We start from the raw sequence: 234,923 nt of genomic DNA, 5'->3' as shown, positions 1-234,923 counted from the left end.
ATTTTTTTTTTAAATGGTAAAATGAGTTATTTAAATAAAAACTAAAAAATCAATGTCATGTAAAATCATTTTGTTTTATATGTAGGTATTTCCAATGTTCATAAAAAAGTTTTGACATGTAAAAAAAAAAAAAAGTAACACTTTTACTTTGAAAGTAGCGCTAAGTTAGCGTGATATTGACGCGTCAAGGCAAATTCCTTTTAACGCCGTTTGTTTTTTTTAACTCGCGCATGTTCGGTGATAATGACCGTTGGTCCGCTCCGTAGTTTGGAAAATCAGTAATAAATGCAGCAGAAACAACCCTCCGTGATCAGAAATTAATAAAGAGCGTTTTTGAACGACAGGTTCTACGGAAACGTATTGCTGCCACACTAAAAAAAGGCTCAGTATCACGTTATAAGTGATAGTTTAGAGTCTGTCTGTCTGTCTGTCTGTCTATCTATCTATCTATCTATCTATCTATCTATCTATCTATTCTAGGCAATTTTTTTGAACATGCCTTTGTGACTTAAGCAAGATATGGTAACACTTTATTTTGAAGGTGTCTACATTAGAGTCACACAAGCCTGTCAGAAACATGACATGACAAGTATCATGAGCATTAATGTTACTTCAAAGTGTCATTAATGTTCGTGACACATCCCATGTCATGTTTATGACACTCTCATGTCACTCTTATGTAGACACCTTCAAAATAAAGTGTTACCATATCTTGCTTAAGTCACAAAGGCATGTTCAAAAAATTGCCTAGGTCACATTTTATTTTGACTTAGATATAATAAATCTGCTTAAGTCACACACTTGACATAGGCCATTATCTTAAAGGGGTAAAATCACATGATCTGATCAACTGAGGATGTAGGAGATTTTACCATAGGTGTCTGGTGTCATGAGGAGATGATTTAGGCAAAAAAAAAACAATTTTGACAAAAAATGACTTAGGCGATTATTTTAACAGTGTGACGAAATGTATCATTACGAATAAAATCTCTGAATTTTAAACATGGCACTTTTTTCCCATCAAAAGTCTCTGATGAACTATGTTCCACTGTTATAATGTATCTATGTATCATATTTTGTAATGCATCTGTTGTCATTTTATTTTTATCTGAACCTAGAGCGCACAGTTCAGCTTAGTTAATGATTTATTTCATGTCCTGGCATGAGTTTTATGATTTGTACCAACTGTTGGTGCTGCATGAAACAGAGGTGAAAGTATGTCAAGTGTTTTTATGTGCTGCTGAGTTTCCTTTTATGCTGTGACACAGTCTGCCACAATACTAGCAGCATACCAACAAAAATAACGTGTTTTTTGTATGTTTTGTTTTTTTTATTTGTGTTTTTTGTAATTTTGTGTGCATTTGGTTTTTTTTTGTGTTTTTTGTGTTTCAAATGTTGATTCAGTAAGTCAGATGATAAGATGATACCAGCATGGCATGGTAATCATTATTTAAGTTGCATATACAGGCAGAATGAAAAAGAGTCAAAAACCAACAAAATAGCCCCAAACTCCAAAGGGTTAATGCATAGGAAGTTGACAAGTTGAACCAAAATCTCTTGGATTTCAGATGTTTAACACTCTACCCACATAAATGAAGGGCAAGATTTTACTCGGATAAAACATTTAAAAAAGTAAGTGGAATTAATGACCTCTCATAGTCTGTATAATAACTGTATCAACCCTTTACCTTTTTTTACAAAAATGAAAATATATTCTGTTTTCATGCAACTTTGATGTGTTCCACCATTTTCACTTTACCAGTGGTGGAAAGTAACTAAATTCATTTACTCAAGTTGTGTACTTTAATACAATTTTGAGGTACTTTAGGTACTCAACTACTTTACTTGAGTATTTCTACATTTGTAACTGTGTACTTTTACTCCACTACATTTATCTGACAGCTTTAGTTACTTTTCAGGGTGAGATTTAACATAAAAAATATGATGAATTCAAAGTCATGAGACATTTTTTTTTTAATTAAACCTCAAAACACTATATTAAGAAGTTCAATTCTTCAGTTCAATTAAGAAGTTCCTATATTTACAAAAATAAAATGCTGCTTGCATGAATGCATCAATACAAATAATGTAATACAGTTTTTCTCAGTCGCTTTGGTGCATTTCTCACATCACTATTAACATTTGCACAACAGTTAGTTCAACCTCCACAACATTTAGTCATTTGTGCTCATCATAGTAGCAGTTTCTCATTCCTTCCAACAAATTACAAATGCTTTTGGACATGCATCATACAACTCTCTGCTGTTTTATAACATTATCATTTGAAATATAATTTTCAAGATCAGATTTTATGTTTCCTTTTTTTCTTTTAGGTTAAAAATTTTTCTCAAGTAAGTCAAAGTTAAAAATTAATTATCAGGACATATAGGTGAGGCAACGCTGAAAAACTGATACCAACATGGCATGGTATAGATTTTTTAACAATTTTTTTAAATGACATAATAGCCGAAGATTTCAGAGGGTTAACGTTTGTTGTAAATACGTTTTTTTTCCCTTTTGCAATGCTGTTAACGAATTAGAATTGAAAAGAGCATATGCAATAAAAATGTGAAACCTACATATTCAGTGTGTTGTACTCAGTTACCTCACTAAATACAGTAATGTGTAACTTTACTGTAGTTTTCAAATGGCTGTGCAATAGTGTATAGTGCTGTCTGGAGCATTTTCAGGAAATGTCACCAAAATCTGACTTTTTTTCATTGGAAACATTTCCAGAGTAAACTGTCATAATGAAAACATGACAGAGACATTTGACTATCTTGTTCATAAACATGGTGTCAGGACTTTTCATCTTGATGACACTGACACTTTTATTGACATAAATACTTGCTTTTGAGGAATGAGCTATCCATTTTGAGCAAGTGACACGCTTCTGCAGGTTATCAACTAGGTTTTGCAGTTTGTACTAATTGTTTTGAGAAATGCATTAACCGTTGTGCAAATGTTAATAGTGATGTGAGAAATGCACCAAAGCGACGGAGAAAAACTGTAATATATTTAGAATATATGAAACAATCTGAGTGGGTCCATTCTGCATTGCAAGTACTTTTTGATACTTTAAGTACATTTTGATGCTGATACTTTTGTACTTTTACTTCAGTAAGTTTTGAATCCAGGACTTTTACTTGTAGTGGAGTAATTTCACAGTGTAGTATTAGTACTTTTACTGAAGTAAGAGATCTGAATACTTCTTCCACCTCTGCAATTTACTTCCTATAAACTGCCACTAGAGGGTACCCTGAACTTAAAAACATGCTGAAACTGGAGCGGGCCACAATTTTTCATGGACACTACCACAGGGCCACATATAGGACCGTGCACTTAACCAGATATGATGAAACTGCAAATTTAAATATGTTTACAGTGCAGTAACTTAAAATATTTCATGCTCAAATGCATGTATAACAGTATAAATAGGATTACAAAAGGTTTGAAGAAAATAAAAAATAACCACTTACTGTGATTTCTTGTTTTTCAGTGCAAGAACAGCAGACCAACATTAATTGCAAGAAGTCATTTTGTGCATTTTTACACTGCAATTTTAAGATTTCCTGCTCAAATGCATGTAGTTGTACTGAGGGCCACTTCAAGTGAGGGTGCGGCCGTATGCGGCCCCGGGGCCTCCAGTTGCCCATCCCTGTTGTATGTTAATCTAATGTTTCCATTTCCCATGTCATTTCCTCCTTAAAGAGGGAAGTTCACCTCCTGTGGCATGTGAAATTGACATTTATATCATAACCAGCACAGAAGGCTAAATGTTGCTCTGTGTTGTTGGTGATGGTGATGGATGCTTAAGGACTTTTCTCAACTGATTTAGTGGGAAATTCCAATGTCAGACAATCATTTACATTATAAATCACTCATATTACTTCTAATAGTAGGGGATAGTTATCACTTACATATCAGCTTATGTCCTGATCATGAAGGATCTGCAGAAAAATACTGGAGGCAGTTTGTGCCATTTTTTACAACAGTTTTATATTTTTTTCTGATAATAAGTTGAAAGTTAGTTTTCAGTCTGGGTCTGATCATTTTAGTTTGGCTTTCACTTAGTTCTGGTTGTAGTTTTACATTTTTTGGTTGGGATATATTTAAAGTATACTATCAAAAAGTCAGCAGGTATTTATAGATATGAATGTATCATTATATTTTAGCTTTTCTTTTTTTTCTTTATTAACAAGATTTGCTAATTGGTATAATCATTGGTCCAACTCCTCCAGCTGACACACAACACAATAATCTGTCAGTTTGTGTTAAAATGCTGTCATTCCCTTTGATTCAGTGTAAGAGTTTGTGCATCACCTTAACAAAAAGGGAAAAACAAGCAGACCAAGCAGAATATTACATTTGCAGACGACAGTCCAGTTTACCACAAATACACACATTCATCTGCACACTGAAAACAAAAGACACATTATAAGCAACTGGGTCCATCCATCCTACAGCTACTCTACTACACTGTGTGTTTGTGTGTGTCTTGTGCAGATCATTATTGTGTCATGGGACGTGTGCCTGCGTAACTCCCAGGTTGCTATGAGAGCAACAATCAACAGACATAGCAGAGTACCACTGTGTATATCTATGTATATCTCTGCTATGTACTAAGCAGCATGTATATCAGCCTGCCATACTGTACTGTATATATACATTGGTATTTCATATGGAGATGTATGTGGATGTGCAATGGTCAATTTGGTCAATGTGTGTCTTTTTTGGTCATTTTATGTCTTTTTTGGTCATTTTGTGTCTTTTTTGGTCATTTTATGTCTTTTTTGGTCATTTTGTGTCTTTTTTTTGATAATTTTGTATCTTTTGGTCATTTTGTTTCTTTTCTGGTCATGTTGTGTCTTTTTTGTTTCCTTTTTTTAGTCATTGTGTGTCTTTTTTTTGGGTCATTTTGTGTCTTTTTTTTGGTCATTTTGTGCCTTTTTTTGGTAATTTTGTGCTTTTTTTGGTAATTTTGTGTCATTGTTGGTCAATTTGTGTCTTTTTGGTAATTTTGTGTCTTTTTGGTCATTTTATGTCTTTTTTTGTCATTTTGTGTCTTTCTTGGTGATTTTGTGACTTTTCTGGTCGTTTTAAGTCTTTTTTGGTAATTTTGTGTCTTTTTTTGTGATTTTGTGTCTTTATTGGTGATTTTGTGTCTTTTTTTGGTAATTTTGTGTCTTTTTGGTCATTTTATGTCTTTTTTTTGTCATTTTGTGTCTTTCTTGGTGATTTTGTGTCTTTTCTGGTCGTTTTAAGTCTTTTTTTGTAATTTTGTGTCTTTTTTTGGTGATTTTGTGTCTTTATTGGTGATTTTGTGTGGTTCTTTTTTTTGGTAATTTTGTGTCTTTTTGGTCATTTTATGTCTTTTTTGTCATTTTGTGTCTTTCTTGGTGATTTTGTGTCTTTTCTGGTCGTTTTAAGTCTTTTTTGGTAATTTTGTGTCTTTTTTTGGTGATTTTGGGTTATTTTGGGTTATTAATTTAATTTAAATTAATTATTTACTATCCCAGAACATGATTTTGATACCCGATAAACACCGGGCAATGTTTTATTAGGTTAGATGTTTAAGGGAAAATTGAGAGATGTAACTCATATCACATCTATAGATCAAACCTGCACTCAGGAATGATCAGCCTCACGTGGGACTGAATGACAATGACAAAAGATGTAAAAGTGTTTCTTGTTGACAGACAGACTCTCATATCCTCTTTTTCTTTTTTACTTGAATAGTATCCATAATAAATCTGAATGGGGGAAATAACCAGAGGTGGAAGAAGAATTCAGATCCTTTACTTAAGTAAAAGTACTAATACTACGCTGTGAAATTACTCCACTACAAGTAAAAGTCCTGCATTCAAAACTTACTGAAGTAAAAGTACAAAAGTATCAGCATCAAAATGTACTTAAAGTATCAAAAGTAAAAGTACTCGTTATGCAGAATGGACCGACTCAGGTTGTTATATATTTAATCCAAAAATATTATTATTTGTACTGATGTATTTATGTAAGCGCTTTAATTTAGTAAAGACATGGTTTATTTTAACCACTAAATATACTGTTATGACATTTACTTTGTCTAATCACTTTTAATTGATCATGTTTTTTATGTTAAATAGTAACTAGTAAAAAAGTAACTAAAGCTGTCAGCTAAATGTAGTGGAGTAGAAGTATAAAGTTATGTAAAATGGAAATACTCAAGTAAAGTACAAGTACCTCAAAATTGTACTTAAGTACAGTGCATGAGTAAATATACTTAGTTACTTTCAACCACTGGAGATAACAGATCACGAAAGGAAAAAAGCTTCCAAACTATTATTCTTTTCGTAGAAAGATGTTTGTTGTTCTCAGATTTCTAACTAAATGGCAGATTAGAAGATAAATAAAATATAAAACTTGTGAGTGATGCAAAAATCAGTCCGATCAGCTGCAGTGTCCAATCAATAACCGATATCCAGTAAGGGGGCATGTCGACCGGTAAAAGACCTCTGTGAAGGTTCCTCTCATGTATCCTCGCTCATAGCTCCTCTGTTTTCCCTCCTCCATCCTACGAGCACAAGCAGGAGCTTTGGGAAAAGTTGGCGCATCAGAAGAACTTCTAGTTCATCGATGACATAAAGACATAAAAACTTTTTCTTTTTCCTTTGCTGAGGGTTTCCCTCACAGCAGGTTGTCTGAATAAGGCAGGTCTTAGACCTACATTTGTAAACTTGATTTGCACTGTGGTGTGCTTTTATGAAATGTTGTACTTGAATGGGTGATGTGTGAAGTACAGTTATTGCTGTAGGCTATTTTAAATTTTTCTGTCCTTGAAATGTTTTTTCTTTGTTTTAATTATTTATTCTGTTGTTTTGAGACATGTCTATGGTGAAACCAAAGACGAATTTCCACTCAGTGGATAATAAAGTTTTTGTATCGTATCGTATCGTATCGTATCGTATCGTATCGTATTGTATCGTATCGTATCGTATCGAATCGTAAAATAAGAGAACTAAGACGCACCTACAATGTCAGTGTTGTATAAATATAAATATATTAAGGGCCCGAACGCTGACTCAGTCAGTGAGGGACCTATTGTATCCATAAGGATTACTTTTCTCCTTCTTTTTCTTCTTTTGTCACTTTGGAGAAAAAAAAATTAGGTGCTTGGGCTACTCTTAAACGAATGAAATTTGGCACAGTTCTTCAGATCTTTTCCAAACTTCTCAGGTTTGCTACAAATCACGGCCTGAAGACATCTGCAGGACCATTTTGAATCATAGCCATAGCGCCTCCTGCTGGCAACAGGAAGTGACATGTTTTATACAGTGATGTCCTGCTCCGTACCGGTAGAACAGATCCACCTCAAATCAGGTCAGCAGAGACTTAACCCCTCCATGATGCTAGATCGTGAAGCTTTTGTCTTTTTTTTTTAATTCACTTTTTATTGAGGAATTTTTTTAACATTTTATACAGAACAAAGAACAGGAAGAGTTGGGGTGGGGGTTACCTATATCACACAGCATCATCTTTTCCTCCTAGCATCATCATTAGCAGCAGTCGTCGTTAGTTAAACGTTAGTTAAACGACAGCTTTACATAAAGTCAGAACTTATAGGCTTGACGGCTTTTGTCTTTTTATTGCATGCTGTTGCCGTGGTGATCATGATATATATATCTTATATATCTCTCGTTATAACTTCACCATACATTGTCCAATCTGCCCCAAATTTGTTATGATTCACAAGGGTCCATGCCTGAACACATCCATATCTTAACATGCAGACAAAGTCATAGCGCCCCCTACTGACAACAGGAAATCAGCCTCATACTACAAACTTATCTGATTTACAGGACATTTTCAATGTCTGAAACCACTGCAGTGCCTGCAGCCCAAGTTACAGGTCGTTTCCCTTGCTCCATAGTGGTCATTACCAATTATTGCAGCTTAAAGATTAATATTATAATAAAGGACAATACTTAATTAAGTTTGTTCAGATCAGTTGTCAAACAGAAGTTCAGCAAACCGATATCGTCTAGATGCTGCATGTCAACAGACTTTGAAACATAACTCCAACTTCAGCCTTACACTAACCCCAGTATGGCACAGACATTTAATACTGTTCAAGGGTCACCTGAGAGCCATTTGACACATTATAGTCATTTAATAGTCATTTGAGCATTTGGCTTATCCTAATAAACTGTGATCCAGTATCCAGTGTTTTAAAATCTACATAGTCCAAAGCAGTGGTGAAAAGTAACTAAGTACATTTACTCAAGTACTGTATTTAAGTACAATTTTGAGGTACCTGTACTTTACTTGAGTATTTCCATTATATGTAACTTCATGCTTCTACTTCACTACATTTTTAGGCAAATATTGTACTTTTTACTCCACTATATTAAAGTTATTCAACCTTTTTTTTTAAATTAAATCTTATTACAGTGTATTAAGTCATTAAATGAACCAAGTTTTTACAAAATTAGGACACTGCTTGGATAAAAGCATCAATACAATTGTTTGTACTTCTGTTTCACAACATTTTTAGGCAAATATTGTACTTTTTACTCCACTACATTTAGCTGACAGCTTTAGTTACTTTACAGGTCAAGATTTAATATAAAATATATGATCAACTTAAAGTTATTCAACCTTTTTTTAAAATTAAATCTTATAACAGTATAATAAGTAATTAAATGAGCAAGGTTTTTTACAAAATTAGGACACTGCTCTTGGATAAAAGCATCAATACAAATAATCCAATCTTATATCTAGACTATATAAAACAATCTGAGTGGGTCCATTCGGTCCCTAGATGGTTAAAAAAATGCACTTATGAAGCCTCATATTGACTCCTACAACACAATCAGTATGACTTACTTCATGGTAAACATATCTTAACCTACCCTCTCTCGGGTTAATTCAGGGCAGCAACAGCCTCAGTGTAATCAGTGAGAACCCCTGGAGATCCTCTCCTGACAGGGGGTTGGCTGCTGTAGTTTCCCCAGCTCCAACCACATCCCGTCCCCAAGGGGAGTTACACCCAGTGCTACCCAGTGACCGCTGCCTGAACCTGCCAGACATTCAAGAGGACCCCAGAGTCCCCTGGAGAGAGGATAAAGGGAATAAAAAGAAATGCACAACTTATTTGAAGCTACTAGACAATGGGATTTCTTAAGGGGACAGCCAATTATCTGTCTAACCTTTGGTGCTATTTATCAACATATACAGTCAGGGAAAAAAATATTAGACCAACCATTGTTTTCTTCAATTCATTGTTCATTTTAATGCCTGGTACAACTAAAGGTACATGGAACCAAGGGAACATGGAAAATAGCTAGATATCAGCTATTAAATTAAACTCTTATGAGCTATTTTTATATTCATCATTATTTTTGTCCAAACAAATGTACCTTTAGTTGTAGCAGGCATTCAAATGAACAAGAAATTGAAGAAAAAGGGTGGTCTAATAATTTTTTCCATGACTGTACCTTTTTGGAATAAATATGCTTTTTAATGTGATGTGCCAACCTCTTCTATGAAAAGAACTCCAAATTTCTTCAACCATTACTAAATATGAATATGATCATTTGATTATAATGATTAATATAATTATTAATCAGTGTTCCATATTGATCGTTTAGTAACTTAATGAGACTGATTTAGTTGTATTGGCTCTTTTCTCTGTTTTACAGAGTGGTACCCCTACTCGAGGTTACTTAGAATAAATCAAGTCATATAATTTATTATAACAAAAAATAATAATTCTGATAATTATTAATTCTGATGGCCATATAAACACACTTTTGAACCGTGAGACCCACACAATGTTGCTCAGGTTCGAGGCATATAAACCCTTACATTGATTTCCCAATATGAGGGATAATATTTATGGTAACACCATTTACAACATTAATGATGCGAGTCATTTAGGGCAGACACATAGAGACAGACAACCATTCACACTCTCATTCACACCTACGGGAGATTTAGTCACCAATTAAAACCTAAGCTGCATATCTTTAGACTGTGGGAGGAAGCTGGAGGACCCAGAGAGAACCCACTGTGTAGTCCCAGCTGAGACTTGCAAGAGAGAAAATCTGAAAGCTTTCAGAAAAGTGTTTTTCAATCACCAATGGCAGAATAGACAGCTTTAAATGACCCAGAGTATAATTTTAAGCACTAAAAGGCCCTCTCATTAACATTCATCAACAGAGATGTTTAGTGAGAGCCAGTGAGAGTGTGTTTTCTGCCTCTGGGCTACTACTCTAAGCCCTGTAAGCCCCTGGTTCCTGTTTATGCACAGGCCCCACTGGGTGTGCATGGCTGGTTGTGACTCAGTGCTTGGCATGGTTGCTGGGCCACAGTTGCTATGCAGCTGTTGCCAGGTGTTGCAGAGGAGAGCATAAATGCCGAGGGCTCCCATCACCGTTGAGTTTTCAGCATCTGATGACCTACATATTAAATGGAAATATGAAGAGAGGCCAGCAGTCAAGAGTTACTGCCTATTGTGTTTTACTTTTTCTGTCTTGTCATAGACAGTTGTCATAGCATGAAAAGCATAGGTGTCACTTATAACATTACTGTAAAACAATAGCTCTGTTCTTTTCAAGCGTTCCACAGAGATGGACTGTGAGAAAGCATGCACCACACCAGGAACCTGAAACCAAAGCAGTTAAATGAAATTCATCCATGATTAATTCAATTACTTACATCATAAGCCAGGAGCATATTTTCAGTCCATATAGTGACTTTTCAAGCGAATACACCAACTTTTCATTTGTGCTAAATTTTACCACATAACCATCTGCTTGTTTGATGTAAATCTTGCAATCTATTGGTGCATGTAAAAGTCAGTATAATGCAACTCAACAATTTTCATGCATATTTGAATTTACTTTTTCTAAAAAAACAAAACAAAACTACAGTATAGTCATGGAAAAAATGATCAGACCACCCTTGTTTTCTTTAATTTCTTGTTTATTTTAATGCCTGGTACAACTAAAGATACATTTGTACCCATATCCATACCATAACCCTTATCATTATCAAGAAAACATTGGAAAATGGCTAGATATCAGCTCTTAAATTAAACTCTTATGACCTGTTTTTGTTATCATTATATGATTAAAATGAACAAGAAATTGAAGAAAACAAGGGTGGTCTAGTATTTTTTTCCATGACTGTATAACAACCACTGTCTGTCTGTACCCAGTTTAAAAAAAAAACATTTTATTTTTTTATAGAAGAAAGAAACACATCCTCTAAAATGAGCTTTAATGGCCGTTGTCCTCAGCCCATTTACCTGGAGTGAGAAACAAAACCTCTCCGGTGTCAAACAATACCTTGACACAATCTCCAGCGTCGGTTTGCTTAGCAACCAGTGTGAAGTGATCTGAAGCAACAGCATTTATGTGAACCAGCAGTCATGTTACTGTTCCTCAGTCAGACACATCTCCTGATCTTTCATTGCTTTTATGTGGGAAGGAGAATTGATACAGCATAGTATTGAGATATTTTGCATGGTGATATATCGATTCATGGCCGCAAAGTATTCACTTTTAGGAATATACTGGAGATACTGTTATATGAAACTAGAAGATCTCAGGAATCATCATGTGCGTCAGGATATTATGTCGGGAAGTTGTCGAAATAACGATGCAATGTTCGACCTTTTTTATGTTTCATTCAAAAATTCAGAGCAGTGAAGCTTAAAGTTGACGAAAGTTTGATAAAATGCTGCAGATGTTGTCGTCCATACATGTTTGATATCAGTTCAGTTCAGTTTGACTGAATTCTTTGTTGGTCAGTCTGTGGGTTTGACTCTCATTGTGGAGAAATAAAAAGACTGAAGTGAGATGAATAGACTGAGAATTTTCTCTTAATTGACAAAACAATCCTTGATTGAATTTAATTTTGTGGACACAAAATGCAGTTAAATCACAATATATCGCATCAATACTCACCATATCGCAAAATGCGTAAAATTGCAATAAATAAGTATCAGGATAAAATTGTATTGTGGAGCCTCTGCTGATTCACACCTGTACTTGACAACAAGGTTGTTATGGTTATTATTATGGCTACCAAGAAAACAAGGACAGAAGATTCCTTGGTAATGCTTTATAATAAGGTCCTTAATAACCATTAATTGACAAGTAATAAGGCATTGTTCTCGCTTTAGATCCGGTAGTTGCAAAAAGCATAGTTAACTTATAGTTAACTTATAATAGACGAGCAATAAAGTATATTTTAATATCAATAAGCAAACAAAATAAGATTAATAAAGGCATGGCAAAGACATAATGGGTGGGTCATGGGTGTTTGTAATGCCATTATTAACACTTATATAAGCTTATAAACACATAATGTTAATAAGCATCTTGTAAGGACTTACAAGGGCCTTATTACTTGTTAATTAATGGTTATTACAAGGACCTTAATATAAAGAGTTACAGAAACCTTTAATTTGTGGCATCCTGAATGGCAGCATTAAATATCGGATGTATTTAATAGCTTCCATGTTAGTCTGGCTTCCAGATCCAGTACATGAGGTGGAGGTCAGGTCAGACCAGTGGTTCTCAACCTTTTTGAGTCGCGACCCCAATTTAACATGCATGTTGTCCGCGACCCCCCCACCCCCTCTTGTCTCTTCAGTTTTACTGGTTTCAAGCTTTTATTGCCAGCACTTGAGAGCAAATGACACACTGTGGATATTCTGTGTTGTTTTTTGTCATGCATGAAAAGCCATACTTCGGGAAGTCTGGCTGAAATTTACGGAGATAATAAAGAAGCAGACAACAACTAAAACATCTCCCTGTCTGAAATGATGTAATTTAATATGAATTTTGTGCATTTATATTTTTTCTAAAATGATTTGGCGACCCCCAGAAATCATCTCGCGACCCCAATTGGGGTCGGGACCCCAGGGTTGCGAATGGCTGAGCTAGACAGACAAGAAAAATCAAGCATCTCAATCAGGAATAGGATTAAACACTGTTTATTCCTTATTTTTGGTTTACAAACAAAAAGGCACCCATTGATTTATTGTTTTTGGAGATTCACATTGACAATGATTGAGGCGAAAACTCTTTTCCTCCTTCATAAAGTAATTACTGTAGCCTGTGCTCATGATCTTGCTCAAAACAGTAGCAATGAAACAATATTCACATCAGGAACCACATGGAAACATTTAAAAAAATAACATTGACACTGTAACCAGTCTGAATGTAATCACAACCTCAGAAGAAAAACTGATTAGCGATAACAGACAAAGATTATGGACCCATGTTGTGTTGGCCGTGTAAAAAAAAAGCAAACTTTTTTTTTTGAGCCATTAAAACAAGAAGCTCAAAAAGAAAGAAAATAACATCACCACCTCCACTTTGATGCGTGTCATAAATGCTCAGGTGATTAAAGCTCAGACAGAAAGAATAACATGAAAACAACAGTGACTCAACACAGGATTTCTAAGGAAATCTGTGTTTAAACAAGAGAAAAAACAATAATAATAAAAAATCGGAAAGGAATGAGCATTTAGTCCCACAAAAGCCTGACAGAAAAACTTATGAGTTATTATAGAACAGTTTAGGTTGTGATACATTACTCAAAATGATAAAGTTTCCTTAAAGACCCTGTAAACCCATTTCCTCAATCAACCATTTTCCTATGAGAACTCATTCTATGCAACATTCTTACCAAAGTTAGATCAGTTTTGGTAATTTAATGCGAGACTTCTGTATTCATATTTTCCTTTGAAATAGGCGGGGCTTAGTTGGAAAAGGGTGATGTCACACAAAATCTGATGATGTCATGTCATGCCATTTCCATCCAATCTGACCCACCTAAACCCAGCAGAGTTTATGTTTTGTTTATCTCCTATAGTATGTTTTTTTCATCACTTATATCGTTTGACATATACAAAATTGACGAGCAGATTGATGCTACTCATATCTGTACAATAAATAAGTGGCTGGAGCCAACAACCTTTTAGCTCAGTTTACAATACAGACTACAAGCCACTAACCTGGATCTGCCCAAAGATGATAAAATCACCTATAAAATTCACTTATTAACTTTTTCTATCACTTTGTTTAATCTGTACAAAGTGTAAATGAGTTTTCTTTTTACTCATGAACAAGCATGTGACACTCGAAAACTCCACAGATGCTAATAGGCTGATAATATTACCTCTGGACATGATGAAGCCAGAAGCTTTTCCCTCCCATTTCCGCTTTTTATTCTAAGATAAGCTAACCAGCTGCTGATATATGGAGCGGTATAAACCATTAAACCTCTCAGTTGGAAAGCAGATAAGTGCATTTCCTCAAAATATCAAGCTATTCCTTTAACTCTGAATATTGCTCATCTAACCATAAATATTTAATGCCATGCACAAATGGTTGAAAATCATGCTTCCAGGGCCTTTCAATCATTTGAATAATGGATTAATGTGACTATTTAGAATTTGTTCCGAGTGGAGTTGGTGCTGATGTAGCTTGTGTACAAGCCATTGGTATGATTCCTGAAATAAAAAGTGAGAACTTGTTTGTATGTCACTTCTTAAGCCACAAAAACAAACTTAAAGGAAACCCTGAATCAGACATGCCATTGTTTTTTTCTGCAACACTAAACAAACATGATCTCCATTCACCATCACAGAACTGACACTCACACCGTCACAAGGAAATAGAGTTACAACAGCAAAAATTCATCGCATGAACAAACACTTGATCATTTTAAAATGGCCAATTACAGTATTGTTGACTTCTTGTTTGGGGAATCAGTGGGAGATTCTGGCTGTGCAAACACGTAAGGCTGTGTTATTCTATCACATAAAGCTCTTGACATACTGCACTTAAGTGGACACATTTACCTTTTTAAGTAGCATTTACAGCAGCTGAAGATGGTACAGTAAGCTTTTCATCAGTAAAATAGCCACGCAATGTCATTAGCATAAAAATACATCTGTATGTTGAAGTCTACCTAAATAGAGCTGTACACAAAATAATTAGAAAACATAGATCTGATTGCTCTATTTTCACACCGTTAGAATATTCAAAAAGTTCAGGCACGATTCACACTTCTTGCACACGTCTTTCCCGAAAGAGTGCATATTTCCATCAAGTCACATGACCCTTTGTAAAATGGCTCATGCTATGAAAAAGACTGAAATCCCATTCCGAAGTGAATCCAGGACATTCACAGGACGTACATGTATGTGTTTGAAGCTGCTTTGGCCTAAGACACTTTGAGAAGATACATGCAAGCGCAGACAAAGATTATCACACAGTAGTGTGCTCAGGAAATAGGTATTAGACAAGAACAATGCACACAGGTAAACCTCAGATATATTAATTAAAGACTTAATATGGTAATAAGTACGGTGGCCCTGAGAGCTCACAGCGCTGCAACTTAAAACACATGCAAATACACAAAACACAAGCAAATTGAGAAAACTTCATAAATTTGACAAACACAAGTGCAGCATTTAGAAAACGCGCTGCAAAGACCACAACACAACAGAAGTGTTTCCAGAGGACACTTAAAAGTGATGCACACGTCTTGACACGCTTGTAATATTATCATGTTATTTCAAGATAATGATAATTTCAATGTTCATAGCGTGCTAGCGGTAGCCTGCAATCAATAGCATGCTAACGTTAGTGGCGAATCGATATCGCGCTAGCGTTAGCGGGCTAGCAAGACCAAGACCAACAAGGTGCCCTTGAGAGAGACCAACTAAAACATTAATTCATTTATTTGATCTGTTTAACTGCAATGTCATTGATATGGGCTAGCAGGCTAACACTATATATCACGTTATAACATGAAAATATCATTATCATGAAATAGTAATAAAGTGTTAATTTCACATTATATCGTCCAGACGTGTGCACCACTTTTAAGTGTCCTGTGGAAACACTTCTGTTGTCTTGTGGTCTTTGCAGCGTTTTCTAAATGCTGCGCTTGTGTTGTCAAATTGATGAAGATGTTTTCTTGTGTTTTGTGTATTTGCGTGTGTTTTTTTAAGTTGCAGCGCTGTGAGCTCTCAGGGCCACCGTAAATAAGGGTTGAAACAAAAACAAAGAAATTTGATACAAAAAAAGCTCATGTTGCCAGTTCTGTAACTCGTCTGTTTTACAGATTAGTAAATTTTTTTAATGTAACAAGTCAAAGGTCAAAGAGTTTAACAGCGGGTTATAAACAACATGACAAATGCACTGCATAGCTATATGTACAGAAGCAACTAAGATAGTAAATGAACAAGTAACATGATAAACTATGACCCATAAAAAGTATGTAAACACAGAAAAATGATCAAAGTCACATAACAAAACTTTTCACAAAGATGGTGGACTACAGTCGGAGTTACCTGAAAAGTAGTGTACTAACAGACTATGAATGAGAGCCATTAACCACAGTGTATATCAACGACTCGGTATTTGTCAACCAGCAGTGAAAATTCCTATTCTCAATCCGTATGAAGATAAAGCCCAAAGTGACAATATTCCTCCTCTCAACTCCACCTGTCTCATCCTCTACTGAGCTACAAGTGTTAGCGAAGAGGTATTTTGGCAAAAATAACTTTAAGACCAAATGACACAAAGAAATGACAAAAGGAACCTGTAGAGGAAGCTTGGTTTGCAGGATCTGCTGATGCAAGAACAATCCGTTTGTAGGCACTGGATGAACCCATCGTATTACAATCTACGTTGTGCACGGTTGTAATTAGCCAGCAGCTCACTGGGGACATACAGGAGTGTGTGCCTTTCCCAAGCAGGAAGAGTGAGAGACAACCACTGACAACTCTTGGTGGGGCACGTGTCAGTCTAGGTGACGTTACAATGTCAACTCTCACTTTACCCCGAGCTTTCAGCGCTTTCAACTCTCTAATATTGGATGAAATGGCTTTGGTTTTGGGGATGGGGTCTGAAGGGCAAGACAGAGTATAAACAGTGATTTCTAGGCTCGTCCGTCTGGGAACAATCCTTCACAGAGTCGGTACAGAAACAGCTTTCAACTGCCTCCGAACGAACACGCAAAACTGGCTCAACTGCCCCACAAGCAGAGAGTAGCTTAAACAAAACTTGCTGTCAGATGAAAACTTTGATTAACAGACATTTTTTGTAACAGCTTTTTAAGACATTTTATCAGGACTAGCAAGACAAGAACCACACGCAAATCTTAAACGAGAAAAAAAAAAAAAGAGGACAGTTTTCAGGTGACAGCAGAGAAATGGTTATTCTTCAATGAAAGATTACATATAGCCTGGACCGACTGGAAACCAGTAGAAGGGTTTTTGTAGCAAAGCATCGACCAATGCATAGCTTTTGTTTTGCAGGCAGGCATCCAGGTGAGCATACAGACAGACGAGATGAAGCAGGTTTCGGGTGCAGGAGAGCTTAAAGATTGCAGCGGTAAAGCTGGCACCTGAGGGGGGACCAGATTGAGTGGCCGTGAATAGGATGAGGGCGGTGTGGTCTTGTGGTCTTTAACTCATCTGTTAAGTGCTGTTAGTCTGAGCATTGTACATTGTGAGATAAATCCATGCCCTCTGTGTTTTATGAAGTGCAAGAGATCAGCTTAGATAGATCCGAGACATGTAACATTCAGACCGTTGTGGACTCCAGGCATGTCCAGTAGCTCTGTCTGTGTTCGTGGGTTTCATTTTTTTCCATTTAATCCTCGAGTGTCGGGGCAAAGAGCGGGGCCAGAGACAGATGTCATGGGACCGTTTTAAGGGCTTTGAGCTCAAGGACCTTTTTAATCATCCACAGCCAGTGTTTTTTTTTCTTTTTTTTTCTCATTTCTTTGCCCCTTTTGCCTCGCCACCTGCCTCCCCGTCCCGGGCTCATTATCTCATTGTGGAGGAAGCTCTGAAGTAGGAGAGGAATTTGAAGCAGAGGCTCACCACAAAGTACCAGATGTTTCTGGCCATCTGGGATCGGGCGATGAAGACGCGCCAGATGAGCACCACGAGGATGGTATTGAAGGTGTAGCGGATGTTCCTCAGCCTGGGGGAATAAGACGCACAATTGTGACCAATCGTTGACTTCAAAAAAGGAGGACTCCAGTTTGAGATTTGCTGGGGTGAAGTTGTGAAGTGAGAGACAGGTTATTCTGAACGTACACAAATCACATTCCAAATCCAGTTTCACACTAATGATAGACAGAGCTTCCTCTAGGACTTTTTTCAGCAGCGGGGGTTAAAGGTTATTTGTCCCACGGACGGCGTGCACATGTAAATATCAACCAGTGATTTAGAAAGTATTAAAAAATAACACTCGACTGCAAAACAAGCTTTAGAACCAGTGTTTTTCACAGGATTTCTGAGACTATGATGGGGGGACCTGAACAAAGTAGGGGGGTCCAGGGGCACCTAAATTTGGTGCCTCTCGCACATTCTAATGCCACTATTCCATCTTAATCATTGCATATTTTAATGAAATATTGTAAAGGAGAATAAGGGTTCTTCTGTGTTTTATTTAAAGCATTCAATTTTGACAGCATTTTGATGGTCTTCTTGTAAATTCTGTGGTGGACTCTGTTAACACATCCAAGTGCTCTTATTTTGAAGGCGAGTCTAACATGTTCTTACCGTAACGGCTGGTAAATACTAGTATACAGGTGCATCTCAATGAATATCATAGAAAAGTTTATTTAAGTCAGTAATTCAATTAAAAAAGTGGAAATATCACATTATATAGATCCAATACACTCAGAATGAAACATTTAATGTCTTAATTTATTTATTTAATTTCTTCTAATTATAATGATTATGTATATATATCTTACATTTAATGAAGACCTAAAATTCAGTGTCTCAAAAAAAATGTAATATTACAAAAGACCAATTTTAAAAAGCATGTTTAATATGGAAATGCTGGCCACAGAAAAGTATGTCCATCTATGCTTGGGTTGGGGCTATTTGACTTGAACTTCTGGAAATGGACTTTACACCGAGGAAACAAGTGGATGCTGACTGACAGTGCTTTGTTCTCTTCCAGTATCGTTAGCAGAACATCCGCTCTAACACGCAGTCTAACCTCACTCAGAAACTGGAGTAATGCTAACAGAGTGCTTGCGCTGTTACGGTTGTTATGACATCTCGAGTGACGTCCTGGCAATGTTCCAGCGGAAGACTGGTCTACGGAGCCTCCCGCTGTGGTCACTGCTACAGAGTTATAAAAATAAAACAACCCCCTATTCTGAAGTAGCGGCGGGCATAACTTAGCAGTGGCAGGCCGCCAGTACTAAATGAATATAGCGGAAACCCTGTGTTAGATGTGCCGTTTTTAATTCATGACCTCTCCTTTTAAATTCCTTTTAAAGTGTCCTGATGCTGAATATTCACATGAGCTTTGTTAGAGACTGCAGGATTACTGCCACTCTGACTGTACTATCCACTCTGACTGATAATCTGTAGAACACAAATGATAATAATTCTGACACGTAAAATACTTATGTGGTTAATGGAAGGATGAACTGAAGTACGTGAAAATCTAAAGGATATCTAAGTACAGTGGAGGTTTATCGACTGTATGGTGACTTAGATGAATACGCTCTACAGAGAACTGCATTACACACAGTATTTACTCTGTAGGTGTTGGCAGAATTGCACAATTTTTTTCCATTCTTACTTGTTGAGGTGTTTGCGTGCAGCAGGCAGGCCCGACAGCTCTTCGTTGAGGACATATTTTTTGGTTCCCATACAGTAACTTTCCATGTACTCCGCCCAGTGCAGCTGACGCACATCAAAGTTAAACACCTACAGAAATGGAAACACAAGAAACATTCATCAAACATTACTATTCAATGATTGAGGTTCAGTTGAACGATATCTTTAGCGCTAATAAAGTACTAATAATAATGTGAGAATACACTACATCACAGAATATAACTATAAATAAAAAATAAAGAAACAATTTTATCTTGGACGAAAATGCAGAACAACAAGTCTACAGTCTATCTGTGGGGCTTAATGGGAAGGCTCATGTGACTGATTCATTATTTTTGCAGATGAAGTATTGGATTAATTAAAATTCTAACCCTATGATGGCCATAAGAGGTGTAAATCCCCAGAGGCCCCACGATATGATTTTATCCCGATACTTGAGTCACGATATGATGTTATTGTGATTTTGCGAAATGGTGAGTATTGTGATACAATATATTGTGATTTAACTGTTTAACTGCATTTTGTGTCCACACAATTAAATTCAATCAAGAATTGTTTTGTCAAATAAGAGAAAATTCTCAGTCTATTCATCTCACTTCAGTCTTTTTATTTCTCCACAATGAGAACCAAACCCACAGACTGACCAACAAAGAATTCAGTCAAACTGAACTGAACTGATATCAAACATGTATGGACGACAACAACTGCAGCATTTTATCAAGCTTTCCTCAACTTTAAGCTTCACTGCTCTATTTTTTTTTTTTAATGAAACATACAAAAAGCTTAACTTTGCATCGTTATTTCAACAACTTCCCGACACGATATGGTGACATACATGGCTATAGATTCTATAGATATAGATATCTTAGATCAGGGGTGTCAAACTCAAATACACAATGGGCCAAAATTTAAAACTTGAATAAAATCGCGGGCCAATATTGAACAAATAAACCTTTTACCTGCGGGTCAGCTTTTATAGTACAATAATAATATAATAATTTGGTATTGCCTCTTCGTATCTGGCCCGCGGGCCAGAGTTTGACACCCCTGCCTTAGATCTTCTGGTTTCATATAATACCAGTATCTCCAGTATATTCTTAAAAGTGAGCCCGCTACGGCCACCGAAAAACAAATAAAGTACTGACGGCTCGCCGGCCGGTCAGAATGCTAAATATCGATACTTGGCGGCCATGAATCGTTATGATATTGCCACGCAAAACATTGCGATACTATGCTGTATCGATTTTTTCCCCCCACCTCTAATGGCCATTAGTCTATGGGTCAGTTAGTTGAAGTTATACTTCATCTATCTTCAATATATCTACCAACTTTCAGGACCAGAGACATCAGAGACATTCTAATTTCTCATAGTTCAAAGCTAATTTTTGAGTTGGCAGGATATGTGGATACTGCAGGGATTTCGAGTAATAATAAATGTCTGCATGAGTATCTAATAAAAGGGAATTAGAGAGAATAACTTATCACAGCAAGGAGCCGACACTGAGCTCCAGCTGGCTTTGTCCTAACTCAACCCCCAGTGTTACCTTCCACTGTGAGGGGAGAATAACTGTGATCACCGGCTGAGAGATGAGGAAAGCATAGTGGCACATGGCTCGTGGTTGGATCAGTGAACAGTGAGCTGGAGCCGCCTGTGGCAGGCTATCAGTCAGCATTAAGGGAATAAAAAGGATCTGAATCCCCAAGCAGCCTGCAGCTTTGTTGGCCGAAGAAAGGCACTACAGAGTAAAAACTCATTTTAAGAGAACCATTTTCAAAATGAGAACCTTCCTACACTATTCTAGTCTCTAGTATTAGATTATTTTGACATCAGATATGTGTCTGCCAAGAGAACAACAGTCAAGTGTCTCCGTACAGAAACAATAGCTCTAATGTATAAAGAAAATATCCGCCCTCATGCCATCCACAAATGCAGATTTTTCTCCAGAGTGTTATCCTGAAAAACGTCTCTGTTCACTATAAACTGACGTCAGCAGAGAATGAATGAGTCACTGTGTTGCAGCCTGCCTACTATCAGACATTAACGCACTGAGTGATAAATCTGTCTGCCGTTTCTTCAGTGTGAAAGTCTGTGTTGTGTGGTTTGAATGATGTGAGGGAGATCATTGTCATCTGTGTCCTCTGTAGCATCCCTGGCTGAATGACTCTTATACTGATGGTTCACAACATTTATTCAAAACCATAGCTCCTTGAATATAAAAATAAGACATTCCTTGACCGCCTTGTGAATTCACCGTAAGAGCTATGAAATGGGAAAACAATAGCGAACATTAGCATTATCCTGCAGCCTTTGATACAGTCTCCCACTCCATCCTCCTCAACTGCCTATCTGAACACCTCTGCCTTTCTGGTATAGCTCTCTCCTGGCTCCAATCATATCTACCCAACAGAAAACTGTTTGTCCAGCTCCCATCCAGCCACAGTCAACCAAGGTGTGCCACAAGGTGCTGTGCTTGGCCCCCGTTCTTTTCAACATTTACATGCTCCCCTTGGTCAGATCAACCGCCCAACATGGTATTCCACTCCTACGCTGACGACACTCAACTCTACATCAGCACAGTTTAGTCCTCTAGGTTCCACCCCAGTCACTCGTCAACTGCCTGCAAGACATCAATACCTGGGTGACATAAAACCTACTCAAACTAAACAGCAATAAAACAGAGCTCCTGGTCGTGGCCCCCAGGTACTGCTCTGGACGGTTGGAGATCTCCTCCTCACCGTGGAAGGCTGCTTCATCTCCCCATCGTCTGAGGGAAAAGTTCCCTTGTTAAAGGTCATTAACATCCTTCCTACCTTCTTATCCTCTGGGCTCATCTGGGAGAGTAGCATGACGATGTTGTCATTGTTCCACACCCAGGAGTGACTGGTGAAATACTCCAGGACCATCATGGCCTTGTGGAGGCGTGTGATTGTCTTCATCATCCTGTGATAAATAAGTGGTGAAAAAAGGGAAGGAAAGAAGAAAAAGAAGGGACAATATGGGGGTAGATCATTGGATTGATGAGTGATTATGCAGTTGGAGTAGCAGAAAGAGGAGTGTGGCAGGTAAATAACCAGAGTAGAGAGAGGCAGGGATACAGTATGGTTGGATGGACAGAGGTAGAGGAGTGGGCAGAGAACATGGGAGGAATTGAGAGAGGGAATAATGAATGGAGAACCATTCGGTTGGAGAAGGGGAAAGCAGAGGCAGAAGTTAGAGAAAACTTTAACAACAAAGACAAAAACTGTCACAAAAGCCATTATGGCAAGTATTTTATACAACGTACAGTCAGTAATTTAGTCTGATCATTTGAGATTGGGAGAAATTTGCATAAATTATTTAAAATATGAATTAAACATTCATATGAATATTAAAATATTCAATACATTTTCACATTATATGCCATCGGCATGACTTCCCCAAGCTATAAAGATCCTATTAAACATATTTTCACTGTAATAATTGTGATAATTTGAGCTGTACAGTACTGTGTATCTGTAAACATCTGGACCTTGATTTTAATTCACACTATGCTTTGACATTTAGGGGTGTAACAACCATTTTATTTTAGAATCTCCACCAATGTTCAAACTAATGTTCTACAGATCTGGTGTCAAAGTAATTTCCAAATTATGTAATCATTAACTATACACATTTTCTAAAAGGTCAAGAGGTTTTGTACAAACATTGTCACAGCACTACATGGAATAAAGCCCTGTACTGCCAAGCGAGTTCAACACACCCAGGATACTTTTTCATCGTCTCGTTTCACTTAACCTAACGACTGCAATCTTGTATCACGAAGGTGGTTATCAACTTTCTCAGTTAACCCAGGCTTTCCTCTTCAGGCTGTGTGTGCGTTCACAAAAAGGGGGTGTTGAGATCATCATTTGACTAAACTACTGGAAAAAATGCTTGCATTACGCCCACTTCTATATACGAATATAATAATTATTCCAGTTGAAATCAATACTGTTGCTCTGAATAAGGTACGCGACCAATTCTGGCAGAAAACAACCAGTGTGAATTCATGAGTTAATATATATATTCATCTACTCCATGCATTCTCAATGACTACTGTTGATTTCAAACCTGACAGCTGCAGCACAGTTACTGTTACACTGAAAACTGACATTTTAACATTATACTCATGAACTGGATTTAAATCTGAAACTGTCCCACAATGAAGGATATAACCAAATATAATTTGTTTTTGCCCACTTTAAAAATAAATTATTTTAGGGCCTATTATCTTAGATAAACAGGCTAACATTAGACATTGTCTAATCAGTATTATATCAGCTGTAATACCGGCAGTTTAAAACGGACATCAGCAAATCAATATAAAGCATAAAACACAATGTAACACTAGTGTGTTTTAAGGAATTATACAGCATTTAATATGCAAGTAAACGTCATACTGATTAATAATATAGTGGAGTATTAATGTATGCTACCTTATTTTACAGGAGAGTAATTTTGAAGACTGTGTGGTTAAAAGTCCAGAAAACTACAAACATATTCAGTAGTGCAATGAGAAACAACTTCACACATCAGTTGACTGCATCTATGATATACACAGTAACTCTACTGTAACTGCAGTTATGTTACATACAGCAACTCTACTGTAACTGCATGGCTCTGTTCGGTGACATTAATGTAACTGTACAACTCAACACGTTTACATTTATATTATATTATTATATATATATATATATTCTTATTCACCCCGCTGAGAATCTGTATGGATCACAGATTGACTGTTGTCTAGTGTGACATGCCGTTTCTGAAGGAGTTAGAGGTTTTCTAGCCGATTTCAATCTGAAACTCAGAACAAAACCTGGTCCTGTCCAGGTTAACTTCGCAGCATGAATCACCATGGTGATCTAGCTTGATTAATAGAGAACCACCTTTGTGATACTGAAAACCCAACGTTATTCCCAAAGTTACTTCACTAACCCTCAAATCCAGCTTGGTAGTACAGGGCTCAGGTCTGTGATTCCAACAGATCAGCTAATTGAATTTAGCCTGTGTGCAGGCCAAGATGACAGCTAATACAATTTCAAAAGCACCCATAAACCAAAGTTATGTCATGAATTACCCCCAAATAATTAAAAAAAACTACACAAATTGAAAAAAATCTTGTCTTCCGGTTCACAAAAGTGAATCTAGTTAATACATATAATTTCTGTATTAGTTCAGATAGGGGATAGGGGATCATAATACAAGTGAGGATAATTCAAAACCAGAAACCAGTGTTGTGGTAATTAGGGTGAGAATTGTGGTAGGAATGGAAAAAACAGCAGTGCCCATTATTGTGAAGATTATAGGAGGATCTGAGTCTTCAAACTGCACATTTTTGTAAATCAGTGAATTTTAAACTCAAACAACTACCCAAGTAAATATTTAACAGTATTTTAATTACACAATTGCAACATTTCAATTTGTTATAAATAAAAAGGCCTTAATCCACATTTGGCCTTTTCTATCTCGGCTGTCATTTTATATTGAGGCAGATTGAGCTGACTCAGATTCCTCCTGTGAGTGAGTCAGAGAACGTGACAAACATGCATGGTTGATCAGCACACAGAAGCAGAAATAATCACTACTTACATTACAACTGATGACATACCCATTCAAATCACACCCCTCGAATGTGAGTAAGCTACTAAGCCAAATTAATTTCAGACAGCCAGAAACCACATGAAATTCAGCAGATAAAAGATGTAGTATTTTGGGGGGAAAGCTTCGCGCTGCATTACATCCAATGTCTGAAATAAATGTGAGTCAATTAACATGCATAGGGTTTGTATTCAGTGGGACATGTTGTGTCTCCGACTGGACACAACCTTTACTAAGTGACCAAGAAGTCGATGTCGTCTTCAGATTTTCCATGATAGGGGAAGAATTTGGGCATGGCAAAAATGGATGTCATGTTCACAGCATGGCTTGTTGACAAAAGGCACATTCAAAAAATGAAAGCAACGCAAAAAACACTTTGTCTTCGTTAACAAAGTCCAGCTGATGCCATGAGGTCGAGTAAAGACACAGCAAACAGTTAGTTCCTCCGCCACGGACCCTTCCTTGTTCTCACCATCCCACTTGACCAGTCATCAAAACACACAAACACACCATTGTACTTCTATCTTTGTGAGGACACTCATTGACACAATGCATTCCCTAGCCCCTACCCTAACTTCAAGCAGTGTTGCCAACTACTCAGTAAGGAACGTAGCTATTTGCTGTACTTAAAGTCGCTGGAAGTTGCTAAATGACGTCATGGCTTCATTTGCATGATTTACCATGTGCTTGAAATTGTAATGGACGCTGTAGGAGAGAGGAATAACGTTGTGGGAGAGACCAAAAGTGAGTAAAAATTTTCCCTAAGTATGTTTAGAACTGCAAATGCACTGTCTTCTGTCACAATTCCAACCCTCCTCCTTTATTCGGCCTCGGGACCGGCAAAAGTGACCCAAAAGAGACACTGACTGACTTTGCACATGCTTGATTCATTTGCAGACTGGATGCGGAGAGGTTATCATCTCCTGCTCTGACTGCAGCCGGGAGGGACTGCTGCAGGAGGACTGGGCCGCTTGTTAGTGCTTTGGGACGAGGGAGGGGCCCACAGCAGCCCCTGCTGCTCGTTAAGAAGAGTAGGAACAAGTCTCCAAAAGTCTCGATTAACACGAGATAAAGTTGCTAGATTTGTCGCTAGCCGCTTTCTTGAAAAATAGTCACTAGAGGGGTCTGAAATTATAGCGACATATAGCAACAATAGCTCTTAATATAGCGACAAAGTCGCTAAGTTGGCAACACTGACTTTAAGCATTAAATGCCTAACCCCAACCCTAACATAAAATCTAATTCACTTTAGCTTAAAACAGAGTCTTAACCCTCAAACAGACTTGAGGAAGTGAGGACCAGCCAAAATGTCTTCACTCAGTTGGTTAAAACAGTTCTTCCAGTCCTCACTATGTCGGAAGTACAAGTACCAATACAAGTACACACAGGTACACACAGGTACACACACAAAAACAAACACACTGACTGGCAGGGGAGGGAAGTGTGTGCATGTGTTGGGTTGGGGGGGGGTGGGGCAGTTGAGACCTTACCGGGGCTTGTGGCCTGTCAGCCTGAGATAGCCATCATAGAGCAGGGCTGGCAGCGTGTGGCTGACAGTGGTCCAGTACTGATTAGTAAAGGGGTTGGAGCGCAGATTGACATTGGGCCTTCTGAAGGCCTGCTCTAAGGGATTGGTCTTGAAGGTCATGTTTATACAGTTTTCTGTAGGGGAGAGATACACATGACAGAACGAGGAGGACACAGAGAGGACGAGTTGAAGAAGAATATGCGTTTCCTCCTCATACTGATACCAGGCAAGATGCAGGCCCTGTGCGTTGGCTCGAGCACTGCTATTCATTAGAACAGTGTGACATCTAAAGGGCTGCAGAATTTTTAAGTATCTGTATTATAAAAGGCGATAGATTCAGTTCACTTAACTGACAATTCAGCAGCTGGCAAAAGTGTTTTTTTTTTAAAAGGGCCGACACCTGGGTTGGGTTCCCAAAAGCATCTTCAGACTTAAGTACACCTCAGTCAATTCATCAGCTCGACTGAGATGACCCTAGTGCTGACAGCTTGGGAGCCCAACTGAGAATACAAACATTGCAAGTAGCAAGATGTGGAGAGTGCAGAACCCATCAGTAATCTCTTGTTTGTGCAAGAGGGCAGCTGGGTTATACATTCTTCAATTCCCAACAAAAAGTGCACACAAGCATCATGTGACACATTAGCATCGCAGCTACAATGTTAGGCTACCACACTAAAAGAAAAAAAGTGACAGGACTAAAGCAGCAGAGATGTTTTTGTGCGTGTGTGTGAGGTGCTGGCGTTAAACAGCAGAGGTGCGGCACGTCAGAGTCGGTGATGAAGAGGTTACCTGGGCTCTCTTCCAATCAGCCTGAGGTACAGATCATAGAGGAAGGCCGGAGCCTTGTGGCTCACGGCGATCCAGTACTGATTGATTAGGTGATTGGATGTGAGATTAACATTGGGCCGACGGAAGGCCTGCTCAAGGGGGTTCCTCTTGAATGTGGATATTACATGGTACTCTAAGAAACAGAAGGTTGTTCAACACAAGTCATCAATAAGCAGTTAAATACATTTTTCAATGCTTCACTAACAGCTTTGGTACTGCTGCCAAAGTAAATTGTTCAGACCTGTCACTACTTAGCTGGGATTCACTTTAAGAGAACCCCATAAAGAGCTAGCTAAAAAGGTGGATCCATAACGAACAGCTGAAAAAAAGGTCTTACTTTTGGTGTGGAAAGCAGTGGATCAGATTAAAATCAGAGTATATCATTAGACACTATGTTTAAGCATGCAGGCTTCTATTGTCAAGGGTAAGATAAAAGAGGAATCATACCGACTTCCCCCCAGCGAAATGGGTTGACTCCACCGGTTGTGCAGTTGTAAACCAGGATGTTTCTAGACCTGTAACATTGAGGGGATAGTTTCAAAGTACAATCAACACTTCAATATAACTTGACTAGAAGATCTAATGCGATCAAGTATTCGTGCCTCTCCAACCTGTTTCGTGCCTGTGATCCAGAGTACCAAGCTGCAGCCACTGTGGCATTGATGACAACGTCCACAGGCACCAGGTCAGCCACGGCATCATTAGATGCCCTCATTGTACGCAAGATCCCTTTACCAGCCTAGACAAGGTGAAAGAAAGACCATTAATACAACTTTTAAAGTTTCAAAGCCTTCAGATTAAAAAGGTACAAAAAAATGGGCTGAAGTAAACTACAACATGACAAGATGTCTATGTAAAATGGGGCAAGGCAAATTAACCTAAAGCCAGTTACGCAAGGCAACGTCACGTGAGATGAGATTCAACTTTATTGTCATTGAACAACAATAGTAGTAACAAGTACTAGGACAATGAAATGACCCATCGAACCGTCCGTAAATATACATAAACATACATACAATGTGACAAAGGGGTGGACAGGACAGGAAGACAGGAATGGAAGAGATAAAACAGAAGAGGATAGGGGAGCAACATGAGCACATACTCAATAGTACACTTTACACCATGAAAAACTTGTGACTTGCAATAGGGGAGGGGGGTGGGGGAATAGAGGTAGCCAGTGCAAGCAAGCAGCCATCCGGTCCAGCAGCCATGGCATATACCAAGGAACCTGAACCCCCAGCAACCACAAACTAGAGACCTAGAGCATTCAGAGCTTTCCTAGGTATATTGACAGTAAGAGTGTTTCTCAACAGTTTGAAGAACAGAAATGCTTGTCATCCAATCGCTGAAAATACAGAAATCTCCAAAATGACCAAAGCTTTTTAACCCAAATCACAGCATGGATTATTCTATGTTGTTGCAAAGGTCTTGTTCTGGAGGGTTTTTTGACCATTTTTATCCATTTTCAATATGAATAAAATTGTATAATTCAGGACCAAATGTGTGGAACAAATGGGAAAACTAATGGGACATAGCTGAACATGGAAATGGACTTCAAATGGGGATATATCAATGTAATAAACCCTTATACATCTGAATAGGTTTAAATAAATAATTAAGTCATTTTTATTAGATATTTCCGACCAGAACAACTTGACACAGAGTGCTGAGCTGAAGTTCATCTTCAGGTTCACAGCTTTCAGATGATGTTCACCACTTCTATGTGGCATTTATTGTTGACCTGCTATCTCCCCCTAAACATCCACTGCCGACAACCACCAATTCTCAAAAAAAAAAAAAAAAAAGGACTTGGAATGGTAAGAGGTTAAAGACGTTCAAGGAGCAGTAAGTTAGGCATCTTTTGGCTAATTAGACAGCTGCAATTGTACTTTGCTGTTGCAGCTTTGTGTCATAAATTGATGAAAAACTTACTGCGAACAGATTCAGTTTTCATTTCTGTATATAGACCACTTAAACACTTTCTCTCAGTACTCACTGCAATGAATATCCCACTCGGTCCATTGAAGTTATCAATCCAACCCTGAAAGAGAATACGAAGAAAAAAAGCATAAAATTAGTACTTCAACACAAGATGATTGATTAATTAAAAGATAGTACATTTGTTCTGTAGCTTGACAAATAACTTTTTGTTTCTCTTCAGGTCATATGATGTTAGATTTGTTATATTGGTGTTTTTCAGCCCATGAAAAACACCAAAGCACAAAGCCTGGTGCTCTGCTCGGGGGCAGAGCACCAGGCTTTGATGATTTTGTCTTTGTGAGCTTTGAGAAGTGTAACCAGACTTAAGGCATACTATTGACCTGACTCATTGTGATTTCACCCATTTAAGCCGCGAAAGCATTACCGCATTTCTACCATTAAAACCGGGGGCGCTGTTGCGTTATTCTACCATTAAAGCCGGGAAAGCGGATTGTAGTTTTTTCCACCTATTTTCGGTCTCTTGGCCAACGAAATGCATCAGAATACATGTGGGAGTGTCGCAATGCAACATGGGACTTTTCCAGAACAGAAGTCATGGTGGAAGACGACTATAGGGGAGGGAGCTCAGATATGACAGGTATAAGCTCTCAAATACTTTGAATACTCTGAATTTAATTTCTATCTGCTACAGAGGCTGAAAAATCGATTATTTAGTAGGAATCGTTGACACTTCTGTTGAATTTCCAGAAAAACTTCAGGTTTTAGGAGGTTATTTAAAAATCGCCCATAGGTTTTCCAGGCATTTTTTCCAGGCATTTTAGGCTTAAATGGGTTAAACATGCTGCAGGAACTGCTGTTCTCTCTTTATTCTCTTTCACTGTCTCCATCAGGGCCTCTGTACTGTCCACCACGTGTGTGTGTGTGTGTGTGTGTGTGTGAGGAGGACAGGACAGAGATGCAAGTGTGACCATAAATTACAACAAACATAGTAGAGAACTATACTTGGTGGCACTTTAGTTTCCATTGAAAAATTAGCATCTGTATACGCACCTAATGGGGATCCTTTTTTTCATAAAAATCTGTGAATTTTTAATTTCGACTAACCTACTGTCATAAATTAGCTATTAATGGTATGTTAGCATATTGATATCTGATCATGATCCACGGTCATTATCCAGCCAAATATTTAATGTACCTTCATCTATACCTTTTTCGCTTTCAGGCTAAATGGCTACAACTTCCTGACTTTGTTAGGTTTTTGGATGAGAAAATAAATTAATACTGTTTCATAAATACAAACCAGACAAATACTTCAGTCAGGTGGGAAGCATTTAAAGCCTATATAAGGGGTGAGATAGTAAGTAATAGGGATCACAAATCTAAAATACATTACAACCAATTGAAGAACAAATCAAAGAGCTAGAACAGGAGCTATACCACAGTGGGGATATGGGAAAACGAAAAACTACTCCTACTGAAATCTAAATACAACGGATTAACTATCACTAAAATCACTAACAATTTGTAAATGTCTAAGTACGGTCCGTACCTCAGTTTTTGGGCCACACTTTCGTTTCAGTACGTGTTTTGTGCTTAAAGAGAACATTTTTTCTTCACAAAAAAAAAAAAAAAGATGGCACACATCTTAAAAACATGATGAACCCCAAAAAATTGTATCGAGATCCAAAGGTTCAAATAAAACAAAGGTTAAAAAACAAACTATAAAATATCAATGGAGCACTACAAGCCTCCATCACTCACTGGGAAGGGCTCTTTCCAGCTGGCTCCAACTATCGACGGTCTGACGATGGCCACGTTGAGGTCGCCGGCCTCCTGCTGCACCAAGTACTCAGCCAAGGCTTTGGTGTAGGTGTAGGTGTTGGGACGCTCCTTGATCAGCTTGGGAGTGATAGCAGACACCAGCTCATCATCCATCCAGCTGCACCAAAAAGGATTAACAGAAATGAGACTGGTCGGATACAACACCGCTCCCAATGACCTTATAGATATGTTACAGAATTCTATGTAAAAAAGCATGATGGTGCAACCGTAGAGCTGCCATGTTGTTCCAGACTCAAAATTGGAAGCAGTGACCGTTAACAGTTTAGCTAATAGGTCTAATAAGGTCATGTGTGTTTTCATCCAGTGTGTGTGGCTGTTTAGTAAACATTATTATCGCCTTATTTAACAGGATATGGAAAGTACACATCACTTTCTTGTATTGACTTATTTTCACCAAAAAGCTCTGCCATTTTATTGGTTTAAATTAGGGATGGGCAACTGGAGGCCCGGGGGCCGCATACGGCCCGCACTCTCACTTGAAGTGGCCCTTAGTGCAACTACATGCATTTGAGCATGAAATCTTAAAAGTGCAGTGTAAAAATGCACAAAATTACTTCTTGCAATTAATGTTGGTCTGCTGTTCTTGCACTGAAAAAAAAAAAAGAAATCCCAGTAAGTGGTTATTTTTTATTTGCTTCAAACCTTTTGTATTCCTGTTTATACTGTTAAACATGCATTTGAGCATGAAATATGTTAAGTTACTGCACTGTAAACATATTTAAAATTGCAGTTTCATCATATCTGGTTAAGTGCATGGTCCTATATGTGGCCCTGTGGTAGTGTCGATGAAAAGTTGTGGCCCCCTCCAGCATTTAGGTTGCCCTTCCCCGGTTTAAATATTCATTCATTCATTCATTCATTATGCTTAACCGCTTATCTGCACTCGGTTCGTGGGGGGCTGGAGCCGATCCCACCTGACATTGGCCAAGAGGCGGGGTACACTCTGGAAAGGTCACTAGACTATCACAGGGCTGACACATAGAGACAGACAAGCACGCTCTCATTCACACCTACGGGACCATTTAAACCTAAGTGCATGTTTTTGGACAGTGGAAGGAAGTACCCGGAGATAACCCACACTGACGCTGGGAGAATATGCAAACTCCACAAAAGAAGAGCACACACAAGCAAAGAAAGGTATAAAGAACAACACATTTTAGTCCATGATTTAATGGGCTCACTCTAACTCTCTTAGCAACTCCCTCCAAAAGGTCAATTTTGTTTTCACAAATGCCACAGTCCAACCCAGCACATTGTCCCTCTGAACACATCCAAGTTCTCTCAAAAGCTTCCTGCTACACACACAATCCCTTAGAGTCATCGCACTAATCTCTACTCACTCTGCATCCTCCTGATGCTTTACTAATCTAGCTCAGCTGATAAGACTAGCAGCCTCGACAGCATTAGTGCTACTAAGCAGCCGTTTACTACACTAAGCCCGCATGCTGAGTGTACGACTAATGCATGAATGGCAATATCACATTCCTACTTGCTTTTAATGCATCTGGCAATCTGAAGAAAATCAGAATCCTCTTAAAAAAATCTCAACAATAATAAATAGCACGCTACGCTATACTAAGGCCAAAAAAAAGGCCATCCACACATCTGTACACATAATCATTAGGGATGGTCGTTTGGAAGAGTCTATAACGCTACAATCAATCAATCGCTGTTTTTATACCTACTGCAGTATGTATAAAAACATGCATACATGGGCAAATACACACACAGTACTATGCAAAAGCCTGTTTTGATAACAGACACTTTTATTTTGAAAGACTTGACTTCCTGTCGATCGTAAAAAACGTACTCAACTGAGATTAAACTGTGAAGATAATGTCAAAGAGTTCAATGTTTTATGTTTTGACCCCCGAAGAGGCATGAGGTAAGTTTTGACAGTAATCTTGCATATCTAAGTGTGTTTGTGTTTAAATAAGTTTTGGATAAAAATAAACTCTTAATACTCTTTCAGTCTGCAAACTGTAGCTTTATCCATATTGTTTTATTGACGTACGGCCACAGAACTGAAAGCTCAGCATGTTTCAGTTCAGCGAGTACTGATACGCAGCCATAGATAATATTAAAATGAAAAAAAAAATTCCACGTGATCGACCAAATTCTTCACGACCATTAATCGATCATCAGTTAATTATTCCCATCCCTAATAATCATTCATACATTTTCCTTAACGGCTTATCCGAACTAAGGTCTTGGAGCTGATCCCAGCTGACATTGGGTGAGAGGCGGGGTACACCCTGGACAGGTCGCAAGATAACACAATCACACACATAATCAAGGCCAAAGCCATTCATTGGAAACCGTCCGGAAGTACTTACTCCAGAGAATCGATGAGTCTGCGGTAGTCTACAGGTGGTGGGTACACAACCTCCTCGATGAGCTCTCGGTCACAGTTGGCGTAGGCTGTGGAGACATGAAGGAAGACCTCCAGGTGCTTCATCCTGTGGGCCAGGGCCAGCATCTTCTGGGTGGCCAGGACATTCAGCTGCATCGCATCTCTGAGAGGGGGAAAAGTGAGGAAGAAAAGTGTGACACGTTTTATTTGGACGGTTCATTTAATCCACTGAGTATACTGTGAGTACAGGTATTCAGTGGGGTGCAGGATATTTTGGTTGTTTCCCAGACAGAATGTTTTAGCATCTAAGTGAGGTCAAAACATGCAAGATAAGATAGAAACTGATGTCTTTGTTTTCCAGTCTTTTGAGCTGGGATGTGGTTAGCCAAACTTAGCATAAAGGCTGGAAACTACAGCCTGACCAATATAGTCTGCGGATATTGGCCTATTACAGAAACGTCTGTCTATCGGTATCAGCATATATCAGGGTTTCCACTATATTCATTTAGTAGTGACGGCCCGCGGCATAATTTTGTCAACAAAGAAGTTGTTCTCTTTACCAGAACCGAACTGAAACCATGGCCAAAACCGAGGTACGGGCCGTACCGTGGGTTACCTGTACTGTTGCACCCCTAATGTGCGCCAATATGAAAAGCTTTTTTTAAGAACATAAAATGCAATAAAACGATGCTGAGGTGATTTCAGATTTACTTGTTATTTAAATGACCATACATTAGACATTTTTTCTTATTTTTATTTATTGATTTTTCTTTTTTCCTCAGTTTTGATTTCTAGAATTGGTTGGTATAACAATGTGAATTGTTCTTTAATAAAGTTATTGCTTACCAAAAATGTACCATATTGTCCTCCACATTAGTAATGGGGATGCTCACCATGAAGTCTAGTTATCATGGTGAGCCACATTTGGTATCGTATCTTATGCCATCATATCTGTACAGAGACCTATACAGGCATATTTTCCTCTTTGGACAGAGCCAGGTTAGCTGCTTCCTCCTGATTTTAACCTTTATGCTTAGCCAGGCTAATCAGATTTTGACTCCATATTTGCACAGACATGATATTGATTTTCTCATTTTGCTCTACAAAAAAGGTAAGTAAATCTACTTTTTTCCCAAAATGCCTAATTATTCCATGAACATTTTGTGTAAAGAACTGTGTATCCTACCACAGGACCATAAAAAAATTACCACAGGTGGCATGAAATCCAACTGCCCCAAAATACCAGTGACAGTGCATTCAGGTATCTTTTAAACACACCGAGTTGCTTACTCCAAACGCAATGCAACATCCCTCAAAACTTGTAAGTTAAAGCTACCCAACTTAATTTAGTCATGCTTAGTTGCCTTTGTTTGTGTACTCTGTCCTTTTAACTGGAGTTGGGTAGATTTATGGTTTTGCCAGTCCAGTCCAATGTACAAGGTTGAACCAGTTTGATTTTATGCCAGTCTGATTTTGGTATTTGCCATTAATATCATTAGCACGTTAGAGGTGGGCAATCTATATCGTCTACGATAATATTGTTAATGTTGTTTTTGGACGATATGCAATTTTACATTATCGAATATCTCAAAAATAAAAACTGATGTTTACTCATTTAATGTCTATACATTCAAGTTTAGCTGTCTTCAATGCTTAAGTTTAAAGAAAGAAAAAAGGAGCTGTTGTTCGGAAAAAAATTTAAAATATATATATATATATTTTTTTTTTCTTCTTCTTCTTTCTTTCTTCATATCGCCCACCCCACATGGCACATCCCGGCAAATTAAGTGTACCAACTCATATCTACAGTGTTTTCCACACAGACTATACACATACAGATGCCCACAAAGCATGCATTTGTTTACGAGAGTTCACATGTTTTGTGGGCTGAGGAGGAGTTTTGACACCCCTGGTCTAGAGTGACAAAAATCAGCTCCAGGGACCCGATGCAGCCGATGAGCGCCAAAACAACACCCAGGGGATTCCAAGGCAAATAAGTTCATGGGAAACACTAGCACCATACGGTCACTGCTAAGTCACCGCTCATAATATTACATTATCTTGCTCGAATATCATCCATTTGAACCGGATAAACACAAACTATCGCCATTAGTACAAGATCAGTAGAAAAGACATTGATAAACATGATTCAATTAGTAAAGTGCTATGAGAGAGAAATGGACACGAAAATAATGCGCTGCTCATGTTCCAAAGAAATGAATCATCAAGAAGTCAATAAAGAAATTCAACAACTCACTTAAGTGGCTCATTAAAGCGGATGGTGGCAGCACAGTGGAAAACAATGTTGATGCTGTCGGCCAGGATGCTCTGGTCCTCTTTACTCAGATCCATCTCTGGCATCGTGAGGTCACTGCTCACCGCTATGATCTTCTCTGCAAAGCCCGGCTGCTCGTCTTGCAACCTTTCAAACAACTGAGTGGGAAAATTAAATTACAATGATGCCCGATTTACAGCACAAGGTAAACTATAAGTGCTCTCTCAGGCCACTTCTCACCTTGCAGTTGATCATGTCAGCGATGCGGGCCTGAGGGCTCTGACCAGCTTTGGACCTGACCATCACATAGACACCTTTGACTTCCGGGCAGGACCTCAGCAGCTTCTCGAGCAGCACCTGTAGACAATGAGCAGGTGAGAGATACAAAAGCATGTTGAAGTTGACGCTGGGCACACTGCACACTGATAACTGTAACCTCCTCCGTTTTTCCACTGCAGAAGTGGAGAGAAATAACGACATACGACACATACGATGTTGTATTGAGAATGCCTTTTTCTTCACAACATCTGCACAATCAAATAATGGCTTCTGTATTTAATCGAATAAGGTAGTAAAAGTACAGCCTTATGAATGCTTTGCCACATTTATCAGTCGGTCTCAACAAAAATGGATTCATGTATTTGCTGTTAACACTCTGAACCCTGAATTAAAAATTCCAAGTGCCTACAAGTGTCATGAATATTGGAAAAAATACACTTTTAAAACCTCTCCTGTCCTCTCCACTCTGACCTGTGAAAACAGCCTGCTGTTCTGACCAATTTTCAGTGAATATCTGTCACATGAAAGTTCATCTTAGCAGAATCAATCGTAGCTTCCCAGTTGTTTTTAACAACAATTTTTAAACAGGATATAGTTATTTTTGGCTATGTTTAAAAGGAGACATAAAGGGTGAAATATCCAAGCAGGGTGAATACTTTTTATAGGCATTGTGTTGCTTATATAAATGAAATCATGGTCAATATAATTTGTTTGTTTTTTTACTTTACAAGACTTGACAAAAAACAACTATTTAATATCAAACTGGAAACAGATGTCAATCAACTAAAAACATATAAGGTAAAGTGAATAATTAATATTCATCCCCTTCTGGTCAGTATCTAGTAGATGCACCAAGGTTTTTTTTGCAAATTCTTGTCAAAAAAGCCAAATTATATTGACTATGACTTAATGTATAAATGCAACAAGTGGGTGAAACATCCAAGTGGGGTGAATACTTTTTATAGGCACTGTAGAATTAAGTGATTTTGACAGAAATATCACAATTTTAAGCATTGTTTTGGTTACTTTTTCGAGAGGAAACTCTCAAAACCTCTGATCTGTCGTAGGACTGTTGGAAAAGTAAAAATTTCGACAATAATGCCTGTTTTGAATTTTTTGGCGATCTTTAAAAGAAAACATACATTTCATAGGGTTCAGAGAGGTTTTAAACTCCACAACACAACTCAGCATCCAGAAAAAAAGTGTCAAAGTGATGTGACTGTTGGGAAATTTGCATTGTTCCTGCTTCGCAGTATAGTGTGAAATGAAGTTTAGCAACTACCTGTGTAACATTAACTGAAACTGCATTGGTGTACTCCAACTTTACCTTGCCCATGAAGCCTGTTGCTCCAGTGATCAGCACAGTTTTCCCTGCATAGTATTCTGGGATGTTCACCATGATGGCTGCAGTCCTGTTCAGTGAGCTCCTCAACACCACTCCACCTGCACAGACAGGATAGAAATTTAATAATAAAGAAGGCAGACAAAAGGGAGGATCACAACATTGAGACCGGTCTCATGCCTGAACTTGCTCCGTGAGGCGTTTCCAAAGTGAACCTAAACAAGCACTTTTAACAGGAAGTCAGTATTGTTTAGTTTAAGTTGGAAGTCTTGGGCAGACAGCTCGGGGGTTTTCATAACAGATGAATTGGCATAACAGGTGGATTGGTGTACAATTCAGTCACAACATGGTGGGCACATATGAAAGGCTGCAGTTAGAAGAAGCACTTGTGGCCACTTACAACAACAACTACAGAGGAAGAGGCGTCTATAAAGAAAAGGGAAGTGGGTCAGCTTGGCAATATGGCAAAAAAATGACCACAATATATTTTTTCAGCTTTTTCAGCATCTGTACTGAAAACTAAAGAAAGTAGAGATTAGTTCAATATTTTATTAACATACGAAGTAAATAAATGAAATAAGATTAACATAGAAAAATAAAAAAAACAATTTTTACGAAACACTACAACAAATGTAGAAAAATACAAAATAACACAGTGAACTACGTTAGTCCTGAGTGTTTTTGCAGGTAAGCAAGACCCAGCATTAAACAGGTTTGTTGTTGTTCGAAATCCCGCACTGTTAATGTTTTGCTAACTTGTTTACTGAACTAAGTTCCATTCAGTAATATCGTGTTTCTCTGCAAGTTTTCATGTCCTACGCTATTGTGAATGCACCAGGGCCGTTCCGACACTACTGAATGCACCATACCTGTGTGTGAATTGCCGTGCTGTGAATGTTAGTGTTCTCTCGATAAAGCGGAGGATAGATTGTAATTTCCTTTGCTCTTTCCCAACATTCACCCGTACCTCCCTGGTTTATTGCTCCAAGTCATGGCTGGAATCTATTTCGCTGCCCTCAGCTCCAAGTTCAGTCTTTCTGTTTCTTTCTCCGGCAACTTACAAAACAGCAGTTGAGCAGGAAAAGGTTGTTGTCACGCACATTTTGGACATGTTTGATCGAGTAAATACGCTCACAGCTGATCACCGTAATTGACCTGAAATTTATCACGATCACTAATCGCGATCATATAATCGCCCAGGCCTAGTGTCAGCATTGCTCCACTGTTGTAGTGTATGCAAATGGAAACATATTGAAAATGGTAATGTACATTCAAAGGCATCACCCAGACAAGCTGGGTTTCACTGGGATGAAATAAAACAAAAAAAATCTAACCAGAGCTCGGAACTGCATGTTGATAGTGAGTATAAAACTCCCTGAAGTTTAGCAGTAAATATTGATACCACTATCATCTCGTAACATGCATGGGTAATCATTTCGACCTTTGCAAGTATACATAGTGGGAAAGATAAATTATCCCAAAAAGGCCTGCAACTAACACTATGTTATTCTATTTTATTTTAAGTCTATTTTATTTACTGTTTCAATTGTAGTTATTTTTGTTGTTTTATTTATCTAGGATATTTTAATATTCTTTTTCCACATTTCAATTCCAATGTTAAATATTCTTAAGAACTAAAAGTTGCTTGCTCTTAAAACAGCATCAACAATAGCATCATTCATTTTCTGATGCGATATATTGTCATAAAAAATTGGACCAATGTCAGATAACTGGGGGGGGGGGGGTGATATTTTCTGATTTCACAAGAGAATCAAAATATGTTATTGTCATGAAACATGTGATTTACAGCCCTATTATCTCGGTTCAACTTTGGACTTTAATAAAAGGCAAATAAAGCTAAAACCAACAAGTGAATAATAATACTTACAGACTTTAAAGCTTTAAACCAATTTGGCTTCTCATTAAAAAGTGGAGAAGGAAGTTAGGGCGTAAGTGTATATTTAGACCATATTTATTTTGATTTTGAGAATAATTACCTTTTTAAAAGATAAAAAAGTAAAGGTCCATGGCAACTCTTAACCCTCCCATTCTGTTCGTTTCTCAGGAGCAGCAATAAAGTTTGTGGGTCAACTTGACCTGGGGCATGTTTAATTATCCAAAAATGTCAGAAACCAAAAAAATCCCAATTGACATTTGTTTATATTTCATGATTAACTCCATTACTAACCATCTCAATCAAAATCAATAAATATTTGGTGTAATGGTGTTCTTTACCTCTCACAGATCATGATTCAATGAGGATAATTCACTCGTTTTTCATAAAAAATGCATGTTAAAACTTTTTTTATGAACACTGGACAGACCTACATATAAAACAATAGTTTAACTTGACATTGATTTTCTAAATTATTCTATTTTACATTTTTAAATATTGTCTTTTTATGAAAAAATACTTAACTATTTCTAAAAAGATTTTTAAACTTAAATATGGGTCAATGTGATCCGCAACATAACAGTAGGGGTTAATGAACTTCTCATAGTGCTTAAGCTTTGAACAGCATGGTCCGGTATAGAAACTGTGTAATTGTTTAGGAAGCAATAAGTGAAAGAGGCCATCATTGGATTATTTTGTGCTGCTCCACACTATGCTTACACCTGCTCAGGCTCCAGCCAATGCTGCAGATGTACAGTTTGCTGCATACTATCCTGTGCCAAGTATGCCTGTCAGACTCTGACTATAGCAATGCTGCAGACAGAAGGCAGCTTACGCATGTACTCATACAAGTTGAAAAGGAAAAATAATGACTCACAAATGAGCCATTGCATTAATTATTTTTAAAGCATTTCCTAAGGGCACTTCTGTGGTAATATACTTACATTATGGGACTGCATGCAGAGCTGCAGACACACAGTATCCTACTGTTCCAGGGATGATACAAACACTAATTTATAGCTTTCCTCTCAGCCACATAGAATCTGGAGCAGTAATGCTGCCACAACCAGGCTTGACGCTGAGGGTGATGCACTTTTGAACATCAGCTTACACTAAAACAACATTAAGTATGCTAATTGAAAAGACAATTTTCATCAGAACACTGTTTGTTTCATAGTCCCTCACATGGCTTCTGGTAAACCCCAGCCCAGTTTCTCCGCTATTCAGAACTTACACATATCATGAGGCTCCTTTTGGAGCAATGGAAAAGGAAAAAATAAAATGCCTTAAATAAAACATACAAGAAACCCTATTCTCTTTTACAATAATTAATTAAAATATGCAATGATTATGGAGAAAAAGTGCTCCAGACTATTACCAGACTCTATGTTTTTATATTAATGTTAGTCACTACAGCAGGCATTTTGAGATTAAAACACTCCAGAAACCCACTGCATTTCAGCAGGAACAGTGCAAAGCAGCATAACATTGACGAATAGACTGTACTGAAAGTAGTTTATATTGTTGGATATGTTATGTAAACAATAATAAATAGGTCGGTATAGGAGACTGAAATGAAAATTAAGCTTGTCCTTTGCATTCTTTTTTTTTTGACATCGTTGTCCTAACACTTACAAAACTTACTGTTTGTCATTCGTGTGTTTCATAAGTGGATATTGCAAGAAAATGTTGCATGTGAAGAAGTCTTTGAAGGAGGTCACCTAACATATATATTACTTACACATCTATTTACAAGTTACCGTGGCTTACCACAAATTCTGCTTGGTACGACAGGGCCCAGTGCTTGGAAGAATGTAAGCAAACACAGGGGGAGAAGGAGGACTCAGGGCTAGGCTAAAGCTAGCGCCTCATTAGATATCACTACCCAGCATTTTCCTGGCCCATGTATGCTCCCTTATGAACAAAAAGGATTAATTGTGGCTGCAATCATCAATCATGGATATGGATATGCATATGGTTATGGGCTGCAGCATTATGACTTTCACCACGATACAGCAAGTACTTGAAATACCTCACACCCCTAGTAAAACAAAACCGTCATCCAATGACACTACCAGCCAGAGAAAGTGTGTTCAGTGAGGGTGTGTGCTGTCCTGCATAACCGGTTATCAACATACTGTCAGTTCAAACAACCACAGACATTTACATCCCACTGCTCAATCATTGTGTTTTACACTGAACACACCAGTAATACCTCAGACAGGGTGAGACTAACACAAATTAGACTAATCAGGCCTATTCCAACCTCCAATCAGTTGTTTAGGAATGAGCTAATGCTTCATTTCACCATAAGCAGCACAATTAGTACACACCATATTAAGAGTTTTATGCAGTCATCTACTTTTGTGACGACAAAGTTTGTAGTATTTAGTAGGGATGGGCGTTTGGAAGAAACCTGCCAACTCGAGCAACTATAATGTTAACGATCACTTAATCGCTATGTTTTTTATACATCAGTATGGGCAAATAAAAGGTATATATACACAGTACTGTGCAAAAGCCTGTTTTGATAACGGATGCTTTTATTTTGAAAGGAAAGAAAAGAGACTTCCTGTCAATCGTAAAACTAACTCAAGTGAGATTAAACTAAGAAAACGTCAAGGAGTTCAATGTTTTCGCCCCCGAAGAGGCATGAGGTTAGTTTTCACAGTAATCTTGCATATTTAAGTGTATTTTGTGTTAGAATAAGTTTTGGATAAAATTAAACTCAGTAATTCATGCTAGCAAGGTTTGATACAGTAAGCTAGTTTTGCTCAAATTAATATTCTTGTATTTCTGTGTATTAAAATTGTTATTGCAGCTTTCAGTTTGCAAACTGTAGCTTTATCTAACTTAATGCTCAACTCATTGGCTTATTGATGTACGGCCGCAGAACTGAACGCTCGGCTGTGTTAGAGTTCAGTGAGTACTGATAAAATTAAAAAAATACAGACTGATTTTAAATTCCACGTGATCGACCAAATTCTTAACGACCATTAATCAATCATAGATGAATTATTCCCATCCCTAGTATTTGGGCTTCTTGTAATAGACGTGTGTCCAATATCGTTTCAAGCAGGACATTTTCAAATGCCAGAAAACAATCTAGAGTGACAACAAGGCTGCAAAACATGAACCCCAACACAAGCAAGGGTGGACAACATATTTGGCTGGGGTGAAGTACTACAGTTACTAACTTAGGTAATGTTATATTTATTGGCAGGACTGTACAGAGGCTCATGTTTCCTCATGCTGCATTGTCTGCAGATTGAGTGTGACCATATTTGAAATAACAAATAAGATGAAGCCATAAACCAAGGGAAAAGTGGACACAAATGGATTTTGTCCTAAAGAAGTTCTGCAAAAGATATCTTGGTGCACGAAGCAGTTGTCCTGTTTATGTCACTGCATTTCTCTGCACACTGGAGTCAGCCATGCAGATCTAGGGCGAAGACAACAGATAAAAGCAGCTTTCTCCTCTGCAGTATTCCCTAAACAAAGAACCTGACTTTCTCCTATAAGGGTGTCCTTGAAAGCGGATCAGCCAAGACTGAAAAACTAAAATCTTGTCTGCATGCTAAGAAACAAAAAGCTCTGTAATGTGAAGCCTGAGCCCACCGTGCCGTGGCCTTTGACGATGCGACTGTAACAGAGTTACTGTAGCTTACAGAAAGACAGACAGGCAGCAAGTTGATCCCTGATTCCAATCTGCACTTTGAATAATTGACCAGACACAGTAGAATGCACCTGTGGCTGAGATTAAATAGTTTACAGACAGATGAAATGTTTGATAATGTGAAAACCAACTGCCAGTTTTAGCTTGTCACAAAGACATCCACTAAATCTCCATATAAAAAAAAAACACACACACAAGACTTAGTTTTCATCTCCTCTACTTGGGTTAGCCAATCCTCTATCAACACAAGTCCAACACCCACAGTTAAGATATTTACCCAGCATGTGAAAAGGAACAATGACTATAATTACATGCACAAATATTATAGGTTTTGCCCTTATTTAAACAAAAGACCATAGGCCTCAGTCACCAATATCTTCTTTTATTATTATTTGTCCTGTAGAAATTCGGATTCATGAAGGTTTTCTTAGACTGCAGACTTTGTTTTTTAATCTCATTGCCTCACACATTAAAAGGGTGTAGCAGTTGAACTTTAATAACATAAGTAAACACCCAGCCAATCCCCATAAACAGAGAGAGCAGTGCCGTGTGCACAGTCACACGCAGAAATTCAAAAAGTTGACAGAGTTAAGTCAAGAATTCCCCAATGAAAGTCTGAAAAAGGTGAAGCATTCAACTCAAATCAAATAGACACTAAAAATGTTATTCTATCTAAATCCCACAATATTATACAATTATAGAAACTGAATTCCTCTTGCACTCATGTGTACATGCTGAAGTACAAAAAAAGGAAATGAGATACATCAAAATCTTCTAGAAAAATGCACATGTGGGCCTTGCAAACTGTCGGCTAGTTGGTTTGTGTACAACAACCACAGCAACACACGGAGCTGACCGTAAACAGGAAAGAGTGCCCATGATGCAAATTACAGTAAAAATTCTGAATGGGATGTATGCATGTGCAACGAATGCTCCTAAAACTAGAGTAAGTTCGGCATACACTATTACTTCTTCTGCCGTGATCTCAGAATTAGCAATGAAGTAACCACCAGCTCTGGTTGAGTTGCCACAGCAACTGATTCGGAGAACCTAACCTGCTCGCGAGCAGGTTTTTTTTCCAACAGACTCTGGGTTTCTCGCCATCTCCTCCGTCTTTCAGAGACAGGAGATGGCGAGAAACCCAGACACGCCGTTTCATTTCCTCATTGATTCAAAGCACTGAAACACATACATCAGCAGGTTACTGTGTGTCACAATCACAATCCCGTTTGGTATTAGTTTGTTACTCAGTGACTATGTAAGGTTTACGCTTTTTTTGCACATCTGTCATGTATTTAAACCGTCAAATCTGACTCGGGCCCTTTACACACTCGAGTTAATATGCAGGTTTTCTATAAAAACCCTTATCTTTTCCCATCTCCTAACTCTTACTAATCCTGAAGCAGCTCGCTGCAGTTATGTGGTGTCCCTTTCTTAAGTTTAAACAAAATACAAGAGCTGGTGTTCTGAAACATTGTGTGAAATGAAACAACAGGTGTCCTGGTAAGCAAGAGGAATTTTAACAGCTTTTTGGGGGGGTAAAGAAATCCCATTTCAAAGGATATTGTCAGATCATCGTTATCAGAAATTCTTTTTTAAAAAAGAAAGATTTTTTCTTTTCCCCATATCGCCCACCCCTACCTGGCACTGAAACATCTACTGCACATTGAAATAGCCACTGAATTATATTTACTTACATCAGTCAATTATGAAATTAGCCATTAGTCTGATAAACTTCAGTCCTACCCGTTTGAACTATGTTCTTATATTTCATCTTCAGCTGCTTCTACTTCTGCCTTACTACTAAATGAGTAAAGTTTAGGTTCAATATCATTTAGCCAGTTTTCACATGTAACATTATACTTGTGATTTAATCTGAAATAAATACATTCTCTCTCCTTTGCAACTTCAACCGTAATACTTTTTTTTCTAAAAATGTGTTCCAATTTACCAAATGTTAAAGTGAGGTTTTTCAATTCAACCATTTGTTTTAGCTGTTGCCATGGTGAATTGTAATATGACCGCTCCATTAATGCTGCCTTTCTATAGTAGTGGTGCACAAGCGTAACTCAGAGTGAACCTACTCTGAGTTGATTGAACTAACTCAAATCAGCCTTTCTGGAACCAGAAACTCAGAGTTTCCTATCTGAGGGTAAATCAACTCAGAGTTCAGGGTTAGACTGGAGACTTAGGGTCCTTGAGTGTTGCCATGTTGGTCATTTACAGCCTGCAAATCCTGTAGTTCTATACGGCCTGTGTATTATAGCAGAATCCTTCAGTAACCCGTGATTTACACAGGCAAGTATGCAAACAGGTAGTTAAAAAGCAAGTAAATCTCCAGCCTTAGAATGAATTATTTAAAATTCAAATTGTTAACAGTTAACTTATTAAGCTCCCCATTTAGAATAATGTTGTGCATGTAAACAGTCAATGTCAGACCATGGTCATAGACATATACACAAGCAACACAGAGCCCAAGGTGTTTCTGTCTTTAAACAACCTGCTTATTATTCAGTTTGGGAAACACCAACTTCCTGCTTGTGGTTATGTTACAACACAGCCCATTCGGAGGGGGCTTGTATGAACTGGTTTGTCAGGTGAAATCACCCAACGAAGTTAAAACAATACATGTGGAATGTCATGCATGAGACTATCAACAACGACAGGAAAAGTAAGTAGTGAAAGACCTCATACTCTAGAGTAGGGAGAGCTGCTGGGGTTTATGAAGCATTTATGCACTCATGGTTTAGGAATTCTGTGTAATCAGAAAGAAAAACTGCTCATATCATTTCATAATACATCAGGAATATCTCTGGAAAAGATTAAACATTTAAAATTTGCTATTAATACTGATAAGGGCACCATTTCCCCCTTTCAACTCCCAAACTGTCCTGGAATTAAGTGTTCTCGTCATTTTAACTTTTTTCTCTAACTTAATGATTTGGATTATTAAATTCGAGAAAAAAGTTGAAATACAATGTTGAGAAAAAAAGTTGAAATACAATGATGAGAAAATATGGATATAATAATATAATGAGTGGTGGAAGAAGTAATCAGATCCCTTACTTGAGTAAAAGTACTAATACCACACTGTAAAATTACTCCACTACAAGTAAAAGTCCTGCATTCAAAACTTACTGAAGTAAAAGTGCCAAAATATCAGCTTCGAAATGTACTTAAAGTATCAAAAGTAAAAGTACTCGTTATGCAGAATGAACCCACTTAGATTGTTTTAAATATTCTGAAAATATTATTAGTTTATTATATTTGATGCATTTATGTATGCAGCGTTTCAATTTTGCAAAGATGAAGCTCATTTTAACTACTTAATATACTGTTATAAGCTTTAATTAAAAAAATGCCTAATAACTTTAAATTGATCATGTTGATTTTAATTCTCGACCTGAAAAGTAACTAAAGCTATCAGCTAAATGCAGTGAAAAAAAGTTCAATATTTGCCTCAAAATGTAGTGGAGTAGAAGTATAAAGTTACATAAAATGGAAATACTCAAGTACCTCAAAATTGTACTTAAGTACAGTACTTGAGTAAATGCATTTAGTTACATTCCACCACTGGATATAACACAATATGTCTAAAAAATTCACATAAATGACATAAAAGCAGATTTTCCCTGTCGTGAAAAAATGTGTCACAAGAGATCAGAGCAGGCAAAACAGAGTGAAACCAGACTCCCAACAGTCACAAACGAAGTCAAGGGATCCCGTGATTCTGGTTACACACAGCTGCCTCACATCATTACTACTCACCACTCACTGTCCCTTCTGCACAGCATGAGACGCTTACAGTTAAACCCATGTCGACTGATCTGATCACTGTAACATTAAAGCCCGGGAGTAAATTAACCCTCTGGAGTCCATCTATTTACTGAAAATTACATGCTTTATTTACAGTAATAACCTTATTAACATATAATACGTAGACAAGCTGAGAAAGCCAGTTGAGAGTGCAATCATAGGAGCTTTCACAGTGTGCAATTTATGTTTCAAGACCATTTTTAAAATGTGAATTGGCTTTCTACAATGAAAACAATGACAATGACACCTGTGTCTTGTGTTTGTATTTTGGGTTCCTGGCAGCTTTATACTTTGTTAATGCCTTGAATTAAAAGTGCTACCAGATCAATCCTCTTACAAGTGCCTAAACAAACTGCTAACTGTTGGAGGGGCGCCGCCAGTCACCCTCGGGGGAGAAAAAAAAACAATAATTTTCGATGCCCATTGTCGCCCTCCCTTAATGTTCTGTCTTGAAAATAATAAATATTAACAAAATAAAGAAACAATGACATTTTCTCACTTGTGGTGCTGAGTCACGTGACCTATGGTCATTGCCTTGCCCCCCTTTTGATGGTCAGATCTCTGTCACAGAGGTCAGATCACATCAAGTGACAGACAGGTTATGTTTTGATATATCTTGCAAGATGAAACGGCCGTCAAAGCTCTCCAGTGCGCAGTATCGAAAGAGAAGAAAAGAGGAGGAGAAGTCCCAATATAAAGGTAACGTTATGTCATCTTTTTTAAACTTTCACTGTCACTTTCATCATCTCTCTTGTCTCTAACTTTGTTAGTGGTCTCCAGCTGTGCTTCTTTGCGAATTTACTAAGTAAGTTAATAATTACATAGACAGACAGTTGTAAATAAGCTAAAATAAAGGTTTTGAATGCTTAAATATCATCTTTGCCTTTAAATGTGCCCCTCTGATTAAACACTGGCCCCTCCTTGGCCCCCACAGTAAAATTGGTCTAGAACCGCCACTGACCAATGGGTCTCGCCTTGGGCACCCCAATGGGCTCGAGCCGGCCCTGCTCGTACAAGTGCCCAAACAAACTGCTAACGGTTGGGTGGAAAAAATGACAACCGTTGGAGATTTTTGTTAGCCCAACGGTCGCTGGGGGTCGCAGTTTGAGGGGGAAATATGAGGAGAAATGCCCACGAAGTATATCTGCGTATATCTTCGACCAGCACTACATGTGTTCCCAGCAGCCGCCCTCCCTCCTCTTGGTGCATCTCTTCCTCCACGGTGTCACACGTTGAGCAGCCTGTCACACCACCAGTTAGCGTTCTGAAAAACCGGTAATGAGCGCCTCGGTTCAACGGCTACGGGGCACAAACGGCTAGTGGACGTACGTTGAAAGGTGTACGTACCTGAAATGTCGACGCTTCCCTGATTCCTGAACTTAGGAGTGTGTTGTGTTGTGCGGCGGAGCCAGCAAAGTGTGCAGCTTCTAGCGACGGAGTGGAGACTCAGCAGGAAGCAGCAGACTGGGCGGATAAATGTACCGCCGTGACGTCAGCGGGACCGCGATCTCCGCCACAGATAGTGGAAAGAGAGGTCTCACTCCTCCGTGTTTCACTCCACGTCTTGGTAAAAAAAAAACACGTCTTCCTTCTGGGAGTCCAAGGTACGGAAGAGGATTAGGGCCAGGTTGGAGAAAAAATACTAAGTTCGAGAAAAAAAAGTGGAAATGACGAGAATAAAGTCGAAATACAATGTCGAGGAAAAAGTCGAAATACATATCGTCACCCAGTTAAAAAATAATCGCCTAAGTCATTTTTTGTCAAAATTGTTTTTTTTTTGTCTAAATCATCTCCTCGTGACGCCGGCCACCTATAGTAAAATCGCCTACATCCTCAGTTGATCCCCCTTTCTATTTGTCACTTTCAATAAAGCATGAAAAATGCCAAAAAATAATCTTAAAAAAAAAAACATCCTCAGTTGATCAGATCATGTGATTTTACCCCTTTAAGATCATCACTTCTTTGACAATTTGCCACATTCATAGGAATCAGATAAGAACCCAGCAAAGAAGAGCTAGAGGGAAATTGTTTAGTTATCAGTTTAGTTTATCAGTGTTTTATTGTTGACACTAATATTGGTAACACTTTACTCTAAGGTGTCTACATAAGAGTGACATGAGCGTGTCATAAACATGACATGGGATGTGTCATTAACATTAATGACACTTTGAAGTAACATTAATGCTCATGGTACTTGTCATGTCATGTTTCTGACAGGCTTGTGTAACTCTTATGTAGACACCTTCAAAATAAAGTGTTACCATATCTTGCTTAAGTCACAAAGGCATGTTCAAAAAAATTGCCTAAGTCATTTATTTCTCTTAAGTTACATAATTTACACAATGTTATTACTATGCCAATAGCCATCCTTTGTTACATCCTTTTTGAGTGAAATGATCAATAAATGTAATACGTTACATTTTTGGGGAAGTTTTGAAAAAGTTGAGAAAATGAGTTAGGCGATAATTTATACAGGGTGACGATGTGTAAAAATAATAATAATTAAAAAAATATAAAAATACGTAATATATATGATATAATCAGTGGTGGAAGAAGTACTCAGATCCCTTCCTTATGTAAAAGTACTAATGCCATTCTGTGAAATTACTCCACTAGCCTACAAGTAAAAGTCCTGCATTCAAAACGTAGGTAAAAGTGCAAAAGTATCAGATTGTTTTATATGTTCCAAATATAGTATTAGATTATTTGTATTTATGCAATAATGTAAGCGTTTAATTTTGTAAAGACAGGGCTCATTTTAACGACTTAATTTACTGTTATGATGGTTCATTTAAAAATACACTACGGGTCAAAAGTTTTAGAACACACCAACTTTTCCAGAATTTAATTGAAAATTATGCAGTTTAATGTCTCAGTGTACTCTGAAATGAATGCACATTTGCAACATTTAAAATTCTTTATTAAGCATGATAGTGTTTTGAAAGTAACCAAAAAGATTCAAAATCACATTTTATGTTGGACTAAAGGACTAAAAAAAGACACGAAATGACCAAAAAAAGACACAAAATGACCAAAAAAAAGACACAAAATGACTTACAAAGACATGAAAAGAATTCAAAAATGGACAAAATTGCCCAAGACTCCATAGAGTTGTTAACCCATTTCTTGTTCCCTGAAAAAGGCCTACTTGTATAATTCTGAAATGTACATTATTTTTCAGTTTTGGTTAACCTTACCTTTTTTTATTTACCTCTGGCAGTTCACCACTTACCTTTGTACCCTTTCAAGCTGTTCATTTGACTTGAACTGCTTGAATTTCAATAAAAAACTGGCAAAATTGGGGTGTTCTAAAACTTTTGACCAGTAGTGTATGTCTAATCACTTTTAATCAATCATGTTTTTTTAATGTTAAATCTCGACATGAAAAGTAACTAAAGCTGTCAGCTAAATGTAGTGGAGGAAAAAGTACAATATTTGCCTCAGCATTCAGTGAAGTAGAAGTATAAAGTTACATAAAATGGAAATACTCAAGTAAAGTACAAGCACCTCCAAATTGTACTTAAGCACAGTACTGGTTTTCATACAGAGGAAAGCAGCACATCTTGGGGATAACCCACCTCCATGATGGGTTTCAACATAAAATAGCCCTGTATGATTCAATCAGGACCTTTTACCACCATGTCACTCACATAAAAACCTTTAGGCTGAGCTGTGTGTAACTTGTTGGATACATTTGTTAAATTCTGATTTGAGTCTCAAACAACTGCCCCTCCAACTTCGTCCCACAGGTGTCAGTATGCAGCGGTCATAACAGAGGAGCAGGATCTTTGAGTTTTCCACTGGAAAAATATTTTGCATGTAAGCAAATTATTTCAAATTCAAATTGAATATCTATTCAAAAAAAAAAAAAAAATGTCTCAGATAAGAAACAAGATTATAAAAACGGTTTTAAGTGCAAAACTGAAATCTAAAAGAAAACGAAAATCTGAATCTGGAACATTTGAATTAAAAATCTATGGTAAATTCAAATGCAAGTCAATAACCCCTTTTATAGAGTTGTACTATTTGTGTGAGTGTGTGTGTGACTGAGAGAGATCATACAAGTCTGCACTACAGTCATGTGGCTCTCATCTTCATCCTAAATATTTCCTTCACGTGTCTCCATTACTTGGTGTATATGTGTGTTATTTCTCATCTTAAGGTCCTGACACACACAGTAGAGACAAAAGGCTGCTCTCTAGTGGTCACTGCTGGGTTTTGCTGCAGTCCTTATTCTTTCCAGCAAGACTAGGCTAGTACATGGCTTCACAGCAGTGGTGGAAGAAGTATTCAGATCCCTTACTTTAGTAAAAGTACTAATACCACACTGGGAAATTACTCCACTACAAGTAAAAGTCCTGCATTCAAAACTTACTAAAGAAAAAGTACAAAAGTTTCAGCATCAAAATCTATTTAAAGTGTCAAAAGTAAAAGTACTCGTTATGCAGAATGGACCCACTCAGATTTTTATATATTCCAAATATATTATTGGGTTATTATTTTTTCATGCATTTCTGCAAGCAGCATTTTACTATTGTCAGGGTAAGGCTAATTTTAACAACTTAATATATTGCTATCTGGTACAATGTATTAACATGCACAATCATTTTAAATTGATCATATTTTTTCATGTTAAATCTTAAACCTGTAAAGTAACCGGTAACTGTAGCTGGCAGCTAAAAGTAGTGGAGTAAAAAGTACAATATTTGCCCCTAAAATGTAGTGAAGAAAAAAATGTCTAATCACTTTTACTTGTATCAAAAGTAAAAATACATGCAGAATGGGCCCACTCAGATTGTTTTGTATATTCTAAATATATTATTACATTATTTGTATTGATTTATGTATGCATTTATGTAACCAGCCTTTTAACTACTTAAGTAAAATGCTGTTATGAGGTTTAATTGAAAAAGAAAAGGATTCTTTATGTCAAATCTCGACCTGAAAAGTAACTAAAGCTGTCAGCTAAATGCAGTGGAGTAAAAATTACAATATTTACCCCTAAATATAGTGGAGTAGAAGTATAAAGTAACATAAAAATAAAAATACTCAAGTAAAGTTCATAAAGCATAAAGTGCCTCAAAATTGTACTTAAGTACAGTACTTGAGTACTTAGTTACATTCCACCACTGGTCAAAGGTCAGAGGGTACAGTCTGTAAAGCCCTTTGAGGCAAATCTGTGATTTGTGATTCTGGGCTATGTAAATAAAATTTACTTGACTTTTCTTGTCATGCCTGTAAAGTTATGCTGAATACTATGATGTCTTTGTACTTCCTGTTTTATTTTGTAATCCCTGTGTTTCCTTATTGTCTTTGGTTTTGCTTCCTGTGTACATGCCCCAGCCTGCCTGATAAGTTTGACCCCTGTCTTGTTATCTGTGTATTTACCCTGTAGTGGCTATTAGTAAGATAGTCCTTTCACTTTTAACACAAAGGGCCACTCATGCACCAGATCGATCAGGATGAACTCAGGCAAAAAGAAGTCCATTGTCCAGGCAGGATCCACGTTTTGCTTAATTCTATTTCCAGTTCAAAGCAAACAAACCTTAATGCTGCCTTTCTTTACTCTGGTAAAAAAAATACTTTGTCCCTTCTGGTGCATTACCTGTCACTACCACCTGCTACCTTTATCAATGCCCAATACCTGTTTGCTCTGGTGCTCGGTGCCCCTAGTGTACACAAAAATAAATAAAAAAATAAACAATAGTAAAATAATAATCAAACTAATGAAATAGCTCCCACATACCCTGTGTGTTCATTCCATCATACTCGTTCATGACCAGTCTCTGTATGGATCGACCAGGCGGCAACCTCCAGGTTTGAGCCGGGAGGCTAACCAGGAAGTTCCTTGAGCTGCATTCTACCAGAAAATCCCAGCAGGGGGGCGCTGACTGCTGCTGCAGAAGCATGTGGGTCCATTCATTTTAATGCAAAATGAGAAAACTTATCACTAAAATGTATTAGCTCAGAATTTTTTTAGGACAACACTATGCTCTCAATCGCTAGTAAAAAATCCCCTTCAAGACAATTTGATGTTAATAGTGTAAATAATGGGCCCCATTTAGAAGAAAATAGAAGATAAAGAATCATATGATTTGGGGCGTGGCTACCTTTGATTGACAGGTCACCAACAAGACGAGCGTCATCGGGAGAGAAGCAGAACAATGCGTATCCACGGCAACGTGTTAATAAAGTTTGGTCTCATAGCTTTGACCCTTTTACTGTATTTTCACTTAATGACAGTTTATTTAAACTTTTTGTTCTGTGAAAATGTCTTGTTCTGCGTTTGGTTGGACCAACAGACACTCCAAGGAGTCGCTGTTCATTTTTCTTAGTAACATACATTTTGTTTTTGTTTTTTGCTAGCCAAAACTAACATCCCAGTAAATGCTACAGCTAATGCTAACATGAATTAGCAGCGGCTTCTCTCAGTCAGGTTGAGGTGTAGAGAGGCGTGTAGATCAGATCCCTCCTGTAGATCATCGCTCCTCCACAGTCCAAATATGGTCAGCTCCCCGTATCGGAAACAAGATGGCGACGAGTGTAACAATGAACTCAATGCCTCCAACGGGCCACAAACCAATGGGTGACATCACAATTACTACATCCATTATTTATTTACAGTGCCTTTTGTTTTTTTAATTTTGTCTTTTTGCCCTTTGGATACCTTTGCCTAGCTGACTGCCTTACCGTGTACTCATCTAAACTTAGTAAGACTTGTTTGAACTGAATTGTTCTACATTGTCTGAGTTGTGTGTTTTGAGTCCCTCTGGTGGTTTGATGTTTCCTAATTTTGAAAGAGCAAAGCTTAATGGAGGATTTGCATTAGTTAACTGACCTACAACTGACTTCATCCCTCACTCAGTCATTGTCAGTCTGCGGTCCATCCGAAGTAGAAATTAAGCTGATGTGTCAATATTGAATCCATGAATCCCACAATAATGTTTATTTGTTTCATTATATATAATACACATTGGTTGTAAGGCACAAGTAATACAGTGCAAGTTCTTTTACAAAGTCTTTATCAGCAGGTTGGCCATTCTTTGGTGAATGCTCAGTAAGGATACTGGTGTAGCTCTTGGACAACGGTTAACTTCCCCTCCATCAGTATTAGCCTCCACAAACAGATCCACGTCTGTGTGAGGGGGAAAAAGAAGAGTTTTAGATAAACAAGATATTTACATTAAGTTCTATTCTATTCCTGAACACATAACTAAGCTCTGTTGCTATCAGAAGTTGTATGATATATGTTACAAATCTACAATAGTAAGATTTTACTTCAGTCCAACAAACAAAAAGTAAAAGTATTTGTTATGCAGAATGGACCCACTCAGATTTTTATATATTCCAAATATATTATTGGGTTATTATTTTTTCATGCATTTCTGCAAGCAGCATTTTACTATTGTCAGGGTAAGGCTAATTTTAACAATTTAATATAATGCTATTTGGTACAATGTATTAACATGCACAAGCATTTTAAATTGATCATATTTTTCATGTTGAATCTTAAACCTGTAAAGTAACTGGTAACTGAAGCTGGCAGCTAAAGGTAGGGGAGTAAAAAGTACAATATTTGCCCCTAAAATGTGAACCTGGTCTCACAGGAATCCGTGGAATAGCCACGGATTCGCTTAACTCAAAATCCGTGGAGTAGCCACGGAATAACTCAAATTTCCGTGAAACTGACACGGATTTCGCTACAATGCAAGTTAATGACAGTCACATCCCGTGGCTATTCCATGGATATTTTTTCCTTTTGGTTTGTTCCAAGTCACGTGACTTTTAAGGTCCCGGCGGTCAGAACAAAAAACATGAAAAAATCAATATTTTGACTTGGATGGATGGATTTTGATCACATTTCTAGCAAGAAATATATGTTTTATTTTCCAAATATTCACTCAGTGAATGTACATAATCACTTTGTATGTTGCAATAGCCACGGGATATGACTGTCATTAACTTGCATTGTAGCGAAATCCGTGTCAGTTTCACGGAAATTTGAGTGATTCCATGGCTATTCCACGGATTTTGAGTTAAGCAAATCCGTGGCTATTTCACGGATTCCTGTGAGACCATGTTGTAAAATGTAGTGAAGAAAAAATGTCTAATCACTTTTAATTGTATCAAAAGTAAAAATACTTGCAGAATGGACCCACTCAGATTGTTTTGTATATTTTAAATATATTATTACATTATTTGTATTGATTTATGTATGCATTTACGTAAGCAGCGTTTTAATGAACAGGGTTTATTTGAACTACTTAAGTAAAATACTGTTATGAGGTTTAATTGAAAAAGAAAAGGATTCTTTATGTCAAACTTTTGCATTATGACACTTCCTCTTAGATGTAGATTATTTGTTCTCACCCGTGAGGTTGACACTGGAGGTCGTGGTCACAGGGGCAGTGGTCCCGGGGACCCTCCTGGTCCCAGGCCAACATGTCCATCAGCAGGTTGGGGTGGCTCAGACATTTCTCCCCCTTCTGTGGTTTGGGATTACACACTGGAAACAACAGCTCTGGAGGAAAACGGCAAAGAGAAAAATAATAGACATCATTTACATCATACCACATTAGGCCTTCTGTATTTTTTTTTTAGATAAGACAAGATAAGATATGACTTTATTTATCCCCCAGTGGGGAAATTTAGTTGTCACAGCAGCTCAAGATACAGACACATAGATTTAATAAATATTGTACTTTTTACTCCACTTCATTTAGCTGACAGCTTTAGATTTAAAAAAAACATCATACATTTAAAGTGATGAGACATTTAAAAAAAAATTAAACCTCATTACAGTATATTAAGTAGTTAAAAGTAGCCTTATCTTTTCAAATTGATACGCTGTTAACATAAATGCATCAATAATAACTAAATTAAATAATGAAAATAATTAAATATTATAACAGTATATTAAGTAATTCATTGAGCCATGTCTTTACAAAATTAAAACACTGCTTCCATAAAAGAATCAATACAAATAATCTAATAATATATTTAGAATATATAAAACAGTCTGAGTGGATCCATTCTGCATAATGAGTACTTTTACTTTTGTTACTTTAAGTACATTTTGATGCTAATACTTTTGTACTTTTACTTCAGTAAGTTTTGAATGCAGGACTTTTACTTGTAGTGGAGGAATTTCACAGTGTGGTATTAGTACTTTTACTGAAGTAAGGGATCTGAATACTTACTCCACCACTGATTATATTATTATATACATATTTTTTTATATGTAAACATATTCGTTTATATACAATAACTTTTTTTCTCGACGTATTTCGACTTTTTTCATTACCAAATTTAATGATCCGTAGGAAGAGGATAAGGACCAGGTTGGAGAAAGAAAAAAAATCATGAAGTTCGAGAAAAAAGTTGAAATTACACATATTTTCAGGACAGTTTGTGAATTGAAAGGGGAAATGGTACCTTTATCAGTATTAATAGCAAATTTTAAGTGTTAAATATTTACTTTCTTTCTTACCTTACTCAAGTAAGGGATCTAAATACTTCTTCCACCACTGTTTCTATTTATTGAAATAAAACAACAAAAAACAAATTTATAAATAATAGCAGTAGGAAAGTGTGTAAACTGTATGTTCACCTCGCTGGAAGGCGCAGCAGAGGTCTGGATTGCAGTCACTCTGACCCTGACAGATGGTCCCCTCTGTTCCTTTGGTGGCGTTGACTGTACACTGGCCCCACACACACATCTGATCAGAGCAGCACTCCTCGTCTTTAGTGCAGGGCTGAACGGGGACACACATTCACATATGCAAACAAATAAAGCACACAATTAAAAGGCACTATGTGTAGCTTTTTAGCATTGACATATTTATAACATTTGATCTATTAATGCTGCTTTACTGTACAGGATTAATACTTGAGCTGACAATTTTTTAAATATTTGCATTGTGTTGATAATCCGTGACTTTATATTGGTTAGAGTGGTATCCTCTGAGGTTCATTTCTCAACTCAACTTTATTTGTAAAGCACTTTAAAACAACCACAGCCGCAACAAAGTGCTGTACATAAACAAACAGAACAAGAACAGTAAAATAAATAAAACAGGAATAAACACCAAAATAAATAGTTTCATTGCTTAAAAAAAAAAAAAAAAGCAAACGATAAAACACTACAAACAAGAGCAGAGTCTCATGTGTGGTTGAAAGCCAAGGAATAAAAATATTTGTCATTCTGCAGCAGTGGGTCAAATTAGGGGGCTGCTTCACAGAACATAGGGAGATTTTTTTTAACCACCAGGGGTCACTGTCTATCTTAAATTGCCAACAGGCTGCAATGATTTTCATGGTACAAGTTGCAAGGTTGGGTCAACTGAAGTGGTTAGCACTCTCACCTCACAGCAAGAGGGTCTCCGGTTCGTTTCTGTCCTGTGGCTCTTCTGTTTGGGGTTTGCATGTTCTCCCCGTGTCAGCGTGAATGTTTCCGTCACCACCAGTTGCTAATGTATTCTATTTTGTAGGCCAGTTGACGCTTTGGCATCAGCAGCATATTAATGATGTTTTTTGCAGCCCGTTTTATCATCTTAACCCTCAACCTGCAATATTTAAAATCTATAAGTCCTGCAGCTTTATTGAATTTGCACAACCATGGCTAGAAGTGGGAACAACTCAAACATGCCCTTGTGCAGAATAACATAGTTAGAATGACAGAAATCATAACAAAATATTTAAAAAGTTGAGTTTCTCTGATAAAATATTTTTTTAAACTTGGAATAAAATGGAATTTATAAATACAACACTTTTTAGAGTGCCCACAAGTTTGATGAATGTGGCGTCTACACATGCAATACATATTGAAGTATTGTCATATTTCCAGCCTCTCCTGTCCTCTCCTCTCGGCTCTGTGTAAACAGATTTTCAGTGAATATTTGTCACGTGACTCAGCAGAACCGATCATGGCTTCACAGTGTCACTGAGGAGCAGAATTTAATGTTTTTAACAGGATCTAGTTAGTGCAACACTTTATTTTTGGACACATTTTAAATGACAGGTGTATAATAAAGTGATTCTCACAGAAATATCACAATTTTAAGCTTCAATTTGCTTAAGCTTTCACTTTTTTTAATGGTGGCTAAAATGTTTGTCACAGTTTTCACTCGCGACTAGCAGCCTCTTTCACATTGAACAGGCATTAGATTCACTGTTAGGATGGTTAAACTGATCAGTGTAGCTTTAACGAAACAAATCACCACATAAAGAACAACAAACTGAATCCCACCATATCTGTCGGTATGCAGGGGAGGCACTTGGAGTTCCCAATCTCATACAGGCAGTACTTCAGCTCACCACAGTCCTCGTCCACCATGCATTCCTGAGAGATAACAAGAGGTACAGTCAGTGTAAGAGCACAGGAATAAATGCACTCTGACAGACTGGGTCACACTAGAATCACTGCAAACCATCACCTTCTGTCTTGTTGTTGTATAGAAACAGAAATGACTAAACTTTACTTTAACTATTTATTATACTGCAGTTTTAACATTCCACACTACCAAAAGGCACTCAACCAAATGTAATTATGGTTTACATTTTACTGTATCACAGTAACCAATTGTCCATTACACCTCCATCTAATGCAGGGGTCTCAAACTCAAATTACCTGGGGGCCAAAAAAAGACACAAAATTACAAAAAAAGACACAAAATGACTGAAAAAACACTAAATTACAAAAAAAAAGACTCAAAATGACAAAAAAAAGACACAAAATGACAAAAAAAAGACACACAATGATAAAAAAGTCACAAAATGACCAAAAAAAGACACAAAATGACCAAAAAAGACACAAAATGACAAAAAAAGACACAGAATGACCAAAAAAAGACACAAAATTACCAAAAAAAGTTACTAAGTACATTTACTCAAGTACTGTACTTAAGTACAATTTTGAGGTACTTCTACTTTACTTGATTATTTTCAATTTATGTAACTTTATACTTCACTACTTTTTAGAGGCAAATATTGTACTTTTTACTCCACTACATTAAGCTGACAGCTTTAGTTACTTTACAGGTGAAAATTTAACATAAAAATACATTTGAAGTGAAACCGACCAAAACCCTCATAACAGTGTATTAAGTAGTTAAAACACCGCTTACATAAATGCATCATTGCATCAAATAAACATTTTGATGCTGATACTGTTGTACTTTTACAGTAAGTTTTGAATGCAGGACTTTTACTTGTAGTGGAGTAATTCAACAGTGTGGTATTAGTACTTTTACTTCAGTAATAGATCCGAATACTTCTTCTAACACTTCCAAAACAGCGCCAAGAACAGTATATGTGAACTTATTTTTCATTTGTATCCTTGTGCTGCCTCTAAGAAATCAGCATAGAAACAGAGCAATGTCCCTGAACTCGTGCGTTTCTGAGGCTGGCTGGACATCTAAGTCAGTGAGCCAATCAAAAGCCCTGACAGCAGAATCTATATGTTATAACTGTGCCTCTGACGTTGAAACTTTCCTTCTGCTCAGTCCCACTTCATCTATTTATTTTCCATAATATAAGATATAATTAGGAGAACCAAGGGACACTAGAAGCTACAAGTACAGATAACCTACAATTATTCTAATAAATGCCAGATGACTACAGCTGTTATTAGTCTCATAGGCCCTGAACTTTTAAAATGACAAAAAGAATGCATATGTCCATTTAAAATTACAACTCGAATTATATTTTATGTTAAATAAAAGTCCAGTCTAGTCTGGCCTAGTGGTGAAGAATCAGGCTTGTAACCAGAAGATTGCCGATTCTAGTCCAAAGACTGACAGCTCGCTGTTTCAGTATGTGCGTGTGTGCAAAACGTAATCTTAATCTTAAAAAACAAAAAGTTTTGTTGAGAAATCCACAACACTTGCAGTTACCTCACTAGACATCCTTAAGGGAAAGACAATAGGCATGTTTCCACTGAGTACTTTTTGGAAAGTTCCCATACAGGTACTTTTGTAGCGGCTAACCAACGGAGTTCCAATGTGACAACAGACCAATGCGACCAAGTGGTGTTGCCAACTTAGCAACTTTGTCTATAATTAAGCGACTATTCAGGCCCCTCTACTGACTCTTTTTCAAAAAAGGCGCCGAGCGACAAATGTAGCGACTTTTTCTGGTGTTATTGGAGACTTTTGGGGACTTGTTCCTACTCTTCTTAATGAGTAGCAGGCACTGTCCCAAAGCACTCACAAGCGGCCCAGTCCTCCCGCAGCAGTCTCTCCCAGCTGCAGTCAGAGCAGGAGATGTTAACCCCTCAGCGTCTAGTTTGGACCAGTCTGCAAATGAATCATGCATGCGCTAAATCGCCTCCTCTACCGTATCCAATCAGCGTCGACTAGTTAGTAGCGGCTCAGAAAGTAGCTACCCAAGGCAGGTACTTTCTGAGCCGCTAACTGGTGGAGCTGGGCGGATCTTGGGCGGATCCTCTCTCCCAAGCCACACCCATTGCAGCTCACTACAGGGAAAAGTACCTAAGGGAAATGCGCCTAATGGTTGTGAGGGTCAATGCAACCAGTGGTGAACCAATCAGACTTGAAGGCAGCAGAATTGAAGAAATAGAGCCCTTTACCAACTTGGGTATCATTGAGTATCATTGGCAAAAAAAGAAAGACACAGATGGGAAGACGGGGCCCAGTTGGGTGAATAATCCATTCTTGGAAAAGATCACCAACAGTCATCTATAATCAACAACTACCAGCAGCAGACAGAACGGAAGAAGACGGAAATATATCAGACATGCAATACATAAACAGTGTTAAACACCAGAACAGCTGGCAGACATCAAGAGACTGTGATTCACCCAGGGAAGAAGTATTCAGATCTCTTACTTAAGTAAAAGTACTAATACCACACTGTGAAATTACTCCACTACAAGTAAAAGTCCTGCATTCAAAACTTACTGAAGTAAAAGTACAAAAGTATCAGCATCAAAATGTACTTAAAGTATCAAAAGTAAAAGTACTTGTTATGCAGAATGGACCCCCTCAGACTGTTTTATATATTCTAAATCTATTTTTAGATAATTATTATTGATACATTTATGTAAGCAGCATTAAATTTGATTAAGATAGATCTTATTTTAACTACTTAATATACTGTTATGAGGTTTAATAAAAAACAACAACAAGTCAAATCACTTTAAATGTTTTTTTTAGGTCTAATCTTGAGCCTGAAAAGTAACTAAAGCTGCCAGCTAAATGTAGTGGAGTAAAAGTATAAAGTTACATAAAATGGAAATACTCAAGTAAAGTACAAGTACCTCAAAATTCTACTTAAGTACAGTACTTGAGTAAATATATCTAGTATCAAATAAAACAGGAAGTCAATGACTGAGAACTCTTGAGGTCCCAGGAGAGTTGAAAGAAAACTGAACAGCTTTAGGTGACTGTTAGAAACTAAGAAAACTTATTAACATTTCTTTAAAGTGCTGCTGAGTCAACAGACTTCACTGTGACTTCTTTATGTGTAACACAAGTGTGACTCCATGTAGAGGGTGAGATTTCTACAAAGTTAGTCATTTTAGGAGAGCAGACCTTTTCCTGCTTGGCTTGCAGGCTTACTTGCCTCCCTGGCATTTTTTCCAGCAGCGAGCTCTATTAAAATAACCACTTTCTGCACAGCTGCCAGGAAAGCAAAAAGATCAAAACCACTGTTGTAAAGTCAAAACCGGCCAAACAGGCAGCAAACAGGAATAATGATCCTAATCCAAGCTGGCCTCCTGTTGGCAAAGATTGTGAAAAAGTATATGGTATATGGTTTCCTGGATGAGCTCATTCTTTATAAAACAAGCTGAGACAACAGAGCCTCAGTTTCAGCAAGAGCTCCACCTCTCTGTCTCTTTATACAGACATCATGAATATTTACAGAACTGAGGGGAAAATATGAATGGAGTTTGTTTATGTGTCTGGGACTGAGAATTTACAAAGTCCAATCTAGAACAAAATTATTGTCTTATTGACTTTAGTCCTGATAGGGAGTAGAGGAGACAGAAGGAAATGTTTCATAGCCTATACTTGCTTTTCATGATCGTAAATAAAACTGGCCTAGTTTCTTTCTCCCCACTGTCGCGATCCATGGACAGAAAACGGGAAACGGGGAAGAGAAGTGAAGGGAAAGGATATGAGCAGAGTCCGTACACCTTTTCCAAGGTAAAATTCAAGCACTTTCAAGGGCCATTTTCAAGCTTTTCCAGCATCTTACAGCTGTGGTAAATTACATATTTCTTCGAAATACATACATACTGAAAATGATTATTTTACCTTTTCGTTTCAGGTTCTCCAACTAATTATATTTCTATTCTACAGGATTTTGCTGTTAAAGAAATGAAAGATACAATTTTAAGCACTTTATCCAAAATTCAAGCACTTTTCAAACCTTGAAAACACAACATTAAAATTCAAGCATTTTCAAGGGTTTCAAGCACCTGTACGTCACATCCCTGTGCTGATTTTAACAGAGAATATTTTATAAATTATAGAAATATATATATATATATATATATATATATAGTAGTATATAGCAGTAAAGTGCATATGTACAGTAATATTAATATATATATATATATAAGGGTCAATGACGTGATCTAACCCATTGTCAGTTGGTGTAACCAGTAATTTTTTTCATAAAAATCTGATATCTATATGTATATACAGGAAAATTAAAGTGAACTAAAATGAGAAAAAAATGCAATCCACGTTGATATTGCAATATTATGGTACATAACAAATTTTACATAATTTGTCAAAAAAATGGTTGTTTTTAGAATATGTTCTGCCCAATATTGACAAAATGTGTAAATGTAAAAATACTCAAAAATATGTTTTTTTAAATTAAGTAATTATATGTATAAGTCCAATTAAATACACTGTAGGTGGAAAAAGTATTTCATATTTATCATTCTTTTGTGGTTACACCATTTGACTTCTTGCCAACCCTTATTTGTCACTGACCCATAAATGTAATGTAAATAGATACAATAGTTTTTTTTTTAAATATACTATTATTATCTTAGCATTGCAACTAAGTCTTCAATATGGAAAGTAACTAAGTACATTTACTCAAGTACTGTTCTTAAGTACAATTTTGAGGTACTTGTACTTTACTTGAGTATTTCCATTTATTGTAGCTTAATACTTCTACTTCACTACATTTTAAAGGGGTACTGTACTTTTTACTCCACTACATTTAGCTGACAGCTTTAGTTACTTTACAGGTCGAGATTTAACATGATGGATTTAAATTGAATAGACATTTGTTTTTAAATGAAACCTCATAACAGTATATTAGTAGTTATGATGAATCCTATCTTTACAAAGTTAAAATGCTGCTTACATAAATGCATCAATAATATTAATCCAATATTATATTTGGAATATATAAAATAATGTGAGTGGGTCCATTCTGCATAACGAGTACTTTTACTTTTGATACTTTAAGTACATTTTGATGCTGATACTTATATATAATTATAAATATATTTATACTTCTACTACACTACATTTAGCTGACAGCTTTAGTTAGTTTACAGGTGGAGATTTAACATAAAAAACATCATAATTTAAAGTGATTAGACGTTTTTCTTAAAATTAAACCTTATAACAGTTTATTAAGTAGATAAAATGAGCCCTATCTTGAGAAATTTGAAATGCATCAATAATAATCTGATAATATATTTGGAATATGTAAAATATAACACTGTAAGTGCGTTCATTCTGCATAGCAAGTACTTACTTTTGATACTTTAAGTACATTTTGATGCTGATACTTTTGTACTTTTACTTCAGTAAGTTTTGAATGCAGGACTTTTACTTGTAGTGAAGTAATTTCACAGTGTTATTAGCACTTTTATTTAAGTAAGGGATCTTAATACTTCTTCCAACACTGAAACACTCAAGCCTTTAGCTGTGTTTCCAAATGGCTGCATCACCACGACTAAAAAACAATACTTCAAGCAATACCTCAAGCTGTTGCAGTTTGTGTTTCAGCCTGAAAACCAAACACACATTTCCAGAATCTTGCGTCAATAAGCTATCAGCTGAACAAGCAGGCAAAATATGCTTAAAAAAAGACATGGCCCTTTAAATATTCACATCGAGCAGACAGGAAAAAGCAAAGACTCACGTGATCCACACTGTTCCAGAGGCCAGACATCTCCATGTGGATGTGTTGAATCTCTCCTGTTTTATTATTAATCTCCTACAAATGCCAAAAGTGGTATGTGGTGTCAGATCTCAGACAGAAAAGCAACTTTACTGATATATGTGTTTATTGAAAAGTTAACCCTTACCGTGTCAGCTCTGTCTCCATCCATTATCATCTTTGTCTCATTGTGGTGGTTTATACGCAGATCCAGTGACGTTAGAGATGATTTAGCACTCTCTGTGATTATCTGTTGGGTTAAATGAGTATGTATCAGTGGTGGAAAGTACATTTACTCAAGTACTGTACTTAAGTACCATTTGAGGTACTTGTACTTGAGTATTTCCATTTTATGTACCTTTTCACTTCTACTTCACTACATTTAGAGGCAAATATTGTACTTTTTACTCCAATACATTTAGCTGACAGCTTTAATTACTCTTCCGGTCGAGATTTAACATAAAAAACATGATACATTTAAAGTGATTAGACTTGTTATATTAGATTAGATTAGACCTGTCATTGCCCTGTATGCCTCCAAGAAATAATAAAAAATAAAAAAACATTTCAATATTGTGGAACAACAGTGCAATATATATATTTTTTATGTGCAATAACTCCCATTATGTCCCTGTAAATATCCACACCTGCTGCTATCCTTTCTTATGCTTGTTTTTTTTATAGGTTTTCTTATATATATATTTTAACTATGTTTAAATTATTGTCTTTTTAATTTCACTGTACTTCTGTGCAATGACAAATAAAAAATAACTATTGCATTATATTCTTACTTTTTTAAAATTATTATTTAAGCACATATCAGTATATAAATAGATAAAATGAGCTCTACCTTGAGAATATGCAAACGCTGTTTATATAAATGCATCAATAGTAATACATTGAGAATATATAAAACAATCTTTTATATTATTATATTATATTTATACTTCTATTCCACTACATTTAGCTGGCAGCTTTAGCTAGTTTACAGGTCAAGATTTAACATAAAAAACATCATCATTTAAGGTGATTAGACATTTTCTTAAAATTAAACCTCATAACAGTTTATTAAGTAGATAAAATGAGCCTTACCTTGAGACATTTAAAATGTATCAATAATAATCCAATAATATATTTGGAATATGTAAAATTTAACACTGTAAGTGGGTCCATTCTGCATACTTTAAGTACATTTTGATGCTGATACTTGCCTATTTCAATAGTTGAACAGTTTTAGGGTAAATGTTTCCTGTAGTTTGCATCTGACTAGCTTCGTTGTGCTTTTCTTGAAATGTTAATAAGATATTTGAGATTTAGTTCATTTTTTTCTAGTGGTCATATGAAATGGTGTCTGCCAAAACCAGTGGTGGAAATACATTTACTCAAGTACTGTACTTAAAAAAAATAAACCTCATAACAGTGTATTAAGTAGTTAAAACACTGCTTACATAAATGCATCATAATATTAATCTAATAATATATTTAGGATATATAAAACAATTTGAGTGGGTCCATTCTGCATAACGAGTACTTTTACTTTTGATGCTGATACTTTTGTACTTTTACTTCAGTAAGTTTTGAATGCAGGACTTTTACTTGTAGTGGAGTAATTTCACAGTGTGGTATTAGTACTTTTACTTAAGTTAGAGATCTGAATACTTCTTCCACCAATGCTGCGTATTGAATCGTAACTTGTGTACAAAATAAAGCAGATGGCATTTTCATTATGTCCAAACATCAGATTTTTATATGGTGTGGAGGAGGTGGCTATGACCGTGAACAGTTTGTTGATACGAAGCATGCACTGATTGATATTAATCATGACATCAAAAGAGAAATGTCCCAGTAGTTCACAAAGGATCAAATCCAGACGCTGGCTACTGAAACATGTATGTTTGAATTTCAAATTTCAGGGAAAAAATAACAGACCTCACTGCTGCCTCGCAGGAGCTGCTACTAAAAAGAAATGGGGTGTGTGAAGTTCTCAGTCACACAAGTATGTGGAGGTTATTTCCATATGCCATTTCCTTTTTTTCCTTTTTTTTTTTTTTAATTTGGCAGGCTCTTATGATGAGGACTATTAGACTATTCAGACACGGTGTGGGTTAGACATAAAGCAGACATGGAAACTATGTGCAGTGTTGTAGTGGTGGAAAGCTAAGTACTTTTACTCAAGTACTTTACTTAAGTAAAGTTTTTTGAGGTACTTGTACTTTGCTTGAGTTTTTCCACTCTATGTAACTTTATACTTCTACTTCACTACATTTTGAGACAAATATTGTACTTTTTACTCCTAAAAAATAAATTTAAAGTAATTAGACTTGTTGTTGTTTTTTTTAATTAAACCTCATAACAGTATATTAAGTAGTTAACATGAGCAATATCTTGATCAAATTGAATGCTGCTTACATAAATGCATCAATAATAATAATAATAATCCAATAATAACTTTAGAATATATAAAACAGTCTGAGTGGGTCCATTCTGCATAACGAGTACTTTTACTTTTGATACTTTAGGTACATTTTGGTGCTGATACTTTTGTACTTTTACTGCAGTAAGTTTTGAATGCAGAACTTTTACTTGTAGTGGAGTAATTTCACAATGTGGTATTAGTACTTTTACTTCAGTAATTGATCTGAATACTTCTTCCACCACTGCAGTGTTGCAACATGTCAGTGGTGGAAAGTAAGCACATTTTCTTAGGTCCTGTACTTAAGTACATTTTTGAGGTACTATTGATCTGTTGGGTTAAATGATATAATAAAGTACATTTACTCAAGTACTGTACTTAAGTACCATTTGAGGTACTTGTACTTTACTTGAGTATTTCCATAGCAGTATGTTAAGAATTTAATGCTTTGGTGCTTAGTGGGTCCATTCTCAGTGGGTCCATTCTGCATAACGAGTACCTTTTCTTTTGATGCTTTAAGTACATTAGAGTACATAAGAGATCTGAATACTTCTTCCACCACTGACTATATTATATATTATATACGTATTTTCTCAACATTGTATTTCGACTTTTTCCCTCATACTTAATAATCTGTAGAAAGAGGATTAGGGCCAGGTTGGAGAAAAAAATAAATCATTACTAAGAAAAAAGTCAAAATACAATGTTAAGAAAATACAAATCTACTAATATAATATAATATATGTCTCGAAAAATTCACATAAATTACATAAACGCAGATTTTCCCCAAAGCAATAGTTATACTAGCTACTACCAAGAACAGATCATTTATGTGTAGGGGGAGTACTTGTAGTGGATTTATTTCACAGTGTGGTATTAGTATGGCTGGGCGATATATCGATATAAACAATATATCGATATATTTTTAAATGTGATATGGAATTAGACCATATCGCATATATCAATATAGTTAAAATTTTTTCTTTTTTCATATTTTAATGCTGCCCTTACCAGGGTTTGTTATATTTCGGGGTTTTTTTAAATGTCCGTTATTCTTTTCTCATATAAATATATTTATTCCAGAAAAAGATTGCCCTATTTTATTTCACAGGCTATTTTTATTTAAGACATTTTTTATTCAAATGTGCAGGAGCTTTGATTTAAAAAAAAATATAGAGTTATGTTCACTTAAATAAACGGTTTCAATAAAACTACTTGTGACATGTCATATTTGGCTTTTTCATTTGAACATTTGCTCTCACTTTGCGATAAAAATATCAGGATATATATCGTATATCGATATTCAGCCTGAATTTATCGGGATATGACTTTTGGTCCCTATCGCCCAGCCCTACTTTATCTGACAATATGTATTATCAGATTATTTGTATTGATGTATTTATGTCTCGCGACCCGATTGCTGATAAGCGGTTAACGATAATGGATGGATGGATGTATTTATATAAGTGTTTTAATTTTGTAAAGACAGGGCTCATTTGAACTACTTAAAAGTAAAGTAGGCTACAAGTACCTCAAAATTGTACTTTAGTACTTGAGTAAATGTACTTAGTTACTTTCCACCACTGTGTGAGCGACACCGATTGTTTCCACAATTTAGAGATAAATTACAAAAAAAAAAAAAACACGGCAAGTTATTGAGTCACTCTCTTCACAAAAATTCACAACTCTGAAATCTTGAATGAACGGATAAAATGTGACGCAGACCTGGTCGACAGCCTCCTCCAGTATGTGCTGTGTGTCCTCCATCAGCTCCTCCAGCTCCCGGAACATGTCGTTCAGGTTGACCGGGCCTCGCTCCAGGGCGTCCCGCAGGACCACCGGCCCGCTCCGGGCCGCGCCGCCGCTCGCCCACAACAAGCACAAACTCACAGATAGCAACAGCAGCATGATACCAGACACCTTTCCTCTTCTCTGTCTCTGTCTGTCTGTCTCTGTCTGTCTGTCTGTCTGTCTGTGTGTGTGTGTGTCTGTGTCTGTGTGCCGGTCTGACGAGCAGCAGCAGCAGAGAGCAGTGCGACACACGCAGGAAGAACAGCTGGATCCGTTTTATGTGGAAATTGAGGAGTGGTTTTGTGGTTATAAACTGGAACGAATCAGGTTTAATGGCGTGGAAAAAGGTTCAAGTTACATCTGGTGAAGTTGGGCCTACAGTACATGTCATACTCTGGTTATTGGAGTTTTACACTGTAGAAGATTAAAAGCTTTTTTTGTCTGGCTCACCCATGGGAGAGATGGGGGAGATGCAGTGGTGGAAGAAGTATTCAGATCCTTTACTTGAGTAAAAGTACTAATACCACACTGTAAAAGTCCAATATTTGCCTCAAAATGTAGTTAAGTAGACCTACAGTACTTGAGTAAATGTACTTAGTTACTTTCCACCACTGACATGTTGCAACACTGCAGTGTTGGAAGAAGTATTCAGATTCTTTACTTGAGTAAAAGTACTAATACTACACTGTGAAATTACTCCACTACAAGGGAAAGTCATGCATTCAAAACTTACTGAAGTAAAAGTACAAAAGAATCAGCATCAAAATGTACTAGAAGTATCAAAAGTAAAAGTATGCATAACCATAGGTGGAAAGTAACTAAGTACATTTACTCAAGTACTGTACTTGAGTACAATTTTGAGGTATTTGCACTTTACGTGAGTATTTCCATTTTATGTAACTTTATACTTCTACTCCACTCCATTTTGAGGCAAATATTGTACTTTTTACTCACTGACAGTTTTAGTTACTTTTCAGGTCGAGATTTGACAAAAAAACATGATTGATTAAAAGTGATTAGACTTTTTTTAATTAAACCACATAACAGTATATTAAGTAGTTAAAATGAGCCTTATCTTTTCAAAATTAAAACACTGCTTACATAAATGCATTAATAATAATAATCCAATAATATATTCAGAATATATATAAAACAATCTGAGTGGGTCCATTCTGCATAACAAGTACTTTTATCTTTGTACTTTTACTTCATTAAGTTTTGAATGCAGGAATTTTACTTGTAGTGTAATTTCACAGTGTGGTATTAGTGCTTTTGCTTAAGTAAGGGATCTGAATACTTCTTCCACCACTGCTCATAACACAGAATAGAACCACTCAGATTCTTTTACATATTCTAAATATGTTATTGTTATATGTTTACATTTTCTCAAGGTAGAGCTGATTTAAACTACTTAATTTACTGCTATGTGCTTAAATACATTTATAAAAAGTCTAATGACTTTAAATTGATCATGTTTTTATGGTAAATCTCGACCTGAAAAGTAACTAAAGCTGTAAGTTTAAAGTTAGATAAAATAGAAATACTCAAGTAAAGTACAAGTACCTCAAAATTATACTTAAGTACAGTACTTGAGTAAATGTACTTAGTAACTTGACACACAGATGAAATGTAACTGAGCTGTGCTGTTGCAAAGTTACAGCAGATGGCGCCAGAAACCACCAGACTGCTGAGGGTCCACAAAGTTGATGCTGCAAAACAATGGTAAAGGTCTCAACTTATCTTTTTTTCCCAGGCATCCATCCATTTTTATTCGCTTATCCAGGGCCGGGTGACATATCATTTGTTTTATTAATACACAAACATTGCTTAAAATGCATCAAAAATTGTTTAAAAAAGGGAAGTTTCTTGCAAATGCAAGAGTAAGTCAATTGCATTTCCATTTTTTTTGCCCTTTTGGAAAGTCTGTTTGGCACCTGCCATTTCCTCTGAGCTCTGACTGGCCTTCTGTTGATCACCATGAAGCTACCTCTAACTGTACTTCTTCCATACCAAAAGAATATATGGGTTTTAATTTTATCTTATTTTGTCATTTTTCTTCTATGTGGATCCGTTGCTTTTCTACAGAGAATAACTAAGTTCTAACAGGATCAACTTTGAGTAGTTGTTACATTTTTTATGTTGAGGGTGTCCTTTTCCAATCATTCCCAACCATGTCTCTTGATGGTGAACATGTAATCTTACCAGTGGTGGAAAGTAACTCATAATTTTGAGGTACTTGTACTTTACTTGAGTATTTCCATTTAATGTAACTTTATACTTGTACTTCAATACATTTTGAGGCAAATATTAACCTTTTTAATCCACTACATTTAGCTGACAGCTTTAGTTACTTTTCAGGCTGAGATTTAACCTAAAAAACATGATCAATTAAAAGTGATTCGACTTGTTTAAAACATTTTTTTTTACCTCATAACAGTATATAAAGTAGTTAAAATGAGCCCTCTCTTGATCAAATGAAACTTACGTAAATGCATCATAATATCGATCCAAAAATATATTTGGAATATATAAAACAATCTGAGTGGGTCCATTCTGCATAACAAGTATTTTTACTTGTAGTGGAGTAATTTCACAGTGTGGTATTAGTACTTTTACTTAAGTAAAGGGATCTGAATACTTCTTCCCCCACTGACTTTTACTTATGTCCAGAGCTTCCCTTTCAGCTCCACCATTTCTCTTTCTTCTGCAGTGGGAATTCCCCCAGTGCTCCCAGTCTGGTCCACCCTCTGGCCATTGAGTCATTAGAACAATGCAGACCCATTGGATTGACTTTGTACACAGAACTACAGATTGCTCTGTCAGACCTCAGGTGGGGAATCAAGAGCAGATCCAAATACTTGAGTTGATTGTTTTTTATTCAATGATAGTCCAGGTACAGGCAGGGCTCTTTAACAGGCAGGCAGGCAGACAAGACAGGCAGATAACTTCAAAAAACTTTCTTAAATCTCTCGAGTATAAACTTAAACTAAATACTAATGAAGGGACAATGAAGCTTTGTGAAGCATTTGCTTTATTTTTTGACCCCACTAGATGGCGGTCTTGGCTTTAAAAATAAGGCTTTAGCAATGGTAGTTGAGTGTGTTTTCAGCCCTTTGTTGAACAAAGAGCGTCATCTAGTGGGCTCCGTAAATATAGCAAATGGTTCACGAAGCTTCGCTGTCCCTTCACTACTAAGTACTAGTCTCAGACACGCAAATTTCAGGCAACATACGGTACACACTGTGACGATCTGACCAACTCAACTGAAAATACTTTAGGGTTTAAATACTCAAACTGATTGGCACAAATGAGAGACAGGTTAACAGAGAAAAAGGCGGGAAAAGAACAAAGGCAGGAAGTACCAAACAAGGACATGGGCGGGGCCTCGGACAAATGACTAAAACACTTGTTTGTGTAAACAAAAACAAAGTTCAGAACTGTCAAACTTGACAGGTAGACAGGGAGACAACAGTAATGTCCAAGTGGGAATCCTGACAGACTCTCATTGTTTTGCAAGTCACAGGTAAGTCTCAAGTCTTTGCCCTCAAGTCCCAAGTCAAGACCGATAAGTCTCAAGTCAAGTTCTACAGTTTGAGTTTCGAGTCCTTTCAAGTCCTTTTAACAACAGAGTAATACAATTTTCACGATTCACGTATGCTTTTAAAATCTGTATTTATTTATCAAAACTTTTTTTGCAAGAACATTCTTCACACATTTTTTTAAAAAACAAGTGCATAACAAGAGCATACTGCAATTCGTTTTTTGTTCACCACTTTGTAGTTTTTATACCTGAACGCAATATTGCAGTCAAGACCACCTGAACCGAGACCGAGTCAAGACCAAGACCGCGGTGTATCGAGACCAAGACAAGACCAAGGCCAGTCCCAGCCGTCTTCGTTAGCGTTGCTTTGCAGAATTTACAACTTCGTACAGACGAGTTGGCTGACGTCTTCTCACGGCCTCTACTCCTGTCACTCACATGCACTTACGAGGGGGCGTGTGAAAGGAGGCGGGAGGGGTGACAGCCGTTAACGGTGACAATAGTTTCAATTGATATATGAGTCATGTTATTGGTTGTAATCGAAGCAATACGATTTACGCAAAATCACAGTAATGACATTGACAAGTAAATCCAAAAATGCACAGTTGTGGTCTTGACTGGTCTTGAAATAAAATCCGCTTTGTCCGAGACCGAGACAAGGCCGAGTAAACCAAGACCAAGACCTTGTAGACTTGACTACTACAACACTGCCTGAACTAAACTATCTTTGGTGTCATTTTTGCCAAGTGAAGCCAATTTTTGACAATTCATCTTCACTGGTTGTCCTGCAATTTGATTGGATGGATGCTGTCGGATCAAAATAACATGGATCGAATTTGTTTGGATGTTGTGCCGACAGCACACGTCAGACACACACAGCGAGAGACGCACACGTTTAAAGAGAGATAGAGCGGTCCTGAGTGACATACTTTTTAATCTTTGGGTTTGGGGGAAAGTAGCAAGTCTTTTCAAGTCAAAAGGCTCAAGTCCAAGTGAAGTCACAAGTTATTAGTCCAAGTTGAGTTACAAGTCTCTTTGCATTTAGTCAAGTCGAGTTAAAAGTCATCAAATTCATGACTCGAGTCTGACTCGAGTCCAAGTCATGTGACTCAAGTCCACACCTCTGAAGATCATCCTCCCCAAAAAACGACCCCACATGTTATTTGTACAGCAGCTTTTAACCCTTTATCGGGCAAATATTTAGAGAAAAAAGTTGCAAATTTACAAAAGTGGCAAATCTACAAGAAAAAAAGGCGTAGATAAAAGAGATTTAAAGTGGCAAATCTGCACTGATTCACCCCTTTAACCCATTGATGCCTAAAACTTCCTGTAAAACCTCTGGGCGATTTTAAAATAAGCCCCTAAAACCTGAAGTTTTTCTGGAAATTCATCAGAAGTGTCAACGCTTCTACTAAATAATAGATTTTTCAGCCTCTGTAGCAGATAGAAATTAAATTCATAAAGTATTTGAGAGCTTATACAAATACTACAAAACGACGTAAACGCTTTCCAGGCTTCAATGGGTTAAATCTCATAAATCTGCACATTTTTTTCTTGTAGATTTGCCACTTTAATCTCGTAAACTTTTTTCTCAAAATATTACCCCCCTCCCCCGGGTCTGTATGTTTTTTTTTACACATTTTTTTATACACGTTATCAAGTCCAGGGCTTTTGCAGCATGTCACCCCCTCTATTTCCTCTGTCTGTCATGTCTGTCTCTTATTATCAAAAAAATGCTGCTCATACAGCAAGAGCATTTTATATGTGGCGTGATAGCAATATAATCCTTTTATCTTCTAGCTAATTTGCATTGCATTTGTGTCAGATTTTTTTACTGGGGTACTGCTCTCCCACACACACACAAACACAGGGCTGATAAGTATTCATATCTTGTCTAGACTGCATCAAGAAACCGAACCCCCTCCCTGCATCGGTGCTTTGGGAACTCCAGCATTCAGAAGAGGGGAGAGAGAGAGAAAGAGAGCAGGCAGAGGGAAATCCCAACCGCCCGCCTTCCTCTGATCCACAAGGAGATAAGGCAAGTAAATAATCTCTATACATCTATTTGATTTCTTCCTTTATAATATAAGGTTTTAACTATCATTGTTACTATCATGTCAGTTGGCGATCAATGTTAAAGATTGATTGATTTTAATGACAACCTCTTAAGCATATAATATTCATTATTGTGAAATAGGGTACATCAATTTAAGTACCTTAGAGCATTGGGCATACTGTTAATTAAACATACTGTATTTTTGTGTAAAGATTTAACTCCATACTGCATCATGGAAACACTAGAACAGGTTTGTCAAGTGGCTCCTTCAACACACTGCAAACAACTAATGCAAAAAGGACGGTTACAGTCCTATTACAGTCCCACAGTCTTTTCATTCACGTATCATTACACACTTGAAAGATAATCTTAAAAACCCCAATATTATGTCAAGAATTTTTTTACTGTGCTGTTGAAGCTTCATTTATTGCATTTAAATCGATTCGATTGAGCCTAGCTTGTCAACATGTCTACTTATACAAACATCTGGGCCTCCAGGACACAGCAGGAATGATCTCATTGGGTGTGTTAAGACTCATAGAAACTGTTGTTGTTTCCTGTGGCTTCACTCAACTTTTATTAAACTGATAACATTGCAATTGAATGTGTTCAGAATTGTAAGATTCATGGTGGGTCAAGAATCCACTTGAGATAAAGTGTGATCCCCCATAGGAGTGTTCTTATTTGCCTGTTATAATCGCCTTCATCCAAAGTTAGTCTTTGTTGCAGAACCGAAAGATGGGGATTGGGTAAGGAATCTCGGGGGAAACATTTCCCTTTCAACTAGTAAGTGTTAATGGTGCTGATCTTTGACAAAACACAGGAAACTTGAGCTTCCATAATGTAGAAAGGAAACATAATACCTCCTTTTATAGTGCGGTCCCGCAAATGTCCCGCTATATTGCCGGAAAGATCTTTGCCAGCTTTTCGCTTTAAGGAGTTCATAGTGTTTCCGCGAAGGCGTGATATTCGTGATATCCTTTTATAGCGTAGTCCAGCATCTCAGAATGAGGTGGGAGGAGAAGATAGTGACGTAGCAGTGCTGCACAGTAGCACAGTGCTGCACAGTAGCACAGTGCTAATATGCTGCACAGTTAGCTCTGTAGCAGTACAGTATGTATGTGCTGCAGCAGTTTGTGTTCAGTTATCGACCTCAGTTTGTTTACAACAAGCACCAGACACTCTGTGTACAGTTAGCATGCCGATTTGTTTACAATAAGTGGTGGACGCTGTGTACAGTTAGCGACGGCGGCCGCAGTTATTGTGCAGCTGCTGAACAATGATTTGATGACTGTCGGACCAAGTGGGAAGTGTGTGTAAGACTTCACACGCGATGTCAAATATTCTGCCTTGCTGGGATGGCCGATTCATAGCGTTTCCGCTTCCAACAGTCCCACCAATTTTCTGCCTCTGTGTTTACCTCTGGAGGTCTAAAATTGGTGGGATCACTTGATCCTGGTGTCCCGCTTGTGGTGTGTTCATAGTGCAGGCGAGACGTTACAGAGCCGTACATGTTGCAGCATGAAACAGCACTATGAAAGGACCTTTTGCCTCTCAGGCAATTTGATATTTTCCAACCTGCTCAGCTACATCACAAAGATTCCAGGACCACCTGTTTAAAAAGGACTTTCTGCCACTGTCTGGTGTGACCAGGTAATTGCTTCCATGAATGATAAGTAGCGATAGGACCAGAGTGCAACCAGGACATGTGGCCGCAGGGAGGATGTTAAATATGGATGGTGATGAAATAGTGGCAGACAGAGCAGAGATGAAATCCTGTAGTCCACGGCACACAGTCGTACACAAATTTGTGTGCTCACAACTCTTGTTAATCTTCCCAAAAACAAAATGTATCGCTTTGCTCAGTCTCCTGTCTGTGGGTGTGGTTAGTCCTCCTGATGGTAGTTGGAGCCAGATCTGGGTGAATCAAGTCTGGGACAGCAAGGCCTTGCCTTACAGTATGGTTCATTTAAAATGTTTAGATGATCATATGCATTAACTAGTCTGCAATAACATGCATATTTCTCATTTATTATTATTATTATTATTAATAATAATAATAATAATAATAATAATAATAATAATAATAATAATAGTAATAATAATAATACATTTAATTTAATGAATGCTTTTCTAGACACTCAAAGATGCTTAACAGGCAATAGGGTGGACAGGACAGGAAGACAGGGATGGAAGAATTAGCCATCAACCCGTCCGTACATATACATAAACATACATACAATAAACGTCGAATAAACTTCAAATTTAAGGTAACTTTGTGTTTAAAATACTGACTTTGTGTTGAAAATATAATGGGGCTTTTAACATGTATTTATAATCTTTTGTTTTTTAGTGTTTATGTTGTGTAAGTAGACATTTTCCTAGATTGATTGATATTGAATGAGACCATCTATTTATGAAAACTGTTTATTATTAACTCTTTATTGTGAATAACTGGATTTAAACTTACTTCGTAATCTCTCAGTTGGTAACAAATTTTATAAGACCAGCAATAAAGCATCACTTTTGTTTACCTGTGTGCAAAAAACCCTGACTTTGTTGAGCTCACTTCAAATGTGTGTGTGTGTGCTGATCACTCTGGACACTCTGGCCCAGTCCCAACATTTGCAAAGCTTTCTTTGTCAGCTGAAACGTCATAGATTATCTTGAGGAATTCTTTCTACAATGGAGGCAGAGTGTATTACTACTTTCCACTGAGTCATTGAGTTCCCCGATGAATTCATGAATTATAAGTTAAACAAGCTGACAGGACAACAGACTGCAGTACAGAATGGAGGTATAGGGAAGGAGCTAGAGTGCTATTTGTGCTCAGCCTGATTTATAATGCAAAGTAAAGAAGCAGACAGGGAGTGGATGGAGGGAGGAGGGAGAGAGCGGGTAAAGCAATGATGGAAGGAGAAAAAGAGGACTGTAAATCTGGCATTTGTGGTTTTCAGTGTGGAGTTTTTCAGATGACTTAATGCATGCATGAGGTTCGGCATGGGCTTAATATGTGCAACTGACGATGGTGCAGCTGAAAGAGATTTGATGTTGCTGGCAGGGTGATTTAAAACCATCGTAATGTCCATCACAGCCACACAAACCCACAGACGACTGATTAAAGGAGGAGTCACGATTTGACAAAGCACAAATTTAATCTATTTCCGTATCCACAGAGGAGGACGGAGGGCTTACTGACAACCTCCTTAGAGAGTTATTTCACTGTAAGGATGGTGGGCTGGGTTCACAGATCTGAAGTCACAATGTAAATATATATATATATATATTCAACGCACACATTGTAATGTATGACCGTAGTAGTTCCTGCCATAATCAGTCTTATTACTCAGGCAATTGTCATTGTAGTTTAGTTTTTCAACAGAAATCACAGTCTGTTGGTGAGTAACGCTGACTAGGAAGCTTTCTGCATATCACCTACAAAGCCAAATGAAAGTAAAATGAGTTTTAGTCAACACTTCCTAAAAATGGGATCTATGTGTGTGTCTTAAAGGAAATGCTGGAGGAATGCTTGCAGCAGAACGGAGGGTCATATATTAATCAAAATCCTTTTCATTATTTAGTATTTGCCTTAGTCTAGCCAGACTGTAGAATTGGCAGCCACTGCAGTCCAATCTAATCCAATCTAATTTGCTGCGTTGTGCCAGAGCAGGCAGATCAATTTGTGAAAAGCCAACCTCCTGGATCCGTGTCAAGTAGTAATTTGCAAAGTCATCCATCCCGTTTCTTGTTAAAATCAGAATTTGTTTTCTTTAGCTTTTTCAATAATAATGTGAAGATTATGGGGATTTTTCCTGATGCTAAATCTTCTGATGCTAAGCTAGGGCACATCATCAGTGAGTTGGTTTCAGGTCTTTCAACATCACAGCCATTATGAGGCTGCGGTTTAAAAAAAAAAAAGACACTTTTTCATCTTGCAGCAACATTTATGGCTCTACAACGTCTCGCCTGCACTATGAAGAAACAAGAAGCCTGGATCAAATGATCCCACCAACTTTACGCCTCTGGAGGTAGTCATAGAGGCGGAAAATTGGTGGGAATGTTGGAAGTGGGACTGCGGCTGCCATCGCTAACTGTACACATCGTCCACCACTGATTGTAAACAAACCAGCATCACTAACTGTGCACGGTGTGTCCGGTGCTTGTTGTAAACAAACAGAGGTCGCATACACACTGTACTGCTACAGAGCTAACTGTGCAGCATATTAGCACTGTGCTACTGTGCAGCACTGCTGCGTCACTATCGTCTCCTCCCACCTCGTTCCACAGCGCCGAACTGCACTATGAAAGGGCACAAATATCACACCTTTGTTGGATCACTATGAACGCCCTAAGGCGTAAAGCATCTTTCCGACAATATAGCAGGACATTTGCGGGACCGCACTATGAAAGGGGCTAGTGTCTTTACCTAAGCACTTTTTCTTGACCTCATGATGTTTTCCATTGAGGTCAAGACAAATATGTGAAGGAGAATTCACAAGGACTTATGAAAAGACGACCATGCCTTGTTGTTACATGCAGTAACAGACTATAATCTCCACAGATCTGTGTCAGCTCTAGAAAATGTCTGGCTCCACCCTCTGTCCTTCTAGAATAATGGAAAAACATTCCAGCTAGTTTGCATTACTTTAAAGTAATCACAGTTGTCTGTGGCAGTGATTAGTCCAGGACGCAGCGACAGTGTCCTGCAAAACTGAAAGTGGAGATGGAGATGAGTTGCGTCTGAAGTAGGCGGCCAATCGCAGGCGTTTCACAACTTCCGCTGTGTGTGAAGGATATATATAGCACAGGTAAGTGCTGCAGTCAGTGTTAAACTGACTGGGAAAGCACACTGTGCTCAGATTTCTGTAGTTGTGTTCTGTTTTATATATAGGTTTTAGACATAAAGATCAAAATCATGGCATAGTGATGATAAAAGTGGTCCTCTTGTCAATTCTTGACACTGTGAGATAACATGACATTTTCTTTGTTGGCCTGTGATGTTGTGTATATCACAGATGACTGTTGATAATATTGAAGTCAGGTTTTTAATTGTGAAGTGAGTCTCCTGCTTCTCAGGCTGACTGATTATGTCCAATGTAATCCTGTGCCATCAGCTTTATACTGCACTGTGAGAGCATGCCACTGAGATTAAGGATATTTCCTATCCTCTGCATGCTTGTGTGTGTGTGTGTGTGTGTGTGTGTGTGTGTGTGTGTGTGTGTGTGTGTGTGTGTGTCTTACTGACCCTGGATAAAAACAAACCCACCTACCCTACCAACGCAAGTGGTGTCACTGTGATGTGAATAAAGGAGATTAAGGCCAGTTGGTTCAAAACATATGTATATGTCTGAGGGGGCGGTCCATGACCAAATATGGAGTGATGGTACTTACTAGACCCCACTTTCATATTGGAAAATATTGGTGTCCAAAGCACATACCATACATTCTAATGCTGTTGCTGTGCACTGCAAACTGTTTGATATGAAAGTAAAAATGCTTCTCTGTCAATCAAGACAGTGAACCCATCATAGTTTTTCTCAGCAGACTTAATAATTAAACAACATAAAGTGTCTCTGTCAGCAACATTTTAAACTTGATTCCCTCCCTTCTCAAGGATTCAAGAATTCAAGGAACTTTATTTGTCATACCAGTTACATTTTCACACATGGGATGGAAATTAAAATACTGACCCGGGATAGAATAATTTAGAGAGATGTGTAGCAGTGATTTGAAAAGTCATGATTTCAAATGTTTGCGGCAAGTGAAGTGGGAGGAGCAAGGGGGCCTAGCACTGATCCTTGAGGCACCCCAGTGGATAGGTTTTTGTAGTTTTTCCCTCCAGCTACACCAGTTGAGAGCATGCATACCTTTTGTTGAGATATCATATTAAATAATACAATAAAACACTATTATCACCGTAATGCGACTTGCAGATACCTGGTCAAAAACATTGTCCAATCTAATGTGCCACATAATAATGGACATGGATGTAGGCTATTTAAAATATAACAATGAAGGTCTGGTTTACTGGGGCAGTTGGTTGATAGCAGAAATATAGAGTACAATAAAATGTCTTTGCATGAACAGTTGCTATAGTTTTTGTTATGTAACTATTAGAGTAGGTGTGCTCAGGCTTGTGTTGCCGGCTTGAAAGAAGGAAAAACATTTGTTCTTCAATCCCAACTAATACTGTCAAATAAGGATCCTGATAATTCAAGTACTGTAAGAGTTCCTCTCACTGTCCGAGAGCAAAGTAAACACCAGAAACATCAGGCAACATCTGTATGTGTGTGTGTGTGTGTGTGTGTGTGTGTGCATGATTTGGTTGATCTGGTTTCCCTCCCAGCTTGTACTACTAATGAGCACAAAATAGGGGCTCCATATGGTCTGCCCTTGGTGCTGTGGACACACACACACACACACACACACACACACACACACACACACACAATCCTGAACATATGACACCATTCGGGCATCATTCACACTTTTAGTGTCAGTTAAATATGATAGGTAATGGAGAATAGCAGCAAAAATACTCATATTTAAGTAAATTGGCACTTATCAAACTATGCTTATCAAACTGTAATGTTAATTAATATTAATATTACAATTCTATTGTAGTACTTGGTAATTGAGGTAGAATGGCATACAATGTAACCAATCTGAGAGCCAGAAAAAACAGCACAGGTTGATTGATGGCATTTCATGTACTATGTAACATGGTTGTGTAGTTAAATTGTGCATTATTTTATACCAGACACCAGAGAGCTTCCTCTGTGCCCATAGGCTTAATCAGCATTGTGTGAACTTGTCTGGCAAGGGCTTGAAATTAACGGACGTTCATTTAAATATTACGGTCCCGCAAATTGACTCAGCACTCATAACAGGTTTTTTGGTACCTTTCCAGAATATTATGGAAATTCCTTCTAGCTCTGGCAGTTTTTAATCCTTTATTTCCCTCCTTTATCACTTCGTTATGTGGCTCAAATGAATGGTAATAGTATAACGACCCTCTCTTCTGTAGGTGTTGGTACTATAAAGAAAGACACATGAGCTTCCAATCGCGACTACATACACATATCTAAAATAATGTAAAAACAAGTTCAGGACAATGTTCATAACACATAGTGCAACATGGGTACCGCCAAAATGATGCTATATTGGTTAAAACACTTACAAATCATTATATAGCATTACATCTTGAGTGCATCAGTTAGCACAACTTATATGCACACTAATTCAATCAGTAGTTTTACAAAGAAAACATGCTCATTTATTAAAATATCATACTATTCACGGAGCGCTCCAACAGAGAAGGTCTAGCTCTGAAGTAAGGGTAGCGCAAAAGCCCAAAACGTGTAAATGCGAAAGTAAATATGCATGCACTGTTACACAGCCTCATGCTTCCATTCAGTTTGAACTGTTCTGGTAAGAGAAGTGATTTTCAATGCAATGTTTAAGTTGTTTGTGTTGTATTTGACTTGGTTTATATAGCAATATATAGCATATAGTCCAACATTTACCTTTGGACCACAACCATATATTTAAAATGTGCTTTTTCTTCTGTTTTGTGGCTTTAATAAGTGTAATTCTCAGATAAATATAATATACGGTATATGGACTGTATTTGTATGCCTTAAGTTCCAGACTGCAGTGAATGCGGTACAATCTCTGAAACCACCATTAAAATAAATTAAAAGTCATTGCAGTGGCATGTTCTAATAATGATTTTGGGAGAATTCACTTCATCTTGAGTAAGGACATATTTAACTCTGTTACAATAGCATTGATGTAGTGGCTGAAAAGAAAAAGAATGAAAGAAGGTGGTCAAAGATAAAGAATGCACATTAAAAAAAAAAAAAAAAAGGGGTCAACATTATACAGTATCTGTGCAAAAGTGCACGACTTTTCCATCATTTTAGAGAAAGCATCTCATCAAGCATCTCGGCTCTCCAAGTCAACACATCTGTCACTCCTCCTCCTCCTCATCTATCCATCCCTCCCTCCCTCCCTGCCTCTTCCTATCCATCCATCCATCCCCCTCCCACCAGCCACCCATATGTCTCTTTTATTCCACCCCCACCCCCACCACCATCCCCATCCCCACCAGACTTCTTCTCCCCTGACGAGTCAGCCAAATGGCATGTTCTTGCACGTACTGCAGTACAGAAGTGGAGCGTACCATTGTGCCTCCTGTGGTGGGTGGGTGGCAGCAGGGAGGAGTGCTGCAGAGAGCGGGGCAGGGAGAGAGAGGCTGCCACTATCCTGTCCTGCCCTAATCCCTCAGCTCTGTCTCTTGTGTTGATGTTCATCACAGATACAGTGTAGGAACTCCAGACTAGACGGAAAAGGCTATGGAAGAATTTTAAGATAGATCTGAGGTTCTGTCGGGACACCGTCAATTGGATTTAAACTTCAGTTTGAACTCTTCCGGTAAGAGAAGTGATATTCAATGCAATGTTTAAGTTGTTTGTGTTGTATTTGACTTGGTTTATATAGCAATATATAGCATATAGTCCAATATTTACCTTTGGACCACAACCAGATATTTAAAATGTGCTTTTTCTTCTGTTTTGTGGCTTTAATAAGTGAAATTCTCAGATAAATATAATATACAGTATATGGACTGTATTTGTATGCCTTAAGTTCCAGACTCAGCAGAGTAGATAATCTACTTGTTAAAAACACGAGAAGATGAAACAACAGAACTTTTGCTCCGACAGACGAGCAGCTGCATGCACACATATTGAATTGTATGTAATGCAATGAAAACACACCGAAGAGAGCAAATATTGTGAGTGCACTCAGTTCAGGTGCAAAGTAAATGGGGACACAAATCTATTAATAAAAAGCACGAAGCACAAAAGCTTCTATTTAGCAGGGATCGCTTGCCAACAGCATTATGTAATCAATGCACACACACATCACAGCTCAAGTTACATACTTTACTTGCAATATGAATGCAGCATTTAAAAGCACAAGAATTAAGGACTTTTTGTGTCACTGTTGATCTATTTACTTATTTATTTGTAACAAAGAGGTGAACATTTAGCAGATGAACAGCTGGACTTTGGTCGCTGGGTCCTTCCTTGTATAGTAACGAGTGTAAAGTCTGACCTTAATACATCAACATTTAGCTACAGTACTACTGTGCACAGTCTGACAGAGCTGCGAGCATCGTTGCACATATACTCTATTGGTAGAATAATGTGCAATATCATTGTCTCCCAAAATTGTTAAATAATTATACACTCGTCTGCCACCACTACAGTTGCAGTTGGAAACCAAAAGTACCTGGTTAGGGTCTGGGAAAGATTGTGGAGTTGAAGAAACCATCGTTAACTGACAACAAAAATCGGTCACCTCTGTCATAATCACACACTGAACACCATGTCTGCATACATTTTTTTGGCAGCAAGTTAGAAAAACATCTCCACTTTAGTGCCTACCACGCACAATGCGGCCAATTCAATTAATTGCTGACTCAAGACAGGAAATAAATAGCTCAGGGAAGCTGTCATCAGCCTCCCCTGCTGCTGCTGCTGTGGTGTCCCTGCTCACTTCCTGATGGAGTGATGTTTTTCGTGAGTTGTAGTATGATCATAGACTGTATAATAATGGACGTAGTCACCGTGACGACCCCCATTGGTTTGTGGACTGCCTGTTTGAGGCATCGAGTTCAGCGTTACACTCGTTGCCATCTTGTTTGTGGAAACAGGAAGCAGACCATATTTGGACTGTGCAGGAGCGAGAGGGATCTGACGACACGGACTACACGTCTCTCTACACCTCAACCTGACTGAGAGAAGTTGCTGCTAAATCATGTTAGCATTAACTGGGATGTTAATTTTGGCTAGCATAAAACAAAAACGAAATGTACGTTACTTACATCAGAAAACTGAACATCGACTCCTTGGAGTGTCTGTTAGTCCAACCAAACACTGAACAAGACATTTTTAATGAACAAAATGTTCAAATAAACTGTCATTAAGTAAAAATATAGTGAAAGAGTCAAAGTTATGAGACCAAACTTTATTGACACGTTGCCGTGGATACGCATTGTTCTGCTTCTCTTCTGATGACGGCTCGCCTTGTTAGTGACCTGTCAATCAAAAGCCCAAATCTTACAATTCTTTATCTTCTATTTTCTTATAAATGGGGCCATTATTTACATTATTAACATCATATTGTCTTGAAGAAGATTTTTTTTTACTAGCGACTGAGACTGTAGTGTTGTCCTAAAAAAAAAATCTGAGGTAATAAATCAAGTGAGAAGTTGACTCATTTTGTATTGAGATTGATAGGACACAAATGCTTCTGCAACCGCTGTCGGCGCCCCCTATTGGAATTTTTGGTAAATGCACCTTAAGGCACTTCCTGGTTTGCCTCACTGCTCCGATCCGGAGGTTGCCGCTTGAGTATGATGCTGTTGCTATGTTTGTTTGTGTGCGTTTCATGCAGGCATTCCTGAATGCAGCGCTGCCTCTGTATTATATGTGTGAGATTTTCAGCACAAAGCTCAGATACTCCCTACAAGCTATTTACTGTGAGAGTATTTTATAGCTTCTTGAACTGTTTGGTTTAAAGTGCTTAGGTGGCATTGTCAACAATAATAATTTGTCCTAGTGGGGCTGTCTTCTGGCCAGGTGAGAGTTTAAAGGTAATTCAGTATAGAGCACTTACACCTGTATTTCTATAGAAGAGTATAATTGACCATCATGAAAGTAGACGTGTGAGGGATTACTGCTTCAAGGAAGTCCCTGCTGACTGAATTTCAAAATGAAGTAAAATTAACAGAAAAATTTTATTTATAGAAGATTTGTGGCAAAAACAATGACATAGTCTTTTAAATCCAGCTGGTAGCACATATTTGATGATGCTGCTGTACTGTGTGCATCTTCCGTCTTCTGTGATTTGATACAGTAGACTGCACTGTACCTTAAATTTGTGTGTGTGTGTGTGTGTGTGTGTGTTAAGGTCTCTTCCTGCTGTAGATAGGAACATGATGCATTATTAATTTTCTCTAAATGGCTTGGCCGACTGTGGCTTTCTCTTCAGCTTCCTCTCCTCACATCCATCGTGGCTCTGAGCAGAGCTGTTTTTCTTTTTCAGTTTCTGCTTTGCAGTTTATCACTTCAGTTTCTTTGCAAAATCAATAAGATGAAAAGGTTGTCATGAAGAAAGACTTCCTACCAAATTAGAGGTGCAGTATAATAAGCCTCCACTTTCATCAGGAGAGGGGAGGGTTTTCTGTTGAGTTTCCACAGGCAGCCGAGTGTTATTTATGGCTGGGAGTTATGTTCTCTTTAATGTTTCCTCACTCTGTAATGTTTAGGCTGACCTCAGTAGATTTTGACCAGTGGAAATAGGTGTAGTATAACAAGCATCTAGTAAAAAACTTACGTTCATATAAGAAACATAAGAAATAACGGTTGCACTCACTCACTCACTTTTTTCATAGTGCCGTTTCATGCTGCGACACTTACGTCTCGCCTGCACTATTAAAGTACCAGAAGCAGGATGCACATCGTCCGCCTCTTATTGTAAACAAACAGAGGTCGCTAACTGAACACATGCTGCTGCAGCACATAGACACTGTACTGCTAGAGAGCTAACTGTGTAGCCTATTAGCACTATACTACTGTGCGGCACTGCTGCTGCTATGTTGATCAGAAACAACACGGGTTGTAGAAGGGCAACATGCACCCTAGGAGGACATGTTGCTAATTCGGGAACATGCACCAGATTGAAGGAAGTTGCAGTCAAGTAATGTGCTGGTATGATCAAGTGTACAGTTTGTGTACCTTTTTTGTTTTTTTGCAAAAGCACAGCCTGATCTTGGTACAGTGTAAATCCAGTGAGCTACAGAGGCTACTAGCCTGGAGGAAACCGAAGTTTCATCTAAAATTCATGACAGGACAAGCTCCACCTGCAACATTTATAACCAGGCACATTAGTGTGTGTGTGTGTGTGTGTGTGTGTGTGCTACGGATTTGTTTATTTGTTATGCTTCGGTTGTATGTCTATGCTGCCTACCTTCCTTTATCTTCTTGCATGTTTTGAGGTTGTGCGTATGTGTGTGTGTGTGTGTGTGTGTGTGTGTGTGTGCGACTCATAAGCAAATAAATAAATCCTTGATCAGCTTATTTACCATACCATTTGTAAAGCACTGGTATGTTTGTTAAAACCTACCATTCCAAGTCCTTTTTTTCTTTGAGAATTTGGGGTTGTGGGCAGTGGATGTTTAGGGGGAGATAGTAGGTCAACAATAAATGCCACACAGAAGTGGTGAACATCATCTGAAAGCTGTGAACCTGAAGATTAGTTTGAGATGCAGCTCAGTTGTTCTGCTGAGTTGTGCAAGTTGTTCTGGTCAAAAATATCTAATAAATTGACTTAATCATTTATTTAAACCCATCCAGGTGTATAAAGGGTCATAACATTAATATTATGCAAACTAAAGTCATGTACAACTCATTTCAAATCTCTTCTTTAATAGATTTAACATACAGTATTATTGTGCAAAGTCTTTTTTGTGTTTGCCTGTCTTAAATATATCCAATGGGCCTTTAAATCAAGGTTATGAACTCTGGGCGCTTTCATACCGGCAGTTTCTGCTTCATTCACTATGCCCTGTCTTGTGTGGGCGGGGATGCTGTGTTCAGAATGTGGTCCATAACAGGAGGAGGCAGCTGTTGAAGTGTAGCAGCAGGATGTCAATGTGCTCCCCATCAATGCAGATACTAATAGCCTTACTTCCTTCTCATCCTCTTGAAATAATGTTCTTGGTATTGTGCATTGAGCATGGTTGCAATGGATAAAGGGCTTTGCTTTACATACCATTTAAGCGAGCAAGGACAGCTTTTTGGGGTACTTTTGGCAGTTTGCACACAGCTGTCTTACTGGGGATTTCCACTGGGCGCAGTATGCTGTTCCACTTCAACAATCAGTCTCTTGTTGTCCGTGTCGCCGATCTTCTGAGATCCTTTGATTGATTGATTGCTGATCTGGTGCCTCGGTCATAACAAAATGTTGATGTGAAGTAGTTTTAGGCTGCATGAACTGTGTATTGTGTTTTATTTTGAAAGGGGGCGGAAGTGTTTCACGTTGATTCTGAGTCAGATTTCCTGTCTGGTGCGATCTGCTCTGTTGAGATTTACGAGGTTTAGCAGCGGCTCGCAGAGAAAATAGAAATGCTACCTAATGTTCATGCAGCGGAGCGGAGAGCCATGGCTGAGATGTTGCTGAAACGTTTCGCAGTGCGCACGGTGGAAATGCTCTCATTGATTAGAGTGGCAGCGATCAGCAACGGCGACCGCAGCTGTAACGCGCCCGGTGGAAATCAGGCTTGACTCCTTTCTCCTGCTAAGCTGCGTGTCAGTGCCACCATCGCTGAGAGGATATTTGCAGCAGAGGCCCAGTGTTGCCAACTCCTCAGTAAGGAAAGTAGCTATTGGCTGTCCAAAAAGTCGCTAGAAGTTGCTAATTGACGTCATCGCCTAATTTGCATAATTTACCATGTGCATGTAATTGTAATTGACACCGTAGGAGAGAGGAGTAACGTTGTGGGAGAGACAAAAAGGGAGTAAAAAACACCCTAAACATGGTTAGAAATGCAAATGTCTGTCACAATTCCAAACCGCCTCCTTTATCCGGCCTCGGCACCGACAAAAGTGACCCAAAAGAGACACTCTGACTGTGCCGCTTGTGAGTGCTTTGGGACGAGGGAGGGGCTGCCAGTAGCACCTGCTGCTCATTATGAAGAGTAAGAACGACTCTCCAAAAAGTCACCAATATCACCAGAAAAAGTCACTAGATTTGTTGCTTTGCAGCTGAAAAATAGTCGCTAGAGGAGTCTGAAAAGAAGTTGGCACCACTGCAGAGGTCATTGCAAAAATGGAGTTCTGTGTTAGTTCAGAGGGAATACGGCTGTGGTTTCAACTGTTCTGCTTCTCATTCCTCTTGCATCGCATCACTCTGCTGCTAAACACTGCTGCGTTAAATCTCCCTCCACCACCTGCATTAGTCAGCGCAACAGTATTTTCTAGGATGAATTGTTTGCAATGTTTTTGTCTGCATATAGCATATTCAGATTCTGTTTTGCTTGTCTGATCTGTGGCATGCTGCACAGATACTGCTGAGAGCTCTCTAGAGCAGCACCCACACCACCAAATACAACTGTACAAATCTTTTAATAAATGGTTAAAATATATCACGAGAGTATTCCTGAGTGAACTGATTTCTCTGGTCAGCTGCTCGAAGGGGGCAAGTAGGGTGATCATATTTTCAAGAATTCCCCATTGATTTGCCATCAGTGTCACTGGGGGATCAAAATCAGCAGCATATGCACCCAAAGCCCTCTTGTGCTCCACCAGACTCTGAATTCCACCTGGTGGACACGTCTTATAGCCTTTTAATGGGTATCCCTAGCTCATTCTGTACACCTTCAAGTCGACTGCATGCAAGTTACAAATGCTTGAAATGTACAATTATTTTCTTTCCCACGGCCACAACATCTGTGATGCCGCGCTGAGACAGCACACCTTCATTCACTGAAAGCTGCAAGCTGTGTGCCATGCATGGCAAACTTGGCACACCTAACTCCATCACTGCTCTGGCCATGTTGCATGCATTGTCTCTCACCGCACTTTCTTCTTAGTTTGTGGTAAAACTCACCCAAATGTCACAGCCTTTCAATGCTGTTGTAAATGACCGCTTGTAACTAAGGCCACATCAGAAAAATACCTCAGACTGGGGATCATATAGTGACTCAGCATCGTCCAAAAATCGGTGGAATCGGACGTCTTCATCAAATAAAAACATCTGGTGGTCCAAAGCAATACACTCCTTCAGTGTTGTGTGTGATACTATTTGTGCTTGCATGATCATGGTACCAGTTTTGCAATTTTCTTGCCGTCAAAATAACAAATGTAGACACAAGTGTGCTACAACCGTCTTGTTTGTGCTTTCGTCGATAGACAGTGAGTAGTACTGTGACAAATTCCATCCAGCGGTCCCCGTTGAACATCTTCTGCCAGCACATTGACATGGCGCTTACAAGGGTACCTGTTTCACTGCTATGATCACACCGTTCATTGACCTGTCCGTTCCAAGTTAGCATGGACTCTTTTACCACTTCTGCATTAGTGATAATTGTTGTTTTGTCAACACCCAGGCAGCTTTACAGATGCCATTGTTACTCTCATGTGTTCGCAACCCACTCCGCTGAGCATACCCAGCAGTATTTTTTTATTCTTTACACAAGGCAACACCGTCGTTACAGATGAGACCTTGCATTGGGGAATGGCAGTAAGAAAAAAAAACTCACCCATGACCAAAATTAATTGCCGACCCCTGTCTTAGAGCTTTGATTACAGCACGCATTTGCTGTTGCATCGTTTCAATAAGCGTGTGCAATGTCACTTTTATTTCTGTTGCCGAAAGAGTTGCATTCATTTTTGCCAAGATCTTTTACTGATTACTGAAAAGAAGGCAGTCACACAAGCAAAAGTTATCCAAAACAAGAGGCAAAAGAGCAGAATGGCAAGCAAGGTTTTTATAAAACAACAAGGCTATGACTATGAAATGCTGGGACGTGAACTTTGAAGAACAACAAACTGGCAAGACACAAACGGGGTTATACTGTATATAGGGCTAATGGGGAGTGATGAGAAACAGGTGTGGAAGAAACAATCAGGTATCAGGTGCAAAAAGACGAGGAGGGGGGCGGGGCAGACGGAACCTGAGACAGGGGTGAGTGATCACAAAATAAAACAGGAAACACAAGACATGAAGGGAAAATAAAACAGACAGTGGAATCATTACATCTTCTAGTTTAACAGTACACATTGACCAATTGGCTTAATCTGCTTAATGAAACCCGCCCTAAATTATCTGGAAGATTTGAAATGCATATCTTGCTGCGAATAATCCGAGCAGAGTTAACCAGGGTACAACAGAAGGGTTGACGAAGCAGTGATTGAATAAAGCAGTGGGACATAAACAGAATTGTGTAGAACAAAGTAGAGCAATAAATCGAGTGGCCATCACCCCAACCACTAATGGTCCACTGCTGTTAGCTTAATGGAGAAATGGTCTGCCTGCATCAAGATCCTCAGAGACAAAAGAAACCTCAAAACGTGCCAAGAAAGACAGGGAACTTCTTTATGCATGATGCCTGATCAACAGACCCTTTGCATTCAATTGTAAATATATAAACTCTTGCTAAATTCATTATGTTTTTATGTATTTAATTTAATTGAATTTTAGTCATTTTTCTTTCATGGAGGTTTAAAGCCCTCTCAAGTGTAGAGGGGGCTGTCATGTTGAGAGATGCTGGGGTAGTTGATGGAACAGGGGGTTAAGTGGTTCCCGGCCCCTTCATTTAATAAGCAAATAATTGTGATTTACAGTTGTGTTTCCCCTATTTTCATTCTGCAGTGGCACGCTGATGAGTCCATGAATGAGGCAGTCTGTGGCTGGTTCACATCTTGTTATGTGTCCATATGTATTGACAGGGCTAGTTTTGTGGTGTCCAGTGGTGGAAGAAGTATTCAGATCTATTAACTATTTTACATCAGTAAAAGTACTAATACCACACTGTGAAATTACTCCACTACAAGTAAAAGTCCTGCATTAAAAGCTTATTTAAGGTGTAGTCACTGCTCAGACAACATGAGCAGGAGGAAAGAACCAGGGCTCTGTTTTCATGTCAGTATGGGTCTTGGAATGCAGTGTTGCACCAGCAGACTTTTGAAATTAATGTTGTCCTAATCTGCACGTTTGGTGTCTTGGTGACTAGGAGATGCTTTAGAGCAGACTTGGGCATTAGGCGGCCCGGGGGCCACATCCGGCCCGCGTAAGGTTACCAGAAAATTAGAAGTCAATACAATCACAGTGCTTTTATTTTGAAGGCGATGTACATATGTGCATGCATGTGCACCTGCACATTAACATTGAGTTACCTTGTTTCCTTACCAAAACACTTATTGCTTTTTGCATATAGTCAATAAATTGCTTTACACAGACATGCTTTATATTGTTTTTGTGGTTTTAACGTATGTTGTGTTTAAAATGAATGGAAAAATTAAATAAATTAAATAATGATTGGAGTTTTTACTATTTTTTACTGCTATAATTGAGTTACTCCACATTAACAGTCTTATCATAACACATATTCTTACCAGTAGCAGCTCAAAACCAGATAATTTACTGCATTTCCTAAAGTCATGAGGGGTTCTCTGTATTGTAATGGCTACTATGTGGACTAACATCATCACACGTGAATGCATCTGGACGCGAGATCCCAGTATGCAGAAATATTCAAACACAATAGGCAAAGAACTTTATTCTATATTCTTCCCCAAACTGCATGGGATTAACATAAAGAGGTCATGTCTGTAAAGGGGAAGTCAAGGAACCGCTTTTAAAATGTTATGTCAGTTTTTACCTTGCTAAGATTTAAATTGTGTTATTTTGCCCTCTTCCTGACAAGATACAGTTGGTATCAATAGATTCCTTAGATCTTCTGGTATTTCTTTAAGAAAAAGGCCTGGCAGGCTGTAGGTCCGCTAAGGGGTTAATTAGGAGCAGAAGCACAGCAAAATGTGTCCAACTGGTTGCTAACAATATGTGTTGATAGATCATTTTCCATGGTGGAGAAACCTGGCACACACAGAATAGACCGTTTGTCAGTACCACCCATCATAACACATACATATGAGCAGGTCACGGTGAAGCGGATCATTCTAAAAAATACCATACATGTACAGTTTTGCGGTTGCTCCTCAGAACCACAGAAAAAATGTTGTCTTTATTGAACAAATCGATATGTTTGTGGTGGTAAGTCAGGTTTTATCTGATACAGGGAAACACAACCTGAGCCCTTCATGGTGCCTTTTAGGCATTTTATTACATTTTATTAAAATATGACTTGTTGAATTTCTAAATAGATAGTGTTAAGGTCCCAAGTTAATTGATTGGAAGCCCAAAAATAAACACAACCGGAGAGGAAAGACTGCAGACTCAATGCAGCAGGCACATCACTCTCACAGAATCCCAGTCAGAATTAATTTCTGTAATAATTCACATTTAATTCTTCTTGGGCGAGCCCTGGCCTGTACAAAAAATTGACCCAAGTTCTATTGGCTAGTTACCTATGACATGGACAAGTCTTGTTCGAAAGTTGTGATACACAATGTGTGTGTGTGTGTGTGTGTGTGTGTGTGTGTGTGTGTGTGTATGTGTGTGTGTTGTTCTTACAGGCGCGTATCTATGAGCTACAAAGCCTCAACATGATAACTTCTGTGAGAACGTTTACCCAAACTGCGCTGTCTCAGGTCTGTCTGTGAGAAAAACGAAAGCTACGGTGGAGAAAAACACATTGGCCATCTGCCTTCTTATAATTATTCTGATATAACGATAGGGTGCCATTTCCTCCCCCATGAAATGAAATATAAATAACACACTAAAAACACCTTTTGTTTCTCTTGTCAGTGGTGAGCATATAACATTTCCAGCAACAGTCTGCCATCAAGTTCAAGCTGAACATAACCCAAAATAAATTACATGTGGTTAAATTTATTGTATAGGACATAAATGTGACCGATAGCATTCACTAATTACCAAGCCATTCTGCAGAATTGCAAGTATCTACATGTTTACAACAAATTGTGATGAAAAAGTGTTAATAAACTCTTGTTCTTCTTCTGTTTTCAGGGGTGAAATTTGCAGACAAGATCTGAAAAGGACCAGCAGCACCACCACCACAACAACTAAAACCAGGAAGTGAAATAAACACACATTACTTGTGTGTCTCCTTTAACTTGCATTTTAAGTCCAATTCATCATGCTTAACTAAAAGATCAAACTTAGATTTTATCTCACTTACTTACTTCTAAACATTTACCACCAGTCTAGACCTAATTAATAAGCAAAACAAAGCCTGCTGTAAAATTACCTGTAAAATTAGCTCTTAGCCTGCCAAGATGGCTGACCCCTACCAAAACAACACATACCACCAAGGAGGGGGGGACAGCTATGGGACTTACGGAGAAGGTGGTGGTCCTGATGGATACGGTTATCGGGGAGATTACCCTCCCCAGGAAGAGGACGCAGCGAGCGACGTGACTGAAGGACACGATGAAGAGGACCAGATGTACGAAGGAGAATATCAAGGGATCCCACATCCTGACGAGGTGAAAGCTGCACAGAGAGCCTCACGGTGAGTCACAGCATTCATTCATTCATTCATTATCCTGTATCTGATCCAAGAGGCGGGGTACATCCTGGACAGGTCACCAGACTATCACAGGGCTGACACATAGAGACAGACAATCACGCTCTCATTCACACCTACGGGCAATTTAGAGTCACCAATTAAACCTAAGCGCATGTTTTTGGACTGTTGGAGGAAGCCGGAGTACCAGGAGAGAACCCATGCTGACACGGGGAGAACATGCAACTCCACACACAGAAGAGCCACAGGCCGGAGACGGCAGGCTCTCTTGCTTTGAGGCAAGTGGCTCCCAATCTACTTTAAAGCAGTGGTTTCCAACCTTTTTTCTTTGGAGCCCCCACTACTTGTGTCTAAGACAAGCCAAGCCCCCCACCCTAGCAAATAAATTCCATTACATGTGTTAGTATGATTCATTAATTCATTCATTGTCCTTAACCGCTTAACTCGGGTCGCGGGGGAGACATTGGGTGAGAGGCGTGGTTCACCCTGGACAGGCCGCCAGACAATCACAGGGCTGACTCAACAAGATAGACAATCACGCTCTCATTCACTCCTATGGTCCATTTAGAGCAGGGGTCTCAAACTCAAATTACCTGGGGGCTGCTGGAGGCAGTATCAAAATGACCAAAAAAAGACACAAAATTACAAAAAAAAAGACACAGAATTACCAAAAAAGACACAAAATTATTTTAAAAAGACACAAAATTACCAAATACACAACACGCAACACGACACACACACACAACACGGTAAAGTGCCATTCATATAAAACTCACATTAAACTTTCGTATCAAGGTGAGGCCACAAAATATCGTCACGAGGGCCGCAATTGGCCCGCGGCCCGCGAGTTTGAGAAAATATTTTGATAACCTCAGAGCAGAGAAAGTTTTGCAAACCCCCCCTGATCTCAGACGCCCCCTATCAGGGGGCGTACCCCAGTTTGGGAACCCCTGGTTTAAAGGACGTTAGGAACCATGAGTAACCTAGCGTTTGGGAGCGTAGTGCTCTCGTAGGGTAATATGGGACTATGAGTTCTTTAAGATACGTTGGTTCCTGGCCGTTTAGGGCTTTGTAAGTAAACAGAAGGATTTTAAATCCAATTCTGGATTTCAAAGGGAGCCAGAGCAGCGAAGCTTGAAAAGGAGAAAAATGATCTCTGTTTCTAAGAATAGAGTCACCATGATCAGACTTTGATCAGGTGTGTCACTGAGTGCAGCGATGAAATGAAATCATGCACAACAATTGTTAAGTTCAAAAGGTTTATGAAAAACAATGCTAAATAAGTATAGGTTATAAACTGGATGAGGACGTTCTTGTAACTGCCTTCAGTGTTTTATTTTGTTGTTGTTGTTTGTATATATATTTACATATACATACATACACCCTTTTTTTCCAGACAAAAATTATATAAGGAAATGCATATTGAATATTAAGTCGACTAGTTCTTATATTTATCTCATTACTTAGACGGGGCAGATGCATGTATATGTATAAGGTTATATATACTGTATGTGTGTAAATGTCTATATGTTTATATATATGCATCTGTATAACGGTGTATGTTAGTATGTGTATGTGTAAATGCATCTAGCCTACGTTGTTGTTTATTTTTCGGTTCAAAAAGTAATAAAATGAGAATAGAATGAAATTAAATGAGTGGGTAGAATCGGTTGAAACGTGAATCAGTTGGTGGTAAACCATCGCGGGCTCCTGCTTGTGAATGTGCTTCCTTCCGACAGCTGCCCAGTGGTGCAGGAGGTGTTGGGCCCTGACAGGCTATGGGGGACTGGCTAACTGCTGGTACACAGAAACACCTGAAGTGACACAATACGTTATATACCTTAGCTTGTCAGCACGCCGAGTGTAATGCCCGTCAATGAATGGTACAGAGATGTAAAAGTTATTACAATTTAATGTAATATTGTTGGAGCCACAGGCGCCTAGTGTACATTACTGTATGTCAGGGTTTGTACGGTTCTTGAAATCCTTGAAAATGCTTGAATTTAAATATTGTATTTTCAAGGTTTAAAAAGTGCTTGGATAAAGTGCTTGTAAATGCTTGAAATTCTTACTGTATTTCTCTTGTAATCTGACTATATCCATCTATAGACTATAGATAATCACATGTTCAATGTAAAATATAATGAGTAGCCTATCTGAAATGAAGACCGTTCCTCCTAAAAGTGTAATACCATCGCCGTTGGTATGGTTAAGTGAAATCTCCCCCTTTTATTATGTAAGTACTCATCTAAAACATGCAATTTACAACAGGTGTAAGATAAAATTTACCTTGAAAGTCCTTTAAAAATGCTTGAATTTGACCACTGCTAAAGTGTACGAACCCTGGTATGTATGCTCATACATGGAAATGAGCACACGTTTCAGCAATAACCTGTACATACACAATCAACACAATCAAAGAATCCGGCTTTCTCCCACAGTCCAAAAACATGCATCATAGGTTTAATTGGTGACTCTAAATTGCCCGTATGAGTGAATGAGAGCATGATTGGCGTTCTACTGAATTTCCCCTTGGGGATGAATAAAGTAATTTTGATTTTGATTGATTGATTGATTGTCTGTCTCTATGTGTCAGCCCTGTGATAGTCTGGAGACCTGTCCAGGGTGTACCCCGCCTCTTGCCCTATCTCAGCTGGGATCGGCTCCAGCCCCGCACGACCCGAGTGCGGATAAGCGGTTAAGGATAATGAATAAATGAACTCCAGGAACAGAATAAATTCAGTGTTAGGCCTTTTCTTGCCATATTTATGTCTTCTTATTCTTCTCTTTCTGCATCCAAGGGCTAAAGATCGAGCAGCATCCGGCGGGGTGGTCTCTGAACTGGAAGAGTTATCCGAACAGTACGAGGACATCATGGAGGACTGTGGCCACGGGAAGTTCCAGTGGACACTCTTCATCGTGCTGGGCCTGGCTCTGATGGCTGATGGAGTCGAATGTTTCGTGGTGGCGTTCGTTCTACCATCTGCAGAAAAAGATCTGTGTCTCTCTAACGCAGAGAAAGGAATGTTGGGTAAGAGCTTTGGTGATTTACTGTTGCTTACAGTGTGGTTTCAGTGTGAGAAGTGTTGTCTGTGCTGTTGAGGATTTGTTTTTTCCCCACTGCTGATGTACTGAAACATAATTCCCTCTGGTTAGGCTTAACCCTCTGAACACAAGGATGCCTCTGTAGTCTTCTGAAGGTGAGACAGAGAGTTATAATGTGTTTGCCAGAGTTTCTCTGTGCGAAGGAACTAGAAGAATTCTTTAGCTGAGTGATCAGATTGATGCTTTGAACCTGGAGACTGGCCTCCCCCCAAAAATGACCATAAAGGTTGTTTGTACAGGCAGCAAAACACAACCCATATTTACGTTTTAGACTGTCCTCCACGGACCTTTAGTGGGCGTAGTAGTAATGACTGACATCAACGCGTTTGAGTTAAAATGGCAGAATTGTCACTCGGGTCAGGTGGATGGCTGGAACCAGGGCTTTGAATTAACTTTTTTGATCACCAGTTGACATGGCTAGTAGATTTTTATTTTTTCCCAATCTTTTTATTAGTTTTTCCCAGACAATACAAGGCAATGTATTCAAGGCAGTAGTAGCATGGCATCTGCTTGGTCAAATGAAACCTATCAAAAAGGGAAAGAACACCCAAACAATAACCCAAATACTCTCCCAACGCCCACCTGCCCAAACACCAATAGGGTTATAGTGAAGTTACCACTGAATGACGGTTAGTGGCGGGTGTCAATTTAAAGCCCTGGGTGGAACAAACCTTGGACTATCACCCAGGAGAACGGGGCTGGTGTCCCATGTGAAAACAAAAGTAAACCATATTATTAAACATCATGGAAGTTCCGCGCCTCACGATTTGTGCATCACGTTTTTACATTACTATGTCACTTCCAGGAGTCACGTCACCCTCCTAACTACTTCACCTGTGCCATTTACGTACATATATTTACTGTTTAAACTGAGTTTTACACTTTACCAAGAATTTTTTTGCTCTAAACCTAGATCAGTGGTTTTTTAGCCTCAATTAGAACAGTCTTTTTTCTACTACCGCAAACCATACAAGTATGTATATTGATATGTGTGCTATTTTTAGAACGCTTCGCTGTACCGAGAGCTGCAAATTACTCATTTGGGTCTTTTTGACAAAAATGCTTGAATTGCATTGAATGCAGTCTTAAATACAAGCTTTAATGACCTTAACTGCAGCAAGAACCGGTTGTTTATTGCGCTGTGGCTCATGTGGTAGCGTGGTCGACTACTGATTGGAAGGTCGTGGTTCAATATGCAGCAAGTGGGAAATGCGTCTTTCTTTTCTCTTTCTTTTCCAAGCAGAAACACTAGTCTAAGAGGTATTACCTCATTACAAAATCAGAAGAAGCCAGACAATGCCACCTTGGGAATTTTACCCAAGGAATTGATAAGAGATTGCCTTGGTGATAGGAAGGCACTAAGGTCTGTTGTACTAATGGAGCATGAGACGTGGTTCAGTTTAAAAAGACGTCAATATTTATTTAGAAAATGTGGAATTCACAGAAAAGGGGAAATGTGTCAAAGAGGGATGAGAGGGATCACACACACACACACACACACTTTTGCAAATGCATGCACATGTGCATCCACTATCTTTCAATCCGTTTCTCTAAGTTACTCACACACACACATACATACACACACACAGGTTTTGTACGTAAACACACAAAAAACATGAAGCATTCCTTTTTTCTACATTTCTCTTCACACATACACACACACACACACACACACACAAACACACACACACCCTCATAAGCTTCACCTTAATTACAATTCGATGCTGTTGTTGCATTGAGGACGACTGGTGACTGCTGAACGGTTGAGGACAGAAAGAAAAAACAGGGCAGTCACGCCACACACACACACACACACACACACAAATATATATATATAAGAAAAACACTGAACAGTATTACAAACAATATGAAATGATCCAATAGTGTGCAAATAACATTTATGATGAGATTAACGAAATCAATACACAATCTGCCTCTCACTCTCTGTCTCTCTCTCTCTCTCACACACACACACACACACACACACTGACAGCCAAGTGAGAGTCAGTGATTTCTTGAAGTTTATCGGAGAATTCATTAATTAAATCCTGCAGTGTAATAAGCTAATGGCTACCAAGGAGGCAGGAATAAATCAGCCTGTTGGATGTGGATCGTGTTGTATAATTGGTGGATCTGTTTGTACTGCTTACAGTAGATGTGTTAAATAACAAAAACAGGAAAGACAGAAGAGACAAGAGACAGTACAGTAGATGAAAAGGATTGTATGACTTTTACTGTGGTTGTAGGAGCCCAGACATGAATGTGAATAACAAATAACTGATCAAAAAGCCAGAGTCCACTATATGCCACAACTCAATTTAGCTAGCAGCAAAATGCACAGCCAGGTAATTGTTTTTAGGTGTGTCTGTAATTGACATTATTATTTTTTAACATTTGTATGTGATAGTAATACTGAAAGTCATGTTCTGGTAATGCTATTTGAAGAGGGGACCTTTACTGACCTCTACTGGTGACAAGAAGAAAATACAGCATATCATTAACTGAATGTACACCTGGCACTGGGCTGGCCTTCTTTGTGTTTATCATCAACAGTCTTTCTAGAGCCTTCTGTGCCGTTCTGCAACCAGCGGACTCAGCAGCAGACAGGGTGATGGCTGGAGCAGAGAAACTATTTCTGTCTTAAACCTCCTCCATTCTCCCACCGTACCTCAGTTTGGTCCAGAGCAGTGTTTTTGACAACACTGTGTGTATCTGTGTGTGAGTCAGCAGACAGAGCAGTCGATAGTCTTTGTCCTGACCTTGGAAAGAGCTGTACAGCGTTTCAGCACTGCCCAATATTCCAACGACACCATGTGAAAATAGATATGCATTGCACCTAACCTCCTATGGCTAGGTCCAAGGAATTTGTTATTATTTATGTGTAGATGGGGTGTTATGATTTAAGACTCAATATGATTAGTCACGCAGTCAGCGCTCCCGTGTTGCATGGCCATCTGCATACTGGGCTGCTGCCAGCTCGCCAGTCTCTGGCACCAGTTACACTTGGCAGTAGTGCGCTTCTTACTGTGGCTGCTCATCGACTTCTTGACAATGTAAGGGGAAAAAGAGCTGGGCGTACTTACAATAAAAAGGTGAGATTTACTCCAACAAGACAAGTATATGTTAGTCAACCTCCATCCATCCATCCATCCATCCATCCATAGACCCACCCGTCCGTCCATCCATCCATCCATCCACCAACCCATCCATCCATCCATCCATCCATCCATCCATTCAGAATAGATTTTAAAATCCTGATGTTTGTTTTTAAAATTTTAAACGGATTGGCTCCAGCATATATGACAGAACTGATACAAGTTCACAGACCGACCAGAGCTCTGAGGTCTGCAAATGAGTCCTACCTGGATGTGCCTAAATGCAGGCTAAAAACTAAAGGTGATCGCTCTTTTGCAGTGGCTGCCCCGAAGCTGTGGAACAGTTTACCACTGCATATCCGGTCGTCAAAGACATTGGACAATTTTAAATCTTCTCTCAAGACTCATTTTTTCTCCCAGGCTTTTGAACCTCCGTGAGAAGAAAGTTGTTTCTGTGTGCTGTATCTCATCTCATATATTATTAGATTAAATTGTCTTTTATTTTTATTTTGTGTGTTTATTGGTATTCAATTATGTATCTTGTATTGCATTGGATTTTTTGTTGTGATTCAGTTATGTAAAGCACTTTGGTCAACCTTGGTTATATATAAAGTGCTCTATAAATAAACGTGACCCTGACCTTGACCTTGATCTTGATCCATCCATCCATCCATCCGTCCATCCACCCACCCACCCACCCACCCACCCATCCATCCATCCATCCATCCATCCATCCATCCACCCACCCATCCATCCATCCATCCATCCACCCACACACCCACCCACCCACCCACCCACCCATCCATCCATCCATCCATCCATCCACCCACCCATCCATCCATCCATCCATCCATCCACCCACACACCCACCCACCCACCCATCCATCCATCCATCCATCCATTTTCGTCCTGTTATGTGGGACTGGGTTAGACAAAGTATTCCAGACATCTCTCTCCCCAGACCCAATGTCCAGCTCCTCCGGGGGGACCCTGAGGCTTGCCTGGAGATACTGATTAGACTTCAGACTCTGCCTCCTCCACAAAGGACGTGTTGGCTGGATTAAGTAGCTTCTCAAATTGTTACGGCCCTCTAGTTGGCTCTGTGCGCTCTCCTGTTTTCCCCTTTGTGTGTGTGTGTGTGTGTTTGTGTGTGCGTGTTTCCATTTTTTGTACCTTTATACTTCTACTCCACTACATTTTGAGGCAAATATTGTAGTTTTTATGCATTTACTTAAAAAGTATTCAGATCCCTTACTTAGCTAAAAGTACTAATACCAAACTGTGAAATTACTCCACTACAAGTAAAAGTCCTGCATTCAAAACTTACTGAAGTAGTATCAGCATCAAAATGTACTTAAAGTATCAAAAGTAAAAGTACTCGTTAATCAGAATGGATTCAATCAGATTTTTTTTTACATATTCTAAATATATTATTAGATTATTATTTATATTATTATTATTGTGGCATTTATGTAAGCAGCATCTTACTGTCCAGGTAGGACTCATTTTAACTATTTAATATACTTTATGTGGTTTAATTTATGAATATACATAATCACTTTAAATTGATCATGTTTTGATGTTAAATCTCAACCTGAAAATTAAGTAAGTATGTAGTGGAGTAAGAAGTACAATATTTGCCTCAAAATATAATGAAGTAGAAGTAGAAAGTTACATAAAATGGAAATACTCAAGTAAAGTAAAAACAAAAGCAAAATGTATCCGATTTTCATGAATATCTAATATTTTCTGTGATTGATGTGAGCCCACACATTGTCTTTCTCTGTGCAGGTCTGACCGTCTTCCTGAGCATGATGGTGGGAGCGTTCTTGTGGGGCGGTCTGGCAGACAAAGTTGGCCGTCGGCGCTGTCTGATCGTGGCGTTAGCGATAAACTGCATGTGTGCCTTCCTGTCTTCGTTCGCCCAAGGCTACGGATTCTTCCTCTTCTTCAGGCTGCTATCTGGCATTGGGTAACATAAACTGCTCACTCTTTCATTGTTAATTTATACATTCCACTTCCAACAGTTTTTGGCTGGACTGCAGCAAAGCAGATAAAACGCTGGAGTTTTCCCATTGGTCATTGCTCTTTCAAAATAAATAGGCATGGAAGTTTTTTCTACTGGCAGCGTTTTACTGTTTCTCTTGTATTTAACTCAACTGCACAAGGTACCAGGCTTTTACTAGAGACAGGCTTTCATTTCTGATGGATTCTTTGATCAGAATATTAAGTCATATTTTAGTATGAAGCCTTCTTCTTTTCTGATCCGCTACAGTTTATCCTGACCAGTGGTGGAAAGTAACTAAGTACATTTACTCTTAGTACTTAGTACTGTACTTAAGTACAATTTTGAGGTACTTTACTCAACTTTACTTGAATATTTCCATGTTATGTAACTTTTTACTTCTACTTCACTACATTTTGAGGCAAATATTGTACTTTTTACTCCACTACATTTAGCTGACAGCTTTAGTTACTATTCAGGTTGAGATTTAACATAAAATATATGATCAGTTTAAAGTGATTATGCATATTTTATTTTAATTAAACCTCACAACAGAATATTTCATAGTTAGAAGCAGCCCAACATTGATAAATAAAAATACTGCTGACATAAATGCATCATGATATTTATCTAATAATATATTTAGAATATATAAAACAATCTGAGTGGGTCCATTCCGCATAACGACTACTTTTACTTTCGATACTTTAAGTACATTTTGATGCTGATACTTTTGTACTTTTACTTCAATAAGTTTTGAATGCAGGACTTTTACTTGTAGTGGAGTAATTTCACAGTGTGGTATTAGTACTTTTATCTAAGCAAGGGATCTGAATACTTTTTAAGTAAATGTAGTGGAGTAAAAACTACAATATTTTCCTCTAAAGTACAGGTAGCTCAAAATTGTACTTAAGTACAGTACTTGAGTAAATGTACTTAGTTACATTCCACCACTGATTAGAGCTTTTCTGTATAGAAATCATGCAATAAATCAAGCTCCACCAAATGTATATGCTGGTTCGGGTTTCTTTGCAGTGACACAGCTGTGTTCCTTCTCAGACTGGCTGTAGTCCACAGGGAGCCATACTGCCTTAGAAATTAGGTCATACTGAGCACAGCACAGAGCACTACACACAGTCTGCACTGGAACACTGCTTGCGTCATCATTGGAATTCGTCATTCATATATATATATATGTATATATATATATAAATATGTATATGTATATGTATATATACCTGAGAGCAAGGCAGAATCAGGTCCATGTCAGTGGTGGAAAGAAACTAAGTACATTATTATTATTCAAATATTTGTATTGCTTTTCACATTATACACTCACAGTAGTATACTCAACTCAAATTCAAAAGAAAATAATAGTAATAAAACTTAAATAAATAAGAAATAAAGAGAATAATACATAGAAATTACTCAGTATACACAAAGTAGCTGTACATGGAAACTAAGTTCATTTACCCGAGTATTGTACTTAAGTACAATTTTGAGGTACTTGTACTTTACTAGTATTTCCATTTTATGTAACTTTATACCTCTACTTCACTACATGTTTAGGTAAATATTGTACTTTTTACTCCACTACATGTAAGATAAACACTATAATGCTTTAATTTGGAATGGATACAGGAAGTAATGAGTTGGTTTGTATGAACACCATAGTGTCTTGATAAATATTTATCAGGATCAGTGGTGGAGTAAGTATTTAAATACCTTACTTAAATAAATGTACTAACACTGTGAAATTACTCCATTACAAGTAAAAGTCCTGCCTTCAAAACTTGCTGAAGTAAAAGTACAAAAGTATCAGCATCAAAATGTACTTAAAGGATCAAAAGTAAAAGTACTCATTATGCAGAATGGACCCACTCAGATTGTTTTATATATTCTAAATATATTATTGCATTATATGATAAATATTGATTATTTTAGCAGTATTTTACTATTGCCAAGGAACGGACATAATAAACTGTTATGTGGTTTTATTTATACATGCAAACACATTTTAAATTAATAAAATGTTATTTATGTTAAGTCTCGACCCGAAATGTAACTAAAGCTGTCAGCTAAATGTAGTGGAGTAAAAGTACAAGTGACATAAAATGGAAATACTCATGTAAAGTACAATTACATCAAAATTGTAATTCAGTACAGTACTTGAGTAAATGTACTTACATTCCTTTCCTTCCTTGCATTTAACGGATCCTTTTACACACCAGTGTTAGGAATAGCCCCTCTGTCGCCATGGCAACAATTCTAATCAAACATAATATATAATTTTAGGGCTCAGTGGATTAATTAATGGACCTAAAGTCTGTTACATGACACACTATTTTGTAAGTTGTACTCCACTGACAAAAACACATTTTTAAATTATTGATTGATTTTAAATGACTTTCTTCATTATGTTTCTATCTACTCTCAGTATCGGTGGGACGGTGCCGATCGTCTACTCCTACTTCTCCGAGTTTCTTCAGATGGACAAGAGAGGAGAGCACCTGTCCTGGCTGTGTATGTTCTGGATGATCGGTGGGATCTACGCCTCGTTCACCGCCTGGGGAATCATACCCAGATACGGTAAGAACTGAAAAAGAGGTCAGAAGGAGGAAGGGAACAATGCAGCGTTCCTTTAATGTTGCTTGTGAGGAAAGTGGGTCATTGCAGCATCCAATATTTAAAGTTGTCTCAAACCTGGAGGTTGGAGTCACTCTTCAGTATGTACAGACAGGAACATGTGAGATTTCTTTAACTGATATATTACCATGACATGATCAAATTTTAGAGTTAAGAATGTGATTTTTTTTTAGCTTTTTTAGTCTTAAAATAGACTTAACAAACATAATCTGAAGAAATTTTATAATTTTTTTTGTTTTTTGGGCGTTTTTGGGGTTTGTTGCCAATAGGCAACATTGTACCATAACATAATATATTTGATAAACATGTGTAAAAGATTCAGTAGCTTCAATAGGGTACAATACATAACATTTTAAATGTAAAAACATTATAAAAGGAACATTTTTAACCTTTTTCTTGTCTGAATGTTGCCTTTGTACCATTGAACCAACCACCCATTGAAATGATTGTCTTGAACAGTCTAAGTGTATGAAACTATCAAAAATGAAGGTTTACTCACCTATCAGTAGGAAAAAAAATTTCCAGATGGAAAAGGGCCAGGAAATTACGTTTTAAGTGACTCTTTTGTTTCAAAAGTTGTTTCAAGGTTTCAATATGGCCTCCTGGAGGTCATGTGACATATTAAAGCATTGCTATTGGTTCCCTATACTCTTCCCTCTTATTTTTAATTATTGCATCACTCAAAAACATGCATTGTAGAAATTTGACAGGCCAAAAATACTAGTAGTACCATAGAGGGTTAATAAACATGAGGGTAAAGTTAGTATTAGTTAACCATTGTGTTTTCTTAACTTTCTGTATGCAACACTTGCCCCAAGGGTCAAAATGACCCACCTTCACTAAACCCCTTATATAAAGCAATTTGATGGAATCTTAAAACCCAAATCTATTTTGCATGAAGAAACAATCTGCCATTAATCACAAACTTTGTGAATATATAGGGTTTTTCCTCTTTACAGTGCAGAAAACTGGATTTAATCAGTGGAATCCACTTGTTTTTATCACAACACACCTCTCATTATTGGTTTACTGTTTTACTAAAGGGGTTTATTTTTTTTATTGCTAAAGATACTGCATAGGTGTAAACATAATTTCTTAGCGAACATGCATTTCTGCATGCCCGCATGCATGCTTGGTTTTTATGGGTTTTGTGGTATGAAAATGATTTTACAGCTGCCGGGGGGAAAAAAATGACCCCTAAGACAAGATTTGTATCCTGTTGGTGAACAGCTTTCATGGAAATATGAACAAAGGCAGTGTTTAACTTTTACTCATGTTGGGGTCATTCTAGGAAAAGTTATTGAATTTCAAGTTGAAAAAAGATCGTTAAGGGGGTTTCCTCTGCTGTTAAACATAGTGGCAGGTCATTTTTGACGCCTAAGACAACACAAGGGTTAAGATTTAGGTTAGGGTTAGGGAAGGTCTCCAGGAGATGAATCTGAGTGAATTCAATTTCTTCTAAAGTGATAAAAACACAACATGTGCATGTGTTTGTTTGTGTTTGTGTGTATGTACAGGTTGGGGGTTCAGTATGGGCTCAGAGTTTCAGTTCCACAGCTGGCGGGTGTTTGTCCTGGTTGCAGCTCTTCCTGCGATCGCTTCTCTGGTCGGACTCACCTTCATGCCTGAGAGTCCCCGCTTCCTCCTGGAGGTGAGACTGCAGTCGCTACTGGACTCTAACACTGCATTTTATCAAACCTGAAACATTCCAACTAAATAATGCAAAGGGAAATTAAATTTCTTGTCATTTTAACCCTCCTGTTATGTTCTCAGGAACAGCAATAATGTTGACGGCTCAATTTGATGTGTGTGTGTGTGTGTGTGTGTGTGTGTGTGTGTGTTGAGTGCTGTGCAGAATGCCAAACACGATGAGGCGTGGATGATCCTGAAACAGGTCCATGACACCAACTGGAGGGCCAAGGGGCAGCCAGAGAAAGTCTTTACTGTGAGTAAATGTAGCTGCCCAATATACTATCTATCTAGCATAGATTGAATAGATGCAGTGGAGGTAGTCAGTGGAAGGACAGTGAGGTTTAAGACTTCAGTAGTATTTAGGGTGATTGTGCAAGCCAAATTCTTGGGGTCGTATGTGAAGTGAAGCAAATGCGGAAGTGCCTTAAGCCTGCAGCATTTGAAACGTCCAGCAGGGGTCGACACTGTCGGTTTAAAAAGAAGTCTGGTCCTATCTATCTCAATACAAAATAAGATTACTTTTATTTATTTATTTATTTATTGGATCCCCATTAGCACAAGGACATTAGCATAGCTACTCTTCCTGGAGTCCAAAAATTAAATCAAATTGTCCATTCTCTGAGATCATCAACAAAACAAAAACAACAACAACCGTCAATACAGTCACAACGCATATACAATCATAGATGCTGACAAACATGTATCACAAGACATGACGCAACACTTGTACAGTAAAATTAAGAGTCCATACACAACATACAAACACCATAGCATAACATACAAACAGATACCAAAAAATAAATAAAAGATAAATAAAGGGGGAAAAAAGGAAATAAATAAATAATTTTTTTTATTAACTATTATTAAAAAATATCTTGTGGCAAGATGATGGTCTCAATGCTAATTTCAAGTCTTCTTCAAGACAATATGTTAATAATAATTAATTATGTAAATAACGGTCCCGTTTAGAAGAAAATGCATGAAATGCATAATAAAGCAGGGTATGATTCTTGTGATTAACTTGTTGACCCATTCGTTTGTCCTTCTCTATTATCTTTGCAGGTGACTCACATCAAGGCACCCAAGACAGCAGAGGATGAGTTCATAGAGATCCAGAGTGCTACAGGAACGCCCATACAGCGGTGGGCTGTACGCTCACTAACACTCTGTAAACTGGTATGTAGTAACAAGCTCAATGTTGGAGCTGGAAACATTTTGGCTTTGTGGTTCAGACTGTGGTTACATCTGAGGCATCAGAGGCAGATGGGGGTTTGCTAAAGTACTCTTTTCCTGTTTGCCTTTTCCCTCTAGAGACCCAAGTGGTGTAGTGAAATCAATCCGTACATCTTTGTCAAACATTTAGAGAAGCTTGGTGATGTAGTGATTAAACTCACTAACCAGCTGTGCTAGATTATCTACTGTTCTGTTTGCTCCCCCTGGTATTACGATTTTTGTATTTTGGAAAGAACGTATCCATCTAAATTTACTTTCAAGTATTAAAATTGTGGAAATTGTTTTAACAGTGTAGGAGTGAGTTAGTTTCACAACTTCTTGGATGAATTAAACTGTTTCAAATGCCCTCAGATTGCTGAAATGCAAAGTCCATGTTCTTATTTCCTATTAAACCATAAAGACATAAGGGCTCACCCAACTACAACCCGTTTTTGGAATCATATTGTGAAGAGGTCGCATATAGCCAGTGGCATTAAATACACATGCATTTGTCCCAGGTGCTGAGGAACATAGCATCGCTCCTGTCTGCAGAACTGAGGTTTGCCACACTCTTCATGGCCATCATCTGGTTCTGCATGGCTTTCAGGTTAGTTCACAACGTCACGTATCATATCATCAACATCCAGGTTGATCAGGAACAGCAGAGAAACAGAAATCATGGGGGGACAGATTAAATCCAGGCATGTTGCACTTACGGATGTTGCTTTTAGACCAGAACTGGTTCTTTGGTTTTCCATCGCCAAAGAGCTGGCTCCCGGCCGGTGAAACTGGTTCCACAGCAGCACCAGCTCTTTGCTGGTCTTGAATCGCGAACCACTTACGTCAGGGGCTGGGGGCGGGGCTATAGGACCAACAAGACCACCTCAGTGCTGTTGAGAGAGACCAACTAAAAGCTAGCATTGGCGGGCTACGGTTAGCGGGCTAGCCCCTCCACACAGACACACAATAAAGACATGTATATAAATAACATTTCTTTTGTAAAATGTAAAATCAAAAACTGTAATATTAATTAATAAATAAATGCAGGCTATTCAAAATGCACTTCATCTTTAAATGAAGCGTATCTTTTTCCATTTTTTCCAACCTGTGTTATGATGACGGGGTTGTTTTAGCTCCATTTAAACTTGCTGCAATTTTTGTTCAACGCAGCTCAAAATATTATCTGCTTTCTGCCTGTCATCATCCTCTGTGTTTCAGATGAATACAAATGCGAGAGCTCATTGTTGTGATGGTGATTATTTTATTATATATGTGTTCTGGTCATTTGTGCATGATTAAACATGCCGCCTTTAATATGGCTATAAAAAAGCTTATTGCATCTTGGGTTTTTTTTAAGGTGTGGGGGATTGGAGGTTCAGTGTTAATAAGAATGTATTCAGCGTCCATAGTGATCAAGATGAGCAGCACAGATGTGTTGCAAAGAACAAGGCCAATTTAAAAAAATAAACTCAAATACATATTTATAAACCAGAGGAACAACAGCCTGATTCCTAATGTGATCAAGAGTCCGTTCAGTTCAGTTCAGTTTAAATTTACATTCTAGTTGTTTTATGCACCTTTTATTGATTCAGTCTTTTGATCTGCAGTTACTATGGTCTGTCTGTCTGGTTCCCTGACATGATAAAACACCTTCAGAATGAAGAGTACGAGGCCAGGGTGAAGGTAAGCTCAACAACAGGTTATATAACTCAGAGCAAGACGTCATTTTGTCCTGCTTCGGTGAAAGCAAGAGATGTTGAGCTTAACTCATAAAAAATATTTGTAGTTTGAGTTGACATTGTTTAGTTTTAAAATGCCTGCACAGAAACTTGATTAATGTCGTTCTGTCTCTGCTCAGGTGTTCCACAGAGAACGAGTGGAGAACTTCCATTTCAACTTTTCTTTAGAGAACCAAATACATAAAGAAGGAGAATACATCAATGACAAGTAAGTGTCACTAGTCGTGTTTCCATCAATAGATTCCTCTGGGCATTTTGAAGAGTTTTCATGAAAATACACATAAACATTTTTACGCTCACTTGAGGTAGTTTTTGTCTTTATTAAAAAATAATAAATGCACAAAATGGGAAATGGAAACGCAAATAAGTTCTGATGTGGTCAAGATGAGTGGACAGTTGTATTGGAGGAGCATTGGAATTTTTTTGTATGACCACTTTTGTGGAATTGTTTTCCATTTCTTGCAATTATTATGAATTGAGTGAAGCTACTGCTTTTCCTCCTCTATAATATCTTTGTATTTTGGTTGAGTTGGAATGCCTGTAACTTTCTATGTAACGATGTGTGTTAAAACGTCCTAAGCTTATAGTTACGCTTATAGTTACGCACAACCACACCAACATTGTAAGCTTTTTTGGAAATAGTCAGCAGTGTGAAAAAGACACGTAAAGACGTCTTAGTTCTTTTTAAACGAGGATCCACCAACATCTTGCCCCAGAGAACACGAGGGATATAAATCGCTATCAATCATTTCATTCTCACTTACGTTGTTTACAGAGACTTTGCATGCTGTGTTTTGTTATATGGTTTGTTGTATGTAATGCTCTGGAACTCATAAAACATTAACAATATGTCTGCAGGTAATCACTTACTACATATGTTAATGGTCAGAAAAAACATTTACATTGTTACATTGTGAAGACAGTAAACCTGGACAGGTTTAAGAAGGCTTCACACTTTTTTATCACAACTTTGGGATACTATTAACAGACTTGTACATGCATATGCCAAAGGATGACTATCCATATAGTTTGTAAAGATACACCCCCTGATTACAGCACCCCAAACCCCAGAAATGACTCGTAGCTCAATGTTTTAAGACTCAGCTGTGCATGGAAGTGTATGCAGCAGTGGCTTTGTGTGATCCACTGTTTTCCTATAGAATTGGATGGTGAGTCTTTGCCTGAGTTCATGGAACCTGCTGCCCTACAAAGCCTACACTGTAAAACCATACCTGTTGTTTCAACTTAAATATTTGATTGTCCATGCTGCAAAACTATTTTATGTCAAGACAAAAAAGACAATGGAGTTAACTCAAATGAGCCTCGCTATTTGACTCAATATATTTTAGTTAAATTACTTTTTGGACCAATATTTGTTGTATTGAAAAGGAAAAATTAGTTATTTAGACCTTTTTTGGGGTCAAATGTCAAATAAATCATCATGATTTTTGGGCATAAACATTACATCATCAATGCATGTATAAATAAGTGTCAAATCACTTACCTACCTATAATCCATTTGGTTGGCCAGTTAAAAAAACGTGTAAAAGTTAGAAAAAGCAGTTTTTCTTGGTTTTACCCTCAGTATGGCTAATCCTTGTTGTTTATATTCTATTCTTTCAATTTACTTTTAAACCTCTACAATCTTGAGTACAGCTTTTGTACACAGATTGCACCTTATCTATAGTAAAACATGCATTTTTTTGCGACCAGCTGAATCTAAAAGTTGAGCTGGGAGGTAACTAAGGAGCTTGGGGTTGCTACGACAAAATCAGGGAGAGTACCTCCAAGGACACTTCACCTCTGCAAGAGAAAACTTTCAGTGCAGATATACAGCGTGTTATACGACTGTATATTATTTAACTTCTATGCTTTTTGCACAACTGAAACAGACAGAATGGGCTTTAACTTTCAATTCAGCACAAAGAGTAAAATCATCAGGGCTGCCATTGAATGTACAGTTGTAGGAAAAAGTAAGTGAACCCTTTGAAATTAGCTAGTTTTCTGCAATAATTTGTCATAAAATGTGATTTGATCGGCATCTAAGTCCCACGTATAGACAAACACAGCGTGCTTAACCTAACACCGTGCAAACAATTATAATGTTTCATGTCTTTATTGAATTATCCATAAAACACTTATAACGCTGGTAGAAAAAATAAGTGTAGAAATGCAGAAAACGAGGATATTTCAAAGGGTTCACAGACTTTTTCTTGCAGCTGTATCATATTGAGATGCTCTGTCCACTGTCCATCTCAATGATTATTTCCATGGCACTATTATTAATGAATTGCCATAGTTTCGGCCCATTGTGTCCTAATTCTGTGCTGCCACAGCAGTAGAAGGAGAGTCCATCTTTTTTTTTGTCTGTGGGTTTGTGTGTGTGTGTGTGTTGCATCCCATCCCCGTAGGTTCATCAGTATAGAGATGAAGTCAGTGAAGTTTGAGAACTCACTGTTTGAAGACTGTCGCTTTGAAGACATCAGGTCCACAGACACTGTGTTTGAGAACTGCACCATCCGTTCCACTGTCTTCAGTAACACAGGTAGGTTCAGCTGCAGCAGGGGGAGCAGAACTTACACACCCAGTACAGAAACGTGTGAACGCAGGTGAGAGGTTAGAGGGAAACTTTGATTTCAAACAGCTTTGCCAGTCCAGCTTGTTCCTCTTTTTATAAAAACATCATACAATTATGTATTGTATCTGTAGTTGTTGAAGCCCAGAAGACCTTGGATTTACACGTGTAAATGTTGTTATCAGGGTAGGGTTAATTAAAAAGCTGGGTAACGCTTTATAATAAGGTCCTTAATAACCATTAATTAACAAGTAATAAGGCATTGTTCTCGCTTTAGATCCGGTAGTTGCAAAAAGCATAGTTAACTCATAGTAAACTTATAATAGATGAGCAATAAAGTATGTTTTAATATCAATAAGAAAGCAAAATAAGATTAATAAAGGCATGGCAAAGACATAATGGGTGGGTCATAGGTGTTTGTAATGCCATTATTAACACTTATATAAGCTTATAAACACACAATAATGTTAATAAGCATCTTGTAAGGACTTACAAGGGCCTTATTTCTTGTTAATTAATGGTTATTACAAGGACCTTAACAATTCTCTCAAGTAAGGGCAAAAAACGTATTGGTTATGCGTTATAAAAGAAAGTAAAAAAATTAAAATGAATGCACATAAATGCCAAAAATGCCCATTCAGCTGAATCCTTGTATCATTCGTTCTTTCCATTTTCAATTGGCAATCGAAAATCAAATAATGAAAAATTGACTGATTATTTTGTTATTTGTTTTTTATGATAGCACAAAAAATGAAAAAAAAAAAAAAAGCTTGTTTTTTTTCATATTTCAATATTAGGCACCAGGACTGAATTTGATTTTAATATTTAATTGGTCGGGTTTATGTGACCTGGAAGTTTGACTGCGGTCAAGTAGCTTTAAGTTACACTGAAGCTATGTTGCAATGCCTCTCTCCATTTAAAAACTGCTTTACTTCAGTTTTATATGATCCCAATAACGATCTAAAAGGAAAATACTGGAAGTGAAGAATATAAAGAGTACATAATGTCAGCAAAGACATGATGAAATGAAAGCTTCCATTGGAATTAAAACAAAACCTTGACAGATTTTCAGGTTTCACTGAACGTTTGATGATGTTCCTGCTCTCTGCAGACCTGTGGGAGGAGAAGTTCATCGACTGTAGGATGGACAACACCACCATCTTCGAGCACAACAAGAAAGGCTGCCACCTGGACACCGTGGAGGAGAACGACGTTCTCATTTACCTGGTCAGCTTCCTGGGCAGTCTGTCAGTGTTGCCAGGCAACATCATCTCAGCCCTCTTCATGGAGAAGATCGGCAGAGTCAAGATCATAGGTGAGATTCAGAAGATTTTGACCCCTTATTGATGATTGCTTGTATTTTTACTTGTACTTTACTTGAGTATTTCCATTTAGCTGACAATTTAGTTACTTTTATGGTTGAGTTTTAACATAAAAACATGATTAATTTATAGTGATTAGACATTTTTAACAGTATAGTAGTTAAAATGAGCCCTACCTTGAGAAAATTAAAATGCTGCTTACATAAATGCATTAAAATATATACTCCAATTATATATTTGGAACATACACGGTCGCCCATAAAGTTGGATACAAATTATTTTTTACCTCTTTCTATGAACAGATTGTGACAATGTGTCTTCTCAAAACGTCATTAATGAATCTCTTCCAAACACATGACAATGAAAATGAAACCAATAGTTACTTTTCAGGTCGATATTTTACAATTTTACAGTTTTAAAAAAAAACATGATACATTTAAAGTGATTAGACATTTTTTTAATTAAACCACATAAAAGTAAAGTTGTTTAAATGAATAAAACACATTTGAGTTGTCACCAGTGGTGGAAAGTAACATTTACTCAAGTTAAGTACAATTTTGAGGTACTTGTACTTTACTTGAGTATTTCCATTTTATGTAACGTCACTCTACTACATTTATAGATAAATATAGTATTTTTTACTCCACTACATTTAGCTGACAGCTTTAGTTACTTTGCAAGTCGAGATAACATAAAATAAATATATATTAAAAGTGTTTGACGTTTTTTAAAATATATTTAAATTTTTTAAATAATTTTTAAAAAATAACTAATAAATTACATAAATTACAATACATAAAAAACATCAATACAAACAACTTAATAATATATTTAGAATATATAAAACAATCTGAGTGGGTCCATTCTGCATAACGAGTACTTTTACTTTTGACACTTTTAGTACATTTTGATGCTGAAACTTTTGTACTTTTACTTCAGTAAGTTTTGAATGCAGGACTTTTACTTGTAGTGGAGTAATTTCACAGTGTTTCGTTTCGTTTCATTTCCTCATTCGGTCAAAGCATTTCATTAAAAGAAAAGTAACAAACCAGAAAAAAACATTGATCAAAGTAAACAATAAGTAAACAGAGGAAGAAAATTGATAATAGATATTTAGAACGAAAAGGCTGAAGCATAGCTTATTATGCCTACCCTGTTACAACTCAAGTTAGTTTAAAAATCAAAAATGTACAATCTGTTATTTATTAATAAAAGAAATGAGCAGTCACAAAAGAGAGAAAAGAGAGAAGCTGCTTGATTTTTTTTCCTTCCTTCTTCTTTTCCCTTCCTTCCTTTTTTCCTTTCCCTTCTTCCTCCTTTCTTCCATCTCCATTCAATGTGGTATTAATACTTTAACTGAAGTAAGGGATCTGAACACTTCTTCCACCCCTGGTGTGGAAACATTGTTGCAAACATCATAACTTAGGAAGAACATTATGTTCGAATGTATATATAGTACATCAGCAGTGAAAAGGGACCACTTTCTGTACATTTGTTTGGTTAAATTATAATGATAACAACAAAGATATATCATCAGAGATTAATTTAAGAGCTGATATCTATACATTTTCCATGGTTTTCTTGATAATAACCAAAATCATTATCAAGAAAAAACATGGAAAATGTCTAGATATCAGCTTTTTATTATTCAATGGTCTAATATTTTTTTCCATGACTAAATTAGTCAACTAAAATGTGCATCATAGCTTGTGAAAATCTTAAAAAGCCTTAACCTAAACATTTTGCCAACTTCAAGTCTAGTTTTGAGACTAGCTTTCGATTACAAACACCGAAATCATATTAATAAATGCTCATTTTGACCAATTAGTCATGTTGGTAGACTAATTTAGACTCAGTAGGCTATTTAATTTTCATTCAAAATAAGGTTTGCTGCTCAATTCTGACAATTTTTCTCTTATTTTGGACAACAATGGCTCTTTTGTTAGTACATCAGCAGTGAAAAGGCAACACTTTCTGTTTTCCTGATCTCCTCAGGTGGCTCCATGCTCATTTCAGCCGGCTGCACCTTCTTCCTCTTCCTGAGCTTCAGCCAGTCAGCCATCATCGCGCTGCAGTGTCTGTTCTGTGGTGTGAGTGTCGCTGCGTGGAACGGCATCGAGGTGGTGACTGTAGAGCTGTACCCCACCTCCAAAAGGTACCACACTTTTTTGTTGCGACTGGGTTGTTATTCCTCATTTTTATAATGTACAACATGCCAGGCCTTATATTAGGCCTTCTGTATTTTTCCCTGTATTATATATGTCATATAGCACTTATACTATACTGTGTATATCCTCTGCATATATTTAAATATTATGTTTTTTTATTATATATTTTTATTTATACATACTTTTTTATTATATATATTATTATATATTTTTATTATTATTTTATTTGTATTTTTTCATTGATGTTCATATTACTACATGCAACAACTTATTTAACCTATTTAACGTGCTAAAATATATTTTCCCCAATGTGCAATATCTGTAAAATGCAAAGTACTTTCAGGAAACAAACACAAAAAATAAAAATGATAATTAACTGAAACTGTATTGTGTGGTTACAAAACTAACTAAAACTAACTAAAATTATAGTGAAAATGTCCTTCATTTTCGTCTTTGTCAACTTTTTTCATACGTAAACCTTTTTGGTTGATATGAAATCTATTTCATCTATTTGGTTTTATGACTTAATAAACTTATTGGGGCTGACATGGATCAGACAAAAGAAATAAAGGAAACATTTATTGTGACCTTTTTGAATCTCGCACCCAACAAATACCTCATTACAAAAAAACTAAAACTAACACTAAAACTAGCAAACTCACTCTAAAAACTAATTAAAACTAACTGAATTTGAAAACAAAAATTGACAACAAAATTCAAACTAAAACTAACACTAATAAAAACTAGACTAAAATTAAGCATTTCCAAAAAATAATAAATAATTAAAACTAGCAAACACACTCTAAAAACTAATTAAAACTAACTGAATTTGACAAAACAAAAATTGACAACCAAATTAAAACTAAAACTAATGAAAAACCCCAAACTTAATTATAACCTTGGTGCTCATGTCTGCGTCTGTTCCTCAGGGCCACGGCGTTCGGCGTGCTGAACGCTCTGTGTAAGCTGGCGGCCGTGCTTGGCAGCTCCATCTTCACCAGCTTTGTGGGCGTCACCAAAGTTATCCCCATCCTGCTGTCATTCACTGCGCTGGTGTGTGGCGGACTGGTGGCCCTCAAACTACCCGACACGCGAGACAAAATCCTCCAGTGAGATGTCACTGATGGTTAGTAAAAGGGGAGTGAGAAGCCAAAAACATATGCGCTTAGTGTTGGAAGCTTTGTGAATTGGATTTGGCTTCAGGAAGCAGCTTGTATCTATTCAATGTAAAATGCCAGACTCTTGTTTTTCTTTCACGTGAACCGTTTTCATTGTGTACAGGCTTTAAAGAGGCTGGGTTATCTCTCCAGACTGGCAAAACGTGTTTATAACTGTTCATTAAGACACCCTGGATCTACTAACCGCCTGATGATGATGATGATGATGATGATGATGATGTAAATGAAGAATAATGCTATTTTCTTGTAAATCTAACTCGAGGTTTAAGTCAGATGATCTAACTGGACGTCGTATCATCTGCTTCTTGTCTTTCTGTCCGTGCATGATAGGGACTGATGTCACATCCTGGCCAAATGTGTTGTGTGTCGCACTTTTTTCACCCGTGTGTTGAAATGATGAAGGTGTGTTGAAGTTCCCCTCCACCCTCATTTATACTTGAAACATTTTCTTGCAGTGTTGTTATTTGGAGTTTTGGATAGATGTTTTTTTTTTTTTTTTCTGGACCTGATGGAAGCCCTGTATAGACCAGGACCTGTTAGATAAAATTTGAGTATGGTAATGTTGTTTTTTTTAACCTTTTGATGCAACAACATGGGTCTATAGTGACCCGACTGAGTTTTTATTTTCTATATCTTTGCAATAAATTAATTTCATCATTCAGTATTAGAGGGCCGCCTGGAATGCCCTGCTTAGCCTGCTGCCCCCGCGACCCGGCCCCGGATAAGTGGACGAGAATGGATGGATGGAGTATTCCAGGTTTTCCTCAATCAACTTGTTTTTGATCATCATACATCCTAATTATTTGTTTTCATTTCTTACTATTTGAGTAAAAACCCTTTTTGTATCACTACGCTTCTAATGCACATCATGGGTCAACTATCTCATTATAGGGTATTGTGTGTATAATTTGAAGGAAAAATGAATTTATTCAATTTTGGAATAAGTCTTTAACATAACAACATGTGGAAAAAGTGAAGCGCTGTGAATACCTTTCAGATACACTGTATGTGTGACAAAAATATACATAAATAAATATATGAGTGTTTGGCCTTTCTTACTGCTAAAGTAACTACTTGAAACTACTATTATTATAGTATTAGGTCATTTAATTTTAAATCAAATTGGGATGAATGAGTCATTTTTTACCCATGTGTGTAAAATTGATGTAATAATACAAAAAATATTTTTCGTCATAAAGTATGAAATAAATAATGGACATAATGATCGATTGTAATAGAAAAAAAAAGAAATTCAAAGAATACTTCAATCATAAAATAAATTGATTTAAAATGATAGAGCAAAGAAACACACAGCCAGCATTAAATAACATGGGAAATTAATGCGGGTCATTTTTGACCCATGTTGTGCATTAGAAGGTGTGTCCATATGTTGTGCATCAAAGGGTTAAGCAACTCACAGTTCATCTTCTCTCTCATTTGTCAATCTTGTTCTGGACCTAAACTTTTACTGCATTATTGCACCATCTTGTGGAAGAAACTGAAAATCACATTTTATTTGCTCTCCCTGCTTACACGCAATAGAAAACACCTTCACTATGTTAAAATAAATGATAAAAAATACTTGTGAATTGATAATGGTGGTATATTATCAATTGATGTGATAAATAACATAACTTTATGCAGTCAAAACTGCCATTTACCCTGCAGGTGGAGGACACCAAATTCTCATTAAGTCTCATTAACCCTCTGGGGTCTGAGCCTATTCTAGCCGTTTTTGAATACTTTTGATTTTTCCCTTCATGTACCACATGAAAAATGTTTACTATACCCATATTTGGTATCCATTTTTTCTTCACCTCTCTAATCTGACAATTATTTTCTCACTTGAGCCCAGAAATCATAAAATCTGAGTTGAAAAATTATTCTATTTGCTACAATAAAAAACACAAATATGCTCAATGAACTGTTTTGGAACTTTTAAATATAATTAAACATTTAAATATAATTAAACTATATTTTTAAAAAAAGTCCCATCAAAACATGTGTATTTAAAGGCTTTTTTCCTGCTTTTTTCCTGCTGCAACTCTTCAAAACAAACTTTGTGTGAAATTACACAAAGAGTTACACCAACGCTCAAATATTCCTGTACTATCAAATTAAAACTAAAACTAAAATCATATCTTTGGTTTTACATGACCGAGGAATGTCAAACAAAAACTGGGAGAGAGTTTCAAGTCTGTACTTTGGAGTGACGTTGATAGCAGCGCTCCATGTGACCTGTTTTTTGTTAAACGTCACATGATCTGATCAGGACGGCACCATCATAGACCCCAGAGGGTTAAGAATGTTTGTATCTTGATTGGCCTCTAGCAATTATTGCAATAGTCAAAAATAAGTGAGGAAGTTCTTAATAGAGAAGAACTGTCTTTGTTTCTGTGTTATGCACTGCATCACTCTAAATTAATACTTTTCAACTGTAAAGTCATACAAAACAAGCAGGTTGTATATATCATCCTTGAGATGAACTTTACCTTTTCTAACCTAAAAGTAAAATTTGGCCAATAGTAAAATATCCTTATCACCCAAATCGCTAACATTGAACCATTGAGGGTGCGGTAGCAGTGTATGGATGAAGTATTTGATATTTTATTTTTTTCTTGTACAGTTTGATGTTGAATATGTATTTATTGTTAATGACTGCATGTCTGTCTGATGTTTGTTCGTGTTTCAATGTGTCTTCAACATAATGAGTCTAGATTACTTTACACAGTGTGTGTTTTCGAATCACAAAAAGAAAGAAACAGCAGCACTTTAACACAGATATATATTACAACTAATCTGTGCTCTGGACTATTACTCATTTAGTTTGAACTGAGGATATTCCGCTGTTTGCTTTGCTTTGCTTCGGTGGATCTTAGGCAGAATTTTTTTTGTGCGTGTGTCTGTTTCAGTGAAAAAAATCTGTGTTTAGCTTGATGGTCCATAAGAATAAAAACAAAACATTTTATGATAGATGAGCCTTAATTGCTGTGAATGAAATGAGTCCCCATTAAAAGTCCTTAACCCTTTAACAGGCAAAGAACTATATTTGGTAACTTCAGGTAATATTTCGAGAAAAAAGTTGCAAATTTACTAGATTAAAGTGGCAAATCTACAAGAAAAAAAGTTGCAGATTTAAGAGATATAAAGTGGCAAATTTGTGCGAAAAAAGTCGCAGATTTACAAGAAAAAAGTGGGTAAAAAACAACTTTTTTCTCCCAGATTCACCACTTTAATGTTAACCTCACCAACCACCCTGATTTATGACTTTCAAAAGATGTGAGGGAGGGGGATTCATGTGTTGTTTGACAGTCTAACAGACTAAATTTTGAGCAGACAGGTTTCTTCTTTTAGCATTTTGTAATTACCTAAAGTACCCCAAAAAGTAACTATATCTGTCAGCTAAATGTAGTGGAGTAAAAGTACAATTTTAGCTTCCAAATGTAGTGAAGTAGAAGTATAAAGTTACATAAAATGGAAATAGTCAAGTTAAGTTCCTCAAAATTGTACTTAAGTACTTGAGTATATGTACTTTGTTACTTTCCACCACAAATCAAGTTACATAAACTAAAACTGACTTTGAATATATGACAGTGACAAAATGCACTGCAGACTTACGTTAACATTAGATATATTAAGTTTCAGGTTCACAGTTTCCCTCCATCGTACCTGCTGATGTTTCAAGTCCGTATATGTCTGTAACCACTTTTGTCCTCTTAAAAGTTCAGGAGTTCACCTGCTACTCATTTGCACTATGTTATTTATTTTTTTCTACCACATTTGAGTACAGATTCTGTATGTACAAACTATTTAGTTTTGTTTGATGTACTGTACTCTGGTTCCAACATGAACACTAAAATGTGCATCTTTTTAATACTTCATACTTTTTTTTGTTGTATCTGACGTTGTAAAGCGAGAGATAAAAAGCCAAAAATGTGTTCTTTGTTTGGATTTAAATCAGTGTCTTCCTTTTCAGTGCTGGAGGAGAATTGCTTCAGTGCAAACAATGTTTCATCATGTCATTTAATTTCAGTTTGTTACTGTGTGTGTTTGTGGCTGTGACAAATCAGACCAATAAAATGAGTTCATCAATTCACTGACATTTGTCTTGTTTGGTTTCTGATAAAATAGAGGCATTTGGGCAGCAAAGCCAGGGCCAAAAATCTCTTAAAAGATCTTTATAGCATCGTGATCTTGACATCATAGAGCATCAATATTAATAAAATGCAATATATCTAATTTAGAACACAAACAGTGAAATACAATACCCATTGACTGAGGAAGCGCAGACACCTGGATTGACAGATAAAGATGGTTTAGATGTACAGGTGCATCTCAAAAAATTTGAATATCATAGAAAAGTTTATTTATGTCACTTCAAAAAGTGGAATTAACACATTATATAGATCCATTACACACAGAATGAAACATTTCATGTCTTAATTTATTTAATTTCTTATAATTATAATATTCAATGTCTTGTTCATTTAATGCCTGGTACAACTAAAGGTGCATTTGTTTGGACAAATATAATGATAACATCAAAAATAGCTCATAAGAGTTTAATTTAAGAGCTGATATCTAGATATTTTCCATGGTTTTCCAATGATTTTGGTTATTATTAAGAAAACCATGGAAAATGGCTAGATATCAGCTCTTAAATGAGTACCTCAAATTTGTACTTAAGTACATGCAGTAGTAAATGCACTTAGTTACTTTCTGCCACTGGTTATTATTAAGACAAATATCTATCTATCTATCTATCTATCTATCTATCTATCTATCATGCAGGTGAAAAGATGTTGAGGAGAAAACTGGGCAACATTTGGTTGAAGTTTTTAAGTTACATTTTAACCATTGTTAGAATGGCAATTAAATTACTATATTTCAACATAAAAGCAGGATTTCATTGCAAAAGTTACACAAAAGTGTTTAAAAAGTACAAAGCTAACATGTGGTGAAAGCAGATTTTTTTTAATTCTCTCATACAAACCAGGTTAGTTATGTTTTCTTTATGTATGTATCTTGTATGCCATGGGTTGTATGCCTCTGTCAGCTAATCTAAGGTCCAGTGTGACTCTTGAACCAGTCCGAGATCTCCTGTTTGTTCTGTTCCAGCCAATTGATGTTGGCCCTGGTCATCTCTAAGGCCTGCTGCACAGCCAGCGTGGCCGTTCCAAACCCTGCTGCACCGTGTCTTTCCACAAACTCCTCCAGCTAGTAGAGGAAAACATGAGGAACAGTTTAGACACTTAAATGTTCATAAGTTCACTAGAAATGACACGGTAGTACAACAAGTACATACCTCTTCTAGTTCATCAGATGTAGAAAGCCTTGCAGTGACTCCACTAATTATAGAAGCAAAGTTGAAAGAGCCCACGCCATATCTGAAGAAAAAATAAATTCCGCTCAAACAAGAACTGATACTGGATGTTGCTGTTTTAGCTCGACCAAGCAGCAAAAACAGCTTCCAGCTACACTAAAAATGATCATAAACTTTGGAAGAACAGAAGATGGAGAAACTATTTTAAAAAATGTAAATAGTTTAAATGTCATGGTAGTATAACCTCTTATATTATGATGAATATTACTAGCATAGTATCGCGTTAGCATTTATTTAGCGTCAGTATTTTTGCCGTTTTTGTATTTTTCCGGGGGCCGTAGCTGGCTCACTTTAAAAAAATATACTGGAGATACTGGTATCATATGAAACTAGAAGATCTAAGAAATCTATAGACACCATGTGCCGTGTCGGGAAGATGCTGACATAAAATTGCAAAGTTACGATGGTTTTAGCTACATGCTAAAGACACTGGAACCCAGGTGTGTGACTCTGTCTCGACGTTATTTCATGGACACAGTTTATCGTCTCATCTGCATTAATGTATGGTAACTGGTGTAGTATCATGTCTATTTGTAGTGGGCTGTGTTGAATGCCGTATTGTCCATCTTATTTGCATACCAAAGTTAGTTCCAGACAATTTTTGTTGACGTGTCAGTATTAAAAGCATACTTCACCAGTTTAGTATTGCATTCCCATAACACTGTGAGATGTTTTAGTTTTTTAAACGCGTAGTCTCTAGCCCCAGCCAATACTGCCTTGGCGACATCACTTAAGGTACTTACTCAGATTTTGCACCACTCCCCTTGAAGCTTAAGGCTTTATAAGACCTATAAAATAGTACTCTTCAAGATCTGTAAACAATATCTACTGTGCGACATCAGTGGAGTTTCCCTTTAATTCAAATTAAGAAAACAAACTTTTAGCAAATTATTAGGCAAGTTGTCATTCCTCATTTTTATCCAAACAAACCCTCCAAATGAAACAACAAAAAACTTGTTTGTCAACCATACCGATAGGACAACATAGTTGTCTTACAAACCACTGCTGGAAAAACAAGGTTTGGTTTAGAGAAAGATCTTTCTTATCTTACGTTAACATCATTGCTGTAATAATAACCATATGGTTTAAACTGGGGAATGACTGGGTCATGGATATAAGAGTGGTGGTCTCCAGTTTTGTTGACCCATCCATCCACCTGGACCTTCTCCCTCTGTGGACAATCAACTTCCTTCCTTTTTATGTCATTTGTTCTTCAACAAATAACCTCTATGCCTTACACAAATGAAAAAACTCTACTGCGCAAATTAATAAAATGTGCAAATTTCGTTGGCTTCTCTAATTTGATGGATAATAATTTGCACACAAATCCACCTATTTATTTATTTAATGATTTTAATACTCACTGTGTGAACATGTATTCCCAACGTTCCCTGACAAAGTTCCATGCCAGGTCCTGTCCCAATCTGTTGCTGGCAACATATGTGAAAACGGAGGAAGCATCCTGCTTACGGATCATAGTTGAGTTTAAGGTATAAGACAGGTACCTGTGAGAACAGAAGAAACAGTATTCCATTATTTATTATATACTCTTTCCAAAGGCACATTCCCAACAAGTTTAAAGCATGCAGTATTCCAACTGAAAAGCCCGCCCTCAATCTTACTGGTTTTAAATACTTCAGGATTATGTCAAAGCTTTTTTTAGCTTCCAAAAAAGTAGTATTTTTGAAAAATGCCATGATTTTAATTTAATTCACAGCAGTTTATGTCAAGGGACATGGCTCAGAAGGCAGGACTCAAATGCACGACAGAGATCAACTTCCAATAATCAAACAGCGTTTACTCCAGAAACGAGGTCGGTACACAGGCAGGCAGTCACACAGGCAAAGATATCCAAAAACAAGAATCAAAAAGGGGAGCATACATACCTTTCCAGCAGGTCTGTGTTAGTCGTGCAGGCCAGTGCAGACATGAGTTTGCTGGCTTCGCTGGCTAAAGTCGCCTTCTTGAACTGTGACCAGCCGAACTCCCACTCTGCCTCGCCACCTGCTGCCATGGCACTGCAGTACACTGTGGACCGCAGGTTGGGATTAATCCTGGCAAGAAAGTTGGAGTTACCTAATTGATCAAGTTAAACAAGGAGCATGATCAAAAGATATAAAAGAAGACCAACAAGTTGTGTTGAGGGCTGTCCATCCATTGTTTGAACCATGTGGTGGTCAGGTTTCGACATTCTGGTTCTTCAGTCCTGCAGGCCATTCGGATAGCATTCACCTGGTTGTATCTGCAAGAAGAGACAAACATGTAAAACATGATAAACTGCGACATTTTGCAGCCATTTTAAAGCTGTAAGTCTTTTAAGAGGATGGAGAAGCCACAGTCTGCTCTAAATGGTAAATTAATTTCAACTGGTCTAGTGCTTAACTCTGATGAAGACATAGCACAGAGAGGAACAAAACTGTGTAGAAAGGTAGTCCAGTTTGTTGTCCAGGTAGTGGACATTTAGGCTCAATCCAACTACCACCCCATTATGTGAGGGGTAAGCTGTCCATAGACCGTATAAATAATGGACGTAGTCACCGTGACTACTCGCCATGCTAGCCACCTGTCAATCAAAGGTAGCCACGCCCCAAATCATACGATTCTTTTTGTTCTATTTTCTTCTAAATGAGGCCATTATTTACACTATTAACATCAAATTGTCTTGAAGAAGATTTTTTAGTAGTGATTGAGACCATAGTGGTGTCCTAAACAAAATTCTGAGGTGATAAATCAAGTGAGAAGTTTTCTAATTTTGTATTGAAATGGATGGAGCGCTATGATTCTGCAGCCGCCATCAGCGCCCTCTGTTTGAATTTGGTAGAATGCAGCTTAAGGCACTTCCTGGTTTGCCTCACTGCTCAGACCAGGAGGTTGCCGCTTGGGGCTTACTCAATTTTAATTTGTGTTAAAGGCTAGGGCCAAGGCGTAGGGCTATGTAGCCCTTGAAATGAAGCTTCCGAAGAACCACACTTGAAGGGAGAGCTTTAAGGAATGTCCCAGCATCCGCTGCGTAACCTGTCACTGAAGTTTAAAGCCGGCTGGCAAACTTTTAGGCAGCGATGACTCAAGCCAAGGAGACACACAAATGTAAGTATTTTTTCAGCATTTTGATCATGACAGTCGTGTAATGATACTATGTTGAAGCAGATTTTAATTGTGAAGTTTGTTTTGAATCATTGATTAGTCATAGCTGATAATATTCCGTTGCTCCTTTCATGTAGGAAGTTAAGTACCATAATTTGATTTCTCAGCAGACCTATGCGCCCTAATGCAGTCGTCGCCTCCGGTGTCTTCTGTTAGTAGCAGACGGACGTAAAAATAGAAAAATGGCCCAGGCAACAGACATCACAACTTGTTTCCACTGTGTTTTGTCATTTTGGATTGTGTCGACACGACTAAAATTGCCCAATGATAATGGAGGGGTGTCTCGTTTCTTAGGGGAACGTTCTTACCCCTACTACCATCTACTCTGCAAGGGGAAGACTCAGATAGAGGGGTTGGGGTCGGGGTGGTAATGGGATTCAGCCTTATTGTGAAAACACACTATAAATGAGTTAGTATACTCACTGGTCAGTGTGTCTGTCAGGAACAGAGGTCCAGTCTGACGTCATGTTTTTGAAGTACAGGAAGAGAGGAGTCACCAGCTTCTTCATATAGTCCTATAAGTATTACTGAGACGTGAGTAAAGAATGTTGTTTCTTCTATAGAACAAGCTTTGCCTCCAAGTGTCCACTGGGGCATAAAGACTTACCATGGTTGTGTAAATGAATGTACTGAAATCCTAAAATGTTAAAACTTTGAAAACACAGATGTTGAAGCCTACCTGCATTGGTTTATAGACTTCAGTGCGATCCAGCATGAGGTAGTAATAGTCCAGGTTATCCAGAGCAGATTGCCAGGGCATGTATTCAGTCTCCACAGACATATAGAGGGTTGAGTTCAGAGCCAGAGTAGTTGAGACCATCTGAGCCCTGTATAGAGATACACATAGTTTAAAGCATAAAACAGTCCCAGTTTTATTCTCTCTAAAATCAGACCATTAGTGATACATTTTATATACAGTATATATATATATATATATATATATATATATGTCAGGATTCCCACTTGGACAATTACTGTTGTCTCCCCCTACCTGTCAAGTTTGACAGCTCTGAACCCATGTCCTTGTTTGGTACTTCCTGCCTTTGTTCTTTTCCCCGCCTTTTTCTCTGTTCACCTGTCTCTCATTTGTTCCAATCAGTGTGAGTATTACACACCTAAAGTCTTTTCAGTTGAGTTTGTCAGATTGTCACAGTGTGTACCGTATGTTGCCTGAAACCCACATGAGTGAGACGAGTACTTAGTTTAAGTTCATATTGGAGAGCTTTAAGAAAGTTTTTGTTCGGTTTTGAATCCTGCCTGTTTTTTGAAGTTATCTGCCTGTCGTGTCAGGATTATCTGCCTGTACCTGGACTCTGTTTTTTTCCTTCTGGACTGTCCTGTTTTAAAAATAAATCTAATCACTGCAAGTTATTCGGATCTGCTCTTGATTCCCCATCTGAGCCCTGACAATACATTTATATACAGCGTGTAAAAATGCCAAGAAACTGACATACCTGGCCAAATTGAAGGCATCATCCACCAGCTGGGCTCTGTTTATTACTGGTATAACCTGCACATAAAACAATTTTTATGTGTCAAACAGGAAAATTAAATACAGAAAATGATGAAATAATTTGCAAATACTAAGTAATGGAAGAGAGGATGTAAACAAAAAAAGCTAAAACAACCAAGGTTCCACATCGATCGTATCAAAAATTAAAATTACAAAAATGAGATTTGTCTGACCGTGTACCTTGTGATCTGAATGAAGCTGAGCGAAGAGGCGTTCCCAGTTTTCAAGATCATAGTTGACTCGGTAATATCCAGTGACATTAATGTTGGCCAGAACCCACGAACCTCCACTCCTCATCTCAGAGTTTACCGCTGAGATAAAATGGAAAAGCGAAACATGAAATGGCTTTAATAAAACAGTAATTCGTACTTCAGAAAAAACAAACCCTTATCAGATTGGGTGTTAAATATATTGTCTTTGTGCAGTTTTTAATTGAATGCATGTCACAAAGCATTAGCAAATGAGTACATTCTGTCATATTTAATTTGGACAAAATCACAACTTCTTATATTTGATAGACAGACGGATGGATAGGTAGATGTTACACACCTGTCTTTTCCAACAGCCACCAGATATCTGACTGGACCTCACTATGCTTCATCCACCTAATAGGAATCAGCCACTCATAGCTAGGGGAGGCAATATATACAGATTTTATTAATGATTGAGGCAGATAAAATAACTAACTAAAAAGACAAAACAATACTCATTTGTAACTATTCCACATATATTAAACCAACTATTTCACATCATCCATGCATTCTTGACTTAATGAGAGTTTGAGTCCCTTAAAATAAAGTAACTCATGAGGGAGCATTAATACTTTCAAGGAAAATGTATACAGGTGCATCTCAATGAATTAGAATATCATAGAAATGTTTATTTATGTTAGTTATTCAATTCAAAAAGTGGAAATAACACATTATATACATCAATTACACACAGAATGAATCACTTCATGTCTTAATGTATTTAATTTCTTCTAATAATAATGATTATGGCTTACATTTAATGAAGACCTAAAATTCAATGTCTCAAATAAATTGTAATATTACAAAAGACCAATTTTAAAAAGTATGTTTAATAAGGAAATGTTGGCCTCTGAAAAGTATGTCTATCTATATGACTCAATACTTGGTTGGGGCTATTTGACTTGAACTACTGGAAATGGTCTTTTTCACCATATTCTAATGTATTGAGATTCAGCTGTATATGTCTTCAGATATTTGACAGTAAAATTTGCAGTGAAATGCTGTAGTGGTGCGTACTTGTAAGGTGAAGCTTGGATGTTAGACTCTGTATCCAGCAGGAAGTGCTTCTGGGATACAGTTCCTGTGGTCGTATCTATGGTAACCACAGGGAAGCCCATCTGCAGCACCCAGGTGTTCATGATGTTTTGCACGGTGTTGGGAAGTTTAGTGCCACTAGCATCAACAGCCTAGGGAAACAGACAGACAAAATCATATGGTACCTCTTCCAGATTATATAGTTTAGTTACAGCTCTAACATATCAATATATTTTAATGTATTTTCTAGGTAGAACCTTAATAATAAGTACCACAGTACGGAAGTAGCAGATGTTGCAATTGCAGTTGTATGTAATTACAAATTATCAGTGGTGGAAAGTAACCAAGTACATTTACTCTACTGTACTTAAGTACAATTTTGAGGTACTTGTACTTCTTCTACACTACCTTTTTAGGCAAATATTGTACTTTTTACTCCACTACATTTAGCTGACAGCTTTAGTTACTTTTCAGGTCGAGATTTAACATAAAACATCTGATCAATTTAAAGTGATTAGACTTTAAAAATTAAACCTCATAACACTATATTAGGTAGTTGAGCCCTGTCTTTACAAAATTAAAACACTGCTCACATAAACGCATCAATATAAATAATTCAATAATATATTTAGAATATATAAAACAGTCTGGGTGGGTCCATTCTGCATAACGAGTACTTTTATTTTTTATATTTTAAGTACATTTTGATGCTGATACTTTTGTACTTTTACTTCAGTAAGTTTTGAATGCAGGACTTTTACTTGTAGTGGAGTCATTTCACAGTGTGGTATTAATACTTTTACTTAAGTAAGAGATCTGAATTCTGATTCTTCCACCACTGAAAAATATGTACATTTCTAAAAACATTTTAGTAAAACAACCTTTTTTAAAACAGCATCTTACCATTTGTAGATGCTGCCACAAGTCGTCCCCTACTGTGTTACTGTAGGCAAAGTGTTTGAGGTATCCCTAAAGACAAAAGAAAAAGATGATCAATATCAATATCCTGTCGTAATTAATTTGCTTTGATGGGAGATACAGTAATTTGTCTCAACAAGTTGAAATACAGACATACATTGAGTCCCCGGACAAAGACCGGCTCTGACAGGAAATCGGACAGCATCCTCAACACTGCTGCACCCTGAGGAGCCACAGACACACAGACAGAGACAGTGGATAAATCTATCAATCACTTTACACAGGCAGTAAGTACATTTTCTATTGTATTGCAGAATATATACAACAAAAGTTGAACAGCTGACAGTTGAACAGTATGTGATTTAATGATTACCTGTCCAGTTGCTGACATTTCTGGCTTATTTTCTGGCCTCAGCTGAACCCTATGACAGGCAGTATAGATGTGTTTCTGCTGTAATGTGTTTTTTATGAATGTTTTATTGACATCCGGGTACCTTGCTGTATGAGATGGCATCAAACTGCTCAGTGATCTGGTCTGGCAAGATAATATTGTCTTCTTTAGAAGACAAAGGGTGAGAAGAGGTCAAGGCATCGACCGCAAACACCCTGTGGACGTCATCAAGCACTATTAAGTCTTTCTGGAGAAAACAGACAAGCAAAAAATATGTTAAGATTGCATACGATGTACAGAAGCGATGATAAAAATGCATATATGTATTGTTAAGAGGGCCACAAGTGTCGAGTCCAGTGGTGGAGAACATATTCAGATCCCTTCCTTAAGTGACTCCACTACAAGTACAAGTCCAAAATGTACTTATTATGACCTTTAGCAAGGTTCTTTGTGGTGTATTTGTATTATATATCTTGTTTGTCATGTTTGTATATTTTTGGGGTGTTTTACAATGTTGTGATGCTTTTATTTTGAAAAGGTGCCGCCCAGCCTGAAAACAGCGCTTTTATTTTGAAAGGTAATGACAGGAAATAAGAGGTGTAACGGTAAAATGAAAAACAAACGGTAAAGTGCTTCGAAATTCATAAAAGTTGATATAAAGTATCAAAAAAGGCTTCTATAGTGGCTGGCAGACAGGGGTGCAAGGTTTGTTGAAGTTTATTTCCTTCTGTCTTTATATATTAACGGCTATTTTTGTTGTCATAACTATTGTAAAAAGGTTTATTTGCTAAAGGGCTATTGCTAATGATTGCTATTGTTCTCCCATCTCCTAACTCTTACGGTGAATTCACAAGGCGGTCAGGGAATGAACCATTTGTATAAAGGTGCCATCCAGCGTGAAACGGGTGTTTTTATTTTGAAAGGTAGTGACAGGAAATAAGAGATGTAACAGTAAAATGAAAAACAAACGGTAAATAACGAGTGCTTCGAAATGAATATAAAGTTGATATGCCTCAGCTTGGGACAACTTTTAAAGATGAAGTTGGTGATGAAGAACTTTATGCCTACGTACACACCTGAAGAAGAGGAGGGGGAGAAGGAGAGAGAAGTAGGAGGAGAAGGGAGGAGGAGGAGAAGGGCTAAAGCTAATGTTTTCTATTGTTTTCCCATCTCGTAGCTCTTATGGTGAATTCACAAGGTGGTTAAAGAATGTCTTATTTTTAATTAATGATGCTATGGTTGCGAATAAATTGTATGTACTTAAGTACAGTACTTGAGTAAATGTACTCAGTTACTTTCCACCACTGGTCACGTCCAAGTTCACGTGTTCTTACCACATTCCATGCAGGCTCAGCGTAGTCTGCTCCCAGGTAAGACACATATGAAGCAAAGCCCTCATTCAACCAGACCTCATTCCACCAGCGCAGAGTCACCAGGTTCCCAAACCACTGCACCACAAATCAGATCAGTCCATTTGTTGACTGATTAATATGCAAGTCAAACAATTCATAGTATTCAAATTAAACATTTAAATATATATTTACCATATGTGCTAGTTCATGAGCAATGATGGTGGCAGTGGTCTCTTTATTTCCGTTGGAGGAGGTCACGGGGTCGTAGAGGAGGTTGGTTTCTCTGTAAGTCACCAAACCCCAATTCTCCATCGCACCGAAATAGAAGTCTGGCAGAGCGATCTGATCTGTGGAGAGCAGGCTTAATCAGTGGTGGAATGTAATTAAGTACATTTACTCAAGTACTGTACTTAAGTACAATTTTGAGGTACTTTTACTTTACTTGAGCATTTTCATTTTATGTAACTTTATACTTCTTCTCCACTACATTTAGAGGCAAATATTGTACTTTTTACTCCACTGCATTTAGCTGCACATATCAAGCAGTAATTCTCCAGTCAGATCCCATAAAACTAGATGGCATAAAGCATAATCTGCAATCAATGCAAAACCATGTGGAAGAGATGACCTACTTTACCTATACCTACCTTTAAAAAAAAAACCTGAAGACCCAGCTCTTCAGAGAGCATCTTCTCTCCTAGCACCACACGATAATTCTACTCCTTAAAGAATCGTCACTACTTTCCCTTTTTCTGTAAGTCGCTTTGGATAAAAGCGTCTGCTAAATGATTAAATGATGCACATATGGTATTTGTGTTTGTCTCATGTATTAAAGTGAGGACTGTGACTCAGCAAGTATTTTTTTTGTCTTTTGTCGACTCTGCGAGGTTGTACTTGCAAACATGCTTACAATAATAGCATTGACATGCTAATGTTTAGGCAGAAATGTTCACTGTCTTAGTTTAGCATGGTTTACATACTATGATTTACTGATAAGCACTGTGTCATGATCCCACTGTCTGTTAAGTATCTTATTTTCCCTTCGTGTTCCATGTCTTGTGTTTCCTGTTTTATTTTGTGATCACTCCCCCCTGCCTCTGGGCTCAGGTTCCTATCTGCCCCCCTGTTTTCACCTGATCTCTGATTGTGTCTCTCACACCTGTGTCTCATCACTCCTCATTAGCCCTGTATATAACCCCTTTGTGTCTTGTCTCATTGCCAGTTTGTTGTTCCTCTAAGCTCACGGTCCAGCATTTTCACAGTCATAGCCTAGTCGTGTTAGAAATCTTGCTCGCCTTTTTCATTCTGCCTTTTTGCCTCTTGTTTTTGGAAACCTTTGCCTGTGTGACTGCCTGTCTGCGTACCGACCTTGTTAATGTAAAAAACGCCTTTTGAATATTGTAACCTGATCTCTGTCATTGCATTTGAGTCCTGCCGTCTGAGCTACGTCCCTTGACACTGAACACAAAGTACATATGTGGCTGATGATAATGTCATTAGTTTTGCAAGCACTTTGTCTAAAACCACAGCATTGGTTTATGACCTTCAGGAATAAGTTGTGAAAAAAGCAAAACATACTGTAGAAAGGAAATAGAAAACAATTCTACAGTGTAATTTAGCATTTAGATGCTTTTATCCAAAGTGACGTGCATTTTAGAGTTTTTACAACACAAGCAAAGACGAAGTCGAAAGACAACACGAGCTCACCTGACTTGCTCAGTGGGTAGGAGATGTTATAATACGACTGGAAGAAGTCCAGTATGGGTCCAGTCACATTCAGGGCGTAGTCTCCCTGTCCCTGCTCAATGGCCGTCCTGCGAGCCCAGATACGGATCTAGACACACAACAGCAACCACCTGTATGTATTTTGTCTGTGATTGGTTTATAGTGAATGCAGGTTCAACTTTGCCTGAACTACAAACTCCAGCAAATAAAAAAACAAAAGGAGAACTTTTAATCAAGATAAGCATTTTCATATTTTGGACATAAACAGCCCCTATGTTTTCTAAGTGACCATCAGGTTATTTTTTAGTCAGATATGTGTCCATCTTGTATTTAGAATAAAATGTAGCTATTCTGGCTCTTGTTAGCCTTACTACTGAAACACATTTTGTTCTTTTTGTTAGCAAAGTAATCAGAATTATAGATGTTTTTGTCATAGTCAAAAGTCAAAGATGTCCTAGACAGTTACCAGAGTGTCTCCTTGTTTAGTACTGAGATGTGCGTAGTCAGAGATGACGAGGGCCAGGAGATAGGTGGACATTTTCTTGCTGGGCTCAAACTCGGTCTGTGTCACAGCCACTCCACCAACAGTGATGTTAACGCTCCCTGAAAAAACACAAACACATTTAAAAACATTTCCATTTCCAACCCATTCCATAATAGAATCTCAAAGCATTAGGAATATGTTAGACATGCAATACATATATTGCAAGCTTAGGCACTATAATGACTTTTTTTATCTCCTCAAACTAAAGCCTGTGACAGGGTGGAATTTTATGGAAAGATTCAAAGTAATATGGCAACAAGACTAGATCAAAACCTGGTATATGGCTTACTGCATTGGGTCAATTTGATTTTGAGATTTTGTGGGCAATGATACAGGAATAGTAGTGTCTATGATGTGAATGTTTTCATTATTATGGTTTTATCCTAGTAATACCAACAAGCAATAATATGCTTATTGATATTATAATATACCTTTAAGGAACAATAACACTCTGTGCCAATGAATTTCAGTTCATTTTGAAGATCTTTGATTTTATTCCTGCCAGAAAGCCTTTTTCTTCCATGGTTTGTTGTTAGGGAAGCAACAAATTACCCAGGACGGCATGATGTAATTTCAACAGAAATTGATGAGTAACGCATTCTGTTCGGCTGTCAATATTGTCCCCACACTCCTCACATGACACACCCCATCCCAGTCTGTTGTCTCCAAACAGCATCTCAGGACTTCATCAGCTTTAGGATACCAGCCTCTTGATGTTCTGGTGGTGTAGGAGGGAGAGATGCGTAGCATGTCATGATCTGACCGTCCAAGAGGGGGCAATGCAGGACATGTGTATGCATTTTTGACATCTGCATGCATGAGATCCAGCAATTATCACCTCTGGTTGTACAGTCCACAAACTGTCTGAAAGTGGGTAGATTCTTAGAAAGACAGACATGGTTGAAATCCGCAGACATAACAATGAACGCATCTGGGTAGTTGGCCTGAAGTCTTGTTATAGTCTTGGCTACGTCAGACTCTACCTCGCGGTACCTGAGCAGGTGAACCAAAACAAACCAAACCAAAATCAGAATGCCACCCAAAGGGTCAAAGGCGGAGGCGAAAGTGGAAGATAGTGGTGTGCATTATGTCATATACGGCTTCTGCCTTGGCAGATGGAGGAATGTAAGCGATGGCCACCAGCACAGTGAACTCCCTGGGTAGTTAGTATGGTCTTAAACTAGCTGCTAAAAGTTAAATGTCTGGTGTCCCCTCGTAACGTCCTGAAGCCGGTGAAACTGATCAGAGATTCTGGCATGTCGTTTGTCGACCACGTCTCTGTCAGGCATATGATGCTGCTCTCCCAGTCGATTACTGGCTCCTGACGAGGGTTTTTAGTTCCTCTAATTTGTTTGTCAAGCAGTGAACGTTTCCCATGGTGACAGATGGTAGTGCTGGTTTAAATGTGTCTTTCAAACTCCTCGTCATCCTCCTCTTGTTTCTTTTCACCCCAGCACACATCCCCCGATGCCTCCTCTTTAATAGTTCCTTAGGTATGTCATGTTGAATCCCAAGTGTTGAGCCATGGACCAGGTTCAGTAGTTCCCCAAGGGTGTATGTCAATGCAGTTTGCTCCATCCGTCTGACTGATGTATGGCACATATTTTCCACTCATGTCCACAGACTTCTTGCTAAAAGTCTTGATGGTGGTAGAGGTTAAAACTCAAAAAGCACACTTTGGTTGTAGCTATGAGCATAATAGAAAGTAATACATTTTTTAAAAAAGGCATATGATGCTTCTCTCCCGGTACGATTTCTGGCTCCTGACAAGAGTTTCTAGTTCCTCTAATTTGTTTGTCAGGCAGTGAATGTTTCCCATGGCGATAGGTGGTAGTGCTCAACTAAAAAAACTCAAAAATCACAATATGGTTGTAGCTATGGGTACAATAGAAAGTATTTTTTTAAAGGCTACTAGAAAAACACTGAAAATACGAGCCTATACACATCTGCACGTAAAAGGCTGCCGTCTCTTAGTTTAGGTAAAACTTTCGTCTTTTTGTTCTTTTGTTTTGGTTTAACTAAGCATGGGTTAACATTAGTTTTGTTTGGTGTTTTTTGCTGTAACCCACCAAATAAATCTGTTAAGGGCTGCTTTGTTGCTGGTGGTTCTTGGTAGCTGGAAGAGGTCTCATTTATTCATGTTCCCCCTAAAAAACCCTAAAACCTAACCAACACAACTTTTGGAGCCACTTGAGGTCTAGCTGACTACCTTAAATAAGTATGGTTGTTTTTGGAACTTTAAAAACTTGGGTGTGAACTATGTCCATTGTTTGCATTCAAGATAATGACTGATCCATAGAGACTGATCCATAATAGATAGAGTACACTGACCTACTTCCAGGCCATTGGACAGGGCTACAGTTCCAGGGGGGTGGCGGAGAGTTATATGGAAAACAGCTTTAATAGCTGGCTCATCAAAACAAGGGAAGGTCTTTCTGGCATGAGTTGGATGCATCTGGGAGGTGGCAACAATCCTGAAAAAAGGAGCAAAACATTCTGAACACAGTGTAGAAATTTGATCACTAAAACAAATCTAAATGTAGCAGGACACAGATGATAAAACTTACTTTTTGACTCCATCTTCTATATATTCACTCCTGTAAAAGCCTGCCAAGTCGTCAGCTAGCTCTCCAGTGAACTCAGTGTACAACAGATAATTCTGTTCTGGGGTTAATGTACTGTTCAGCTGGATCACCAGATACTGGGTATCATGGTGCAGCCAGGAGGACTTAATACCAGGGGCAGGACCACCACCTGGGGAGGAAGTAGAATTGACTGAGGGGCAGAGAACATTTTAAAACAATCAGGAATCCATCCATCCATCCATCCATCCATCCATCCATCCATCCACACTCGGGTCTGGAGCTGATCCCAGCTGACATTGGGCTAGAGGCGGGGTACACCTTGGACAGGTCGCCAGACCATCACAGGGCTGACACATAGAGACAGACAATCACGCTCTCATACACACCTATGGGCACCTATGTACTGTACCTGAAGCAGTGAGCCTTGCACTGTGTGTGGCGTCCAGCTTGGTGTAGTTTAGTTTGTTTGAGTGGATCAAGATCAGATCTGTTTCTTTCACACACTTAAACTTCACAGTGGATTTGCCTGGTGAATACATGGGAATAGCAAGTGAATTAACATGACAATCACTGCACTATGAACACTCATGCTCCTTTTAAATTTTAATTGAATGTGCAATGTTCTCTGTGCAATGTTCCATATCCAACTACTGACTCTGTCTACATTGTATATAATGTTCCTAAAGTTTTTTCATTTTATTTTTGTTGAAATTGTATTGTGTTGCCTTTTATATTTCTACTTGTTTATTTTGTAAATTGTTAATACTTTTCATATTTATACTTGTTTATATTGTAAATTGTCAATAATTTTTATATTTCTACTTGTTTATTTTGAAAATTGTTAATACTTTTTATATTTTTACTTGTTTATTTTGTAAATTGTGAATACTTTTTATATTTATACTTGTTTATATTGTAAATCGTTAATACTTTTTCAAATACTTTTTACTTGTTTATTGTTAATACCTCTCTTATATTTCTAGTTTATACTGCTGTTTACTATTTATTGTTATTTTGCTATCCATTTTGCTGCTGTAACTGAAAAATGTCCCCATTTTTGGGCTAATAAAGGAAATCTTAATCTTAATCTTAATCTTAAAGGGCACATAAATGACCCTGGTTCCCAAAAATGTAGGTGCTGTGAGAAAATGTAGTAAAAACAATGCAACCTACATTTAACTGAATACAGAAACTGGGAAACTATAGAGACTGTATCCCAAATCGGACACATCTGCAATGCCGCACTTTCCGGTGTTTCACGGTAATTTTGAATAAGATCGCCACCACCAGTGTAGGTATAATTGATTTATACATATTTAATAATGTACATGTGAAATTTCATTTATGTACATGGAGATTTACATGTCTAATTACAATACGAAAGTAACTCCGAAAGCAGTAAGAACGTTTGGGCGACACTCAGGATCTTAAAAGTACATCTGTATTTTTACTATACTGTCTTTTATTGTGAAGGACAGAAATACGGTCCAGGTGTGTAAATAACGATGGTTGATAACGGTGTTATTTATTTGGCTTACCCAATAGCAGCCATATCACTCTTTGGTCTTACTCACTCACTCATATAATACTAAAGCTAAACTGAAAGCTTGATAATTAGATATGTAAATGAAAAAAGGTAGAAAATGAATACAGATATACACAAATAAATGCAGAATATGAAAGGCATGAATATGTAAGTAAATACATAAAGATGGGTTTTATTTCTTTTTTTTACTACAACAAGAATAATTAATAACTAATCACCTGTAAAAATGTAGAGGCCAGTGTTTGGGTCAGAGGTGAGACGAGGCCAGAGGGTGATGTTGTAGTAGTCGGGGAGCAGAGAGCTGGGGAGACGATAGCTGAGGGGAACAAACACTCACATCACTCAACTTCAGTTATTAAATAATAAAACAATGTCTTGATTTTGTTTATTTAGTGCAGAACAGTGGTGGATTGTAACTAAGTACATTTACTCAAGTACTGTACTTAAGTATGATTATGAGGTACTTATACTTTACTTGAGTATTTCTATTTTATGTAACTTTTTACTTCTTCTCCACAACATCTTGAGGCAAATATTGTACTTTTTACAGCTTAAGGAGGAAAAAACATTTATGTGTCACTCCAGCTTCCACAAGACTGGTGAAGCATAAAATATCTAATCAAAATGTACTTAAAGAATCAAAAGAAAAAGTACTGATAATGCAGAAAGTTCCCACTCAGATTGGTATTTATATATTATGAATATATTATCAGATTATTTGTATTGATCAGTGGTGGAATGTGGGGGAAAAATACATTAATTCAAGTACTTTACTTAAGTACATTTTTGAGATACTTGTACTTTACTTGAGTATTTCCATTTTATGCAACTTTATACTTCTACTCCACAACATCTTGAGGCAAATATTGTACTTTTTACTCCACTACATTTAGCTGACAGCTTTAGTTACTTTTCAGATCGAGATTTAACATAAAAAACATGATAAATTTAAAGTGATCAGACTTTTTAAAAAATTAAATCCTATAACAGATTTTTAGGACACTGCTTAAATAAAAGCATCAATACAAAAGTGTGATAATATGTTTAAAATATATAAAACGATCTGTGTGGGTCCATTCTGCATAATGAGTACTTTTACTTTTGATACTTTAAGTACATTTTGATGCTGATACTTTTGTACTTTTACTTCAGTAAGTTTTGAATGCAGGACTTTTACTTGTAGTGGAGTAATATCACAGTGTGGTACTAGTATTTTTACTTAATTAAGGGATCTGAATACTTTTTCCACCTCTGCCTGGCACATTGGATCCATGTGACCTTTTGCTTTTAACTTTGAGCTCATTTTGTATTATTATTGTCCTTCGAGGACACAGAAGTGTGCAATTACATGCAAATGTCCATGTCTTACCTGTCCCAAGGAGCTGTGACATCATCGCCTCCTCCAGTCAGGGCAATAGTCCACAATATAACAATGGTTGCCACGGAGACCATGGCTAAGACCACAAACAGAATGCAGAGTTTGCTGACTCGGCAGCTTTTCGCCATACCCTAAAAGCGACAGCACAGAAGTCCTACAGAGAGGAAAACAGTTGATTAAAACTACTTTTGTACCTTTACTGCTGTAATACAAATGGCAAAAGGTCTGATTAAAACTAAGTATATTGTGCTTAGATCGCTGAGTCCATGCAGAGTGACATATACAAGTAAATGCCAGCGTTTAAGTGCTGACACCCCTTCTACCCCCCCTCTCCTCCCCCCTCTCCTGATGCTGACTCATGGGAAAAGTGGAAACTGCTGATAAAGGAGTGATGAATTGTCTCCAATAATGTTTTAGTGGATGTTCACATATCAGTCATAAAACACAGCAGGTCCGCTGAGAATTCACACTCGTATGACATGAAGACTTTATTCTCTTTGTCCCTGGGTTCAGAGGTTAAACCCTTACGTCTGTTTAACAATTACAGGAAACCTGCAGCACATCCTCCTCTCCCCTCCTGCTCTTCTCCATGTACACAAACAGCTGCACTTCCAGTCTAAAGTCTAACTGCAGCAACTATGCAAAGGGTAAAACTGTGAAAAACTGCTTTAAAGTTTTTTAACGTGTTTTAACTGGCCAGCCAAATGGATTACAGGTAGGTAAGTGATATGACACTTATTTCTATGTATTGATGATATTTTTATGCTAAAAAATCTTGTTAAATTATTTGACCTTTGACCCCAAAAATGTAGTAACTGCTCTAACACCACACTGTGAAATTACTCCACTACGAGTAAAAGTCCTACATTCAAAACTTACTGAAGTAAAAGAACAAAAGTATCAGCATCAAAATGTACTTAAAGTATCAAAAGTAAAAGTACTCGTTATGCAGAATGAACCCACCCAGATTGTTTTATGTATTCCAAATACATAATTGGATTGATATTATGATGCATTTATGTGAGCGGCATTTAATTTGATCAAGATAGGGCTCGTTTAACTACTTAATTACTGTTATGAGGTTGTTGGGGTTTTTTTTAAACAAGTCAAATCACTTTAAATGAATTTTTTAGGTTAAATCTCGGCCTGAAAAGTAGCTAAAGCTGTCAGTTAAATGTAGTGGACTAAAAAGTATAAAGTTACATAAAATGGAAATACTCAAGTAAAGTACAAGTACCTCAAAATTTTACTTAAGTACAGTACTTGAGTAAATGTACTTGGTTACATTTTACCACTGACTTTAGGTAGGTAAGTGATATGACACTTATTTCTACATGTATTGATGATGTATTTTTTATTCTCAAAAATCAAGACGATTTATTCGACCTTTGACCCCAAAAATGTAGTTATTGCACTGGTTTTGCATCGCTGTATAAGGTTCTAGTAGTAATGCACAAACAGAGTGCAGTAACTACGAAGTTGTTTTAAAAGTGTTTAAAATATAACATTTTTTATAATTAAGTCTAAAATACACAAATCTTTAAAGAGAATTGTTAGTCTTAATATATATATATTTTTTACTTAATAACTGTCTAAGATAAGATCATTTAGAACTTTTTTTATCCCAAAGGAAATTTTGGTTCCAGATTGCTCCAAAGTTACAAAAACTATCACAATATAGGATAATAAAAGAAAAACAATGAACAAAGTAGGTAACAACAACAATATATAATATAAATATAACAATATAAAAAAAGTGTCTAAGGTTTATCATTTCTAGATAATAATTTCCCTATCAAATGAACTCATAATTTCTATTATTCTGGTCTTCACTATTCAACACAATGAAGAAATACAAGGCTACACTGTATTTCAGTCAAAGCTGTAAGTTCTGCTTTGAGTTGGATTTTGTAGTTACTGCAATTTTTATATAATTTCTCGGAAATAAAGCAAAACTGAAATCTAAAAGTTTGTCACATGATAAAACTGACATCAAGGAGTTCATATTTTAGTTAGTTATAACTTCATTTCGACCAAAAATTTAATTACTGCAGTCATACTTTGTAGGCACTAGTGAGGCTAAAACATCTTGATCGCCCCCTGGTGGCTGGATGCAGTATAACAGATATTTGTTAACTGGATAGCAGAAATTACAGTACAACCAGAATTATTTATTACAAATGTGTTTATTCTCCTTTTCAGAATAGAGTACAATTATTGCCTTCACATGTCTAAAAATGTCAGCAAAAGATGTGAATCATTGTCTGTAAAATGGTAGTTTTTAAAGCTGCACAGACTAGCCTGTGTACATAGGTCAGGGATGGGCAACTGGAGGCCCGGGGGCCGCATACGGCCCGCAGCCTCACTTGAAGCGGCCCTCAGTACAACTAGATGCATTTGAGCATGAAATCTTAAAAGTGCAGTGTAAAAATGCACAAAATTACCAACAATTAATGTTGGTCTGCTGTTCTTGCACTGAAAAACAAGAAATCACAGTAAGTGGTTATTTTTTATTTGCTTCAAACCTTTTGTATTCCTATTTATACTGTTATACATGCATTTCAGCATGAAATATGTTAAGTTACTGCACTGTAAACATATTTAAAATTGCAGTTTCATTATATCTGGTTAAATGCACGGTCCTATATGTGGCCCTGTGGTAGTGTCAATGAAATATTGTGGCCCCCTCCAGCATTTAAATTGCCCATCCCTGATGTAGGTCATTTCAGCGTTTCATTTTTAAAGTTGCACATATTTACAAATATCCAATTTACAAAATTGTACATGAAGACTTTACAAAATTTGCTTTCAGTGGAAGATGTGTGCAATTTTCTCCTCTGAGGATGATTTATCTTGATGGAAAAAAAACCTTTTAAAGTACATGAAGTACAAGTAAATACACAGCTAGTACTACTCAGGAGCTTCAGCATCGAACCAATTCTTCACGTTCTGCTGGTTCTCTTGGATCCATTTAATGTTGCTGATGGTTCTCTCGATGGACTGATCCACCGCCAGCGTCCCAGAGCCGAAACCAACATCAGAGTTTTCCGCCTTAAACTTCTGAAGCTGTGACAACACACATAAAAAACATGAAATCAGTATGTTGTTTTGGGGGGATGGTGCAGCCATTTGAAAACAAGCAGCAACAAATACCCAGTGGTGGAAGAAGTATTCAAATCTCTTACTTCAGTAAAAGTACTTATACCACACTGTGAAATCACTCCACTACAAGTAAAAATCCTGAATTCAAAACTTACTGAAGTAAAAGTACAAAAGTATCAGCATCAAAATGTATTTAAAGTATCAAAAATAAAAGTATTCATTATGTAGAATGGACCCACTCAGTTTATTCTATATATTCCAAATATATTATAAGATTATTTGTATTGATGCATTTATGTATGCATCGTTTTAATTGGGTAAAGATATGATTCATTCTAACTACTTAATATACTGTTATGTTATTTATTTAGAAAAGAAGAATCGCTTTCATTAGATTCTGATCATTGAATTGTCCATTTTTTTTGTTGAATCTCGATCTGAAAAGTAACTAAAGCTGTCAGCTAAATGTAGTGGAGTAAAAGTATAAAGTTAGATAAAAAGGAAATACTCAAGTAAAGTACAAGTACTTGAGTAAATGTATTTAGTTACATTCCAACACTGCAAAAAGGTCTAGAATATCTAACCTGCTCAAGCTCGAATTCAGTGGAAAAGCGTTTGGTGACTCCGTTGATCAGGTTGGAGAAAGAGAATGATCCACCTCCATACCTGTGAGTTAGAAGATATAGTCAGATCCATTTGTTTTCACATTGAACAGTTTCAAAAATGTGTTTTACCAGTTGTAAAAAAAAAAAAAAAAGAAGAGTAACATTTTGATCTTGACTATACCCTTCCCTAAAACAACACCAACAACAGAAAAAAATTCAATATACAGTCATGGAAAAAAAATATTAGACCCTCCCTTGTTTTCTTTCATTTCTTGTTCATTTTAATGCCTAGTACATCTGCTTGGACAAATGTAATGATAACAACAAAAATTGCTCATAAGAGTTTAATTTAAGAGCTGATATCTAGCCTAGCCTAGTCTATTATGATTTTGGTTATTATCAAGAAAACCATGGAAAATGACTAGATATCAGCTCTTTAATTAAACTCTTCTGAGCTATTTTTGTTGTTATCATTATGTTTGTCCAAACAAATACCTTTAGTTGTACCAGGCATTAAAATGAACAAGAAATTGAAGAAAAAGTAAGTAAGTAAGTAAGTAAATTTTATTTATAAAGCACTTTTCACAGGAAAAGAAAACCACAAAGTGCTTTACAAGGGTATAAAACAACATACAGGCAAACACAGAAAAACACAATACATCAAGAAAACATAGTAAAAGCCTGGACGTCTAGTTGACCAGGTACATACAGTCAACTAAACGCCTGTCTAAACAGATACGTCTTAAGTTGACATTTAAAAGAATCCACAGATACCGCAGACCGTAAGGGTGCAGGCAGGGTGGAATAATGATTTTTTCCCCCCATAACTGTATTTCACCATGGTCTCTGAAAATCAGATTTTTATACCATAAATCATGATTCCATTACACCAAAAAGAAAGACATGCATTGTGGTACTTTGTGGTACAAATTGATATTTTTCTAAATGTTTCTTATGTACCAAGGTGTACACTGCTCACAGTGGTTAATGCTTTACCAAACAACACAAATATTCTACGAACATAATATCATATCTGAAGTTACAAGAAAAAGTGAAGAAGAAACATCAATGCACTTTTTGTTTGCCATTTTTTTCATGGAGTGATTCAGACTATCCTAAATTAAACTAATTGTCGGACCAGGTCAGACCCAGAAGACTTCTGCAGTAAAAACAAAATGAGGATCTTTATAAAAAAAAAAAAGACTTAATTCTAAACTACACTAGCACCTCTGTGATGCTCTGCCAAGAGAAGGTCTGTGTGGTTTATGAAGAGTCAAGAACAAAGGTCATCTACTCCATTTTGGTTGAATCGAATTCTAGAGACTGTTTTCTACAAAAATAACTTTTTGTTTCAATTTGTTATATTTAGTGGATCTAGAGGAACTGGAGTGGAGGAATAAAGATAAATATTTACTTAGAATATTACTGGTGGCCTGTAAGAAATCAATAACCAAGAAATGGCTGAAGAGAGAGGCACCTAGTGCAGATGAATGGATTGATATTGTGTACAGCATCTTTGCAATGGAAAGGATTACTTTCAATTTAAGAACACAAAAAGAGGTATTTATTGAAAATTGGCAAAAATGGATTACATATGTCTCTACCATAAAACCAGATTTCAGGTCATCTCAGCCTGGACGATCAGAATACTTTCATTTCTTTGTACCTTTCCCTTTTTTATTTTATTTATTCATTTATTTTTGGGTGTTTTCCAATCCCCTTTTGTACACTTTGATATTTTCTGTATTTGTCTATAGGTCTTCATGTTGATTGTTTGTTCATTTCAAAAACCAATAAAAAGTAAATGACAAAAAAAAAAGAACAAAGGTCACCTGAGGCAGTGGATGGATTATACTGAGCATGCTTCATCTATAAAAGCTGTCACTTATAATAAACCTGTAAAAGTGCCTTCCTGCTGATATGTGATTATGTGACAATGGATCTTTTAGTGTGTGTCTGTCTCTCACTTGGGCGTGTGAACATCATAGGTCACAGAGACACATGTTACCTAACACGCTGTTTATCTGCAGTAATTACAACCTTTTACTCAGAACCTTTGAGCCCATTTCAGCATCTTAAAATTGTAGTTTTATGGACAAATTAAAATACTTGATGTTACGTGCAAAGCAAAGCCACGGGGCTGGTTGTGTGTGTTTCTGCCTCTCCTCCCTCCTCCTTTCTGTTTCCTTCACAGCTGCTAATGACTTGATTGGGAGCACTGATAAAAATCATTTAATTTACACCTCACTTTGACTCCTGCACATCTTTTGGTTCAGGGGTCTCAAACTCAAATTACCTGGAGGAAGCATCCAAATGACCAAAAAAAGACAAAATTACAAAAGACACAAAATGACCAAAAAAGAGACAAAATGACCAAAAAAGACACAAAATTACAAAAAAGACACAAAATGACTGAAAAAATACTAAACTACTTAAAAAAAAAAGAAACAAAATGACCAAAAAATATACACAATTACTATAAAAAAAGACACAAAATTATTTTCAAAATGACCAAAAAATACACAAAATTATTTTCAAAATGACCAAAAAATACACAAAATTATTTAAAAAAAGACACAAAATTACAAAAAAAAAGACACAAAATGACCAAAAACGTAATAAAAAGGACCATCCACACACAACCTGGTAAAGTGCCATTCATATAAAACTCACATTAAATTTTCATCAAGGTGGGGGCCACAAAATATCGTCACAAGGGCTGCAATTGGCCCGCGGGCCGCAAGTTTGAGACCCATGTTTTGGTTGTGCTGCTCTCCTTATCATTTTAAAAGGGGACGTAACACTTGGTTTAATCTGAAAAATGTCATTATAAACTACAAATCTTGTGCCTCTGCTCATGTTTTAATGGAATGCAGTGATCTTCTCAACTAGAAATTTGTGTTGTACTCACTCATTGAAGATGTACGTCCACCGATCCCGAACAAAGTCCCACGCCAGAGGTTGACCGACCACATTGTTAGCGACGTAAACAATGGTGGAGGTGGCATCCTGCTTTCGGATTATTGTTGAATTCAGAGTGTACTCCAGGTACCTGTAAGGGTACAAGCAGTGTTTGAGTGGTGGAAGAAGTATTCAAGATCTCTTAAGTAAAAGTACTAATACCACACTGTGAAATTACTCCACTACAAGTAAAAGTCCTGAATTCAATACTTACCGAAGTAAAAGAACAAAAGTATCAGCATCAAAATGTACTTAAAGTATCAATACACGTGTGTGTACTGGTCACTAACTGTCAGTTAAACTCTGTAGCAAACTGTATAACAGACCTGTTGAGCAGCCAGGGTTGCTTGGTGCAGGCCAGGGCAGAGCGGATTTTCTCAGCTTCAGAAGCAATGGTGGTGTTCAGAAACTTTGACAGTGCAAACTCCCACTCTTTAGCGCCACCTGCTGCGATGGCATTGCAGTACACAGTGGAACGCAGGTTGGGGTGGATCCTAATGCAGAATGACATCTTTAAAGCTCAGTACAAAATAAACAAATTGTTGAAATTAAAATACAGCAAGGAGAATAAAAACACTCACGGGTTAACATCAGTGGTCATCCATTGTTGGAACCATCCTTTGGCCAGGTCTTGGCATTCCTGAAGGCCTGTCCGGCACGCCAGGCTGATAGCATTCACCTGGTTATACCTGAGAGAAGCACATACAGAAATGGTATTAACAGGAGAGAAAACATGAAGAGTCTGCATGGGGACTGAGTTTTTAATATTAGAGGGTAACTCGTGCATTGTACTTCATCTAAATCAGTGGTTCCCCACAGGGGGGCCCGACCCCCCAGGGGGGCGGCAAAGATCCATGGGGGGTCGCGAAGCCCTCTTGATTTTAAGGGATATAATAAATCGAATGTGTTAAATATAGATGAGTCAGCATTTAATTCATTAGCAGGACAAAAACTACTAAAGAAAGGCTACATTAAACGTTTATTCATTTATTTTAATTGAAAAATCACTGTAGAAAAGTTTAAAAATAAAGGCTATATCGCGAGAATAAGGACATGTGTAACATCCCTCCTGCAGTATACACAGGTAACCTCACCTAGCGGTAACCTCACCTAGGGGTAACCTCACCTGGCGGTAACCTCTCCTAGCGGTAACCTCTCCTAGCGGTAACCTCACCTAGCGGTAACCTCTCCTAGCGGTAACCTCACCTAGCGGTAACCTCTCCTAGCGGTAACCTCTCCTAGCGGTAACCTCACCTAGCGGTAACCTCTCCTAGCGGTAACCTCACCTATCGGTAACCTCACCTAGCGGTAACCTCACCTAGCGGTAACCTCTCCTAGCGGTAACCTCACCTAGCGGTAACCTCTCCTAGCGGTAACCTCTCCTAGCGGTAACCTCACCTAGCGGTAACCTCTCCTAGCGGTAACCTCACCTAGCGGAAACCTCTCCTAGCGGAAACCTCACCTAGCGGTAACCTCACCTAGCGGAAACCTCTCCTAGCGGTAACCTCACCTAGCGGTAACCTCTCCTAGCGGTAACCTCACCTAGCGGTAACCTCTCCTAGCGGAAACCTCACCTAGCGGTAACCTCTCCTAGCGGTAACCTCACCTAGCGGTAACCTCTCCTAGCGGAAACCTCACCTAGTGGTAACCTCTCCTAGCGGAAACCTCTCCTAGCGGTAACCTCACCTAACAACAGAAACAGAGAGCTAATGGAAAAATGGCGAAGCGTCAGGGAGACGAGAATGCTGAATATCTCAAAAAGAAAAAGAGAGGGTACCATGAAAGTCACATTGAGTTCGGCTTCATAGAAGCAATGGACAATTGGGGGGTCACCAAAGTTTACAATGGTAAAAATGTGGGTCCCTCAAGAAAAAGGTTGGGAACCACTGATCTAAAGTACAGTGTTATATTGAGACCTGAACAGCACCTGTTGGCAGTGGTGGAATAAGTATTTAGATCCCTAACTTCAGTAAAAGTACTAATACCACACTGTGAAATTACTCCATTACAAGTAAAAGTCCTGCATTCAAAACTTACTGAAGTAAAAGTACAAAAGTATCAGCATCAAAATGTACTTGAAGTATTGAAAGTAAAAGTACTCGTCATGCAGAATGGACCCACTCAGATTATTTTATATATTCTAAATATATTATTGGATTATTATTATTAATGCTTTTATGTAAGCAGTGTTTTCATTTTGTAAAGGCAGGGCTCATTTAATTACTTAATATACTATTATAAGATTTAATTAAAAACAAAAAGTCTAATCACTTTAAATTGATCATATATATTATGTTAAATCTCAACCTGAAAAGTAACTAACGCTGTCAGCTAAATGTAGTGGAGGAAAAAGTTACATAATATGTAAATATTCAAGTGAAGTGCAAGTACCTCAAAACTGTACCAAAGTACTTAAATACAATTTTGAGTAAATGTACTTAGTTAGATTCCACCACTGATAACAGTTATGTACTGGAGTCTGTGCTTGACGGCTTTCTTAGATAATTCATCTGAATGTAACGCAAGATAGCGAGTTCATAAAATCTGTTTACAGCTTGGGAGAGGCGTAACAGATCACTGAGACAGATAAACTGTTCATAAACTCTCAATAATGTTTACCCATCTAATTTGTCTAGTGTCATATTTTGTTATTGACTCTCTAAAAAAAAGTGTGACCTCTCTGAACAGTATATGCCTGCGTGTTTCTCTTTACTCACTGGTCCATGTGTCCTTTAGGTACTTCGCTCCAGTTTCCAGTCAAGGTCTTGAAGTATCCAAACAGAGGGGTGACCTGTTTCCTCAGATAATCCTAAAAAACAATGTGATAAATTTACATTTACATTTAATCGGGTAGTGAAAGGTAGTGACAGGAAATAAGAGGTGTAAAGGTAAAATTAAAAACAAACGGTAAATAACGAGTGCTTCGAAATTCATATAAAGCTGATATAATGTATCAAAAAGGCTTCTATAGTGGCTGACTGACAGGGACACAAGGTTTGTTGAAGTTTATTTCCTTTTGTCAGTATATATTAGTGACTATTATTGTTGTCTTAACTATTGTAAAAATGTTTATTTGCTAAAGTGCTAATGCTAACGTTTGTTATTGTTTTCCCGTCCCATAGCTCTTAAGGTGAATTTACAAGGTGGTCAGGGAATGTCTTATTTTTGTTTTCATGGAGCTACGGTGGTGAACAAATCGTATGTACTTAAGTACATGTACATTTACATTTAGTTAGGGTGACCATATTTTGATTTCCAAAAAAGAGGACAATCGGCACGGCCTCGAGACACAAATTCAGACAGGCTTCTCGGAGGTTGATGAACATGCTTTATTATGCTTCAATGGTGCAAAATTAACTTCTGTAATAAAATAAAATGAAATCTGTAAAAACTTGTAACAAAATAATAGCTCTCGTAGACTCTTTTCAAATAAATGAATAAATAATGTGAAATAATGTTCTAAATATGAACTCTTCTGTTAGAAAATCTAGCTTCAACAATATATCTCTTAATAACTGCAATAAGATAAATAATAGAAGAGTCTCACAAAGATACTAACTTAACAAACAAAAAGGATCTATACTTTTCATCTTTAGTTGTCTTTGAGCTTTGAGATCTCCAGCATCTTTATTAGACACTGAGACATATGTGCCAGCATTGCACACGGTGCACTCCGCCTCCCACCTGTCCCGACCGGGACGGTACGTCGGAAATTTTTTTTGCAGTTCATCTGTGAAGCTGCACTTACGCTTCGGCATTTCCCGTGCAATGCTGCTCCGCTGTTCGATCTGCCCTGTCTGCTCTGCTCTCTGTCTCTCTCTGTGTGTGTGCGGCGCTGACCCGCCCACAAGGCAGCCTCTTGGTAATTACGTCTCGCAAAATTGCGTGCAAAGCGCTCGTCAATTTACGTGCATGTGTACTGGTCCTATGAAAAACAGTGAACACCGGACATTTTCGTGAATTTATAAAACCCGGCCGGACGCCAGGACGTAAAAAGTGGACATGTCCGGGCAAAAGAGAACGCTTGGTCACCCTACATTTAGTCATTCAGCAGACGCTTTGTTGAAGTTTAGCATTTTCAGTCATTTAGCAGACAATTTGTTGAAGTTTATTTCCTTCTGTCAGTATATATTAGTGACTATTATTGTTGTCTTAACTATTGTAAAAATGTTTATTTGCTAAAGTGCTAAAGTGCTAAACGTTTGCTATTGTTTTCCCGTCCCGTAGCTCTTAAGGTGAATTTACAAGGTGGTCAGGGAATGTCTTTTTTTTTTTTCATGGAGCTACGGTGGTGAACAAATCGTATGTACTTAAGTACATGTACATTTACATTTAGTCATTTAGCAGATGCTTTTATCCAAAGCGACTTACAGGAAGAAAAAAGCAAACAATCAAGGTATAGTGCAGTCAGTGCCATTAGTGCAGCAATACATGTTAGTGACAATTCTTTAAGGAGTAGAATTATGGTGTGGTGCTCTCTGAAGAGCTGGGTCTCAGGAGTTTTTTAATCCGTAAAGTAACGTCTTCCTACTGTTCCTCTTGTGTTTTTTTTTTGTTGATATATTTGGCTCACCTGCATGGGACCATAGACCTCGCTGCGGTCGAACATGAGGGAGAAGAAGTCGAGGTTGTTGAGGGCCGACTCCCAGGGCATGTAGTCTCTCTCCTCGTTAAGGTACTTGGTGGTTTTGAGGGCCAGAACTGTGGGGATGATCTTTGCCCTGTATAAACATTAAGTTCAGAACAAAACTGAATACTACGGAAGCCGAGAACAGCCATGTATTTTTATTTTTTATTTTTATGCATCGTTATCTCGTGATAACGACTTATTATTTCGTTATCTTTATACAACAATTCTCTTAACCCTTGTGTTATGTTCATTTTTTTCAGACAACAGCAATAATCCAGAGAAAGTTTAATTATCAAAAAGTGTCAGAAACTCAAAATAAAATTCCAATAAAGATTGTTTATATTTCATTAAAAACTCCATTACTAACCATTTTAATCAATATTTAGTGCAATTGTGTTCTTTCCCTCTCACAGATCATGGTTCAATGAGAATAATTCACTCGTTTTTCATAAAAAATGCATGTTAAACCTTTATTTATTTACACTGGAAAGACCTACATATAAAATACAATGGTTTTACATGACATTGATTTTTATTTTTTATTTTTATATTTTTCAAAATTTCTTTTTTAATGAAAAAATACTTTTAACTATTTTCTAAATATTTAAAAATGTTTTGAAATGGGTCAATTTAACCCACAACATAAGAGGAGGATTAATGCCGTAACATTATATGTATGATGCTGTAATAGCAGGACTCACCTGGCCAGGTTGAAGGCGTCATCCACTAACTGAGCTCTGTTGATCACTCTAATTTGCTTGAAAAACAAGAGCAAATATATCCTGATTAGTACCAGTAAAACAACAACAACAGAGATCACACATCATTTTATGTTGTAGTGTTCATAAGTCATGTTCACTTAGAAAAAATTAGATATACTGTAAGAGGGACCACCAGGAAATTCTATATAATTTGGCAGCCATTTATTTCCTTTGTTGAAAGCATGGCAGATATTAACATTTCATTGTAACCCAAATGTATATATGTATCTGTTTTTTTGTTTTTTTTCTTGTTTTGTTTTGTTTGTTTTTTCTTTTCTTTTCTCTCTCCGTTGTGATTTCCTTTTTTATTTATCTAGTTTGTGATTGTGTTGGTGTCTGAATGTATTGACATTTTTCATTAGTTTTAGTTTTAATTTCGTTGTGAATTTTTGTTTTCAAATTCAGTTAGTTTGAATTCGTTTTTAGAGTGAGTTTGGTCGTTTTAATTCGTTTTTAGTTTTTGAAAATGCTTAGTTTTAGTTTAGTTTTTATTAGTTTTTAGTCTTAGTTTTTTTTTTATTGCACATTTTGTTAATTTACAAACGGTGAACAACAAGAAAAATAACAACAATAATGATAGCAATAATTATGAAAAAACTGAAATTAACAATTGAATAAATGGGGAAAGAAAGAGAGAGAGATAAAAAAAAAGGGGGGGGGGGCATTTCTATCCACAAAATAAATAAATGAAAAAAAAGTAAATAAATACATACATATATCTATACTTTAGTGTTAGTTTTAGTATTTTTGTAATGGGCAATGTGTTGGGAGTGAGATTCAAAGAGGTCATAAAAATGTTGCCTTTATTTCCTTTGGTTTATCCATCTTAGCCCCAATAAGGTAATTAACTCTTATAGTTATGGGTGTTTTGAATTTTGGTTCGAGTGTAGACATCCCAGTCTCAATAAACATATTTACCATGTGTTCCTGCATGTTCACTAACAGAACCCTCTTTCTTATAGAAACACTGGAGTATGTATGAAAAAAGATGAAAACTAAAGACATTTTCACTGTAATTTTAGTTAGTTTTTGTTAGTTTTGTAACCACACAATACAGTTTAAGTTAGTTATCGTTTTCTTAAAAACTCTTGTTTTTATTTTTATTTCAGTTTCAACTAAAATGTTTTTTCAATTCTAGTTTTCGTTAGTTTTTGTTAACTATAATAACCTTGGTGGGAGGTTCGTTTGATTGGACAGGAACTAGACTTGATTGCCTCATTTGTGAATTGTATTTTCTTTGTTTGTTATATTTGAAAAATTAGAAAAATAAAAAAGACCTTGATCAAAAAAAAAAAAAAAACTTACCGAGTGATTTGTCATTAGAGCGTCTATGAGTCTCTCCCAGTTGCCCTCGTCGTAGTTGACTCTGTAGTACCCGACCACGTCGGTGTTAGCCAGCACCCAGTCAGACCCTGAGGCCTTCATTTCAATAATTGTATCTACAGAGGAAAAGAAGGTTAGTCCCACAATGGAGAAATTCAAACTGTGCACCCATCCTTTTGACCAGTAGTGGGATGTAACTAAGTACATTTACTCAAGTTTAAAAAGCAGAACAAACACATGAGCTGTGTTCCAATACCCATACTTCCCGTACTTACTATACTTAGTTTGAGTACGCAGGGTGTTCCGATTCGGATCGTGGCGAAAAGAAGTGTACCTAAAGGACCCGGATGTTGCACTCATAACGGTCAAAACGCTGAGTGTGCAACGATGTACACTTTACGCCCTCAACGGCCGCCATCTTGTTTACGTAGCAGAAGAGGCGGAGCCAGGCAGAGCCGCTCAGCTCGAAAAAAAAATGTAAATGGTGGCTGAAATGATTTGCTGCGTTAATGGAGCCATATTGCAGGATTGTAGAAGTAAACCAACGATTAAACAACACAAAGGGTATTTTTTTCGCCGTTCAAAGCTAGATGTTTTTGGCGCGTGACGAGCCGTGGCGGCTGTCGCGATCGTAATTGGTAATCGGTAAGAAAGAACAACACTCACCTGCTGAAATCTGTGTACTTAGTAAGTGCGGATAGTGTACTGCGTTTAGGTGTACTCATGGAAGTATGGGTATCGGAACACAGCTACGGTTTTCACGAGGTACAGGGAGGAAGAAGGGCTTTAACAATCGAGTTTTTTCATAAATGATAAATGATTTATGTATTTGTTGTTTGTTTTGTAAATATATATTTTGTAAATATGTATGTTTAGGGGGAAAAAATGTTAATTGAGTAGTGGAGAAGGGGTAGGTTTATATAAGCGTATACTTTATCCTAATCCTTTTCGGACATGTTGTGTTCACATTATAGCTTTTGTTTTGACTATTGCTATTTTTTATTTTTTTATTATTCTCATTGGATTTGTTTGATTTTCAGTTTACTTTGTTGCGTTACTCGCACATGTTCGAAATAAAAAAGCTAAACTAAACCAAAGTACTGTACTTTTGTACAATTTTGAGGTGCTTGTACTGTACTTGAGTATTTCGACATAACTTTGTACTTCTACTCCGCTACATTTAGAGGCAAATATTGTACTTTTTACTCCACTACATACATTCAGATCCCTTGAGTAAAAGTACTAACTAACACGAACACTGTGAAATTACTCCACTACAAGTAAAATTCCTGCATTCGAAACTTACTGAAGTAAAAATACAAAAGTATCAGCATCAAAAGTAAAAGTATTAGTTATGCAGAATGGACCTACTCAGGCTGTTTTATATGTTCCAAAGAGATTATTAGATTATTTGCTTTGATGCTTTTATGTGAGCAGTGTTTTTTTTGTAAAGATAGAGCTCATTTTAACTACTTAATATACTGTTACAAGATTTAATAAAAATAAAAAAGTCTCATCACTTTAAATTGATCATGTTTTTTATGTTAAATCTCGGCCTGTAAAGTAACTAGCCTTCAGCTAAATGTAGTGGAGTAGAAGTACAACGTTACATAAAGTGGAAATACTCAAGTAAAGTACAAGTACCTCAAAAGAAGTACGTAAGTACAGTACTTGAGTAAATGTACTTAGTTACATTCCACCACTATAGAGATCCGACACAGATTTAACACTAAAAACATGATGCTCTCTTTGCACTTTGCACATCTTCCATTGCAGAGTGTAAATCATCTCTTCAGACCCACCAAAACATACAAAACAACTCTTTCTATATCTATTATTGTTTTAACATGTATTCTGTCAGCACAAAATCACCATTTTATTGTGCCTGTACATCCTACCTGATTTAGCCTTCAGCCATTTGGCCTCCTGCACGGCTCCAGTCTTCGTCCACTTGATTGGAACAATCCATTCATAACTGTAGGATAAATAACTGTATTATTACATCTGCATATAGTTTAGTCTTTTGTGTGCCTGTCATGAGCTGAAATAGGGAGGCTGTATCACTTCAATCATAATGACATCAACAACAAAAAAGGAATATGAAATAAAGGGTAAAATCAGTTATAATACTGGAAACATAATTGGTAAATAGCTCTAGCAGTATTTAAAAAAAAGAAGAGAAAGATTAATTAACTGCTCTAGTGCAAGAGTGCCCAACCAGTCGATCTGGTACTAATTCTCAGTCATTTTCTTATGTAGCAGAGAGATGTTGTTACACTAGATCATAAACTTTTATTTTGAAATGTGGAGAGCTTTTATTTTGAAGGCGCAAACTGAGCATGTAGGATTTTTCCACTTGTGAGGGGTCACCTCCTGTTTTTATATTTCATTTTTACAAAGGGACTGTAATGTTAATATGCTGCAAAATTATTTTCTGTGTCATTTAGATGTAAGCAGAGTTAATTACAGGAAGTTATTTTCTTGAGTTATACTCACTCTGTTTATTTATTTTACTTTACTTTAATACTTTGTATGTAGTATTTGTTGCTAAAAGTTGCTAAGAGGGTCTGAAAAGTAACTAAATCCAGCAGAAATGTCCCTTAGTAGGCAACAGTACTGATGACCACCTTGTGGCAGCACTCCCACCAAGGTAGAGAAATACATTTATTGTATTTTTTGCAAGTCACAGAACTGTCTTTTATTATATCTGGAATATTTTTCTAATTGTGTGCATATCATCACACTGTTAAAATAATCGGCTAAGTCATTTTTTGTCAAAATTGGGTTTTTTTGCCTAAATCATCTCCTCATGATGCCGACCACCTATGGTAAAAACGTCTACATCCTCAGTTCATCAGATCATGTGATTTTACCCCTTTAAGATAATGGCCTATGTCAAGTGTGTGACTTAAGCGGATTTATTATGCCTGAGTCAAAATAAAATGTGACTTTGGCAATTTTTTGAACATGCCTTTGTGACTTAAGCAAGATATGGTAACACTTTATTTTGATGGTGTCTACATAAGAGTCACACAAGCCTGTCATAAACATGACATGGGATGTGTCATGAACATTAATGACACTTTGAAGTAACATTAATGCTCATGATACTTGTCATGTCATGTTTCTGACAGGCTTGTGTGACTCTTCTGTAGACACCTTCAAAATAAAATGTTACCATATCTTGCTTAAGTCACAAAGGCATGTTCAAAAAAATTGCCCAAGTCATTTATTTCTCTTAAGTTACATAATTTACACACAGAGTTATTACTATGCCAATAGCCATCCTTTGTGACATCCTTTTTGAGTGAAATTATCAATAAATGCCATATGTTACACTTTTGGTGAAGTTTTTGTGTTTCCTGCAAAACTTGGCAAAAATGAGTTAGGCGATTATTTTAACAGGGTGACGATATTCAACGCGTATGTAGGCTGTCATTAATGGCGACGGCTCCCTATGTGGACTGGTAGATCTCAGCAGACTGGCAACTTTAAAAGTAGATTTTGGTTCAAAAAGGTTGGGTACCCCTGGTCTAGTAGGACTGAAGTATGAAAGAAAGCCAGTGTACATACTTGAAGGGAGATACAACAGTGACTTCAGAGTCTGGGTCCAGCAGGAAGTGCTTTTGGGATACAGTTCCTGTGGTCGTATCTATGGTAACCACAGGGAAGCCCATCTGCAGCACCCAGGTGTTCATGATGTCATGCACGGAGTTGGGAAGTTCAGTGCCACTAGCTTTAACAGCCTAGGGAAGCAGACAGACAAGACAAAGTAAGTGACAGGCAGCAGTTTGTTGGTATGTACTGTTGATCCTTTCGATAAGCTTATTAGCTAAATCTTCAAATCTAAAGTCAATAGAAGAGAACATGCCATCTGCAGATGATCCCATAGGTCTGTGTAGATTGCGTTCCCAAAAGCAAATTTAGCCAGGTAGGTCTGCAGGGTGGACAAAGAAAACAAAGAGATGCATTTGTTATTTTGCTTCTTGGGAGTCATTTCTGCTTCACCAGATAGTTTTGCAGCTCATACAGAATTTCAAACATTCACATTATAATGAGTTGACTGAATTAAAGTTACTGATTCCTACTGATTCATGGTGATATTCTGCTGCATAGACCGCACTGCTGCTCCCTAACACCTTTCTTTTCAGATATTTTGTACATGCACTCTGCAGTGTTAGTAGTAATAATAATAATTAAAAACTTAGATTTATATAGAGCCTTTCGGGGGGGAGCAGGAGTTATTTAAGGTCAAAGGCTGTGATGAACAGGTGGTGTTTGAGGAGGCTTTTGAAAGTGTTCAGGGAGGAGGCAGTGTAATGTAATGTAAAATATCAGAACCTGATAATGTAATAAATTCACAATAATGTAATAACCCCGATAATGTATAAAAAATCTGCACTTGAGTCCATTGAAAATGTAATAAAACCTGATAATGTAATAACTTCCAGATAATGTAATAAAGTGCATTTCCCAATAATGTAATACACTTTTTACCAATAATGTAATAAAGTATAACACCAAGCACCTTTAGATTTCAAGAAGCTGTTGAATGCATTCGTGTGTCATGGATACCTCATTTGTGTAAAACGGATGAACGGGTCAAAAGTTAATAAACATTCAACTTTGACCTGTTGGTGGCGCTAGAGCTCTTGAGCTTGAGTTGCCTACACAGTATCACCACTTGAACCCAAGTAATGGGTGGTCTGCTGTTAAATTATTACAATATTGGGGAAATGAAGGCTAACCTGATAATGTAATAACCTCCCATTAATGTTATACTTTATTATATTATTGGTAAAAAGTGTATCTGAGATGTTTCTTGTTGCTCTACCCTGTATCTTCTTACTGAAGGGAGTTTTTCTAATTCCTAGTGGATGTGAGGGCTCCTGAAGTAGTCTATTTGTGGGTCTTTCCTCCTAGTTTGGGTCGTGTTTAGTTCCACCAGCTGCTGGTTTATGATTACTTACTTTTGCTCCTAGCCCCTAGATTCCCATACCAGTATGTTTTATGAGATTAGCAAACTGCTTTTAGTTGTTAAAAGTGTAATACCATTGCTGGTGGTATGGTTAAGTGAAATTACCCCTTTTAGTATTGAAGTACTCATCTAAAACATGCCATTTACAACTGCTGAAAGGTACTGGAAAAGCTTGAAAATGGACCTTGAAAGTCCTTGAAAAGTGCTTGAATTTGACCACTGAAAAAGTGTACGAACCCTGTGTATGTCTCAATGTTGAAGTCCTTACCCTGAGTCCCATGGTGAAGACTTCTTCAGTGAGGAAATCTGACAGCATCCTTAAGACAGAAGCTCCCTGAGGATGAGCAATCAAATTTCAATCTGTGTTAAAGTGACCTTAACAAAATCTATTACATATTTGAAAGTGTTGCTGCTGAGGTTACCTTGCTGTATGAGATAGCATCAAACAGCTCGCTGATCTGCGCTGGTTTCTGAATGTCCTCCTCTTTAGAGGACAGAGGGTGAGAAGAGGCCAGGGCGTCGACGGCAAACACCCTGTGGACGTCATTGAGCACGATGAGGTCTTTCTATAATGAAACAAATAAAAGAGTATGACCAAAACTCTCCACCCATCACCGTGTCACCATCATCCTACACTACACTAATGACGAAAGTGAGGATAGGGAAATCCTTACCACGTTCCAGTCGGGTTCAGCCTCGTGTGCTCCCAGGTACTCAACATAGGACGCAAAACCTTCATTCAGCCACAAGTCGTTCCACCACCTCAGGGTCACCAGATTTCCAAACCACTGAAGGAACAGCAAGGGGAAAAGGTGTTAGTGCTATTCAAAATATAACACTTTTTTATTTAACCCTTAATAGGGCACTCATTGAAATACTTGCAAATTCCAAATTTCAACCCTAGAGAATATAGGAGGATATTACATACAGCCACATACGAAAATAATATTTCGAAAAAAAAGTTTACGAGATTAAAGTGGCAAATCTACGAGAAAAAAGCGCAGATTTATGAGATTTAAAGTGGTGAATCCGGGAGAAAAAAGTTGCTTTTTTCCCACTTTTTTCTCGTAAATCTGCGACTTTTTTTCTTGTAGGTTTGCCACTTTAATCTAGTAAATTTGCAACTTTTATCTCGAAATATTACCTGACTCTAACTACCAAATATAGTTCTTTGCCTGATTAAGGGTTAAACTCTTAAGACATGGAGGTTTCCCTCATTTACAGTGACGATGAGCACATTTACGAAAAGGTACAGAAATACAAATTCAAAATACATATAACAGACAAGATAAATTGATAAGTAAAAATGGTATTTAAATAGATCAAAGCTAAAAAGTTGCAGGTCTGCAATCAACCTACAAATTAAAAAAAAAAAAAGTTGTGGGCGTATTGATCATCAGTGTGAGTTGAAGATCATTCCAGGTCGCAGGGGCATTAAAACAAAAGGCTGGGAGAGTAGACCAATTATTTGATCGTCCATGATTCCAATCAAGTACTCTTGTAAAGTATGAAGGTACTTTTCCGGTAATGGCCTTAAAGATAAACAGGAACCAATGTTTCTTTCGCCTGATTGCTAGAGAAGGCCAGCCAACTTTATTAAACAAGATACAAAAAAACTTGAATTGTCTATGACTTGACAGCTTACAGTGACTTGTCAATTTAATATGCAGTTGGCATACACAGACTTGTGATTTGATTTGGACTTGATATATGCTTTGATAAGAAGTGAAATGTACTTAGAATTGCCACAGATTGCCTTAGATTTGACTTGAGACTTGAGGCTTTGAAAGTACTTGAGATTTGGACTTGATATAAAATTGTTTGGATGAGACAAAATGTGAGCTGACTCTGAAGGACTCGACTTGGTTTTCTTTTAAAGGCCTCAGATTTAACTTGTTTCATAATTTGATTGGGCCTGTGACTTGGCTTGGGGTCTTGACACTTGACTTGAAGCATGCGATGACAAAACTTGAGATTCGACTTGGACTTGCTCTAAAACACATGAGACCTATTTGGATTGGCTTAACACTATATTCAGTCTTTCAAACAAGACTTAATGCAGAATCATTCCATATTTATTTTAACTGATTAGAGAGGATCACAATACCAAGTAGAAGTTATAACGATGTGATACCCAGTTTATGTAATTCAAAGCCTGTTTAGGGACCCAAATATGCACACATTTTCAAATACAGTAGGCCGAAATAGCAAATTTGTGCTACATGAGAAAATCTATCAAATCAACTCAAATCAAAATTACGTTATTCATCCCTAAGGGGAAATTCAGTATTCTATGGTATCACTGGAAAGCTGAGACTCTTGTGGATTCTATGAGCCCAGTTTTCTTCATGTGCAGGCCGTTGGAATTTTAACAGGATAAAAGACACTGAACGCAAATTTAGCCAGGTTGGTCTGCAGGGTGGACATTAGTTTTTGCTTTAAATGTGTTTCTGCTTCACCTGAAACATTTACTGTTCGTACAGCATTTCAAATTGTACATTATCTACAATCATTCTGCTGCTGATTGAAATTCCTGTATAACTTTAGGGTTATCGGATGCATACTGCAATGTTACTAATAGAGAATTCATTTGTGTGCCCAGGACCCCTTATGCAAGAGTTACTAGTGATTGTGAAGTGATACAGTGGGACGTGTTTAAAACCTAACCATGTGAGCCAGTTCGTGAGCGATGATGGTAGCAATCCTCTCCTTGTTGGAGTTGGAAGAGAACGTTTCGTCGTAGAGCAGTGCTGTCTCTCTGTATGTGATGAGACCCCAGTTCTCCATGGCTCCAGCATTAAAGTCTGGTAGAGCTATCTGATCTGCATGAGGAAAGAGAGTATTTGTGGTTGAAACCCTTTGAAGTTGGGAATGTTTTCAAGTTCTACCTGCACCACTGTTAAATCATGTGATCGAGAGTTAGAAATGGGCTACGTGATAAAAATATGTGAATGTATTTTATGAGCCAACAAAGTCTAGATAGCAATCAAGATATTGAGTTTAATCTGTTGTTTTTCTGTTTTTGATACTGTACATGATCTTCCCGGACCGTCTTCACATTGCCCTGTCATAAAAAGGTCTAAACCATAAACTGCACATGACGGCAATAAACATGATGGAACAAACAACTGACCACTGAGGGGAGTAGAGCAGTTAAATCTGAGGTTTAAAAGGGATATCTACTATACTTCTATTATTGTATGAACAAAATACTTCACATCAGTGGTGGAAAAAGTATCCATATCTCTTATTTAAGTAAAAGTACCAATACCACACTGTGAAATAACTCCACTACAAGTAAAAGTTCTACATTCAAAACTTATTTTAGTAAAAGTACAAAAGTATCAGCATCAATATGTACTTAAACTATAAAAAGTAAGTATTCCTTATGCAGAATGGACCCACTCAGATTGTTTTATATTTTCCAAATATATTATTGGATTTTTTTTTTTTTCATGCATTTCTGCAAGCAGCATTTTACTTGTTGTCAGGGTAAAGCTCATTTTAACTACTTAATACACTGTTATCTGGTTCAATTTATAAACATGTGCAATCATTTTAAATTGTTCATATTTTTTCATGTTACCTCTAAATTGTACTTAAGTACAGTACTTGAGAAAATGTACTTAGTTACTTTCCACCACTGCTGCACATACTGAATGCATGTGGAGTAGAAAACATTTAAGAGCATGCATCTAACAGAGACACATGCACTGAACATTGATAAGGATTGAAATGAAAGCACCACCCTGGGATGCTCATTTGTGATGGACTTACCAGACTTGGGCAGAGGGTAGCTAGAATTGTAATACTCCTCGAAGAACTTAAGGATTGGTCCAGTTTTGTTAAGGGCATACTGTCCTTGTCCAGCATCGATGGCAGGCTTTCTGGCAAAGATGCGAATCTAAACCCACATCACAGAATATGCACAATAAAACATTAGTGTAAACATTACACAGTCTTAGGGCGCTTTCACAACCCAAGTCCGTTTGTTTCATCCAAATCATAGTAAAAATTATACATTTGGTTGGTTTTGTATTTAGTCTGGTTTGCTTTCACAGTGCAGAAATGTAAGCGGACCAAAAAAAATGGTTTGTAAAAAAAAATGGTTTGTACGAAGGTGGAGGGCTGGAAATCTACTCACACTATTAATTCTTATTGGTTGAAAGGCTGGCAGTGAAGAATGTAAACAAAGCAATGTGGGACTGAGAGCAAACCCAACCAAAACTAATTTGGAGAGAAATGCTCAGAACGAGCTCCTGTTGAGGCTCCGGGTCATTAATTATGTGTTGATCCATTATTTCAAACGTGCTGCGATCAAACAGCTGTAGAATCAGAGAGGTCGACCCTTGATTCTCCTACAACGATCTGCTAAGTTATCTAAGTTAGGTTGAGCAACATGTTGATAATTCTGCAATGACTTTATGCTATTATCTGTGTACATCTCACCGTGCAGGTAGCCCACAATCCACGGCATTTTGTTTGATTTCCTTTTACCCTCTGGGGTCTGAGACTATTTGCCCTTTATATACCACATACAAAATGTTGGTATCCATTTTTTCAGCACAACTTCACCATGATCTGACTTTTTTTTTTTCACTTTAACCTACTTATAATAAACATATAAACATATATATATTATAAACATATTGAGCCCAAAAATACACAAAAATAATTTATTACAATAAAAACCACAAATATGCTCAATGAACTGTTTTGGACCTATAAATGTAAACATAGCTTGCAACAAATATGAACATATAAAGATGAAATTCAAATATAATACAACTATATACAAGAAATTCCCATAAAAACATGTATATTTACAGGAATAGTGTTAAACTATCATATATTTTTTTACATGTTTTACATGACCGAGGAGCATCAAACAAAAAATTCATTAAAGTTTTTTAATTTGGAGTGAAGTTGACAACAGCGCTCCACATGAACTCTTTTTTTTTTCTCGGCGCTTTGAAAACGTTGCATGATCTGATCATGTCGGTGCGATCACAGACCCCGGAGGGTTAATTGGGTCGGATTCTGGTCGGATTACGTTCACAGTGGAATCGAACCGCACTAGGGTCTGTTTGGGAACTGAGACCCTGTCTGAAAGTGGTCTGGGACCGGTTGTTTTGGTCCGCACTAGAGTACAACTGGAGCTTTCATAAACAACCAAACGAACCGTAACAAGGATTTAACCACCAGAGTTCGGAATGAACGGACTGAACTTTGGGTTTTGAAAGCGCCCTTATTTTGCACAATGTTGTTAGCTTGAATACAAATACCAGAAAGCAATGTTATCTTTGTGGTTTTGAAGTTATTATGTGTAACTCTTTTATAAAATTCTAAAGCATCCATACATTTGTCCTTTTGGCATACATTTTTTTGTAAAAAAGTACAGCAGTTAGCAACTCTAATACCTCAAACTAAAATTAAGAGTAGTAGGATCAGAACTGGACATACAAGCTTCACGAAAACTGACAAAATCCCTTTGGGGGGTGTCACTTACCAAAACTCCATCAATGGTTTCATTGATGAAGCCAAAGTCACTAACAATGAATGCCAACAGGTAGGTGGACATTTTCTCAGTTGGTTCAAAAGTTGTCTGAATCACTGATTGGCCATCAATGGTGGTGGGCTTTGAGTCTGGGGACGATAAGAATAATTATTATACATTTGATTTATATGGTGCTTTTAAAGGTACTCAAAGTCTCTTAACATAACACATTAAAACAAATACAAAATACAGAAAACAAAAACTGAGATGAGAGTTTATGAGTTTAGGTTTGGCAGTGGGAGTCAGGTCTTGTAAGCTATCTTGAAAAGGTTTTGAGTTGATTTTTGAAGGCGTAGAGTGAGTCTGACTTGCGGATGTGTGTAGGGAGGGAGTTGGGGCAGTAGTGGAAAAGGCTTGGTGCGGTGCTTGGTCCTGGCGATGGGGGTCAGAAGATTGGCATCGGAAGATCTGAGGTTGCGGGTGGGGGAGTGGCGTTGGAGGAGGTCTGTAATGTATGGCGGGGGAGCAGGGTTATTGAGGGCTTTGTAGGTGATGAACAAGATCTTGAAGTGGATTTGGTGCTGGATAGGGAGCCAGTGAAGGTGCTGAAGGATGGGCGGTGTGTGATGTGTTCTCTGGAGTGGGAGTGGGTGAGAAAGTGGGCAGATGAGTTTTGGACATATTGTAGGTTTTGAAGGTTTGCGGAGGGGAAGCCGTAGAAAATGCAGTTACAATAGTCCAGTCTGAAGGTTATGAAAGCATGAATTAGTGTTTCGGCAGCGGAGAAGGAGAGGGTAGGACGAAAGCGTGCAATGTTGCGAAGGTGGAAGAAGGATGTTTTGGTCTTAATGTGTGATTTGAAGGAGAGACTTGGATCCAGGGTCATGCTGATGTTTGGGACCAAGAGGGGGAGGGGGTGACTGTGTGGACCAGTGATAATGAATTCTGATTTGTTGCAGTTGTGTTTGAGGGAGTTGCTGATCTTCCAGGTTTTTATGTCAGTGGGGCAGTTAGGGATGGTGAACTGAATTGCGGGAGTGATGGTTTTCGAGAAGAGGTAGAGTTGGGTATTGTCGGCGTAGAAGTGAAATTGTAGTCTGTGACGGTGTACGATGTGACCAAGGGGTAGCATGTACAGGATGAATAGGAGGGCACCAAGCACTGAGCCTTGGGGGACACCATTTATAACTGGGATGATATAGGATTGGATGGGATGGGATGGTACATTTCATGTAATAGACATTTTTATTTTTAATCCAACACATTGTCTATAGTCTGAGACCCCCCAGAACAAGATCCTACATTCATTTGTAAAACTAATACTTGAAATACCGGCACTGCCTTCATCATATATTCCATTGTGTTCGTCCGAAACTGTAGAAATCCAATTCCCACTGTATTGCCACTAACCTCTTTCCTCGCCGTTGGATAGGGCAACAGTTCCTTCTTCGTGGATCAGCGTGATGTAGAAAATAGCTTTCATAGCTGGCTCATCAAAACAGGGGAATGCCTTCCTGGCATCTGTTGGCTGCATTTGGGTAGTAGCAACAACCCTGGCAGGAAATAAATCAAGGAAACTTAATGTTTAAAGAAAGAACCTACAGCCCAACAGCATGATGACAGCAAGATGACACATGTATGGTATATTTCTGTAAGATTAATTATGGTATTGATGTGAATAACAGATCGTCTGCAGTAGATCATGATGATAAATAAATAAATATTCATGATAAATAAGTCAGCACAGAGCGAGTGGCTTTTACCCAGTATGACCCAGTAGTCATAGCTGGCTCATGAACATGAAGCAGACCCTCTAAATGGCATGCAGGTTTATTAGCCTTTGTAAACTTAAGGCTATAATAAAAAGTCCTGGAAAGACCTTGACAACATATGACTTTGTACAACTCCAGGGGAAAGACTTTTCATTTCGGCTCATATTAAAATTTAACAGCTCTTCTGTGAACAAAGTTAAATACTGTAATGTGAAATGTGTAATGTTACTGTTAAAGTAAACCAGATGCTCGTCTGTCCTAACAAAGCAGTTTACACATGGCAAACACAATCACAGGCAGTCCTGTGAATGACTAAAATGTGATTTCAACAAACTACCTGACTCCCTCACGGACCAGAATAAGCGGTTCTTTATCACTGATCAACAGTCAGTCCGTCTTCTTAACCGGGTCATGGGTCGCTCTACCTGTACACTTAGACTCAAGACCTTACGGCTATCAGAACACAAAATACTGTTCAACACAATTAACACCATCTTAAATCCTGCTGCCAGTACTGCTGCTGCTGTTGCTACCCCTGCTTTCACTACCAAAACCTTCAAGAATATTTTTAATTTCTTCACCAATAACAAAACATCTCATATTTCACCTTGATCTCAGTGCCACCAGCAGTTCTGACCAATATCATACTCCCAGCTGAGGACAGTTAGTGAGGTGAGGTGAGATCATATAAATCCCACTTTCTGCCCCTTGAACATTTAAGTCTCAGCTCGTATCTCTGCTTGCCTTGCTGATATCTCCACATGGATGACAGAACACCACCTTCAGCTCAACCTCTCTAAGAACTGAACTTGGGTGTCATGATTGATGACCAACTGACTTTCAAGGTTTATGTGGCCACAATTGCCCGATCCTGTCGATTCGCTTTCTACGACCTCAGGAAAATCAAACCCTACCTGACCGAGCAATCGACACAACTCCTGGTTCAGGCCCTTGTGATATCACACTTAGACTACTGCAACTCTCTACTGGCAGGTCTTCCTGCTGCACCACCAAGCCTCTGCAGGTGATCCAGAACACTGTGGCACGTCTAGTCTTCAACCAGCTCAAGAGAGCACATGTCACTCCGCTACTCATCTCCCTGCACTGGCTCCCGCATCAAATTCAAAGCCATGTCTTTTGCCTAATAGCAACAGGAACAGACCCTTCATATCTGGACTCCTTTGTTCAGGTCCACCAACCCTCTCGCCCATTACGCTCTTCGACGCTTTTGTCCAAAGCGACTCACAATAAGTGCATTCAACCTGAGGGTACTAGACTTAGACCACAGGAATCAAGTAAGTACATAACTTTAAGAGCCAACTATAATCGCTAGAGGAGTGCTATACGTTCAAGAAGAAAAGAAGAGAAGAAGTCTCACTAGACTCTTCTCCTCGGTGGTGGAACGAACTTCCAAACTCCATCTGGTCTGCTGAGTCCTTATCAATCTTTAAGAAGAGACTGAAGACTCAACTCTTTACTGAACACCTTCACACTTGATCTACACAGATGACAACGGTAAATAAAAAAAAAAAAACTGTTCTCACTGACCGATCTCACGTCCTAAAAGCATTTAAGTCCTATTGGAGTCAAACTTGACCCCTTACTCTTGTGTTGTTTCTTGACTTCATCTTTGCTTTTGTTGTATTAACTCTCAAATGTATATGGCTTTGGATAAAAGCGTCTGCTAAATGACATTGTAGAATTATATAGTCACACCTGTTGACAGTCCCACCCATCCTTAACAATAAGCTTAGGCCCCAGTCTGCAATCATGAAATTTAAAAGCCATTGTCTTGTGTTGATCAGGTTTTTATTAGTATAGAATCCAAGCCAAGTTAAAGCCGTCTTTTATACTGTTATCCATCTATATCCCTACCACCTCTTGTCTTGATAACTACTACCGATCTACCCTTTAAACTTCCAAAACTTCCAGGACTAATTTTCACCCATGTAATATTACAAAGCATGTCAATTTATAACAATTATACATACTTTCTTATCCCATTCTCCGTGTATTCACTCCTGTAGAAGCCTCCCAGGTCATCAGCCAGTTCTCCAGTAAAGTCAGTGAAGAGTTTGTACTTTTGCGCCTTCTTCAGTTTACCATCCAGCTGCAGGACCAGGTACTGAGTCTCATGCTTGACCCAAGAATCCTTGATTGCGGGGACCTTGAACCCACTACTGACTGATTCGAGCTTTCCCAACTGGTCATTGTCAAGTCTTGTGTAGTTCAGCTTATTGGAGTGGATAAGAATCAGATCGGTCTCCTCAGCACACTCAAACTCCACACTGGAATGACCTGAAACAACATGAAACACCTGTGACCAGCAGAAACATCACCTCGAACCAACCCCAACCCATTTGCTAAAATTAACATTTTCTCTGTCTTACACAGTTACCCACCAAGTTTTTTTTAGGAATATGCTGTTTTAGCTCCTACTCCAAACCATTCCACAAATTTGGCCCACAGGCTGATATGCACATAGTTTTCTTTGCCTTACAAACGCTGATTTAATGTAATTTTACTCTCCTCTCTCAGTTACTTCCTTTCTCTTTAAAAATTTTTAGTATACCGCTTGGAAGTAAAATTATTTTTTCTTCTTTTATAATGTATAATGGCTGTAGGGTGTTTTTGTAGGCGACCCATTTTGGGCCTGTCAAATTTCTAAAATGTATGTTTTTGAGTGATGTGATACTTTATAAAAGAGGGAAGAGTATAAGCAACCACTAGCAATGCTTTGATTTGTCACATGACCTCCAGGAGGCCATATTGAAACCCTATTTTGCAGACTTTTCCAAAGGAGACAGCTTTGCCATTTTGCACCACAAAAAGTCACTCAAAACGTCATTTCCTGGCCCTTTTCCATCTGGAAAAAATCATCAACATTTCAATGGGTCATTGGTTCAGTAGTACAATGTTGCCTACAGGCAACATTCAGACAAGAAACTGGTTAAAAAGTTCCTTTTATAATGTTTTTAAATTTAAAATGTTATGTATTGTACCCTGTTGAAGCGACTGAATCTTTTACACTTTTATTAAATAAATTATGTTAAAATTAATTGTAAAAACTTTCTTTTTCACCTGTGCACCGTTATGGTACAATGTCGCCAACAAACCCCAAAAACTTGACAAAAAAAATAATTATAAAATTTCTTCGGATTATGTTTGTTTGGTCTATTTTAAGAAAAAAAAAACCCACTCCAAACATTTTTTTCCTAACTGGCATCATGATGCATACCAAAGAGCATGAAGAGGCTAAAGAATGCCTTATGTAAGGGCATAAAACTCATTTTTTTTTAAACCCTGTTTGCAGAAGGCGTGTTTCTTTTTCATTTCTCATTTTCTTTTACATTAGTCCCTCTTAAAGCTGTGACTTATCAAACTCCCTACAGTCTTTATCTCCATCCCAAAGAAATGCCTCCAACCTCCTGCTGATGTATCCGTCCTGCTGACTGAGGAGGATACATTTACAACCCTAGAATTTTTTTATTTTTATTTATTTAACCTTTTACGGAGCCCCAGAGATGACATGGTAAAAAAAAAAAATTAAATTGTGGCCACGAAATAGCTATAACGTGCGCACAAATTAGTATTTTGTGGCCACGAACCAATGATTAACAAAAATGTTAAACCTTTATTTAACCGGGGAATATCCCATTGAGATTAAGAACCTCTTTTTCAAGAGAGCCCTGGCCAAGAGGCAGCAAACACAAAATACAGTTACATATTTACATAAGACACACCCTTAAACGTGTTATGAGAAAAAAGTGCATGTTGTGGAATTGGCCTCAATAACTCTGTTTGGATTTAAAAGTGCTCAAAGAAACTAAGTGAGTTAGTTTCCAGTCTTTCTGTAGCATATTCCAGCATAAGGTGCAGAGTAAACAAATGCCCTTTTACCCAACTCCGTACGAGCAGAAGGGACAGAAAGCAACAATTCGTAAATGCTACTTCGAAAGCCATCTTACTGCATAGGATCCGAAATCAGTATTACATTCTGAGTGTTTTACCAGTAAAGATGAAAAGTCCAGTTGTCTCATCTGCAGTCAGTCGTGGCCACAGGGTGAGGTTGTAGTGGTCCGGCACCAGGCTCTTGGGCAGCCGATACTTGTCCCAAGGTTCATTGGAAGGGGTAGGTGTCGTGGGTTTAGGAGTTGTTCCTCCATTTGTTGGCAAGACCTGCTCATTATTTTTTGCCTTTTCTTGTGAGTAAACAACAGACAGAGCTATGATAGTAGACAGGGCTCCTATACACGCTATGATAGCCACTATCCCAACAGGTTTACTGAGGTAGAAACCCTTCCCCATGTTGTCTGCCTGTACTGGAGCCCACTGAGACAGAGCATGACAGGATGCAACCTCTATATGTAGCCATGGGTAGCATCTCTCCTCCCATTCACTCCAACAGGTGATACATTAACAGTAGGACTGTAAATACCATGCAGCTTCAGCTGGAGCTGGTGGGGGCGAAAGTGGCAGATATAGTCATACTGATAATAATCACTGACTTTAAACTATTATTGTACTCTTCTTTTAACTATTTGGAAAGAAAAGCCTCAAACAAATGTGCACAAGCTGGTATTCCCAAGGTTTTCAGGAGTTAATTGATTTAGAAGTTCATCAACACTGCATTCTGTCAGTGAGAGATATGGAATAAGCCTGCTGTGTGATTAATACTCACACTTAAACAAATGAGTAAAAAGGAATAATACATCACTTTGGGAGGTAGAGTTAGCAGATTGATAGCACTATCATACCTGTTTGGTAAACATATAGCCGGTACCAGCAGGTTTTATATTAGCTTAGCATCAAGACTGGAAATCCACTCTGTCCGATTATGTTTTGATTGGGGTTGACTTAGTATCATACGTAGAAATTGAGATCAAAGTGGGGAGTTAGTGTTTTTATTTCTTGATATCAGCTGGTGGGATAGGCTGCTGTACTCTAAAATAAATAAATACTGGTGGAGAAAAGAGCTGTATTCATTCATTCATTCATTTATATATCATTTTTCTGAGCTTAAATATGGTAAAGGTTAATGTATACTCTAAAGACAGTGCTCATTGTTTTCTTCATTCTCCATAATCTCCAAATCTTTTATCTCGTGTTCCAGTCTGTAGTTAGATTTTAACAGAGGCGCTGTTTTCCATAATCCTACCATTTTATGAATGTCATTTCATGGTCACACAGCTATAAAACTCAGTCATGAACAGGGAGGGGAGCGCAGTTATGAAAGATGAAAGATCTAGTCTTTAACCCTTCTGGTGACTGCAGCTCTCAGTCTTTAAATCAACCCTTTGCCCGTCCTTTCAGCTGGAATATTAGCTGTTTTAAAGAAAGTGAAATTTGGCAGTTTTAGCCTGTAATCCAGTTTAAAATGATTTACTTGATATATAATTGCTACATTAACTCTGAAATGTAGGTGGCACTATAACAGTTCAAATGTTAGTCACTTTGTATCTTTGTTTTTCATTAAAATTAAACTTTACATGAAGAAATTACGGTTGTGCAATGGTTTGCCTTGGCTTTAACAGAAATCAGTATCTGTCACCTTTCATCCTCCTTTCATCATTATCCTTAACCATTTGAGAGATCATACAACACAAGCAAGGATGAAGTCAAAAAACAACACAAGAATAAGCAAGAAAAAGTGGCATGGACTCAGTTGAATCCTCTTAGGACGTAAGTGCTTTTTGGATCTAAGTGTTTTTGGGACGCAAGTGCTATTCAGTAGCCAGTGCAGATGGTGTAAATTTTATTTTATTTCATTTTTAGTTCTGTGTCTTGATTATGTGTGTGGGTGTTCAGTAAAGAGCTGGGTATTCCATCTCTTTTAAAAAATTTGAGAGCTATTCAGCAGATCGTATGTAGTTTGGAAGGTCGGAGGCGGAGTACACCCTGGACAGGTCGCCAGACTGTCACAGGGCTGACACATAGAGACAAACAATCAGGCTCTCATTCACTCCTACGGTAATTTAGAGTCACCGATTAAACCTAAGTGCATGTTTTTGGACTGTGGGAGGAAGCCAGGAAACAAAGCTGCAGGCCGGGGTCGAACCGTTGACCCTCTTTCTGTGAGACAAGAGTGCTAACCACTACACCACTGTGTAGCCCCTCCTGTTGTAGGAATACTGAACTGTAGTTAAAGCTGCATTCATCAATCAGTATCAGATTAATGAGATTATGAGTCAATTATTATGATTTATGAGTCAAAATTTACATTTGCCAGATGGCCAATAACCTCCAAGTCATTGCTAATGGTGCTCTGGGTCTGCTGGATTTAAAAATATGCTGTTTAATAACAGGTAAGCATACAACATGAAAAAAACTAAGGTATATTTTCTTTGTTCAGTTTCAGTGATATCAGAATGGTGTGGAAACGTATCTCTTCTCCTGTTCTACCTTTCTTTTGTTGTACAAATGCACTTCTAATCCAAAATTTGCACCAGGAGGAGGTTGGGGTGAATAGATGGGTCAAAAAAAACATGGGACAACGTATTAATTGTTTCCTGAAACCATGACCTTTAACTTAACCTAATCTTTGTTTTAATCCATAATAACAGTAAAATAGTGTTTAAAACTAATCCGTGTATAATTCATTCTTTCCTTTTTCAATTGGCAATCAAAAATCAAATAATGAAAAATTGACTGGTTATTTACCATTTATATACGTGACCTAGAAGTTTGACTGCGGTCAAGTGAGCCGTCATTCGCTTTTCCATAGTCAAACCAGCCTTCCCCTATATAATGTAGTGCACCCGTATTGTGATATTTATGGTAAATTCATTGAAACTGCTCCAAGAGAGCTGACATGAAGTATAAATGCTTTACTGTCATTCTTTTTCACTTTTTTCAGTATAAAACTCTTAGCCACAGAGAGGAGATGAAGTATTAACTACATAAAATAATTAAATTGTGTCGCGCCGAAAATGTATTTGTTGTGTCGACGTGCGGTTTTCAGTTTTCAGAATAAAGTGTTAGACAACCAAGCCCAAATACCAGATAAATATGGAAAGAAGATTAATGCATGATATTTACAGAACTGTTCACTGTGGATTTAAAAAAATAAATAAAACACCTTTGTATATATACTGTATAGTAAAATATTACATTACAAACTTACGGGTCACATATACCTGACCAATTAAATATTAAAATCAAATTCAGTCCTGGTGCCCGTTTTTCCATTTCGTATTTTTGATCTGACCTAATATTGAAATATGAAAAAACAAGCATTTTTTTCATTTATTGTGTTATAATAAAAAACAAATAACAAGTACATTTTTCATTATTTGATTTTTGATTGCCAATTGAAAATGGAAAGAACGAATGATACACGGGTTAAAAACTGGACCCCTTATTTTGCATTATTGCTACTAACTGTTTAAATACGATTATTTTCACATGGAGACAAGTCAGATCTCCAACATTGATGTCTGGCTGCCTGAAGATGTTATCGTCATCCTGCTTCAGGTGTATTTTACAGCATTGTAAAACCCAAAGCTCTAGATAGTACATGTGACAGCAAGGATCATGGTCAGCTGCAGGTCATTGCCCCTCTTCCGGCCTTAAGGGACAATAAAAAACACATGCTCACATGTGCAGCATTTCATTAGATGTGAGAAAGATGTGGAAATGCTCTCCGTGCTGTAAAGCCAGTTCAATGTTTATCTCACATGACTCATTTAAGATAGACGACATCACGACGAGTCCGCCAAGGACAACATGTTCAACGCTTCAGAGGTGTTTCAATTGTTTTACAACTTCTTACGGAAACATTTTATGATGCCATGTTTATAATAGATGCCAGTAAACAAGAGAGAATAGACCGTCTTTACAACAAGGAGTCCATATAATATCACCTTGGCTGTTGTAATATTATCTCTTACCTCATTTTATCTCCATATTATATTATTATCTCATTATTATCTCTATAATAAAGGGATCACTGACACTGATAATCAAATCAAAGTCAGAATGATTGTGTCAAAGTTTACCATGAGGTTTAGAGCCTACACTGCAAAAAAAGAAAAGTTGGGTGAACTCAAAATTTCAAGGCAACAAACTTCGATAAAATTTTAAGTTGGACAATTAAACTAAATATTTTAAGTTTAGTTTTTGAGCTTGCTCAACTTAATCCTTACTTCTGCAATGTGCTGAATTGGCACGATTGTAACGCCGCTATGAAATGTCAGCTAATGTTGCGACCACAATTTTGAGTTAGCATTGATATGCTAATGGCTACTCTTGTAGCTGTAACAAGCAGCGCCGCTAGCATCAGTTAGCCGCTAGCATCAGTTTGCCGGTAGCTTTCGCTAATGACCGAATTTCACCGCTTTCCCGCATTTCACAACAAAGAAATAAGAGTTAGCAGAACGATTGTCCCCTGTTTTGAACCCCAACTTAAAGATGTAAGTAACAACAACTCACAAACTTGTTTTTGAGCATACAACTGGCTTCATTTGTAGTGCTAACTTGCATTATTGTATTGTAGTTTCACCAATTTAAATAACTGTTTTAGGCCAAAAAATACAAGTTGGCTTTTTTGCAGTGTACCAGTGGATCACCACAGTTACAGTTACAGTTCAGTCAGACAACTCAGGTTTAAAATGTTTATTGCAACTGCAGAACATGAACAAGAACTCAAACCTCATCACTCCTCAGAGGCAATTTACAGTTGGTGTTGAGGAGTTATGGATATGTATACTTTAAAATTTGTCTGGTTGATTCAAAACTTTGTCCTGGTGGTCAGCTCATAGATACGCGCCTGTAAGAACAACACACACACACACACACACACACACTGTGTATCACAATCTTCAACAATGTCCATGTCATTGGTAACTGGCCAATAGAATTACGTTTGCGTGTAATCCAGCTTCTGTAGAATAATGAAAATGTGAAGTATTACAGAAATCAGGGTTCATTCTGACCAGCGCTGCATAACTTTACCTGTGACCTGAATAAAAAGCCTGCTTTGAGACCAGTCTTTTTCTGCGGTGTGTGTTTACTCTTGGGCTTCCAATCTACGAACCTGAGAGACCTTTATAACAGCAAGTAGGCTCAGTTCAGCAGGGTCATCCTGGTTATCGTTTCCTTTTTGATAAGACTTTTGAACTTTTGCCTGTTTTTTTTTCTTCTTTTTTTTTTAAATGAACTTTTGACTTTTATACCATTGAAAGCCACCAGAAGCAGGACAGTGGCAAGAATAAAAGACAATGAATGGGATTATAGAATATGGGAAATACAATTAGATAGATAGATTGTTCATTTTAATGCCTGGTACTAAATACCAGCCATAAGAAAATAATTTAAGAGCTGATATCTAGTAATTTTCCATGGTTTTCTTGATAATAACCAAAATCATTATCAAGAGAACCATGGAAAATGGCTAGACATCAGCTTTGATAATAACCAAAATCATTATCACCAGGCCATCAGTACCAGGCATTAAAATGAACAATCTATCTATCTAATTGTATTTCCCATATTCCATAATCCCATTCATTGTCTTTTATTCTTCCACTGTCCTGCTTCTGGTGGCTTTCAATGGAAAAAAAAAAAGTAATTGAAAAGTTCATTAAAATGTCTAGATATCAGCTCTTAAATTAAACTCTTATGAGCTCTTTTTGTTGTTATCAATATATTTGTCCAAACAAATGTACCTTTAGTTGTAGCAGGCATTAAAATGAACAAGAAAGATAGTTAAACTGTTAAATTAAACATTTGCAGGCAAATTAATGTGCAGATAAATTAAACATTTGCAAAGATGACCAGGAAAAAAACAGAGAATGAAGTTGTCCATTGTCTATTAATTCAGATTAATATTGAAATGGTTAACAAAAATGTGCCATCACTGGTAAAACACTGTAACTGTCAAAACATCTAGAGTTTCATCTTATCCTCATTTCTCTCTTGCCTCCTTCAGAACAGTTTCCATAGCTTTCGATTCCACATACAGTGTTTGCAGATCTATTTTTAGAAATGTAACTTTACTGCTTGGAGAAGGGCTGTAACAATAAAATCATGTAATCACCTCAGATAGGACTGTGATCATTACAACACAGCAAGGTCAAATTCAGTGCTGCCTCCCTTTTGTTCCCATCTGTCAATAAAGATAAAGCTGGGAGGAACATCTGTGTTTGAAGAGCAAATTATTACCTGTCTCCATGGATATTGAGTAATGCCTTTTCATGCTGCACCACTTTATCAACTTGGAAAAGTTAAGTTACAGTTTCCTTTGTTCCAGTTGGACTTGCAGACATTGATCCTGTTTGTTGCTTCTTTCCTCTATAGGTGGAACAGTGATGCATTGTGTACATGCCAGGTCCCTTATTTAACAGTTCTTCTCTCCTGGAGCTGGAAAACAGTGGTGGAATGTAGCAAAGTACCTTTACTTAAGTACAATTTTGAGGTATTTGTACTTTACTTGAGTATTTCTATTTTATGTAACTTTATACTTCTACTCCACTACATTTAGAGGCAAACTTACGTACTTTTACTCAACTACATTTATCACACATCAAATAAATGTATAATTTATATTATTCTCGTCTTCACTATTCAACACAATGAAGAAATACAAGGCTACACTGTATCACATTCATAGTTTGAGTTGGATTTTGTCGTGACTGCAATTTTTATATCACTATTACTCTGAAATAAAGCAAAATTGAAATCTAAAACTTTAAGATAAATTTCTAGTTATAACTACATTTGGATCAAAACTGACTAATATATCAAAAGTAATTATGCAGAATGGACCAACTCAGATTATTTTATATATTCCAAATATAGTATTATTATTATTATTATTATTATTATTATTATTATTATTATTATTATTATAAATGCATTTATGTAAGCAGCTTTTTAAATTTGTCAAGGTAGGGGCCATTTGTACTACTTATATACTGTTATGGGGTTTCATATCAACAAATGTCTAATCACTTTAAATTTATCATGTTTTTCATGTTAAATCTCGACCTGAAAAGTAACTTAAGCTCGCAGCTTAATGTGGTGGAGTAAAAAGTACAATATTTGCCTCAATATGTAGTGAAGTAGAAGTAAAAAGTTACATAAAATGGGAACACTCAAGTAAAGTACAATTCATCAAAATTGTACTTGTGTACAGTACTTGAGTAAATGTATTAAGTTACTTTCCACCACTGGCTGTTACTGCATGGTGCCACAACATTACTGCACAGGGCGGTTTGTGAACGGTTAGATTTGGGTTCTGCCCAGTATGCCGTCTCTCTCACAACATGTGTGTAATGTGTGGAGGGATCAGGGGTAAAAACTTACTACACTCACTACAAACAACGTGAGTAATTTAGGTTCTGGAATCTGTGGAAACACAGGTATGTTTTGGTTATTCGCCTGTGCCTCAGTCGAAGCTGCAAGCAAGGAGAGCAAGCAGATGTTCAACAGGGGAAGGTGGTTTGGTGTTCAATAAGAGGGACTTTAGTGCCTCAACTGAGGGGGGGTATTCCTTATACCGCAATATGGTCCACTGTTGATGAAGGCCTTGAGCTTGTTGACCTGCCTCAGTATACCTGTAGGACAGGAGTTAGCTATAATGGCATTATTTAAGATTTCCAAGTGCTGGATGGCTACCTGGAGTTTGAAGTAAGCTTTGAACAGGGGTTTGTTGACAGGAGTTGGGATTGGAGAAAGGAAGTGTGTCTCCCTCTGTTGGATCAAAGTGAAAACTGCACTCACCCATATCATGGTTGGAGGCTAAAGCTATTGATATACAGTCTATGGCAGGGATGGGCAACTGGAGGCCCAGGGGCCGCATTGAAGTGGCCCTCAGTACAACTACATTCATTTGAGCACGGAATCTTAAAAGTGCAGTGTAAAAATGCACAAAATTACTTCTTGCAATTAATGTTGGTCTGCTGTTCTTGCACTGAAAAAAAAGAAAAGAAATCACAGTAAGTGGTTATTTTTTATTTGCTTCAAACCTTTTGAATTCCTATTTATACTATTATACACTGCAAATTATTTGGCTCTTAAGTTAAAACAAACTTAGATTTACAAGTGTTAGATAATTTATCTTGTTTTAAAAGTTACTTTCTTATTTTAAGCGTTCAACATGCGGTCTTTGCTTTTAAAAAAAAAGGCTTAAGCAATGCTAATTGAGTGCGTTTTCAGCCCTTTGTTGAACAAAGAGCCTCATCTAGTGGGCTCCATAAGTAAAGCAAATGGTTCACGAAGTTTTGTTGTCCCATCACTACTGGCAGCTAGATGGAGTAAAAGTATAAAGTTACATAAAATAGAAAAACTCAAGTAAAATACACATCCCTCAAAATTGTACTTGAGTACAGTACTTGAGTAAATGTACTTAGTTACATTCCACCACTGATCAGGCTTCGGTTGACCTTTTTAGGTGGTAGAACACTTTAAGTGGTTTTGATGGTCTAGTCGACCCACTGGCAGGTCGTCTTTTTCAATTGCTAAACAGAACAATAAAAACGTCTCTCGTAAATCTATAGCTTTTAAAGTTCCCTTAGTTACCTGTTTAAAACATATCCAATGGGCCTTTAATGGTTCAGAGTCCATCTGACAGCCTGTTCCACGTAGACAATGTTGTTATTATCAGTTCAGTTCATGTTGTTCCTTTACTTTACATGCCCCAGTGTTTGACCTTTCACCCGGACACAAATATACATGCACATCCCCTGTTTCCTGCATCGATCAAATAGTTTAGTGAATGTGTTTGTATGCTGGAAGTGGGTAGCCTGCTGTCAGGGGAAAATGCATTGTTTCTACAATTTCTAAAAAAAAGTGTTCAGGGCTCTGTTGTGATGTTAAGATAATCACAACCTAATGGATCTTAACAACCACAAACTAGAGACTCAGGGCATTACTAAATGGTGTATGACTTTCCTAGGCATGTTGACAATAAAAGGGTTTCTTAGATGTCCCGAGAACTGAAGTGCTCGTCAACCAGTTGCCCGAAAAATGCAATTTACAAAAGTCTCACAAATGTCGATTTTTTTGTTTTGTTACCAAATCACCATATGCATTTGTCTATCTTGTTCCTTGGTGCTTGGTGGGTCTTGGCGTCTTAATGTGCTAATTTAATTTATTTTGAAAGGACCAAATATACTTCCTGTCGATCGTAAAACTTACTGATTGAAGAAGTTCAATGTTTTATGTTTTCGCCCCCGAAGAGACATGAGGTTAGTTTTCACAGTAATCTTGCATATTTAAGTGTGTTTTGTGTTTAAATACGTTTTGGATCAAATTAAACCCTGTAATTCATGCTAGCAAGGTTTGATACAGTAAGCTTACTGTATCAAATTAATACTCCTGTATTTCTGTGTGTTTTATAATTGTTATTGCAACTTTTAGTTTGCAAACTGTAGCTTTATCCAACTTAAATCTCAGCTCATTGGATTATTGACGTATGGCCGCAGAACTGAACGTTTGGCCGTGTTTCAGTTTAGTGAGTACTGATACTTAGTGATGGATAAAATTCAAATTAAAAAATACACAGATTGAATAAAAATTCTTAACAACCATTAATTGATCATTGATTAATTATTCCCATCCCTAGCTAAAACTAGCAAAAGTTTACTTAACAACATGCTAAACTTACATGGTGACAATGGTTAACATTATACCTGCTATCGAAGGAAACATCAAAATGTCAGCATGCTAACATTAGCATGTAGCTCAAAGCAACACTGTGCTGAAGTACAGCTTCGAAGAGTTATAAACATGGCTGGGTACTTTGGTTCTCTCAGGCATAAAAAATGTCTCTCATCTTTCTTATCGACTTTGACAGCTGCAGGGAAAACATGCGGGTCAATGTGAAGTCCTGCAGGTCCAGCCACACGTGCATGTGTCCTGAGCGACCTCTGCTTGTATTTGCAGTAGGGCCATTGCAACTAGAAAAACTACTTAGGGTCATCATATTTATCATGCTTATATGTTTGCCCTATGTGTCATAACATTCAGTGAGTCCACTTAAACATGGGGTCAACAAACTGCGGTTGAACTCTTATGTTGACATCCGTAGTCCTCACAACATACGGGGCAGGAAAAAGTATGTGAACCTTTCGAAATATTGATCTGCATCTAAGTCTAAGTATAGAGAAACACAACATTCTTAACATTGTGCACATCGTGTTTGTCTATACTTGGGACTGAGATGCAGTGTCGTGGCAATTTCTGAAGAATTGAGGACTTAGATTAAGAGAGTGGTCTTTGTGTTTTTTTTTTGTGGTGAGACAAAAGGTAACCAAGCTGATCTTTTTACTGCTGCATCAGCCTTAGCATTTCCCTGTGAACAGGATCAATATCGTCAGTAAGGTAAGATAAGCTAAGCTAAGCTAAGCTAAGATAAGGAAAGATAAGGTAAGCTAAGGTAAGGTAAGGTAAAACTTCATTGTCCCCAAGGGCAAATTTGATTTGCAGACAGTAGTATAAGACAAAAGACATAAAATACAAGTACAAAATACACACAAGTGCAATAGTACAAACAACACAGTTCCACCACAGTTTTGCTCATACTGGGCATCACATTCACAAATAGCTATTTGGGTAACAGGATAGCCTCCAATAAATCAGCCACTAACTTATGATGTGTTTATCAGCTTTCCTGTAGATGTGAGAATCTCTTTATGCTTCCAAATTGCTCCAAAGTCAAAAGCTACCCCAAATGCAAAACAGCTATCACTATCGATGTTTACTGTTTTTCCTACCTGTATATTTCCATGCTTCAGTCAGAGGTTTGAGCTCGGCCGCTTGTGCAGAAAGGTTAGATGGAAGTGGCTCTGCTATGATGGTGCCATGTTGTGTACCAACAGCAAACCCTGTCAAAACCTTCCCTGTGGCTGGGTCACGTGAGGCTGGTCCATCAAAAAAAAAAAAAACCAGTTCCAACTCAGCATTAGAAAATGGTACATCTTGCAATTCTAGTTTAAGGAAACAAACTTCAGTTATTGCTGCTACACAATCATGTCCTCCACTGTCGGAAGAAGAGTAGCAGGATTTACAACAGTAAACTGTTTCACTGTAATATCAGGCAAATAAAGCAAAAACAATGTTGTATCTCAACCACCTTGCAGCTGATAAATTAGCAGTTTTCTGCTTTCGCAATAACTTTGAAACAGCATGTGTAACCAACCAAACATTGGATAACAGCCATACGCTTGGGAGAGAATTGCCCTCTGCTGTGATCACATGCCCCAAAATGGTAATTTTTGGTTTAACCAGATGCAATTTACTAAGACTGAACTTGTGATCGTTACTTGCTAAATGTTGCAACAATGCTTTAGTGTCTCTTTCACAGGCCTGTTTTGACAGAGAACAAATCATCAAATAATTCACCTACTGCAATAATGCACTTCTAACAGATCAATGCTGCATTATAAATTCCTGGACTGTGACAGAAACCCATTGGGAGACGCGTCCCAAGTCCAAGTTTTCTCTTTGAAAGAAAACAAGAACCGGTACTGCGAATCTTTATGCACTGGAATGCTTAAAAACACCAAATCAACAACTGAAAACTATTTACTCGTCGGTGGAACTTGAGACTGAATAGTATAGAATGTGGATTAGGTACATCAGGTGCTCGAGCAGAACAAATCTCCTCTACTAATTGTACAGATCTTTGCGCATGAAAATGTGCTTGACAACAACACTTAAAAGCATGATAGAAAACCTCAGATGTTCCTGTTTTGTGCCACTGGTGGTCTTCCTTACACTGCCTGATCCACAGTCCCAGGGCCCACCGTTGTATATGCAGAACATCAAATTTGTCCCCAAAATCTCACTTTCTTGACCCTCTCTAAACCACCGTAACTCAAACTCAGCATCTGATGAAATGTTAGCACTGCAGTGATGTGTTGAGTCTGTCATTAGGGTCTGTGTTTGTGTCCTTCTGTGGGTGTGAATAGGTCTTCTTCTGCTGCAGCAAATGGCGTTTAATAGACCCAGCCCCATGGATGTAAGCCTGTACTGATTCACTCTTCTGCACTGTACTGTACTGCACTAATCTCTTGTTTCTGCCTAACAATAAGCTACCCCTGCTTCACAAGCAAACAAAGTGAGTCCCAATACACTCATAGGTCCAAATAGATTTATAGGGCAACAGGATGAGAGGAGGAATGGATGTTTGAAGGTATATCATCATAAACTTTCAGTGGCGCTGCATATTTATCCCCAGTTGCTCCATTGCTCTCATAAATCTCCCACTCATATTTGATTTGGGAACTAATTAATCTCCCATTATTACTGATTCTGTTGCCCCTGAATCCACTAAAAAGGTGATAGGTTGACCTGTGACTATTAATGTTAGCTTGGGCATCACTTCATATGCAACCTGCATCAGCAAAGCATATGTACAGTGTCCACTGAAACATATTTTCACATTTCTGCTCTAAATAGGTTACTTATTCAACTGCTTTTGTTCTTGCATGCTAAATGTTTGTGTATGAAGAGGTTCTCACTGATAATGACTTGTGCGGATCACTGCTTGTCCCCGGTTCCACCACTAGCCAATCTGAACCCACATAACCCATCTTCTGCTGTGGACATTCTCTGTGCCAACGATCGAATGCTCCACAACTGATGCGATCCTCATTGCGTCCTCTTCCTCTGCCTTGTTGTCATCCCTCAGAAACATGGAGCTGAGCCATCATCAGCTTGTCACTCATGTTATCTTTCTTTTTATATTTCCGTTTTTTCTGCTTGTCCTTTATCATCTTCTCAGCATGTGCAGCATGTTCCTCCACATCCTGTAATTTTGCTGTCTCGTGGCCAGCAAAGTGTTCTTTCACATGGCTATCAGGTAAGGGTCCTTGGATAAATCTGTCCCTCAGATGAGCCTGCCATGGGCTCATAAGAATGTCACCATTACCATTAGGCTGTGGACATGGGATCTCACTGTTGTCCTCATGGACTTTGGTCAGCGGAGTCACATAATCACCTACTGACTCCTCAGATTGTTGTTTGCAAGCTGCAATCCTTCCCATGTTCATCCTGCACTTAAATTTGGCATCTAATCTGTCCACCGGTGCCTCAAATGCAGCACTTTCCGTAAGAGGTATTTTACAGTCAGAATTTAACACACTGTTGCTTAAGTTGTTTGGTAGCTGTGAGCTTACATTAGCGAACTATTAAAGTTATGTGTTTAAAGCTAAACTCTGTACTTGGACTTCACAATTAATCAAATTTTAATCATTCAAATCTAGCGCTCCGTAAACTACTGTCTGCTCACGCGCCTAAGTGAGCCAATCAGACCCGTTCCCTGCACGTAACGTGGGGAGAGAAATTATACATCAGATAGCAGCAATGGTCCCATTGTAGCTTGTTAGCCTCCGTTAGCTTTGTAGCTTCGAGCTTGTCGGGCTATACGATCTATGGGTCTGATCCGTCCCACCAGGTCCGGTCCCCCTAGTGGCCTTGCACACTTACGTTTTGTGGAGTGAATTGCAGCTTTTTCACTCTTGCAATTGTTATGGGGTTTTGTTTGTTTTTGTTAATTACAGCATTTTTCCTGGCATTTGTTTTGTGGGTTTGTAAGGTTTTTGCTTTTGCTTCGTTTCTGTGATTGCAGCATTTTTCTGTTGCAGCATTTTTCTGTTGCCTATGTTTTATGTGTTTTATTTGTGTTTTGCTGTCTGCAGCATGTTTGCCTTAGTCGGCCACCATCCTTTACATACTAGTTTTGCCCTGCATTATGATAAAGCCTACAGCCTCCATTGCGAAACTGACACACAGCACCTTCAAACTCATCTGTTAATGTTCAAAGACTAGAGTAACAGAAGCAATACAAAGAGCATGAGGGACTGATGTTGACGTCCTGTGTGAATCCATTGAGTTGAAAAGCCACTATGCATATCATGTCAGAAAGTGACACACTGTCCCTGACATGTCCAAAACAAAAGCTAAGGGGTTCCTTGTGCATCGGTATCACATGACGATGGCTGTTACAAAAACATCAGTAGGCCTACATGAAGAGCTTGGTTGAGAATTAATTTCTTGAGTGCAGCTGTATCTTTCTGTCATACACAAACTATGTCTATAATGTGCTAGTTTACTTTTTGCAATATACAAAAAACAAGGATATTTTCCTCAAATATCTATACTCCTGATGATGACCGATTTGAATATATCTAAAGATTAAGAGTGTGTATCTGCTTCGACTATGCTTAAATAAAGGTTGTACTTTGACCAGTTTGCTTTAAGGGGACCTTGTTTGAAAGGCAATGACTCAGATCAGTGTTTGTCCATCAAGTGTGATTCACACAAGTTGGCCATCTCTGATTGGATAAAGGAAAGGGTTTCCAAGAGATAGTTGCAGTGCATAGAGCCCTCCCTGACAGCGGAGAAAACAAGGTTAGTAGACTGTAGGGTTTTCATAGCAAAAACCAAAAAGAGACCGGAAACATTGGCTGAAATTCCAATAATCATTGTCACGTTTGTGTAAGAACAGAGCACATGGGAGCAACTTAAAGTCAACTGCAAACAGTCCACAGGGTCAAAAATCTCAACCCACTCTCACAGAGGTGAAGTATACAAGTGCACTATGCCGCGTGATGTTTTCTCACCATTGCTGCTGTTTCTATCTGCGTTTGGGGTGTCCCACGCCTGCCTGCAAGACCCTGTTTCAGCCTACCGATTCACTGGAGTTATATGTCGACTCACCTACCCTGCAGCTGTTGTATGTGAGTGGACTTTTGACTTTGACTTTTTGGTGTTTATCTGCAAAGATTCATTCAACTGTTTAATCATTGTAGCCGTGCATCCTTTTTGTTAAACAACCTACAGTACCAAATTTCTTTAAAAGGGATTTCAGAGTGGATTTCACACCAGTGCAATTGAGTCTCAAATTCAAAATCATATTTTCCTCAATTCTTGATGCTTTGTGGAAAAAATATGTCTTCTTCTTTTGTCGAAAAAATCCTGATAAAAATATGTTGGAAGAGATTTTTCCACCCATTTTAGAGAAAAAAATCACAGACTTTACTCTAACCTTTGGAAACTACACTTTGGAGACTGCCAGCCTCCCATGTTTGCAGAATACTCATACATTGTTTAGTCATTAACAGTGGTGGAAGAGGTTTTCAGATCTCTTACTTCAGTAAAAATACTAATATCACACTGTGAAATTACTCCACTACAAGTAAAAGTCATGCATTCAAAATGTACTGGAGTAAAAGTACAAAAGTTTCAGCATCAAAATGTACTTAAAGTATCAAAAGTAAAAGTATTTGTTATGCAGAATGGATCCACTCAGATTGTTTTATATATTCAGATTCAGATTCAGATTCGACTTTATTAATCCCACAGTGGGGAAATTTCTTTGTTACAGCCGACCACAAAAAATGCACACACATTTTTTTTTCCTTTTAGATAAAGATAAAAAATAAACAATCTAATAGAAAAAGACATTAAACAATATACTATATACTATATACAACTTAGTGCAAATTAAGTAAATATATTATTACATTATTTGTATTGATGCTTTTATGTAAGCAGCGTTTTAATTTTGTAAAGACAGGGCTCATTTAACTACTTAATATACTGTTTTAAGATTTAATTTTTTAAAAAGTCTAATCACTTTAAATTGATCATATATTTTATGTGAAGTCTCGACCTGAAAAGTAACTAAAGCTGTCAGCTAAATGTAGTGGAGTAAAAAGTACAATATTTACCTCTAAATGTAGTGAAGTAGAAGTATAAAGTTACATAAAATGGAAATTCTCAAGTAAAATACCTCAAAATTGTACTTAAGTGCAGTACTTAAGTAAATGTACTTAGTTACTTTCCACCACTGGTCATTAAGAAGCCGTAATAATATTATTTCTTCAAATGTTTTACTAGCAGATGTTTTATTTTTGTGTATTAAGTGCTGAATAATACTCGTGTGTGCTTCCCCAACTGTTGATCATATGTCTGTTTTTTGTGTGATAATAACAGTGAATGAGAAAACCACTAAAGTGATTGAAGCAGCATTCCAACATGCCAGATATCCAGGTGTGAACGGATCGAGATCTCTGCCATTTCTTGGCACAGTCACATACGGCCTTGACAGGTAAGTGGACAAATCAAGTCCTGCTCAGACAAACACACAAAATGTCATTAAATAATGTGATGTTCCTTCACTGACCCATCCAGATTGGAGATCCACAACCTATCGATTGGTCGGAGTTCAGTTGAAATGCTCCCAGGTAAAGGAGTCGCGTTGGAAATAAGCAACGTGTCCGCAGTCTTCAGAGGGAGCTTACAGTACGGATACGGCAACTGGCTGTGAGTCTGAGTGTATATTCAACAACAATCTGTGTATACTAGAAGATAGCAAAAAAATTATATTCAGAACAAATATTTCCTTTGAGATTGTCAAAGACAAAACAAAACAAAAAATAATTTCTATATAATTCATAGAGGTGTGAATCAGCAGAGGCCCACGATATGATATTATTGCGATTTTGAGGCATTTTGCGATAGTATTGTGAGTATTGCAATACAATATATTGCGATTTAACTTTTTAACTTTCATTTTGTGTCATTAAAATTAAATTCAATCAAGAGACAATTCTCAGTCTATTCATCTCACTTCAGTATTTTTATTCCTCCACAATGAGAGTCAAACCACAGACTGACCAACAAAGTATTCAGTCAAACTGAACTGAACTGATATCAAACATGTATGGACGACAACAACTGCAGCATTTCTCAAACTTTCCTCAACTTTAAGCTTCACTGATCTGACTTTCATTTTGAATGAAACATGAAAAAAGCCAAACTTTGCAGCGTTATTTCGACAACTTCCCGACACTTCTGACGCATGTGGTGCCTAGATTCTAGTTTCATAGAATACCAGTATTACCAGTATATTCCTAAAAGTGAGTCTGCTACGGCAAATATACTGATGGTCTGCCAGCGCTAAATATGGATACTTGGCGGCCATGAATCAATATAATATTGCCACGCAAAATATTGTGATACTATGCTGTAACGATTATTTTCCCCCACTTCTACTAATTTATATTTAGTCATTTAAGTCCTATTTAAGACCTGGTCGCACCAGATTGTGGTACTTCCAGTTAATCTAAATGTTTTTTTCATGGCTGATGTATGTACAACTCACAAGGCTCGTTGGCGACCTACAAGCTAAATGCTCACCGTGCTAGCAGCTGGGATGAGCTACATCTTGACAGTCACAGTATTTTCCATATTTTCTTTCATTTCTTTGGATTGTTCCATTTACTCCCCTCTGGCCTCTTATTGACTGGACTTTCATAGGGTTTTGAGGTCATACAAAAGGATCATTTGCCATGAACTCTGAATTCAAGGTGTATGTCTGTGTTCAAACAGCGAAGTCAAAGTATATCGTACATGATCTAGTTGTGTCAAGAATGGTTAGTTTGCATGCCAGGGTTAGTGAAATGTGTCTGTGTAAATCAAAACTAACATTCAGCTCAGTGGTGTGGCAAAACCTACCCCCAACTGGGCAAAGATTAAGATAGCAACAAACGCAAAAAAGGCTTAGCACAAGATTTTAACCTGTAATCAGATCATTTAGGTGGCATCACACATACACACACACTCTACCCCTCTCACACCTTCACACTGTAAATAGTCTGCTTAGGTTAGACATTGTGTGTTTTGTTTTACTTTGCTTTGCTTTGTAAGAATAATACTTTTTGGAAAATACATGCTTTCCATTTAATGTTGTACATGTGTGCGGGGTATGCCAACCTCTTCTATGAAAAGAACTCCAAATTCATTCAACCATTGCTAAATATTATTATGGTAATTTGGTTATAGTTAAATTCATTATTAATCCAAAGTTGTTAGTTTGCTAGCTCCACATTGATAGTTTAGTAACTAAAGTATGAGACTGATTTAGTTGAATTGGCTATATTTTCCTTTTTTACGGAGTGGTGCCCCATCTCGAGGTGACTTTGAGTAAATCAGGTCATATCATTCAATATCATTAATAATTATTTATGATAATTATTAACAATTCTGATAGCAATCAAAACACAATTTTGAATCTTGAGATCCACACAAGTGGTGCTCAGGTTCAAGGAATATGTAAACCCCAACATTTGATTTTATTACTTTTTTTTCCCTCTCTACTCTGCTACTGTTGCATCATGCTTTAGTGGCTGTGATCATCTGGCAAATGTCACTTTTTTTGCTCTGCAGAAAAAAGTTGCATAGACTCACATTTTGTAATAATGTTGCCAGTTCGAGTAACAGCTAAAACTTTTCAGAGCTCATTGTTGTTGTATACTGTCATCGCATTTTCCACCGATTACGTCAGTCAAACAGAGAGAGGAAACTCTGTAACTCCTCTCTGTGGATTTCCTGTTGATAAAGCTCTATCTATTGTACTATTTTACCAGTGAATTTGATTTGATTTGCCTTTTTCTTCTTTTCTAGTGTCAACGTCGCACATTCAATTGACTTTGAAATTGAAAGTCAGATTGATCTTGGAATCAACCCCAGACTTTGTAAGTACCTTATTTGTACATGTAAACACGGATTTAGGCTTGGTAGAAAAATGAGATTTTTGCTAACATGAGCTCTCTCTATACTTTATTGTGTATACACATCTTGTGGTTAACACAGGTGTACCTCTGGAAAACACTAAATGGAGCCAAAAGGTAAACAGCATCAAGATGATTGCATTAAAATGGATTCAGTACAGCCACATTTTCAGAAAATGCAATTAAAACCAATGAGAATGAACCTGTACTGCAACACATGTAGAATTATATGAAACTATGTTGTAGAATTGATTGGTTCCATTCATGTATGTTTCCCCCTCTAAGCTGTGATGTGACTTACTTTACTTTTTTAGAAGATTTTTGGTTTCATGGTTATTTAAGCATACTGGAACATTTTTGTTCCAATGCAGCAGTGGTGGAATGTAAATAAGTGCATTTACTCAATTACAATTTTGAGGTACTTGTAGTTTACTTGAGTATTTCCATTTTATGTAACAATGTGCAAGATTTAACTTTAAAAAAACAAAACAATTTAAAGTGATTAGACATTATTTTACATTAAACCTCATAACAGTATGTTATAAATGAGCCCTGCCTTTACAAAATGTAAATGCTCCTTACATACGTACTGTAAATGCATCAATGTAAATAATCTAATAATATATTTAGAATATATTTAACAATCTGAATGGGTCCATTCTGCATTAAAAAGTACTTTAACTTTTGTACTTGAAGTACATTTTGATGCTGATACTTTTTGTACTTTTACTTGTGGTGGAGTAATTTCACAGTGTGGTGTTAGTACTTATTCTTAAGTAAAGTAAAGGACTTGAATACTTTTTCCACCACTGCAATTAAGGCACCGCATATTATGGAGAAATACCAACTTACCATCTTTACTATCACCTTCTGTGACCCTCCATCTGTTCTGGTATTGCTCTCTCTTCCATCAGACTGTGGAGAAGAGAGGGTAGCAGCAGACACATCAGACTGTTCTCTTAATTTTCACAAGCTCCTACTGCATCTGCAGCACGACAAAGAGTAAGTGACAGAGCTGAACCCTGATGGGCTGTCAGTAGCAGAAAAGAAGAAGCATCTGCATTACATAATAAGTGTCTGAACTCACTGTGTGCTTGCTGTTGTTGGTCAGACCAAACATGCTGAAGAAGCTCTTCACTGACTTCATTACCTTCACTGTCAAACTGGCCGTTAAGGGACAGGTGAGGGAAACACAACATGCCTTTGAGTCATCTTCATTTTTTGGTCTGACAGTTATACTAAATAGAACATGTGTTCATGTATGTTATAGTTAGAGTACCAGTCATACAGAAGAAATGATCAGTCTTTTCTCAAATTCAGATCTGTAAGGAAATCAACAAGGTGGCAAATATACTGGCTGACTTCATTCAAGACACAGCAGGTGTGTGTGTGTGTGTGTGTGTGTGTGTGTGTGTGTGTGTGTGTGTGTGAGTGAGAGAGAGAGAGTGAAAGTGTAGCTGTGTGTGTGTGTGTGTGTGTGTGAGAGAGAGAGAGAGAGAGAGAGAGAGTGAAAGTGTAGCTGTGTGTGTGTGTGTGTGTGTGTGTGTGTGTGTGTGTGTGTGAAGCTGTGTGTGTGTGTGTGTGTGTGTGTGTGTGTGTGTGTGTGTGTGTGTGTGAAGCTGTGTGTGTGAGTGAGAGAGAGAGAGTGAAAGTGTAGCTGTGTGTGTGTGTGTGTGTGTGTGAGTGTGTGTGAAGCTGTAGCTGTGTGTGTGTGTGTGTGTGTGTGTGTGTGTGTGTGTATGCATGTGTGCGTGTGTGTGTGTATGCATGTGTGTGTGTTTGCGTCTGTGTGTGCATGTATGTGTATGCATGTGTGTGTGTGTGAGTGTGTGTGAAAGTGTAGCTGTGTGTGTGTGTGTGTGTGTGTGTGTGTGTGTGTGTATGCATGTGTGTGTGTGTATGCATGTGTGCGTGTGTGTGTGTGTGTGTGTGTATGTATGTGTGTGTGTGTGTGTGTGTGTGTGTGTGTGTGTGTGTGTGTGTGTGTGTGTTTGTGTGGGTGCATGTTTTTATGCGTGTGTGCGTGTGTGTATGCATGTGTGCGTGTGTGTGTGTGTGTGTGTGTGTGTGTGTGTGTGACTAAGTATCTTAATTATCTGTACATCCATACATTTGACAATTGGGGTCAATATATTAAGTTAATATTGATTTAATATGTATTTAAGTATTTTATTTAATGATTTTTTTAAACCTCTGTAATGTCTCTAAATGTGTGTATGTGTGTTTGTATGCTGACAGAGCATTTCCTCAGCGATGGAGACATCAGTGTGGACATCCGTGTCACTGCTGCTCCTGTCATCACTGCTAACTACATTGAGTCATACCACAAGGTGAATATTACCTGTATATCCAGTCAAATACACAACCATATCATCTTATGTAGTACTATCATTATTATTATTATTATTATGTGCACACTGATGACAGTAAGTTTGGCCCATTTTAACAGTTTAACAGCTATGGACTTTAACTTAATGACTTAATTGGTTGAAGTTCATTGACTGGCACTGCAACACGCTAGGCTTGCTCCTGTTACTGTTAAATTTTATTACCAGTATAACATTCTAGTGCCTGCTCATAACTGTTGGTGAGTCCTGTCAGTTTTGTCAAGCTGATTTGCTGTTACCTATGCCACGTGATAGATTTGGAGGTGATAAATGGACTAGCAGTTAAACGTGAAGGCAATTATGTTAGTGTAACATTGTTAAATGTGCTAGTAGGACATTTCTGTCTCTGCAAGAAAATTTGCCCACCTAAAGGGATCTTTTTCAATATGTAAACATTTGTTTCCTGAGCATTAGTAGAACAGCATTTAACAGTGAGCAATGGAGTTTCCACTGTACTGTTATTGTGTGTTCTTTCATATTTTTCTATTTTCGGTCTATGGGCTTGCTTTGTTTTTCTGCATGATATTGCATTAATATCAAAGAGTGAAAGTTATCCATCCTGACTTCCCGGATGGACAACTAATATTTTGGTCCACATTGAATGAAAAGAGGATTTTAAAGTGTACTTCTGGGTAGAGAGCTCCTAAAGGCACTTGAACACTGAGAAGTCAAGTCCATACCTCCTCGTCTTCACTTTGAAGAGAGCTCACTTCCTCGGGAAGACGATTTTTTGTACCAATCCAGCCCTGTTTAGAAGCAATTGTAAAAAGTATGGGCAGCTAATGACTGTAATACATTGTGTCATATCATACTTAGACAGCCTTAATTTAACAGTTTGAATTGTCCTGTACATGAAAATACAAATCTCTTTTTTTAGGTGTACACACACATATTATTGTCTCTCTATTCATCCCCTTTCCTTGTATTGTTGAACTTCCAGGGACTGACCAAATATAACAACGTTACCGCTGTCATCGATGACTCTGTTTTCCATCCCAGTCAGCTGACTGAAAACAGGATGCTCTACTTTTGGATCTCAGGTCAGTAGTTGGAATGAAGTGTCTCATGCATATTCATCAGATACATTGGGTACATTAAAGGGCATATCCTATGATATGATGTTGTCCCAATGCTCTGTTCTCTTTTGTTTAAGTAAGGGGAAGATATAAAGAGCTAACTTCAAAGATCAAAGCATGCACTCAAAACATAAAAAAGGCAGCAGTTTCTGTGAATTTATGCTACAAAACCACTGACATAGGTTAAAAAGTAAGTAAATAAATGTACTGAATACCAGAATTTAAGTAGTTACCAAGGTGGTGTAACAAGTTACGAAAAAAAAGTAATTTAGGGAAAAAACGTAAGTTACAGAAAAAAACGTTAGTTATGAAAAAAGTAAGTTACAGAAAAAACATAAGTTATGGGAAAAAACGTAAGTTACTGAAAAATTGTAAGTTACTGAAAAATTGTAAGTTACGAGAAAAAGTAAGTTATGGAAAAACATAAGTCACAGAAAAAACATGTTACAGAAAAAAACGTAAGTTATGGAAAATATGCAAGTTACGAAAAAAACGCAAGTAATGGGAAAAATGTAAGTTACTGAAAAACTGTAAGTTACTGAAAAAATGTAAGTTACTGAAAAACTGTAAGTTACTGAAAAAATGTAAGTTATGGAAAAAAAACCTGATTCACTAAATGTGAGCCACAGAAGTCATTTACTTTTGTTTTCACACGGGACACGGACCCCCTTCTCCTGGGTGGATGTCCGGCGTTTGTTTAATGAATCCACCTCCCCTCCCTCCCACCTGAGTGCGGCATCTGCCATTTAAACTGTGCATCGCTATTAATCACTATATACAGTCTATAATCATTACTACTACGTCAGCAAGATGGCAGCGGAGGACAGTTTAACACGTAAACATGAGTTGTATTTTGCTGCCTGTGCAAATGTCAATATATTGACGTTTTTGAGGGGAGACCAGTCTGTTATTAACTGATGGGAAAATGTCCTCACTGCTGCTTTCCTGACTTGTGTTTAACCCCAGACCAGGTCTTAAATCCCATGTTTGCTGCTGCCCATCAAGATGGCCGTTTCCAACTCAACATTTCTGGAGCAGAGCTAAATGTAAGGACATCAAATTTAAATATGAAAATCTAAAAATATTTTGTTGTTTTTAACATTATATCAATTAATGTGATTCCAGGAGCTTTTCAAGACAAATCTCTCCCATGCCATGCCGGAATTCATTAGAAAGGTATGGAAACCTTTTTCCTCTTTCCAAATTGCAAACACCTTTATACACCTTTGTCAGGCAAACTTTTGCATTTGTGTGTGTTTCCAGTGTCTGCAGGAATCAGGTTTTCCAGAGCTAAGAGTGTGGAGTTCAGAAGTTCCCTACTTAAACACCTCCACCTGGGGTACGACCGTCTTTGGGGAGGCCTCTGGGGAGCTCCTCTGTGGAAATCAAACCACACCAACACTCCTCTTTCAAACGGTATATTCATAATCTGCTCGGCAGTCCTCGGATGCATTTCTGAGGCCGATTGACATGCACATACCATATTAAAAACTATAATAACTTCTTTTTTTTTATCATTTCTAGGATGTGACAATTGATGTCACAGCTTCCTATGCTGACAAGAAACTCTTCCTGCAGGGGAGCCGACCAGAGTGAGTACAAGACAAACTTTGAACAGCTTTGAATGAGCTAGCTGTAGCGTTTAAGTTTGCAACATGTGCAGCTATATTTTAAGGTTAATCTTAAAGTAAATTCAGCATACATACTGTACCTTACACATTAATAAGTCAGAAAGTCACTGATTCTGCAGAACAATAGATGGACTTGCTTCCGTACATATGCAGATGGTCACACTAAGGACGCTTTCACAACCCAAAGTTTAGTCTGTTTTAATCACACTGTGGTGGTTAAGACCTTGTTGCGGTTCGTTTGGTTGCTTGTGAACGCTTCAATTATTATCTGGTGCGGAACAAAAAAACCAGACCAAGACCACTTGCAGAGAGGGTCTCGATCCAAACGGACCCTAGTGTGGCTTGATTCCACTGTGAACGTAATCCGACCAGAATCCGACCCAATTAAAGGAAATGAACCAAAAGGCAGTGGATTGTGGGCTACCTGCGTGGTGAGATGTACACAGATGATATTATAAAGATGAAATTTGTGTCCTTCAGTTTCACTCTGTAGGCTACCACTGAGCTAAAGCTAATTTGTTATTGCAGAATTTTCAACATATTGCTCCAAATAGCAGATCGTGGTAGGAGCATCAAGGCTCGCCCTCTCTGATTCTACGGCTGTCGCAGCAGGTTGGAAATAATAGATCAACACATTATTTGAGACCCAAAGCCTCAACAGGAGCTTCTTCTGAGTGTTTCTCTCCACATTAGTTTGGTCAGAACAAAAGAGCAGATTACAGACGGTATAATGAAACGCATTCGGTTTGCGATCGGTTCCACGTTAGTTTGTTTATTTCTGTGTTCGCATTGCTTTGTCGTCAACTTCTTAGCCAATAAGAAATAACAGTGAGTAGATTCCAGCCCTCCACCTTCGTACACACCCCTCTTCAAATCTTTTTATTTTATTTCTTCCGCTTACATTTCTGCACTGTGAAAGCAAACCATACTAAATACAAAACCAACAAAATGTATCAATTTCACTCTGATTTTGGTTCTGACGAACCAAACGGACTTGGGTTGTGAAAGGGAGCTAAAGGTGTCAGTCTGGTCAAAATGGTCCATGCTATACAGTACGGCATTCAAATGTGAGATGGTGCGATATGAGCTTATTGTTTCCCAAAAGGCATTTAAGGTGTTGCACAACAAAGTTCCTGTAAACATCAGAAAGAGAAGTTCAGAAGTATTTGCTTTCTTCTCTCCTTTCTAACTAGGATTTTTGTATTTCAAAATGATCTCCCCTTACATCAACGGGTAAGTGTGTGTGTGTGTGTGTGTGTGTGTGTGTGTGTGTGTGTGTGTGTGTGTGCTATACTATAAAACTGCAGCAGGTATTTTCTATGAAGGTCCAAAATGATGCAGGGAATGATTTGAGACATTTGACATAATTGTGGTATTTTAGATGGGAGATTGAAAAGAGCTACTCTTGCTTCCTCTCAACAATTTGAGTTTCTGAGGTCTTGAAAAAGTAAACATTATCCTGAAACAGTGTGTGGGTCATGGTAAGAAGTGTGTTACATATCTCCCTCCAGCATAAATATCAGTAAGACTTCTGCCCAAATACTTCAAAATAATGCCACTACTCACAGACCAGGAATCCTGCTCCATTTTTGTGTGTATAAACAAAGTGTGAGATTTGAAATGTGTGTACCCCACTTTCTAAGTATAAATAAACCAGGAAATGGGCATAATACGGGTGGCGGGAATAATTGGTCGGCTGGGGTGGTTAAGTGAAGCCACATTGTAGAAAGTAAATGTGAAAGGAATCATGACACCTGTGACACATTTATTTTCACTTTACACTTCATCACATTTGGGAAGAGAAACCCTTCCCTTTGTTCTCTGAGGACTTGGGTCACAGGCTGGGGGACAGGTTGTTAAGAGAGGAGGCTAGAGAGGAACAGAGAGTGTCTGTGGCCTCGTTAACAGCAGGTGAAGAAAAATCCTTGAGAGGAGAAATAACAAAGGTTAATCACATAGGCAACACAACAAAATACAATTCATCTGTGGTGTAGGAAAGTTGGAAGCAAGAGAAGAGGAAAGGATGCTGGGATGACAGGGATGATGCAGTGCTCGGGTTTTTACTGAATCTGGGGTTAAAACCAGGTAAGAATGCGATAATGGAACGGAGGTGCCCACACCGACCTAGTGCTGGGCAACACAACCCATTTTCAGGTGGTCCAAATACAGCAATGAATTACCGTCCACTAGTGGCCCATTTCTGGTTGCCAGAACATAGACCACATGCGGCCAGTGACAATACCAGATCTGTGCCAAATCTCTCTCCCAAACCCCCTTTTTGACCAAGCCGGTTCCCTGCCGGTGCCCAATTGCAAACCAGTTCTTTGGTTTTCCACTGCCAAAGAGCCGGCTGCCAAGAGGGAAAACTAGTTCCAGAGCAGAACCAACTATTTGCTGGTCTTGTCCAACAAGACCATCTCAGTGCCATTAGAGAGACCAACTAAACCGTGTATCATACATTTATTTGATTTGTTTAACTGCAATGTGATTGACACAGGCGAACTAGAATGCTAACATTAGCGGGCGAAGGCTAGCGTGCTAGCGTTAGCTTACAACAAAATCCAACATTAACGTCTTACGTTCAGTGTTAATAAGAATGTATTAAATGTAAATGAGGACCCAGAGAACTTAAATTTGGCACAGAAAATATCAAATTTGACCTCAACTATGACACATTAAATGAGAAACAATGTCTGTTATAACCCCTACAATGAAAATAGCTCATATTGTAGAATATGATTATTTTTCTGATAGTATTATTTTCATCCATGGTGCTTCTTGAAATGATGTTGTTTGATGAGTGACTGGACTTCAACCACTGCTCTCTCTTTTTAGGTGCTAGATGAGGAACAGCGTGAGTTCATAAAAGAAGCTGTGGAGAAGATAGGCATCCCGAAGGTCCTGTCTGGTAAGGGATAGAGGAAACCATAGCCTACTGATATTATCATCATATTCTCCAAGAATGTCTTGCATAATGTCAAAGTAGCATTTTTGAAATATATAGCAGTACTATAATTTACTTATTAAACTAGCAGTCTGTATGCTGCAGTGTCCCCAGATCCCAGATTTAAATGCAGCATTATGGGCTCTCAACAGTGAACAGATGTGGTTTTGACCACTGTCAAATTCATTTATTGATATGAGAGCAGAACCTCTCTTGGCTACATTATGGTTTCTTCGATTCCAAATTTGAAGTCGAGTGTAATGTAATGTAATGTGATAGAATGAAATGTGTCTTTCTGTAACACTTTTGTGGTGTATGTTCCAGCTCTTCAGATTGAGCTAACCAGGCTGCTGGACAAACAGGGAACTAACTTATTTGACATCTCTAACCCAGAGGTGATCTCTCGGGATGTGAGTGTTCTCTTTTTTCGTTGTTGTTTTTTTTTGTTTTAATCTTTTTGTGTGCCCCTTTTCATGTTGTACTACTTAGTCACGTTGTTAATCTTTCTGTTTCCCTCTCTATGCTATAGGGCTTTGTGGTGATTCAGATGGACTTTGGTTTCCCTCATCACCTCTTGGTTGAGTTCCTCAGGAAGACATTACAGTAACTGGGCAACCCAAAAGCAAGAGCAAATGGAGACCTTTGGAATTTTGAAATTGATATATACCTGGGTAATGCCAATATGACCAAGTCTTATGTAATACCATACAATGATATACTATACAGTATGCCTTACTTGTTTGTTTGTTTTTCGTTTAATTAGGGTGGGGGTGGGCGGAGAGTAATCATGTGTTAAAGTTAAAGACTGTATATAGATAATGGACGAAGTCACCATGACGTCACCTGATGGTTTGTGGACTGCTCGTTTGAGGCATCGAGTTCGCCGTTACACTCGTCGCCATCTTGTTTTCGGAAAACGGGGAGCAGACCATATTTGGACTGTGGAGGAGCGAGAGGGATCTGAAGACACTGACTACACGCCTCTCTACACCTCAACCTGACTGAGAGAAGTCGCTGCTAATCCATGTTAGCTTTAACTGGGATGTTTGTTTTGGCTAGCAAAAAAACAAAACAAAATATATGTTATTTAGTTAAGAAAATTGAACAGTGACGCCTTGGAGTGTCTCTTAGTCCAACCAAACGTTAACAAGACATTTTTAAATGAACAAAATGTTCCAATTAACTGTCATTAAATTAAAATACAGTGAAAGAGTCAAAGTTATGAGACCAAACCAGTAAAGGACACTTTGCCGTGGATACGCATGGCTTTTCTCCTCTTCTGTTGGCGGCTCGCCTTGTAAGCCACCTGCCATTCAAAGGTAGCCACGTCCCAAATCATCTTTTTCATCTATTTTCTTCTAAATTGGACCATTATTTATACATTAACATCAGATTGTCTTGAAGAAGAATTTTTACGAGCCATTGTGACCATCGTGTTCTGAGGTAATTCTGAGGTAATAAATCAAGTGAGATGTTTTCTCATTTTGTATTGCAATGAATGGACCCAAATGATTCTGCAACCTTCGTCGACGCCCCCTGCTGGAATTTTTGGTAGAATGCAGCTTAGGGCACTTCCTGGTTAGCCTCACTGCCCAGAGGTTGCCGCTTAGTTAAAGTGACTATTTTATGTCTGTTTTGTGATCATGTATTGTGGGCTGTTATATGAACAACCTGAAAACAAATAAATATAAGTTTTAAAAAAATATAGCTTGATTGAATTTTCAAACCCAAATCTATTTTTGCATGAAGAAGCAACCTGTCACTTATCACAAACTTTGTTGATATTGAGGTTTTCCCTCTTTACAGTGCATTTAATCAGTGGAATCTACTTGTTTTCATCCCAGCAGGCCTGTCATTATTGGTTTACTGTTTTAGGGATTTATTTCTTTTAATGTTATGCTAAAGGTACTGCTTAAGTGTAAACTTGTTTTTTTTTAGCAAGCCTGTGTGCGTACGTGTGTGCATGCATGCATGAAGTAAAACAAGATTTGTACCCTGTTGTTGAACAGCTTTCATGGAAATATGAAGGCAATGTTTAACTTTTTCTCATTTTGGGGTCATTCTAGGAAAAGTAATCAAATTTCAAGTTTAAAAAAGATCGTTAAGGGTGCTTCCTCTGCTGTTAAACATAGTGGCGGGTCATTTTTGACCCCTAAGACAACACAAGGGTTAAAATTAAACATTTTCAGGGATAATGTATACAATAACTGTTAAATAGTTCCAATTTAAGTTTGGCAATTTTGTGTCTCATTTTTATTATTTAAATGTTGGAAAAAATGAACATGTCCATCAGGCATCCTGCTCTCTAAACATGTTGATTACTAGTACAAGTGTACAGCTATTCTCTGTTACAGTCAGTTGAAACGCTGAAAGAGCAGATGTGAAAGACCAAGAACCAGACAGATCAGCCACCGGGCGATAAAAGACACACATGCTATAACAAAGCCTTTGAGGCAGAAGGTGAAGACAGGTCTTCCAGCACAGACAGTATGAGAAAATGTGTTTTTTGTGTGTGGTTCAGAAACCCAAATGAGCATAATATGTCTCCTAATAAGGTGTACCTCCAAGCTCCACATTTAAATTTTTTTGAGTAATTGCTGAAATGAGAGTGAAGACAGATTGAAGTGAGACAGACAAAGTTGACAGATAGTGAGTTAGACAAGATTGAAAGCTGCATAGAACAGAACACCTTAATATTTCAGATCCAATGCAGTATTTATATGAATCTGAATCTGCTGTGCTCTTGGGTGAACGGAGAATTTTCGATTCATGGGCATGAGCCATGTGTGTGTGTGATTGGTGAAGCAGTGGATGAAAGACAAAGATGAAAGTGGGAGCCTCGAGGCTTAAACTGCAAAATCCATCTGTTGGTGGTGTGAAGCTCTAAAGTTACTTTAGCTGTTATGTCGGCACCATAGGTGGCCGGTGCTCAGAGGTATGTGTATGTGTCTGTTGTTTGGCGAGGAAGTGATTAAGTGATTTTCAGCAAAGTACCTCTTATTTACTGTAAATGGTAAATTGCTTTTCTCGTCTTTGCGACCACTCAAAGCCCTTTACACTACAGATGGCGCTCACTCACCTGTCCTGAGAGAAGTAGGGGAACGACGAAACCCCTTCTCATCTGGAATCAGCTCACACACAGGGGTGGACTGACCAATAGAAAATTCTGTCAGAGTCCAGATCGGCTGTCCCACAGACCCTGTCTGTCTGTGGACTTTGTGGATCATCAGGAAAAAAATCTGATTAGCGCCAATACGATCATCACAAAATAACAAAGTCGAGTGTGAGAAATGTCTGGAAGGAAGCATAAGGAGAAAGGTGGCTGGGAAAAATCAAAAGATAAGAGGGCCAATTCGTTAGAGGCGGAGGGATTCAAATGTAGAACGCTTACTGAGCTATTTAGTATTGAACCCAGGCGGCAAACTCCGGGTGTGAGCAAGGAGGCAAACCAAGAATTGTCTTAAGCTGCATTCTACCAAAAACTCCAGCAGGGGGCGCTAAGTTTGGCTGCAAAAACATTTCTGTCCATTAATTTCAATGCAAAATGAGAAAACTTCTCACTTGATTTATTACCTCAGAATTTTTTTTTTAGGACAACATTATGGTCTCAATCACTCGTAAAAATCTTCTTCAAGACAATTTGATGTCAATAGTTATAATAATGGCCCCACTTAAAAGAAAATGGAAGATAAAGAATCGTATGATTTGGGGCGTGGCTACCTTTGATTGACAGGTCACTAACAAGGTGAGCCGTCATCAGGAGAGAAGCAAAACAATGCGTATCCATGGCAATGTGTCAATAAAGTTATATATAACGTTATTTAGATAGAAAAGAGGACGTTTACCAGTTTAGTCTCATAACGTTGACCCTTTCACTGTATTTTCATGTAATGACAGTTTATTTGAACGTTTTGTTCAGTAAAAATGTCTTGTTCAGCGTTTGGTTGGACTAACAGACACTCCAAGGAGTCGCTGCTCAGTTTTCTGAGGTAATTAACATACATTTTGTTTTTGTTTTTTTGCCAAAACTAACATCCCAGTTAATGCTCACATGGATTAGGAGCAGCTTCTCACAGTCAGGTTGAGGTGTAGAGAGGCTGTAGTCAGTGATCAGATCCCTCTCCTCCTCCACAGTCTAAATATGGTCTTTTCCCTGATTGGAAACAAGATGGTTACAAGTGTAACGCTGAACTCGATGCTTCCAACGGGCCACAAACCAATGACGTCACAAAGACTATGTCCATTATTTATATACAGTCTATGATTAAACCACCTATTAAAACTGTGGAGGACGGGCAGTTGAAGGAGGTTGAACCTACATTTATTAGGGTTCTGTTGCTATGAATGAACAAAATTACTTTTGGGTTTTGGGGAGCGAACGTGCTGTCAGTCTCCCTCTCTCTCCTCCTCTCTCTCTGTGTGGATATCTCGTCTAGTAAGCTTGGGGTATAGTGTCTTGACACGCTGGCAAGTGGTTGTTTAAATGTGTAATTGCATATGGGTTGTGGCTCTAAATTTTGGAAAAAGTCCAGGGCCTTTTTTTAGTCCCAGTCCGTCCCCGCTCACAGACTGATGAATGCAGCATTAGGAGCACTTTGGGGGTCAGTATCTTGCCCAAGGATGCTTTAACATGGTCAGGGATAACTTAGGTAGTGTACAAAATCATTGAGGTGTGATATGGAATTCTGAGATTCATTTTATTATATTGCATATCATAAATTCCCCTTAATAAATGTTCTGTCTGGGCCAGCCAAGGCTGTCTGTGTCTCTGTTATCAATGTTTAGTCTAAACACCTCTTCACTCTCTCATTTTATACAATGCCAGGAAAACGTCCACAGAACTGTCTCTTACATCACATGGCTTGGTTTATTCTCCTTGTACATGTTAATTCATAAAATATCTCAATATAAGCCATCTGAGTCAGCTATAGTTTTCATTGTCTCTGGGTCAAGCTTCTGCAATTTCCCTTTTAATCCTAACCCAAAATAATATATCGGTATTGAATCTCTATAATTCAGTTTTCCATTAATAACTGTGCTGTATTGCTTCCAGTGGTGGAAGAAGTATTCAGATCCTTTATTTAAGTAAAAGTACTAATACCACACTGTGAAATTACTCCACTACAAGTAAAAGTCCTGCATTCAAAACTTACTGAAGTAAAAGTACAAAAGTATATGCATCAAAATGTACTTAAAGTATCAAAAGTAAAAGTTCTTGTTATGCAGAATGGACCCACTCAGGTTGTTTTATATATTCTAAATATATTATAGGGTTATTATTATTGATTTATTTATGTAAGCAGTGTTTTCATTTTCTCAAGGTAGAGCTTGGTTTAACAACTTAAATATACTGTTATTAGGTTTAAGTATAAAATAAAATGTCTAATCACTTTATGTTAAATCTCAACCTGAAAAGTAACTAAAGCTGTCAGTTAAATGTAGTGGAGTAACAAGTACAATATTTGCCTCAAAATGTAGTGGAGTAGAAATATAAAAATACATATAATGTGAATACCCAAGTAAAGTACAAGCACCTCCAAATAGTACAGTACTTGAGTAAATGTACGTAGTTTCCACAACCGATTGCTTCTGACATTGTTTGAACACAATTAAAAAATAAACACTTACATAACACTTATATCACCACAGAATGCCATAGGAGATTTTTTCCTACCTGTGGCCATCAAACTGTATAACTCCTCCCCTTTCTGCAGGGAGGAAAGCTAATACATGCGACTGAATAATATTAACATCATGTGCAATACCATTTTCAACACCACGGACTATATCATGGTCATTATAATGTGCAATATATCTATTTATCACATCCTGTCATGTCATCTGAACTCTACCCACTTTACTCCTCTGACACTTTATTTTTTATTTATATATTGTTATAGTTATATTTATATTTATATCATAAATTGTTATTGTTCACTGTTTGATCATTGTTTCTCTTATTTTATCCTAAATTGTGATTGTTTTGTAACTTTGAGCAACCTGGAACCAGAATTTCCTTTAACTAATAAAGTTTTATCTTATATTATAAGCTACCAAACACAGACCTCTACACTTTTTGACAAGGTATCAAAAACACACCCTAGACAGTCCAGTCTTTGTATAAATGCGTTCTCAGGACTTCATACAGATGCAGGTCCCGAGAGTCAGAACTGAACTGGGCAAAAAGGCCTTTAAATTTTCTGCCCTGTCTACCTGGAACGATGTGCAGAAGGACTTGAAATTGACACATCTTGTAACTCTGGTGGAATTCAAGTCAATTTTAAAAGACAGATAAATAAGCTCAATCGGCTCTTGTGATTGCACTGTGTAATCATGCAATCCAACTCTTGTTTTTTCTTCTAGTGTGTGACTGTATTTTATTTGTGTCTTGTGTGTTTAGCGTAACCATTTTTGCTTTTATGCTGCCGTCTTGGCCAGGTCACTCTTGGAAAAGAGGTTTTTAATCTCAATGAGTTTTTCACCTGGTTAAATAAAGCATATTGATATATTAATTATTATTATTAATTATATAAATGCAACTGTTACCTCACCGCGCCTATCCATCAGGGCCGGTTCTAGGCAGCATATATGAGGTGTGTACACATCATGCTCCAGCACTTTTTTTTGTGCTTATAGTAACGATGCTTTCTTCATTGAAAGGGGTCTATGTGTCCAACCTGGAGAAGTGGATTGCACTTTGTCAGGCCTCTACCTTCAGACCTGTCCAGGTGTCCCACCTGAAGACTAAGCTCCTGCTGGTTTAGCTCTTAAGGTCACTGAGGCACGCAAACCCCCTGACCACAATAAGGTGGGGGAAACGGAAAAATAAAAATAAAATAAATGAATAAAATAAAATAAAACATCCTTCATCCAGATTTCAACCAGCAATCGTGTATCATTAATTTTGTGAGTATATTAAAATGTGCTTTCTCAACTTCTAAAATTTTTATTTGAGGGGGCAAGACATTTATTTAAGGGGGCTCGGCCCCCTCTTGCCCCTGCGTAGAGCCGGCCTTGCTATCCATCATCACTGTCTGAAACAGTGGTGGACTCTGCGGGGATTGTATAATACGGTTAGCTCTCAAAGTGCACAAAATAGATGCATTTTACTTAAAAATGTATACATTTTCTCCCGGTGGGGCATGCCCCCGGACCCCCCTAGATGGTTTGGTTCGATACTTTTAATTGTCAGTACCATATCATTAATTACTTTGATCTGGATTTCCTTTTAACTTAAAGTTAATATTTCATCATACATGATGCATCATAGCTTTTGTGTGCTGGTGGTGCCCAATGTTGTGCAGAATGGGCCCTTTTTATTTTCTTTCGCCCCTGCCCTTCTAACAGTCTGAGTCCGCCACTGGTCTGAAACATGCACTTCAACCTCTGTGCATTGCCCCCTCTCCTCTGTGTGCACTGACTATGGGATGGCTGGCATTGGCAGACAGAGCCCGCCTCCTCCTCCTCTCCCATTGGGCTGTATCAGCATCACAGGCTGGAGGGGTGGTGGTGGTGGAGCTGCATCTGACGGCTCTGCAGGCTTGACTCGGCGGTCTGATGCTCAGCGGGAATGTCCCTATCAGTAGTGTTCCCATAAATGATTAAGGCAGCCTAAAGCATTTAAAGCCTCCGGAGGATCTGTGAGCAGAGACCTGCAGGTGCGGACTGACTTCAAAGCACCGCAACGCTCGCGCTATATTTGGACGCATCTGTCGCGTGAGTCTTTTCCCACGATTCACCTGCGTGCGTGCGGTCTGCAACAAGAAGCCCATGGAGGGCTGTCGCGATGCTGTGCTCAAGGAGAACTAAAACTTTGGTGTCGACATGTGTGGTCCTGAGCGGCATGACCAACATCGTGTGTCTCCTGTATGTCGGCTGGATTACCAACTATGTGGCCAACGGGGGACCCAAAGTTGCGGAGAGCGGCGGCGGAGAAACGGACAAAAAGTTGGAGGAGGACAGTAAAGGGGAAACGATGCGGATTATGGAGAGGCTGGACCGGCTCGAGAGCGTTGTCAACGAGCACATCAAAGGTCAGCGCACGTGGTCTTGTTTGGGTGAAGGTTTTTTTTTATTTAATCACCTGTTAAAAGCGTGATTGAAACTGTATGAGCCAGTCCCAGGAGAAAAATAGAATAACTTTTAGTTGACTGTAAACTCACTGTAGATGAGCAACACCTTAAACCTCTGAAGTCCAGGAGATTTTGGTTCAAATTTGTCAACTTCCTATGCATTCATTTCTGTCTCTGTTTAGCATCTTTCTGTCCGTCCTTACATCACATGCATGGCTCCTTTTTCTCCACACAAATTTGGCTATCAGTCAGAGTTTTCATTTTATTTAATTAACAAAGTATAAAGCTGCCAGGAAGCCAAAATACAAACAAAAGACACAGGTGTCTATGGAAAAGTACCATTTTATTGTTATTATTATTATTATTTTATTTTTTTACCATTTATAAACACAAAAACAGCAGAAAAAAATAAATAAATAATACAACTACAAAACAGTCTATTTGCATGTAAATTAAAAATAGTAATAGTTTTCATTGTAGAAAGAAAATTCACAATTTAAAAATGGTCTAGAAACATAAATGGCACACTGTGAAAGCTCCTATGATTGCTCTTTTAAGATAACTTCCTCAGCTTGTCTACATATCATATATAAACAAAGTTATTACTGTAAATAAAACATGTGTATTTTCAATAAATAGATGGACTCCAGAGGGTTAACTCCCTGTTAGAATATTTTACACATTAGGGATGGGAACAGTGACCAATTTTACTGTGGGGGGCCAAGGAGGGGCACATTAAAAAACGGCAAAGATGATATTTAAGCATTCAAAACCTTTATTTTAGCTTATTTAGAAATCTAACTTAAGTATATTTGGAAGATACAAATGCATAGATTGAAACAATAAGACTCACCAACAATAACAAATATTTTTGTACAACAATGACATTTCTCATTTTTGTGCACAATTCATTTCTTTATTTTGAAAGTGCAGTACAGTGAGAATGGTCTTTTTATATACACAAGCTTTTATTGTACAAATAAACTATTATACAATGTACACATTCTGGGTTCCTTTTGTGAACAATGAGATATTGTTCGAACAAAAAATAGGTAAGAATTGTTAAGTTGTTCATCGTCATCAATTGATCATTTTATTAATAATTGGACACGGGGGACAAGGGCTTCTTCACAGTGGCCCCTGTAGGCCCCTGTGTAGAACCGCCACTGGATGGGAATAATTAATGGATGATCGATTAATGGTCATTAAGAATTTGGTCGATCACGTGGAATTTTTAATTGATCTAGGTATTTTTTAATTTTATCAGTGACTGCTGAAACGCGGCCGTTCAGTTTTACGGCCGTACGTCAATAAGCCAATGAGCTGAGAATGAAGTTGGTTAAAGCTACAGTTTGCAAACTGAAATTTGCAAAAACAATTATAAAACACACAGAAATACAAGAGCATTAATTTGAGAAAACTAGTTTACTGTATCAAACCTTGCTAGTATGAATTACTGAGTTTAATTTTATCCAGAACTTATTTAAACACAAAACACACTTAAATATGCAAGATTACTGTGAAAACTAACCTCATGCCTCTTTCGGGGGGTGCTGAAATATGGAAGAATTATCCTCTCTTTATTCAAGAGTGTAGATTTTATTCCTTTTCAGTGACACAGCTCCTTCTCGTGCTCAGATTTATTCTCCTCATGCTCCTATTTTGTGCTTGCACTCAGATTTCTGCTGCTTTCTTTGAAAATGTGTGCTTGAACTCAAAAATCACATACTTATGCTCACATTTCTTCTTCTTGAACACAAACAATTTGCCCGCATTCAAATATGTCCTGTGCGCGCTCAGATCTAAAGTCTGCGTGCTCAAATCTAATGTGCATGCACTCAGAAGAAGCACATCCTCTCAGGTCGAGGTATCTGCTCAGACTAAAGGATGTTCCTCCCTGTGCTTAAAATAGTGTGTTTCACCGGCCAATAGGGAGACACTGAAAAGGAATAAAATCATGCTCTCAAACTGAATCTACGCTCTTCAATAAAGATAGGATAATTCTTCCATACTAAAACATAAAACAATAAACTCCTTGACATTATCTTTACAGTATCACCTCACATGAAGTCTCTTTTCATCCTTTCAAAATAAAAGCGTCCATTATCAAAACAGGCTTTTGCATAATAATGTGTAGTGTGGAGTATGAATAAAAACATAGCGATCAATCAATTAATTGATCATTAATGTTGTAGATGCTCGAGTTGGCAGGTTTCTTCCAAACGCCCATCCCTAGTACACATTGCTTAAGAGCTTAAGAGTAAAAGTTGGGATGCTGTGAAAACATTGTAATAAAAATAGAAGGCAATGATGGCAATTTTTGTGACCTATATTCAATTGAATACAGCTATTTAATCTGATAAAACGTTTGGTTCTTTTGTAAATATCTAGCCCATTCATACTAGATTTGATGTATTCTATTTTTATTTAGCCTACGCTGAAGGCCAGATATATAGTTATTGTTATTCAATTCTGCCTGTGACTTGAGGCCAGGGGTGGAGCTAGACATCGGCACAGTGGGGGCAAAGCTTTCTTGCAGAGCCCCAACAAAATGACAAATTTCTGTAGTAGAGATGGTTGTTTGGAAGAAACCTGCCAACTCGATTATCTATAACGTTCAAGATCAATTAATCGATTAATCGCTGCATGCATACATGGGCAAAATAAAAGATGTATGTAAATTACTATGCAAAAGCCTGTTTTGTAGTGAAGGGACAATGAAGCTTCGTGAACCATTTGCTTTATTTTCTGACCCCACTAGATGGCGGTCTTGACTTAAAAAACAAGGCTTTAGCAATGGTAATTGAGTGTGTTTTCAGCCCTTTCTTGAACAAAGAGTGCCATCTAGTGGGCTCCACAAATAAAGCAAATGGTTCACGAAGCTTCGTTGTCCCTTCACTACTGTTTTGATAACGGATGCTTTTATTTTGAAAGGACGAAAAGAGACTATAGTTAAATTAACTCAAGTGTGATTATACTGTAAAGAGTTCAATATTTTGTTTTAAATCCCCCTGAAGAGGCATGAAAGTTAGTTTTCACAGTAATGTTTCAGTAAGTTAAAATCATGCAACTGTGGTGTAGTCTAGTTCGCTATAGCATAACGTAAACTTTTTACTTTGGTCAGTTGCATTAACTCTGCGGGGTCGATTATCGCACCGGCATGATCAGATCACATGACGTTTTCACAGAAAAAAAAAAGTTTACATGGAGCGCTGCTGTCAACTTCACTTGAAAGTGCAAACTTGAAACTTTCTCCCAGTGGCAGGTGAAGATTCAGGGTATTTGCAATTATTCAGATCTCCCACTAACAAGCAGTCTTTTGGAGTATTTGGGTGCATTTCATCATGCATCTCATTTCAGCTGCAAACTACATTTCCCTCACTTGAAATCCAGGCTAGGAGAGAGAATACGTTTTTTAGAGACAACTGGTGTCCCTTGAATACTGGATAACAGCCACGCAGGTTTGTAATTGTCTTATTTTTTCATTAAAACGACCCCAACTTACTTAAGTGCCAGCAGTCTGTGAAAGTGAAAGCATTGTAGTGATGAGAGGAAAAGAGTGAAAGATACTGGCAGAAGGGATGGACCAAATGGAGAGATACTGTGTCAGTATTTGTTTATCTGCTGAGGGATTAGGATTATGATCAGTAATCTGGAATGCACAGATGGGGAACAGCCACAGCTCACACACAAACACCTATAAAAGAACACATGTACCTTGTCAGTTGAAAGCTGGAGTTAAAAATCAAGTCATTTCATCTCTAGAACAGTAATTATTTTAAAATTATTCATATCAATTATTACTTCCACACTGTCACATTTGACGCTGATCTTTCTGATTGTCAGGTTTGATATAATTACATTTTTCCTTACATTTTGTGGAAAAAAAGTGGTGGAAAAAATCAATACAGTATAGTAAATATAGATTCATCGATATTTAGCATTCGGACGGCCACTTTTATGAATATACTGGAGATACTGGTATCATATGAAACTAGAAAATCTAAGGAATCTATAGGCACCATGTGTCAGGATATCGTGTCGGGGAGTTGTAGAAATATCGCTGCAAAGTAAGGCTTCTTTTTATGTTTCATTCAAAAATAATTCAGAGCAGTGAAGCTTAAAGTTGAGGAAAGTTTGAGAAAATGTTGCAGTTGCTGTCGTCTATACATGTTTGATATCAGTTCAGTTCAGTTTGACTGAATACTTTGTTGATCAGTTTGTGGGTTTGACTCTCATTGTGGAGAAATAAAAAGACTGAAGTGAGATGAATAGACTGAGAATTTTCGCTTATTTTCAATCTATTGTATATAATACTCACATATCGCAAAATGCTTAAAATTGCAATAATATCGTATCGTGACTCAAGTATCGGGATAAAATCGTATCGTGGGGCCTCTGATGATTCACACCTCTAATGCACATATTCATATTTTCATGTACAAAGAAACTGAAGAAACTTTCCATAGCAATCATCCAATTTTGCACAACATTTTCCAGTATGCTACGGATGAGCACATGGGGAATTGATTGGTTAATGCCCCAAAAAGTTGAGAGAAATGTAATTCATCAAGTGGCACCGAGGATATTCAGAAAGAGGAAAGAGCCTTTAAAAGCCTCAGGACAGACGGGGGAGGGGAGACACCGATTCCCACGCTCGATGCTTTTTACTGTTGAATGCTGTCTGGACGCTCTGAGCGCTCAAATTGGATTTCGTGTCCGACAGAATGACAATGTCAGCGCTAAGCAAAACCACCTCTGGTACTTCCAGATATGCTAGAAGTTGGTAAACAGTTGGAGGACCAACTAGGAGGAAGAGACCTGTCCACTGAGAGACGGTGAAATAAAGAGTCTGCTGGCCCTGGAAAGGCTTCTGTAGAGGCCAAGATGAAAGGAACCAACTACAACGAGACAGTTAATCAAAAGATATCTCATGTATGGAATAAAAGGCTTCTGAGTGTAAGTCATGGTTGCAGGGCCAAAGAAAAATAAGAAATTCTATTTTATCTTATTAAACAGAAAATACAATTGTATAACTTCTGAATTAAAGTTTCTCTCTTCAGTGTTCAAGTCTGACTCCAAGTCCACGTCACGAAGAAGAGTTTGGGTTGAGTCATCATTACCCGAGTTTAAGTCACTGTTACAACCCAAGTTGGAGTCTAGGGATAAGGGGAAGTAACACAACGCCGGTGTACTCAGGCAATCAAACACATTTTATTGATTAACAGCCAATCTCACAAGAAACGACAAAAATTGAACCCTCTTCAGGCTGACAACTGTAACACAAGAGTGAGGCAGTGACAACAGGCTGTGGGTGGCGCCAACTCGTGAAACAAACCAAAACAGTCTTCCTATCTCTGTTTTCCCCCACTACACTATCTTTCTAGTCAAAGCAAACACAATAAATGAAAAAACTCTTTCTCAGTCATCTTACCTACACAAACAAAAATACATCAATGCAGCCACCAGTAAACTATGACTAACAACTTAAATTATATAGGTGTGGTGCGGAGATGTGTAAAAGAAACACCTAAACCTAATGCCCAGTTCTAGCAACATTCACAAGTCTAGTGCCTCATCGCTAGTTAACACAGAATTTTTTACGATACAAATGTAACGGTCAGCAAAGCCAGGAACACACCGGCCCGACTGTCGGGCGTCGGGGACAGTCAGACGACGTCGGGTACACGTCTGTTTGGTGTGTTCATCTGCGTCAGGGAAGCGCGGAAGCTGTCGGGCCTGATTCGGCCTGGGAGAGTAGACTCGTCGTCTCCTCTGATTGGCTGTGTGCTAGCTAATGGCGGATCTGATTGGCGGTGCTCTAGCGAATCAGCACGGTGTGTGGGAGGGGCGGATACTATTAATTAATTGCTATCTTCGGGCAAGAACGAGTCCGAGAGCAGACAACGTGACCATCAGCTCACCTGGAGCGACCATTTTGCAGCGAAGCTTTGTTTTCCAAAACGTCCAAAACGTCTTCTTAAAACTAATAACAAGCTTAATGCTTTGTGCGCTTTGTTTTTAATCTCCATGGTCACTTCTATGGTTTCTCCGTTACGTCATTTCCTGTTTTCATGTTTTTGATTACAGTCATGAGACTAGCACCACCCGTTGTTAGGGAGACTTATTGCATCTCGCGCAAGCGCAGAACGTATAGGCTGCTGTGTAGTGGGAAGTCGTCGTGGCGATGTGTTTCACTGCTTTTTTTCACCCAACTGTGTCCGACGAGAGGCGACACAATCGTCGGACAAGAGCCCGTTGGCGTCGGGTCCCGTTGGGTCGGTGTGTGGGGGCCTTAAAGCTGGGCTGGAGGCAGGTACAGCAGTTGATTGGTGGCCAGACTGGTAACGCTGAAGAGGGCGGAGCCAGGGAAACACTGCGGCCTGCTGATGCCATTGGACCAGAGGCGTATCCCAGCGGGGATTTCCCTCTGATGGGCTGAGGCACAGACAAGGAAAAGATACAACACAACTAACACACAGTACCCCAGGGACCCAAACAGTCAGTCTAAACTACAATGTTTATCAGTGCCTCTGTAGTCTCTGTCTCCTAGTCCCTGACTCTTTCTGTATTTGAAATATGGACTCGTCAGACCACTCTTTGTCAGTCCATCTCAGATGAGCCTGGCCCCCCGGTCCCTGCTCCTAGTTTCTTCCTGTTTCTTCAGAGTCAGAGTTGTAGCGCAGAGTACTGGAGTAAAAGTACTCAGTTACTTGTCGGCGTTGATCTCATGTGAATGCTGGTGTGAAGCAGCTTCGTGTCGCTCTGCTGATGATCCATCTGACTGTTTAATGAAGCTGCAGACGACGTGTTGCTGTGCTACCAAAGGACACACAGTCAACAATATTCTCAGCAGCTCAGAATATTTTTCAAACAGTAAAAAAAAAATAACGAGTCAAAGAAGCTAAGGAGTTGTTGACTGTTTTTGCTTTTGTTTGTATTTAATGATAGGAACTGAAAATAGTGAGTGCTAAGTTTATTGTTGCTTGGTGCTGCAGTGGCAGGACAGATGGCTCATATTGGATGCAAAATAAAGTGAGCATTAACACTAATTAGAGGCAAATGATGCAGCTAGATTGAAAAGATGTTTATTCTGCTATCACCAAACAGAATGGACTCAGGTTAATGTAACTTTGGAGCCATTCAGAGAGTTCAGCTGCTTCTATATTTTCTGTCTTTAATTAGAGTTGGCACGTTTATTAATTGAAATTTTGAGAAGAATTTTGAAGAAAAAACTTTGTTCTTTGCAATCCGAATCCACTGAAACAGGACATGTGCTGCTGTACAAACACTGTATGGCTCTGACCTATATGCCTGTTCTGTTTTTAGGCTCTGAGATGTGGGTCTGCTTAAATTTCTTTGTGTGCAGACACCACTACTAAGTTTAATCGTCTCAAAAATTGGTCCCTTGGGAACATTTGGAACCATGTCAAGCAAGGTGTGAAGAAACACCTAGAAACTGATCAGCAACCAAAGCAAACTCCAGGGTTGTGTCAGATAGATGAAATGTTTATTTTCATTTATACAAAATATGACTTTATCCTTCTTCAATAAAGTCAAGACACAAAGACAATCTAATCATTATTTATTGCTCTGCACCTGACTGGGACTCTCAGAGCTAAACTAACTGGATTACTGTTGCTATATGCAGGTTTTCCGCTATATTCATTTAAAAGCGGCGGCACGCTGCTGCTATATTTTGCCCCCTGTTACTTAAGAATAGGGGATTGTTGTATTTTTTTTAACTCTGTAGCAGTGACCACAGCGGGAGGCTCCACCCAACAGTCTTCTGCTGTCTCGCCGCAGGGACGAGCAACTGGAACACAATCAGGACGTCAAACACTCAAGATGTCATGACAACCTAAATGTAAGCATTGCTGGAGTTTCTGAGTGAGTTAAGACTGCTGTGGAAGAATTATCCTATTTTTATTCATGACTTCAAGGAACGCACCCAAGACGGCATCCGTCATTTGTTTGGTCCACACTCTAGCTGTCTCCCTGTTGGCTGGTGAAACATATTTTAAGCGCAGGGAGGGACTTCCTTTAGTCTGAGCAAATACCTCAACTTGAGAGGACGTGCTTGTTCTGAGTGTGTGCACATTAGATTTGAGCATGCATGACTAAAGACTTAAGCGTGCATAGGACACATCTCAAAAAATTTGAATATCATGAAAAAGTTCAATATTTTTGGTCAATTATTTCAGAAAGTGAAACTTATACACTATATAGATTCATTACACAGAGTGAAATATTTAAAGCCTGTATTTGTAGTTATTTTGATGATTATGGCTAAGAGATGATGAAAACACAAAACTCTGTCTCAGAAAATTAGAATATTACATAGGATCAATAAAAAAATTATATTTTAAACACAAATTTCAGGATTCTGAAAAGTATCTTCATTTCTATACACTCAATACTTGATTGGCCCTCATTTTGCATGAATTACTGCATAAATGCCGCATGGCATGGAGGAGATCAGCCTGAGGCTGCTGAGGTGTAATAGAAGCCCATGTTGCTCTGATAGCATCCTTCAGATCATCTCCATTGGTCTGGTGTCTCCTACCTTCCTCTTGACAATAGCCCATAGACTCCTATGGGGTTCAGGCCAGCTGAGTTTGCTGGCCAGTCAAGCCCAGTAACACCATGGTCATTGAAGCAGCTTTTGGTACCTTTGCCAGTGTGGGCAGGTGCCAAGTCCTGCTGAGAAATGAGAGCAGCATCTCCAAAGAGCTTGTGGAAGCATGAAGACTCTAAAATGTCCTGGTAGATGGCTGCTATGTTGACTTTGGACTTCAGAAAACACAGTGGACCAACACCAGCAGAGGACATCACCCCAAACCACCACTGACTGAGGACTTCAATATTGAACTTTTTCACAATACTCAAAGAGTTTTGGGTTTTCATTATCTCTAAGCCAGAATCATCAAAATTACAAGAAAAACAGGCTTGAAATATTTAACTCTATGTGTAATGAATCTATATAAAATATAGATTCATGAATCTATATTTTCTATATAAAATATAGATTCATTTCACATAGCGTAATATAGATAAGTTTCACTTTCTGAAATGAATGACCAAAAATATTGAGCTTTTTCATGATATTCTAATTTTTTAGATGTACCTGTATTTGAATGCAAGCGAAGAAATGTGAGCACAAACATGTGATTTTTGAGTTCAAGCACACATTTTGAAAGAAAGCAGCAGAAATCTGAGTGCAAGAACAAAATTTGAGCATGAGGAGAATAAATCTGAGCATTAGAAGGAATAGGAGTGTATAGGAGTGTATGAATAAAGATAGGATAATTCTTCCATAGACTGCCTGTTAGAGCGATGGCTGTTAACGTAACTGGAAGAGAACAAAACACACTGCGACCAGTCAGCCTCCACTTGTTTTCTTGATGCATGTATTTACTAAGCATTACAGTAAGAATGTGTTGGACCCGCCTTCAAAATAAAAGCAAACACAAGTAGCTTTCAAAATAAGAGCATGTGGATGTGTTGGCAGAGTCCACCACAAAATTTACAAGAAGACTGTCAAATTTATGATGCCTTTAATAAAACAGATAAACCCTTATTCTCCTTTACAATAATTAATTAAAATATGCTTTAATGAAGATGGAATAATGGCAATAGAATGTACGAGAGGCAACAAATTTAGGCTTTTAGTGCCAAAATTTCTCCGGGGGAGCATGCCAACTGACCCTCCTACTTTGTTTGGGTCCGGCCATTATACTCTCAGAAAATCCTGTGGGAAACACTGGTTGTAACGCTTGTTTTGCAGTTGAGTTTAATTTTTTTTACTTTAAAAAATTGCTGATTGTTATTTACATGTGCACACCATCCAGAGGACAAATAACCTTTTACCCCCCCTGAAAAAAATCCTAGAGGAAACACTGATATGCACACAGTACACATAAACACAAGTACACACAGCTGTACAAATATTATCTCAGATGTATTGTACACACACACACACACACACACACACACACGCACACACACACACACACACACACACACAGGAGAGAGTCATTTCCATATATTATTTTGGCCACTTTGCAATGGTAAAAAGATAATATGCTGACAAGAGAACTATCTGCCTCTGCTATGCTGTATTATTTCTGCAGACTTACTTATCACAATTGCCTCTTTCCGGAATAGACCGCCTCTTTCCAATGTTCTGACTGTCTGTATCTCCAGTAGAAATTCTGCGGTCACCTTTGTGTCCCTGTCATTTTGCACAAACCACTTAGTTCGCTTTTAGCTCTCAGAAATTCTCTGTGTATGCCCTGAGGTTATTGTCTCGACTATACATAAGACCCCTTGAGTCACCTGCAATTGTGCAGCACACGGCTATATTTGGCTTCCAGCAGCAGTTTGTATAGTTGTTTGAGTCCTGTAGGCATAGGCATTTTAAATACAGGAGCATGCAAAGAGCCATTTACACCTGGCATTTATGCAATCTGTATCTGCATACTTCGTGAGGATCTGCAACCTACAATAAACCTACTAGAGCCTGATGCTGGAATTTTTGAAGCCGATGCTGATACCGATATCAAGGGGTAAACAGATCCAAATATCGATATATAAAACAGAAATTCACGTGATCTTTACCTGATCTTGATTAGCCTCCATATTCCCCTTTGCAAGATCACATTTCCTATAAACCCCTTGTCACAAGCAAAAAAACAACTTATTTTTCTTGGAAAAGTGTGAAAGGAATCTGCAAATTGGAGCTAGATATTTGCATTGTCATGACCAAAATAAGTGGAAGACACCTTTAATCACCATCAACCATCGTTTCATGAATTCGCTGGTGTTTAATTTTCTGCCTATACCAGAGGTCATAAACTACATTTGTCCAAAGGCCAGAATTTTTCTAAGTTCTAAATATAATGTACTAACTATTTAGCCTATCACTGTTTGATATTTTCACTTTCTTACCAAATTCATGCTGTTTTTATTTATCTATATCAGTGTCAATAGACTCGTAGTAAACATGGGAAATACAATGGCAAAAGAAAGAAAGAGAGGGAGGAAGAGAAGCTTTATGCTGACACTGAGCTTGAAACTGCACAGAGGCTAGAAAGGAGAAGTAAGGGGAGAGTGAAGCCAGCACGATGCTGAGCAGACAGGGTTTGTCTTCAGGCATAACAGCTGATTGATAGAATGAGATCTTGTCTGGCAATCCGAGGCAGGGTGTCATGTTACTGAAAGACAACAGGAGACTGGAGAGGGATGATGCAGAGGGCTACTCAAACACTAGACGAGTGTGTCTGCCTGTTTTCCTTATTGTCTGCCAGGCTGCCAATGCATGTACGTTTGTCATCTTTCTGACTTGGTTTGTCAAGGATGGTAGAAACTGCTTGCAACTGGAGGTGCTGAGAAACACGCTTTCCATAAATCTAAGGCCCTGTTTAGATGGAGACGATCTGGACAGAAAATGCAAAAGTGGCATTGCGTTCTCACTTTTATTCCGCGTTTAGACGAGCGTCTTTAGGGGGAAATCTGTGTGCATACGGTGACGCAAAAGTCAATTCAAGCATGAGACAGTTACATAGTCCTCAACAGACAAAGCATCTGTATATTCTAGGAGAGGACCAAGGGCCTTGCTCACAGAGTCCAGATCTAGGGGTGGGTGATATGGCCCTAAAAGATATCATGATATTACAGGGTATATTTGCGAAAACGATATTCTTGACGGCATTAAAAATACTGAAAAATATATAGAAAATATGATTTTTTTTTTTAGTCTGTATACATAAATAAAACACGTTCAACAAAATATAAATCAATCATAAATCTAAAATGTAGTGTAAAGTGCAAATCCCAACAGTTGCCAGCAACCCTTGGTCCTCTCTTAGAATTCACAGATGCTTTGTCTGTTGAGGACTATGTAACAGTCTCATGCTTGAAATTACTTTTGCGCCACCGTATGAGTATTAGCAAAAAAAAAAAATGGGGCTACATGGTGGTCTATTGGTTAGCACTCTTGCCTCACAGCAAGAGGGTCGCCGGTTCGACTCCGGCCTGCGGTTCTTCTGTGTGGAGTTTGCATGTTCTCCCTTTGTCAGCGTGGGTTCTCACTGGGTTCTCCGGCTTCCTCCCACAGTCCAAAAACATGCACTTAGGTTTAATTGGTGACTCTAAATTGCCCGTAGGTGTGAATGAGAGCGTGAATGGTTGTCTGTCTCCTAATTAGCTGCAACTCGCTGCCAGTTTCACGTATTTATGTATATGTTTTTAAAGACTTTTTTTTCATATTCTATAAGCAATATGCTTGAAGAGATACTGTGTAGAATTTCACACAAAAAAAGAAAAGAAAAAACCCAACACTTAGCAGTCCACTTGTGCACATCATTAGTGATGTAACCTGGGATCATTGGGGTATTTTGGGGCTTTAAACATCAGACACTCTTCCCCAGGAGACCCAGCAAGGACTGATCAGGCCTCAGCTCGTGTCCAAGTAGTGTTTGTGTTCCAAGAGGCACTCTCTAGAGCCAGAGCTAACCAGAGCCACAGTAACATCAAGAAGCTTGAAGGCTTTGCACAGGAACACTCCAGCTAAGCCTCGCAGCAAACAGTCAGCACACATTGTGCCCGTCATCATTGACTCCAACACTTAGTCTGTGTACTTGTGCAAGGCACTTCCTTAATGCAGTGTGGAGTGCTATACACAAGCCTCGAGAGGCACTTTTCAAGCAGGGGTAAGGGAATTAAAATACCAGAACAGCTGCTTAACTTGGTAAGAACAAAGCTGGAATTTATTAAACACTAAAACCAAAAAACCCATCACAATTTCCTTTCTTGTAGCAGTATCTTAGTCACTTCAGTGCTTGTTGTAATTTCCTTGATTTGCCTGTTAAGTTTGAAAACTCAATGTCTTTTTATTCTTTTTGTTCCACCCCATTAAGGACCCCGAGTTGGGGGAAAAAAGTTAAAACAAAATAATATAAATAGAGCTCTGATAGAAATTAACAACCCAAATTAAATAAAACAGTGTTCATCTACTCAGGCAGTGTGATTTTTTTTCTCTTTTTTGAATGAAGTGAATATCTGAACTGCACGATGGTGATAGAGCACGGAAACAATCTAGGTATTGTTGAGGGGCTCCTCCCCACACTTTCTGCACATACAAACGAAGAACAGTATGATGGAAGCAAGCTAAAGCCCACGTGAGATTAATTACTCTGAAGTATTTCTTTTTTTAACTGGGAAATGTCATTCTTGTTGGCAGACCAACATACAGTTGCATTACCGCCACCTACTGGGCTGGAGTGTGGAGCGGTAAATTAGCAGGAAAAAAATAAAAATACATAAAAAACATTATATATGTATATATAGTAAAAAAATAATGATAAAGCAAAACAAAAGATAAATAAAACAAATAAATACACAATTAAATTCTCTCTGTCAGTCCGATTTCCCTTCAGCAATTGAACAGGGGCTTGTTTCCTTTGCATGATGTTTTTTCAGGAAGACTTTCCAAGGTTTCCCATCCTCTAGAAGTCTCTCTTTCATCATCTTTTACATTCTATTAACACATGTTGACCGTTTCTGGTGTTTACAGTAAGCACACAGCCCTGTAGAGTGCTTGCCTTTTCTATGGAGTGTTTGGTTTAATCTTGTGTGTCCGATCCTGAGATGTGAGATGGACATCTCCTCCTTTGGGTTCCCGCTCTTTATTCCACCAACCCCAACATGTTTTTGTATATTGTAGAGATGTCTCCCTGTGTCACTCAAATCCCAGATATTTTCCACATGGTCCTTTATGATTGATTTTACCCCTCCTCTATTAACCCATTTAGGCCTAAAACGCCTGGAAAAAATGCCTGTAAAACCTCTGGGTGATTTTAAAATAACCCCCTAAAACCTGAAGTTTTTCTGGACATTCAACAGAAGTATCAACGCCTACTAAATAATCGATTTTTCAGCCTCTGTAGCAGATAGAAATGAAATTCAAAAAGTATTTGAGAGCTTATAGCTGTTATATCTGAGCTCCCTCCGCTATAGTTGTCTTCCGCCATGATTTCAAAGTTCTGGAAAAGTCCCATGTTGCATTGCAACACTCCCACATGTATTCTGATGCATTTCATTGGCCAAGAGACCGAAAATAGGTGGAAAAAAACGACAAATACTACAAAACGACGTATCCGCTTTCCCGGCTTTAACAGTAGAATAACGCAACAGCGCCCCCGGTTTTAATGGTAGAAATACGGTAATGCTTTCCTGGCTGAAATGGGTTAAATGGCATTTGCATGTCAATTATCTGTTGTTTAAATGATTGTTTTCCCAAAATATCTGCACTCTTATTTCCATCTACTCCTATCTGAGCAGCAACCCAAATGCAGAACAGGATTTGATCACTGTCGGACTCAAGTGAGAGCTGTTCCACCTCAGTCTCCCCAGTTTTACGCCTCTGTTACTACCTCCAACGGCTGCAGAGAGCCAGGATCACTTGGTCCCCCAAGGCGAACAATATAGAGGCATAAATATGAATCGGCTTGACGTGACAGTCTGAAAGGGGCTTAGTAAAACAGAGAAAAGAAAATTCAATTCGACCCTGTCAAGCATAGAAGCATAGAAGGTCTCCGACCGTTGTCCAAGAAATGTTTTACTTTCAGGAGTCTTTTTATATTGTCAGCTTCCTTTCATAAAGACGGTCCGGGTTTTAATACTTTCGTCATATTGGGAGTTATTCAAGACTTCACCCCTCACAACCCACACATCCCAAACCTGTAGTGCATTTATACTGTGCCACTTGGATAATTGAAATCTTGTGTAAAAAGGAAGTAAACTGTGCTCAGCTTTAAAACGTTATGGGCTTGTTTGCACTGTGATACAATTAGCGCAATATCTTTTGTGAATTGGACCTCATGACGCGGTTGTAAGTGATGCACAATTCTTGGTGCTATCAGTGGCCGCAATCCATTCTTTGTGAATTTGTCCCTCAGTGTTTTTCACTGTCAAAACCTGGGCAAAAAGGAACAATACGTTTTTTATTCTTTTATTTGGATAAGCCCACATTTGAATATTCATAAAATTCTTATGTTACTTTTAACAAGTCCAACTCTCTGTTTGAAGTTCTGTGAAAGTATAGCCAGCCCGTCATTTCTAAATAAACCTACATGTCCCAACTGGGACCTGTCCCCCTCTGAGACGAGCGGTAAATGTGTCCCAGCACCAGAAATGAATAATATATGAATCCCTCTGGATGTGTGAGATGGCTGCCTGATTGTATGCATCTCTCTCTTAGAATGTGTGTGTGTGTGTGTGTGTAATCTTTGTGTTACTGCCATCTAATGCTGAGGTCATCTGTGTCTGTGCTCCCCCCAGGTCAACACATTATCTGAATTATTAAATATCACTGCAGCAGCCTTTACACTCTCCTGTCATTGTGCATTGAAGCAGGAAGACTAAGCACTCTCATACTTATAATACTTAATAGTATGTTTCTTTGCTGCATTAACAAATGTATTATGTATTACACAGATCATTAGCCCATTCTCCGTGTAGTACATTATATTTAATATCTACCGTTTTGTCATTATACCGAGGGGGAAAAATGGGTTTCTAGCTCTGTAGAGTAAGACAGATGAGATTTTGATACAAATGTGAGGATTTAATTTTGCCTGTTCCACCAAGTGTGATATGCAGTAGGTGGAAGAAGTATTCAGATCTCATACTTAAGAAAAAGTAGTGATACCACACTGTGAAATTACTCCACTACAAGTAAAAGTCCTGCATTCAAAACTTACTGAAGTAAAAGTTGAAAAATATCAGCATCAAAATGTACTTAAAGTATCAAAAGTAAAAGTACTCTGGGTGCAGAATGGACCCACTCAGACCGTTTTATATATTCTAAATATATTATTAGATTGTTATGATTGATGCATTGTGTAGAGATTGGGTTCATTTTATCTACTTAATATACTCTAATCAGGTTTTTTTATGTTAAATCTCAACCTAAAAAGTTGTCAGCTAAATGTAGTGAAGTAAAAAGTACAATATTTGCCTCTAAATGTAGTGGAGTAGAAGTAAAAAGTTACATGAAATGGAAATACTGAAGTAAAATATCTCAAAATTGTACGTAAGTACAGTACTTGAGTAAATGTACTGAGTTACATTCCACCACTGGTAATATGCATATGAAAAACTAGTATGAACCCTCTCTGTACAGGTCTACAAGAGTTGAATCAGAGAGTGTCTCAAATTTTATTTCCAAATAACTGTGAAAGAAAACACAGTGGACTTAATTTATGAAAATGAACGTGAGGCAGAAAAGTGGGCATACGTCTGGACATGAGCTGAAGTTACGATCAAAGCTGACATAGACAATGGTAAACATTTACTAGCCTGGGGTATTAAATGTTTACCATTGTCTTCTTCTATTAAATGTTTACCGTTATCCGGCTTGGACACCGGTGGTGCGTCAGTGTCGCCTCTACCAGCTGTTCTGCCTGAAATGGAAACATTCTCAATGTGCTGCCACACGCTTTTTATATTAATGTCCTAATATTCATACCTATAACACTGATAGCATATTATATATCGTCACCCTGTTAAAATAATCGGCTAACTAATTTTTTCAAGTTTTGCAGGAAACACAAAAAACTTCACCAAAAGTGTAACATATGACATTTATTGATCATTTCACTCAAAAAGGATGTAACAAAGGATGTCTATTGGCATAATAATAACACTGTGTGTAAATTATGTAACTTAAGAGAAATAAATTACTTTTTAAACATGCCTTCGTGAGTCACACAAGCCTGTCAGAAACATGACATGACAAGTATCAGGAGCATTAATGTTACTTCAAAGTGTCATTAATGTTCATGACACATCCCATGTCATGTTTATGACCAGCTCATGTCACTCTTATGTAGACACCTTCAAAATAAAGTGTTACCATATCTTGCTTAAGTCACAAAGGCATGTTCAAAAAATTCACATTTTATTTTGACTTAATAAAAGGCGTAATAAATCCGCTTAAGTCACACACTTGACATAGGCCATTATTTTAAAGGGGTAAAATCACATGATCTGATCAACTGATGATTGATAGGCAATTTTACCATAGGTGGCTGGCGTCATGAGGAGATGATTTAGGCAACAAAAAAAAGACAAAAAGTTGGCGATTATTTTAACAGTGTGACGATAAATATTAATTAATTTAATAGTATAACACAGTGATTTCCTTCCACACTGCAATTTATCCGACTCTGCCCAACAAACCCAGTTGGTTCTGTTGCAGCTGTTGGACATCAGTGTTTCGTTTTCTCCCTCTGAGAAATTCCTCTTCTTTTGTGCAGTTTAAGAAGGAATTAGAACTCTGTGCTTCAAATAAAATTAAAATATTCACTGAACTTGTTTGAGTGTATAACTATAAATACAAAAAATACTTTTATTTCATTGTTTACTGGATGTTTTGCATTCAGATTCAATTTTTCGGAACCTAGTGCTGCGTATTTCTGTACCTTCTTAAAATGTCTATTTTGCTTCCATGTGTTTTTTGTACAATGTGCACTTTAATAATAAAGGTGACTTTAAAAAAAAAGAGAAAATTTAAAAATCCTCCTTGACCTTCAATCTCACTTGAGTTAGTTTTATGATCGACAGGAAGTCTCTTTCCATCCTTTCAAAATAAAAGCGTCCGTTGTCAAAACAGGCTTTTGCACAGTACTGTATTTATATCTTTTATTTTTGCCCATGTATGCATGTTTTTATACATGGAGTATGTATAAAAACATAGCGATAAATCGATTAATTGATCGTTTACGTTATAGATGCTAGAGTTTGTAGGTTTCTTGAACAGAGTATTTGTGCATGATATTTAAATGAAACTTGTTTCCAGCCTGCACATTAATCAACAGCCGATCATTCTTACGCTGTGATTGAAAAGATATGAACGTTTCATGAATCACTCTTGAACCCTGTCGTCAGATGATTTATACGCTCAGATCTGTGCTGGGTTCTACGTTTGATTGATAAATGAGGCCCTGTGAGTGAATCACAGACCCTGTGGAACTGCTGTGAATGCCCCCAGTCTCCTATTATCTTTTTTTTTCTTTGTCGTTAAATTCATCTTCGTATTGATTCAACGTCACAGAGCTGTGGCGTTGATGAGAGCTTGTGTTTGCTGTTGGGTTTTCAGGAGACTGAACACAAACACTGCAACTGTTTAAACACTGAAGGATTAATTAAAGGTATAACCGACACCACATTCCCTACCTATACATCACTGTTCTCCTATTCTCTCTATTATTGAATGTTACAATGCAGCAGTGATTCAACCTATAACCGTCTGCTTGAAACCATATGTGTCTTTCCAGTTAGTTGGAACAAATCAGGTGTCAATTTTGTTCAATTACATTTATTTTAAATGAAAATATGCTACTGCATGCAATAATTTCTACGACGGCTTACTAGGGCCAAGTATGAAAAAAAGAAAAGAAAAAGGACCCGGGGGACAGGGGTAATATTTCAAGAAAAAAGTCGCAAATTTACGAGATTAAAGTGGCAAATCTACAAGAAAAAAAGTTGCAGATTTATGAGATCTAAAGTGGCAAATCTACGAGAAAAAAGGTAGCAGATTTATGAGAAAAATTGTATTTTGTCATACTGTTGCACCTCTTCAGTAACATGTCCGAGTGGCATCCCCTGCTTTCCGGGCGGCGTCAGTGGTCTGTTCAGGTTCCTTGACAAAGACAAAACACTATCTTTCCGACTTTTTTTCCTCATAAATCTGCAGCTTTTTTCTCAAAGATTTGCCACTTTTTATCTTGTAAATCTGCAACTTTTTTCTTGAAAATTTGCCACTTTTAATCTCATTAATCCCCAAAAATTTTTTTGCAGAATTGCCACTTTTAATCTTGTAAATCCGCAACTTTTTTCTCGCAGAATTGCCACTTTTAATCTAAAAAATCTGCAACTTTTTTCTTGCAGAATTGCAACTTTAAATCTTGTAAATATGTGTTTGAGGACTTGATGTAAACAAGACTGACTAAAGCCATGCAAGTGCTCTGTGTAGTCAATTAATTTAGTCAACTTTTCCTGAAACATATCTGTGAAACAGAAATGAATGTCAGTTCATAAGCTCTGAGTTCATAGACGAAGCCTGTCTCCTTGTTCCTAGTTTCTAGTTTCTAGTGGTTTCAGCCAAGGACATTGTGGTGCCTGAAGCATTTTCCCCTCGCCAGCGAACAGCTCCCTCCTCCTGCCTCTGTCTTACACACACAATCATGAACACAACATGCTCACAGACACAGCAGAGCACCGGTCCACTGACCCGCAGTGGCTGTCAGATTCTCCCTGCTGTCTCTCAGACGCATGAATCAGAGCAAGAGAGAATGAGGAAGGACGGGAGCAAGTGACAAGACGATTTGAGTAGACGCAACTTTTTTTTTCTTCCTAACGATTAGAACAAAAAACGCTGTGGATGCCGAGGGACATTTGTAGGCTCATGGGAAAATCTGTGATCTGTGAGCGGAATACAAATACAGCTTGACAAACTGAAAAACAGCCTGAAGGATGAGCTGTGACAGGGAGGAAAGAAGAAACAATATCGTTGTTGAGAAGTCATGAAGTGTTTCGTAATGACAAGATTTCATTTACTGAAGGCCAGTAGCAGTCACCTTGTCACTGTACATTATATTGCTGCCTTACATTACCCTTTTAGAGACCGTTACAGCACTAAGGGACACAATACAAGCAAACCGAATGTCCTTCACAGACGCTACAAACCCTTCATGCATTCAACTGCTTGAAATAAAAATTTCAGCTGCAGCCAGAAAAGATTCAAAAAATATAAAAAATATTTTTATTTCCTCAGGATGGACCTTGGACTCGTGCACTGTACTGCATTTTGAAAAGCCTCAGCATGACGTATTTGGAGGCCCTAGAAGCTTATACAGCCTGCGTGCATGAAAACCGAAGCAGCCACATGAAAAAACTAAGCCAAGCACCGAACAGTAGACTGATATTTAGAGCACAGAAGGTGCAGATCATTGTGATTTTACACTGCCAAGAACCAACCATGGCCTTTCCATTGAGAGCTAAAAAAAAAGATAAGGCACTGTAAATGTCAAAGTTGCATAGAGTGCTCTCTAACCTTTATCGAACAACATATAAATCCCTCTGCCAACTCGAGAGAAAACTTCTTGACCTGCAGTGGCTTGTTACTGACACAAATAAAAAAGTCATATACCTGCTTGAGTGTAAGCTAAGGAATGAGAGCAAAATGCTGAAAGGAACATATTCATACAATTGCAGTACTAAATATAAGTATTCACCCCCTTTTGGCTTTTTACCTTTTTGCAAATGCCCATTCTATTATCTATAACGTTAACGATCAATTAATTGATTAATCCCTGCATGCATACATGTGCAAAATAAAAGAGATATATTCAGTACAATGTAAAAGCCTGTTTTGATAATGGACTCTTTTATTTTGAAAGGGCAAAAAAGTGACTTAATCCTGTCAATCATAAAACTAAATCAAGTGAGGTGATACTGTAAAGAAAAAATCAAGGAGTTCAATGTTTTATGTTTAAGCCCCTGAAGAGGCATGAGGTTAGTCTTCACAGTAATTTTCATATTTTAGTGTGTTTTGTGTTTAAATAAGTTTTTGATAAACTTAAATCTAGTAATTCACGCTAGCAAGGTTTGATACAGAGGGCAAGTTTTGCTCAAATTATTACTCTTGTATTTCTGTGTGTTTTTATAATTGTTATTGCAATTAACTGTAGCTTTGTCCAACTTAATTCTCAGCTCATTGGCTTATTGACGTACGGCCACAAGACTGAATGCTCGGCCGTGTTTCAGTTCAGTGAGTACTGATACACAGATTAAATTTAAATTTAAAAAATATACACAGATTGATTAAAATGCTACATGATCGACCAAATTCTTAATGACCATTAATCTATCATCGATTAATTATTCCTATCCCACCTAGTTACATTACAACTTGTAATTTTAATGTTTTTTCAATCTGAATTTTATGTCATGGATCTGCACACAATAGTCTAAGTTGTTTAATTGGTCTTAATTCTTGTAGATTTTTAGATTTAATCTTTATGAATTAATTATGGGGATTGGAAAGTTCTGGAGGAGGCTGACTTAGTCCCTACCTGACTAGACTTGACATGGAGAAGAGTGTTTACATGTTGAAATAAGTAAATAACATAAATTAATTTTGATTTTTATGTGTTTCTCGATTAAGATATGGCATGTCAAAGTGTAATGTGAAAGCAATGTACTTTGCATTCAGTGAGTGTTTATCTGAGAGAAGTAAAATCCTGGTTACTGCTAATGAAGATATATCTGCTAATGAAGTGAATGCATTCGAATGAAGTGCTTTAGAAAGATCTTGGTAATAGCATACGCAACACACCGAACTAACAAAAGTGTTGAAGATGAAATTGAACAGAAGAGTGGAAACCATATAGCTTTACTCTCCACCATCAAACAAAGAAAACTGAGATGGTTTGGACACCGCAGTCGTCATGGTGATGAATTGAGCTTGGCTCATACTATATTACATGGCAGAGTTCCTGGAAAACGACGAAGAGGAAGACCTAGAAAGAACTGGCTCTCGAATCTTGCAAGTTAGGCAAATATGACACCGTATAATGCAACAAGAACTGCAGAAGATCGATCAAAAAGGAAAGAACGGGTGAAAAACATCATAGTGCACCTGTTGCCACTTGGCTACGGATTATGATGATGATGAGTGTTACTCTGACCTTTCAGTACACTCACAATTTATTGATTTAGAACGATCTCAACAGAGATTTATCAGCGAAAAAATCATGGCCAGTCTGCACATATGGAACCAGCTAGGTAGGAATCTGTGGCCCTTAAGGCACCAACCCATCGCTTATTAATACATTTATGTGACTGAAACAGCTCCTGGCATTAACATACGATCAATAGGCATGAGTAAAACCTACAGACGATAAGTGTACTACTGCAGTCCTGTATTGAAGTAGGTATTTGTTCACTACTTCACCTTCTTGTTCCTGTTGCCCATGACTTTGAAGTGATCTTCTCGTAGTTCCACTTGATTCTTCTTGACTTCTTTTACAGAAGAACACTACGACCGCCAGCCATTCTGTAACTGTTAGCATGATCCTACTAAATGAATAATGAAATATGGTGATAGTGCAGTGCAGGACACACTCACTCCGTTCTCAACTCAAACTTTAATGAACCTATACAGGGGAAATGGTATGGAGCAAGAACTGTATCACATTGAGTCATACAAATAAGTTTTTGTCTTGCAATGATTTGCACAAATGCATACATACATCACCCGTTGGTTTGTGGCCTGTTTGAGGCATAGACTTCAGCGATACACTCGTCGCCATCTTGTTTCCGATACAGGCAGACCATATTTGGACTGTGGAGGAGCGAGAGGGATCTGACGACACTGACTACATGCAACCTGACTAAGCGAAGTCACTGCTAATTCATGTTAGAATTAACTGGGATGTTAGTTTTGGCAAAAAACAAGAACAAAATGTACGTTACTTACCTTAGAAAACTGAACAGCGACTCCTTGGAGTGTCTGTTAGTCCAACCAAACGCTGAACAAGACATTTTTAATGAACAAAACGTTCAAATAAACTGTCATTAAGTGAAAATACAGTGAAAGGGTCAAAGTTATGAGACCAAACCGGTAAACGTCCTTTTTCATATCTATATAACGTTATATATAACTTTATTGACACATTACCGTGGATACGCATTGCTCTGCTCCTCTCCTGATGAAGGCTCGCCTTGTTAGTGACCTGTCAATCAAAGGTAGCCACGCCCCAAATCACACGATTCTTTATCTTCTATTTTCTTCTAAATGGGGCCATTATTAGAACTATTAACATCAAATTGTCTGGAAGAAGATTTTTTACTAGCGATTGAGACTATAGTGTTGTCCTAAGGTAAAAAATCAAGTGAGAAGTTTTCTCATTTTGCATTGAGATGGTTGGACAGAAATGTTTTTGCAGTCACACTTAGCAGCCCCTGCTGGAATTTTGGTAGAATGCAGCTTAAGGCACTTCCTGGTTTGCCTCCCTGCTCAGACCAGGAGGTTGCGGTCTGATTTTTTCCTATGTCAAAATGCATTGCAATAGGACAGTCTCATCTAATATTTGCTTGTGAACTGTTGGATCTGTGGAACAAGTTACACGCATGCATTTATTCATGTTGTTCTGAAATAATCTCTTTTACTCTTTTGATTTAAAACCAATATTGTACTCACTTGTAACTAACAATTGAAACATGTCTGTACTGCCTCCATTACTGATTGGCTATAGAGAATGTGAAGTTGATGTCACGCCTCAGCAACAAAAACTACAATGTCAAACATTTTCCAGAAGGATATAAGGTGATATAATATAAAGCCATATAATAGCTCTGTGATGGATTGGCCTTTATCTCCAGATTTTGGCAACACTCAGAAACATTTAAAGCACACAGTGTCATTCCTGCTGTCCTTCAGTGTCCACAATGCGTTTGTGGCCAAGAAATCTGTAACGTATCATCATTTGAAGTGCTTATGGGGTGCTTATTATGAGACCCTGAGGGGACTTGGAGGGAGGCGGCACTCCACAAAGTATTACATTAAGCATGTTATTGCCAAAGGCTGAAGTACTGCCCTTCAAACTCGTAAAAAACACCTATTCATCTGAGAAAAGAGAGAAGGCACTTAACAGTGAGCCGGCCTATTTGGAAGGCAATGGAAATTATTTTTGACAGACTGGAGACAGAATCTTGAAATGCTTTAAATGGGGCTAGCCGAGGCTCATGATAAATCCTGACTCGTCACCTGGCCACCGCCCCGGCCCTAACCTTGCTGAGTGTTCCTCGGGTGCACTTCCAGCAGTTTAGTCGGCCAGCCGGCTCTTCTTAGTGGATTAAGCGTGTGTACAGTTCATGGTGGCGTGCCAGACAGCTGCTTTTCTCACCGCTGTAGTGCATTATTCTCTACAACCTTGTTAGCCTGTTCACAGTCACTGCTTCTGACACTCAATCAAATTATGAATCCTGTAGAAAAGGTTATCCACTTATCATTCAAGGTCTCTTTTTTTTTGTTGTTGGAGAATTGGGGTTTTGTTCAGGGGGAGATAGCAGGTCAACAATAAATGGCACATAGAATTGGTGGACATCTTCTGAAAGCTGTGAACATGAAGATTAGTTTGAGATGCAGCTCAGCACTGTGTGTCAAGTTGTTCTGGTCAAAAATTTCTAAAAAAATGGCCTTCATTAATTCATTATTTATTTATTGAAACCTATTAAAGTGTATAAGGGTTAATCGGTTTCCATGTTCAACTATGTCCCATAAGTTCTTGCAGCAATTTGTGGTTGATACCATTTGTTACACACATTTGGTGCTGAATTTTGCAATTTCATTCTTATCGAAAATGGATAAAAATGGTCTAAAAGACCCTCCAGAATATAACATCAATATATCAAGACCTTTTTTGTTGGGTTCAAAAACTTTGGTCATTTTGGAGATTTCTGTATTTTCAGCGAATGGATGATGAGCACTTCTGTTCTTCAAACTGCTGAGAAACACCCTTATTGTTAATATACCTAGGAAAGCTGCACATCCCCTGCTCTAGTTCTCTAATTTGTGGTTATAACGTTTCATGAGGCTGTGATTATCCTAGAGATCACAGCAGCTCATTTTATACAGTGATGTCAAGACTCAAGAAAGGCCCTCACTGGAATGAACTGGCTACTACTGATGACTAACATCATCCCACATGAAGAAAACTGGGCTTACTGAATCCATAAGAGTCTCAGCTTTCCACTGATACACAGTTTATGTCATTCAAGGCTGTTTAGGGACCTCAGTATGAACAAATATTCTAATACAGTAGGCGGAAATGGCAAATTAGTGCTAAAGAGGAGACTTGTGGGAACCCAGAGAGATAGCATGATGTCAGAGGTCACATGACCGCTTTAAAAATTGCCAAAATAGCCTAACTTTGCAGCGTTATTTCGATAACTTACCGACATTATAGAATTATTGCATTCAAAAGCTAATTAACTGAAACTTTATATATTGCTTACTTACAAGTGTAGTCCTCTACTGTATTTCTAAAATATTTAATGGCTTGAGCACTTTGCTTATACAGTTTCTTCCTTTACAACAGCTGTACACCTGGTCAGGTATTTTAGCCTCGTCTCATTAATATTTCATCCTCTCAGTTGATCCTGATCTTCTGCTGATTCAGACAAACGGACCACTGCATTCAAATTCTGCTGATTCTCTACCTCCAGTTAAGTGAAAACAGTTGACAGGCAAGCTGCAAAGTACAAAGCATCATTCCACATTTGTGTTTTGAATGATGATGAGCTAGAATAAATGCCGCCTCTTGCTCTATTTGGATGCTACAGTTCACATCAAGTCAAGTGACGCCCCAAAACAGGCCTCAGGCTGGTTTCCTTCTGTCGTTGTTTTCCACCAAGTGACTCGTTGCTGCACATGTGGCGCAGAACAGTTTTAGCTGCAGTGCTGATGAAAAACATTACATCGGGCATGTTAGTGAATTTGCGTCCACCTCTGCAGAAATAGATTGGCATGGCTGCCAGAATGAGTTATTATAATGACAATGAAAATCCCTGTTAAGGCACATTGCATTGGTGTTTCATCCTTTTTCTCCGTTGCTGCTAAAATGATTCTTTCAGCTCTCAGCTAACAGGGTTTTGTTCGATAACCATATAAAAAAATATCGAGCACTCTGTCAGTAATTGTTCTGCAAAGCTCTGTGAAGGGAGCTGAGAGAGGTTAATGTGTTATAAAAATTTCTCCACAGTGTAACGTCAGACAGCTGTCAGCACAGTGAGCAGGCTGTGCTTTTTAATACTTTATATGATTTTGCACGTTGTAAAATGTTTAGTTATTAAACTGGAATACAAAGTTTCACCCTTAAATTTTGTCCAGTGACAAAGTTTTATAGGAAAGTATAAAACAGTGTATGCATTTAATCCAGTTGTGTGAGTTAAACAAGATGAAAAGCATTCATGAGCATTCTTGGCCTATGTTGAGCTAAATGTGTGTGTGTTACAAATAAGATCTGTAATCTGATATACAAAAAATGTAAAAACCAGACCAGCAGTAAAGTGAAGTTAGAAGAAATTATGATAAAATCTCGATAAAGTTTATTGTTGTTGTTTATTGTTAAAAGGATCCTCATTAGCTGTCACCAAAGTGGGACGAGCTCGTCTTCCTGGGGTCCAAAAAAAAATCACTTAACAATGATAATGTAAAAACAATGAAACATTGTAGACATCATTAAAACATCATCAGAAATTATTCAAATAAGTTATTAAAATCATAAGTATTACATTCATTATTACATTCATACAGTCCATTCCCTACTCACACATTTAAATAGTGCATTCTCAAATGGTACTTGAAAGATGAAATATTTTCATGAATTCTTTACATTTAACTCTAAGATCCATTCTTACAACACACTGATACACTTCATCTTCCTTTCTGTCGCAATACACATACTCAGTTTTCTTTTGCTTACAGAGGCTCCATACTTTGGAATTTTCATATTCATGTAGTTAAATTATCTTCATCCCTCAATAATTTTAAGTTAAGACTGAAAGCTTACATGTTAAATCAAGACTCCTAATAGTTTCTTTTCCAGTATAGCTGTCATTGGATCATTATCTCTTATACATGCGGAAAACAAATTTGCATGTGCATTTTATCGGAGAAAGCATAAATCATGCCCACTGCTTAAATAAATGTGGTGCTGTTGATTAGCTTTTGATATATAAGAAACTGTTCGATGTGATTTGATTTCAGTTTTTCCAAACAAAATGTTCTGAAATTAGTGCGCCATATTTACAAGTTTCTGTATAAATATAGATATAGAAATATAAATATAGTGAACAGCAGTCAAAGCTAATCTAACCAATATTGCACCTGTCCATTAGAAGGCATGGTGTGTGATTATTGCACATGTTCCTGGTGAGGGGGGGCAGGGGGGAAGAGTATTGTATTGTCGTTATGGGTCAGCAACGTGTTGAAAACAGCACTCATCACGTCACATTTTGTAGGATATCATACAAGTCATAGTGCAAAAGTTTTTGAAGGAAATCATATGAAGCCCTTCATCAGAATAAGTTGCAGTGAGAAGTGCTGGGTCTCGGAGAAAACTTGAACATATTCATAAACGTTGTATTCGGAAAAACACTTCGGCAAGAGTGCGTCAACCTTTCTTTCCCTCCTTCCACAGAGAAAGATGGTGAAGACTCTGTGTCGTCATCAGAAGCAGCCTCAGAATCCACCTCATCACTATTTGAGCGCTGGGGTCATGACCTGGGCCCAGAGAGTCGAAGGGTCGCCCTCAGGAAGTTTCATTATTACGGCTACAACGGCTACCTCAGCGACCGCATCTCCCTCACCCGGCCCATCCCAGATTTACGGCCAGACGGGTCAGTCAGCTGATCTGTGTGTGCACTGTTCATTGATTATGTCTTGCCCTTATGGATTTTAGCTTTAAAGGACTTATGTTGTTAAAGTCTTGATCTGTTCCGCTGCCATTCCTCTCAGGTGCAGAAACGTGTCCTATTCTTCAGATCTTCCTCAACTCAGCGTCATCTTCATCTTTGTAAACGAGGCCTTGTCAGTGTTGCTGCGCTCGGTGCACACAGCCATCCAGAGGACTCCGCCACACCTGCTCAAAGAGATCATCCTGGTGGACGACCACAGCAACAGCTGTGAGAAAGATTAAACTTCCTTTTTTCACATTTCTAAGATTTGTTTATGCTTTTATGATGCTTTTGTTTATATGCTGATGTTTTTGTTTATTACTGAGTTTAGAGATGTTGAGGAAGGAAAAACTGGTGTGTGTGTGTGTGTGTGTGTGTGTTCTTGTACTTACTACATAGTGAGGACCAGAACACGTTTTTAACCAACAGAGTGAGGGCATTTTTGCAAAGTTAGGACATTTCGGCCGGTCCTCACTTTTTTCATACATAATGAACATTACGAAAAACTAAAACTAATAAAAACTAAACTAAAACTAAAGCATTTCAAAAAAATAAATACTAAACTAAAACTAGCAAACTCACTCCAAAAACTAATTAAAACTAACTGAATTTGAAAACAAAAATTCACAATAAAATAAAAAAACTAATGAAAATTCCCAAACTATTCCAAAGAGGGTCCTCACAAAGGTAAAAGTGTGTGTGTGTGTGTATAGAGTCATGGAAAAAAATATTAGACCATTTTTTCCCTTCAATTTCTTGTTCATTTTAACGCCTGGTAAAACTAAAGGTACATTTGTTTGGACAAATATAATGATAGCAACAAAAACAGCTCATAAGAATTTAATTTAAGAGCCAATTCCACGGTCTGCTTGATAATAACCAAAATCATTATGAAGGAAACCATAGAAAATGGTGAGATATCAGCTCTTAAATTAAACTCTTATGAGCTATTTTTGTTGTTATCATTATATTTGTCTAAACAAATGTACCTTTAGTTGTAGCAGGAATTAAAATTCACAAGAAATTGAAGAAAACAAGGGTGGTCAAATGTTTTTTTCCATGACTGTATGTGTCACTCCAAACATCAGCTGGAGTGTGACTTATTTGTTCCAAAAGAAAACTCAGCAGTTGTACACCTCCTAACATCTCTTAAGCTTACTCATCCACATGTTTCGGGACATTTTTCACTGATTGATTCTTTAATGCCATCAATGACAATATTATGTCGTCTGGACCTTCTAGATAATCATTTTTGTCACTGGGTGAGATGACACTTTTCCAGACTATTTCAAAGTCATTATTGGTATCTTTGCAGTTATAACTGACAATAAGGAATGTTAATTCAACAACAGAACTGAAGAGATTACTGTAAATGAACCAACATTAGCTGAAGTCAAAGAAGCAATAAAAAGATTACAGAATAGGGTTCCTATGGGTGCTTGAAATCCTTGAAAATGCTTGAATTGAAATGTTGTATTTTCAAGGTTTAAAAAGTGCTTGGATTTTGGATAAATTGCTTGTAAATGCTTGAAATTCTTATTGTATTTCTCTTCCAATCCAACTATATCCATCTATAGACTATAGATAATCACATGTTCAATGTAAAAAATAACGAGTAGCCTATCTGAAATGAAGACCGTTCCTCCTAAAAGTGTAATACCATCACTGTTGCTATGGTTAAGTGAAATCGCCCCCTTTTAGTATGTAAGTACTCATCTAAAACATGCAATTTACAACCGGTGTAAGATACTGGAAAAGCTTGAAAATTTACCTTGAAAGTCCTTGAAAAATGCTTGAATTTGACCACTGCTAAAGTGTACGAACCATGCAGAATGGAAATATATCATGAAACTAGCAAAGAAAGAAAACATCCAAGTGTATTTGTGTTGTGTGTTGCTCTCTCTCTAGGGGAGCTTAAAGAACATCTTCAGAGCTTTGTAGAGGAGACCAACCTTCAGCATGGCCCGGGGTTCATTAAGGTGGTTCGCCATGACAAGCAGGAAGGACTGATCAGATCCAGAGTCAGCGGATGGAGAGCTGCTTCAGCTCCTGTTGTCGCCCTGTTCGATGCACATGTAGAGTTCAACATAGGATGGTGAGCAGCCGACTTTAATTTATACCAAGGGTGTCCAAATGACCTGTGACATGGCCAGCAGGAGCACACCTGACTCATCTTATTCTATCACCAGAATTTCTTTGACAGTAAATCAGCTCTCTGTAGGCACTTCAGGTGATTAATGATCGAGTCAGGTGTGCTCTTGCTTGGTCGTTACAAAAACCTTCAACCACACGGCCCTTTCATGCGTCACTTGGCAGTTAAAGATGGCAGCAAGTGGTGACTGAAAATTTCAATAACCAGATATCTTGAAAGGTCACTTCAAAACATGTGGGGTGGCATACACACTTTTGGTCAAGGGCAGTCCGTGGCATAGGGGTTAGGAATCGGGCTTGTAACCGGAGGGTTGGCGGTTTGAATTTCCTTGACCTTTACCTTGACTGAAGTGCCCTCGAGCAAAATTGTAAATGGTAAATGGAGTGCACTTATATAGCGCTTTCATCCAAAGCGCTTTACACTACAGACTGCACTCATTTACCCGTTCACACACACATTCATACTGGTGGCTGAGGCTACCAGGGCACACTGGTGCCACCTGCCACCATTGGGAATTCATTCACATACCGATGAAAGCAGCATTGGGAGCAATTTGGGGTTCAGTATCTTGCTCAAGGATACTTCGACATGTAGGCTGCCATGGTCGGGGATCAAACCACCAACCCTCAAAAAAGGATGGGTTAAATGCAGAGGTTGAATTTCCCCATTGGGAATAAAAAGGGAATCTTAAAAGTAGCACTGGGTGGCTGTGGCTCAGTTAGAGCGGTCGCCCACTGAACGAAAGATCAGTGGTTTGATCCCTGACCCTGGCAGCCTACATGTCGAAGTATCCTTGAGCAAGATACTGAACCCCAAATTGCTCCTGATGCTGCGTTCATCCGTGTGAGAATGAATTCCCAATGGTGGCAGGTGGCACCGTTGTAGGGTAGCCTCTGCCACCAGGAGGAATGTGTGTGTGAACGGGTAAATGAGTGCAGTCTGTAGTGTAAAGTGCTTTGGATAAAAGCACTATAAAAGTGCACTCCATTTACCATTTACCATTCACAGGGTAACACACTGGGTACATACATGCACCAACATGTATGCTCGGCTTGACTGACTACCGCAAAAAAAGAACATTGAGCGTGATATAATCAACACATTTATATGTTTGCCATCATATTGAAACTAGGAAAACAATTCAGTGAAGCATAACTATTAAGAGGCAGGGTTGCATACAGATACCAAGTTGCATTTACTGTGAACATAGTTACTTTTGGGGATGATAGCTGTTTTAAGATGCATTTTAATTTCTAGCTCATGAAGCGTCACACTCGTAACTAGTGTTGGGCATATGTATTGGTTAGTCTTACAAACTGATAAACAAGCAGCCATTATTCATTTCAGAAATCTGGTCACCTTACATTTATTTACAGTCCATTTTGTCCCTAAGTTATATATCCAATGTCAGTTTTAGGCTAACTACATTTCTGTGAATTAGACTAAAGCATTGGACACTATCTAACTTGCGTTGTACAATGTGGGTAATTCAGAAAGCCATGCTAGTATTAAATGCCTTAGCTTGCTAACAGCCAACTTGTCCTTTCTGGTAGACAGAGTGCTAAAATAATAATGTGAAAAAATGCAACTAGCTAGAGAAAAGCATTAGCGTGGTCTTTTATCAGAAAAGTGTCTCCAAAGGTCAGGATAACACACACACACACACACACACACACACACACACACACACACACACACACACACACACGCACACACACACAAATCATTGTAATCTCTGGGTAAATAAAATGTGTTGCTGCTGTATTCCAGATTATCAGAGATACACCTCCAAGGTTCTTCACCCCTGTTCTCCTGCAGCCACTCCAACCCTCTCTTTTTCTATGTCTCTCTGCACACACACACACACACACACACACACTTGCAGAACCCACATAAACCTCCCACATTTGGCCACAGAGGAGTTATTCGTCTATGACTAATAAAATCATTCTTGGCAGAGAAAAGAGCTGTGTTGGACATAAACTCTCACTGACTCTACTCTCTCCTCTCTCGCTGATGAAATGAGCTATTAGCTATTAGGTAAATCAGGCTACAGATGCAGAGTTTCAAATACCTATTATATCACTTGTCAAAGTTATGATCAGTTTATAATAATATACATTATACATTTATAATATACATAATAATATGTATTTATATATTAGTACAATGTATCTTTGTCATCCACTTTCAGATGAGATTATGTCTCATGACAATCACACATATAATCACACAGCCTGTTCAGCATCAGTCTTCAGGGGTTTTCACAAAAGCCTGAGATTAGTGATTTCTATTGGGGAAACAGCCAGGTCTTTTTTTAATTAAATGTAGCCAGGCAGCGGTGGAAAGTAATTAAGTACATTTACTCAAGTACTGTACTTTAGTACAATATTGTACTTTTTACTCCACTACATTTACCTGACAGCTTTAGTTACTTTTCAGGTCGAGATTTAACATAAAAACATGATACGTTTAAAATTAGACATGTTTTTAAATTAAACCTCATAAAAGTATATGAAGTAGATAAAATTAGCTCTTTCTTTAGGAAATTCAAACGCTGCTTACACAAATGCATCGATAATAATAATCTAATAATATATTTAGAATATATAAAACAATCTGGGTGGGTCCATTCTGCATTACAAATACTGTTACTTTTGATACTTGAAGTACATTTTGATGCTAATAATTTTGTACTTTTACTTCAGTAAGTTTTGAATGCAGGACTTTTCGACACTGTGAATTTCATAGTGTGATATTAGTACTTTTACTGAAGTAAAGGATCTGAATATTTCTTCCACCACTATAGCCAGGCTTATATATGTATATACGTCACAAATTGTATTTTTTAAATTATATTGTGTGTTAAAATGCTGGGCTTTAGATGCAAATAGTTTGGCTTTCATTGTCACAGTTTTCATTATTACATATTATTTTGAACGTTATGGTGGTAACTTATCATAGTGTATTGTAGAGTTTTGGTCTGGAGCTCTGTAGCCACAAAACAATAAACATGTAAGGATTTACCACTGACTCGTGGATTATGACGTTGTCATCTCACACATTGTGTCCTCCCACAGGGCTGAACCTATTCTGCAGCGTATCAAGGAGGACCGGACCAGGGTGGTGTCTCCCTCTTTGGACAACATCAAGTTTGACACCTTTGAGATCGAGGAGTACCCGCTCTCTGCTCAGGGCTTCGACTGGGAGCTGTGGTGTCGCTA

At 37.8% G+C, this 234,923-nt stretch overlaps 7 protein-coding genes and 1 long non-coding RNA gene across 9 annotated transcripts in view; 3 read left to right on the top strand and 5 right to left on the bottom strand.

Moving 5' to 3' along the window:
• Window positions 1-16,119: 16,119 nt before the first annotated feature.
• On the bottom strand, window positions 16,120-48,693 carry far1 (fatty acyl CoA reductase 1). Its single transcript, XM_059334750.1, has 13 exons — window positions 48,408-48,693; window positions 37,660-37,775; window positions 36,294-36,410; window positions 36,036-36,211; window positions 33,762-33,941; window positions 31,345-31,522; window positions 29,639-29,683; window positions 28,254-28,381; window positions 28,090-28,157; window positions 27,604-27,775; window positions 22,478-22,607; window positions 19,629-19,756; window positions 16,120-18,002 (listed from the first exon to the last, which is right to left on the bottom strand). The coding sequence occupies exons 2-13, from the start codon at window positions 37,729-37,731 to the stop codon at window positions 17,843-17,845; spliced, it is 1,554 nt and encodes a 517-aa protein (XP_059190733.1). The 5' UTR covers window positions 37,732-37,775; window positions 48,408-48,693; the 3' UTR covers window positions 16,120-17,842.
• Window positions 48,694-53,987: 5,294 nt separating this feature from the next.
• On the bottom strand, window positions 53,988-82,333 carry dkk3b (dickkopf WNT signaling pathway inhibitor 3b). The gene is made up of 8 exons (XM_059335783.1): window positions 82,204-82,333; window positions 68,356-68,636; window positions 64,366-64,467; window positions 64,200-64,274; window positions 58,309-58,401; window positions 56,671-56,815; window positions 55,431-55,581; window positions 53,988-54,195 (listed from the first exon to the last, which is right to left on the bottom strand). The coding sequence occupies exons 1-8, from the start codon at window positions 82,331-82,333 to the stop codon at window positions 54,171-54,173; spliced, it is 1,002 nt and encodes a 333-aa protein (XP_059191766.1). The 3' UTR covers window positions 53,988-54,170.
• Window positions 82,273-117,009, top strand: LOC131973103 (synaptic vesicle glycoprotein 2B-like). The gene is made up of 15 exons (XM_059334954.1): window positions 82,273-82,454; window positions 92,739-93,243; window positions 96,060-96,289; window positions 101,250-101,430; window positions 103,901-104,052; window positions 105,627-105,760; window positions 105,965-106,054; window positions 106,864-106,977; window positions 107,532-107,620; window positions 108,621-108,696; window positions 108,872-108,960; window positions 111,164-111,297; window positions 112,439-112,642; window positions 114,645-114,804; window positions 115,747-117,009. The coding sequence occupies exons 2-15, from the start codon at window positions 93,008-93,010 to the stop codon at window positions 115,928-115,930; spliced, it is 2,073 nt and encodes a 690-aa protein (XP_059190937.1). The 5' UTR covers window positions 82,273-82,454; window positions 92,739-93,007; the 3' UTR covers window positions 115,931-117,009.
• A 2,911-nt stretch (window positions 117,010-119,920) lies between these two features.
• Window positions 119,921-138,032, bottom strand: LOC131973102 (aminopeptidase N-like). The gene is made up of 23 exons (XM_059334953.1): window positions 137,752-138,032; window positions 136,601-136,698; window positions 135,246-135,362; window positions 134,819-135,005; window positions 134,583-134,725; window positions 132,174-132,310; window positions 131,690-131,816; window positions 130,175-130,329; window positions 129,965-130,078; window positions 128,734-128,877; window positions 128,397-128,462; window positions 128,225-128,290; window positions 127,304-127,473; window positions 126,585-126,664; window positions 126,216-126,346; window positions 125,977-126,032; window positions 125,202-125,349; window positions 124,946-125,037; window positions 123,510-123,620; window positions 123,265-123,432; window positions 122,743-122,883; window positions 121,301-121,382; window positions 119,921-121,212 (listed from the first exon to the last, which is right to left on the bottom strand). Exons 1-23 carry the CDS (start codon window positions 137,886-137,888, stop codon window positions 121,057-121,059), a joined length of 2,826 nt encoding a protein of 941 aa, XP_059190936.1. The 5' UTR covers window positions 137,889-138,032; the 3' UTR covers window positions 119,921-121,056.
• Window positions 138,033-139,957: 1,925 nt separating this feature from the next.
• Window positions 139,958-169,399, bottom strand: LOC131973260 (aminopeptidase Ey-like). Its single transcript, XM_059335219.1, has 21 exons — window positions 167,400-169,399; window positions 165,381-165,687; window positions 163,028-163,170; window positions 161,630-161,766; window positions 159,898-160,024; window positions 158,788-158,942; window positions 156,795-156,908; window positions 156,543-156,686; window positions 156,389-156,454; window positions 155,014-155,079; window positions 154,716-154,888; window positions 153,041-153,117; window positions 151,125-151,258; window positions 149,760-149,815; window positions 149,002-149,149; window positions 147,146-147,237; window positions 145,010-145,117; window positions 144,755-144,922; window positions 144,379-144,519; window positions 141,447-141,528; window positions 139,958-140,826 (listed from the first exon to the last, which is right to left on the bottom strand). The coding sequence occupies exons 1-21, from the start codon at window positions 167,695-167,697 to the stop codon at window positions 140,671-140,673; spliced, it is 2,892 nt and encodes a 963-aa protein (XP_059191202.1). The 5' UTR covers window positions 167,698-169,399; the 3' UTR covers window positions 139,958-140,670.
• Window positions 169,400-169,979: 580 nt separating this feature from the next.
• LOC131973261 (uncharacterized) lies at window positions 169,980-182,063 on the bottom strand. Its single transcript, XR_009394551.1, has 3 exons — window positions 181,956-182,063; window positions 178,104-178,250; window positions 169,980-172,156 (listed from the first exon to the last, which is right to left on the bottom strand). It is a non-coding gene; the product is annotated as an uncharacterized LOC131973261 (long non-coding RNA).
• On the top strand, window positions 181,676-197,382 carry cetp (cholesteryl ester transfer protein, plasma). 2 transcript variants are annotated; one of them, XR_009394550.1, is made up of 18 exons: window positions 181,676-182,072; window positions 183,331-183,445; window positions 183,529-183,660; window positions 185,803-185,873; window positions 186,824-186,911; window positions 187,021-187,090; window positions 187,230-187,290; window positions 188,148-188,239; window positions 189,237-189,336; window positions 190,339-190,418; window positions 190,498-190,548; window positions 190,636-190,788; window positions 190,897-190,964; window positions 192,197-192,236; window positions 193,839-193,911; window positions 194,272-194,357; window positions 194,477-194,618; window positions 194,711-197,382. XR_009394550.1 is itself a non-coding variant. In XM_059335218.1 (17 exons), the coding sequence occupies exons 1-17, from the start codon at window positions 181,934-181,936 to the stop codon at window positions 194,552-194,554; spliced, it is 1,497 nt and encodes a 498-aa protein (XP_059191201.1). In that variant the 5' UTR covers window positions 181,677-181,933; the 3' UTR covers window positions 194,555-197,382. The 2 variants fall into 2 exon arrangements, 1 of the variants encoding a protein (XP_059191201.1); XM_059335218.1 differs by having other exon boundaries at window positions 181,677-182,072; window positions 194,477-197,382.
• Window positions 197,383-201,460: 4,078 nt separating this feature from the next.
• The window catches only part of LOC131973822 (polypeptide N-acetylgalactosaminyltransferase 18-like), a 72,297-nt gene continuing 38,834 nt past the window's right edge, over window positions 201,461-234,923 (top strand). The window contains exons 1-5 of the mRNA XM_059335915.1: window positions 201,461-201,980; window positions 229,292-229,490; window positions 229,609-229,775; window positions 231,456-231,642; window positions 234,780-234,923. The exon at window positions 234,780-234,923 is cut by the window's right edge and continues 54 nt beyond it. Of these exons, the coding sequence (XP_059191898.1) occupies window positions 201,734-201,980; window positions 229,292-229,490; window positions 229,609-229,775; window positions 231,456-231,642; window positions 234,780-234,923 (944 nt within the window). The 5' untranslated portion in view covers window positions 201,461-201,733. The remainder of the gene's footprint in view (window positions 201,981-229,291; window positions 229,491-229,608; window positions 229,776-231,455; window positions 231,643-234,779) is intronic.

This window comes from Centropristis striata, chromosome 6 (genome assembly GCF_030273125.1).
Source record: "Centropristis striata isolate RG_2023a ecotype Rhode Island chromosome 6, C.striata_1.0, whole genome shotgun sequence".
Classification (NCBI taxonomy): Eukaryota; Metazoa; Chordata; class Actinopteri; order Perciformes; family Serranidae; genus Centropristis; species Centropristis striata.
Note: the sequence above shows the minus strand (reverse complement) of the source record. Positions and strands in the feature narration are given on the sequence as shown.

Coding starts and splice junctions, on each gene's coding strand:
- far1 (XM_059334750.1), bottom strand. CDS start 37,731: ATGGTGAACATCCCAGAATACTATGCAGGGAAAACTGTGCTGATCACT. Junction 31,523..33,761: donor AGACTCATCGATTCTCTGGA/GTAAGTACTTCC, acceptor TTTTTGGTGCAG/CTGGATGGATGATGAGCTGG. Junction 28,382..29,638: donor CGAGTGGGATATTCATTGCA/GTGAGTACTGAG, acceptor CACCTTGTCTAG/GCTGGTAAAGGGATCTTGCG.
- dkk3b (XM_059335783.1), bottom strand. CDS start 82,333: ATGAACATCAACACAAGAGACAGAGCTGAGGGATTAGGGCAGGACAGG. Junction 64,275..64,365: donor ATGGAGACAGAGCTGACACG/GTAAGGGTTAAC, acceptor TGGCATTTGTAG/GAGATTAATAATAAAACAGG. Junction 55,582..56,670: donor CTGCTGCGCCTTCCAGCGAG/GTGAACATACAG, acceptor GTTTTCCTCCAG/AGCTGTTGTTTCCAGTGTGT.
- LOC131973103 (XM_059334954.1), top strand. CDS start 93,008: ATGGCTGACCCCTACCAAAACAACACATACCACCAAGGAGGGGGGGAC. Junction 96,290..101,249: donor CGCAGAGAAAGGAATGTTGG/GTAAGAGCTTTG, acceptor TTCTCTGTGCAG/GTCTGACCGTCTTCCTGAGC. Junction 104,053..105,626: donor GGGAATCATACCCAGATACG/GTAAGAACTGAA, acceptor GTGTATGTACAG/GTTGGGGGTTCAGTATGGGC.
- LOC131973102 (XM_059334953.1), bottom strand. CDS start 137,888: ATGGCGAAAAGCTGCCGAGTCAGCAAACTCTGCATTCTGTTTGTGGTC. Junction 123,621..124,945: donor CCTGACAGACACACTGACCA/GTGAGTATACTA, acceptor CTCTTCTTGCAG/ATACAACCAGGTGAATGCTA. Junction 121,213..121,300: donor CATCTGATGAACTAGAAGAG/GTATGTACTTGT, acceptor TTCCTCTACTAG/CTGGAGGAGTTTGTGGAAAG.
- LOC131973260 (XM_059335219.1), bottom strand. CDS start 167,697: ATGGGGAAGGGTTTCTACCTCAGTAAACCTGTTGGGATAGTGGCTATC. Junction 156,909..158,787: donor CTCACGAACTGGCTCACATG/GTTAGGTTTTAA, acceptor CTGTTCCTTCAG/TGGTTTGGAAATCTGGTGAC. Junction 144,923..145,009: donor ATGACCACTGATGTTAACCC/GTGAGTGTTTTT, acceptor ATTCTGCATTAG/GATCCACCCCAACCTGCGTT.
- cetp (XM_059335218.1), top strand. CDS start 181,934: ATGCCGCGTGATGTTTTCTCACCATTGCTGCTGTTTCTATCTGCGTTT. Junction 183,661..185,802: donor TACGGATACGGCAACTGGCT/GTGAGTCTGAGT, acceptor CTTCTTTTCTAG/TGTCAACGTCGCACATTCAA. Junction 190,419..190,497: donor TTTCTGGAGCAGAGCTAAAT/GTAAGGACATCA, acceptor ATGTGATTCCAG/GAGCTTTTCAAGACAAATCT.